Genomic DNA, 288,358 nt, shown 5'->3' with positions numbered 1-288,358 from the left:
TGTAGCTTATTACATCGCATATTTTATCAGGTTCACAGGATTTTGTTTCTTGACCACTCTGTGTAAACAGCGAACACTCTGAAACCACTGAAATGTGACAAGAAATGAAAAGAAAGCCGAAATTCAATCAGAGTATGGCAGTTCTAATTGTCCGTTGTAAATAATCTCAAGGTGCCCTTACACTTGCTGCATTTCCTCATAGCGTCTTTCATCCCATGCGGTGTAATTGAAAGGCACTGACTGAAAGGGGGTGCAGGTTCTAGCAGGAGCTTTGCCACTAATTAGCAATGTGACTTTGAACAATTTTTTTTTTTTTTTATCCTGGCTTTGTTTCCTCATCAGTGCAGTAAATGAATTGACCTATTTTATCTCCCAGGTCCTATCCAACTCCAAAATTTTAAAAGGTCCATGATTTCAAGCCAAAAACTATATTATAGAATGAAGCGACAGCATGCATAAGTGCAAGTTGATTAGGGAAATGGCATAGAATTTATCTCTTAAATTGGCTTTCACAATAATAAATTACAGAGCAAAGATACAGAGAAGAGAGATACATTTTATGTAAGTGTTCAAGGAAGCATAGCTTATTTCAAACAATGGTTTCTGAAAATAACCTTTCATTCTTTGCCCTTATATTTTTCCTAATGGATGGCATAAAATGGATACTCAGCCTGAATAGTGGCTTTCATTCAATTTTAAGTCACCCCAGCATGTTGTGTACTGCTGCTTTCCACGTTAGCTGACATTGCAGGATGTAGCACAATGCAGAGTGAAAAGTTAGAAATGTGACATGGCATGTCGGAAACAATGCTTGCTTTTTGCAGATTAGTTATCATTTAAAGCCTGGTATTTAGAACCATCTTTAGATAATTCAATAGCTCTGCGTCTCTGGTAGGGAGGATGTCAACCTGAGTTAATTTTTTTTTTCTTATCAGATATGATGGGACAAGATGACATTAAAATGGTTGAAAGAAACTATTCAGAATGCATATGAAAAAAAAAAATCAAGCAAAGCTTTAAGGAGCTTAGGAATTGCTTGGATGATTTACTGCAAACATGGAATTCAAAGAAAAAATGATAATTGTCACAGACTGTTGTCCAGGATAAACCTAAATATTTCCCATTGTTAGTCTTTGTCTTGATACATCAGTTTCCTGTGACATCGCAGTCTACTAATGTTGATTGATTTTGAATCTTGTGGAGGAAAAAGTGTTTTAAAGTGACTTATTCATTTATTTGTTCTTTAAGTTGACTCAGGCTCACTAATCTGTAGGTACAATGGAGTCACATTATCAGTAATGTTCTAATTTTTACAGGCTCTCACTATCACCTACTCAAGGCACATTGTGTGCTCCCCTGAAATGGTAGTTCCAAGTATTTCTACATGTGCCTGTGAGATGCCTAGACATCAGATGGCTGCTCTGCTCTCAAATCAGGCACTACAGCCCCCTAACAGGTACACGAAGAACAAGATAGATCCCTCTCGGTGGCCAAACTATAGGATGGTCTGTGGTAAAATGGAGAATGAGACCTCTCTCCCACTTTTTGTTGGAATCTTTTAGGGAACAAACATCTGGTGCCTCTATAAAACAGGGCATTGGGGTTTTACCTGCAGCCTTGTCTCCTCCTGGATGCCAGACAGGTATCCAGGGGGAGGAAGTGGAAAGAGCTGAGAACCAATGTCTGGGTCTTCTCCTCAGCAGCCAAGTCATTGTTTTGGGGTCATGTTTCATTTTCTTAGGTTTGGCTTCCTCTGGAAATTTCTTCATCCCCTAAAGCAAATAAACTTCTGTCATGTCCTCTTTTTCAGTTTGTCTGAGTTGTCCAGATAGAATTTTCTAAAATACAGTAGCAGTACAGGCTCAAATTGTGATTCCTGACACTGTTTATTCAATAAACATTTCCTGATCATATTTTAAGTGTGAAAGGCTTTCTTTCTCCTTTATTCCTCTCTTCTCTAAAGAAATTTTTTTCTTTGAGAGGTTGGTTTGAATTGAAGAATCAACATTTAGGGACTCCTATTAACTGAGACCACAAAACCATTTTCAAATAAAACACAATTAGAGAAGGGATGTACTTTTGGAACATGGGTTTCTCCAACGAGCGCTTTTATATATACAGAAGGCTATTATTAAACAACTTTGATTTAACTGGCTGATCAGACATCTTTGAAGAGAAACAGAAATAATTAGAAAAGTGCAGAAGTAGTCAACTTCTTCAGAACAAGCCAATAATGGATAACATACAATCTAACTTTTTCCTTGGTATTTGAGTGGCTCTGTGTCTCGACTGGGAAAGCAGGTTTTGGTTGTTTTAAAATTGTCCAGCATTTTTATTGATATTTCTCTTAGAATCTAAACATTATTTTAGCAGCTTATTTTTCATATAATTCTGGTACGAAATTATTTTAGTGCTTTTAAAATATTACATTTTGCTTGAATGAAGTGTGAGAAAATATTCACTCCTGCATGTATGTTCCTGTTAAAGTTATCTGTATTTAAAAAGAGCTTTGTGCTCTTAACCTTTGATAAATTGCATGTAAACGTTAATGAACTACAACGTTAATTTAAACATGGCTAAGCACTAACGCATTTTCTATAATTGCTCACATAACATTCTCAGTTTCAATAAAGAATGCCTGTTGTCTAACAGTGTCCTGTAATATATGGTAGTCCTTCATACTAATGGCGAAATATTGCTGCCCTTTATATTTGGAAATGATAATAATGACAAAAGTATGTCGAGATGTACTTACCAGATCAACACGTGATCAATATAGTTCACTGTGCACAGAGTAGAAAATATTGTAGTCACTATTGGCAGAGTCTCATACTGTACGTAGCATTGTCTTATAGTTGAGGATTTTATACTCAAATCAGTGTATAGACTCAAGTAATTAATTAAGAAATAATCTAATTGATATACATATATATGCAGCACCTTGATCTTTCATCGCATCAGACCTTTGTTCAAAAGAATGTGCTGCCTCTGATTGCTGTGGAGTTGTATGGTCAACTTAAAGTGTATTTGTTTATCATTTCTTTATCCCATCTTATTTCTGTTGGGCTCTCTAAGCTGCTCAGGCGTATCTATTATCTCCCAAAACATCTAACTTAGACAATTTTTGTTGAATGGCATTGCCTTTCTATATCTCAAGTCCATGCTTTTGCAATATCCACTGTGGTCCAGTATTGACATCCACTATGCTCATTTCATAACCAGACACTGAGCTCTGTTCTGGGGATAGTGATATGACCCTCTTACAGTTCAGTGAGGGTATTTGGAGAGGTTTCTGTTGGTTTTGTCTGCCCACCCTGCATCCTCCAATCTCCTTTATGGTCCTGTTTTCGTTCTGAGGAAATTCTCTTCCTCATGGATATAGCCATACTAGGATTGTCAATCAAGACCAAGGGAGGAACCCCAGCCCAAGCTCTGCCACTGAGACTTACAGGGAAAAAGAATCGTGAACAGAGGGAACAAAAGCCTGAAAATAATTCTAGGCCATTCGCCCTGGTGGTAGTACCCTGAGATCGCAACCACTTGTTACTGCTACCATAATATCTGATGTTGCTCAAGTCTCTGCCCTTTGTTGAACTTGGTTCTTCAGCTTTTCCTTTCACTCTGTACACAATTCCACATCCTTCCAATGATTTTCTTTCCAGATTAAATAAGCGACAGTTGTTTTTTGCTGCTTTGTGACCAATAAACTACAACTCATGGAGAAATAGGTAAAATGTCATATTTCGGAACAGTAAATTCTCCAAGAAAAGGTAAGAAAAAGTATCTATTGGACTTTTAAGAGATGTTTTTAAGTTTTCTGAGGAAACAATATATGCGATGATTATAGTTGGTTCAGGTTTTCCATCTCACAAAGCTTCATTTTTAAACTGGTGGCCTCAGTACAACGAAGACTGGCTCGTTAGATTTTTTTTATTTTGGTGTTGATTTTGTCAGTCCATAGTGAATGAAATGGTGTCATAAAAGCCAGGTTTAACTCTTATAATATTTTGTGATAGCAGTCAACAAGTAAAAATGTATAGGTAGTAAATAATAACAGTTCATGAGCAACTAACATTTTAAATCTTTTTGAATTATGATTTTAATTGCAAACACTTTCAAACTTCATAAACAGAAATTACCCTTTTCAGAATATCTAAGAAACCCCTCAGGATTTGAGAATGGAAAATGTTGACATGACTAACCAACAGGTCACACAGGAAAATACACATTTTTGATCTCAATGATGTTAGATGGCTATCTTTTCAAGTGTTGTTAAATAATTATGTTTTTAAAAATATTTTACTATAGAAAATTTTAAATGCACAGATAAATAGAAAGAATATTGTAAGTGAATCCCCATATACTTATGTACTTTGCTTCAACAATATTAACTCATGGCTAATTTCCTTTCTGTATTCTTCCTTGAAGTAAAGAAGTTCCCTTCTCTGATTATTTTGGAGCAAATCCCAGACTTCCTTTTCACTTCATCTGTAAATATTCCAGAATGTAGCTATAAAACAGAATTTTCTCTTTCTCTCATACACATGTCATGATATAATGATCACAACTAGGAAAAATTAATCATTCCTCTGTATCATCAATATACAGCCAGTATCCTCATTTCCTGTCTGTTCTCTTGCGGGAGAAGCATTAGGGTCTCCAGGTCACATCCTTTCAACCCCGTCCAGTTGTAGCCTCACAATTTTGTGTGAGCTCAGGCTCCTTCTTGTGGACAATGTGTCTCTCTGTGTCAAAGGAGACAGCACACCATTGGGTGCACAATGCATCCCAGAAGTGAGGGCCATAAAAATCTGGAGAAACACTGAACCAATAGGGAGCAGGATCCTGTGCAGTGGGGTGCAATGTTTATTCATTCATCCATTGAAGGACACTTGAACTGCCACCACCTTTTTGTTATTGTAATAATACTGCTATGAATGTGGGTGTGCAAATAATCTCTTTGAGACCTTGTCTTCAGTTCTTTTTGGTAGGTGCCCCAAAGTGGAATTGCTGGATAATGTAGTAATTCCATTTTACATTCTTATTGACAGTGCATAGATTTCCAATTTCTCCACATTCTCACCAATACTTATTTTTAGCCATTCTACAGGTGTGTTTTATTCTCTTCTAATCAATAACATTTTTATCCATCTTTCTGTCTTCATGTCTATCTTCTTCTCTCTTTTTTTAAAGAAATAAGTTGGTCAAATTTTTCCAAGATCAGGGTTTTTCTTATTATGTGCCTATACTACCCATTTATAATGTGAGACTTATAAAAACCCCAGTCCAGAATGCGAATTGCAGATATCAGTGCATTATGGACACAGGATATATTTTGTCCTTTTCCAGATTATGTATTTCCTACCTTTTTTCTTTGTAAAGGCCTAGAACAAAGAACAAAGCAAACAGCAAAGGAGCACCACTAGCTCATAGTTGCCACTACATTTAAACCGTAACTTCTTGGAGAAGAGGCTGATTTCAGGTCTGAGACCTGAAATGCACAAGATGAACGTGGAAATCTGGTCATACTTGAAAGCAAAGCCACTATCAAAGACTACTGGGATCATTTTAAAAGGGCTCAGAAGTCAACATAAACAGGTTAACAATGGCTAAATGTGAACTAATTTATGGACAAAAAAGGATAACCATTCCTACAGATTAAAATATATTAAATATATTTAAAGAAATGAATTCATAATGAAGCTAGAATAAATAAGAAAGAAAAATTTATTAGTCACCTTTGGAAGATTCTATAAGTCTGATTCACTGTTTTGAAAGCTGATTAGTAAATTAATAGAATCAAGTTTTTCTTCTGCTTTTTCCTATATTAACTGTTCCTAAGGTAATCAAATTATTGATGAGATGGTTTCTCTTCATAAAATATTCTAGTTAATAAATAAAAAAAATTACAGTAGCATTTTTCAACTTGTAATTACGTGATGGAGCTGGGCATTGAGCACCAGTGCCCGCTACCATCACAGAATGGATGATAACTGGACATGAGGTGATTCCCACTGGGAGTTCACAGAATCACCTTGGAAGGAGTTTCGTCAAAAAACAAGACCCAAATCTCATTAAGCCTGTAGATCTACCTTCAATTTATAAGACATATGGGTCAAAGGGAACAATTGTGTTTTTCTTAACTTACATAATTAACTTCAGAAAAATATTAGACATCGAGTCTGTGAATGATTGAATATTCACTGAGCAAAGTAAGCCTAGACTTCTCCAGAAATTTTACACAAAAACACAGAAGTGTTCGCCCAGCTCATATTTTTTTTTCTTAGGAAGGGGTTAACAGTGGCAAAGAACACTTTTTAAAAGAGGTTGGCACTTAACATAATGCCTATTATTTCTCTCGACCCCTTAAATCTTATCTTCTTATGTTACTTTTGGTTTTGTAGAATGAGATGAAAGAAAATTGTGAGCACTCTGTAGTACTATGTGCTTGGTTTTAGTAATAATTGACTCAGATATTTTAAATGTTTTCCTCTCTGAAAAGGGGGCAGCTCAAATAAAAGGCCTGAAGGGATAGGGGCAGTTAAATTGGATTCTATAGTGTTCAGGCTCTTGACTACAAGAATAATCCTATTAATAATCTTGTCTGCTGACCTCGTATAGTCTGAATTCTTTGTTCTATGTCTGTTGAATGCACACACTTTTCAGTGAATAGTGAAAATCTGAAAATTTTGAAATGCCAATTTACAGGTTACTTGCTTTGCTTTGAAACCAAGGAAGGATTCTAAGAGTTCTCCCCTATGTCAAGTCTAGGAATATTTGGATATTATTCACTTTAATGATTAATACAGGATTATTTTTGTATGAGAGAAAGCTGCAAGCTGCAAGATACCTCGTAATGAATCTTCATTTGAAGACAAATTATTTATTGCTTGTTTCAAATCTATTCATGACTAATACTTATTGCTAAAGATTTATTGTGTGGTGTCAGTTCATTCCTTCAAACACTTGACAATTATTCATGACATATGTATTGAGCACCAGCTATGTACTGGGTATTGTACTGGGTCATGGAACTATAGCAATGAACAAGACCTACACATTCTCTCCTCTCCAGGACGTTACAGTTAGTTGGGTTTTCTAGGCAAACAAATGCCAAAATGACACTAAGAGTACAAGAGATTTATTGAAGATAATACTCATGAAAGATCACGAAGAAGGAAAGGAGTGTGAGTAGATGAGGAGAGCCCCGGATCATGATGTAGGTCTGACAGTGTTATAAGAAGAGAGGAAGGAAGGAGGATTGGGTAGAAGAGTTTAAGTCTATAGTATAGCTCCGAGACACTCTCAGCTAGGCTGATTGGGAGCCCTGAGAAAAACTTGCTCATTAGAGGAGTATCACCCAGGCCACGAATGGCCCAGTTCTAATACTTTTGCTGTGCTTAGTCATTGACTAAGAGCATCCCTGGAAAAGTATGACCTTGGCGTGAGTGTCATGGTGGATCCAATAGATATGGCAGCTGGAGGCTGTCAGCTACTTACACAGGTTCTTTCCTGAAGGGTGATCTAAAGGGTGCATTGCTATGGCTTTGGGGAAGCCATGTGGGGAAGGGCAAACACCGAACGAATGGATACAAGGGTAAGTCATGTTACAACAGAAATATGTGGGAATATTTGATGATATAACAAGCGAAGTTTATTTGTATTCATTGTTGTTTCCCTGTTCTGCCCTGTGTCATAGGGAACAACGTTACCCAGTCTCCCTTATATGTACCAATACCTGGTACATATGCCTTTCAGATAAGTTCAGCCAATGGGATGCACCGGTAGGAGATTAGAAGATGGGAAGGAGAATCCAGTATATTTCTCCCCTACTCTATCTACCTCCTCTTGTCTCTCCAGCAATAGCTGCATCTTCTCTGGGTTTTCTAGCTCCTATCAGAAAGTCCCTCACTTTGTGACCCTGGTTTTCTCTGAACAGCCACCGTCTGGGCAACATGGCTTGTTGTCATTGTCCTTTTACTCCATAGAGATAATAACAACTTCTTGCTGTTATAAATTTCTTGCCTCACAGTCCCTTATTTATTTTCACAGCTGTTTTCATCACCTTTGTAACTGATTCTTTGTATTATTAAATCTCCTCTGTTTGAAATACCTAGAGAACTCTCATTTCCTAGTTATACCCCGACTGGTCAACCTAGCCTGAAAGAGGTCACAGGGAAGATTTTCTTAATGGACTGACGTTTAAGCTAGCACCTGAGAGATGAGTAGGAGCTTTTCAAAATGGGCTGACAATAGTACTATCATTGGGACAGTACTTGTACATTATCTTTCACTTCAGATGATTTGTTAGTTTTCAAACAGCATAGTGGCTAAATGTACAGATTCTGGAGCTGAAATGATTGGCACAAATCACAGCATCTGCTGCTTTCAGATATGCGACCTCGAGCAATTTACTAAGTTCCCTGTGCATCGGTGTCCTCTTTTGTAAAATAGTAATAATATCACCTTCTATGGGAACTATGAGAAGTCAATAAGTTAATATGTATAGACAATTTAGTGTTTAATATTATTATTTTTTATATGCATGGCAGGACTTTGCAGAAGCTTTCCCATGCTAATGTGCACTCTGAGACTTCAGAAGAAGGATATTGTAGATGTTGCTTCATTTTCATCTAAAATCTAATGTTTCAGGGACGAAGTTGCGGTCAGCTTGATTTTTTTAACACTCATTCTAGGTCACTGTCTTTTTCTACCTGGATACTTGTGGGTTTTTTTCTCTTCCTAGAACTTTATTAGAATATGTCAAGGTGTTGGTCACTTTTGATGGTTTAATTGACATAGAAATTTGCTCTATGATTTTGCAGGTTTATTCATTTTTGTCCTTTGAGGAGAGCTTCCCCCCTTTATTATATCATCAATGCACTTTTCTGTTCTATTATATAGTCTGCGGGAAACCAGCATTTTCCTTTCAATTTACACAGTGAGTTAAATTGACTCAGTGAGTTCACTTGTACGAAGCGGCAGGACCTTATAACCAAGGTAACTGTTTATGGTACACACCATCAAAGTAAAGCCACGCTTGTTCTCTCTTCCTTTGGACATTTAATGACCTCTCTAATGTAGATCAGCTCTGTCCAGTTGCTAGCGGGTGTGTGATGAGTTGGAATATGCTTGGTCAGTTAGAAAGCTATGTTTGCTGTCATAACCTATTGTCTGTGCTCTGCTCTGCCCCACTATCTCTCTTTTGTTAGCTCTTCTTCATTTGAACAGTCCATGGTTTCACTTACATTCAATACTAGGCTTTACTCAGTAATTAATGTAGTTCTGGCTGTGGTCAATAATGAGCTACAAATTTCTATACATCGTAGAAAGAATAACTGAGTGAAGACCCCCTGGGATTGATTTGCTCAAACTAGAGATCCAGTTTTTCCTGATTCTTCATTGGCTGTAACTGGGAGTGACCACAAAAGAACATTTTGGGAATGAGTGTCACAATCCAGGGCTACCTGGACTTTACGGCAAAGGCATAGTGGTTAAAAGCATGGATTCTGGAGAAAGATAAATGAGGCTCAAGTCTCTGTTCTCCATTCTCCTAATTACGTGCTGTTTGACTAATTACTTAACCTTGCTAAGCTTTAGGTTACTAACCCGTAAAATGGCTTTTATAATAATACTTTCTTCATAGGGTTGTTGGTGATTATTAAATTAGATAATGCTTTGCATATTCCCTGACACGTGGAAAATATTCAATATACCTAAGTTATTATTGTCACTATTATTATTACTGGCCAATAACTAAATCAGTACCATATATTTTACTGCTGTGTCTTTCTTATTTTTTATCTAATAAATACACTTATTCTCTTTTAAGACAAAGAATTTGAGTTACTGCTTTCATGTTTGGCTCTTGAGGAAAACAATCCACAATCTGGGTAGGAAAATCAATGACCTGGACATTTGAACTAGCATTCAGTTTTTAGCAAGAATAAACTAGAGGAGAATGTGAGAGGCTTAAAGCCTTATTCTTTAAATGGCTTTGGACTGGCGTATTCTATTTTCTCCTCAAGGAAGATCAATTATCTAGATGTCAGATTTCTGCTGCTTGCTCTTCTGTTCTATCCTCTTTCTCTTTTTCATTTTTCATTTCTTTTTTCTTTAGCTTTCTTCTCTGAAAGAACGTGTCCAACCTCTCTCCACATCCCAGATTTAATGTTCTGCAAGGTCCATGTATTTCTTTACAGCTTACAGTGATATTTTAAATACTGTCATGGCATTATTAGTTACCTTACATGCTTTAATTTTTCCTCAATGTGGTCACTCCCTTTCAAAAACATCTTCTTATATCTTATCTTTCATTTTAAATATAGTAAAAACAATGTTCTAAAATGTTTGAATGTTTCTTGGAACAAATCTTTGTAAAAATACACTCTTCCAGCTTTATCATGTTATCTTTATTTTCTTGTCAAAACTCTTCAAAGAACTTAATACTGTTTATTTTGTTTATACTTATCTTTGATAGAAAGCAAGTCTTCTTTGATCTGTTATTTGAACAAAAATTAAGATGGTACATTCTCCTTGGGTCTGTTCACTGCTTAGTTTGACAGTTTTCATTCCTTCTTTTAACCTTATTATAAAAAAGAGATAATATAGATTTATATTAATAGTTTGGTTACTAGTCAGACAGAGAGAGAAAAAGAGAAAATTGAAGCCTGGGCAGTCCCGGAAGAACAGCACTTTATATCCCTGTTTTTCATATCTGATTTTCCCTGTGACCTACTGTTGCTTTTAGGTACGTGACGTCCTTTGCCTGTTGTCTGTCTGCCAACCTGAGCAAATGTCCTTTTAAGAAAATGTCTCAGAATTGGGATGAACTTGTCAGTTGGTGAGAAGCTGCCTGTCTGTGCTCCCTTTTGTGTGGCCTTATGTATTTCCTCAGCCGGGGTGGTGGTGCTTCTGCCTTGGAGTGTTTTTCGTGAAACACTGAGACTGACTCTAAGGCAAGGAGTTCCTGTTTTTCCTACAATTCTTTTCTTCCTTTCTTCTTTCCTTCTTCCTTTTCTCCTTCTCTGTCCTCTCTTTCTCTTTCGAGGAGAAATTCCCGTTCAATTCAGAAAGGTTTTCCATCACATTGGGGAAAGGAGAATACGTTAACAGGAAATTGGGGTCAGCGAAAATCTTTCTCTCTCTCTAACTGACACGGTTTGCTCCCATGACTCTGATGGAATAGTGCAAGGGATCCAAGTGTAGTTGTTGCCCTTTATCTTACTTTCCCACGACTCTTCACAGTTGGGCGAAGGCACTTGGCTTAGTGGGGGCTGTAATTCATATTATTGCTGACTGAACTGTGTGACCTGGAACATGACTGCTTCCACCCAAAGGAAGAGGCATTATCTAAAAATTTTCTTAAATACATTGTTTACTTGACCAGACTGGGAATCTGAGTCTTCCTGAGAAAAAGTGGAGCAGGGGGCGGTAATGCTTGTTTCTAATTCACGTGGACGTTTGGCACAGGCTATAAGTGGCCCTTACAACATTAAGGTGAGTTTGTGAGCTATGTTTTCTTGGAAGAGAGACCATCACTCAGCTCCTGATGTCTTGCCTTAATGTTGTTCTGCTGGACCATCTCTGGGAGAAATTCCTTGACACAATTTGCTTATTTTTTAGCTGGTATGGAAAAGGAGTTTTGACCTACTTTTCCGTTTTCATCTTTCTGACACGCCTCTATTTTATTTAAATATACATATTATTTAGTTGAAAAACTTAAGTAAACAAATGTATAAATAAATGGATTGATAATTAATGAAATATCTTTCTTCCGACCCTATCCCCAATTTGCTGAGTTCTTATTCCACTGCCATAGATAACCACTATTGATACTTATATTTCCTTCCATAATTTATTTATGATACATAAGCAAATACTAATATATTTGTTTCTTATTTTCCTATTATTCTTCTAAATGGAAAGGATGTATCATGTGGCCTACATTTGAATTTTTGCTTTCATCTAACAATACCTTCAAGGACTTTTCAAATCTGAACACTGAATGGTTTCTCCTTTTTCCTAGCTGCATACTATTTCATTGTATGAACAATTTATTTAATCAGTCTCCTCTAGATAAACACAGGAATATTTCCACTCGTTTGTTCTTATAAACAATGCTTTAATGAATAATCAAGTAAGTTATTCATTTTGCGCATGAGAAAATGTCTTTAGGATAAATATCCACAAGCAGAAATGAGTCAAATAGTATTTGAATATCTATCAATACTATAAATATTACCATCCCTAAGATTTCAGTAGTTTATATTTCTACCGATGAAGTTTAAAAATGTTTATTTACCTACAGGCTTGCTAGAATAGCATATTATCAAACCTTTAGATTTTATCCATGCTGATGGGTGAGAAAGAGATTACAGTGTCATTTAATTTGCATTTCTTTTAGCGTGAGGGACATTGGGTACCTTTTCATAGGACTATGAGCCATTTGTATTTGACTTTCTGTGAGGGATGTTTATATCCTTTTTTCTCCTGGGTTATTGGTTTTTAATTATATATTAATGTAGTTCTTTCTCTGTTATATGAGTTATAATTTTTTTTGTTATCAGTTTATTTTCTCTTTGGCTTTGTTTTTATTTTTTTATTTATTTTATTTTATCAGGCAGAAATATTTTTTGATGTAATCAAAATAATCAATCTTTTTTTAAAAAAATTTTTGGCTTCTGGATTCTAAATAATATTTTGAAAGAAATCCTTGGAACTAAATTTATAAAGACATTCTCTCATATTTTCTCCTATGATTTAATTGATTTGGAATTTGTCCTGGTAGTATTTATAAGACATAAGTTATGGATATATTTTTTTTTCTAGATGGCTACCCGGTCTAAACAGGATTAAGATATCAATTCTCACAGTCACTACTTTTATTCACCCTTAAACCAGAAGTAATAATCCATGCAATTAGACTAAAGAAAGAGAACTGAAATATAAAAAATTTAAAGACAATGAAAAGAATCACTATTTATGGGCAATATGATTGTATCCTTAGAGAACTCAAAAGAATAAACTGGAAAAGGAATACCAAAACAATAAGGGATTAAATAAGATAATGTAGTAAAAATTATATAGATATAAATCAATAGCATCCATATACAAATAACAACCAGTTTTAAGAACTAACATAATTTTTTAAAAATTCCGTATGTAATAGCAGCATTAAAAATATATAGAAATACACTTAATAAAGTATGTGCATGATCTATATTTTCTTTTTTAAAAAAAGTTTAGAATACCGTTATAAAAGACACCCAAAAATTGCTGAACAAATTGAAAGATATATTTTGTTTTGGATAGTAACGGTCGATGAAGATATTATTCTCACTAGGCTCATAAAAGGATCAATAGCATGCCAATAAAAAATCAATAGTGTATGTTTAACATGTACATATTGATGCAAAAGGATATATGGAAAAATAAATATGAAATGCTATTAAAATTCTGAAAAAGAGGAACACTAATGGGGCACTACCTCTACCAGACAGTAAGCCGACCAGAGAACCTCAGAATTTAATGCAAGTGCTACCAGTACATAAATAGACTCTAACAAATAATGAAAATTTTGTACATGATAAGGGTACATTCTCAATCTAGTGATAATGAAACATCTCATTTATTTTAAACTGCAAGTTGTGAATCATCCTACAAACAGTAAAAATTCTAAAATGCATTACAGCAATTCTACGCCCTGGAAAAGCTAATGAGATTGAAGATGCACTTTGGGTTCCTACTAAATCCACAACTTCAGTAAAGAAATAACTTGTTTCTATGCCAAAATGAAGCAAGTTGCCAAATTCAATCTATAGAGATCAGGACACAATTTATATGTATCATTTGCCCATTCCCCAGTGTATAGTTAAATGGAAGGGGAGACGAGTTAGACTGTTTTACAAAAGGATAGCAAGATATCTTTAATAAAACTTCTAGGAATCATTTGTAAAAATTGCTTTGAAAAAATCCACTGTGTTTATTGGGAAAACAAGGTGGTACTCTTGAATGATTTTTAAAATACCTTTTTTACTCGGTGTAAAAGAAATTTTATAGAACAACAGGATACTGCCTTCTATTGCCTTACAAATAATTTCGCTTTATTCTAATACTATCATGGAAAAAACATGTAGGTCGTTGAGAGTCCACCGGCAGGCAGAATATGGAGGGAGACTAGCTGTGTGCAGTGTAAATTGCTTTCATTAGTGTTCAGGACTTCTTAGGAAAATAGTTAGGCTTAGAGAAGTAGCTCCAGGTTTTTCATCTCCAGGTGTTCTTATTCTAGGCTTGTTGCTTTATTGCTTTGCTTATCTAATTTCACTTTTTACCCATTTTCTAGGTTAAATTTGAATGAAATGTCTTCATATCATTCTGAGATATTGGGCAAGATAGTAGTGTGATATACATTAACTAATTCAGGTTCTTAAAGTCATTTGATTCAGGGTGCAGTATAAATGCAAAGCAGGATGCGCCATAAAGCAAAATGCTAATTATTGCAGGCAATGCAGATGCTACTTTTAAAGGTACCAGATGTGTATCTTCTCTTATATCATGGGCTGGCTCCTGGAAAAGAACATGAGGCATGTGAATGGTATAAACTGAGTAAAACAAATCACTAGGAAGAATAAAAACCACCTAGCAAGCAGAGCTACAATTATCCTCAGAAAAATTAGAATGCCACTTCCTGGAAGACAGCCAGGTAGAGCAGGCAACAAAATATCTGATAAAATACTAGGTCCAAAAACATGTTTTAAACACTGATGAATTATGCTTTTGTTTGTTTTCTTTGTACATTGTTATGTGGTTTAATAAGAGGTCGAAATACCACTTAGAAGATTTGGACACAATTCAATCTAAGTAATGAGAATTTTTCAAGATAATTTTTTTAGTAGTGTAGGCTCAGAGCAAAACTGGATATTTAGTCTATAACAGATTTGTTATGTGCTATGAAGACCAGGTAAACATATAAGTGTTCATGGAGAAATCGAATTGCTCTCAACTATCCACAGGATTAAGTTGGTCTTTTAACCTACTTATTTGTGTCACATATCCCAAGAGGTTTATGTCCAGTAAGAACACATCAATTCAGGCTAACAGGCTAGAGGTAATGGAAAAGGAAGCATATGCTAACTACAGGGGTAAATATAGTTACTCCAATTAGACATGAAAAAATCCCTGTAGTGATGTCAAAGGAGAAGACCTAATAAGTTGCATAATTTCTATTATCAGGAAGGAGGGAATACATCAATCTTTCAAAAGATAGTTCTAGCACTTGATTCTGAATAAAATTTAATGCATAGAATGCAGTAATGGGATTTCTAAGCAACATAATATACTGTTTTTTGATGACAGTTTTATAAAAATAAAGAAGAAATTTGAAATGTAAATTTGACTCAATTCTGAAAATCATAAAATCCTATTATAGAATATGGGAGATAAAAAGAAATATACCATTTCACAAATATGTAGTGCTGAGCCCTTTTATCTTGTGGAAGAATTATCTATATAGATATCACAGAGACCTCAAAGTCGAATATGAACACAGGAATAGACAAAAACAAATATTCTTAATTGTTTGAAAATCCATCCTATATAGAAATATTTTATCATTTCAGCTAAAAAGGAGCTTTATTTTGGGACAATTTCTTGAATATATTTTTTAACACTCTTCATTATTTACTTCTATGACCCTATTCTGTCTAGGATAATTTCATTTATGATATTTAATATTTGAATTATCTCTTCTAAAAAACAAACCAAGACAAATAATAAATATATACAGAAAAACAAAAACCAGGATACACACGAAGAGTTCCTGTGAGGGAATTGGCAATTTCAGGGACCGAATTGAGCTACCCACACAAATGGTCAGAGAAGGTGGCAAAGAAGTAAGACAATCTTTCCAAACGTCTCTCATATCTTCCCTCTCACTCTAGCCAGATAACCTTGTACCTTGTTTCAGAGGAAATAGAAAATGCTACTCAGAAATAGCCTTAGCTTCTTGCTCTGCCCCTACCTAGAGTCTGCCTTTTCATCCTTGTTCTTTCCCTCTGTTAAAAGATAAGCTGAGGCATCTTGAAACTTTTAAGAGTTTATTTGAGCAAAAATCAATTAGAATTGGGCACTACCAAACCGAAAGTGGTTAGAAGCTCTCCACTGTCAGAAGCTGGGTAAAGACTTTTATAGAGAAAAGGTGGAAGCCAAGCCAGGGAATTATTGATTAGCTATAGCTTAAAGCCTAGTTGGCTATTGTAATTGGTTGTCCTTAGGTTTCAATTTTGTAACCCTGTGGCATTTACAGGCTTAGGTTTTGGTTTGTTTACATAGGACTCCTGGCATTGGAGTCACCTTGTCAAATGGCCTCCTTGTTGGGTTAATTTATCACCTTCTTTCATGGGGGCTAAAGGATCCCTCTCTCTGGAATCTCAATCCTCTGTCTTCTCCTGGATCTCTCTTTGTAAACACTCTTACTTCTCTGCTCCTTTCCACTAGTCTTTGTAGTCATATTTTGGGGAAAAGCAACGGTTACAAAAATGATGACAATGATGATGAAAACTTCACTCTCCTGCCCAGTTTCTCCCTCTTTCTAGTCAAACCTCCTGATGTTTACAACCCATTGCCCCTTTTTCATCTCTCATATTTTCTTCAATCTGATGCTGTCTGGCTTCTCCCTCCCACTCTTCATGAATGGAGCTCTTGCCAAATCACTGATAATATCCTCGTTGCTACTCCTGTGGCGCCTCCAAAATCCTTCTGGTCTCTCAGCAGCATTACACCTCTTGTCCCTCTTGACACTTTTTTCTCTGCTCCAGAACATGTTGCTCTGAGGTCCCACTATTCTGGCATATGATCCTGGCATCCTTTGGGCTTCTCTTCTGCCAGTTCCTTAAATTTTGATAGAATTTTCTTCTGGCTTATTTTCATTTCACACAACACACTTGCTTTGGGGGAATCTCATCTATTCCTATATATGAATTACTATCGATCTATTGAACTTCGGATTTTTACATCCAACTGCCTACTGGACATCACCTGGCAGACAAACATCAGGCCCCCTAAGTACAGCACGCCAATACCTGAATTCTTATCTTGTCCTCTAACTTGCTCTTTCTGTGTGCCCTGAACTGCCATTCACTCAGAAATGTGGGCATCATCCCTGACTTCTCCCACTCTACCAACCCTACCTCCAGTTAGTGGCTAAATTGTGGATTCTGCCTCCAAACAAGTACAATTGTCTGCAGCTTCCCCACTACTATCTTGGATCAAGCATTTATTGTCTCTTACCTGGGTTATTGCTATCATCTTGTCTCCCTGCCCTAGGGATGTTCCTCTTTCATTTGTTCTTACTGCAGCCAGAGAGATCTTGGTATAAACTAAATCAGATCATACCATTTGCATTCTTAAAAACCTTCAGACTCCCCATTCCTCTCAGGAAGAAGTTAAAACTCTTTGATATGGCTCATAAAACTCTTCAAGATCTTATTTTCATTTTCTTCTTTAGTCTCATCTGTTTTTAAGTATAATTTTTTTTTTAAGCCACAAGGAATTTACTTTAATTCTCAAACATATGGGCACAAAATCCTTGTTTAGGAACACAGTCTTTTTAGCACCAAACTATTTCAGTTCAAATCCCAGCTTAGTCGCTCAAAAATGTTTTGACTTTAAACAAGTTACTTAACTTCTCTGTCTCAGTTTTTCCATCTATAAAATGGGATGGTAATACGATTATTGTGAAGATTAAATGAGTAAATGAGTATAAAACATAATGTTGGGACAAAAATAATATCTAATAAACATTACTATCATCATCAATGGCCCTAAACACTGAAATGATTGTGTCTAACCCATTTTTGGGATTCAAAATAAAAACAATTCTAAATTATAAAGTATATTTAGGCAATAAGCAAGACTAACAAAGGTGTTATTTTTTTCCACGATTGCTACTTTGATCTTTTATAAAATTACTAGATCAAAAAAAGTGAAATTTTGTTGCTCGCACTTTGTTGGAGATTAATCAGAATTTTTGTTCCAGTACATGCTTTACCCTCTTCCTAGAGCACTTTTCCTCTTTCTCACTGCTTCTTTTTGAGTCAAAGCCGATTCTTCATTTATGTCTGCAATTATATGTTAGTCCTTCTCAAAGGCTCTCCCTGACCTGGGGGTCTGAGCTGGCCCCTACTTACGCACTCTCAGTGCGTGCTGTAGCTCCTAACTTGGCACCTATCGTTCTGTGTTATAACTTCCCCTTAACTTCTGTCTCTTGCGATAATGCTATGGCCATGAAGGCAGGGACAACTTCTATTTTGTCCACATTATTAACCCCTGTGTCTGGTAGGGTATGTGCTCAATAAACCAGTGAACAGCTAAGTGCCAGGAACCTCACTTTTCTTTAGGCGTCATCTCATTGGGACAGAGATAATTCTGTGTAAGAATAAATTCATCTGTTTTAAAAAAAATTTTTTAGTTTGTTTATTTTCTTTTTTTCTTTTGACATTAAGGTGGCTCTTCCTACAACCCAGCTCACACCCAACAAATTGCAAGCTTGGCCTTTGGTGTTTTCAAACTGAGATAACAAAAATGAGATAACACATTTTCTAAGAGTGTGTGTTTGAAAACTTTTGCAAAATGTGATGGTGTTTTCTCTGTGTCAAGTGGGAGACCCAGGTATAAAGGCATTGCTCTTGAATCTGTTGTTTTAAGTCTGCCCCAAGATCCTTAATGGTAGCAATCTTGATCCTGGGGCGACTGGTAGAGAAAAAATTTCTGACTAGGAGCCTCTGAAGCCAGGGTCTATTCACCTGCATACAAAGGAGTTCCTGTGTTTCAGACTTGGAGGTCCCTGGGAGGCCCCTGATTCCCTGTTTGGCAGTTAGGTGCTGAGATTTCATCACGCTATAGTAAATTATTCCACAAACATTCATAAATTCTTCCTGGGAGATTTGTACTAGCTAGCACCTGTAGGGGCATAATGTGATACACAAAGTCAAAGACATGGTCCTGCCCTACAAAAATTACAACCCAGACGTCTCCTGCTGCCCTCTAAGAACCTCTCCCCACACCTTAAAGGAAATACCAACACCTGCCCAGGACACTTGCAAATGTCCAGGGAGTTTGGATTTATCTCATCGGCTTGGGCTCTGATTTCTTACCGGCGCCAGATTTTTGTTGTTTATTTTGTGTTTTCTGGCTGCTCCTTTATCCCTGCCCCGGGATGGGGGCAGAAAAATAATTTTTCCTTCAAATTTATTAAGTTCTGCTGGCTACCTTAATAACATGAGACAGATTAACAGGAGAAAATATCCAGATTTATTACATATGTACACTCAGGGTTCTTTAACCCAAGGACATGTTAGACAGTTGAGGCTCATATGCCATCCAGAGCTAAGAAGTAGGGTAGGAGGTGTGTGATTTGGAACTTTGAAGGGCAGGAAGGTGATTCACACGGCAGTAGAAAAGCAAATGTTTGGTAAATAAATATTTGCTGGGCCATTTTAACAATGGGACACAGATAGGACTTTGATCAAATGGTCCTTGCTAGGTTCTTTCCTATCACGTACTAATTCATATTAAACTATAGTTATTTAGGATAATAGCTTTCTTCCTGGAATAGGTCCTCTATGTATTCCTTTCAGGAAGTTAGGGGGAAGAGTTTTTCTGAGTCTTTTGTATCTTGAAAATAACCAGCTTAAAGTAATCGATATCCCAAAAGGCATATTTTGGGGTGGCAAACTCTGCTTCCCCTCACTGGTATTAACCCAGACAGAATCACCTTTCTTGCCCATGAATCTTTCCCTCATATTCCTAGAACATCACTCTGGTAAGCAGCTGTGTGTGGCAGCATTTTATTGAAGAGAGTGGTAACAGCGAGAGAAGTTATATGACATTTCATGGTCAGATAATCCAAAATTGAACATTGGGCTCTTTAAAAAGTTCTTCAGCCATTTCTCCCAACCTACGTTTGGGGTACTTTTTATTTTTATTTTTTTTAGCTCTCTCTTTAATCTCTATGCTGCCTTTCAGCCACTCCACAAAGAAAAATAATACTGTCTTATACTTGTTTGTGCTGAGCAATCCAGCTCTCTCCTTTTTTTTTTATCCATAAACTGCTTGGGCTTCCTCTGCCTGGCTGTTATTCATCATTGTACTTTGCTAAACAATGCAATAACTACATGTTTCACCCATTCTCCTTTCTCTCTGATTATGTGACTTATATCACTGCCACCACTCTAACCTCTGAAGGCACAGTGAATATAGCCACTTTTGGTTTGAATGACACTTTCTGCCATTTCCCTTACAAAAGTTTGAGACCTAGGAACAACTTGGAAGAAGAGTTTATTTATGGAATGCTTTAGTTTGACACTTAAAAGACAAAGGCCAAGGCTCGTTCAATATTGTATTCCTATCCCCTATACACAGAGTAGGCATTCGACACATATTTATTGCCTGAATGACTTTACAATTTCTAGAAGAGCTGCACTGGAGTTTAATGTAGTCATCTTTTCTTTAAATAGCTCAGCACCACCTGATATTTCTATTGTCTAATATATACTGATTCTAGTATATTCAGGGCACTATTAATTTGAAAACACCTACGGTCCTCTGGCTTGCATTCTTTTCACAGCATTCTCATTGATGTTTAAGGCAAAACAGTGAGGATCTGGCAAAATATTTTGACTTTACAGACTGTGGTGTTACTCTCTTCAGGGGCCCTGGCTGCCAATATCCTGAGGTAGAATGAACTTTTGACTTTGGGCACAGCACAAAGTCTCAAGCTGTTCCCTGTAGGAGTGAGGAGCTTGGTTGGTGGCTTTGCTAATACTTTAAGGCAGCTTCACCTATATTCGAATCAGCAAGAAGGTCTGTGCCTGAGAAGACAGCAGACTAACCAAAGATCAAGGCTTGTTTTGAATATGCCATCCAGGATTCCTGGGAATCCAGCTATTGGAATCAGTGTGTTGACAATTGTGTTCTTCTTTAAATAAACCCCAACAGCTTTGCCGCCAGCAGCTGTCTTCTGAGTGTTTTTAAGCATTGTGTCCTTGAAAGGAGTTTCATCTCTTACATATCCAGTTTATTTTCTCAGGTGAAATGATCTCATGAAACCTTTTTAACTTAATAAAATTACTAGCTTGGGCTGAAAAGCTTTACGTTTGAATAGGGCATTTTTTTTACTTTCAAAGTAGCTTTTCAATGAGAAAACTGACGGTGATATAGCTGTTGACCTTAAAGATGAAATATTTGCTTTTCTGTACTGTGTACTTTCTCAGGAGAAAGTTATGTTATTTTCCTGGTCCTTCAGTAAAATACTGTGGTCCCTCACGTAGGTAGAATGCTTTGGATTTTAAATCGACAATGTCACAGGTTTCCTTACTTTCATCATCGACTGCTGCATTTTGTTTGGGAGCCAGAACAACAGAGCTGCTGGTGCTGTTTGAGTAGATTTCTTTGTTGTGTTCTCTTCTCATTTTGAAAACCATAAGAATTGCTACTCAATAAAAAAAAAAATAACAGTTGAGCTTCATTTTAGTATTGGTATTGTGACTCCAGCAGTGAGCACTGCAGCATGCTCTGGAGGAAGCTTTTAGGAGACGCCATCATTTCTTCCTGACCCCAGCTGGTGATCAGTTTATGTCCTGAAGCTTGCCGATGAATAACCCTTATAATTCCCATCCTAGTGTGGATGCATTCTGGCGTGCCCCTATCTATAAAGAAAATCTGACAGTGTTTTGAAATGTTATTCCTCTGTAAGCAGGTAGAGAAACACCTTAGATTAATAGCTTCTTATTTGCTAAAAAGAGAAAGCATTTTTTGTGTCACATTAGAATGCTGTTCAATAACTCTAACCCATTAGGGTGTTTATGGTCCATTTATGGTTTTGTTCTCTCCTCTTTCTGTTAACATATTACTTCATTCATTCGATAACTTAATCACTCGATGATTCTTATATTCCTTATTCATGTATTCTTTTATTCAACACATATATTAAGTGTCTTTTACATACAAGATACTGTGTAAGATCATTAGTCCTGTCCTTCAAAAACAAACAAACGAACAAACAAAAATACCAAAAAATAGGTTGTTAACATCCATGGGTTTATAAGCTGATAGGGTAGAAAATACTTAAATGAGTACAATACAGAGTTGTTACAAATACCTTTATGTTGCATGCTTTAAAAAACTTTTCTTTAATTTCCCAATCACTTCCTCCTAGATTATCTGATATGCATATCATTGTGTGTACACGTAGAGTTGAGATTAGAATCCAGATCTTCTATTTCTCTTTCTTCTTGTAATTTTGACTTTACCATCCTTGTGCCGACTGTATTCTGCTTAGCATTAAAATCACTCTTAAAGGATATATTTACTTTTCTAAAGATTTTATCAAAGAATGAATTTTTTGGCCATAATCATTCCCCTGTGTCATGGAAGTTATTCGTTATAGTATTGCTTTCCATGTCCGTCATTTCACTCCTCCCAAGACCATTTGGAAAAGAGGGCATATTGTAATTAGAATGTTCATGGAGAAATGTGGATGCCAGACTGCATTTCTGGCGGGGACAGCAGCAAGAGACAAACAAAACATTCTAAAAGGTACCAGTAACTACCACTTAAAATATGTGCAAAGAGAAAAGAATTCCCTTCTTTGGAAACTATAGTTAATTTACTTTTAAGAAGGGACACAACAGTCTGAAGCAGATTGTAATGGTCGTTTAGCCCAAAGAGGGGAAAAATAAAATTATATCTCCCAAATAAACTTTACTCTCAATTATGATCTCTATGGTCTCCTCCAATTCCAAAATTCTGTGATTCTAATTATGTTCTCTGTGAATGTGTGTCTCAACTTCTCCAACAACAAAAAAAGACCACATTGTTCAGGGTAAAGTGAAGACATGAAAACAACCTATTATCATGACAGATTGAGAAGGTAGAGCCAGATAATTTTTTTTTCTCCTCCATCCTAGCTTATGTGACTCAGTTCACTTTGTGTTGTGTAAGTACAATCTGAAAGAAGACCCACATTGATGAGACTATCCTGGCAGATATGAAACGATGGATTATCAACAACAAATTATTCCACTCCTGGAGGATACATGTATTTAATTTACCTAAATTAACTAGTGCATTTAGAGTTTTTTTTTTTTTTCAGTAAAGCATTTTTGTATTTGTTAACATCATTGTATCATAACAACCCTGTGTTATGGGCAATGTGATAACCAGCAATGACCTACCTCAGAGACTGTAATTTTTTTTCTTTCTCACAATACCTGGGTGACACAATACACTCAAATCAGTTACAGTGCTCACGATGTGGTGGTGGTTTTCAACAGGAGGGCTTTTTCATCCTCTCCAGGATGCATGTTGGGAATCTGAGGAGGGAGTTCACTCCAAGTGAATTTGATTTGTATCTCGCTATTGACCAAAAAATTAAATTATTTTTAACTGAATGCCCATTTTTGTTTATTTAGAAGTCCTGTAAATGTGAATTGGGGGAAATCAAGGAAGTTACGAGAATTTCCTCACAATCAGAGTCGAGGGGTCAGGAAAGGAATGCCGAGGGGGCATCATTTTTCCAACTAATCTCTACTTCAATAGTTTGGGGAGACATAAAGATCATGTGATGGTACCAAGAAGGGAATCTCTCTGGAAACCACTGAGGTTAATCAGCTGTGCAAATCATGTCTCCCAGTTATTTGAATTTGTTTACTAACCTAATTATGATAGTATATACTTTTAATTTCTATCATTGGAAACAATCATAACTACATGCCTTTCTGCATGTGGTATGTTTCACAGAATGATCTTAGGCACTAACTCTCCTATCTTACTTTCAAAGAAAGAGAGTACTGGCAGACCTTATGAATGTAAACTTACATTTATTGATCAGGGTGTTTGAATTAGTAGTTTACAGGAGGGGAAGATACTAGCAATGCCATATAGGATTTTAAAAATCTAGAGAATGGGTAGGATGTGACAAGAAGAAATTTATAGTTTGGATATTAGCATATTCTAAACAAAAGTAGCTGTTTTGGAAAGCATTTAATTTGTTTGGCATGGGAAAGCAATGCTGATTGTTTGGAATGTTAGAAAAAGTGTGAAAGCAGGAAAAATTGGAGTAATAGGCCCCAGTCATGTCACAAAGAGCCTTTACTGCCAGATTAACTATTTTTGATTTAAAAAAAACATGACAGTTTTTGAGTAGGGGTCGTGTCATGAATAGATTAATATTTTCAGAAGCTAATCTTATATCACTGTATGTAACAACAACAACAACAACAACAACAACTACAAATCAATTAGGAGGCTCTTACAATGCTCCAGGAAAAAGTTTTGAGAGCAGAAGTTAGGATACCAGCAGGATCCTATCCTGAGGTAGCAAATATAAAAGAAATGAAGGTAGAGTCACAAGAATAGGAACTGGCTGGATACAAATTTAGAGTATAGTAAACAGAGTCAGGAATGAGTTGAAATCGGTTGGTTAGTAGGTATATGGACTATATTTCCCACTGAAATAATAGTATAGTGATTATGTTTCCAGTTTTATTCATAAAATGCAATTTAATTCAGAAGGTCATTCCTAAATTAGAAAAGCATGGTGGGAATGGCAGTCAGGGATCAATGCAGAGCTAATCAACAAAGTCTGCCTCAGATTGGGTGTGGAAGACAAGAGGTAGAGAAGATGATTTCAAGGTTTTGAATTGGGTGAATAAAGAGATAATGATGCTATTAATGGAAACAGGAACAGAGAAGGAGTTGTGAACAAGTGACATTTGAGCTGGTGTCCATGTGTCAAAGTATATTGCTTAACAGTTCTGTGTACATCATTGGGCCTAGAACTTAATAGATAACTGAGGTTTAGAGATAGTTGATAGTCATTTCCATATAGAGTGATAGTTGAAAATGCAGGAATGAATGGGATGTCACTGATAAAGAATAAGTATAAAAAGAAGAGAGAAGGGGTTGGGGAAATCTTTGGAGAAAATACATGAGAAATATGGCTGATAATCTTCTTGGGTATGTTCTGTTATATGCATAAATCAAAAATCAGAAGTGTAGCACTGAAATATACAGCTTCTTTGGGATCCAACTGTGTGTGTGTGTATGTGTGTGTGTGTGTGTGTGTGGTGTCAAATATTACATCGTGGTTCTTACTAAAACAAGCAGGGCAAAGGTGACATAATTCATACATATTCTTAGTTGTCAATCCTGGTGTGGTATTTATTTTCAACCAGATAATGTTTCTCTTGTAAAAAGATCAAAAAAAGCTAAAGCTCTAGGTTTGTGCACATGGAATAACTCTCCTGGTTTGTAACATGCGTGCTTCCCAGTTTGTTTAGCCAGTGACCTCCAATTCGATTCAGAAGAAGTATTATTCACTGCAGAATGAGAAATGATTCATTTCTGGTTCAACTTTAGCCTTGGGCCTGTTCCTACATAAAGAATTGCCTGGTGAGCCTGATTATATGCAGAGGCTTAGAGGCTTGAACTTCCAGAAAGTGCTCTCTTAATCATTTCACTCAGGTCCTCATCCTGACAGAGCCTGAAGGGGAAATGCCAAAGGCTTATCAGTTTTCGACCAACATCTTAAGAGATTTTACTACTCATGGGGCTTTTGTGGCCTGTTGAGTCTCTTGCCTTGCCTCCTATTCCATTCTCCTTCCTAGTATGTTGAATGTAAAGACTAATTGATGAAAGCCATGTAAGTTATCATTGTTCCTGACAGAGATATTCTGAAACACCCCACTAAATTCTCACTCCCTCAAAGAGCTCTGATACTCTATCCACCTTCTATCTTTTTTCAGCTTTATTTCCTTTCCCAGACCCTTCCCAGTCTCCCCTCCCTTTGACAGCCTATTTAGTACTCTGCTTTCCTGAGTGGAGTGAGAGTTGCTCAGGAGAGTGTCATGCTGTAATGGAAACTGGGTCCCATGGGTGCCCACTGCCTGCCCCTGAAAGCTTTTCATCCTGTCCCTTGTTACCCCAGAGAATAATTACTTCAAAGACCAGTCCCAGTGCCTGATATTTCAGTTTATCTCATTACCTCCGTTTTTTGCCAAGCCCGCCAGTGTGCCAGAAATCAAATCAGAATTGTTGGCAATATTGCCTGCCTAGCATGTTCAGCCTCTCCACTGCCTGACACTCTAATGTTCCCTGATTGCAAACCCTGTCATCATCTTCTTTGAATTAGCTGTGCCTCCTGAAATGGCATAATGGCCGTGCAGTGCTGGAGTGCTGATGTGGAGTCCTGTTTTAACTGTCTGTCAAAAGCCCCGGCTAATGAATTCTATTAGCATATTAGCTTGCCAGCTTTGGGAACGCAGAAGGAGCCGGGCAGCCAAATGCAGTTGGCAGAGCGTAGCTGCAGTACTTCAGAGAGCTCCTTGGCAATGGTGATACCAGAGACTCTAGTAATGTAAATGTATAGACATGGGAATGTATGCAGAATTAGAAAGGTTATTTGTTATAATATACTCAAGCATGAAAAAATGGGATGAGAGATGACATTTTTTGACTGTGGGGCCTACCTGAGGCATTTTAAAGAATAGGAGAGCTGTGAGAGTGCCCCCAAGGCACTCATAATCTAATCTTATATTCTTTCTGGAAATTAGAATGTACGAAAACAAGGTACACTTTTAAAAGATGACTTAAGATACTCATCTGATATTAATTTCATTTTAACTGCGATGACCAGTAATTGGGCATCATTCTTAGGACTGCTTGTTGAGAGTGGATGATGCCTTAGAGACCAAGACACCCCCTTCTCAGCCCTTCATTGAAATTCAACTCTCCAGGATAGCAAAATACAAAATCGTTAATAACAAAAAAAAAGTGCATTTTTCTAACAGAGACTTGAAGTAGATATATAGTTGTTGCTGATTTTACATTAGTGTTTAGGATAAACTTACTGTGAGTGCTAGTAACAGGGTTGCTAGGCAACAAGTGATGATTGTTATGCTCAATATTCAACTCTTAAAGGTATGCTTAATGGGTGTAATCTTCAATTTAGTGTGAGATTAATTTTGAAATATACAGCTTAAAATATTACATGTTAACAAACTTTTAAATATTGCAACATGGCATTAACACTAAATGGGTGATAGGCAATGAATTCCAGAAAGGTGTCCTAAAACTGTATGAACTGGTGGTTAGAACTAAATTATTCTGCTCACCAACATAACTTTTGAATAAATTAACAAATTAATTAACATTAACCTCAAAGACTTCTCGAAAACCTTCATATTTCTAGGTAAAGAATTGCAGACATAGCGAATGTGATTATAAGGGCTACAAGTTCAGTCCTAGGCTGTTTTTATTTAAGTCTATAGTCTTTTATAGTAAGTATGATCATTTTCAGTCTTTACTGTCAACAGAAGAAATGCATAAAGGAATTTTGACTTACTGCCTTGGATATAGCACTGAAATCCTAATACCAATTTTGTAAAGACAATCCACAGTATTCAAACATAGGATTGTTTTTACTCCATGATCATGGTGCTTAAAAATTTTCATGATTCTGATTTTAGTCTTCTTTCATTTGCTTTTGTTGTTGTTGCTCAAGTATTATTTGTTTCTTCTTTCTTAAAAGTACATACAGTTATTCCTTTTTTTTAATGATAAATGAGGTTAACTCACTGTTTGTTTGACTCTTTGGAAGTTGAATGAGTATAAAAAAAAATGAAGTCAAACAGGTCATTGGCTATTGTAGATACTATTAGTTGCTTATTTAACAGTAAATCCCGCTTGTGTTTTCCTACTGCTTAATTTCTTGCTTCACAACCTACCTTGATTTCATTCATGTTCCTGGAAGAATCTGGGACCCTCTCTAGCCCCTTAGCAGGGTGGATCTTGATTTGTCCCAGGCTAAGCCAATCACAATAAATCCAGTTCCCTTGACTATCATTGGCTTAGGACCAGTCATGTAATGCAATTCTGGCCAATGAGACATGAGGAAAATATGAAAAAGAGAAGTGCCTTAATTTCTCAATCTGACATTTGGATATTACATGATCATGTGATATTTAGAACTACTGCACCAAATTATAGCCATGAAGGACACAAACAAGAATAAAAACCTGAAGATGGCAGACACAAAAGACGTAATTGTTGAATCAGTGAATCAGCCAACCCTGGATGTTTGGACTTCTTGGTGAGATTTTCTTTATTGTTTAGGCAATAAACTTTTCATTTCTTATAGTCAAGACAGTAATTGATATTACCTGGCATTATTTTATTTTTAGGTAGGATTCATGCAAAAACAAATGTTTATGATTTCTCAAATGCCTTATTCTCTTAGTTCATTAAAGTTGCAGTAAATGTATAATATTTTTCTTTGGTTCAATTGTCTGGCTCTCTATGGCATATGCTTTCACAATTGCCTTCAATGTAGCAATCAGATGAACTGATTGGTTGATTGTTCCATTCATCAGTCATTTGTAGGCAAGCCCCTCTGCCAGCCACCTAGGAATAGTTACAAATACATCACAATCCTTATCATCAAAAGGTATTCAAAAATACAAAACTGTATTTTTTGGAGCATACTAAGAATGCTTCTTTGGCTGGAGAATGGAAGAGGATGATGGGTGGGAATAAGGGAGGGAGGAAAGAGTGCCATTTGTATTTTCAGGACTAAAGTCTTGTTAGTAAATACATTTTCCTAAAAATGCATTGGTTCTCTCAGTGTCAGTTTTCCTTTTGAGTGTTTGAGAGGAAGGTGAGCACAGGTTACAATGGAGCGCACCTAAATGTTCGGTTGTGCGTCTGCTAATGATCGGGGATGACAGTGCCAGGTGAATATGTGGTGATGATCAGGGCGTTAATGTGGGCTAAAGCCGCACAGCTTAGGAAACCCAAACAGACTCACCTTGGTAAATACACTCCAATCAGAAGAGGAATAGATGATACATACACTTAGAGAAAAGCTGTTCTTATTGTTTACTTTTCATTCCAACCACACCAAAATAATTTACAAATGCTAAACTATTCCACAAATACTAAGCTATTCCCAAATACTAAACTATTCTATACTCTGTATCCTTGCACATACTAAAACATTTATGTGAATTGCCTTCTATTTTCTTTTTTTTATTGGCTAAAATTTATTTATTCTTCCAAGGCATCTCAGCCACTAATACTCAGATCATCACCTTCTATGAGCTCTTTCTGGGTCCCAAGCCCTTAAAGATTCAATAAGCCTGTTCCGCTGCTTGTATCTTATACAGTATTATGGCTTTCAATGATTGGTTTCCATGTCTTTCTTCCTCATCAGCCTGGAGTGTCTTTGAGGAAGGACTCATGGTTTGTTCCTCTTTTGTTTGTTTGTTTTGTTTTGTTCTGTTTTATTTAATTAATTTTTTTTTTTTATCTCTTTGTATTTTCAATGACTAACACAGTGCCGGGCGTACAGTAGGCAGCCGAGGCTGCTATCATGGTATCATGTGGGACGGATGCTGCAACAGTATTAAGAATGAAAGAAATTAAGCTTTATACTTGTTTAAATACCTGGGCTCCCCTTTAAGCCAGCGTCAGACTATATTTGCCAGTCTAGACTTATATGACGAACAGACTCATTTCAGTGCATATTATCGAATTTATAATTATCTGTGCTTTTTGTTTCTCTCCTTTACTAAGTGTTGTCTGGGACTTTGAGGCATTGATAATGCTTTCTAATGAAACAAAGAGGAAAGATGAAGCTTAAAAAAGTTATCATTACATGTAGTAATGTAAGGAAAAGTGAAGTTAAATTTAACCGCTGATGTTACAGTTTTTGATTGCCTAAGGGGTTTCATTTTTTTGTTTCCTACTGGACCTACTAATTGAGATAATAGGTGAGACCTGGGTCTATATTGGTGGATATAATTGGATGGGCTCCATGGAACTTCACTTTATTTTGTAATTAGGACCTCACAGAATAGGTAACTCAACTTGACCACTGCCTATATTCCTGTCATTTCTGGGATGACCCCAGTGGAGTCTGTCTTTGGCAGTCTCTTGAGTCTTTGCTAAACAGTGCTGTTAGGTCTGAAAAAGCTGTGAAATGAATAAGAGAATATTGATACCGTACTATTTAATTGCTTTATAAATCCATGGTAAATTTTTCAGTGATTTTAAATTCTGAAAGAATAGCAGACTCATTGATTTCTATAATTCATTTATTTAGGGATTTCTATTATCAACCGAATTTGATTGATGGCTTCATGACAAATAGCTGTGTGCTCAGCACATACCAACATTCTGTAAGCTCACTCAGCCATAAACAATATGTGATATAATTCTTGGGTCCTTTTGCTGAGTCTGTACTTTGTTACTTAAGGAACAACTGATTGAGATTCCCTAAATGAAGGAGGCAAAGTGAAATTCCATCTTAATTCCCTTGGCTAAAAGAAAGAGATATTTGTATGCAGACACTGAGAATTCTCAAAATACTATTTTGAGATTCTATGGCATTTTACTCAAAATGTCAAGCCCCCTCTTAGGGTCCAGAACACAGCACTGTCACTTGGACAAAGACAGCCGCATGCTATGTGTGCTGCGATAGTTGAGTCCATCTTTACGTCTGCTTCACTCAGACATAAGGGATGGTAGGTAGTGATGATACATCTTCATCAAAAATTAAAGCAGAACCCCATAAATCTTTTTCGTTTCTTTTTCTTATAAAAAACTTTGATCCACAACATTTATATGGATGAAAATCAAGTGAATTTCTATTTTAAAGGTAATGGAAAGTCATTATATAAGACTCCAGTCCTGAAAACTTGATTGCCAGTAAGATATTATTGACTATAAATATTCTTTTCAGATTACATAAATGGAAATTTATGACATCTATTTTAAAATACTCTCTGTTTTTCCTAATTATAAAACAATTAATTTATGTTAAAGAAAATTGGAAAATAAAAAATATAAAAAAGAAATTAAAATTACTAATAAAACCACTAACCAGATGTCACTATTATTAACATTTTAGCTAATTAGCTGTTGAAATAATTTTCTTCTAACATCAAGCAGGCAAAGATTATTATTAGGCAAGGGTTTATTGGTCATAATGGTGAGGTTTTTGTATTTTTGCTATATTTACCTAACATCTACCAGAGAAATGTCAAGATTGAGTCCAGAAGTTGAGTCAGGGACACTATGGCAAGTTGGACGAGTGTGTGACTGCACTGGGTAGCAGACATCCTTCACCTCTCGTGAGATGAGACATGAAACCATTACCACCATCTGCTACAGAAGAACGGGAAGTTTCACTTTAACCCCACTTTTTGCTTTATGTTATAAATTCACAAATAAATGTTTCAGCTATCTAAAATAAGATGAAGCTATGACCAAGCAGAGCTGAAAGAGGCTAAAACATTATGCTATCTTTTTAGATATGTAGCATAAAAATATTTACTTTTGGAATGTGATTAGTTTATTTTTTAGTACATACTAGAATAGGATTAGAAAATATTGCAAGGATTTTAGAGCAAGATCAAATAAATAAACATCTTGATGGATAACATTCCTATTGTCATCTAATCTCTATTTTACATTAGTTTCCTTGAGTATCAGGTAACCATTCTTGGTTATTTGATGAAATGAGTTAACCATTTCACACTTAGCTTTTGGGATTTAAAAGACGTGCTGTGAGTAACTCACTGATAATGAATAAAGAATCTAGTAACTATCATTTATAAAATTACTGTAGCTTTTAAAGAAAAACTAAACTCAATAATTTATAATATTAATATTCTAAACATCGGTGAATGAAGTATATAAAAATAATGTAACAAATTATAGTATAAATATTTGGGACTTTTAATGGGCACTTTCATCATGAGTTGTACTACACTGAATATAATTAGTGAAGTTACAGTTTATTATATTGAATAGCTGAAATATTTGTATCATTGGAATTAATTTCTAATTATAATGAAGGAGAAAAGTGACACCAATAAATAAAAAATTCAAATAATTGTCCATCTAACTACTACTGTTTCAGTTCTGAGAGGAGCATCAAAAAATTTTGTGGTAAAACCTTTTTGATCTTTTTAGTTTTTCATCTTTTTTAAAAAATATTGATTTGTTTTCTAAATATGCATCAGTGATGATCAGTGAACTGGACATGATTTTTCAATAGCTTCCTTTAATACCTTTTTATTTCTAGTTTGAACCCTTCTTGCGTGGGGGTAACATCTTTTTTGTTTGTTCTCCTTGCATAGTATCTTACTAATTTTCTTTGTTTAAGAACTAAATCTTTAACTTTTCAAGGAGTAGACCTTCTACAAATTGGTGAACAAAGTCATAATTAGTCTATTTTTATCCTCTCCACTCCCCCAACCCCCCCGCTCAGCCAATAAACCTTGATCATACACTATCACTCAAGCTTCATGATTCTAAGCCATAAAGTTTTAACCATTTGAGTCCAATTTGATAGTCTACTCAACTCCCTTACTGATTCTTGATATTACTCTTCAGGCTACATTCAGATTGGTTGTACTATCATTAAACTGAGGTGACCAGACAAAGGAGACATCTTGTTGCTATAGACATATCTAGTCTTGAAAATGTTTTATATCTGAAATACTTTCCTGGGTATCTTCAGCATTATGTTTCTCTTTAGCCATAGAGGTGAAATAAGCTGATTTTAAAAGGAATGGTTTATAGTTATTAGACATTCTTCTAGAATTTTAGAAATTGATAAGATCTCATATCATATACATATACTTCTACATTAATGTTTTCTAAAGTTAATCTTTTAGTACTGGTAAACATTAAAGCCCATCTACTATTTTTCTTTCTACTTAGGCAAACTTGGAAGAGTTTGGGGGACATTTTTTCCCCTCTGTAAACGTGGATAGTTCACTACTGAGATAAATTTCATATAGCCTACAAACTTAATTTCTCCATTTGGCCCCCCTTTTTAAGATTTCATATAAAACTACTTTATCGGGGATATCACTATTAGCACTTTATCATCCAGAGAAATTCCAATTTATCTTTCCCCTTTGCCCTTGTCTCTGAGATGATTTCTTCTCTGTGAGAAAAGCTTTCATTGTAACCGAAAAAACTTTGTGTGTGTATGTGTCTAAAATGTTAGTGTGGGACTTTGTCAAAGTATTTTCATAAGTCTAAATAAATGATATTCATTGGTTTCCCTTTGAAATATATGCTTATATATCCCTATGTTCCCTCCCTGACTACTTTTTACCTTTGTTATGGATATTTTCAAACACACAAAAGTAAAAAGAAAAGAATAAACCACTGTACTCATCAACAGTCTGCTTTCTTTCTTGTTATATCTGTCCCTTTTCCTAACTTTTTTTCCTTTTTGGTTATTCCAATGCAATCTCCCAATATTATATTATTTCATTCGTAAATACTCAGATTTCTAACAGATAAGCACTCAAAAAAATTTGAGAATTTCTCAGTATCCGGTTTAAATTTTCCAAAGCATATAAAAAATGTCCCTCATAGATTATTAGCCAAGACTCCACCTCATATAAGCCATACTTCCTAGGTACTACATTTTCAACATTTATATAGATGTCATTACCTTATCAAATTTGGAAATTAGACTGAGGGACTTCTGTTTCCAGAATCTCCTCTGGAGTGGTTCTCATGAGTATGACTCATGCTGGCAACCTGCCATTCTTCTCCTATAGTGGCGGTTAATAACAACAGGTTGTACATTTTGTCCAGCAGTTCCATATTTCACCCTTGAGTTCTTTTGGAAGTCTTAGGTGGATGCCGTCTGGTCCTGGTGATTTATTTATATTTAGTTTGTCACTTAGATTTAGGAAAATCTTGTGCTTTCCACTGTTTGTTCTAATATCTCTGACTTGTCTGCTTTAAAGTAAAATAGAGGTGAGACTCTTTCCGAAGTCTTCAGAGTGAAGCAAATAATTAATTGATTCTCCCTCCCATCACTTTTCATCCCTGAGTGACCTTCGCATTTTCTAGCTGGCTTCCTGACTTTATTGTACTTCAAGAGGTTTGCATTTTTCCTTGGGAGTCCCTTGTGAGGTGCTCTACCGATTTCTTCATGGACCATTTGTTTTTAGTTTGCCTCTGACCTACTCTACATTCCTTTTCTTTGAGAGCAGCAAGTTTTACATTTAAAAATACTTGCATGGCTCTTTTACGCTACCAGCTTGGCATGAGTGGCTTTTGATTAGTGCTGTATGTTTGGATTGGTGTTCACATTTTTCCTGGCCTTTCAACAAGGTACTGGGATATAGTATCTTAGAGTACTATTTTGAAAACTTTTCTTACCCTGCCGTGTACCTTTTCACTCACCTTCCATTGCAAGAATTATAAAACCAAAGATGGAGTTCTGGGCTTTCCCTGCCTTGCTTAAATGTCTGGGTCATAAGTGGGACTGCTGTTAAAGACTGCTTCTCCCGCAAGATACTTCTGGCTTTATTTTACAGTCCACTCTTGAAAATCATGTGATTTGTATCTGGTTCTGGAAGGTACTGTCCAACTTTCTTCTGCAGCCATAGACCTGCCTGGTAGCATTTTTCCTTAGGCCGCTATTAAAACTAGCTTTTGCATTCTTCTGTTTAATTGACTGGAGAGTGGGAAAAGGTAATCAGGAATTTGTTCAGAATTTACATGGAGCCAATTTGACATTTATTATTTATGTTTATTCCTTAACAACATGGATAATATACTATAGATAATTAAAATTTGACCTTATATATTTTTTAGATGATATAAAGCGACAGTGTCTAGTAGAAATATAATGTAAGTTACACATGGAACTTAAAAATTTTCTAGAATCATATTTTAAAAAGGTAAAAAGCAATATGTGAAATTAATTTTAATAATATATTTTATTTAGCCCTGATAAGCACAATATAATTATCTCAACATGTAATCAGGTACATATTATTGAGATAATTTATGTTTTATACTAAATTTTTGAAATCCTATGTGTACTTAACACTTACAGCACATTTCTATTTGAGATAACCATATTTCAAGTATTCAATAGCTACGTGTGAAAGTGGTTACTGTACTGGACAGAGCGGCCGTATACAAGGTCCTCCATACAAAATAATAATTTAATGCTCTACGAACCATTCAGAATTTATATACATATATTTATTGATTTTTAATTTTACTTACATCTGTGGCAGCATGTAAGTATAACAAACTCAGAAGGAGCGATTTTACCTGATGAGAAGAAAGTTGATGAATATATCTAACTGTATTACTCTAATATACTTGGTATCTTTCCTCTAATTAAAATGAGATTATCTTACAACTTATGAAATGAAGATCTGGCATAATAGACTCAGAATGTGATGAAAATGTTTTCATTAAGTGCTAAGATACCCTGCAAGGCATGGCATTTTATCTCAAGTCTCTAATAATATTAATATACTCTTTTAATCTCCGAAGCATTTTAGACTTAATAGGAACTTCTTAAAGAACAACAGAATTGTAAGACTTGCAAAGTTACTTTAATGTGAAAGTATTCACAGTCCTTCATGAATTTGAGTAAATGTAAAATTCTTTATAGGTGGAATGTACAAATACAGTTTTGTTTACTCTGGGACAAGACTCAGAAGCTGTACATGTGAGGGGCGGGGTGCAAAGGAGAGGAAAGTAGAGGTTGATGGTGTTTTCTAGTAATTGTCCTTGACTTCAGTTATAGCAATGTGGCTTGGCTGCCATTAGTACTAGGCGATGATGGCTGTGTGAGCCTAAGTTGGGAACTCAGAATAATAAGTGGTTTGGGAATTTTATCACACTTTACAAAACAATCTGTGGGAAAAATGCAGTTACTAATTCTCTTCCTCTTTCACATTGTTTATTGTACATATGTGTGTTTATTTGTTGCTTTCTTCTAGTAGGTGAGCTATGTATAGACAATAAATATTTTGGCTGTTTTCTGCGTGCTTCATTTTCCATTCAAATTTCAGAAAGCAATAAGGGGGCAGGGGTTTCCACTGAGTGTTTTATGTAATTTTTTATTTGCTGTTGAATAAACATAGCAATAATCTGCTGAAGTCAGGAGAACTGAACTTTATTTCTCCCTTTACTAATGGTTAATACTCACTTTGGTTGACTCTGTGTTTACTTTCTCTTGTCTTATTTTTATAACTATTCTAAAGTAATAGTTTAGAGTTCATTAAGGGGAAGTTTCTACATTAATCCAAGTGGCTAGTACGGCAATGCTTTGCTACTGTGGTAAGAAAATGATATTTTCTGGAAATGTATCTTTCTAGACATTATGACACTACTAGCTTGTGATGTTCTGGGCTGTAACTTTTGGTCTGTTATAAACATTTAGTGAACAAACTGTATTCCTTTGAGAACTTCCACTTTACTAGATTCATTTTTCAAAGGAACGGATTAGAGTCCTGTGATAATGACTCTGACATCTAATTGTATTAAACGAGCCAGGAAGTTTGAGGAGGAGAGTAGAATAAATCCTGTTGCTCAAGCCACTTGCACGATGGGTCTCTGATGAACATAGAACCAGCTGTGAAACCTCAGTCCCATCCTTAAGTCCCCTGTAGTACACCTTGGTAGAGTCGAATGACTGCATTTTTAACCAGTGTTCTGGATAGTCAGTGACACAGAGGACTCACTTTGAGAAACACTGCCAAGTTCAACAGAAACTACAAGACACTCTTGTCCCAACTCTTTGGCTCTAGCAGCTGAATTTTAGTTTTTGTTTTGTTACCTTGCAACTCCTGTGTAATTGACCTTGACTTTCTGACTATATGACTACTCGTTTATTTCTTGTCTCTGATGAAATGAGAATTTACTCTTCTTTCAATGGCATTTTTACTCAGTGTAGAGCTTTTGGTCTCTGACCCTGCTCTGGACCACATCTCTGTCTTGTCTTTTGCTCCCCTCTTAAATCCCAGAGTTTCCCTTTACCTTTGGCCAGAAACCCGGGTCAGTTGAACACATATCTGTCATTCAATTTAACTGGCTTCATTTTAGCATTCTTTTCCTACTTCATTGTCACCCTCAGGGTAAGCTTGGGTAAAACAGACAGGTCAGTTGTACTAACCACAATCTTTTTAAAGAAGCCTGGTATTTGAGGCTGTGGAAGAACAAAAAGAGGAAGTAATGCATGGAGATCACAGTGTCTCATATAAACATCACTGCTGAGAACATAATGAAGGTTAAATTGTGTCTGACACATAGCAAAGGGAACAGGGTTGCAGGTCTTAAGGGAAGTTGTTTGATAACATCATTCTAAAAGCAACTAAATCTATGGAGTTGGTGCCAATAAAAGAATGCGATTACAGCTTCATTTTCCAAACATTCTAAACAGAAACTGTTTCTTAAAACAAAATGGTCTTTCCCCCGCCTCATTTGACTAGCATTTAGAATACTTTTTCTCAGCTACCACTGAGCTTCACACACCTTATTATCAAGATGCTCAGAAACCCAGGTTGAGGGGCACTCATGCTGGCGCTGACCTTTTCTCCTTCCCAGAGTTTTCATTGCTTTCTTGACCTAGTGGCTGATTCATCTTTTCACTCAGTGCAGGCCTCCAGGTCAGAAGTAATTCCTTCTGGGCTGTAGGATGGCTTGCTGATGTGATTGTGTTCATAAGAATAAGGAGGGTTCCTTTGAGTTTATTCAGCCAAGCACTGACTGGTTTAAATTATGTTGAAGACCTCCTCACTACCACAACTGCTCTGCCCTGATTTGGCAAGAACATTATTAAAGTGTTATAGCTTCTTCCTTATCAGGCAGTCATTCACTGGGTGAACAAATATTACTGAGAGTAAAAGGATGGAAATTTAATTAGGAAGTAAAGTTATACCTCCTCTGTTTATAATGTCAGAAAGTGTCTCCAGGTATCCTTTCTATTTATGGTGCCCTGACCAAAGCATGGTAACAGTAGGTATTACTGAATCAAAGTGAGACAACTGTGTAACCCATTTTAAAGCTCAACTCATGTTGGAGTCCATAATTAATTATAATAAAAGGCCAAATTGGGAAATGTCATAATTATGCACAAATATAGTCTTCTGAAATTTCATATTGGTTTGTACACATTAAGGATGGATTATAGGCCACACTGGTAAGATATCTGAAATTCAAGTTGTAGTTTTAGACTATGTCATGATATACCTCAAGTACTTGTTAGGGAGGTATGATCTCGGGGGATAGGATAAATCAGAGGAGAAAGACTGGAGTCAGAGAAACCTTTAGGGAAGATGTAGTGGTCTGTTGGGCTGTTGGTCTTGCTCTTATCTCCTGGAAACTGTATCTCTCTATATTTTTCTCTATATTTTTTTACCACTTAATATTACCAATCTTCAGCTTATTGGTCAAGGGAAAGAAAGCTGACCCAAGCTGGATCAATTAGATTATCTCTCAAGAATATGGAATTTGGGGTTGGGAGACATGAGTTGGGTTAAATAGAGCAAGAGAAAGAGGTTCGACAAACTCTTGCTGCCAACTAGACTACTCAGGCTCCTTACTTTCTTAGGCTTTTTGTTAAAGCCTTTCTTGAATTTAAGAAATTCAATTCGAGGTATTTGACCTCTCGCAAGTGCAGGTCAAGCGGTCTGTTATGGCTTTGGACTAAGCACAAATACTTGGCCCAGGATTCAGAGAAGCTGCAGGGGAAGATCCAGGGGGAGGTTGGAGCAGTTGCAGGCCTGACCACTGCCTCATGCCAGTGGGTAAGCTAGCAGATCAGCAATGATATGTTTGTGCTCCAGAATGGTGCTGCTTCATTTCCACATCTAACTTTTCTATGAGATTCACAGAATCTAGAACCAATTCTAACAAGTCATCCTTAAGATTCTGTTTCTCTGGATCACTCTCAGAATCAATGTCTCTCTAAGTTATCTATTGTTGCATAATACATTACTCTAAAACTTGGTCACTGAAAATAAATATTTGTCAATTTAGAGTTTCTGTGGGTCAAGAATATGGGAGCTGCCTAACAGGGAAGCTCTGGCTCAGGGTCTTTCACAGGCTGCAATCAAGTATTTGCTGAGACTGCAGTCATCTGAAGGGTCAACTGGGGAAGGACTCACTGCCAAGCTCACTCTATTGGAAGGCCTCAGTTGCTATTACATGAGTCTTTCCACAGCATAGTAGGTTTTCCCCCAGAGACTATGATCCAAGAATGGATGAAGAAGAGCAAGTATCCAAGATAGAAGACATTAAAAAAAAAACCTAATCTTGGAAATGACATCTCATTACTTCTGCCATAGTCTATTTATTAGAAGCCAATAAATCTAGTCAACAGTCTAAAGAAGGAGACTATATAAGGACATAAATACTAGGAAGTGGGGACCAGTACGGGGGGGGGGGCGGGGATGGGGGGGTGGTAGTGCATATTTGAAGCTTCCCACCACACCCTGAGATTAATTATTTTTTTCTTGTGCTAACTTAAACTGTTTTGTTATGTAAAACCAAGTAAATCATCTTTAGTGTAATAGAATTGCGAAAATCTTAGCAAGAATTTGGGGTTTTGTAATGATAAGGGTAAGAGACAGACTAATAAAATAAATAACATGTTATATAATAATAAAATATTAGAAAGTCAACATTGATCATCTTGACAATATTGGGCACCAGTTCAGATTTGCATTTTGGTCATTGCATTTGCTACATACATGAACTGGTGCAAGTTCTAAACCAATTTAAGTCCTAGTTCCCTCACCTATAGCAGGGTACCTCACTCAGGGGGTTGTTGAGAGGGTGAATGTGCATCAGTCAGGGTCCACTCGAGTCAAGTGACTGAGAAGCCTTTCATAAAAGAAAAGTTCACAGAGATGTGGGCAGGGTGAAGGAATAGAACAAGCATAGTAAAACAGAATAGTTACCACCCCTGGGCCTGAAGGGACAGTGGGGAAATCTGTAACTATAAGGGATGGCCTCTGGCTAGAGTTGTCTATGCAGGAACACAGACAACATTTTGCGACAGGGCACGGAAGGAATAATACCCTCACCTCATTTTTCTCCCTCCCACTCCTGTGCAGCCAGTGACTTGTATATATAAGTTGAACCCATCTAGAAGTTAAAAGCCAAGCGAGCCTAAAGATGTAATCCAGAGCAGTCAGCCTCCCAGGACACAGAGAGGGGCACAGAACAGGGTGAAGATGCATACAGAATGGCTCTGAGGGACAAAAGAAATTATTCAGCATAGCACATAAGGTGCTTAACATCAGTTATGTACCCAGTTAATGTTAACTAGTTTTATAATTATTATTATCTTCTAATGGTATATATATATATACACACATGCACACATATATATGTACACACATGTATATATCTATATCTATATCTATATCTATATCTATATCTATATCTATATCTATATCTATATCTATATCTATATCTATATCTATATCTATATCTATCTATATATAGAGAGAAAGAGACAGACAGATACAGAGAGAGAGACAGAGAGAGACAGAGAGAGAGAGAGACAGACAGACAGACAGAGATAAACTGGGTGAGAACGTGTGTGGGAAAGGTAGAGAGACTTTATAGAAACTTCATTTTTCTACCCAGACAAGGTCTATCTATCCCACCATCAGGAAATTTAGGCAGAGTGGAGTTTAATGAATTGCTTAGCATCATTTACTTAGGTCAAGCAAGGAGAAAAATCTCAGTTATTGCAATAGTCTTTCCACAAGCCCATTAAGAGGAATTCTCCTCTTCATTTCCTAGTCATTTTGGAATGACATCACTAACAACTCTTCAGCTCCACCTTTGAGAGTCAGTCTTGCGAGGCATGGCATGTTGCTCCAGCAAAGCTCTTCTATTCTACTTTCCTCCCACCCAGCTGTCTACCTCTCTCAGATCAAATAGCTGTGAAAGGTGCCACTCCCACATAATTCAGAGCTGAGTATTCTGGGGTTTCCTAAGCAGCAGGTTAGCAACCAGCAGCAGATGGAGAAGCTGTGTAATATTGAGTAGAGGTTGCAAGTAGAGGTAGGCAATGAGGCAAGGAGCCAAGTGGGCAGTCTGGGAGATGGAGGGCCAAAAAGCAGAGAGAGCTCTTGATGCCAAAATGGAAAGATTTCTGCAAACTCACAGATTTCACAGTTTCTCATTCTGCTTCTCCCCTTTTAACCCACAGCCCATCTTCAAATTCAGCAAACCTCATTTACCCAATTTTCTTGGGTTGTAATGTGTCACCTTTGCCCCCAAGGCTGATTGTCCCTCTAAGGCTGAACTTCAACAACTCTATTGTGTTTTTAAGGAAGAAATCAACATGGTGCAGATGGTATTTCAAACATATTTGTTTCTGTGTCATCTGCTCTGAACATAAATATCAATTCAGTAACTTCACTGTTGTAAGTGATAAGTTGAAACATCATCAGTTGTTTTTTAGTTAAATGACAGTAACAAAATGAAAATCACCATTAAAAAGGCTATATTTGCATATTTTTATGCTGTCAAAGAACATGGCACTAATGTAGCATAAGGAGAATTCTTAAACAGAAACATTACAGTTTTCAAAATCTACAGAAGATCAAAAAATAAATGCTGAAATTTCATTTATAAAAAGAAACAGGGAACAGTTATTCCACTGGCAGAATAATAAAAGCACTTTCTAGTGATATTTTTAATAGCATATTAATTCAAAATTGTAATTTTGAGGAGTGAGTTCATCTACATAAACACTAAATGCATTCTAAATGCTTGGTATTATCATAATGACTAGAAATTAAATTAATAATGCCAAGATAGTTAAAATCTGATGTAACCTTCTCAAATCTTTTGTATCTACATGAATAATTTCTTCCTATTGAACTCTCATTTTGAACTTCATTTGTTGTTTTAATTTTTCAAAGATCGGAACAATTCAATTTTGAGAGTGTTTCACTTTTGAAAATTACCTTCAAAAAGCATTTATGGTAATTTTGGACCCTCTAAACATTTTAATAGCTCTAGGTCCTGATTAGTCAGTCAAACACATGTACAAACATACATATAATCATAATGTTGCCAGTAATTGTCTTGCTACACTGCTATATTTTACTTTATTTTACAACCAAGATGGTAGAACTAAATAGTTACTATTTCAATCTTGAATGAATAGAGAGGAAAGAATGTCTTTTCAATCTAAGTTATAACATCTGAGCAAAATTTTATAAAATTAAGATATCTATAACTCGGGGGAAAAGGTTTCTAATCTCATCCTGAAGAAGACTTTAAAAGTACTACAAAAGGTTTTGGTTAAGAAATTCCTTAGAGAGAGTTCTTCATTTCTTTTCTTCTCTTTCAAGTATTCATCAGGATGGTCAGCAAATCTAATCCTGCTGATGGTAGTGCCTTTAATGAGACACAAAGCAGCAGGCAGTCTTGTTTCAACAAGTATGTACTATTTCACATACTCAAAGTCAAACTTAGAATTTGATTGTCTGATGTATGAGTATCTAGGGTAACTCACAGAGAGTGGGCATTCCTCCCACCCTCAAAATGTAACACCATCCAAAACCTTAAACAATATGCTTTGCTCCACCATCTCATCACCTGTCAAATTTCTGCTATTATTGTACAGGTCCTCAGATTTCTTTGTTTCCTAGACTATAGCACACCTTAAAAAATGATTAGGACATGCAACTGATTCTGAAACACAGCACAAAACAAGGCAGATTGTGCTTCATCCAGGATTTACCTTCATTGCCAGAATACCCTGCTGCCAAAATAACAGTGTGGTGTAGTCCTTGGCCACAATAGCTATGGTCATCACAGTGCCCAGATGAGATTTTTCAAAAGCTGTGCAAAACAACCACTTTCCCAAAGCTGTTATATGTGCTCTCAGACTTGGGTCCTCATCACCCCTTCCCCCAGGTTGCCCCAAACTCAAATTTCAAGAATGGTACCAAGAATGGAACAAACGAGGAAATGCTAAACCACAATTTTTACAATCAACTAGAAATTATTTATTCCGAAATTTTCATTGTTATTTAACTAGAAAACTATAGTGATATACACACATATCACTATATATAATCAACATATATATAATGACATATATATATTTAAAGAAATCAGTGTGCATTATTTACAGATAGCTTGGCTTCATAGATCTTGCCATTGGTTTTTAGATCAGGTCTCTACTCAGAGATTAAAAGTATATTGCTAACATTTTGCCTTGGTTCCCATGTACTTAGCGTGGAGGTCCTTGTAGCTGGTAAGTCCCTTTATAGTTATCTAAGGCTGCCCTTGCACTGAATTTGTAGCTCCTCATATAGTTCTGTCCCCATAGCCTCTTCCTGGAATAGTTCATTGGACCCAGGACAGATCCGAATGGACCCAATTCAGATAACAAATACAGCACAATTAAATCTCACTGGACCTCCAGTTTACTTTTCTTATACCAAGGAAGAAAATAGTAATCAAATTTTAATATTAAATGTACAAACACAAAACAGTAATGTATGCAATTAAGAACAGTTTAATTTCCTGTAAGATTTGTCAGTTTTTCTCTTTAACACATTCTGGGACTGACAGATTCAATGCCTTCTAGCTACTAATCATTTTTATTAACCATTACCTAAGCAGGTTCTTTTTTATTTGAAATTTTAAAACAGGTAGGGGTTGCAATATAGGTCCTTACAATTAGGTCATTTAAAATGGGTTTTCCTTTCTTCGCTCTCAGCTCTTCTATATGACAAAGCTTGGCATGTGAAATCCAAAAGTACCTACTTTCCTCACCAGAGAGAGCTCTCTGTTTGCCTTTGCTGGTGGTAATTTATTCTGAATACATCTCTTTCATTTATGGATGACCTCATGGAAAGCAGGGTTCATTTTACAGTTTCTACCTCAGCAGCTTTGGAAGAACTGTTCTTCGGTAGCTAACATTTTTCTTTTGTACTTGCATCTCAGCACATGAATGGCTAATGATAGAATCAGGACCCGTGTCTTGAATAAATGAAATCAGGCTAGGTGTCCCTTGTTCCTTTATTCTTGCCTAGTGTTTGAGTTTTATTCTACATATCAGCTCTCCTTTTGGCCATTCTGACCTCTGCCATGCAGAGCCACTTAAAAAGTTTCCCAACTTTGAGAAAAGGTCAGAAATAAGTGATATTAATAAGAAGTAAAACAAAGGTATGTTTCCATCCTGACTATTCAAAGTGTGAATGCCTGCTCTCTGAATATTTCAATAGTGACTTAGCCTTTACTCATTTTCCTAAATGAGCTTTATGATACAGCTGTATTTAGTAGTCAAGGTACCCACAATGCATTGTGCCCCTTATGTTGCTTTGTACTAGATATTGAAAGGACAGAATGAGAAATAAGGGAAAGAGAACAGCTTTTACAAATGAAGCTTAGAGTTCAAGTGCCTTTTAGAAGCAACAAATCATTTTTAATCTGAAGACTCCTAGTTAAATAGATTGAGAGATAAAACGCACCCCATAAGTGTCAGATGCACATGAGTTAAAAAGCCTGTTGGGTTGCAAAAGACATTTAATGCTCCTAAACCTTTCTGAAAGTGGATGCCCTTGAAAGCTCTCACAGCAATGAGTTAAAGATCTCAGCTAGAGGGTAACTGACATGTTATAATGACTATAATTTATAGCACACAAGCTCCATACTACCTTTTGCCCCACCAGGGTGCTGCCTGGAAGCTAGTATGGCTTGTGGAGGGTTGGAAGAAAGAAAGAAAGAGGAAAGGAAAAAACACTCCAAGGCCCTTTTTAGCAGCCTCTGCACTGTCAGCTTAGACTTTAGGGGCCTCTTTCAGAGACTAGTAACTTTCAAACCAAACATGTCTTGTATCACTTCTGCTGATTTGCTGATTTATGTCATTATAGCAGTTATGTCTCTGACTAACATAACCAGTTATTTCAGATAGATTCATAGAAGCTTAGAGATTACTTTAATTTCATTCATTCATTCATTCATTCATTCAACAAGTATTAATTAAGTACCTACAATGTTCTAAGGGTCACATAAACAAGACAGCTTAACATTCCTTGAGGTAGATGGGCCAGACATGGAAAAGAGACCGAGAAACAAGTATACATTTGAACAAGATAATGTCTCATATATTACTTATCTGAAATTATCTTGTTCAACTCTTTCTCCTGGCACCTATATTTTAGATAAAAGAGCTATGTGGACAGCTGAGTTCATTCAAATTGAGAGAATGAGGAGGAAGGGAGAAAGAAAAGAAAGGTAGGGAACTAGAAACAGCATTCTTATGATATATATGTTGAAACAGGTGTTCTGGTATAGTTCATAAATTGTCTCTGAGGATACCTTCCATAGCAAAATTTCAAAAATAATGTCAGCAATGGCAGCATTATCAGAACAAGTATTTGTCTGGCCAACAGGTAACCTTGAAAGACTTCTAGCATGCTGGTATAAGACAAAGTAATAGAAAAGGCATGATATAGTGGAGCAGAATGGATTTTGGTTTGATCTGGGATTAAATTTTGACTGTGGCTCATCCTAGCTCTGTGGCTTTAAGTTATTTACAACTTTACAAGTTATTTTACAGTTATTACATCATAAAACTGTTATTATAATAACATGTCTCAGAACCCTATTGTAAGAAATAAGTGAAATAGTATTCATACAGGGCCTGAAACCACACCTATCCTATAAAAGATAAGTCAGAAATCAATATATATGGATTTTACTTTTTATCCTTATTTATTATAATTTTGTGTACATTATACAATCACGATCAATCAACCATAATATCAATTCTTAAAATCTTCAGACGTAGCTAGAAAGAAAAATCAGTGTTTTAAGGACAGTTTCATTACCTTACTATCAGGTCAAACAGAAGGTTTTGTCTTAAGTGGAAGGAGTTTTTGACTTTGTGTGTTCAGAATCAGGTCTGGCATAGTGTTCCTTTGAGTATGGCCACTATTCAAGTTATAGCTTTTGGGGCTTTTTTGATACTGTGAAAGAACAACTCAATGAAGAATCAAAGGGTAGAAAATTGAAGGCTGATACACAGCATCAGGCACAATGGGAAGCGGCTAATGCCAGGGAGATGATAACTCAGGAGAACAGGAAGACCTTGATTTCAAAGAAGGAAAAAAAACCCCAACAATTTAATCTCTTTAATGTCTCAGATCCTGACAGAAAAATTTGCAGTGATGAAAAGAAAGAAGCAAAACACAGGTGACTGGACCAATGACTGTATACTACCCCCAAACTACCAAGTGACTGTATACTACCTCCAGCCTTTCCAAAGATGTCTTTGAAAATCTTTGCACAGAAGCCCTCCTGGATTCAAGGACTTGAAGAAGGTCCTTTCACTTTAGGTTTTGCTATTGAATAGATAGGCAGAGATTTAGAAGTAAAATAATTCTGTATCGTATACCATGTGCTTCCACATACTAAATGCAATTTTTGGTTAATGACCTTTTCATGAAAGTTCTTAGGGTGATATAGGTACTAGTTTATTAGACATCATGTTTAAAGGTTTTGCTAAAGAAATTAACTGAGTTCCTGAGTTGGGAATTTGTTCTTTATTTTTATATTTTCTGAAAATAAGATCCAATTTGCCTAATTTCCATTTACAGTCCTTTCTTTGTAAATGCAATCTGCTCTGAGTATAAGATCTTGCTCTTCTGTGAATTTTCTTAGGCGTTCACTGGTTATTTTGTCTCTCTTTTTTCTCCTCCAAAGCCTTTTCTAATGGCATCTGGCTCTTCCATGTACTAGGTGAAAAAAGGGTTGAGAATGTGGCAAAAACGAAATTTCCATCTTTTATGGTTAGCCAGTGCGGTGAGCATTCGGTCTCCTTGAGGTATTTTTGTGCAGCTTTTCAGAGAAGCATTTTCACGTCCTCACTGAAACTGATAACGATGAAACTTCAATCCCTGTTGCCTTCAATCATTTATTTATTGTGCCAGCTGAATGACTTTTCTTCAGCTCCATTTTTTTTCTGGCAACAGGTCTGGCAAAGGCTGGGGGATACAGTGAACTTCACTTTTAATTCCCCGTTAATGTGCAATCTGAAGTCTCATTCAGAGAAAAATTGTGTTCATGTTTGTGGCAAAAAGAAATGCAGAAAAGTGACAGATGTAAGATGAGAGAAGAGACAGCCTTTAATCATTTTGTTGTCAAAGCGGCTTTGGATCGCCCTTTGAAGAAAGCATTTTCCTTGCTGCTTTTGGAAAACTAGAGACTCATTCTCTTGCCCTTTGCAGATTCCTTCCCAGATAGTTAAACTCAGCAGTGTATGCAAAACTTCTGAACCTGAGATTCTTGCTACAAAGCACTCTGCTTTATACACTCACATTTCAGAACTGGATCACTTTGCTCTAACTAGAGAAAGACTCTCGTGACTCAGTTACATGTAATCCTGATAAAAGGGAAGAAAGCATATGGTAAAATCTAGTGACTGAAAACTTGTTTTTGTTTGGGATTGGGCCAGTTATATTTTATAGGGAGGCTAAGTGTTAAAGCATATAATATTTACAAAGTAAAAGCCCTTTCTTCCTTAATCCCTGTGTGACTGTAATTAAGGAGGAGAGTTAATTTTATGTAAATCATGCATTACTGTAATTGGGCGCAAGTGAACATTCATGTACATCTTATTTAAAGGAGAAATATAACGTTATTATGTAAATGCTGGTACGGTGAAGTCTCAGCATTCTGGGGGGACTTCGGCAACGTCATTGGCTGTTTACAAGACTTGAGTCTGTGAGTTTGATTACAAATCACCAGCTCGGATCATGCTGTTCTGTTAAGAACTGAGCCACATGCCTTTGGAAAAGTTCGAGAGGTGGAACACTGAGGCTTCCATTCCCATTTCTTAACCTCCACTTACAGAGCAGTCATTTTTTCTTTTCCTACTCATCTTTTCAAACCTAAACAATACTTTCCGATGGTTTGTTCGGCTTGGCAGTTCTGACCCATATTTCCCCAGGCAGACTACAGATGGATTTGTCTTTTGCAAGCAAGGCCTAGTCTGCTTCCTTTTTTTAGCATGTCTTTTCTAATGCTGCTTAGGGCTGCTTTAAGACCCCAGGATTTTGTTTTCCAAGTGTAGCCCGATTAGATGCTATCCAGCAGCCTGCTTTTATGATTGCCACCTCACCTCCACAGCCTGAGAGGGAGGGCTAGCCTCTGATTGGAGAGGACGAGCTGTTCCTTTATTCTCTACCTAAGGAGCAGATCTGGTGCTGTAGGACAAGGTTGTCCTGCAGAATATAAAGAATCTAATCTGCATATCTTGAGGTCAAGTATTAGGAGGAAGAAAATATGCACATGACAAAACTTTTATTTTAAACACATTTCCCTCCTCACCTGGAGGCTTAAACAGTCATTTTTGGAGTTGTTTCTTGGCCTCATTCTGCCCGGCTTGCCAAACCAACTTCCTGCCAACCAACCCTGTACACATGGCAGGTTGGCCTTCTGAGACTTGAGGGCAAGAGGCCTTCCCAGGGTGCCACCTTTCTGCTCCCTGTTTTCTTGCTGCCATTCCATATTCCTGCCATTCTGCTTAAATGCTTCTTCTTAAAGGACTATTTGAATAAACTGTCCCTTAAATTCCTTTTTCCATAAATTGTCCTCCTCCTCCCAATCCAATTGCTTGATCTCTTCATCCCTCCCTCCTCCCCAAGACCTCTAATCTCTCCCTCTTACTCTGTTTTGCTCTCTTTTTTCTCTCCCCATCCCTTATATTGTTATTTCTTGTTCTGAGGTGTCTTATTTGAAATGCCATTGGTCCAAAGGTTATGAATGTGAACAAACGGAGTAACTTCCAGCTAATAATTTTTTTTTTTCTAAGTAAGAAGTAAGGTGATGTGTCCCCTAGTGGCCATGGTGTTTTTACTTCATCTTTGTTCTCATAAAGAGACTCCTTGAAGCAACATATCATAAAGTCTGTTAGAAAAAAAGACTGTATTCACTGGACTAGTTCAGCCAGTAAGGTTCAATGCCCTTTTGTAGTAGCTAATGTTAAAGAGAAAACCACTGGCCCAAGATGGCATCGTCGTGCTAAAGCCCATGATACCAAACCTAAATTTAATACCTGACTTAATTGCTATTTCAACCTCTCCCAGAAAGATAATTTTAATTAACCAGCCTGGAATTTTATGGTCAACACCAATGAGGTAATCTGTCACATAGTTCCTTCTCCATCCCCCATAGAAAGAAGAGGCAATCTGCATGATAAAGACCCCTGAAATTCTCCCCTACTCCTAAAAAAAATCCCCATCTAAAAATAATCCCTTCTTCAATTTCGTTAATAGCTTTCTTGCTCCACCCTTTTTCCTATAAAAACCTTTCATTTTGTACAATCCCTTCAGAACACCCTTCTAGCTGCTAGATGAGATGCTGCCCAATTTATGAATCACTTAATAAAGCCAATTAGATCTTCAAATTTACTCAGTTGAATTTTGTTCTTCAACACAAACTTCAGCTCAGGTGATGGGTAGCAGCTATTTGTGCATTCCTTTATGTAAGTAATATAATATTCTTATATTATTTTTAATTATTCAATTTTACGTTGTGTTCAAGTTTGAAAGTGGTTCAAGTACTTTTTAATATAGTTAAGTGATACATCGTGAATAAAAGTAAAAATAAGTACATCTCTTAATGTCATTGCTATTGTTATTTAATGTGACACTAGTTGTACTAACTCCTTGTTCTGAGCTAAATCAAATGGCTCCATTAATGTCAATGAATGGCTTTTTACTCATGCCATATAAGGCAGGGAAGGAGAGTACCAATTTGAGAAACAAGTCAGCTCAGATGAGCACCATGCAAATGTTGTAGGAATGGCAGTATTGGCACAAGTATATGTGGGCATATGATGATTAAATGGTCAAACCCTCTTCTAGCCCAAGCTTCAGAGAGAGCCCTCCACAGTGTAGATAGAGATCAGTTGAGCACAGGGACAATTAAGGAGAAACTCTGTTGATGATGTCCCCATGCTATCTGGGTAAATTTGGGGCATTTGCAGACTGCAAGACTGAGAATATCTTATAAGTGGTATAAAAACTCTGACACCAGAAAGGCCCCTGCAAGTAGTATGGGAAATGGTGGGAAATTGGTGATATGGGGGAATGAAAGATAAAGATGCAAATGGGTAATTTAGAGATCCTCAGTTTAACTCTTTGAAGGCCTCAGTAATTCCTGACTGAGAAGGATTGGAACTTGCATAAGAACCACACTGTATATGTGTGTATTTTGATAAATTGTGCTTAAATGACTATGAAGCATTTTAGCGAGAATTCAATATATTAAAATGTATTTTATTGCCTTATAAAAACCTCAATATATATTTTATAAAAATTATCTGAAAGGATACACGCAAATAACCATAGTGTTTGTCTTCTGGTGGTGGGAATATTTTATGTTTCTGGCTTGTCTATATTTGCTAATTTTACTAGTTAAAAGTGTTATTTATGTAATATATTTATTAATAATTTTATGTATTATGGTGACAATTTGGGACATTACTCTGTGCTTTGTTCTCATAGCTAGACTCATAAAAACTTTGTTTTCAAGGCCTCTGTCCATGGGGGAGAGTTAAGCTGTATTGTGGCAGAGAAAGCTTGTAACATAGGATGGAGGCATCATAAAGTAAAGGAAAAAGGTGGTTAGGATCTTGAGAAGGTGAGGAAGTTCAGCAAGGGGAGCCACCTCCAGAGAGAAAGGGCACAGAGCTTCCTCAAAATGCACCTTGCAGAATGGGTTGACCATGTAAATCCTATGAGCTGCTGCCTTAGGAGATCACTGTGTCTAAGATTCCTGTGGGAGGAGTGCCTCCAATGGATCAGGAAGCCTGGCAGGTTTAGCAATGGCAATAAGATCACTAGGAGTTGAGGACCAGGACTTGCTCCTCTCCCCTCTTCCCTTGCTTGTCCCCCTCTCCCCAATAATACCTGATTTTAGACATCTCATGAACATTGAGTAGGTTCTTGTGTTAGATTAAATTTGTTTTGGAAAAATAAAGGAAAGAATTTTTCTTCACTTCTTACCTGATGCGAGAGGAATAATGCAAATTAATTGAAAAGTTAGAAGTAAAAATATCTGAGTTAAAATGACTCATTTAGTGTCACTGGAGATAGATATCAATCAAGACCACATTTCCAGAGTAGGTGAACTAGTAAAGTATATTTCTGTCCAGAATGAGGCTGGAAAAAAGCCATAAAGTGAGGCTGGGTAGGCTGCACCTCATCTATACCTTCCCAATGTTGATCTCTAAGGGCCATACTTGTTTGTTTATTTATGGATTGGTTATAAAAAACAAATAGTATAATACGAATGCTCATATAAAGATATCAATTAAATAAATTTTTTTTTGTTATTGGTATCAAAATAATCTTTTTATATTATGTAACTAATTAATCCGATGATTAATTATATAAGTGAAATGTTTATGATCATTGAGGAACAGTAATGGTGTAGGTGCTACACGACTTTGGAAAAGGGAAGTAGTTTCTGAAGATAAACACTAGTAGAAAGTCTAATATGACTTTGAGATAATCTGTCATATTTCAATAGTCTGTACTGACTTTTCCTCAAGGATTCATGAAAGTAAAGAATTTGGCTCTGCAAAGCTACTGCAATATTGACTCAGTCATCCTGTGCCTAGAAACACACAAGAGTTTTAAGGGTATATGCTTTATCAGGTTAGATTTCTTTTAAAATGAAAGAATGATCCTTCTTCTTGTTCAGATATGATACCAATGCACCTATTTGAAAAAATATTAGAAGAGCTGTATTGTTTCTTAACTCTATATTGCCATGTTTTTCCAGAACCAGCTCTCTTGTCTCTAAAGGTATGAGAGACACTCCTTTGAATAAGCATGACTGATGGGTCTAACTCTGACCATATGATTCCCACTATGCTTTATTTAACTAATGAAATATGCCTTATCCTTATTTACTTTTATAATAAATATATATTATACCCCTAAAAATAATTTCCATATATTAAAAGTTTGTTCTGCGCATGCCATTGCTCTAAGCACAACATGGATTATCTAGTTTATTCCTCATAATAGCCATAGTCCATGTGGGAAGACGTTTTTCTCTCCATTTTAAATATGAGGCATAAAGAAATTAGACAGCTTGCCCAAGGTTAAATAGTAAAGTGGTGCTTAGACTGGACCCATTTCTATTTTGCTTCAGAGGCCAAGTTTTAAATACTACACTCTCCTTGGAAAGACTTAATCTCCAGTAACCACCCAGTCATCTTGAATCACTTCATTCTATTTTTAATTCTTTGAATAGAACTTAGAACTTTCTAGTTTTACTGTTGTTGTTATTGTTTACTGTTTGATTAATTTTCACCTTCACCTCCTCTGCTAGAATGTAAACCTGAGAGCAGAGACTTGTTATCTGCTTTGTTGTTACATAACAGCACCCGGAATAATGTCTGATATGGTATAGGAACCCCCAAAAATGTTTGTTGAAATAAATGGAAACAATTGGAGGCAGTAATTTCCTGCCTTCTCTTTGTTCCCAGGCTAAGGAAAAAACAGACTTGCATGGACAATTAAGAAATAACATGAGAAGTACCCTAACAGAATTAGGAAGACTGCCAAGGGAGTAACGGAGGTTTCACTGTTAAGCTGTTATTTGCTCTGGGTATTGTGGAAAGAAGGGTGTGAAGAAAGCATGAGGACTGGATAAAATCTCAGAAGCAAGAAGTCAGAGTTTGGATGGAGAACGATGAAGTCAACTTGTGTATCTCACTGTGAAGAGGCACATCTGCCTAGCTAGAGATTCCCCCTATAGGGTCCCCAAGCACTCTGAACTGACCATTATCATAGCCTTTATTATATATTTTATAATCATTTATTTACCTCTCATTTTGTGAGATCTTTGATGCAAGGAACCAGGATGGTCTGATAGCAAGTTCCTTTCAGGCCTGGACTCTGCCTTATTTCTGTTTTCTCATAGCTTAGTTTTGTACTGGTAATTGGTTGCCCTCGATACATATATAATTTATAATAAAGATATAATAAATCAATGGTTGAATAAATGAATGAGTGAACGGCATGGCTTAACAGCAGTTTATTTAGAAAGGGTTTTGAATTTAAGATGAGAGCAAGTAACAAAATAGTGAATGGGGTCTTAGGTAGCAATAATAAAAGTATAGAGCTTGGTTTTTAAATATCTAAAATCTTGGAATTACAGAGATAAAAGTAATGAGGAAATTGAGACCTGAGATGTGAAATGACTTGGTCATGATTCCACAGTGAATCTGTGGTCAAGTAGGACTTGCATTTAGAGATCATGTTTCTCAGTTGAATTTACTTTCTCCAAGTTCAACTATATTCTGTGCTGGTCAGACCACAAGTGTGGTAGACTGCAATTCTGAGATCTACACTTAAATATATTGACTAAGTAGAGTTTTTCTGAGGGAGGATGATACAGATACTAGGGGAATATGGAAACTATATCAAATAAAGATCAGATAAGGACATTATGTTTCATCTGGAGAAGAAACACTTGCAAAAGGGCCATGGGTGAGTGGAAAAACATGAGATCCATCCTAATATTTTAAAATACATAACTCATTATTCCTTTGCTCCAGAGAGGAAAAATTGTTGCCATGGGTAGAAAAAAGAGAAGTAAATTTCATCTCAATATAAGAAAAAAAGGTCTCAAAATTATTATTGTTCAAGAATGAAATTCCAAATTATAAGACACATGCAAATAGAGGCTGGATGATTATTTGTCAGGACCTGATTGTGAGTTCCTTTATAGCAGAAATTATGTTTTATTTGTATTTCTCTAGGACCATGAATAGTGCCTAGCACATAGAATATGCTCACTTAAGATTTGTTATTGCATCTTTTAAAAGGGATTCTTTCATGAAGTGGGTAAGCATGTGCTGAATTATTAACTCCGAGGACTTTTTCAACACTTGGGTTTGTAATTCTTCAATAAAAATTCATGCAAAATAATGTATCGATATTTAACAAAGCAAGTGATTTCATACTTACAAGTAAGTCAGTTAAATTGTTGTTCCTTTTAAGCTTTACTAAGCCCTGTGATGTTGAATTTTTGCACTTTCTATAGAAGGAAGGGTTTGCTTGCCATAACTCTTATCTTACAAAGGAGACCAGGGCTAGTTACATTTCTGCACCTGTTAACCAAACTAAAATTCCAGGCAGAAGTTTAAATGGAGTTTGTTTTATACGAGAGGCTTAGGGCTGATTTATGGAAACATCTGAGTGATGGTTACGCCAATAGATTCACACTTTTCTATACAATGACTAACCTAGAAAACCAGATTTTTCATAGAATGCTAAATCCTATTTAGCCACTTTTTATTTTAGCAAATATCTTAAATATCACTTTAAAAATCTTACTTTTCACTGAGTATTATATATTCGGAATGTGTTGATTTGACACTTATCTTTTTTTTTTTTTCTTTTGACACGAAAATGTCATTCCTTTTAGCTTATGTAGAGGTTATTTGAAATAAACAAAGAAAGCTTTTTTGGAATTATTACAGTAGCCACAGAAAGCTATGAAAAACTAAATGATAAAAGGCAATTATTTGATTTATTTTCATCTTATTCTTTGAGAATTTTCACAGTTAAATTTTTTCCAAACGAAGTGGCCCTACCTATTTGTATGCTCAAAAATTCATCAACTTCTCACTAAGCTCTTTCTGATGTTATGGGATTAATTTTCTTTCTTATCTTATTATATAAATATGCTTAAAACATGTTTCTGTTTTATAAAATATCGTGATCTTAGTTCCATTTCAAATGATGGTGCTGTATTAGTCATAAAACAATTCATGAGTATTTGGTTGTGATTTTAACTTCTTTTAAAAGAAATATATACTACAAATATAGCAAGGTGCTTCTGAGAATTCATGATTTTTGCATTTCACATTTAATAATATTACATTTTCCCCGCAGTTGTTGATTCACCTAAATGGAATAGATTTTGTGGTCTGTGTATTCTAAATATGTAACTTGTTCAGGACGCTTCGGATACGTGTGCTTAACTGGGAGATTCTAAGATGCTTCCAAATAAAAACCAATATCTTCTTTCCCTCTCCTGTATGAGTTATAAAACACATTCCATTCCCTTCTTCTTTGGTTTAATTTATATGCCAGAAATTTTTCTGCTCTGGGGATGAAAATGGAGAACCAGGGAAGAGAGTTGATGAAATAGAGATGATTCAACGGTCTGAAATATTTTATTCTCACTCGATATAAAATATTTTTTCTCTTTTTCAATAACCATCATTTCCCTTGATCTTGGCATCACTCAAAACCTAGACACTGAGTCCTATAGAAACTAATGCTCTGTCTCAAGATGTGGAGAAATATGAAATACTGGTACCTGTACAGATTGTACTAGCTTGATTATATTTACAGTTATGAGATACCGCAAATTTAAGAATGCCAATCTTTTCTCATCACTGAGTATTTATTATATATAACAAATACATGGGAAAGAAAAAACTATATTGTGTGATATAAATAGTTTATTTACATTACAGAAAAAACATCAAGACAATGTATACTATTTCAAATATATCCATACATAATCAAATATAGCTGTAATACATGTTTTCATTGGTGTAGATTACCACAAATGCAAGGCAACATGTGTAGATCTCGTTTCTTATTCTTTTGTCTATAATACTGTATGTGTAGTCCAAACTTTCGGCAGTCTGGCCACTGTGCAACATGCTCCCTTTAGATTAACCTCGTGGATGCTCTTGTTGTGTTGTCTGAACTGTAGTGCCCTGTATTTTGCTTCTGTCTGTGAATTCTGTTGCTTCTGGGGCATTTCCTAGAAGGTTGGAAAGTTTACAGATCTTAGTCTACTGCTGTTACCTAAAGTTTGGTTCTACAATCACAGAGAAAGGCTGTAGATCATGCAAGTTATCAAAATATTTCAGAAGAAAGAATTTATTATTAGTACCAGCCACGTTCCAGTCATCTTTAAACATCTGTTGAGGAAAACTGAAGAACAGAGGTGACAGCTTAAAGAGCAATACATTTATCTAGTCCTCAACTCCTTACTCATTAAAATACAAAGAATGACTAAGCATAATGCAATCAAGCAAGTCATGAGTTCATCTATTCTCACTTTAAAGGTCTTTAACTATTTTATATTTTAAATGTCTTAAGGATGAATGATATATTGACATTTCAATGCTACAGGTTTAAACTCCATCAAACCAGAGAATGAGCCAGCTGATAATATCTGATATGTAATGAAAATAGGTATTATTTTGGTTCAGCCAAATATCATTTTTGTACATTAATAGTATAAGCTAAACACATAAATTGGTACCAATTATTTCACATCTATAAATGGCTAATAGTCACATTATCTAAAAAGCTCTGATCTAGTATTTTTTTCCTCTGTAATAAAAGAATGTTTGGATGATCCGTACAAGAACAACAACATAAAGTTCATAAAAATCTTATAATAAGCTTTGGGGTATTAGAGAATATATGAATAAAATACATATTTTATATATAATATATACGTAATATATATAATACATATGTAATATATATATATGCTTTTGTGTGTGGGGTAGAGATATAATAATATATATATGCTTTTGTGTGTGGGGTAGAGAGAATCTGTCAAAATAAACATGGAGCTGGAAGTCCCGTTTTAGTAAGTGAAAGCTGAAGATAAAAAGATTGAAGAAAATCCATCTTGTAAACAGGGCAACTCTTTTCTTTCCAGAACATGCCTCTAGATGTTTATATATATATTTTTATAACCTATGTTATTTGACTAAAATAGTAGAAACAAAAAGAAGAAATTAGAAAAAAAAAAGTGGAATGAGGACAAAAGAAAGAAGGGAGAGGTAGAATAGCAGAGGGTCCAGGTGATGAAGAAATTAAAACTGAAGAGTATGAGGGGACTTCTGCTTGGTTTAATTTTGTAAATCTTTTAGCAACTGAATATTTTGAAATAGGTCTTGCCAGACATGTGTGGCCAGGTCACCAGGAAGGGTGCACTGTGGCAGGGGCGGGGGTGGGAGGAGGGAATGGCTTAGTGGGAGAGTCTAGTTTTGGGGCATAATGTTTTCAAGCAAATGAAATTAATCCACACTGGCAGCAGTGTGGTTTATTAACTAATACGACACCTGGAAAGACTTTAGAAGGCTCAGATGTCCTAGGACAGATTTATAAATGCATTACAATAATGTCAATTAGCTCATGTGCTAGTTCTCTTTCTCAAAAGTAAATAGAAGATAGGTTTTGTTTTAACATGGACGATAATGACCATATGCTTTGAAAAAAGTGGCTTGCTCTAATTTAGAGCTCAGTTTAGATTGCCTTATGCATTACAATATACCACATGATGACCAGCCAAGGAGCAGTTTGAGCAGTGGTTCAGTAAACAGTCTCTGACACAAGGCAGCCCTCCATTTTAGCTCTTATTGCTCAGCTGTGTACACTCAGCAATTTGTTAATTTATACCTCAGTGTCCCCATCTTAAAAATGGGGATAGTTGTTCCTTCTTTATAATGTTATTAAATGTATATGCGTGTGCATATGTGTATGTATACGCATACATGATATATATATATAAACACATAATATATATACGAACAATTTCTGGTGAGGTTAAAGACCCTATGTATTCCAGTTGTTTGATTTATGTATGGGAATAGAACTGCGATTAATTACAGACTTGAAAACATCCTCTAAACTATTTAAAGTTTTCATTTTTGTCAGTACATGAAGGAGCAAATCTAACTGTTATGAAATTAGACCTACTAAATATGAATTTTATTTTTCATGTGCTGATATTGCTTAGATATTAGAAGGCTCAAGACACTCAGTGTAATATGATGCAGTTTCCTGTGTTTTAGATTCTTTTCTATCTTTTCTTTTACACTCAGTGATTTTGGTTTCTTGAGTCATCTTTATGTTCCCCAGAATCTATTTTAATGTAATCCATTGACTCACTTGGCATCTAAACGTGCGAGTCGGGTTGATGAACTCAACTTGGCTTAGAGCACCGCAAAGCTCCAGTCAATGATCTTCTCTTAAGCCTTTAGGCCAGGCAAGGATTTGTGAACCATATTTTGTCTTTTTCAAGAGCAAATGCCACACTTGTTCTCAAAGAAGATAGTACAATACAGAGACTGAAATGTATTATGGCCTTTCTTTTCTAAAGATATGATATTTTCTTTTATTTTTTTCTTATTTTTTTTTCTTCTTTGAAAAGAATTTTTTGGGAAACATTCTGATTTATTGTAGAGCTAAACAGAGGAATAAAATTCTAAATGCCTTGTGAATTTGGCAAAAACCTTGAAAACTTCCTTAGAAATTTTTTCTCAAGGAGAGTGAAATTAGAGCAGAAAGAAGTATTTTCAATAATGTTTCTGGTTAGACAGGACAAAAATAATGCATTTGACTTAGAATCTAATTCCTGGTCACCACGAATTTCTACGCTAATGTAAGTTCCTGGCTCCACTCCTTTACCCTAAGCGCAGTGTCAGACGTCGCTAATTAATTATGTTTTGTTTTTGTTTTTTCTCTGTTGGAACTGAATAAGATTTCTGTATCCCTCTCAACCTAGCTCCCTGGGAAACAATTACCATTTGATTGTTCTAGGGGGTTGATATAAAAGTTTATTTTTATATGTGCTGCATGTTTCCATATAGCAAAGATTTTCACGTAGTATAACATGACTTTTCTCCTATTTTTTAAAATTTTGTGATAAAATGTATTTGTTTTATATCAAATATATTAAAAATGATTATATCTGAGAATTATACATGGAAATATAAGTGCCAATAATGAGAGCCATAATGTAATGCTCTTCTAGATCTTGTCTAAAATCTATTCTGATCTCATTTGGCATACTGATCTAGGTAAGTAAGGAAACACTGATAATATAAAAAGTATATTAATAGACTGACATTTTATAGTTGAAAGAGATGAGCATATTTAAACAAAGATTGGCATTGCGCATTAAAGGAAGGGAAAGACCTTTGCTTAGAAAATAAATAATCCTCATCATAATGCAAAAATAAGGAAAAAATTTGCACTCCTTAGCATGAAAATCAATCATCTTTCCATTTGGCTATTCAAATGCTATTATGATGAAGAAATAGGATTCCAGAGAACTCATGGTTGCAGAGTCCATGAAGGGACTTGTAATTAGAGTGATCTGATTAAGACGAGGAGGAACAACATAGCCCTTCACTTGGGTGGCCATCGAGTACAGTTACTAACCTTGTGATGCACAGGACCACTACACAGATGACAGCAATCTGAATTGTTCCAATCACAGCTGCGATTAAGACGTACTGAAATCGTACAGGGCCGGGAACAACATATAGTACACTGTAGTCCTTTTTTTCACAGTGTTGTCCAGTATAACCAGCATCACACCTGGAAGAAATTATAGTGTCCAGTTACCTGAAGCTGCTGGATTCATTTTTATAGCTGGTCTATAAGCATCTGTCTTCATTGTGAAAATAGGGCTTTTTGTTTCCCTTTTTAAAAAAATGCTGCTTTGTAGATAGGAGTCTCAACTACTTGTTGTTCATTCTATATTTTTTTCAGGTGAGCTTTACATTTTACTTAATTTGTTCTTTCATCAACCAAAGTCAGTATGATTACTTGAAAAACAATTTCTTTATGATACCACGGGTATAAAAAAATAGGGCTATTTATTTATTTTTTTAATAAAGCATTTTCTATGCTACTGTTAGAGTACATGTTGAAAATGTTAAGGCCAGAGATACAAGAGTTAATTTCTTTAATTTACTAGTCATAAAGTCGTCTGCTTACATTAGAGAGTTAAATTTCAGTAGAAAAAAAATGTAATTATGATGTAGGTGATACAGTTCTTCAAAGCAAGCCTGTGTGCTATTCATCTGAGAATGAATGCTGCCTCTCACTTAACCCTCATCAAAAAGCTCAGGTAGATAATCTCTATGTTAAAATTAACATCTGACAATGCCATGAGAAAACAGCTCACATAAAAATAATAAAAATAGATATTGACTTGTCATTGACTTTGTGCAACTATTTTAGTACTTCACTTTGAGTTTCTTCTAGCTACATCCTGGGATCTTTCCTGTCTACATCAGAAGGATTTCATAATGACAGCTCTGCTGAGGATGATGGGTCAGCAGGAGCAACCTCTCAGTTATGTTCACTGTGCCTGGCTTCACGGAAGGCAGGTGCTAGTGTATTCACTGAAGGAAAACATGAAAGGAAGACAGTTCTAGTTCTTGAGGAGGGAGGGATGGAGGAGGAGGAGAGAGAGGGGAAGAGAGAGATGAGAAGAAAGAGAGAGTGGAACTCCTTTCACTGTATAGCAATACACAGCCGATTTCACCCTATGTCACTTATATATTCCTTTAATAAAAATACATTTGTTCTTCACTTTGGCTTTACCATCTCTGAAATAATTATGTTCTATTCATGAATATTCAACAGATATGCATATTTCTTAACTAAATCCAGATAAACAATTTCTTTTGTGTCTCAACTGAGTTTAAATCTGTTGAAGTATAGTTAATTTCACTATACAAGGTTTGTGGATAGCAGATCGACAGGAAAGAATGTATGCCCAACAAAACAAAGATTGATGATATTTATTATAAGACATAAAGGATTTTGGAAAATATGACCTCTCCAAAGCAACTATGTCATGTTATGTACAGTAAGGCCTCATTCACTCATTTTGTGAGAAATATTTATTGAGCACCTACTATGTGCCAAGTGTGGTTCTATGTCTGCAAAGAGTAGTGAATAAAACAGAGGAGGCTGAGTCTTTAAGGAGCCTGTAATGCCCAAAGCACAATGTAAAATTCTACTAGAAGAGTATATATAATGATGTGTTACACAGTACTTGGGTGTGTAAGGCACATGCATTTTGTGATGTCCTAGTGGGTGCGTGTGTGCATGTGTGTGTAGGAGAGTCAGAGAAAAGTTTAGCTGTTGATCACCCATTCAGAACGAATGCCATCCAATCCTCTGTAAACATTCAGAATTTGGTTGCCAGGTTTTTACCTTGTACATTTTAAGAGTTAAAGAGTAAAAGCATTACCTGCAAGATGGCTCCTGCATATTGATAGAATGTTCGCACTTCCCGTGCATGCAGAAGCCATTGTAATGTTCTGGGCAAGGTATGTGGTGTTCTCTGGCACTTTCTTCTAATTTGTTAGCATTCTCTGTGAATACAGACAAAAGCGAGCACCCCTGTAAATACCTTCTTAGCCCAGTAAGATCAACCAGTACTTTAAGAAGCAAAGCTACAGTAGGCAAAAATATTTTAAAGGGCAGGAACTAAAACGCCATGCTTCAGAAGAAAAAAGGAGAAAGAATTGAAAGACAGACATCTTAACAATTGTGTTTAAAGATGAAACTGCAAAATTACCCAGTGCTTTTCATGCTTTTATGTAATTTCCTACATCTTTAACAGCCAATAATGTGTCTATGAGTTGTCAGACAGCTTTAATTTTTGTGTAGAGACTGTACATTGATCATAAAATAAATCAGGAAGAAATGTCCTATTTTTGAACCTCAAAGCCCAGCATAATGTCCCTAAAAGTAAATTGCTGCAATATCTTGATACTTTCTCAATGTGGGAGCTTAAAAGTTAAAATATGACTCCATTGAATTGTTAAACAGACGTTTTCCAAAACCAAATAAATGCAAATTTCAACAAATGCAAATTTCCTCTGTATTCTTTCAGGCTTTTTTATCTGCTGTGAACATGAATTTTACTAGCACCCATACATTTTCTTATTGCCAAAATAAAGCTATTGAAAGAGCAAATGTTATTTCAGAATCACTTATGTAGATACTAACACAGTACTAACACAGTACATACCGAATTCTATAAGTATATTCTAATGCATAATATTTGGCCTCTGTTAACAATGTTATGTGAAATTTAAACTTAGGATAAAGTAAAAAACTTGTGTTTTCTTTTGTTATTAACAAGATGTATTTGTTTTCTCATGTTTCTTTAAAGAAATTGAAATATTTTTCTGACCTTTGTTGGTCCAAATACCTTTGCTTCCATATATGTAATGCCATTTTTAAGCAGTCTTTTGATTCTTTACGTGTTAATCTTATAATATAAAGTTTTGCCTATGTGAGTCTCTTCTATAATCTGGGATCTGACATACTTTGAAATTTTTGCCCAAACAATGAAAAATAACTTTCTTGACATTGATTTAAAGGTACACTTCAACACCATAGCAACTGGTCAGCAATAATAAAAGATTGCAAATGAATTACTATTTTTATAAAATTTATTGTTTCCTATTATTTCCACATAGGGGTATAGTTTTTTTTTTTTTTTTTTTTACTGTGGTGTATCCTTTATTATTTTTACTGACAGTCATGAATGATGAATATATTCATCCAGAGAAAAAAATGTACCTTCAATATTAGTAAAAGTAGACAAATGTATTATTTAAGTTTAAGCAGATCTGTAAAATATATATTTTAAGATCTAGGTGTCATCTGCAAAACATTTCAGTTTGAAATAAATTGTTAAATATATTAAGTGCTTTACTGTGTAGAGATATTTACATATAGGGGTGTGATGGGTAAGATTTCAAATTACATACTCAAATTAATAAAGGACTTACAATAAGTATGCTAGAGAGACTAGAGATGACATTTAAATCATTTGTTCTATATCTGCATCTCTTTACCTATATAGGTGATCTTGTGTTTGCACTATAATATTTCTCCTTTGATCATTGCCATTAAACTGAATGAGCCACTTCCATGGAAGGACTAAGCATATACAGAATTTTGGTTTCTCTCATTCTTCCAAGCTACTCTGCAATTTCCTGTCATGGTGTTTTTGGTAGTAAATTGCACCTTCAGTAAGCAAACATCAAAACTGAATTGGATAGCATTGAATGGCATATCCCATATTGGGATACGTGACCAAAGCAGAAGCAGGGCAACCATGGTATTTAGAAGCATCTTGCATTGCCTGTGGTCATTATGAATCTATAGAGAAGACTGGACTCACTGTGTGCCACGCCCAGGGGGCTACAAGCTAGAGTGGTCAGACTGTGCACCTGCCGTTGAAAGGCAACTTTAGCAGTGGGGTTTGCTGGCCCCACTGCTGGTGTAATGAACCAGTACTGATTTCACTCCTATTTTTAGATCTTTTCCCCATAACAAACTTTCAACTTTTCTATTTAGTGTTTGTTAGTAACCCTTCAGTGCTTCTGCACACCTGCATTCAGGGTAATGTTCTGTAACTTCCCAATGTTTCAGTGATATACTGAGATTTCAGTCACAGTATTTTTTATTAGGGTGATTTTTCTTTCTGTCAGTTGCAAAAGATGATCAAAAATTTTCTTAACTCAAAATTCTTTTTTTAGGCTCTTTATTTTTAACTCTGTCTCTCATCCCATACTGTTTGTTTATGGGTTTGTGCCATATTCACAATTATGAACTGAAGACCAAGAATTACGAACTTGTTTAAGTGTTCAAATAAGAGCTTCTTGCCTCAGTGTTGTAAAAGCTGAATATGTTCACAAAGCTCATTATTCAGACAGGGTAATCACGTGGGAGGGGAATAGTTTCCATTATAAAATTTGCTAATTAGTTTATACCATTCCTTATGAGCTTGGAGTGCTCGATTTGTGGAATACTGTCAAATAAGAAAGTAGAGAGATTGAAAATAAATGAGTAGAAGAAATGATCTCTGGGCAAAAAAATGAGGAATCATCAATATATGTCAACAAATTTATAGTCAATCCAACCAAGTAAACCAGTTGATTGAAAACCTGAATATATAACCACTTCTAGTAATGCAATAGACATATTTTAGAAATGAAATTTAAGTATATTAAGAAAAGTAGAGATACAGAAATATCATATCCAAACCAAATATGTGTATGGACCATAGTGAGTACTTGTAATCCTGATGTTTATGCATAGCTATTCACACAATAATACTTTATTTAAAGATTTAAAATTATATAAATATGATGCTCTGGAAGTCTGTACATTCCCCTCAGTGGCTGATGATTTAGATGTCAATTTATCTGTTCTCCCTTTAAAAGGAGGTTAATGTAAGGGTTGTGCTCTTTCTTCTAAGAGAGATAGTGACAATGGTAGAACTCTTCGTGCCTTTGTTTAAGGTCCTTGACTTGTTTCCTGTTTAAATGTTTACAAATGGTTTGTTCTAAAAGAGATCCTGACCTTTTTAAGAAACAATTTCTGGTATAATCTGAGTTACTTGCAACAGAGCTAATAGGGCTGCATAAGCATTGCTAATCAATACTCTAGTCAAGAATTACAGAAGCAGGGTGCTCTAAAGTGTAACTACATATATTGTTTCTATCCGAGTGCAGGGAAAGGAACAAAAGAAACCACAGAGAGAGGAAATGGCGATAACCGTTACTATGGGTAAGTGGGCAGAAAAGGGTCAGAGCCAGGCATAATAGTTTAGACACTTAAATCAATACAGCCCAGGGTGGGTTGTGTGTGTGTTTATAGTTACCCTTGCTTTTTTCTCCCCCAAAAGCTGGAAATAAGATATTCAGAGAATTAATTTATGAAAATAACACATTATGAATCAAAGTAGAATTATGACAATGTAAAATTCTAAAGACTGAACCTATTCACATATCTGAAGGAAGAATGTTTCCCTTTGGACAAGGGTACAGCTAGGCAAAAGAAGTTTCTGAAAGTCAAGTTATATATTCAAGTGTCCCCAGGGTGGTGTACCTTGAGGAGCCAACTTGAACTGGCAAACCCAGAATCTCAGGTGCAGAGATGGATGCACTAGGCTATCAGTATCTGATGCTCTTAAGTATTTACTCAGTCTATTTCTTTTGTTCTGATGTTCTGCTCTCTAAATAGTCTTAAAATAATTTGACATCTATGTGTAGCTTACAAATTGGGAATGGCTTTGGCAGTACCATCCAAATATCTCATCCATTTGACAGTTATATATTTTGTTTGAGTGAATTAATTGGTTCTGAATTTCTGTGCATTTTTTTTTTTGCTGGGTAGATTCACAAGTCAAATTCTTCAGCCCACTCAGTTCTAAGGTTTTGTTAAAATTAAAATTTCTGTACCTATAGGCTAGAGGACTGGACTCTATCCATGGTGCCTTGCCATCTTGGAGGCCTTTTGGGTGCTAGTTAGATACTATTTCTCTATCTATATCTCTAATTTGCATTATTCCAGCCTTTCTTTTGAATATACACAAATCTCGTATGTCACTGATTCTACAGAAAGGGCCTGATTCTGTGTAAAGATTTCAGAGTAACTTGGAAAGATCTTAAACTAGAGGTAACATCAAGGATTTAGTGGCTGTTTAGGGGAAACAGATTTCTATTGCACATTTTTAAGTGACTAGAGTTATTCAATAGGGGAATGAGTTGTATAGTGGATTAGTGAGTTTCTGGTGGAGCTAAAAAGGACCTGTGTTACTATTTTTCAGGGATGTTGTAGAATGTTACTGTGTGGTAGGTAGATCGGATTATTTCAGACCTCTGGGTTCTTTGAACTCTAAAGTTAATATTTATTTTTACTATTCATACTTATTTATAATAAATTACTAATAAATATTTGCTAATGTTTATTGTAAAATATTATCTTTATATTCTGGGAAGAAAAGGTGGAGAAATAGAGATATTTAGATATAGCAAAAAAGGAAATCACTTTGCCTCAATTATGAGGGCATTTTACTTTCTGAAGGGTGTAAAATATCTTAAATATTGACTGTGTCTATAATTGAGACATTCTAGCATAAAGTGATCTTCACTATGTATTGTCTTCCTTGTGGGGAACAATATGTTTGTGGATCTAAATTCAATTTTAACATCATGCTTTAACATTACAAATTATCTAGACAAATGCATGCATATGAGTAGTACAGTTTGGTTTATTATCTTTTCAATTATCTTTTCCTTTGGGGCACACAAAATATGCCACACTTTTTCAGCAAACTAAAATTTTCCATTTTGAATATATTTATGTAATATTTTTATTTTTTATATTTAATAACAGTTCAAGAAAACTCCAGCACTGAAATATTTGTATACGTCCATGCCTATTGTAATTACTTGATTTTACCCTTCTATTTACTGTCATATCTCCAAAGCAATTTGAAATAATTTTCTTTAACCAGCTATAAAAAGAGAAATTAACTTTTTTTACATTATATTTATATTGTGCCTTAGACAGAAATAAATTCTGAATTTAGAATTAAAGTCACGATCGTCCCTATTGTTGATTAGAGTTGGTTTCAAAGAAGATATATAATTCTTATGATTTCCTCTCCTTATCTTATCAGGTATAAACATTCGAGGTGGCAGTAAAATCTCCTATCTAGCTTGAATTGCAATCGAAGTTTTTTAAAGGCCAGAAAAGCATTCCTATTGAACGGGTTCTGAATGTAATTTATATAAGTTCTTGCAAGTTAACAAATTCCATGATCACCTCATCTGCTGTCATAGTTTCTTCAAGGCACAGATAAATAGATCAGAAGGGTCTCTCCTTTTTTAAGCCTCTAGCACAGAGACTCAAATGAGAATGCTAGCGTGACAGCCTAATGCAAGGGACATGGAGGCATTTAAGGACACAATTAATTCTCAAGTTTTGTAAAGAGCAGAGACCGCATCACAACATTTTTAGTTACTTAATCTCTGCTAAAGATTTAGACTTCAAAACAGAGACCAAGTCCTTCAAATGCTAAAATTCGACATTCTTTCTGCAAGTTGAACATTATACATTTTTTCCTCCCAGAATGCTAATTTAGTTAAATTTATTTGATCCTAAACTACTAATTAGGTCATGGTATGGGTTGGGAGCAGAATGAATGGAGATAGAGAGAAATTTTTTCTTATCTTACCGTCGATCAGGCACTGATATAAAATGTGAAATGTGATTATCCATATCACTACTTGCATATATAAATATTCTTATTGGACACAAAATTAAAATAAAGTGGAAGAAAACTAATTTTCATGTTTCTACATTCTCAAGCAAGGCCTTAATGATATTATTCAAGAACTGCTTGAATTTAAATTAGAAAAAAGTACCAGCATCTGAAATAGACATAGTAATTTGGGGACTGGAGTGATTGAAATGCAACAATACCGGATGATTATTTGCCTGGGCTTTTATTATCTCAGTTTCTACTGGTTATAGATTTACACAGATAAAAGCTGAGAAATCTGTGAAATCTTGGGTGAGAAACTTATATGTAACATTTTAACTTATGACATCCAAATACAATTATTATAATTCAAGAATTTGGCAGAACGAGGCTCATACAGATTTAGTTAGAAGTTCTAGACTCCCAGTGAAAAAATATTCTTTTTCATTTATTATTAAGAGCAAAATAAGCAGATCTTTAGCCTTTTATTCTATGCTCTGACTTAGAAATTCTCTGCCTGGCTTCAGATGGCAGAGCCCTCAAAAGACTGATTAAAGAGGCTACTGGGAGAAACTGTACTCTGCCCTTAATGGTCCTTTTCAAACTTCGCCATTCAGTCAAGAGCCTATTAACTCTCAGCAAGTGGGTAACTCCTATAGGTTTAGAGGATTTAGCTTGAAGACCTTTAAAACTATAGTATTTTATGGAACTTTAGATGTCTTTGACAACACTTTGTAAATATCAAGCCTTGGGAAAAGGAAGGGCTCTATGGTTCATTAGCCTCTTAGGAGTCCAGGGCTGGAGCTGCCTTAAGCTTATCCGGGACAATTTGCTTCAGCTCTCACCATCGAGCTTTTGCTTGCTGCAGCAACCCTTCTTACTTGCGAGCTGCTCTTAGAAAACAAAATTTGCTATAAACCTTAGAGAAAGAAAAAAATTATGGGAAGCCATTTTATGCCCAGAATATTCTCCTCCCCTTCTTTCTCTTGTCTTAGACCAAATTCATGCATTTCTGGCCAAATTTATTTGCTTAGTGGCTAATTTGTGTATCCTTTCTTAGTGAACTTCTTTGGTGACAATGTTTAAAATGACAACCCAAGTGACAGAGGGTTCAGGTTCTGTCCACTTTCGCCTTCTGGGCTATGTAGTTAAGCTATTGTCTCCTGCATAGGCTGCATATGCAGAAATGAATAAATAGTTAAGATAAACCTTCTCAGGTGACACATTTCTTTTCCTTTGTGACCTTGAAGTTACTAGCCAGCAGAGAGAGAATGAAAAGGATTTAAGCTGAAGCATTCACTAAAACACAGCAAAAATAAAGGTTTTAATAATGTATATAGGACAAAAAAACTGACTTTCAGTAATTTGTTATATGCATATTTCTTGAGTACCTACTATGTGTCTGGCACTGTGCTAAGAAATGCATGTAATATTCTACAGCTATTGGTTGTCTCCCCATGATGGTGCTTCTTGTCTTCTAAACACAACCAACAAAACAGATTATAAAGACAAGATGATAAATATATCTATAATTACTTGAGCATTTACTACATGCCTTACATTGTTTTAATGTTTAACATGATAAAAATGTATTCCTTATTATAGCCTTTCAAGGTAGATTTATAAAAATCCAATTTGGTATAAATGCCAAAACTGAAGCTCAAATAGGTTTCATTACTTGTCTCAGAAATTTATACAATTGATTAGCAGAACTAGGGTCAAAGAGAGGGCTTTTTCTAGTGTAACATGCAGACCATGCAGTTAAGAACTTATTGAAACATAAGACAACATCTGGCCTTCATATTTTTTTTATTGTTTGCCCTTTATGACTCCTGATTATTTCGCCTGGATCCTACTGCTGCTCTGCAAACCAATTCTTTTCTCTTTTCTTTCTTCTACAAGAGATATTTTTCTTCCTTGGACGAGACCAAACCATTATGAATCCCAACTCCTCCATCTTCCTCAAGGACTTTCTCTATTAATTATCTCCTTTCTCTCCTGTATCTTCAATTCTCTTTCACTCTTTGCACCTTGCAATCAGCATTTAAAAATTTTGAGTGCGTTTCTTCCATTCACTCTTTAACCTACCACCCTCTGGTTACCACTTCAGAGAAAGTGCTAAGACCAAGGTCAGCCACCAATATCTTTGTTGCTGAAAGGAGTAGTCTCTTTTTAGACCTCAACTATCCCAATCTCTCAGTAATTTGATACAGCTAACCACTTCTTCTTTTTGAAGCCTTCTCTTCCTGGGCTTCCAGATCACTTACCTTTTGTTTTTTTCTGGTTGTTCCTTCATAATCTAGTTTATAGGTTCTTCTTTTGCAATTGATTCTCTTAGCGTTGATTCTTTCCTGAAGTTCTTTTTCGACACTTTAAACATTTTCTCTGATGAAGGTCATAGTCACTCAAGGCTTCTACTGTCACCTAAATGCCTTTGACTCTAAATTCTCATTAGTCAACCTAGATCACCTTTTTATAGAGTTTCATAGTTTCATATCTCTATATCAAAGTGCCTAGTGTCTCTCAGGCGCCTCAAACTCATCAGCTTCTTCTCTCACTTCCTTCTCCTCCTTATCCCAGGCATATTCATTCACTCATTGACCCAACCAGAAATCTCAGTTTCATTTTCAAATTTCAATTGAGTAAATCAAATCCTATGACTTTTACTTCTTACATATCTATCACTTTTTTTTTCATTTCTCTACATTTCTACTGCTACTCATTTAGATCAGACCATCACTGTCTCTTAACTAGTCTCCAATCTTTCCCCTTCCAAATCAATTCCATACTAGAGCCACAGAGATCTTTCTAGAAGAAAAATACGAATGCATCATGACCTGCTTTAAAAGCATCCCTTCCCCCCACAAAAAAACCCCCAATTTTTGTTTTCCTTATTACTCCTCCAGTGAATTAAAATTTAACATTACTTAGAAGGCCATTCAGAATGTGATCTCTGATTCTCTGTCCTCACCTCTTGTAATTCTGTAGCATCCCCTGACATATGAAATTTCTCTCTGTCCTATGGGACTTGCCATCTGCTGTTCCCTTTATCTAGAATGCTTACTTCACCATTTAATCATTTACTTAACTCTTACTAATCATCAGGTCTCACTGTTGACATTACATTCTCTAAGAAGTTACTGTAATATTCTCCCCTGCCCAGTTTGGGCTCATTGAATCTCTGACCTAAAACGACTCTTATCTTTTAACACTTTTTGACACCAAATTTTCTTTGTTTTTTTACTTGTCTCTGTGATACATTAGTTCAGAAACTCCTTTTTAAAGGGAAGTATTATAGCGGCCTTATTTATTTATTTATTTATTTATTTATTTCTGTTGCGAGTCTCTGCACCCAGCAGAGAAAAGAAGATGAACACATAGTTTTAAAATAAAAGAATGTTTCCCTAGTTTCCCCCCTGACACAGTTGCCCAGCATAAAGAAGTTGCCAGAACAACATCCAGAACTTATATTAGTAGAAAAAGGATATTAACATTGTGTTGTAGGAACAACTTTTTGCAGAGTGAGGGTGGCATCAGGAAATGACCAAAGAGAGCGTGAGAAGTGCCTTGTGAAAGAACATCTGTACCTATAGACCCTGTGGGAATGGACTCAGGTAAAGGGACATGATGTCTTCTTTCTATAGTTTCCTGTGGGGCTAATGCAGAAATGAGTGGATCATCTAGTTTTAAAAATAATATTCACTCTGTTAATCAAGGAAGTATGATTAAGAGGAATGATTTATAATCACTCTCATTTCAAGATTGAAAAATATGGGAAATTTTGTTCTAGATGGGAAAACTGGTATCTATATGCATGCCATGCCTCAAAAAAACCACACTGGAACCATGTACAGCCAATGATGAATTCATAGATTCTAATTAGGTCATCCATATTGTGTCTAGAGTATTGTCCAGAAGTGCGAAATGTTGGTTTAACTTTTTCAGGACCACAAGGAAGAAGAATGTTCTTTTAAAAACAAAATAAAACAACATAGGCAAATGAATTTCAAAATAGAAACTAAGATTATGAATGAATAAAACATTTTCCTTAGTTGTCTGCTTCTGAATACAACCATGCATTTATTCCATACTTAAAAATAATAGATGATAAATGTCAAAACTACAAATGCAGATATACTTGACTCTGCAATGACTAAGGCTAGTGATTACTTTGGTTTTCCATAAGAGCACTCAAAAGAATTGGAAAGCTTTTATAGTTTTTTAAAACTAAGGAAAAAAGGTATTGCTTTTACTTTCCAATAGACTTTTATGAGCAGAGTCTCAAATGTGCTTGAGAGAAGACACCAGGAGTAATGTAAAATTCTCCATGGAAACGGCTTTAAACTGGACTTTCAGAAAAAATAAAAAGTAAATAAGTGCCATAAAATCTGTGGTAAAAGCACTTCCAATATCTGGAGATGTTACATAATATTTAACTGTAAAATTTAAGTTTAATGTTTAATTTTAAGCATTCATAAACTGCTTAGACTTGAAATTATAGACTGACACAATGAGTGATATTACGCAATGCTAGATGCATGAATGAATTTATAGGTACAGAAACTCAGGATTTGTATATTACAGAATCTTAGAAGACACTTGATGCTCTGGTACCTTCACAAAAGTGTGTGTATACACCTAAAAGAGTTTTATATAATTCTACTATGATCCTCTTACAAATGGCAGCATTTAATGAGATACCAAATGGGTTAGTATACTAAAATTCCTCTTTTAAGGGCCATGCTGCTTGTTCTAGTTCAGACTAAGCTTAACTGATTTCCAAGGTTCAGACCTCATCCACTGAATCAAGATCAATAGCTGAGGGGCCTGAAGTCTGTCTTTTTATAAAGTACCCCAAGAGATTCTGACACTTAGATAATTTGGATAAAACTACCAGGTGACCCCACCTAGCCATTTCTCCTCATCTCTTTCTGTCTCTGGCACTCTGATGCTAGGTTTTTCTGCTTCCTGGATCCTGCTTCCACCCCCTGGTAGCAACTCTAGAGTTCGTCCATCTTTCTGGTCCCTGGTTTATCTCAGCTCCTTCTCTGTAAAGTACTGATCACAGCTAGCTGTTCCATGTCAAAAAGTATGTGAGCAATAATTTGACCAGTGCTGCTCTTCCCACACTCACCTTGAATGTGAAAAGTCATCAAGGACCTCCAGTTATCAAGACTTCCATGACCCTAGTCATCAACCTGACCAATTCACTTCATGTTAGAATTTCTTCGCCTCTTAAAAACATAGTACTTAAAGAACAGGCTCTGTGCCTGTGACAAATACCAAAATCTGTGAGAAACTTCTAAGTGTTGTCAAATCTCAGGAATTTTAAGACCAACTTTCACAAATCTCCAGGTTTCTTTAATGGCTCATTTAGATAACTAACAGAATAGCAACAAAAACTCTCTGCATTAAAACAAATGAAACATTCTCTTGACTATGGGACTAACACAGTTGAGAAAAGATACAGGTTATATCAATGATCATGACTGGTTCAATTTTCAAGTGGGAGCAAAGGAATATTGGTCCATTGGTGATACCCTTAAAAGTTCAGCTATCCTGTAGAAAAGAGAGTCATAAGAGAAGTGATAGGGGCAGGAAAGAAAAACAAATAGAAAGAGGGAAATAAATGGAAGCAAAATCACCATTTGCAGCAATCTGACAACTGGGAGAGAAGATACTGCAACAAACAGCAGATGTTTACAGCACAAGAGAAGGAGCAGCAGGGAAAAGACATTTCTTCAGTGTCATGGGGCAGGACAAACAGCCACCCATGCTTCTAAATTGCAGGCTTTACAAACAATGGCCATGTTCTCTAGAATAGAGTTTCCCAAGAAGAACATGGTTGCTTCTGGAACAGGCTTCATGGGCAAAGGGGTTTCATAGTCGAGTAAGTTTGGGAAAGACTAGATTAAATTAGGTTATATGGGTTTCTTTAATGGCAGATTTCTGAGTCCATAAAAGGCTAACCTGTACTGTGAGATGCCAAGAAAGGATACACATTACGGAGTGTTCCTAAACTCATCTGTCTAGGGAATCTCCCTCTTCTTTTTAGGGACATTTTGTGTAGCTAATCCAACAGACTTCATTCTGAGAAACACTGCACTAGACCATAACATCTCCAAATGTTTCACACTGCCATACACATAAAAAATAAAAATATTGGCTTTTAGATAAAAGGAGACGACAACCAGCCTATGGGCTATAGCCACCCACTTCATCTGAGGGCTAAGGTAGATTGATGAGTTAACATACCTGTTACCCATTAAAGGCACACCAGAAAGCTTTGAAACAGACTTCACATTCTCATAAAGCAGAGACTGTGTATTGTTTACTGTAACATCTCCAGGGTGAAGAAAAGAGACTGAAACAAAGTGGTTATTTAATAATTAACAAGATAAATGAATAAATATTATAGGCATAGGCAATATATTTGGCAATCACCTGTACCTTGATGTGGTGGCTTTCAAAAATTGATGGCTGTTAGTTGTTTGCATCAAAGAGCCAGTTGCACTTCAGTGATGTGCCCTTAAAGGCACCAACAATCCCTACCTTAAGTGGCAAGAACAATACAACAGAGAATGCTAGTCTACTCAATAATTCTATATATTGAATATGACAGAACTGGATGCACAAGTAAAAGCTATATTGGCTATATACTTTAGTCTCCTTCAGTGAAAGGGAAAGGCTGGAGGGCAAAAATGTGTGGTGAATTGTAAAACACAAGAAAGATATCTATAAAGGAAGTGAAAGTATAAGTATAGGCAATTGATGGGTTGATGGGCTTGTATATTTCTCCTGTATGATGTCATTGCCCACAAATGCAGTTAGGGCATTTATAGTGTAGATTTGGATTCATTCTCAAATTTGGAGTACTGCCATAGGTTGGTATCTGACCAATTGATGTAAGTGACTCTTGTCAAAGGAGTTAGAAAGTATACCATCTCTTCTAACATTCAATGACAAGACAAAATAATTTTAAGAAATAAATGCATTGATTGTGCTATGAGTATTTCAGAAGGTTGTGTTGACATTTCAAATTAAGATTCTAGTTAAAATTAATAATAAAAAAGTCATGGATTCAACTCTAAGACAAAATTTTGTAGTTTTTACTAAAAAGTAATTTCTGAACATAGCATACATAGACCCTGAACAGTTTAATCATGCAGAAAGTTATTCTGTTTCGATGATATTTCTCAATTATATCTTGATACATGTCTGCGAATTAAGTATCATTGTGTTTTAAGCAGAATAAGACTCTTATTGATGGTGGGATTACTTCTTAAAATAAAACTTTTAATGATATGATAATTCATTATAGATTTCAATATGGTGTCTCCATTTACCCAGTTACAGAGACATGATAATACCAATAAGTCTTTTTCATGCCTAATACTATACTTTTTTCACTGTCCATAAAACTTTCTAAGTAATTATTTGGTAAAATAATAACCAAACATTTTATTGATTACTATACTGGGTAAAAATAATATTCCACCAAAACTCATGTCCACCTAGAACCTCATAATGACTTTATTTGAAAATAAGTGATTAGTTCAGGTGATGTCATACTGCATTAGAGTGGTATCTAAATCCAATGACTAGTGTTCTTATATCAAGACACACAAGGAGAAGGTCCTGTGAAGATGAAGGCAGAGATTGTGCTGCTACAAGTCAAGGAATACAGGAGTCACCAGAAGCTGGAAGAGGCAAGGTAGGAGTCTCTCTTTAAGCTTTTGGAGAAAGTATGGCCTTGTCAACAGCTTAATTTCAGACTTTTTTAATCCTCTATAACTGTAATATATTACATCTCTGTTGTTTTAAGTCACCCAATTCATGATAATTTGTTATGGCAACCTTAGCAAACTAATATAGTTACCATTTAGCAACCAAACTCTTACATCAATGAAATATTCTTTTTAGTAGTCCTTATGAAATCAATGAAAATGAGCTGAAAGATTTGTTTCAGCTAGTATGTGATCTGGACAGTCTTGGTTTATGTTTATTTTACCATAATGATGAAGAGTGCCTCCTTTCACTCTCAAAAGTTTACTAGTTTGGGTGATAAATTATATGATTACCTCAGTTTAAGCTTATGCTGAAATATACATGGTTTATTGCATTTGCAAAATAAAAATTATGTTTTGAAGGTGCCGATGTGTCAAAGGATGCTAATAACCACAGTAAAAAATAAATTTTGAGAGGATAAGAAAACTGTATAGAAGGGTCCACATTTGTTTTTGGTATTAATTCCTCTTACAAGAAAGGCAGTTAGTTATCTTACATTGCTCTTGTCATACAACAAACAATGCTACATTTTACCTTTATTAGAAAGAAGCAAATGACCAAGAAGCAGACTGACACTGATGACCTTCTCAACAAAAAGATTCCAGATGACATTTGGGGTATGAATCGGTGTTCCCATGAAATCCTGACTAAGAAAATGCTAGACTGTATTTATTATCTTTTGTTTTAAGAAGGATGGAAATTTATAGTACTGCATTAAGAAAGTTTGAACATTAAATGTCCTTGTATTTGAAGTGTTACTCTTCTGTTAAATGCAAATCTTTTTGCATTTAGGACAACTCATTCCCCCTAAACATTCTAAATAGCTCTGGATTTGCTCATTCACTCTTTTTCTTTTTCTTCTCAGTTTTGAACAATTGATTTGCTTCTGGCACTTCCCTAATTTCTAGTCAGTGATAAATCTAAGTGTAAAAAACTGCTTAGAAATAGTTAAGGATGAGCTGTGGGTCTTAACAGTTTCTTTCCACTTGGACAGCACTTAGGGCTTAAAATTAGTAATTAACTAAGTAGTACTTTGTGGTGTCATAGTGTTAGTTTACCTTTTAACAAGTCTAACACACTACCAATGTATAATTTATACATTTCAAGTACATGGTTAACCACTCAAGAAATCAATAGGGGTTATAAAACATGTATACATTTGAATTTGGAGAGACGTAAATGCCTATTTTATCCATTAGAAATGAAACAGCCGACATTTAGAATTGGGGCTTACAAGGAACCATCTATTTTGAAACAGAAAAAGCACAAAATGGAGGTAGGAGAGGAGTATGATGTAGATAATTCAAACAATGTCCCTCACTTTTGCTATAATGAATGCTGTCATTATCAACCCACAACTTTTATCTTGTGGTGTGTAACTGTGTAGACCTTTGGATCCAGAAAAGGTAAGAAACATGTTTTCTCTTATGAGGTTTCAAAATTTATGAGACCTTGGTCCTACCTGTACCTAATTAACTAATCAATGTATTCATTCACTTAAAAAATAATGACTGAGGTCCTTCTATGTGCCAAATATTACAGATACAGGATACACAATGGTGAATCAAACAGATGAAATTTCTCTCCTGCATACATATTGGAGTGAGACAGGCAATATATACAAAATAAACATCCAAATTAGAAATGTTATAGGAAAAATGGAATGTTCAGATATAGAAGATTAAGGTCGAAGACCTATTTTAGAGAGCTGAGGGAAGGGTATTGACGGGGAGATAAGAAAGAGCTGACTAGGCAAAGAGCTCCAAAGAGGACCTGGCTGGGTGAATGGCACACATGGAAAAAGATTCCCATTAGGACAGATGTGTTCTAGGAGCCAGTGCTGCAGCTAGAGCAGAGGACGCCAGGAGGAGTAGGAAGAGGGACAAAATGAATTGGAGAAGGCTCTCCAAAGGAACAAGATCCTTTCTATGTGGAAGTTAATATGCCATGCTAAGGAGTAGCATTTTAATTTACAGTGCAATGGGAAAACGATTGAATAGTTTCTCAAGCACATCTGGCTGGTACGGAAAATGTATCATTGAGGGGAAACAGCAGAAGCAGGAAAATAAATAGGGGACAGACCACTATAGTCATATGGGTGAAAAACAATGTCCGAGTCTTGGATTTGAGTAATAGCAATGGAGAGAGAGAAAAAAATACTTCTAGAGGTGGGCTGAATGTGACCTCTTTATGTGTTGCACAACAGGAAGAGAAAATCAAAGATGACTAGGTTTTTGGCTTGACCATCTGGGTTGTGCCATTTTGTATAATGGGGAAGACTGGAGGAAAAAAAAAAAAACTCCGATGTATAAGTATGACAAAGATCCCTTATTATGATTTTTTTGAGATTGTATTAAAAATTCTTTGTTTATGTTCGGATATGTCTACAATAAAATTGATGTTAACTGGAAGGAATTCATGGTTTAGTAGGAAAATTATTAGAAGTGTCTGTTGATAATATGCAAATTGATGATTATTAAATTGAAATCTTAGTTACATGGTATGTAAATCAGAAGGAAGGACATTAATGGACTACAAAGAATTTGGAGATGTAAATTTAAAAGTGAGACAAAAAATAACCTTGAAATGAAAGGAAAAAATTAAATCATTAAGAAACATCAGTATAGAATACTTTTAAGTAAAGTGTTTTTCTCTCCTTTTGAAAAATTATTTAAAAAATAAGTTATTTAAGGATAAGAAGTTTGTAGATTTGGTCTCTTCAATTTCTATTATATAACATAGGTTCTATTTTGGCCAAAAGATTGTTAAATTGTGTTATTACTTTAAAGATTTGTATTTTTCAAAGTTTTTTTTGTAGCTATTAATTTTTGGGGGACTACAGCACTCTTGAACATTAGGTAAATTTGATATTAATGTGTGTGTGTGTGTGTGCGTGCATGCGTGCGTGCGTGCTTGTGTGTGTGTGTTTCCTTGATATATTAGAAGGTAAAGACCAGAAATACTCAATTATTCTCTATTGTCATACGGTGGGTTAAAGGCATAAAGCTAGCTCTAGAAGCCATGTGTTCTCACTTTTAAATAAACTTTTTATTTCAGAATAGTTTAAAGAAAGTTACAAAGATAGTACAGAGAATTCTCATATATCTCCACCCAATTTTCGTGTATGTTCTTTTTAATCTGGTGTTTTCTTCACAATTTTTCAATGGTAAAGAATTGTCTCAGAGTTGTACATATAGAGATAGGGGAAAAATGAGAGAGGCAGTCATCTGGATAATTCCAGGCCAGAAAACAATTTTGTTTGAAAGATAGAGATAATTGAGACAGAAATGCTTTTTTTTTTTTGCCTGGAGAGATCCCTATGATTGCCTTCCTCCCCCACTTGTGTTTGCAGGTACAGTTATAACCATAGGTGTTTCATTTGCTAATAGGAAATGATATATCATTCAATGTGAAGAATGTGGGTTTTTTGAGAGGGGTAAGTTGCTTATTTCTGTATTTTTTTTTCTTAAAAATAAAATATGTTGAGTATTTTCCATTACAAAACTATCCACTTTGATTTAAGAATAGTAGAAAATATAGAAAGTAAAAGAAGAATAGAAAGTCTTCATTATTTATGACCTAAAGAAAACCACTATCAACATTTAATTTATTTACTTTCAGTCTTTTCACTGCATGCATTGTTTGGGTCTGTTTACTTAGAATGGCCCAAGCACAGCTTATTCTTGTTTTTATAAGCTTTATATTAGGCCATCCTAAAAGATGATCTCAGGTAGCAGGACAGTTAAATTGTTCAGCATTGTCCAATATAAGTAAGCCATTTAGTTTCTCTGGAGAGGAACTATATAGTCATTGAAAATCCACATCTTATGTTAGTTGGGCCAGTGGTTGTGCAGAAATGGGAATTTAAGAAATAGACAGTGGAAGAGAAAATGGTACAAAATTTCAAAAACTAGTATGGTATATATTTTGAGAGCCTCAAAAATAGATAAAGACTCGTGTCATAAATAAGTCAACTGCAACATCCTTTATAAAAATGAAAATTGGGAAATAACTCAAACTTCCAAAAATTATGTAATAGTATTTACAAAATAGTTAAGTAAACTGTAATTTAACTAAATGATAAATATTGTTTAACTAAAAAATATTATGGAGGATTTTAATGACATAAGAAAATATATATAATGACTAAAATATATAATGTGTAGAAAATATAAAAACCTGGAAATTCACCAACACATTGGCAGTGATTTTTACTAGAGAGTAGAGATCATTTTCTATAATAATATTTCTTGTTTATGTCAGAAAAATGCACACACTAATTGAAAAATAAAAGTCATGAAGTTATTCTTCCCCTTCTTGGGGGGTAGTGTTGGGACCCTAAAAAAGAAAGGTCAGGTCTTTGAATTTAAGTTATTATCCTTTCTCACTTGATCAGTTTTAGCTGGGTACATTTAAAACTTTTTATCCTTTATTAACAATGTTTTCTGGTAAAAATGTGAAATCTTATTTCTCTCAGCTTATTAAAACTTGTACTATTCAACGTCATGCTTCATGTCCAGTTTCCCAACCTGACAGTGTATTTCTGATCCTAAGGAACTCTACAGTCTGATGTCTGGATCAGAGTTGGCTGTACCAGAGATGGGCTGATTGTTTTTGAGGGTCAGAATGTCTTTCATATATATATATATATATATATATATATATATATATATATATATATATATATATATTTTATTGAGTCACTGGAACCAACACTATCATGTGCTGGCTGTGACTAGAGGTGACAAGGCAGTCTTATCAGACCTGTGATGGGCTTCAACCTCATATAATGTAGGGATTTTCGTGTGAGACTTGGAACAATAAACCTTCCATCTGAATTTTAAAAATTCATTTTATATAGAGAAGATGAAGTATGCCTAGCAGAAGAACAGCTTTGCAGAGCCTCAAGATCCCATCTGTCTTTCTGCTAAACAAAGTTGGACACATACAAGCTCTTTATCATCTTTTCAAGTTAAATCATTCCAAAGAAATTAGGAGCAAATATGAGCATGAATGGCTGTAGGCATGACCATTTCTCTCTTATTCTCTAAATCTCTCTCTATGTTCTCTGAGGGGTATTGATCATAAGGCATGTTTGCTATTATTCTCATAATACACAACTGATATATTATGTGAGTCAAATCATTTTGGTAATTGGCAGTGAATTTTTGCTAATATCGAACATAATCTTACTTCTACAAATGAGGAGTTGTGTCAAACTGAGTTCAAAATCCTTCACCTACCAGTTGTAGGATATATAGTCAGTCATATACCCCTCAGTGGATCAGTTTCCTCATCTGTAAAATGGGGATGATAATAGTATTTGCATCACAAGGCGATAGTGAAGAATAAATGAGACTGCCCATATAAAACCCTCTGAACACTAGCTAGCAAATAATAAGCACTTACTACATGTTTTAGTTATTATAATTATTGTCATCCCATGTCTTCACAGTCATGTTTTTAAATAAATATAAAGGATCCAAACAAGAATGAAGCAACAACCTAGAAATAAACATTGTCTGTATCCTTTCCAGTCCCTTTGCCTTCGTTTTCCGGGGAATGCATGTCTGTGGAGAAATGCCCTGACTCACAGTTAAAAGCCATTGTTCAGTGAAGGAAAAAATGTAGACTTTGGAATAGAGAGAGCTGAGCTCAAATCTCAGCAAGGCCAATTAACATTGTTAACAGTCTTCTGGCAACTCACGCCACTCCTTAAGTCTTCTGTTTCCTCATCAAAAAAGAAAGATACAGAAAAGCAAACAGGCAAATACGATGTGATGTGATGACTGAGCAAAGATAAGGGCCGAAGAGCGCACAGAATTCACACCGAATGCCAGGGTGAAGGTGGGGGGCAAATGGCCTCTGTTTCCTTGTTTTTAGAGTGCTTGAAATAATGGATCTACCTGTTAATACTTGTGAGGTAGGTAGTAAGATCACAGGCTTGGGAGCTTGACTGGGTTCAATTATGTTTTCCTTCCACCTCCAACTCTGTGACCATAGGCAAGTTATTCAACCTTCATGTATATAAAATATTTATAACAATGTCTGGCAAACAGTGAGTATTCTATAAAGTAAAGCTATTTTAAACTAATAAGTGAATGACTAAATAAAATTTTAAGTGTAAAGAAGCACAGTGCCTGGCACATAGTAAATGCTCAATAAATGAAAGTGGTGGCTATTATAATCATCGTCATTCCCAGAGGAAGGATATCTAAGCTGAAACATGAAGAATGAACAAGAATTAGACAAATGAAAGAAGAATAGAACTATTTCATGTTGAAATGATACCTACAAAAACTCAGATGTGAGACAGAGTGTGGTCTGTAGGGGAACTATCAATATCTAGAGCATAGAGAGTAAAGAAAATGAGGGTAGAGAGCATGGATTAAGGAGTGCGGTACACACCATAGAAGTTATTGTACCATCTTGCAACAAAGTAAGCACTCACTAATGGGCACGCGCAAATATGTGCAGTGTTTCCACTCATGGGGAGGCCGCCTCTCCAGCAGGACCGCTCCTCCTATGCTTGTCTGATTCAGCCTTTGAGTTTGTGTCTTTGCTGGCACTTAATGAAAGGGATTCAGTGGTATTCAATAGTGGATTCTTACAGGAGCCCTGGGTAGCTGGAGGAGCCCTCAATAGGAACTAGGCAGAAGGATTACAGGATCAGTAAAGATATACTTCATTTTGGCAGTCTACAAGGAGAACAAAAGCTGTGGTATCTATCTCTAACAAAATAGTCTCTCTTCCATTAAGTCCTATTAAAGAAATGGAATTCTCTCTTGGTAAAGCAAATTCATTTCAAGTTTAGGTCATTTCTCAAATTCATGGTAATATTAAAAGTATAATTTGTAATTTGAATCACTTAATAATAACAAAAAATTTCATAACTTAAAATAGATTCTTATCTCTGAGATACTAGAGTAGCTGACTCAATATGTTCTATTCTGATGGAAAGAAGTTTGTTACAGTAAGATAACATCCATATTTCTGTTTTAAAATAATTTTGTTTGATAGAATGATGAGATTCTGTAATACATTGGAAAAAACATGCACAAAATTCACTCATTGTGGCAGTATATCATAATTTCTCAGCTTCCCTTTATCATTAATAACGGAAGATTGTGAATAAAAACATTCTAATATCCACCAGATGTTCAGAAAAACATAAATATCTCCACATGTCAGCACATTTTAGCAAAAAGTCAACAAAATTTTCTCTACTTCTTTTTCTTTTTTTAGTTTTCTGAACATGTTTTTTGATATGATATTTTTAATCCTCGTTAGGGATTTGCTTTTGGTTCCTTTAATATCTACCACAAGAGACTGACTGTATAGTTTTAAATGTTGCCAATATGCATCTTGGTACCATTTCCTATATTACTCTATATATCAGGAGGCGGGCTGCTGTAATGGAGAGAGATCGTTCAGCTCTGTGGTCAAAAAGATCAGTTTACAAATATTCTCAGCTTTTTAGTTGTGAGGTGACCTTGGGGAAATTGTTTCAACTTTCTGAGCCTCAATTTCTTTATCTTTACAATGGCAATAATAATTCTTTCATTGAAAGGTCATTTCAAAGAGAAGCACTAATAAACTGCCAAGCATTCAGCCATATTCAATAAAAAGTAGCAATTACATTATCCACCTGAAAACCATTTTGATTTCTTGGTTTTCTTTAACTACTGGATTTTCCACTTTTCTTCTCCATTGATACCTTAAGCTTATTAAAATTTCTTTTTTTTTTTTTTAAATTCAAGTGCTTTCCCTTCCGTTATCATTCTAGATGCTTATACTTTTAGCCTCATATCCCCTGTGCATGGATGAGGGCAGGCTTTGTTATGCTTCTTAACATCCAAGACGAAATTGTGGTGTTGGCACTACCTGACAGATTGCAGATAGGTTCTCCTGTTATGGAAATATAACTCCCACCTGGACTTGATGAAATGACTGGTAAAAATGGCATACAATAATTTATTACATTTTTTTTTTCCTGTGGCGAATTCCATAGTCTCAAATTGGAAAGGAACAAATGACCTATTGTAAAAATAATACCTGGGTACCTGGTCCCCAGAAATGGGCTGCCTACTCAGGTGAGGTTAATTAACTCTTCCAAAATCGAGGTACACCATAACAATGTAGGAAAAATATGGGTTACAGAATGGCACTTTGGTGTCTTGGAAGGATAATTCATTTAATAGAGAGGAGTTATTCATCCCTATCTGGTAGTTTATATACTATGGTTTACCAGAAGAATTTTCCCAAAGTGACCATCTTATACTAAGGCAATGGACCAAATATGAAATTAGAAAGAGGTAAAAATTAAAGGTCTTTGCTCTTTCAGTCCAACCTTTAGAACCTCACATAAAGAACAATCCTGACACAGAGGTTAAGTGTAGCAGACATCACAAGTCCCCTGATTTCCACGTCAATATTTAGAAGGAAGCAAATACTTAATAGGAAGTTGTCATCCCCCCCCCCCCCCCTGCAATCTGTGAATCCCTTTTCTTTTAGCTGGTTCATTTCTATTATCATTCAAGTACTGTGGGATTTGACTTCATATTGGTTTGCATTTTGGTCAGGTGGTCTTTGACCTGGAGTGCCACAACTGTATTAAGAGGTAGTGAAAATGTGTTCTTCCATGTCTTGACTCACTGCTACTCTATCAGTTTACTTTATTTTGATATAGAAATTGGCTAATGCTATACAAAGTCTCCCTTCCCTGGAATTCAGAGAGCAACTTATTTATATGTAGATGTAGCTATATGACATTTTCAAATGCCATGCATTTGCATATGAAGGTCTCTTACTTCCCCTTTCAGTAAACAGTCTCTGCTATTACCTCCAAAGCAATGTTTAGAATTATATTTTCTATACAGATCCTTCCTTAAAATGTTTTTTTAAATGCCCAGTAGAGATAAAAAATAAAACCCTCAAACTGAAATCCATCTTTCTGGGGGTCAAATTTATATATATATAATTTTAGTACTTTCTGTTTCTGTGGCTTTGCATTAGGAGTTTTATAAAATAACAAAAATACTACTGTGGTCAGAATGTCTTAAGAAGAAAACGAAAGTAACATTAATTTGATATAAAACTGCATTTAAAAATTCATATAGTTTGATTTCTAGAGTGATATCAGTCTTACTAATTTTACAAGTAATTACTGAGTGTCTACTATACACCAAGAAATTTTTTTCCAGGTTCTGTATTTATAGTGAGGGACAAGATGAATTTCCTGTCCTCATTAAGGTTATAGTACAACAAAAGAAGGCAAAACAAAAGGTAAAAACACAAATACATAAATAAAATTCTGTTATCATTCAACCTGTGAAGACAAGTAGACGTAGCATTGGGAGAGAGGACACAAGGGGTGTGGGTGGATGTTAAGTAGGCAGGCTTCCTTTGGAATGCTGTGAATGGTCCTGCTAAGGGAAGGAAGATAAGAGGGGCACATCTTTAAGAGCACAGAAGAGGCTAGGGCGAATAGTAAGCTTCAGACATACACAAAAATAAACTTTGCAACAGGAAGAACATTTTAAAATACAACGCTGAAAGCGAAGTGAACATTTATTTGACGTTAGAGTTTTAAGAAACATGAAGGAAGGAAGGACGGAAGGGAGCAAGGAAGGAAGCAAGGAAGGAAGGAAGCTACTGAGTGTTCCCACAATTTCCATTTGCTTCCAGGGCTCCTTCTTACGAAGTCCCTGTTCTCTGGGGATTTATTTTTGGTCAGCTTTGCTTTTCTCTCCACCTGCATTCCCTTGGCACCCCTAAGCTCAGTCATTGTTTGAGGATTACCACATCAATACGTCCATCTTCACTTCTCTCCACACCTCTAGCTACAGTATGTTCATTTCTACATTGATGTCCTCAAACAGAACAGGTAAAAAACTGATTTAATACTTTGCCCCAAATCTGCTCCTTTTAGTACTGCTTTATCTTAGAGAATGAAACTATCATTCATCTAGGCAGTCAAGCAAGGGACCTTTCTATTTTCCTTGACTATCTCCTTCTCTTGCTATTTATATCTGGCCAATTAGCAAATCTGGTATACTTTTAGCTCCTAAATCTACCCCAGATCTGTTTCTTCTTCTTTACTGCCACCACCATAAAAAAACATTCATGCTTTGCTGTTGTCTGGTTAACACTGTGTTCTCTTAACTTGTCTTGCCTTGTGTGTGTTCCGTCTCTAGCCTATTCTTCACTTTGTTGCCAGGGTTCATTTTTTTTTAATAAAAAAAAATATGACATCATTTATGACACCTCAATGGCCTCTTATTGAGCAAAAGGTAGATTTCAACTTTCCTTCCAAATGGTTGAGGTTCAATACCACTATTCCTGTTTTAGCCCATTTGTTTCCCTTGCTCATCCCAAACTATTTGCCATTTCCTAAAAAATACCTGCTTATTAAGGCCTCTTTGCTTTTTTAAATGCTGTTCCTAATGCTTATAATGTTTTTTCTTTTCCCTACCAGGTAAACCTAATGCAAGCACCAAATTCTCTGTAACACCTGACTTCTCTTATTGCCAGGCATAGTTACTCCATCGGCTTGAATCTCTGCTCTATTACAGAAGCATCTCTGGGCTATACTGTCCTCATTTTTAGAAAGGATTTATTATGCCTTTTCTCCAGGCAGGCTGTGAGGATATGAGACAGCATGTTGTATATTTAATGTATGACACAAAGTGAATGAAAAATAAATCTATTTTCCACTATTCTCTATTTTATTTCTACTGCAACACTCTTTAATGCCTTATTTTCTATTTTCTGTAGAAAAGTTATTTGAATAAGTATTATTTAGTATAAAAGTGCTTGTTTGAGTAACATGGCTCTCTGAATTTAAAGTCAGAGAGTAGCTTGGGTGTAGTTTGCTTCTGAATTTCCTTGTTTCCAAAAAGTCTAAACAAATATTACCAGTATTAGTGAAAAATAGATCAACCCTCATAAGGTCACTAGTTAAAATTCTGAACCCAATTAACTAACAAATCACAGTCTCTCTAAAGCACTGCATCATCCACTTGAGTAAATTTTGTGGGTCTCAGGTTGTTTTGCTGTACCTGCCACTTTGAAGTCCTGGATATCACCAGCTTAAGAACCAGTGTACTTTACTTCAAGGGTGTCACAGTTTAAACTCAGACCACTATAGTGTCTGAATAAACACTGGCACTTTTCTAGCCTAGGAATTTATTATTTTGATAATCTCGGGCAACAATATTAATTATAGCAAGAAAGGTTCTGAAGAGACACTCTACTAACTTGCTAATTGCTTTTTAGGATTTTAGCATATTTATGCAAATTCTGGGGAAAGTCATTGGACTCACAGACTGAGCACTTCATTCAGTCTGTGGCTTTATATGCTATCTTTATATAGAGTAATGGATGAGACTATTATTGGGAACAGACATTGAGATTATCTATCTAAGACCTACAATTTACAGATCAGAACATATAAGGCTCATGGAGGTGATGATGGTCAAATGCAGGACCCAATGCAGTTCTTCCTGGGGTTTAGTGCACAACAACTACAATCAAGGGTGCATTAAATCTCAATTCTGAGACCTTGCCACCTGCATGGAAATGCCTACTATTCCAAGATAGTGTAACCCATTTCACAGGTGTTAGCAGAAGATAATGGAAACAGGTAAAAGGAGAAAAAGGGAAGGAAATAGAGAGTCATATTAGTATTAAAATTGCATTAAATGTAAAATAAAAATGTTAAAATGATTTGAGACAAGTGAAAAATTTGAATGACTACCAGCTGGTCTTAGTAATTATGACTTTTATGCTAAGAATAAGAGATGAGATGTACCATCACTTTAAGTTTCTGATGCTATCACATTTTTCCATCAAAATTTCTATTTAATTTCTAATTTTGCATAGGTCAAAATATTCCTAGTCATTTGAGTATTGACAGTTTTATGGAAACAGCTTTTCTTTAATCCTTTAATTTTAAAAACATTTGCTTTCATTTATAAGGTCTGTTTTTAATCTCTTGTAACCATTTCCCAATATAGAAATATTGTGGATCTTATAATGAAAGTTGTCAGAAACCAGAAGTCATTTACCAGCAATTAGATTGAAGTAGACCTTGCAGTAAACACAGGAATTCCAAACATTTGCATTTTCCGTTAAGCATGAAGGGACATCGAGCATAGTAATTTCTTGGTGACAATTTTGGCCTATAGTAAGATTCCACTGCCTTTAATATATTTGACAGTTTCAAAAACACCCTACCTCCTAATGCTCTAAAAACGCAATGCTAAAGAGGAATGACCAATAATAGACATTGGTAGATCAGGATAATATGACAAATTGGATGAACTGACAGGCAGGTGATGAATAATTTTAATATAACCCTAAAAATAGAGAAGGGATGTTTGTACATTGACACTTCTTTAAAAGCAGATGGATATGCATGACCTGAGTTTTTAGACAGGTGTCAGGAATATTGATGGTTGATATGGGAATGATCATTTTCTTGGAATTGTTGCAAGAGACAGTTTGCATGATTAATGATGTATCTTAGTCTTTTTTTTTTTCCTCCTCGGGGCAGAAAGGGAAACAAACCTTTGTCACCCCAAGGAATGTAAGAATTCTTCCTAAAGAATAAGGCAGGAGAGCTTTATTCACCTGAAAGCACCATTTTCTTTTAAGGGGTGAAGAAACAGTAGTAAAATATACAAGTGATCTTGACATATGAGATGACAGTGCCTGGTAGGATGATTATAACATGCTTATTGCTAACGGAGTTCTACTCCAGGGCATAAGAGCCTGGCACAGATCTGAAGTGTGGAGTGCAGTAAGCCTGGGCTCTGACAGAAGCAAAAGTGAGCTGTGGCTTTGGGATGGATCCCATCACATATGGTGTTTGGGCGAATATTAAGAGCCACTCAAAAGAGTATAATCCACGGCAGGGAATAAGAGGTGAGATCATCTTCCTAAAGTTTATATTCATTTCAGGTTTTCAGAGACAATTTTCTGATTCAAATTAGTTAATATTGTGTCTAAATGCTGAATCTAGTAAGAAAGGGCTTTTCTTTTCCAAGAATAATACTGTTTGCTCAGGTTTTTAAAATGTCACATAGAGCACTGAATGAACAATGCTATTTCAAGGTTCAAAATTAAATACAAAGTCTAATAATAATTTGTAGATGTATTCTGCCAAACTCTGAGTAGCGCTTCAACTAAAAATATTATGGTATGTAAAGGTAAATATAAACTATGAAGGTAAACTATAGAAGTTTCTTTTTCTTTAATAAAGGGCAACCATAAAAATTAAGTCCCAATGAGAAAATTTTGTTCATTAAAAGAAATCATTTTCTTATTTATATTGACAGATATTAACCAACAGATTAGATGATCAAGAAAACAAGCATTCTAGTTCTCCAAAGAAATATAAATATAGAATGAGGCTCATTTCTATGAGGGGAGAGGTGAGAATTTAATCTTCATGAAAACAAGTGACTAGATTGTTTACTTCTTTATTTTCCATTAACCCAGAGAGAAAATAAGACTTATAATTTAAAATCCTTCTGTTGCTGGTAGCAACAATGTTTATGTTTGTATTTACTGACGAAATTCTCAATGAGTCAAACTCATAACCAAAATGTGGGAATGTGGAATGTGTCTTATCTGAAATAATCTCTTAATATTTTAAACTCAATTTTAATTGACATACTGCTAGATTCAAATTCTAATAGAGTTTATAATAGAACTGTAATAGAGTTCTCTTAACAGGGCTAAGTAATATTACTTTAGGCTAACACAATTTTTACTCAAATACTGAAACATTTTATACATTTTGAATACAATGACCTCTTCCACTCCTTGGGAACATGTTGAGGGGAAAAATTCATTGTAGCAATATGCACGTTTGCCCCAAATAGCCTTGGTGCTTTTAGAAAATGGGGCTGAAACAAGGGTCATTTCAATCAGTGGGGAAGACAACAACCTGGGATATAAATTTGAAGCTTTATGCATAGTCAAGGGAAGATTGAGGCCAAAAGCCTTGCCATCTATTTTTTTATATGACCAATTAATACACCCACACACAGAAACGGGGAAATAGAACTCAAGAAGCTATAAATCTTCAGTATAAATTTTGTTAAAATTAAATCAAATTATGCTATCTAAATTAAATAATTATTTCAATCTGGAAAATAATTAATATTTTGATGACAACATGAAAAACAGGTTGGCATTAGAAGTATCCCCATCCTAAATTTGTGCCAATAATAATTCCTTATAACTGCATAGTGAGTCACATCTCACAAAGGGGTTTTGTTTCTAAAATGTGAAAAAGACAAAAAAATATATAATATTCATTTTAAAGATTTTTAGAGAGAGCAGGAGACTTTTCAGGATTAAATAGCAGTTGAAAGTTGGACAGCTAGGTTTAGAATTTAGGTCTTTTGATAACCTGTCTGGTGTATTTTCCACAAATTCAAAACATTTCAATAGGAAATTAACAAACCATATGCAGAATAACATTCAATAAATGGATTATAAATACTCGTATGTTAGTTCATTTATTTGTACCAGAAAAATTTACTTCATTGTTTTCCTTTAATGACTAACTTTTGGGATAAAACTAGCATAGATGAAAAGAAATTGTCTCACCTTTCAGAGATAGTCTGTTACCAAAAAAAAGTCATATATCTTTCAAAAATTAACACAAATCTCCCAGACATTTCATTTACAAACTCCCCCTTCTTTAATAAACTCCCCCTCCTTTTATTCCAGTAAAAAGGCAAATGATACACATACTGTATGAATAGATAGTAGTGTATGTAATTCAAGACAAAAAATAGCATTGCTGTGAAAGTTATTCGTTTCAATACTAAAGTAATTACTGTAGCAAAGACTTGCTCATTTATCATTTCCTGTTGTCTTTGCTGTTTTTTCAAGTTGTCTTTTTAAACAAATATCCTCATTGTCCTTGTAACAAAACCAATAACTTTATTTCACTAGGTATGACAGCAAACCGATGCAGCAAGGTTTATTTCCTGTTTCAAGGAGTATCTGTGTCTGGGTGTCACTAAACGGTATTGCACATCGGTGTCCTTTTCTAAGGAACGTGGCACAGTCTAGTTGAGTACTAAGTTGCCATTTAAAAGACATCTTCAGGCTCCCCTTCTGTTCGAACTAGGAAGTTTTTCAAAAATACTTGAGTTTTAATGCCGTTTCAAGAATTTTTTTCATGAACAACACAATTTCAGTCTTAAGAATTGCCCTTGGACACTTAAATAGGATTTAGCCAGTTGGTTTTAAATATGTTTCTATGAACCAAGGTTTACAAAGATTTATACTGTGGAAGTGCCAGATAATAAAAAGAAGCTTTGAAACGGTTGCTGTTGTCTCCTCAAAGAACATCATGAAGGATCTTTCAAACAGGCAGTGTTTGGTTCAGCAATTTAGTCAAAATGTGTAAGGAGTAGCTAATGTGGACAAAAAGATGATACAGCTTTGAATAGAAGCGAAGCAGGGACCCAGGTCATTAGAATACTAGTTAGAAATGCTGAAAAGGAGATCTATTATTCCTATGAGATTTCCCTCAATAATTTATGATAACTAAGAGTATAACTTCCTCTTTAGTTAAACAAATTTTTATCACTCTGATAAGCTTTTTCTGAAATAGATATTCCTTCTTATTTGTGAAAACTTAAAGGATGTTTCTATTCATGAAACAGCTATTATTTTTTTCTAAAGTGTTTGTGTATATTTGAAGAAGTAAGATAAAAAAAAAAAACTTGGACTAAACCAATGATCTTCCATCCGAAATTGTATCTCCTTTGAGGGCACAGGAGAATTGAGAAATGATCAGGGAACCCAGCTCTAGACTTCATATTGTCTCCCAATTTCTAGAATGCACATATGTGCTTTCCCAGTTTCTAACACCATAAAGTAGGATTTCCAAACCTTAGCACTACTGGCATTTTGGCTGAATAATCCTTCGTTGCGGGAGCCTGTCCTGGGCATTGCAGGATGTTAGCGGCATTCCTGGCTTTCACAGACTAGAGGCGAGTAGCACACCCTGCCCCAGACAACAGAAATATCTCGCGACATTGCCAAATGTTGCCCCAGCTGGGAACTGCTGTCATTTGTCAACCATTTTCTCTCAATTTTTTGATTTCTGAACTAAACGTATATTCTTGGTTATGGAACCTTACATCCAAAAAGACATCATTATAATCTAATCTTATTTTCAGATTTTATTGATGACAGAATTTAGGTTCTGTGAGACTAGATACTGATTTAAGTTTTGACACATTAGCGTATAATAGAGGCGAGACTAAATCGAAAGTTTCCACATTCTTATTCCAGGCTCTTTCTCCTACAAAATGCTATTTGTAAGTCATTGGCTCTAAAATTTAAATGAAATTAAGACATGAATATGACTACCCAGATGATCAAAGAATATCCTTGTAGAGAACTCAAAACAAAGATAATACATATGATTTCTAGTTGATTTTGGAATAAACAAAGTAATCCCATTCCAGTGGTATTATTTTTCTACTATGATGATGATGATGTTAATAATCATAATTATAAAGAAGATAACAATGGTTTTCTTAGGATAATGTTACAATTACCTATGTTTCTTAAGCACATACTAATTTCTGGCTAAGGTGAACAACAGTTAAGAAGCATACTAAATTGCAGAAGGTGGCCAGCTTGAATGTTAAAATATATTCCTGAATATCTGCTTAGATAAGTGAGAATTAATATTATTGACAGGGTGTTATGCTTATATATGATCTACATACAGAAAACGATGTGAACACTTTATTAAAACTGCCTTACAGATAGGTTTCTCTGGATTGCCTGTTGGTTCTTCCTCATGCTTGCATAGCTACATTTTATTGAAAATCAGAAACAAAGGCATATAGGCCAACAGTGAGCAAGGGTGAGTGGCTAGAGGTGTGGAGACAAGAGTGGGATGTGCTCAGAGATTATTTCGAGCAACCAAAAATCTTCAACTTCCCTGGCACCTGTTAAGTAACAGAAAAATAAATAGGAAAAAAAAACCCTAGTGGTGCAAGATTTGTAGAATAATTGTGACAGTACATAAACAGTCAAGCTGCAGAAGTGAATTCGGATGTGTACTGCCTGACAAAACACTAATTGCTTGTTGGTTTCAACTCTGTAGACTAATAACATGATCTTTCTGGAATACTTAATTTCTGGAGGACAAATGGAGTTTGTTTTTGGGCTATATTTTCTGAACGATTTTTAAAGATTTATTTAATGTTTCTTTTTTTAGTTCAACAGATTTATTTCCATTATTAAATAAAATTTTTAAATAAACTATTCCTAAGAAGGGGCTTTCTTATGTATGATTTAAATAGTTTTACATTTTAGAAAATGTTGAGAAAGATTAAAAGCAGTGGATTTTCTTTATTGGCCATAATTTTATAGACATATTATGTTACACTATCAAATATTGACGATGCATTCACAACTCTCTGCAGAACCTTCCATCTCATTCTGTGTGGGATAATTAATAAACCAATTCCATTTATGTTTTATGAAATGAAATGTTAACGATGTCACCATAAAGGATATTTATCAGCATAAGTGCCAAGAATTACTTTACCACGTACCAAAAATATTAAACTTGCTTTCTAAGATTTGTTTATTTGTCTTTGTTATTGGTCAAACCCTTTTTGAATTATATGTTAAAGAATGGCTTTCAAAGTTAACTTTGTGTAAAAACTTTCTGCAGTTTTCACAATGTAGAAGGGCCTACCAATAATAAGGTTAATATAGGTATTCTGTACCAATATTGTCATTTCTTGGAGGCTATTTAATGATATCTCAGAGGAACTCAGAAGTAAGAAGAGTAAGATTGCCCTGTGCTTTTCCAGACCCCTACAGTGCCTTAAAATCATCAAATGGCTTCTGGGAGAACAGGCTTCCACTTTGCCCTGATTAAATTTATTGTATCTAGGAAATTAGATAGATTGAACAAGAACTACACAGAAATGGAAACTCAGCAAAGGAGAATTAGTGACCAATAGTGATGGTGCAAGCTCTGACCATGGGAAAGGAGGTCCTGGCCAAGGGCACTTGTTAACTATACTAATTTGAGGGCAGGAGTATCCTTATTGTGTGGACATTTGCATCAGGCTATTTTAGCTTGATGCTTTAAACATCTAAAGAATATATGCTCTATTTAGTCTTACTAAGTGAACTAACTCACTCATTATACCTGGGCATCTCAGAGAGTTCAACTCTAAGAAGAGGTTGCACTGTTCAGAGGATCCAAGTCCTCCAGGCAACTCTTTCTCACTGCAAATCAACACACAAACATTGAATTTAGTTAACTTGAGTTCACCGCGAGCTAAAACTCACTCTCGATGTGTTGAAAATTTAGATTTCTAAGTCTACAAGATTAAGAACTTTGATCATGAATTTAGTCAATATCTATTTTTTTGCTCTGTCCTGCCCCAGTTGTTCCTCTAGTGAACCATTATATCCATAACATGTTGCTCTTGTTGGTTCTCTGCCCTTGACTAGACTTGATTCTCTGGCCCCAATTTTCAACCACTTCCCAAAGTTTACTCGGAACTGTGCTCTATAATCAGCCAATTCTCCCCTGTTTTTGGATACTCCACTGAAATTCTCATCTCTCTTCTTGCATACTGAAGCACTAGATTTCCCTGAGAATACCGAATCTCTTCAGGCTTCTGACAAGGTAGTCCTGTTCTCCTCTTTTATATCTCAGGACTCAGAGATGGTGTGGGGTGCTGTCCTCCTTGGTCCTCATTGCTGTTTTCATGTGACTGGACCACCGCTTCCCTCAAGCCTCAGCACTGATTTCCTACATTGATATGCCTGAAGTTTGGCTCATAAATTAGGTTTCTCTTGATTACATTTGAGTTCAAAATAAAAGTCTGAGAATATTCCTTGTGTTCATGAGCAGATGAAAACTAGAGGGAATAAGCTATGACCCATGAAATAAGTAACAGTGTTTAGAAATGCAATTTCTCTGAGAGATTTTAGTTTCACAGACATTTAAAAATATTTTTAGTTGATTATGTTTGTACACAGTCTCAAATCATCAAGATGTGAGAACTGAAATTTTAATGTGCTTGATAATGTGGGTTCATATGTTTGGGGCATGTCGGACTCATTAACAAGAACAGCAAATCAAAGTGCCCTGGAGATTTTGGATTTTTGAAACTGGTTGAATTCTATTGATTAGTTTTATGGAAAACGATGTGTCTTGAAATTATACAGAGCATTTGGACACAGCCTACTCTTCTTTTAGTTTTACACATTCAACTCACATGTACACTACTTTTCCTAGGAATGGAAATAACATGCGTAAGGTAAAAAGTTAAATTAAGGTGGAATTACGTTGCTTTCACTAGTGATATCTAGATGTTTGAGCTTAAACAGCTTTTTCTCTTTGTGTCCTCTGCTTAGTATATATGTTTTTCCTTGATGATCAGTTTATGTTGAAAACATTTTTTCTGACCTTGATGCTCTGCCTCTTTAAGGGGTGTGTGTGTGTGTGTGTGTGTGTGTGTGTGTGTGTACTGATGGTGTGTAAATATTAACTTTTCTGAATGAAAATAATTTTTTACATAACTAGAAATAAATTCTTGTATATACCACATTCTTGTTACTTTTGTTTGACACCTCCCCATCAGTATGGTCACCTTTTACATGGGTTTTTTTCAAGTAATGAATGAATATGTAGATCCTTCAAACATATACCTTGGGGTATAAATGACTAATTTTAAAGGTCAAATGGAGCAGAAACATAACAAATATCATGTTCTTGCAGTTCTGCCAAATGTTATGTCCTCTCATTAAATTTCTATTTGAATCTCATTGGGATAATAATCTGGTGATCATATTATTTTAAAGTGATCAAAATATACCATATATAAAATTATGTTAACTGAAGGAAAACTGAAAATTGACCATGAGAATGTTTAGACATATCGATGTGTTGAAGACTTATACATGGTAGGTGCTCAATAAATATTTCTTTATAGATGATTAAGTCAGTCAATGTTTCTTGCAACAGTTGTCATGTGACTTGAGTAGGAAAAAAATAAGCCTTTTATAATTGTGAGTTCATAAGTGACAATATATATAAAAATTCTAAACACATACCGTATGAACAGACCATCTCTCATATAATCTATTATATTTCCTATAAAAATAAATTTTCCATTGTCAAATCAAATGGAAAATAATAATAGGCAGCTTACTAGTTGCCTTACATGATGTCTTTTAATTTAAAATTCAACCCTATGGGAACAGGCTTATCTCCATAGAACAGATGAAAAAACTGAGGTTCGGAAAGATCAACTAATTGGCTCAGGGTTAAATAATCAAGAAAAGTATGGCCAGTGTTTAAACTCAGCCATGTCTGATTTTTAGTGGGTTTAAACACTGGCTGCCACACTGTTATAGAAAGGAAAGGTAGAGAAGTAACACCTCCAGGTGAAGAATTTGTTTCAGAAGGAGCAATTCAAAAAGGAAAAGTGCACATAAATGATGCAGGATGCATTTATGAACTGGGGCATAAAACACAAAGTTTTTCAGAGTGTCTATCAGGGCCCAAGGCAACACTTCAGTAGAAAACCTTCATCTGTATTGCAAATACTATTTCTGTGTTTATCTATAACTATGAACATAACATAATATTACAGATGACTGGCTACATGATTTTATGGGGAAAACAATGAAAGCACAGAAGTTCAAGAGAGCAGGAAAAATTGTGAGTTAGAGTTCATAGAAAGCTTTATGAATTTTGCAGCACTCTAATGTAATCCCAGAGGGGAAAATACTTGAATTGAGACACTTTTCCTCAGAAATCTTGAGAAAATCTTGACATCTTAATTCATTTCCTGAGCTTAAATATTCTAGGCTAGTCTGGTGGCACCGTAATAGCCTGGGCAAACATTTTTATTTATTTCACTGTTGATACCAATATTTGTGCTACAAGCTGCTGCCTGCATTTGCTGCTATTTATTTATTTCCTACAGATCAAATTATTGGCCTAGACATAACATGCTTTCCAGTGAAGTGCAACTTGTGCTCATGAGCAAATGGAAAAAGCCTCCATTTAAATGCATATTTTTTGCCACATGACTGAATTAATTCATGTTATAAATATGATATGTAACCACTTGATATTCATGTCTATGTATGTATAGTGGAAGAGCAATCGAGGCAAGCAGTAGATAAATCAAGCAAGTACCTTATTTGCATGGGTGGGTGGTCAATATGTTAAAATAACTGCATCCAGTTCCAGGTCACCCACTTAGCTTCTTTTAGCCTCAATTTTATTTCTCCTAGTGTTTTTAACCCTGTTTTGCTGGATTGACATTAGAGCAAACAAGGTAATGTGAATGGATCTTTGTACAAGTACAAAGTATCACACACACATTTTCGATTAATGTGGGAATACTTGGTAGCAAACACCCTTCTCTTCGGCTTCTCTTGTCTATGTAGGAAAATAGGAAATAGAATGGGAGAATTTTAAAACCAAACAATATAGTCCTTATAGGATGCTTATAATTCGAAGAGAAGGGTAACTCTTTGGAGTATCTCACACCAACAAGGTAGACGTCATGGTGGAACATTTTTGAGCCTGGAACTCCCAAGGTATAGAGTGAGTCCCAAAGCCTCTAAGGATGTTAGTTAGTGACACTTCTCCTCCGATCCCTCACTGTTCACACTTTGCTGGAATTTGGAATTAGCAATTATGGTTTGAACCTTAGCTTTATCACATAGCCTTTTTACTTAATCTCCCTGAACCTCCATTTCTCGTCTGTCAAATACATATAATAACTCTCTCACATTTCTGTTGTCAAGACTGAAGGAGACAATGACTGTGAAAAGCCTTAGTGAATTACAGTGGTTTCTACAAAGAACAAGTTATTATGACAATTCACTTAGACTATCTAGATACCGTTTCAAGATGTCAGTTTCCTCTTAGTGTCAAAAATGGGTTGAGGGAATAATAATAGAATGGATAGAAATTAGTTTAAATGTGTATTTCTAATTTCTTTCTTACATATTTCAGGACTGAGCTTAATATCTAAGTTATTGCTTAAAGATAAGGAAAAGGTTTCTAAAGAGAACATTTTCGAAAAATTATCCCTCCCTAAATGTTACAAAAAAATGATGAACAATCATAGTGTAATGCGCAATAAGTAGACATAGGGACTCCTGGCATGACCGTCCCTAGACTTAGAGCTAGGGAGGCCCTGGCTCTCCCCTAAAGCTGGAGGTGACTCAGGGCTTGCTTTTCTCATTAACAGGGGAAATTTATTTTCCCCACATACATACTGTAATCTAAAGTATTTTTTTAAATCTTTATTCAGGCTTTCTGACTGTTCTGTTATCCATTCCTGTTGAACCTATAGATCCATGAAGAAGGTAAGCTCTTCCTCACAGCCATTTCCCTCAGTATTCTGTGTTATTTATTTTTTTCCAGTTTGGAAATATGCAAAAATGTAACTCATTACTTTAGTTTACCATAGAAACACTATGGTTGAGTTATACATATTTTAATACTATGCTCTAAAATGTTATCAAAAATTGATTTAAAAAATTTCCAGTCACATGAAGAGCTTCCTGGCATATTTTATAAAAATCGTTGAAGATATTACCTATTCTATGTTTTCCAGTGATGCCTCATAAAAAGTTCTATGCTAAATTATTTTTTTAGAATTGGCACTAGAGAAACTTTGTTATTGGCCTTTGAACTGATTATTTATTTTTATCAGACAGTGAAACCTAAATTCCATTTTAGCGTAGACCTAGGTTGATGTGTTCTTTGTAAAGCCCAGGACAGTGGAATGCATTTAGCAGGGACTCTATAAAAATTTTCTGAATGAACTGATTCAACTATAATTTTTTTTTTATATACTGGTTGCAAGGAAACTGAGCAATAAATGCAGTAACTATAATAGTCTATGTCTTTGATATATTTATTTTCCTCAACAGTTCTGTTTTTATGTTTTCAGCTTCTCTTTAAACAATCTTATTAAATAATTTAATTATAAGCCACTGAAAATCATTTTGGAAATTGGTACAGAGCATCATAAAAGAAAATACATTTTATTTTCTAGATGATGAAAGATAAAGTAATTTAACTTAGTGGGTTATTTTTCATCTAACAACTTATGAAGTACATTTGCACTGAAAAAATATGTAACTATTTTTCTGAAGCATGACGAGACTTAGAAAAATACCCCATCAGAAAAAAAACATATAGCAGTGAAGAAAAATATAATAGTTGAACTTTACTTTTTTTCATGACAAGGCGTGAAGGGTGTGTGTGTGTGTGTGTGTGTGTGTGTGTGTGTGTAAAGAAAATGCTGAAAAGTTTAAAAGTTGTAAAATATTTGCTATTTTAAAACTTCCAGAAGGAAAATTTAATATTAACAACGAAAATCCCTAAAAGCCCTAGCTTTGTGTTTTATTAAACTGTGTTCTCTGAACCTTTCTGCGAGTGAAGAGAAAGATCTAAATCTAAGCCCAAATCGTAGACTGATGAAGGAAGAATAACATTAAGTAGCTTGTTTCAGTTTATCAGACAGGCATCCTGTCATTCTGCCTTGAAGCAAAGAGATCCAAAGCTCTCAATTCGGGACAGACCAATGCTTTGGGTCTCATTAAAGGAGAGAGGGCAGAACAGAGACTCAAGCAGATACAACCAGAAAGTAATGGCAGGTATGATTTGGCAGACTCTTTGGTTTCCTGGTGTCAACTGCAGTCGTGTGCTTGTGAGGATCATAGAATCCACAGCTCTGCTTAATTTCCATCACACTCTACAGCAAGGCAGTCTTGCTGAAGGCATGGCTCCCTTCGTTTGCATTTAATTTTGGAAATTAGTCCCTGCTGTCCTCGCTGGAGTCACTTTCTTTTCAATTGTATTAAAAATAAGAGAGCATATTTAAGATTTAAGCTTTCTTTAAAGTTCATTTCCTTTTTTTTTTTTTTTTTTTTTTTTAAGCAGAAATGTGTGTTCTTGAATGAATAGCTTTAAGGTAGGCTCAAAGGAAAAGAAGTGTGGGGAGGTGAGGTTTGTTAAAGGGTTTTAACTTCTAGTATTAATGACACATAAGGAAAAGATGCAAGTATGTTAAGATCAGTACTTCTCTTTGGTGGGAGAGTTCATGAATGTTTGTCTAACAAGGGAAATGACTGTGACATTAAATTAGCTGTGAGCACACAGCAAACTTCTAGGGATGTGAGTCGCATCGTTCTTATTTTCCCTCCTTGGGGAGTTTTGAGCATGTTAAACAAAGTTGAGAGGACGTGACATTCTGAGTCTCCAGTTGCTCGCTCATACTTTTTCCAAATTTTGTGTTCCAAAATTCAGTAAAATGCTACTGGAAGCTTGAAAATGTTGAGGAACATGACCATTATTTAAATCATACTATGCAAATCTCAAGAGGGGTATGCACTGCATTTTAATAAGGTCATCGATGAAGATAAAATACCGAAATTAAATTCAAGGGGCATCATAAAGTATGGAATCAATATTTAATTAGGAATTGACATCATCTTCCTTCCTGTCTTAAATTTGGATTTCAACAAACATGTATTTTTAAAGTTTACTTTCATCTTAAAAGTTTTTGTAGATAAATTTGATGTCAAACTAGAAGACCTTGAACAACACTGAGTATCTGAATAGTTTTCATTTGCATGTATTTAAAAACAAATACTCTTTTCTTTTTATGTTCAATAAAGTGATATGACAGAAAATAATGTCAATTAAAAGCATTGACACTGAAAATCAGAGATTATGTTTGAAACAAAACTCAAAAGTGAATTTTTTTGAAATAAAAATTTAACTACTCTAAACTCTTTAAAAATAGACAGATTGTTATACGTAATATGAATAACATTGAGAGAGTGGTAAACTCCATTGTGATATTTATTGGTACGATTTTATAATGCACATATACTTACATATTGACACTAATCAACTTGCAGAGTTCTTTGTTTCAGGGACACAATTCTCAGGGAGAGGTTTGATTTTTCTTATGAGTTCAATGATGGATGGTTCAATGGAGAAAATATTCATAGAATGTTTAATTTTTGAAGATTTTTCCAAATGAATTAGTTTGCCAAGCAGGTATAAAGATATTTTAAGCACAGTATGTAAGCTATTCTTTAAATAAAAGCGAGATCCTTATAAAATCTAGAAATATTATAGATTACAGTAAAATTAAATTTGTCAGCCAGTGCCTTATAATGCTATTAAGATATAGATATCATTTATAATAAAAGTATAATTTAAATTTGATTTTATTGAAAATATAAAACATGTATTATTAGCTTCAGAACTTGATTTTCTATTATTACCTTTTATTACTTTGAATATTTTCCTGTGGTTCAGTATATTTTAAAGTGCATTCTTGGGAACATTAGTACTATAAAACTTGACACAAAAAATTTATTGTTCATCAAATAAGTTTGATAAAAGCTATATATTATGGATTTATTTATAATTATTTTAGGTGTAATAATTATACTGTAATATTGTTTTAAAAAGGTCGATCTTTTAGAGATGCAAGTTCAAGTATTTGTGAATGAAATGATGCAATTTCTGGCATTTATTTCCACACATTTTGAAAATGGGAAAAGCAGATGAAGGTGGGAATAGGCTAAGTTAGTTATGGGTTAATGTTACTGAGTTTGAGTGATGAGTATATGTGGGTTCATGATATTATCAGCCTACATTTGTGTGTATTTTGTTTTTGTTAGAAATTATCATTACAATATTATTGACTATATTCTCTGTGTTATACTTTACATCCCTGTGACTGTTTTTATAATTGACATTTGTACATCTTAATCCCTTCTCTTTTTCTCTCATTCCACCTCCATTCTATCTGGCAATCATCAAAATGCTCTCTATCTATGAGTTTGTTCTCATTTTGTTCATTTGTTTATTTTGGTACTAGATTTATGGGGGTGATCACTTTGTAAGTTATGTGGGAAATAACTATGTTGTACACCTGAAACTATATAATATGATGTGTCAACTGTAATTGAAAATTTAAAAAATAATAAGATAAAATAAAATAAAATAAAAATTGGAACTTAGTTCTAGACAAAAGTTCTTCATAACAAAAAAGTAAAATAATAAATGAAAGATACATAGCTCAAAAAATGTTATAGTGCTCATAACAGCTGTGAGAAGTCCTGGGTAAAAAATTCATTTATTTATATGAGCTCTTCCCAAATGTATTGACCATGAACTATTCTTTTTAAGGAAGGCCTATTAATATCTCTCTTTAGGACACTTTGGGAACTGCTTGACAATAGTAGTAGAACTAATGTTTTTCCATGTATCATTATCTATAATAATTTCAGGTTTCTAGCACACGAAAAGTTTTATTTGCATGTTGAAAAACATTAAGATAAAAGTGGAAAATTAAAAAATAGAATCCTTTTATTATTTCTAAATTCTAAGAGATCTGTAATATCTATAAGTAAAACATTTGATTGGCTATTTTTTTTCAATTTCATCAAGATTTACTTTGAATAGAAATATAATATCAGAAATACTGTGAAAGGAAATGCAGTTTCAAAAAGAATGAATAGCAGTGCATATTTTGAAAGATAAGAAGCAATTTTTTTTATTGAATATTAGTCATAAATCTAGCAACAAATACTAAGTAGCTTAATGGAAGATTCTGTTAAAAAAAACCATAATTTTCAACTTTGACAATTTTATTTTTATGCTTTTTTATTCTAAATTTTGTAAAAAATGTAAGAGTCTGTTAAAATCCCATTTGCACACCCATAAGTTATTTCACACCTTAGGAAAATTATATTAGATAAAAATATTCCTCAAAATAATATTCTATAATTGCTAAATAGATTTACATTTTTACATAAAATAATTTCTAATTTTGCATGTGTCGGAAACTACATTTTAGTTTCTAAACAATTAAAGGAATTTATTATTAAAAAATTATATAAATTTCTTCTTAACTTTCTATCTAAATAGAGACAGCCTGTATTTCTATTTATAGCTGTCCTTTCTTTCCAACCTTTTTAGAGACTAGCAAACATTTTTATTGTTGACTTTTATGAAAATTCAAACAAGAACATTTGCATTTATTATAATATACTGCCAAAAATTGCATTAATTTCCATTGATGCCCATTAATTTGATAAATGTTTTGTCATTTGTACCATTTGCACTGTCAAAACAAGTTAATTATACCTTACTGACATTTTTGACAATTGCTTTAACTCTGGCAAAAAAAAAAAAGGGGGTTTTTTTTGCTTGAAAAATATTCATCCTTGCCTATTGGAAGTCTGAACTAAGCAAGAGAAGAGTAGCACATATCAGAAGTCTTGCAAGCTTCAACTCAGGATCAAAAGTAAAAAATGAATCCTCAGGACTATTTTACAGAAGTGCTCAAGTTTTGTAGTAGAAAATAATATATACCTGCATAATCCGTTCTTGCGTAATGCCCATCTTCAGATTTAGTAGTTGCAGTCGTGTTATCTGTGTTAAAAAATTAACAATAAAGGTCTATCAACTATTTCTTAATATCTAATGTCAAACTTTTATTACCTCTTCAACAGTATCTTCATTGCAATAAAGGAATTTTACAACTATAGTGTTCGGCAATCTCTATACAAAGACAGATTTACAATGTCAATTTGAGTTTGAGAGTGAATAATAAAATGATACCAGTTTTCTAAAGTTTAGGGCAAGAAGAAGGTTTACAATTATAATTAGATAAATTGGGTAAAAAATAAGTCAAAAACCAAGAAAATGTTTGTTTCTGAACAAGAAACAAAAAAACAGAACATTCTCATACATCTTGCTTTTAAAAATGTACTTGAAATATTTCTATTGAATCAATACATAAAAATTGTATGATTTACTTTTAATTTAAGATTATCTAATAAATCCTTAGATTCTTTGCTAAAATGATATTGACTTTCTTTTTCTCCCCTGCTAGGAGAATGTTTGCTATCTTCTAAATAGCGGCTCTTGTGTTTATGGCATTGTGAGGATACAGTCCTATTATATGCAAAAAGATATGGACTATTGCCAATAGGCCCTCAAACTCCTATAATCAACACAAATGCTACAGTAGGCTCTACTATCTTTTATAAATCAGAACTGCCTTTCAGAAATGAAACAGCTACCTAATAAGAAGTTATCTTCACTTTTCACTTCTACACAAAGACTGAAAACATTCTTTGAAATGAATTTTGGTATGAACATTACCTTGACATCGACCCAATGACATTACTTCAATTTTCTCCTGTTTCTGACATGATGCTTCTTTGATTTGACATGCATTATCATAAGATTTCCCATCAGAAGCACAGAGGGGATTGAAGTTGGTTTGAGAACAGTCAATGTTGCACACGCACCTAATGAAGAGAGAAATAAAAATATGTCACATCAGTAATGTTGTTACCACATTATAAATAAAACACAAAGTAGAAGAATTGATAGGTTGGCAAAATGCAAGTTGGCAAAACTGAATTGTTTCCTTCCAGGAAAGTTCCTTCACTTTTTCTACTTGAGATTAAAAGAAACACAGAACTAATCGAAAATAATTCAAAAGACTGAGCAATGGATAAAAAATAAAAAGGGAAAACTCAGAAAATAATCATCAGTTAATCTGTGCCACTGGAACTTTTAAAATACATACAATAAACTTCCATGCTGATTCTTGCAGAATTCGAATAGGCTGAAGTAGCCATGAAAATCTTCTTTACAATTTCTTTAAATGAAATCTTAGTGTTAGCTCTTTTCTCAGGATATTCGAATAGTGAAAGCTTGAGGAAAATGATTCAGAGAATATTTAACAGAAAGTAAACAAGATTTGGAATGTAATCAGAAGTTAAATTTCTTCAGCCTACATAAAGATACACATGAAATGCACTAAACAGGAATCTTCAGTGGTCCTTAACATTTTGTGGGGAGGCCACCAAACCCTTTGAGAATTAAATAAAAGGGGTGGATCACTCCTCGGAAATACCCATACTCATATAAACAACTCGACATAACATTTCAGGGGTTTCTTGGCTCCTGGCAGCCTATCCCAGGGCCCCTTTCCCACGTATCTACTCTTTTTCTTCTTTCAGTTTTAAATAAGTTGATATTGCTTATGATTTTAATGTTTGCTAATATAACTAAAAATTTGGTGAATTAATGAGAATTAGGTCACCTGAATTAGAAGAATTAGACATTTTAAAGGAAACTTTTGATGAATTTTTCTGTTCTAATTCTCTGTATTTTACAATCTACTTTATTACTCTGAATATTCCATTGTTTTTGTGTGTGTGCATTGCCTTAGCATGCAAACATATATTTAAAATTTGTATCGTTATATTATTTTTCTAAATGGAAGTGATGAATCATACATTTACCTCTGTGTATTTTCCTTAGAGCTGGGCATATACTATAATGATGACAATAATACCTGGCTTACCACATGCTGGGTTCTTAGCCTTCGTCGCTTTATTTAATCTCCTCAACAGCCATTTTATAGACCAATGATATTACATCAGGTCAGAGAGCTAACAAATTGTGGGACCAGGACCCCCTATGGGTATGTGAAAATAAAATACAATCCCTTTCACTTGCTATGGAATGTGTATTAGAATTTTTCAGAAAACTTAAACATACTGATTTATAAGCAGGTTTCAGTGCCCCGGTAAATCTGATGGTGAAGCCTAGGATTCTGTATTTTTAAGCAGTCAGCCTGGCACCAATTTCACTTCCTGGGAATCACTGCTTGATCGGTTTGTTGATTGAATGAGAGAAGGTTTGTCTACACACCAGTGCTTCTCAGAGTGTAGTCCTTAGACCATCTGTATCAGAATTAGCTAGATCTCTGTTAGAAAGGCTGGAAGAAAATGTGCTAATGCACTTCTCTTTTTATTTATATTTTTTGTAAGAGAAATCCTTTAGGAACACTTGGTTATTTTTACTTTCACCTATTAAATAGGAACGATCTCAGACAGATGGTAACTGTCTCTCAATACTTAAGTCCTTGAGGAGTGGTGTTCCTACTTTGGCTGTGATGTTGCTATCTGACGACAGCTACTAGGATCATGGCATTGTTAACTTAGCTCATTCTTGGCATCCGAAAAATCTGAGAACAGTCTAAAGAGCGTTTGGTCCCTTTTGCAATGGATTTGGAGAAGTGATTTTGTTGATCAGGCTTGTTCTCCTTAACCTCTTGTAGTTAATAAAGAGAGGAGGGGACTGACATTTTGTATTTTTAAAAAGTGGTTCCATTTACCTTCGAGCCAGTTTAGGGTTTTGACAGTAGTTGTGTGAAACTTTAGGGACTATCTCCTTGAAAGACACCAAAATAATTATCTGTTAGCAGCAGAGGAATGGAGAGAAAATTCGTTCTGAACTTGTCTATCAGTAAATTATTTCAGATATCAAGAGCTTTGCAAATATCTTCAAATTTAGTCCAAAGAAATTCAGAAATGTACACCATACATTATCGTGACAAAAAAAAAAAAAAAAAAAAGTGGCAGTTCAGAAATCCATTTGCTATCATAACAAAATGGTGAAATAAAAGAGATGAAAAGAGAAATTTGGTTTGAATAAATTGGCCCAATTCGATGTTTCAGTAAAAAAAATCTCTTACTTTAAGCCATAACGCTAAAGTAAGCAAATGTTCAGAATATTTTATAAGATCCTCCTTTTCCAGTGGGATATATTTTTTTTCTATTTGACTGATCTGATCTTAGTTTCATAGATTTTTCTGTTGCCAACAATTTTCCCCTTTCTTTCTTAGCATTGCTCACTCAGGGCCTTCTTTCAAAGTTTGTTTCCCCTTTGGAAATCCCTGACTATTCCTGACTCAAGTCAGTCTTTAGGGAATGACTAAGAAAAAGTATAGACGTTTGAATTTTTTTTTTTTTTTTCCTCAAAGGAAAGGAGAATCTATATTCCTTGAGGTAAAAATAAGGTACTCTTTTGCTGGGACATGCTTCATGAGGCATGGATTATATTTATCTTTTACTCTGCTCTATACTGTCATTATATCTCAGTAATTCCTCTCTCCTCTACGTCCTTATATATATTAAGTAACTGCAAAAGTATAATAAAAAATTTTTCTTATGAATTTAATCAAACATTGGAAACTGAAAGCCTATGGAGAATATTTTTCTTTCTTCGAGGAAATGGAAGAAGCTTCCACTATTTGCTGAATGATTTAAAAACTATTTAGCCGGGGAAGGGTGGATGTTATGACTAGTTTACCAAGGATTTACCATTCTTACAATTATGTAAAAACCATAAACCCTAATTATATGAAGTTTATTAAGCTTAATTATTTAGAAAATCATGCAGAATTCCAGAGCTTGTTATGGAACTCTAACTTCATCTTGAACTCTTTTGGTAGTAGCTAAATTATTTGTATGTATTCCCTGCTCCACTAATATCTAGCACATACTAAACTTTCAATGACTACATGATCAATAAATGAACAGATGAAATGAATGAATGCAGTAACACAATTTTATATTCTTAAAGAATATAATTAATATAAATTATCATCACTGTACTGCCATAAAAAAAACAGATAGAAGGTAGCTAAATAATTTTCTTGGCAAATATTAAGTGTCCTCCTTGAGATGAAATAAACATTTGACTGAAGATAATGATATGAATAATATTGGCTTACTTAATGATAGTGCCTGTCCCAGTGCTATATGTTTTATGTTATTACTCCTTTCATCCTTTTATGTCTACGAGGTAGCTATCTTTACTAGCTCCATCTTACAGATAAGAAAATTGAGGCTTGGAGAAGTCACACAAATTGTACAGGAAGAATCTTATTTCAAATATAGGCAGTCTGATTCCAGAGCCTGCATCATTCTACGTACTGTTCAGTTCAATGAAAAAAAGACTCAAATTCCTACTATTAACTAATAACGTAATACTCTGGATGAATGGGAATTGAAAACAAGGCTACTTCTACTGTTGGAATATTTATCATGATTTTATGAATTTAAATCGCATTGACTATAGATTCTGTTTTACCAAACAAGTGATCCAGGTTTTTTCATATTGTAGTGCTATATCAGCAAATATTCATTTAAAGACATTCTGAACTAATACCTGGTATTAGAATGTGTTACTAATCAGACAATTTAAGAATATATTATTCAGAATATATTATCCTTAACAAAATTATATAAAGTTGGCTTCCCATAAAAACACACATTTAGACAGACATTCATACACTAAAACATACACCCCCATTAACTCTACTGATATTATACAATTGGAAAGTTTTAGCACTAAAGCTTTCCAAGTCTCTGCTTCAGAACTTTTAAAGTATCTGGAATTTTTGGAAGTTGATATTCATGGGGCAGAGGGGTTTTGTGTGTTTATACGAATGAATGAATTTGTGTACGTGTGTGTGGAGAGTGAGCTCTATGGTGGCACTTACTGCATTGTTAATGTGCCTGTTCACTAGTTTATATCCTTACTTTTCTTCAACCTTCTCAAGAGCAAGCTGTATTTTTCACCTTTGATTTCCTAGTATCTAGTACAGAGTATCATAGCAAGTCTCCAATAAATACTTATCTAATTAATTGGAGAGAGAATGGTGGGATGGGTTTGTAAGAGTTAAAGAAAGCAATCATTGTTCTAGACCTTAACACACAGGAGAGAGAACCAGTCATATGTTCATATAAACTCTCACCTAACTTTGTGCTATTTGGCACATGAAATCTCTAAGGAAGGAGAAGGCCCTTGAAGAACTGAGGCTCACCTTCCTCCTTTTATTTGTGTCTACACAAAGGAAACAGAGCACTACCCCTTACTAACCTCAATGGCATTGAAATACAATTGTGAAAAGGAGATGTTTTCACCAGCCAGGCTATTACTTACATTTGTGGTATTTGAGTGCAGTTTTGGGGAATCAAGATAATTTAAACATGTTAGCAACTTAGTTTATTGCTACTCAAACAACTGAAAAATATAAGGCTCTCATAAAAAAGGTAACATAATTATCATATAGTGTGATGGTGAAATTGCAGGTCACTGTGTACTTTAGCAGCTTATGTAAATTTCCGGCATTTTTCTTTCTACAGAAATGAAAGGCAGACATTTTTAAAACAGAAACTATTCCTTCTTCACTGCCTTTGGCAAATAATTGCATTATTATTCATTCTGAGAGGAGTAACTAGTTAATTACAGCATGTCACAAGTATTTTATGTGAGCCAAGGATTTGTTAGGTTGAGGACTGCATGGATGCCTTTAAGGTTTTTTTGTATGTTTTCTTTTCTTCTTTTTTTCAGCTTATCTCAGTCTTCTGACATTTTGGCACTGCGATTACATAGATTTCTTTTCTTCTAAGCTACAAAGAAAAAGAATCAGCCTTACTTGAAAATAATAATTTCAAGGGTCTCTATGTGGAAATACTACTCTCTAAAATCCTTCCAAGAAAATTAACACTGACTGAAAACCTCAGCTCTCTGAATCATAAGAAAAAAAGAGAAACATCCAACAATTTAAAAAGACCACTTGATGGAGTAAAAAAACCTAAATTATAGGAAGTAAAAGGTAATGTCTAAATCAGCTCACATATGTTTATAATTATCTTATGAATATTTTGGAGGGCTTGACATTAATTTAATTCCCTTCCTCTCTTAAAATGGCTCTTCCAAGGAGGTTCTGCAGAGTTAAGTAAGCCTTTCCTATGTATTTAGGAATGCCTCATTGTCTGCCAGAGTGTGAGGATGCTAATGCTGCGAAAAAATTACTTCTTCATGTGTCGGGTTTGTGGCTGCCCTCTAATTTCACTAGATTTTGTTTAATCTATTAAATATACCTGTCACTTATTCCCCTCCCAATGTCCTTGACCAGGTGTCCATTCCGAATTTTGACCATACAACATCAATACTCAGTTTTAGAGCACCCAGTTGCACTACATTTAGGTTGGCTTTCTGGCTTGTTTTGGACCTTGCTGGTTTGTTTCCTGTGAGCCTGTCTGGGGCTGTTACATAGATCCCTTCTGGCCTGGCCAGTAAATGAGGTCAGAGCCGCTGTCCGTGCTCTCCATCACGATGATAATGGATGAGCAGCATTATATTAATAACAGTAAAACAGCATGTACCTTTCATTCAAGACTCTTGTGATACTTTAAGCCCATTTACTCATTAACTGTTACATCACTCCTTTTGATGGAATTTGATTATTAGTATTTTATCTGTAAAGAACCTGTAATTCAGAAATGACAGAGTTGAAAGGGGAAAAAATGAGATAAGAGATGTACAAATCCATTGAAAACTTAAACCATCTACAAATTGTGGAAAAGCATTGACTAAAAGGTAAGACTAGTAAGTCTACCATATTGTTATTCAGGTGACACATGTGACCTGGGTCAATACCTTTTTTTTTTTTTTTTTTTTTGAGAAAGGCCATCTTTTTAATTTTGAAACCCAGGAGGAAGGAACAATGCACTTCTCCAGACACGCTACCCAGGAATACAGTGAGGTTTTCCAAGGAGGACCAGACTTTTCCTATAAACAGAAAAAGCTTAGTTGTCATTAATATCTATCTCTTTACATGGAGGCAAAGCATAGAATTGGTCTGTTAGATGGAAAGTTCTGGAAACTATTGCGAAAAGACTTAGGACAATGAACAGCCAGTCAGTAGGTATCTGAATGAAAAAGGAAGCTGAGCTGAGTGGTCTCAGAGATTTCAAAAACAGAATAACATATCGAACAGGGGGAATAATTTCTGGGGAAGAGAATGATGTCTTATACAGTCTTAGATAGTAACATAATGTCTTATATAGTAATATAATGTCATACAGTAACATCTTATATAGTAATGTCTTATATAGTAATAAAGGTACATGGGAATGTGACTAGAGCTTGGAATTTAGAATCAGACCTGTGTTTAATTGAAGCTTGATCATTTATTAGCTGTATGGCATTGGACTAGTTACTTAACTTCCCTGAGCCAATGAAAATGGGGATACTAATTTAGGATTGTAGGTATTAAATGAAATAGTGCACACAAACTACTTAACAGTTTCTGAAAAGTTGTAATTACTCAGTAAATATTGATGACTAGTAACTTGTGGCTTAGTGGTTTCCAATCCTTAGTGCAGATTAAAACCTCTGTGTAATATTTCAACCTTGAGCCTCAACCGAGAGACTTTCACCGAAAAGCTCTCATGAAGCTGTCAAAATGCTACAGGTGGCTCTGATGTGCAGCTGTGGTGAGTTGCAATAATAGTAAATACTCTTTCTTACTCTTTAAGACTAAAAGATTATCCAGATTTAGTGTAAGATTCACTATGAGAAATTCTGATGCAATAGGTCTAGGGTGGGACTCAAAAATCGGCATTTTAAACACGTTCCTTAGCTCTTTCTGGAGCAGATAGTTCACAGTCTACTGAGAAATCTCAGCTACTCTGGCTCCAGCCACACCCTTTTCTGCTAATCTTCATTCCATGGTAAGGAGTTTAATATTGTTTAACGTATATGTTTCAGTGACACACATTAAAAAGGCTTTCCTTCATACGCTACAGGTGATATGTGTGTGATAACAGGGCCAGGTGATTAAATGCATTGATCTAAAAACATTAATGCTGGAGCAGTCGACAGAACTGACCCACCAAGTAAAACCAAGACAGAGTGGTAAGAAAGACCAAACAGCAGAGCAGCTCCACTCTGCCAGGCACTTAGCTTTGACTTCCACACGACTCCCGGGTTTAATTTTCACAAGATAGAAAGGGAGAAAGGTGAAAGCTGAACTATCTCAGAAGATGGGTAGGATTTAACAGAATCATGATAAAGTGAATGACATGAGGAAATGTGTGGAGGCAGACAGTGCACCGGGTGCTGGGGAGACCGCAAATAGATCAGTCTGATTGGAATCAGCTCTTCCCAACAAAAGTGGCAGAATACAACACTCTAGACAGATTGTAAAGGGCCTCCATTCCAGTCCAAGGAGTGGCCTTTATCTTCTAGGCAATGGGGAGTCCTGAAAGCTTTTTGAGCACTGGGTGATGAGAAGGTCAACATGATGAAAAGGGTGCTTTAGGAAGATTATGCTTGCACTGGAGTGCAGGCAGAGGGACCAGTCACCAGGCTATTGCCATCAGCTAGAGGGACTACCAAGGAAAGCCCAGGAGTGAGGCATTCACACTGAAGAACTAAAAAGAAGAATCGATAGGGCTTAGTGACTTGATACTGAAGGCACATTACAATGAAGTACTGAGGCAAAAATGTCACTACCATGCACATCCTGCTCTACCCTTTCCTGCTTTTTTTCCTGACCTGTGTTGTGTTCCAAGTCGGGAAATGATGAGAGGAGCAGGCAGGCTTGAGGAGGCAGCTGTGTGTTTTTCAGAAAGGCATACTTTCCTCTCCTGGCAGGGAGAATTTTCTTGCTTTGCTATTGGGGCAGGGGTAAACAGGGTTTTATTATGACGATGATATCTTGTAAGCACCCCTAACTGCGGTTTAAAGAGAATTATTCCTTTTATTAATGTATACCCTGCTGGATTCTAGGATTGATTTAAGACAACTGTGATAGCAGATATTTATTAGTATCACTGCCGTAGAGAGCAAACAAAGCTCCCTCCAAGGCGGCCCCTCTTCAGCGTGGGCTGTAGTTGAAACAGGATTTAACTCATGATCCATTTTCATGTATCATGATTGCATTTTTCTCAGAAATTATTTTTTCCTTTTTGAAGCTGCCGCATTTACATCTTAAAATAATCAAAGCAAACAATTCTTTCTCATATACATTTTTAAAAGTATCTTGAAGCAAAAATCCTTCATTAGCATCATGTGTATGCTCTTGCTCATTAAGCTGGAAAACATTTTCAATAACCGAGGGTGACTCTGATTACTAAGAAGTGTGGTCGCTCTGACTAGATGGGCCTTAATACACAACAAAGTCAGAAAGCATGAAAACCCCCAGAATAAGAGTTGGAAGGAAAAGCAATGCAAAAATTAGGTGGAAAAAAATCGCATTTCAATAACGTGACAGACTCAATTCCCCTTGCTTCTTCCTCACCATCATGTTGAGCGTTTCAGTACTTTCCTTTGGGCCCAGCTGCAGAAGTCCCACACCCACGATGGCCAGCAAGGCTACTTCCTGTTCATAGTTTACAAACTGGCCGTGGGATATGCTTTCGTTTGACAGAGGACTTTCAGGAGTAAATATGTATGAACATCATTACAGTCTAGATTTTCCACAAAGCTGTAATTTAACATCACGCCCTTGGATTTTATCCGTGAGATATAATAGTAGAGGAAAGATAGCTCTGCATTGTGGTAACATTGCTAGTTTGAAAATATTATCCATTACATTGTTCAGGTGGTTTTCATTTATTTAATTTTTATTTATTTTTCCACTTGGATAGTCATGATAATTCTTTTCGGAGAAAAAAGGTAGTGTAACTTGACGATTTAGCATATCTACTTTGATGAGATAATGTCACTTAAGACCTAATATGTTTTCCTTTATTCCTTGGCTCTCAGGGAGGTTGGAGATAAGCCCTGTATGTGCATCAGCGGGGGTTGGGGGTGGGGCACTGGTGGTGAATGAATGATGAGTGCTACATAGGAAAAACAAAACATCTATCTAACAAGTTTTAATCAATTTTATTGATCTTATAATATAAAGGTAGGAAAATAAGATGACTTTTGTGTATACTTGTAACATTTCCTTATGGAATTAATTCTTGATGTTTTTATAACAGGCTTTTTCCAGACCAATAGCAACAAAAGTTTATGCTGTTATAATTGGGCAGAAAAATAAAGGATTGATTAAATTATTCTGGCATGAATTCCATATAGAATTAAAAGTTGTATCAAATGATCTCCCTTTATGATTATATCATCTTTTATTTTTTACTTATTAATTTTAGGATCTATTTAATTTAAATTTGCATTTAAAGTTATACTTAATATATATTATAACATGTTATCATAAATTTCATTATTGAAGTAATAAAAAAAAATTCGTAGGAAATCTGGACCCTAACCCTAGAAAGAAAAGATGAGAAATATGAGTAAGGAAGGAGGATGCTTCAACTTTATCTGTGATGTTATATTTCTTAAGAAAAGATAAAAAGCGAATTTGGTAAAATGTTTGCATTTGTTAAAACTAGGTAATGTTTGTGTTTGTTAAAACTAGGGATTTAAAAATAGGATGCACAAGTGTTATATCATTTTTGACAGTTTTAAGATATAATTAAAAATAAAAATATTAGATTTGACATTTACTTAAAATAATTAAATTACCAAGGTTGGTAAATATATTTTGCATTGATTTAGAGCTGAATAATTTATCTCTAAGTTGTTTAAACCAAATTTGGGAAAAATAATATGTGCATGGAAAAAATCCAGTAGAATAAAATGTTTCTTTGTAAATAACTATTTAAGATTGAGTTTATGTCTGTATAAAAATGACCTTCAACCAGAGTTTATTATATGAAGGGAATCATCTCTGTCTTTCTCTCTCTCCCCTCCTTACTTATTCACCCACTGAAATGTTAAAACCACAAACACATGGTGGCATTTAAGTTCACAGACCCAAGCCAGTGCTGACTTCCTGCAGTATTGCCGATGTGTTCTGATTGCTCTGAAACAGGGCTACATTGCAGTGTCGTCAGCCAGAAATAGTCATGAGCTATTCCAAAATCCTTGGGATGGAAGACTTTAAGTAGAAATGTTTGAACATTTTGCCTTGAAATAAGAATGTTTCAGAGCTTTCTCAAAAATATTAAGCTTTAAAATGTAAGAAGGGAAAGGCTATGTGACTACCTCCCTGAGAGCTGTGAGCTCTCAGTAAGATCCTCTTGCTAAGGGTGTTTGGAGGGCTACAGCTACTACTGGCACCCTTCTACCGCCATTTAAAAAAATTCCTGGGCACGAACATCTTTATTTATCATGAATCTCATTTAAGTTTAGTCTAATCCCCTAAGCGTAGTTGAGTACCTACTTGGTGCCGGGTATTTGGGCTAAACATGAGACACTAATATGGCCCATGGGATCCCAGCTGGCAGCAGAGATCACATGGGCCAAATGAAATTAAAAACAAACAAACAAACAAACAAACAAAGTATCCATAAGATAGTTGGGCTCTGTTGGCATGAACAACGTATTTCGAGAGCACTGAGGAGGAATAATGGCTTCTACCTGGAGAGTCTAGAAAAGTTTCACAGAAGATGGGATGCATGAACTAGAACTTTATGGAGTAGAATTTTAACAGGTAGTTTCCATAGTGACTTGTATCAAGAGACTTTTGAAATCCTTTACTCCACTGAAGAGACCTCCTTAGCAGTATCATTTCTTATTCCCTTCCCTTTATTGACATCTCTCCTATGTGTTCATTTATACAGTACACGATAACTCAAAAGTCTGTCTCATGTTTCACATTAGAAATGACAACATATGTATCCTGTCTGGAACCCAGAGTTATCCTGGAAGTCAGGCTAGGCCCCTGAAAGAACCCACCTGAGGAGTCAGGACTGTTGGGTCTGCTTTGGGCACACTCACTCTCTAGCTGCTGAATCTCTGGCTACAAGATACTGAAGGACAAGCTGGCCCAATAAAATGATGTGCAGGGTAGTCAGTTCTAAGATTCTGATAGTTTGTTTCCTTATACTCATATCACTGATTATGTCTATTTATTCAGTACATCCTTATCTTCCTACCATCCTCACAGTCTTGGTTGCTCCGCCTCTACTAAAGCCTCTGTTAAATAGGTTTGGCATTCTGTTTGCTCTCATTGACCCCTAGGCACAGTGCTTTGCACACAATAGACACTCTAGATATAATGCTTAAATGAATGGATGAATGAAAATTCGGCCTGGTTTTTCAGCATTCCCTTAATGTTCTTCCAATCAGTGAATTACTCAGTGATTCCTAAGTGTCCAGGGCTCTAACCATGCTCTCGTCTGAGAAAATTTCCTTCCTGGGACTGATGCTCTCTCTGCTTTCACTAGGTTGCTGGTTGTTTCACCATCTGTGGCCCTACTCACTTGTTCTCCATCCTGTTCTGTGTCACCTGTCTCCACAGTTCAGTGGGAAGAAAATAAACCCGTGGATCTTATAGTTAGGGCCCCAGCCCATTATCTGTACCTAATAAATACTTATTGAAGGAATGACAGACCTGAGTTAAATCCTAATTTTGCAAGTTACTTGACACATCTGTAAAATGTGGAAAATAACTCCTAGCTCATAACAACACCTATCTCAAAAGGCTATCTGAAGTATAGGTGGAGAACAAACGGAAACAACTTTGGATGATATTGGGATGCATGGCAGGTTCTATTGCTTCCCTTGTTCATGAAGTTCATTCTTTATCTTGTATTAAATTAGTCTAGTCCATTCCAGATTGGATATAACTACCTTAACTTTTCACCTTCTCCTAATTGATCAACTGCAGATAAGCTTTGATCCAATGTGGGGTAAAGAAGTATTTGTTATATATATTTACTTAAAAGCTATAAATTGAGATTTTTTTCTGCCATGTTTGGAAGTACAAGAAGACTACTGTCTCTTTCAATATTTTTTGGATAAAAAATAAACTATTAACAGACAACATTAGCAGTGTAGTCTAACTTAAAGATGAGACATTTGGCATTGTCTTATAGATTTTAATATTTTTCTTCTATATAACCTCCAAAATATAAAAAAGTTATTTATCTGATTTTCCAGAAATTTCACAAATTCTTGTAAACTTGAGAATATCTTTGTACTGAGTAATACTAAACATAAGTTTCACTCTGACATTTTTCCTAGCCCTTGTTATCTCAGTCCTTCATGTCTTTGTTACATTTCTTTCTTTACTTCCTTCTGTTATGTTCAAATATTTAAGTCAAGTATATAATCTAAGTACTTAGGAAAAAAAATTCTCTGCCATTCACGGAGCTTACCAGCTAGCACAGCAGTTTACTATATAGAAATGGAAAGGTGCAAAATTCTTGATAATAATGTAGAAAAACACTTTGTAATATATTATCTATAAAGATGATATACATATATTTATATGTAGAGACAATAGAAATGAAATGAGAGATAAATCTACTTGTAGTTGTAAATAGAGTAGAAACAAATTCAATTTCTAGATTTCGGACAAATACCCGGAGCAACGTGCTTAAAGTCGCATTGGATTCTTCTGTTCTCATTTAATTTTTCATGCTAGAGTTATTTGTTAATGGTGCTATTCTTTTTATTCTAATTAGAATGTCTGCATTTCTATTCTTAAGCATGGCTTTGCAAAAGGGGCCTGCTCTTGGCTTCATCTCAGAAGGCTTTTTAAGCTGCATAATCAATATACTTTTCTTTCAGTTGTAGTAAGTGACTGCTACAACAACACATGTTCTCTAAAACAGTGTTTTAAATTATTTCTAAGAGGAAAAAATATTCTAATGAAAGCAATAAGCTATTGCCTATAATAACTACTAACTAGAGTTATTATAAATTATTACTTGATACTTGGCAATATTTTCATTGTTTTAACTTTGTCATGAATATATATTACATATAATGCATATTAAGGATTTGATTTATCCCTACCAATGCTATTCATCCATTTCATAAATTGACAGTCTTCTATCTTAAGCAAACTAAATTCTAATTTCTTTGAATTCAAAACAATGTTTCTTATTATCATATTTATCTCTCTTTTTTTCTTTCAAAATAAGTATCTTTAAGTGCCACACTATAAATGGGCATATAAAAAAAATCGATTTTTTGACCTGTAGTTGGGTGGTAACTTTTGTTTGTGGCACTGAATAGCATGTGTTCTATACCTTTTTCTCATAAATGATCTATGGGGATTTGACAGTTGTCAGACAGGCAGACTTGGAGCTTGCTGAGATCATTATCAGATACATGTCAAGGCACCAATGGGACCAATGCCAACAAACCATACAGGATGCTTTCATTACTCATCCAGATGTTATATCAGTCAGGGGTCCCTTCAACATAAGCTAGAGTTTTAAGCTCATATTTTCTCTGTTAAAATGATAGTCCTAAATACATGAACTAGTTTGTTCTCCAATTTGGGATTTTTCTAATATGAAAATTACTTTTAAAATGTAAAGTTCTGATTAAAAGTAACATAATTACAAATATATTTTTATCTAGAAAGAATTGGGATGATTTTAGCTCTGTATTCATACTCCTATAGATCAGAGAGTATCTTGGATCTTAAGAGGTTCAAAATATTGTACTAAGAAAAAATTGGAATGATAAGATAAAGGAAAATCGGTAAAGGTGTATACAAATTAAACATTGTCTCTGATATAGAAAAAGAAAATTTACAGGCTAATACAGAATTAGGACACCGAAATGTTAAGAATCAAAAAACAGCTAAAGATGAGTCTACATATACTCGATGTGTATAATTCACCAGGGAAACGAAAGAGCCTCTGTTTCCACTGTGCCTCCCTAGAGTCACAGCACAGCTAGAGCGATGCATATAAAATGTAAATGAGATCAAATCATCCCCTTGCTCGAAATCCAGCAAAAGCTTTCTATGGACCTTATAATAAAATCTATGGTCTGTCCCATGGTTTGAAGCCCACATGATCTGATCCATGGCTACCTCTCCAATTTCATTTTTTGTCAATCTTCTCCATCCTTTGCATGCTCCAAACACACTAGAGCTGTTCTCTCTGCCTAGAATGTTCTTACATCAGATATTTGCATGGCTTAAATATGACCTTTTTAGAGAAGCTTTCCCTGACAAGCCTATCAAAATTCCCAAACTTCCATCTCTGAATCCTAACATTATAATACATACTTGATTTTTAAACTTGTCTGCTTTCTCCACTTCAGTATATGCTACATGTATTCTTTGGGCCTAGAACAGTATTTGACACATAACAGGCAGTCAATAAATATTTTCTAATAAATGAGTAAATAAATGAATATATTTCTGACTTAAAAATATGCTTATATTTTAGTAATTTAGATATAGCTTTATTTTGAATTATATAGTTAATTAGATAAACCATATTATTTTGTTTCAGTTATCAAGAAGAGTATTTGTTCATTTTTACATACAATAAATATTTATTAATTTCGTTAAATGTTTAGCTCATAGTGGATGTAGAATAAACATTGCCAGACTAAATGATATGCCTACCATGTACAAGTTATTAGATATTTTGGTATTTAATTACCAAGAAAATTGGCCAAATATCCCTGTTAGATGGACTAAGTTATTTTAAACATGATAATGATTTGTATCCCAAATATCAGTCTTTACTACTAATCACGTGAATCCTAAAGGTTTCCACTGTTTGACAGTCCCAAGCTACATGCAGTGCATACAATTAGCCTTTGCATTATCTATGTACATTTTTGGCATTGAAATCCATAGTATATACTTTCACTTTATTTTTTCATTGTGATGCTCAAAATCCCCATCCATCAGAATCTTCTTATTCAGAGCGAAAACTCAATCAGCCTTGATTCTTTTAATGATTATTAAATTTGTGCCAACCTTTGTTATTGTTATCCTTAAGATCACCTATCCTTCAAAGAACACGTCAGTGTTTACTGCAGAGGTAGAAAATGATTGAAGGTTACTGTCTGCTGTAAGCCTTTGCCAATCAAGCAGTTTCTTCATCTTTAGGCAATTTAGTATGTGTCCAATTTAGTTAATTTGATCATTTGATCATTCTGATCTGACTTCCAATTATACTTGTATCAACAGATCTATTTCATTTCAAAGATGCAGCAGTAGCTACTGAAAACTGAATAAATTTGAGCCTGTACTGCCTGAAAGTGCTTTCCGTAGGTTCAGAGATTTAGGTAGAACAAGGAGAAAAATGTATATCAATTTGTTATTTATATTATATAAAATTATGAATCATAAATTGGAATCAGAAGGCATGTTAAATATTACATAAAGATTTTGTGTTTTCACAGGCATTATTTTTATTTTGACTTTGGTTTTGGGAGACTACCAGGTAGAGGGTATATTCTGCAATAAATGTGGTTATTAAGGCAAGCAAATGCAAAGCAGATAATACCTCCTTTTGCTTAGTAAGATTTCTTAGGCAGCGATGCTCTTTTTCCTTTCTGATACATATGCTGAGCCTAGGCAGACAGCATGCTGTTAGGGTGGTGGTTAGTTAATATTCCCTAATATTAGGGATTGGACTATATGCCACTATATAAACTTTTTTATCTACAAAAAAACTGATCTATAAGAATAAAATCTAAAAATTATAGCTGTGACTTGTCATTGGAATATTTTTGTTGACAGAGGGAACATTAAAATGGCTGAATAGCATTCTAGAGACTGTCACAGAAGCTTTTTTCCTCTTTTTTTTTTTTTTTTTTGCCAGGCTGGTAAAGACTAAAATGGTTACAGGGTTTTAGATGCTAATTCTGAACTTGTTCCATTTGGCTACATATTCTGCAATATGTGAGCCCCTTTGAAAGAATTTATGATTAAAGACAGAAACTTCAGCTAAGTTGCTCAATTTATAGTCTATTTTTTTAAAGGTTAAAGAATGATTATCCTTTTGATAATGTTTTTAAATAGCAGAAAGCATAAGCTTATTAAATATAATACATTTTGAAAGAATATTATTTAAATAAGCTACACCAAATAAAAGAAGTACTATAGTTTTAAAAGAACAATGTATATGTGGAAAACAATGGCAATCACTTAATAAGTAGCTCAAAACATTTGAATGATAAGTGTGACATTTAGAAGACAGCTCCTTTATATGAGATGATACACACCATTTTACTTGGTATCATTTTCAGGAAAATGGAACCAGAGCTGTCAGGTTGCTTGAGAGACTAGGGTCCGTCCTCTTTTCTTTGAAGCATAATGCCAGTGTCACAATATGTTGGTGTTGTCTCATATCATATCACAACGTAATGTCATAGTTCAAGCAATCACTGTGTCAGTCTAGCCTAACTGCAGTGTATGCTTGCAGTCATAGATAATGAAAAGTTTCACAAGACAGGAAGCTTAAAATGAATGTTAGCTAAATATAAGGTCTGTACAGAGATGAACCAATATATCTATACCATGCCTTGAGTCACACAGGAGGATACTCATTTTTTAACCTATAAATTCTAAAGACTGCTTTAAGTGAAGAATGATAACAGTACTGATTTTTGGAGAGATGACCATATCATAAGAAAGAGCTGTGCATGGACCAAAGATGATAGAACCCCATGAACTGAGCAATATGTCCAATTTAAGTCTGTTAAAAAATTATTAGAAACATTCAAAGAGGTATCAGGCTACAAGAAGCTGAATGGGATGATTATCATTTTCATTCAACATGGTTTAATTAACTAGCGAATATCTATCTACCTTTATATATTAACAATTCATATTTAGATTAGCTTGGTCAAAAGCTTTTATTCTCAGATCTTTTTAAACACTACAGTTTGACCATGGTAACCCAAAATTCTTCTGTAACTATCTGCAAAAAAGCACTTAGTCAAATAACTAATACCATTTTAATACCACACCTCCTCAACTGAAATGTGAACTGTGAAACACTAACACTGCTCAGACTCTGCTCTCAATTGGTGAACTACACCTGGGACCCCATGAGTCCATCTCACAGTCTTTCACACTTTCACACATGTTCTTTTACTAGCTAGTTGTTAGAAGTTCAGTGAAATTGGAAATTTCTCTATTTCAGCCAATGGATAAGATTGAGTCCAAAAGGTGTTTTCCTCAACTGGAGAGAGAAAAAGAAACTAAGCTACATTTTCTTAAACATTACCAAATATTAATCTTCCAGCTGGGTAATAACAAAGCAACATGATAGAAAGCTGTAAAAGAAAAATTACAAAAGGCAGAATTTTGGTACTTATTTGTTCAGTCATTTATTCAATAGATTTATGTTGAACATCTAACATGTTGGGGCACTGTTTTTTGGATACAAAGGTGGACATGACAATATCCATAGTTAAGAGCAAAGGACAAAAAATCAATTACAGATGCATAAGCAAGGCTGAGAGATTAACTGAGCTTGGGTGTGATGGAGTATCAGGGCTTTCTAGAGGAGGAATCCAAATTGAGTAGAAATTGGTTGGGCACAGAAATGGGAGACAAATCTTCAAATTAGAGGGAAGAGATTGTGCCCAGGCACAGAAGCATGAAGGCTTTGTCCAAGGAGCTGCAGGTGGTTTGGTGGACTGGGAGGTCCCTGTATTCTAGGAAAAGAGTAGAATGAGGCCGAAGAGGGAGGCAGATCTTCTACCTGCTAAGAATTTTGAATTTTACCATGAGGTTTCAGAGAGCTTTGAAGAATGGATGCAGAAGAGTAACAGGAGTAATGGGGATGGATTGGGGAGACTGGGACAAGAAGCAGGAGACCAGTTCAAAGGCCACGTACCAATATAGAGGAGAAATGATGATGTCTGAGTGATCTGAGTACACCTGTGAGAGGCATTCACTCTACATAACCATTCTTCTTTTCACTTTTTGTGTTAACACTTTTCCCCAATTTTTCTTATACTTCTTTGGCTGCCCCTTCTCAGCCTGTTTAATATCTCTTTTTGTCTCTCACACTCTACAGGTTGATGTTTTTTAAGCTCAACCCTAATTTCTCCTTTCTTCTCTCTTTATAGTCTTTCTCTAAGCAATTTCTTCTATTCACAGTCTGACAAGTTAAATTTTATTTTTCCAGTGCATAATCCACTAGAATGCAACCACTAGAACCGAACTGCCAACTTGACATACCGACTTAGGTGTCTAATAGGCACCATAAACTAACATTAAAAATTGAACTACTGTTCTTCTTCCAGAAGTTTACTTCGGCATCTTTCCCACCTCAGTAATTGGCACCTACATCAACCATGTGGGCAAGGCAGAAGCCTAGGAGTCAGGGTTGATACTTTCTCTCTTTCACCTCCAATTTTTCATCAAATCTACACTTAATTTTTCTCACCACTACCTAAGAATGGCAGGCTCATCTGAGATAACAAGCCTCTGTCTTGTTGACAGTGAGAACAGGGATTAAGGAGGAGGCAGAGTGAGGGTGAGGATTTTCACCCTTTGATTCTATGAAGACGATAAGTTCTATCTCAAGGTCTGTAAAGATGCAAGCCCAGTTTTCATTTCTCTGAGCCTCATATTTCTATTCTCTGTCAATAGACAGATATTCTTTCTAGTTGGTAAAGTCATTTGAAATAACCGAAAAAAATTTCTGTATAGCTGTGCTAGACTTTTTACTCAGCAAAAAGTTAGAAGTGGTTCAACATTTTCTCCTTGCTTTTAGCTTATCCTTATGTTACTTCTTTTTACCCTTACACATTAAGATATCATAAATATCCACTTCCTGAATCTCTTTCCTTCTTAGTTTTGTAAACAGTTTTCATTTATTCACACTCATCTTTGAGCATTTAATCTAGTGTACTTGTCTTTCTTCCTCTCATTTTATTTCACTCAATCATTATTTAAAAGGAAATTTGACTGACTTTGTTCTATTGAATTAGCATCCTGCAGCTTGGCAAGGCCAGATGGGGATAGGCTGGGAGCAGGATTAGGTCTTTTTTTCCCTTTTGCTCTCTCTTGCCCTTCCTGTCAAGTCCCCTGATGATTTCTCTCTGAAACTTTGATTCAATACATTTTAATGTGGCAAAAGTATAATTATTTAAATACTTCAAAGTCATAAATTTGAAAAACTAAAAAAAAAAAAAACCTGCAAAAAAAAGCAGTTTTTCCATGAATTTAGACAAATTATGTTTTGGTTTATTTGCAGTATTTTTTCAAGATAGCAAAACTAACTCTGCTACATTTGTAAAGTAGCCATGATATACTAAAAATCTTATTCTTAATTTACTGTACCTATGTGATCATACCAATTCCTTCTAACCACAACAGTCATATTTTTATATAATATTTTTAGTCTCTATTACATTCACCTGACATCTATTGTAATGCTTGGTATTTAAGGCAAAACATTCTTGGAAATAATTCCTCTGGTAAGGAAAAACTGGTGAAATTGTTATGCTAATATTTATTTACTTTTATTTATAGCAATAAATTATGTTATAAATAAAACAAATGAAAATATCTAAAAGATTGATATTTTATACTTGTCACTATATAGGTGGTTACTAATAGTATTTCAAAACATTATGTTGAAGGAGTTCTTTTTTTATATTAATGATCACCTGCCAACTAGTTGATTTCAATAAAGGAAGAGTTAGCCAAAGTGGATAATACTTTTTTTTTTTTACTTTTATTATTAGAATTCTTAAAGCATAAAAGCTACCTAATAAATTACTGAACACATCTTCATCAGAATCATTCTTGAGAACTGTTAGAAATATCTTTTCCTAGATATATTATACAGAATTTGTCTTTTCAGCTTACAGTGACTTCAAATGTATAAATAAATGGGCACTGTGATCTAACTTTGGTTTAAAAATTTAAACTGCACTCCAGGAAATTAACTTTGACAATTTTAAGCTGAAGGAAGGAAAAGATAACTGTACCATAATGGGTGTACATTTACAAAAAAAAAATAATGTTAGTGTAAAAATAGCTTTGAAAGTTTGTTTTCAGAATTGCTTCCTTCCTCTGAAATGATGATTATAACATGCACAAGATACTGCATTTATAAATATTGCCTTTGTTTTTTCTTTCTCTAGAGGTTCTTGTATTTTGTATTAGCTTTTCAAGATGGGATGTGTGTATGTGTGTGTGTGTGTATGTGTGTGTGTGTATACACATAGACACATATATATAAAAGTTTGCACATTTTTCTTTACTAAGTTACTGGATGGCGATTCAATAGAACAGACAACATTAGTCAAATAATTAGAATAATACATAAACTATACTCAAAATGATCAGAACATTACTTGCAGAATTGGTTTTGCAGGATGAAAATAATTTTAAAGGCCTTCAGTTTTCATAATATGAAGAAATTTAGTGCAATTATACTATTTTTCTTTGCTCATATAGAAAAAGTGTTCCATTTTGAAAATATGTTTGAGCAGACATACACTAAAATAGTAGGTTTTACACTATGCTTCTAAGAAGCAGTTCTGTTGGGAACTCGACCAAGATGTTCTGCCACTAAAATAAAATAATAACATCTTTTTTTACAATTTTCTGAGAAAACATAGAAGAACATTTCTTGATTTGTAATTTTTTACCATTCATACCTCCTTTTTTAAGTTTATTGGTTCTTCAATTCGTTCGCTGGAATATACTACAAGATGACAAAATGAATGAATCGAAAGCACATAAGAAAAGAGACAAACCCTGTACATGTTAATTCTCAAATATATATTGCAAATCATTATTTTTTATGTGTAGAGATTTGCATACATATAAAAACAATCATATTTTGGCAGGTGAATTTCTTCTTGGTTCTATTAATTGAATTAAAATACCATTTCAGGGAAATCTGCAAAAAACTCATAATTTTCAAGTGCATGAGCACTTAAGCATAACTGAGAACTGCTGAATTAAAATGCTAAGTTTATTTACTAGTTCTTATTTTTTGAATGGAAATTATAATCCAGAGATTTTTCAGCTATACTTCAGAATCAGGATTAAGTATGCTGATTATACTTTATATTACTTGGTCTCAAGACTTTCTCTGAAATAGCAAAGAAAATACAAAGAAGTTAGAAAACACATTAGTCCTTGTCTATGCTGGAAAAGTTATATTCAACGAGCTTTATTTTAAGCGATACTATTAATGGCTGCACATCTAATCTAACTCTAGACCTTGAGGACAGTCTCGAGTTTGTATTCCATTAAAAATTTTTAATAAGATTTCAGCAAAAATAATAATAAAAAGCATTCCATTTCACCTTTGCTTCTCCTTAACAATTCAGAGTATCAATTATAACATAACCTTCATTTGACTTTTAACCTTGCCTATGCTCTCAACAGCACATTGAATTTTATGCTAACACTTTAAGGGCAAAGTAAACATTTTGTTTTACGTTTTGACTTTTGCCCCATTTTAAAGTAACTTCAATTATGTAATACCCAGTTTTAACCTACCTATTAAATAGTAATTTTAAACATTTGTTTTCTTATTTTCTAATCATTTTGAATAGTTGAAAAAGCATTTTTAAATGTTTAAAAACACAGATTCTTCATTACCATCTTAAAGAGAAACTGTTTTTTTCCCCCAAATACAGGTGTTGTGTTTATAAATTATCACACTAATGCTACTCTAGAATTGGAATAGTTGCTTCTTCTACTCTTTTTTATTTTACCAGCCCCTTTCCTTGAAGGATCGATTACAAGACTCCAAGAAAAAATAAACTGAAGCAGGATGTCAAAGGAAGAAAAAGGAATTTTGATTACTGACATTTCCAGAGTTCTGGAAGTATAAAAATTAAGCGAGGAAACAGAGTGAAATTTGAAAAGAAAGAAAAATGAGAGTATATAAGAGAAGCTGAAGGGGAAAACAGAAGAAATTTTTGGTGCCCAGAGAACTATCATTTCTCAAAATAAACTCAGCAGTTCTTATCCTCTGTTGATCAGGCAGCAAATATACCATAAACCCTCTTTCACAATAATGTTGATCAAAGTCTGGTCTGCAAAGAGGATTAGGTGAGGACCTCCTGGGAGTCTGCCCAAAACGGGCAGAGTCACAGAGAGTGACTTTCTTTCCTGGTGACAAGGTTAGCCCTAGTGGGAGTGACAATATAAAATATGAGGGCTCCACGCTGATTAGCTCAGATAGTTTGCCTGGAGGATATAACTATTTTAGAAACATTTTCGTTAATTTAACTTACTATGTCTAAAATGAAATTGAATTCGTCATTTGTTTATTACCAGCAGACAATCTGAACTGTTTGAATCTTGGTGAGAGCTTCTATGTAGCTCTCAGGTGACACCCAAAGAAAGAGCTAAGCCCTTTCTTTGTATTGTACAAATAAAAGTTCATATTACAAACAAAGATCATACAAAATTAACTTATACTTTATTTTCCTTTATTTTTTCCCCCTAAAATCTGATGTTTAACTTACGCATTAAGTTTGTTGATTTAGGGAGGATAAAAACTAAAGCAACATAAGCTTATATATTTGTGGGGAAAATTTGCTGACTGAAACAGGGAAACAAAGTGTAAGAACCACATGAAGAGAAGCATGGCAGGAATTGGAATTAAAGAGGCAGTTACCCAAGAGGGCCTGGAATTTTGTTAATAAACAAGGCTCAGATAACCTAGACTATCTTTTTAGGTATCATTTTTGTGGTAAACTTGGATACCTGATTGAAAGAACCATAGTATATCAGAGGCCATAGTATAACATAGTCACTAAAGAATGATTATGGCTGGACCTAGTCATTGTAGAAATGTAGAAATGAGAAGAGCTAGAAAGACAGTTTATTAGGTTAAGGTTCAGGACCCCATGTACCATAACTAAGAGTGATACGATACATACAGAAATGTGAAATTTGAAAAACTGCCCTAGGAGCATATTAACATATGGTAATGTGGAGTTATGAAGAAGGATTTCAACGGTGAAAGAGCAGTGGCAGATGGGGGTGTGGGAAGCCTAAGCATATTTTGAAAATTTCAGTGAGCTGAAGAGGGTAGGTGTCTCTAAACATAAAAAAGTAACAAATACAGGAAGTAAATCCTTAGCTCGTATTTTAGTTATCTCATAATTGTTGCTATTGTTTCATTGTCTTCTTTAATTAAAATTTGTAGAGAAGTTTGAGGCCGTTCTCATTATATTCCTTTGTAGATCTATAAACTAGAACTACATTTTCCAGAAATCCCTTTCTGCATGGTTCTGGGCTACAAGAAAATTAGCTAGAAGTAAACCGGCAGCCATTATACTCCGAAAGTCCATCCAAGGCACCAAGCACAGCTTCAGGCGACACCAACTTTTGCTCATCTGTTGTTACCTCACTTCATTGCTGTGAGGCAGCAGCTCAGCCTGCAGCATCTCAAGCTCCCACTAGATTTCCCCCATCAGCTTCTCTGAGTCCTGAGATAGGGGATGTGCAGCTTCATAGTTAAAGGTGTCAACTTCTGCAGGTCACCCGCACTGTTGATAACGGAGGATGTGAAAGATAGGTGTGTGTTCCACTGGGTTCTTGCTGTCTTCCTTGTCTCATATTCCACTTTCATTCCAGACTGCTGACCCTGCTGCCCAGAGTGATGTCAAGGTCAACACCAGATGCAGAGGCAGCAGTCTTCCAACATACTTCTTCAGGAGCTCTCACAAATGCATAGGTCTTATCCCCTCAAAAACCCTAATTCTGTTACTTCACAGTGGTGCTTGAGAGAACAGATAAGTTGTTTCTTTCTACTCAGATGTTTGCCAGGGTTTTTTTCCCCTCTATCTTTTATGATTAAAAAACATGTTCTAAGGTGTCTTGGAAGTAGATATCTCTTCACTAATTCATTGATTCTGCTTGGGAATTTTTTTCTTTTAATCTGTACTTAGTTTTTGTTTTTTAGATTGTTTGTTTACACTCAAAAAAGTAGTTTTAGATGATCTCTTTAGTATCAATTGTTTATCAACAATAATATTTAATTTTTATAGGATTTTTACTACTTGCCAGGAGCTAAATGTTGTAGATATATTATATTCCTTATCTCATTAGGATAACCCTTTGAGGTAAGTATCTCCCAATGAGCATATTAAGTATTATGTTGGATTTCTCTAGATTATGAAGTAAGAAAACTAGAAAAGATGTTGGGGATTTTGGGGGCTGATTTGTTGGTTTGTTTATTCATCTTCAAATAAGTCCTGATTTACCTAAACCTAGTGTGCCAATATGCAAGGTATATAGATTGTGATTAATCTTATTCCCTGACCTTTTTTTTTTTTTTGGTCTTCATATTCTTTATTTACATCTACATCTGAATGATGAGTTAATAGTCACATTTTTCAGTCCAATGTCCATTGCCTAGTCCAGTCTTCCTATCTTTCCCTTAAGACACTTTGAAAAGATTCGGTACACAAAGTTGACAATCATGGGTATGGCCAGCTGCCACAACTCTCTCTAGACCCCCTACCTCCTCTGTAACTATTTTTAATGAAAACTACTGCAACACCAAGTACTTCCCCACTTTTTGCTTAATTGTAGTCTAGGAACCTTAGCTTCTGCCTAAAATTCAAGAAAGAGGTAATAATGGAAAGAGGCAAAGGCAGCAACATTCTGGCTTTATCTAAAAGCAATATTGATCAATATAGGAAGGCTAATCAGTTTTCTAACTGGTTGGTCTTTATGTTTTTCAAAACAGGCTGGAGGTAGGGGTGGGCAGTGTCTTTGTTTCTGCAGGAAAGATTTGTGACTATTGATTGCACTTTTAAATACAGTTTTATTAGCCTTATAGTTAGTAAAATATCTGTAAGTTTTGGTAGTTTTTTTTATTATTATCATTTATCATCATCATTATCATTATCATCGTCATCATCTTTCTTTCTGGTTATTTTATTAACAGGGGAAGTTTAATCGGGTTTGCTAGCTGACAGAATATTAAACTGGGAGATTTTTCCCTTCACCACATCTATAATCCCTTTTTAGACTATTATCCTTAGATTACCTGAATTTGGGACAGACTACACCTGTTAGAGGAAGGTTTAGGGACTCTCATTGATTAAAGATAATCACACATTTCAGGGATTAAAAAGCATAATAAAGAAAGATTAATACTAAATAGAGTCTTAAATTTTGTGAAAGAATACTGCAGAGAAGAGAGCTTTGGGACCAAAATATGACTATTCCACAGATATACTTTGTGATAGTCAAATATCTCTTAGGCATGCGTTTATTATTGTTAAAGCACAATATTCCTATATTTATTTATGCATGGGATAATTTAGCATATATTTCCTATACATGAGGATTTTCCATAGTTGATTTATCACAATACTGGAATGGAATTACATTTTATACATACTTTGTGCTCTTCACTTTGCTACAAGCTGCATTAAGTCAACACAAACTGTATTAAGCCAACAGCTTTCAATTTAAATATAGCATAAGATTATATAGTCTATAAAAAATTCATGACTCCTCTTCAGTATTTTCTTTAATTTATTTTTTTAAATATGGTGGGCTCTTATTTTTTTCAAGAGTGAAAACAAAGAGAAGCTTAGAAACTTATCAAATTAAGTGGAATGCTTCCTTATGTTAGTGTTGTATACCATAGAGCTGTGTGAGGGACGTGGAGAACATTGGTAGTTCATAAATGAAATTTAAAACAACTATTCTACAATAATATTTCAAAATTTGAGAATTTACCTATGGTAAGTTGTGCAGAGCAGACTAATTTTCTACTACACGAGTTTTGAAATATATACTGTCAGCGTATAGAGTCAGTGTTTCATGCAAATTTTTCCATGTTAAGGATAAGAAAGATGGATGCCAGAGTTCAACTTTTATTAGCACTTAATTTGGAGTTTATCTTCAGCTTTATTTACCAGTTGTCCAATGGCTTCTGGAAAAGCATTTCAAGTTTAGTGTCTATTTCTATGTCGGTGACAGCCGAGAAGCTGTAGCATGAAAGTACACATAGATGGAACTCTGAGAAGAATCCTGTTGTAGCAGAGTTTTCTCAATTAAATTCATTGCATGGATATTTTCCTATAACCACAAGGGGCCAGAGCTGGCTGGTCGACTGGGAGAAAATTAATGAGAAGCAGAGAGGCCTGAACAAGGGGGGCGAGGAATGAGGTATACTATTGCCTAATGTAAGGGAAATAGACTAATGTTCAGATGAAGGGAGGTGATCAGAAGTTTACTCAGTCGGGACGAAATAATTGATCTGGAGAGAATGCATTGGCAGTCAGTGAGAAATCCAGACTTCAAGCTATATGGGGCTCTACGTTGGTGATTGAGAGAGTGCCTATGTTGTTTTGCTGAATGATGCCCACTTTTCTAGGACTGTTAATGATGGTTCAATTTTAATTTAAAGCATTTCTATTGAGCCTCTGAATTACTGAACAGGGGGTGATGAGGGATGGACCTACGATTAAGTGTGAAGTTACTGGTTTAGTTGGTGCTGGGTAAGGTCTTATCTGAGGAAGAAATGTAGCATACGGGAAGACCTTACATTGTGATATAGAATTTTTGTTGGTGGCAGGAGGGAAGGTATGCATGAAACACAGCATAGTTTGAATCCAAGTTGGTGAGACTGTCACTCAGGCATGGTAGAAATGTTTTTCTGCATAACGAAAAGGAAATTTTCTGCTTCAGCATATTATTATGGGGTATAAAATTTGGTACTTGAGTTTTTTATTGTAAGAGATCTGAAAATGTACCACCGTAGTAGAAAAATGTCTTGAGGAATACACTGATTTTGGCACATGTCTTTTTAAATTGGGAGATTTAGAAATGCATAAACAGCTTCCTAATGTTTCCTTCCTCCCTAGGTGTGGCACCAGTCTCAAATAAAGCAGGATATGGGATGGGCGCTGGCTTGAGGGGGCGTGATACACAGTGGGTAGATGAACTGTCTGAATGCAGTGCAAAGATGTAGCACAACTGCTTTTGTAGCTTTGTACAAAGAGAAAAATACAGACTCGACTGAACTATTTAACCAACACATTTATTTCTAAACCGCAGGGTTGAATTGTTGCTGGGTTATTCATACATTCTTACATTAAACATGATAAAGACACAGTGCAATTTATAGCTAAAATGCTGGCAAGCATTGGTAAAGAAATAAATCTGCATTGCTTGTGAACTTCACTCCAGAGCCCCCTATCTCCCCCACCCCCACCCCCCAAGGCCCTGCATGGTTCTTGCTTTTGCTCAGTTCACTGTATCATAAATCTGAAACAATAAACACCATTCCTCTCTTGATCACACATTATCCAATAGGGGTTCTATTGTAAGTAAACAGGCCACTATGAGGATACCAGTTGCTTTGCTGCCAGAACTTCCCTGGAGTTCTGATTAGGTTAGAGAGCACTTTGTTTTATTTAGGCATGGGAGGAGGAGGGAAAGCTGAAGTGTGAAGACAAAGGTGAAGGAAGGCATAACCCTACTAAGGCTCAGTGTGGGCACTTTACTGTTGTAATAGATGACCATATGTCAATGCACATTAATATTTGATGTGTATCATCATATTCTCCTTTATGTGCACTTTTACAATATTGCGAAGCAGCAAGGCTACTCTGGACAAGGATTAATCTAGCCAAGTACAGTGGCTTTTCCTTGGTGAAATTAGCACACATCCTGTCCTTACAACGTCAAAAGCGATGCTTCTGTTAATATTGAATAAACAGGCAGAGACTGGGTCCAGCCTTATTTTTAAAACACTGTATTATCTTGAGTGCATAAACAAGACAGACAAAATAGTTTTTCTTAAATGGCACATCGAGTGCATTTTGTATTCTGTTCCTTGGAAACAAAGACTTAGCTTCTCTCATTATAAAAAAAAAAAAAAATAACCCTTGAAACAGATCTGGAAGTGAAAGCTTATGCATTGTGGGATAGACTGATGAAGAAATCTGAAGAAAATGCTTAGATCTACAAAGGCTTCTGCTCATTTTTATTTTATTCTTTTCTGAAAACTAGATACAAGCTCTGGGAAGCATTATTTGCTCACACAATGCCTGACCACATGTGCAAACCATTAAAAGGGTGTAGCTCCCCTTCCATTTTAATGCGGTCCAAAATAAAAATGGAAATGCCAATAGAACAGTTTTTCCAGATATGCTCCAGCTGTCCCTTGTATCATTAATTCTCTTCTCAAATAGAATAATTCACAGTGACAATAACCTAAATAAGGTTCTTTAGAGATAAGAAAGAACCCATGCTTAGAGGGGTTAAAAGATAGGCCAGTATATGTGGTTTGTGGAAAGATAAAACTATGGAATCATAAAGGCAGTCATTCATAAAATCTTGTAACATTTCAGGAAAATATTTAGGTCTACTTTCGTTTTATTTCAATTTTCAATTTTGATTAATTTTCATAAAGATCATTCACTAGAATATTAGGAAAAAAAACCCTTCTATTGCATCATTCATTCACTCATTCCGTAAGCATGTATTCAGTGCTATGTGTTGGATATTACATATGACAAAGGAGTTCCGAGATGTATACCAGAGAGGGACTCTGTTCTTGAGGAGGTTACCATCAGACATAGTACCTAAGATAATATGCATGTTAAGTCACTACAAAGTATGAAGGAAAAAGAAACAAGTCAAAAGAGAAGAATGATATTGGTTGTGGTAGGCAACATTCAAAATGGCCCTCAATGACCCCTACCTCCTGGTATTCATGCACTTGGGTAACCCTCTTCCCTTAAATGTGGACTAGACCCAGTAATTCACCTCTAACACAGCAAAAGTTATGAACAAGGACTGGTTTCATGGGCATGTGACCTGCCCATATAAGGTCCTGCATTTGGTTTAGTGTTCAAATTTTATCTTTGAACGTCAGTAAATTCCAGTGACACAGTGGAACATGCACATAATCAGAAAAGATACATTCAATATATATGTATCTGCCTTGTTTCTTGGCCACCCCATTCGCATATAGTTTTCTCAATGTCCCACAAGCACAGGATTTCAGTGGATCCATGATTCATGAGAGTTCTGTGAAACTTGAAGCAAGTACATAGTAAGTGGGTTACTTCTATAATTGTGTAAATGGGAAAGTGACAGACTGAGAAAATATCCTTTCCATTCAAACCAGAACTTGCTTAGAGCACAGGAAGAAGACAATGCATCCTATGAAACACAAACTCAATCATACCAAATTTTTTTTCATGTTGCTTCCCTGGATTAGCTGACCACTTATGCTAAAACTTAGGAAAGAGAAAGAACTACACATAGTTCTTTTTCCTTTAAGTCCTTCCTTACTCACCAGTAAACTAAAGACAGAGAGGATGGCAGAATATGTGAATATCAAGAGATGAAATAAAAACAATTGTGTTAGTTTGGTGCAACAGTTTTCATTGTTTTGATAAGGACATAATGTATATGCACTTATAAGCTATAAAGTGTAATTGTGAAATTTTAGTAATTTTGTATACAAATTAAATGCTCAAATTTTCATTTAAACCTAGCTTTATATAATATAAAAATTAGCAATAAAATTCATAACAATTTACAATATTAATCTTTCTCTACTCAGAATGACACAGCAAATAAAAATCACCATGACAATTCGGGAAAGAGAAACTAACAGAAGAAAGAGAAAAAAATCTTTAACAGAACTTTTTCTTTGCTTTTTGAAGCACTTTGGGAATATTTGTTTTGTAGCAAAAGGAAAATGTGAATTCTGATGATGGGATGTCACTTTTAAAACTATGGGATGGGATATCACTTTTAAGACTAGGTTATAAAAAAATTTCTGGCTTCAATCAACCTCCACTCCCCCCTCTTCATCTCCATTTCCATCTATCTCAATCATCTCTATCATCTCTATCTTCCTCTCTCTCTCTTTTCCTCCATCTGAAATCTTTCTGAGCATAGAGGTGGAGAACAAGCCATCAGTTTGTGGGGAAATTTTGGCCAAGAGCCAAGAAGAACCTGTGTCTTGTCAACAGCCACATGAATGAGCATGAAAATGGTCTTCCCCAAGTCGAGCCTCGAGATGACTGCAGCCCTAGCCGACATTCCAGGTTGCAGACTTGGGAGAGGCCCTGAGTCAGAAGTGTATAATTAAGCCACACTCGATTCTTGACACACACACAAACTATGAGGTAATAAATACTGTTTTAAGCTGACCCATTTTGGGAATATTTGTTTTGCAGCAATAGAAAACTAATGCATTGGGATTCAGCGGAATAGGTGCTTACTTTAAAGACTCGGGAAGATCACCTGACATTCTTTTATGATAAGCATTTAGTGATGAAGGACATGGCCTTACAGGTAGAAGAGACTGTAATCCAGGCTAGGGCAACATTTCTCAAACCTTTTGATCTCAAGACTCCTTTTCTAATCTTAAAAAATAAATATCGAGGACCTCAAAGAGTTTTTATTTATACATATTAAATCTGTTGATATTTACTATAGTAGAAAATAAAACAGGCTTTTAAAAATTTGTACTTATTAATTCAGTTAAAAATAACAATAGAGGCATGTCATGTTGCCATTAATGTATTTTTATAAAAATATAGATTTTTTTCTAAAAATAAATTTAGTGAGAAGACTGGCAATGTGTGCATGTTTGAAAATTTCTTTAATATCTGGTTTAACAGAGGAAAGCTATATACCTGCTTTTGTATTGAAACTGTTGAATAACACATTATCAAGTAGCCTCTGGAAAACTTCACTGCGTATTTGTGCGATAATGAAAGTGAAAAAGGCAAATAATAACTTAGTGCCTGGACCACACATTGAGAACAACTCATCTAAGGCACAGAAATGGGAGAGTTCAGAGCACATATTGGCTAAAGCATGCTGGAGAAGGGAAAATCTCAGGAAAGTGGATCTCAGAAGGTTTGCATATCATACTCAGTACTCAGTAGAGGGTTTGGCAGAAATTATTTGTTGTCAATCGAAAATCCATTTCCGCTCTCTTTCTTTGTTAAAGAACCTTTGATTCTTTTCAGATATTACAAGCTCATGTGTTGAGGGGGTACATGATGATTAGTCTTCCCCTTTCCCATGATTTTTATAGGCACAAATATGTGACATAACCATGGCAATAAAAAGAAGTCCAATGTGTAAGTGGCAATGTGTAAGTTTTCATTGAGACAGGGGCTTGCCCCTTTCTGCCCTTGGATTCTGTCCTGTAAGAATATGACATATTGCTATGTATCCTACACGTGCGTATTGTAACCATCTGTTTCAGTAATGAGAAAGCCAAGGAAATTTGAGTGAGCTTGACCAAGAGCTTGACCCTGGATATCGTAAGGTCACTGAATTGTTGAAGATTTTGGGAGCTGTGAATTGATGAGCCATTAATGTCTATGAAGATTGAACTGACTGCCATGGGTTGGTCTTTGAGGCATCAACTGGGTGGTCATTAAAGTAGTCCAGGTAAAGATAATATGGGTCTGAAATACATTGGTATTAACAACAAAGGAAAACAAAAACAAAAAAAGAATAAAATAGACATGAAAGAATTGTGGTGGTCAAATTTTCAGGAGTTGGCGGCTGAGTAAATGGACATTAGTGTGTATGTACGGGGGAATGGAAAGGAAGCATCAGCAATAACACAATTGCCTACTTAGGTGATTAGAAGAACAGTGATACCAGAAACACTGCAGATGCAATTGGCTTGGGAGCGAGAGTGATGGATTAAATTTGGACATATGGAGTGAAAGAGAAATTTAAAATACATGGTACATAGTTGCTGCTCAATAAATGTTCGTTGTGCTATAAGACCACATATCAATAACCATATGCGGTCCTCTATGTGATGCCCATAGGGTTTGCTTCTTCATATCCTTCACACTTTTACTAAAATGTTGCCTTCTTAGGAAAGTCTTTCTTGATCACTCTAAAATTGTAATATTCATGACCCACTTCTTAACACTTGTTCAATGTGTCTTAATGAGTCCTATGTTATTTTTATGCTCTTTTTTTTTAACCTAAGCACTTATATAATAAACTATATATATATATTTCCTTTTTTTATCATGTTTTCCTAATAGAAAGTAAGCTCAATAATGAAACTTCTTATGTTTTGTTCACTCCTGTAACAAGTGCACCCAGACCAATGCCTGACAATGGTTACTTAATAAACATGTGTAAAAGGAATGAATAAATATTTAGAGCATGAGAGTCAGGGCCGCAAAAATATTTGTCAATCACGTGTCAAAAAGTAGTAATTGAAGCATCAGGACTAGATGAATGTATTATAATTGTATACTGAACTCACAGAGATAACAGCAGATATTTACTGAGTAACAAGAGTGTCCTAAACACTTTATATACATCTTGGCATTTACCCTTATGAAAATCCTGTAGGTAGACAGTTATATTTCCCACTTTACAAGTAGGAAAGCTGAGGTTCAGAGAAATGAGTAACTCAACTAATCTCTAAGTTCGAAAAGTTAGTAAGGGAGCTAGGCCTTTATGTAAGACCAAAATAAATTATTTTGTAGAACATTTAACAGAAATTTTATTTAATGGATGGAATTTTAAATTATGTTCTGCAATGGTATGTAGTTTTTAAGGAAAAAAATCCGAAGTTTTTCTTGCTTTCTGACTTTGTAAAAAGTAGAAGTGACCCCTTTTTAAGCTTTAAAAAAATAATTCCTATCTGTTGAAAAGACAAAGCACTTTTAGCCCCATTGGTTTTCTACCTGGAACTACAGTGAGATGATTTGGAAGACCTTATAAAATATATGACACCAGCAGTATAAGGAAGATTATACTTTTCTTAAAGTCAGGTGTTGGTAATAAGTTAAAGTTACATGACTTAGAAGGTCAGTCATGACATCTTTTCCCTTAATGCCTCAGAGATGTTCTTCACAAAGAAAATGACCACACACATTTCATTTAAAATAGACTCAGCCTCAGGATGGTTTTCCTCCCTCTATGAAAAAGCAGGGTATTAGTAAAGATAAGGACTTTTTTTGGCTTTGCAACGCGTTTTTACATTTCATTCATGGACATGAAATGGAAAAACAAGATGAAAATGATTCTTTTATTGGACATTCAATTAACAAATGTCATGACTTCCGCATTAGTTTGTATAAATCCTAGAAATGAGTTTCAAATGAGAATGTGTCATTCTATTGAGGCAAAGATAGAAGTGTATAACCTTGGGCAGATCGTTTAACTTCTCTCTGCTTTACATTTACAAGCAGTAATACAAAGAGACAGAATTATATGATCTCCAAGGTCCCATCCAGATGGATTTAACACACTATGATTATTAGAGATGCAATTTAATGCAACAGTAAGGAGCCTGGGCTCTGGAACCAGACTGCCTCCATTTATATCCTGCTTCACTTCACTTATTAGCCATGCGATATGATGTAAGTTACCTTGTAACCCTTTAAGTCTCAGTTTCCTCTTCGGCAAAATGAGGATAGTAACCCTCCTCAGGCCCTTTTGAGTATTAAACATAATCATTGTTGCAAACTATTTAGCACTGGATTTAATACTGCGAAAAACTGCTGTCTCCTTATATTTTAAATTAAACTTTTCCCCCTCTCTAATGACAATAAATTTCCTAAGAATTCAAGATGGTATGATTTTTCTTGGTTTGAACTTTTTAATCTGTTTAACACCTACACTATAATTCAAAGTATAAAAAATAAGTCAAAGCATTAATTTCATTTATACAATCCCAAATGCTCCCTCTCCCATCCCTCACCTCAGAAGAGTAAGTTTTAAGATTTAAGGTCTATTCAAATGGATGCTTTAATGACTGAGAAAGAACTTCTGAGATAAGTTAGGGCACCATTTTACAGGTCACAAATAATGAGAGAACAAGTGACATTCCTCCAAATGATAGTCTAAACAATAAATTATTATAATATAGGCAAAGAGAAGCACTTTTGAGATATTTTTTAAATACGAAATTAAAAGAAAACAGATTTATAGCAATAGGTATTTATGTATCTTCCTAACACCCTTATATAACATATGTTCAAATTCTCTTTATATGGATGAGAACATGCAGACTAAGACACTTGCTTAAGACCACATACACCTAAGTGGAAGAACCAAAACTTAACCTCAGGCAGTCTGACTTCAGCATCTGGGCTCTTAATTAGACTGCTTTTAGCATAAGAGCCTTTTGTTTAGGTTTGTTTTACACAAAGTCCATGCTCTCTTAAGATACCAAGTTGTCTTATTAAATAAATCTATCCATACACTCATGTGTCCATCTGTCCACTTACCCATCCATTTATCCATCTGTCTGTCCGTCCATTCATCCATACATCCATCCTTCCATGTCTTTGTCTATTAAAATATGACCAGCAGGATTTGAACTCTTGGTTCATGGTGAATGAGTAGATGAGACAGATTTGTTAGACTTAACTTTGGTAGCATGTGATCATCACACACCTGTGGTTTAAGTGCAACTCAATGGCAAATTGAGTACTTGCCCTGGTGGAGCCTTCTTGTTATGCAGTGAGAGTTCTCTTCTTGTGAAAGAAATTTCCCAACAGAATGAGTTTTACTAGTTTGTTTCTCTTTCCTCTTTTAGAAAGGAAAATAATTTTTCCCTTTTTAAAACACTATTTTGAGTTTTAAAAGTAAATAAAATGGATTGTTTCCTATTTAAAGTTCACAATGAATCTTAGAATTCAATTTAAAATATTAAAACTCCCTCAAAATATAAGTTCTACATATAATTTCTCAAATTAAAATTAGGTCACTACAAGTAGTGAAATACTAAGCTAAAAAAGATTAATTTCATTTCCTTTTCCTTCCACCCTCCTCATTACCTTTCCATGGGAAAACAGTCCACTAATATATTGCACATTGCAGGAACAAAAATGAGTTTACCTCTTTTTTGTTCTCTTTTCTTTTTACTAGTCTCTATATTTGTAGGCCTCCTATGGAAAATCAATTTCTGCTTTATTCTTGTAAGCTAGGATTTATCTTCCTAAGTATATCTTTCTTGTCAGAAACCAATCAAGCATATTGCTCTCCCAATTTATAAATCGTTGTCCTACTTTATGCTGTTGGCTCTGATTAGCTGGTTCTTTTTTTCTTTGTCGTAGGCACTAGTATTGGAGATCTGGAAGCACCACTAACTGTCCTCTTAACTTCCTGATCCTCAGGCAAGTCAACCTAATTCATGTTAGCTATAAAGAGGAGGCAGGGACTGAGACACAAACAGCCAGTCGGAGGAATTCACCAGCCTCCCTGAGGGAGATGGTCTATCCTACTTTTCACTTGGAGCATAGATGGGGAGGTGAACACATCTTTAGTTAAGTTTCCAAGGTCACTCTACTGCAAGGCCTTTGGGGAAAATCATAGTCTATTTCTGCTGCTGTAACAAAAATACTATAAGCTAAGTGGCTGATAAACAACAGGAGTTTGTTTCTGATGGTTATGGAGGCTGGGGAGACCAAGTTCATGGCACCAGCAGATTTGGTATCTGGTGAGTGCCTGCTTGCTCATAGATGGCTATCTTTATGCTTTAATGTCACGTGGTAGAAGGGGCATGCTAGCTCTTTGAGGTCTTTTTTATAAGGACACTAATCACATTCATGAGGACTCCCCTTTATGATCTAATCACATCCCAAAGGCTCACTTTCTAATATCATCACCTTGGGTTTCAACATTAAAAAAATATTTTTGGAGAGGATATACAAACATTCAGGCCATACCAGTCAGTATCATTTGCCAACATTGTGTCTCTGCTTTCTTTAATGACCCTCAGTTTCTCCACTGTTTCTTATCTCAGGAGCAAATCTCACTCCACATTTACTTTTCTCATTGATGTTAAATTTATCAGTCAAGATAAGGTGTTATGCTGCAATAATAAACAACTTCAACATCTCAGTGGCTTAAAACAGCAAAGATCTATTTCTTATTCCTGTTACCTATCACCCAAGGAGCCAGGATGATGAAGCAGTCACTTAACTTGAACACTGCTGGTCACTATTCCAGAAAGAGGAAAGAATTCTGCAGAGACTTGCACTGACGATCAAAAACTCAGCCACGGGGCAAGGTCATGAACTAGAAACATGAGGTTCCTCAACCTTAAGGGAACCAGAAAGTACAATCCTGTAGCACAGTCCTATTTTTCCCACTCTGGAGGTGGAAAATCAGAAGTATTCAGTGAGCAGCAGGATCGTTATTTTATCTTTTAATTAAACAAGTAGAGGATAGCAGCTCCTATGTTTTCTCTTTTTTGGTCTATTTCTAATTTCTTGCCTCTTGATTAATATATCCCGATATCTTTCTATTTTCCTTTCTAGTTTGTCTTTTCTTTCAGATATCACATTATTTTCAGTAAATATTTTGGGTCCTTTTCCCCAGCAGTCTAACTTTTGGCTAGGCCAGTGTCTATTATCATTCCTCAGTCCCAAATCCATTTCTTTTATTAGATTTCTCTGAACTCCTGCAGCTCTTTCTGTCTGCACCACACAACTTAACCTTTAATTACTTGCCTACTGGGCATTTCACTTGGTTCTGCCTTTTATCAGCTGAATCAGAATATAGCTTTCTCTCACCACTTCTCTCTGCTACTCCAAATTGACTCTACCTCCTGATTTTTATTTCCAAAGTTGTTCCATTATTTTTCCCAGCACTCAATCTCAAATCTTCATTTCTCTTTGCTTCTTTTTCTAATCTCTTGCTTCTTGTGATTGAGCAGTTACCAAACTCTTCCCCATGCACTCATTGTGCTTGTGTGGCTCAAATGACATAGCAAAAGTGAAAAACATGCCACAGACTCTGAATATAAGGAGATATTGCTCTCTATTTCATTAACTATTTTTCATTCCTTCCTCCATTCATTTATTCATCACTCATTTATCCATGCACTTACTCAAGACCTAAGTGCTTTCTTGGAACTGTATTTGTTACTGAGGGAGCCACAAATTAATTATGTTTCTGCTCTCCAGGAAGTTATATTCCAGTTGAGGAAATCGTACATACATACTTCAAGGTAACTAGGTACTAATATAATTTCAATAAGAGAATGCTCTGGCAAATGGGAGAAGGGGGCAATAATGATGTTCTGGAGTGGGCTACAAAGGCTTCAGGAGGAAGTGACTGTGGGGATAACTAACTCATTTCACCTCCAGATGAAAATATCTGAAGGCTTCTCAGCATACTTAGAATAAAATCAACACTCTTCATTAAGGCCTAGAATCTTTATGATCAGGGCCCTTTTAATTTCATCTGAGACTTTTTTTCTTATTTTCTGGGCTCCAGTCACTAATCTTCCATCAGTTCCTTCAGCACACCAAGCCCCTCTGTATTCTGTGTCTTGGACCTGAGGTTCTCTTTATTTTGAATTCTGTTTCTACAGGTCTTTGTGAATCTGGCTCTTTCTTACTATTTAACTCAAATGTCAATCTGCAGAGGGGCATTCGCTAAATACCCAATGTTAAATAGTATCCCCTTATCCCAGGACCCTGTTTTTCAGAATTCCTGTTTTCTTTTTTAAATACTTACCTGAAATCGTTTTGTTTGCTTCTTCCCTCCCTTTTTTTCACTTGTTTATTTCTTCTTAGGATGTTTCCTCTTCTTAGGATGTCTATGTCACCATTTTGGATCAGAACCTCCCCAGGATATGAGCTCTTTATAGGTGTGAACCTTGTCTGTGTTACATACCCTATTGCCAGGGATCAGACAGAACATGACCCATCATATCTACTACTACTGTACAGCTCTCCTGACTCCAATCTCTCTCTCTCTGGGACCATTGCCAAACTTGGTTACTGGGTTCTTTTTCTTTAATGCTACTTTTACTGCATGACAAATGCTGTTGCCAGAGAGATGTATGTGGAAGCGAGGAATGTCACTTCCAAGACAGGCCAACAAAAACTCCCATGTATGATCTTTTCTTTTACTTTCTATTAAATGAATGAATAGGACCTCAATTATTTAGGAAAGGGCAGGCCCCCGTTAGGGAAAAAGGTATGGTTCCTAAAAGACTGTGTGTAAGGCTGCCTGACTAGGAACACCGGCCTTGAACTGTGATGAGAGCAAGAAATGTGTGTGTGTGATACCTCTGAGAGCCTGACACTTCTCTATTATAACATTTAGTGGTACTTACTCAAACTAATACATTTGACAACTAAGTTTTTCATCATTTGGCTATAGGTACTTTTCTAATTCTTCAGATACTATACACAGTCACAGTGACTAGCTATTTTTTCCTCTGAAAAAGCAGTTTCTTTAACTACCTTAATTCTACATTAACATCTATTCTCTAGCATTACATATTGAAAAGGGCATGGATCTTGGAATTATCTTAGAAAAATGTGAAGTTGAATTCAAGAACTGCTCCTATCTAGTAACATTACATTTGGCATGTTATTTATCTCCCCAAAACTTAGTTTCTTTCTTTGTATAAATAAAGGAAAATAATACCTAACTCACTGCATTATTGTGAACAATTAAATGAAATGGTGCACTTGACTTCCATGCTAATTAAATACATGTTTCTCCGCCGCCCCCAAGGAAACTTCTCTTCCTTTCTAAACTTATAAAACTCTTCCGAGTCTTTCAAGATCTCCACTGTGCTCAAATTTTCTGAAGCAAAATGTTTACAAAATAGGTGAAAGTGTGGCCTCTGGGTTCAAATCTTGACCCCTAACAGTTAAGTAAACTCAGACAAGTTACTTAACATCTTTGTGCCTCAATTTCCATCATTTTTAAAACTGGAATAGTAACAGTATTTAACTTGTGGTATTCTTGTGAGAGATAAGTAAGTCGATAAATGCAAAATCCTTTGACGAGTGCAGGGCAAAAAGTCAGTGCTCACTATTGCTTAGTTGTTATTTTAAAATTATTCTCTCAAACCTTTTAAACTCAATTATCCTAGCTCATGCTGTCACTGCCCTTCTCTGTATTTAAGATACTTGTGTCCATTTTATTATTTTATTAAAAAGAAATTCTTCCTGACTAGTAACTTTGTCACTACAGTTTTTAATATTTATAGTATTCTATACCAACCATTCTAGCCAATGTTCTAGACAGCAAAATTCGAGTTAAATTAAATTACATTTAAAAAACCGCAAGCCTACTGCCCTCATGCATTCTGTTTTATTATCATGTGTTGTTTGGTCCCTAATGCTTAGATTTCTCCTCCCTCTAATTCACAGAGAACGGAACCAAACTCACAGATACGGAGAACAAATTGGTAGTTGCCAGATGACTGGGGGGTTGTGGGATGGATGAATAAGTTGAAAGGAACTGAGAAATAAAAAATGGCCAGTTATTAAAATAGTCAAAAGGATGTAAAGTACAGCACAAGAAATATAGTCAGTAACATTGAAGTAATTATGTAAGGTGTCAGATGGGTACTAGACTTATTGTAGTGATGACTTCATAAAATATATAAATGTCTAATAAATATGTTATACACATAATATCACATCAACTATAACTGAAAAATACATTTATAATATTTTTAAAATAAATTAAATAAATAAACAAATTTGAAACTGTACCATGGGTTGGGACAAACAAAAATGGGGGTGGAGAGATGCAATAGATAAATAAGTGGGTTAAAATTTCCAGAAGTTTGATTATACTAATAAAGGACTTTATATTCCATTATGAGAATTTAAAAAGACATATAGTCAAATATAGCTATCAAATTATTAGTTACTTATTAATGTTCCGAGTCAAAATAGGAAAATCAGAATTGATAGTAGAAAGACATAAGTAAATATATTTCACAGTTACATTTTGCATTCTAAATCCAAAAACATAATCATTAAGCCCTACATTATAATCTATTGTTTTTCATATTTTTATCTTCGTTTTTCATTTCTACCTTTTTAAAAAATTGTATTATTAGTTTCAAGTATACAATATATTAGTTAGACAATTATATAGTTTATAAAAGGATCCCTCTAATTGTTTTTTCTTTCCTCTGTCTCTCCACCTAGCCATTACATTCTACTTTTTTAATCATTTAACTAATTATAATCAAAGCAAGGATATTTGTCATAATAATCTGAGCAAGGTTTTCCCATTTTGGACAAACTTGTATAACAACCATCTCTCTCATGCTGTAGGACAATCTCAAGACCCCTGGCACTCTTCCTTACTCTTCTGCCTGAACAAATTATTTCTCTCTCAACAACTGCCTAGTTTTGCTATCTGTGCGAGAGAATTATAATTCTAAAGACTCCTATGAAATATTTTAGGGTTTCTGCCTAATTTCTGGTTGAGATAACTATAATTAAGAGAAAATGACTAAAATACACTGGCCATCTATTCCTCTTGTTTTAACCCTGTACCGAGTTAGATACCATAACAATGACATACCTGGATATCATTATTCAGGTCTAACAATGAATTACCTCTACAGAGTTATAATTTTACAACTTTAGAATTTTATCATTAATACATTACATTAATATCCAATATAAATAATTTTATGTAACTTCATAAGCTAATTATCAAGGATGTTGTCTTTCATTTCATTAGAAATTTTATTAAAGGCATACAGTATAAATTCTTATGGAGTTCAGAACTTGCTAAAGTATCTCTTGATGAATTAGTTGTCTTTTCTTTTTGTAATTAAATGTATTGGGGTAACATTGGTTAATAACATTGTATAAGTTTCAGATATACAATTCCGTAATATAGCTTTTGTATATTGTGCTGTGTGCTCATCACCCAAAGTCCAGTCTCCTTTTGTTATCATATATTTGAACTCCTTTACACTCTACATCCTCCTCCCACTCACCTTCCCCTCTGGTAATCATCATACTGTTGTCTGTGTCTGAGTTTGTTCATTTAGTTGGTTGGTTGGTTTGGTTCATTTATTGCTGTTTTATATTGCACATATGGGCACAATTATTTGGTTTTTGTCTTTTTTCTACCTGTCTTATTTCACTTAGCATGATACTCTCAAGGCCTATCCATGTTGTTATAAATGGTAACATTTCATCATTTTTTATGGCTTAGTAGTATTCCATTATACACGTGTATTACATCTTTATCCAATCATTCATCAAAGGACACAGGCTATTTCCATGGTTTTGCTATTGTGAATAATACTACAGTTAACACAGGGGTACATATGTCTTTATAAATAAATGTTTTAAGTTTTTAAATCAAAGGAGAAAAAGAGATCAATGCCCTTGTGGTCACTGGGGATGCTTGTGGAGTAGATCTTTACAGCTCACATTAATTCTGATCCTATCTTAGATAGCTGGATTCTTAGATAGTTGAATTCAAAAGAACCATGTATATGATCTAGACCAACACTCTTATTTCCCATATTATACCTATGAGAAAAATAGAGTTAGTTCTGGCATAAAGATGAACATACATATCAATGGAATAGAATAAGGGTTCCAGAATAAACCTTCATATTCAGGGTCAATTGATTTTCTACAAGGGTGCCAAAAAACTTCAATGGAAAAAGAATAGTCTTTTCAACAAATGGTATTGGAACAACTGGATATTGAGGAGCAAAAATGATTTTGGACCCCTTCCTCTCTATATATACAAAAATTAGCTCAAAATGAATCAGAGACCTAAATATAAGAGCTAAAACTTTAAGCCCTTTTTAGAGAAAAGATAAGAGTAATCTTTGTGACTTTCGGTTAAACAAAGCCTTCCTAGATATGATACCAAAAACACAAGTGACAAATTAAAAGACAGACAAATTTGAATTCATCAGAATTAAAAACTTTTGTTTTTAAACGGTGCCATCACAAAAGTGAAAATACAATTCAAGAGAATGAAGAAACTATTTGCGCGTTGTATTTATTTGGTAAGAAGCTTAGTCCTATAATACATATTAAAAAACAAAGTTCTTACAATTCAGTAATGGATAGGTAAATAACTCAATAAAAATTGGCAAAATAGCGGCATTGATATTCCTCCGAAGAAGATATTCAAATGATCAATAAGCACATGAAAAGGGAAATGACGTGATTTTATCCAAGATGAGAACTCAGTTCTCTTAAGCGCTAATCTTTTCACTGTGTCATGCTAGCTCTTTCCTCTCCTTTTTAAATCTCTTTGGTAGTTTTGATGATACAGTGTCATAAGTCACTAGAGCCCTTCCTCTTTGCTACATGTTGATTACTCTTATACTTTCAGGCACTCCAGTATTTACCTATAAAATGAGGATAACATTACCTGCCTTATCTACATTACAGAGATATCAGAAGACCACAAGAGAGGAGAAAGCAGTCTGAAAAGTATAAAGTTTTTAATATGTTAGAAGTTTTCCTCATCTGGCTATCCCAACATTTCATGTACTGCTCAAAAGGGAAATACTTTCTCCAACATAATTACGAAAAGGTAGTTGTTAAAAGATTTATAAATTCAGGTATAAAACATCCCATAATATAGCCCCTAAGCATATAATAACTTTACACAAAAATGTCAGATACTAATATATTGATTGATACAGGGTTTCTTATTTATTTATTTTTCCTAAGTCTGGCTGTCTGATGCCGCTATAATGCAGACAGCCTTGCTGCATTTTCTTTTTCTCAAATCGATAAATTTGCTAGAGAAGAAAAAATATATTCAATTAAAATTAAACTGTATACTTCTATTAAATATATTATTTTTATTGTCATAGTTGATAATTTGATGTTATATTTCAATGTCTTAAAGTACCACATTTGTGTACGTATCTATAAAAATATCACTAATTTTTACTAATGTGAAGCTAATATTTTGTTACTTTGCTTCTGCGATTGTTATGCACTTCTCCCTACTACACATCTCTTAATATCTTCTGATTCTAGGCACTTATGGCTGATTGATTTATTACTTGTATTACCTTGGATAATAACTATTTTGATTGTAGAAAGCTCATTTTAGAATGAGTTCAGAGAACAGAGTAAACTGCTATGTCAAAGACTTCGAAAAGACTGCCACGAATAAAAAAGGGGCTGTTGTAAACAACCTTTAGAAAATCATCCACTCCAATTGCATCATCCTGATTTCTTAAGTTTCATTCATAGCTTACTGAAGAAGGGATGAATGATCTCAATTTTACTTTGTATTGGGGGAACTAAAAAAATCAGATAGTTGTTTTATTTTATTACTTTTTTCTTTTTTACTAAAAAAATGCACACAGATCTTCAGCAGTATTGACTTTTCGAATGGACATTGTATATAATCTTATAATTTGTTCAATCACTTATTAGATATTACACATCTGGTTTGTTAGGGGAATGAATCTGAACAGACTCATATGCTCTGCTAAGGATGGCTTGGTGATTTATTGTTTAGGTAAACCAACATATACAATACATTACTACTTGAAAGTAAACTACTAAAGACCAGAAACAGTTTCTACCCAATTTAAGACACCTTCGGGAGGATAGTTTCTCAGTAAATAATGCTTATACCCCAGAACACTATTATGAATGTTCTGGAAACAGGCAATAGAAGGGCTTTCAGTACATATTGTGTCTAGTCTCCCGAAGTTAACCAAGAAAAATGCCTAATGTAGATTTAGAAAGGATTTAGGTTTGGTAAATTTTTTAGATCACAAATGTGAGAACAGTACTCTCACATTTGTCTTGAGAAATACAAAAAAAAAAAAAAAATGAAAGAATAATTAGAATTTGGGACATAGAAATTATGTTCAAATATAAATATATTATTTATAAATTTGTTGACATTCATAATATCTCCAAACTCAGCCTCAAGGTTAAGTAAAATTTTTAAGAGAGAGGCTTTGTTTATGTGTAAAATATGATTAGACTCATTGGAAATATATATATACTTACAAAACACACATGTGTGTATGCATGCATGCATACATACATGGAAGGAAAATATACCTCCAAATTTACAGTAATTATTTTGGAATGGTAGGATGACATTTTAATAAAGTTTCTATATTTCTGGTCTTCAGATTTCTATGATAAACATGTATAACTTTTATAGCCAGAAAAAGCCAAAACAAATTCCATTTTAATGTAACCATCAAAATATATATACATTAGATTGGGATATAAGAGGATTGATATATTTTTAAGCACTAAACAAAAATATACAGCATCACCACCAAGATAGGGATTAAAACCCACTGGCATATGGGTCATATTTCTTTGCCATTTAATTTGGCGATTCTTCCCTCATTCTCTGTGTCTCATAAGTTTCCATTCTTGCAGCAAGAATATTCATTTGTAATAAATCCTCCTTTGCCATTTGGAAAGGCATATGTAGCCCATCAACAATTCCCAAAGGTGCTAAGGAATGGATCTCACCTTGCTTAGCAAATGGTTTACTGAGCAGTGCCTTTGCTTTGCATTTAATGCTTATAATATTAGCATTAAAGAAAGGAGGAGTATTATAATGGCCAGTTTCTAAAAGCTGTGTTATATGCCTCTTTGCTGGGTAAAAATATGAAATCTATCACTAGTTACATTATATAAATAATGTTCACCCTGATCTATAATCAGGATTACTATTAGCCATTTCAAAATAAGTAAATTGAAGTTAAAACAGTGAAAATAACCAGGTTTTGAAGATGTGTCTCTTCTCTGTAACCTCATGCTAATAACCTTGTCATTTAATTGATATGCACAGTCATAATAAGAATATTCCCATAGATAATAATTCAATATCTCTTAGAAAACAAATAGAAACCAGTCTTCCTGTTATGTTTACTTAACAGGAAAAAAAATACTTCGAAGGCATCACAGACAATGTGAACTTGTTACTGGTTACTATTCATCACAAAGTGGTACTTAAAGTCCATGTTTTTATATTCTATTTCAACAAATAGAGTGAGCTTCTAATATGTAAGATATATTAAGTATGTGAATATACTCATGACATACACTTAACATATACATACATACACACACAACTTATGTCATTAAATATATGGGAAAATAACGAGTAGTGGTTAGAAGTATGGTCTCTGGAGTCAGTCTAGGGGTTTCAAATCCTAACTCTTCCAGCTACTCTTTGGCTTTGGGCAATTTGTTTAACCTCTCAGTGCCTCAGTTTCCTTTTCTGTAAAATGGGAATTATTAGTGTAACTTTATAAGATTATTGGGAAGATTAAATGGCTCCATGAATGTAAACATTATGATGGCATCTGCCACATTTCCCAACATATTCTTTTGAAAGTTCTCTCATATTTTGATAACTACAATAAGAATCATATTTTTATTTCTAAGACTTGGATGTTGCATCTGGATTCTGGAACATAGAACATGTATTCCCTGATTTTAAGGATCAGGAATCTCTTACTCAGAATATTCTAGAAACTAAGACTCAGAAAACTCCAGAGGAAATTGCGAGTGAGTTCTGTGAGTGAGCATGTGAAATAAGGCAGAGTACAGTCTACAGCAAGATTTTATAAAGCAAGGAAAAAGAGAAACAAGTAGTGAAAACAGTCGTTCGTGACAGAAATGCAATCTGTACTTCAGAGTTTTGTTTCCTTTTTCTCTGCCTTTATATAGCATTTCATTATTTTTATATAAAATGGAATTTATATGATTTAAATCATATGAGCTAGATAAAAACTATTAAAACATATAAAATGTTAAAGTTAGAATATTTTATTCCTGTATTTCTTGGTACTCTACACCAGATGTACATTCGTATCCACCACATCCTAATTAAGTTTCATAAATAACTGCATGATAGAAAGACAGCTGAAGCATAGTTTCTTAGAAAAATTCAAAAGCCCCTTTGGAACTTCAGTGAAAATCCAATTCCTTTTGAAGTAGCCCAGTATCACAGAAGACCTGAGGTAAGCCTTTGTTTTAAAGACCCTGGTATTTTCAAATTTCAGTTTCATTTTTTAAGTTACAACTTTCACAAAGCATAACCCTGTTTTTTTCAGAGGGTGGGTCAGTGTTTATTTATTTATTTTTGAAATTACTTGTTGTGCATCTGAAATGCCATTGTTGTTCATTTATCTTTCTAAGTATCTCTTAAAACGTTTAGATTTATTTTGTAGATTTGACTATTTGCTAACAGTTACTGGTAGAGGGAAGTCTGGGTCACAGATATAGCCTTTATCAGCACAGATATTCGTACAGACTATGTTATAAATATTAGCCCTGTTTAACTATAATTGTACTTCTAAATTTTATTTAGTTGAGTGAAATTTTTTAAAAGTAAAAGTTATCTTTTTTTGGGTTTTGATATTTGGAAAAAATATATAAAAGAAGAAAATAACAAGATCAAAATCCAACTTTTACATTCAGACATTTGCTAAAAATGTCACCATTTTCCCCTTGAAATTATGGGTGTGGAAAGATACGTGTTTGCCTGGATCAGAAGCTGTATATTTCATTCTGAAAAAAAAAATGTCAATGTTTGGGCAAATGGAAGCACTAAAAGAAAGAGAGGTGTTTTTACTCTTCAGACTCTACCCATCTATACAAACAGAACACACCGTGGCGGTTTTCAGAGGTGACAGCATTGTCTTCAAGGAGGGGAAGAGGCAATTCCTGGGAGGCATATCTGAACTACAGGAATCTTAGAACTGAAAAGGTTTTCTCTTAAAGCCTTATATCCAGCAAAAACCTTGGATTTCCTAGATCAGACCTATTTTCCATTTTTTTGTGTGTGTATTTTTTCATTCTCTCTATGAATAAACTCCTGTTAGAAGCAGTCCTAATTATCGTAACCACATTTACAGTTCTAAGGCAAGAGAGAAAAAGAAATCAATAAAAGGGAAACATGCCGGGGGAAGACAGAGTGAACTCTTAGTTCACTAAAATTTTGTGACTAATCAGCATCTTCTTTAGACATCCCTTAGGCAACCCTAACTGATCTTTTTTTTACTTAGTAGAAAACGACTGGAAACTTTCCAATTGCAATACAATCTTTTTGTTCAATTGTCGGCCAGTAGTAGTTTTAAAAGAAATAATTTTCTATATTTTCCTCAGAGGTGTCTTAATCTTCCCCATCAAACTTATAATCCAAATGTACTAAAGTCAGCAGGACCGAGTGCCTAATTTGCTTATATGTATGGTGCAATCTAGCGTCAAGTATCATCCACGGCCATAGCCCGGCTTCAAATATTCATGATTCTCCACAGTCCAACATGCATTAAAAGTGGGAATGATGCCAGCAACACACAGTCTTCCTAGTGACAAGGAGCCTTCTCAGATCAAAGGAGCAAGCTAAAGACTTCAAACTAAACTGTCTTTTTAAAAGACAGTCACAAAAGGAATGTCAAATCCCATACCCTATTTCAGCTTTGGAACATCAATGAAATGAAAAAAAAAAAAAAAAGATGCTCATTCACTTTTTCTTCTGAACTCATCTTGCTGCAAACTACTTTGTTTTCTTCCTTTCTTACCACTGTAGTCCAACAAGGGATGTTATGCACCAAAACTGAAAAACATTATTAATGTTTCAAAGATAAAATACATGACTACTGAGGAATTAATAGCATTTAAGCCAATACGATATTGCTAATGGAGCCTGAGTGGCATGTAGAGAAAAATAAAAGAGCAAAGTTAAAATGAAAATAGGAGCTATGAAGCTTCCATAAGAAGCAAATATACATAATAATTTAAGTTCTCCTTATGTCATTTGTCACCCAGCTGCACCTGCTCTTACACCTGTGCTCTCTTCCCTGATCTATCCTGATATCCAGGAAATGGTAGGCACACAGCCAATTTCATATCCAGCCATTCCTATGATCAGACTCAACTACCTACCAACCTGCTTTTTTCTTACATTAAATCAATTATCAACCTCAGGACTCTGAACTACTCTGACTGATAGGACCAACAGAAAGTTCTAGGCTAATAACTCCTTAGGAATAGTTCTCAGTGCAAAGAGTTACCACTGACCTACTTTGTACTTACTGAAATAATTTATCAGGTATGATAATTAGGGAATATAAAGCTGTTTTTAAAACCAACCAAGTATAAGAAATATTTGTTGAAATCATAAGTTGGTATTCCCAGTGCTATCATATGGGGCTTTATTACTTTGCAATGAGTCAGTTTTATTATGTTTGACTTATTTATAAGCTATTCTTTTTCTTTATAAATTATATTTGACAGGATGTATTTGAGAGTCTCTTTGATGTATAAATGTATTAGTTTTGAATTTTTTCAGTCTTGATATGAAGAGAAACAATCTTTTAAGCTCTTCTTTTCATTTATTCTTAACCTCTGCCCCATAAACAGGCCACATATCCTTTTGCACAGGCATTCAAATTATTTCTGAAGTCCATCCTAAATAAAGAGATACCTCAACATGAGAGTGGATGTACCTATGGTGTGGACCAATCACCATGTGACTTATAATTCTCTCTTTTGAAAGATTAATCCTGTCCTACATTTAGGTATATATCTACAACTGAAGATTTTTTTTTTTTTTTTTTTTGTAGCAATGGTCTTTCTTCCTTACTAAAAAACCTGGCCATTTCCTGATTTCTATAGCCTTGATGTTCTCTACAAGAAGAAGAAAAAGACAAAAAAAAAAAAAAAAAAAAGACTTGAAATGAAATTGTAGAACATAAATGAAAGGTGTATATGAGTTTACAACCTACATGTTTTCTCAAGATAAACACTTTAAAATGTTATGTCATTAGTATATGATTTATCAATACCATCCTCTAATTATTAATTTTTTCTCCTTTTACCTTCACTTTCCTTACTCTTTTCCATTTTATTTATTATTTTCCCCCCATGTCTAGTGTTACTTTCTTCTTAACTCAAGAACTCATCTAGGTAACTATGAAAACAAGATCAGCTGTTTGTGTACTGGCTTTTTAATTCTCACAATGATTTACTGTTACCTAGAAAGTACCTTTGAATAACTAGACTTAGTCCTTGTGGTGAAATGTAGAATATTAATTTCTTAGGCCAGGGTTAAAAAAGATCAGGGGTTAAATTTTCACCTTTGTTTTAATATTGCAGATACAATAATAACTATTTCCCAGTTGTTATTTACTCAAATCCTGTTATTACCTCATAAGGCAGGGTTCAGGAAATATGTTTATATAAAATTGTAGTTTAGTTAGTGTCAAGGGAGAAAATAATACAAAACACTGAGTTGTACTCTTTGTTGCCGCAGCATATGCAGGATTTTATGTTTCTGAGAGGGCCTGGCCATGGTTTCACCCCAAATCAATAGCACATCAAAGCACCTCTGAATCAGCTGACTGTATGAGAGTCAGATCACTCCCCTCCTGCTTCCTATCTTACTTTACAGCCTCTTTCATTCCATGCCTATTTAATTTCATTTATCGCTTTATTCTTGTGTCCTTCAGCTCTTTCCAATCTGCCCTTCATGGCCATAACTAAATATAATATATTAACATACAAAGGTATTTATGTAAATGAAAATCAATACGCTTATCATTCCAGCACTATTCCTTATTGCTTACGTTGGACATTTTAAGTACATTTTATTTAAACCCTAACAACTTTTCATTCTTGCCTGGGGAGCATAATGATGTTCTTGGCTCCCTGCCCCCTACAGCCCTCTAATCTTCACAGCTATGGCCACTTAGCCCCATCTGGAGGTTCAGCCTTATTCCGCATTTTGAAGCTAATCTTATCTCTAAACTGGGGGCGTACAAGATATCCGTAGCCAAAAGCTAACTGATTCAGCATCCAGTCAGCCTTGCTACTGGTTTCATTCTGACCTTGTCATTTATTCTGAGGTCTAGGCGCTTGCCTCAGCCCCATGGTAAGTAAGGCTTGGCTTTCAACACCAGTTCTATACAAGTGGGTATCTTTCTAGTTTCTCTTGTATCTGTCCCTGATTACTTTTCCTGATATCCCATTCCTAGCTGACTGAGGTTCTGCCTTGCTCTTCTCCCTGTTCTCTTTGTAACTGAGTTTCTTTTTCTAACTCCAGTTACCATAGCTGTTCAATCTTTCTGATGCCACTATCTTGCCCATATCTCCTTGTACTGCCTGCCTTCATACCATAGATAAAACTTTCACTAGAATACCAGAAAGGACACTGCTTGCCTGAATGTTTTCCCACTGCCTGCTGCAGGCATCTCCCTTGTCGCCAGCTTCAACCTTGTTAGGTCTTGAGTTACTGGATCTAAACTGCCTGCAATCTGGCCATCCCATTATTCCAGATGTGACAGGAAAAAATATTGTAATTGCATCTTTGTTTAAATTGTTATGCTAACACCCAGTAGTTACTTTTACCTCATATATTCATGTTGGCTCTGCCACTTTAAAACTCAGTGTCCTCTTTATAAAGTGAGATCATAATGAAATCTACTCCTAGTCTTATTTTGAAGGTAACTGAGAAAAAATGCATACAAAATGGACCAAGCTCATAGTTAGCAATCAGTCATTTTTAGCCGCTATAGTTATCTCATTTCTTAAAACTTTGCACTTGTAAAGTGGAACTATGTCACTTAAAGATGATCATTAAAGAGATGAGAAACTAGGGGAATAAAAATTCTTAAGAAAAAATTAAGGACTCGTGTAAATTTTTTAAGTGTAAAATAATTGACAGTGAGATAATTAATAACTTTAAAGTAATGTCGAACTACAGACGCAGTCACCAGCAATCATTAAAAATGAGATATTTTAAATATTTATTTTCTATAAGTATAACAATATACAAAGACTATGACTATACAGAGCCCTAAAGTATTTAGGGAGGAGAAAGACTCTTTGACTCAAGTCATTTATTCTAGAGCAGTATTTCTGTGATCATTTGGGGGAGTTTCAGATAAGGAAAATTTAAAGCTCCACTTTTCTGAAATTCCGATTCATTAATTTTGGAGTGTTTAAAAATTTCCCAATGTAATTCTGATAACCAGCCAGATTTAGGAACCAAAAATTCACCAGCAATTAAGATGCCCAGGATGTTCTTAAAAATACAGACCTACATTTACCTCACAATGGTCAAACCAGTGCACAGACTCCTGGACTTGGTTTCTAGCTGCCCACTGGCTACAAAATTTGACAGGTGCGGAAATTATTAATGTTTGCTTTTATTAATGGGCAGCTATTTTGTCTGGCTAGTCAATAGCAGTGTTTACTTGTAAGTACCTAGTTTACCCTAAGAACCTCCGTTTGCTCAACTGGAATCCTCAACTTAATCTGCATTCAAAAAACATATTAAAATATTTTAAGTATAGCTGTTTCATTCTTGCCAAAATTAACTTGCCTTAATTTTTTTCTTGTTCCTTAGATGAACTGCGCCCTCCACTTGAGGTTGATCAAAATGGTTACTTTTCCCCACTACTTTATTGAGATGTAATCGATATAACATTGTATAAGTTTAAGATGTACACCTGCTGACTTAATGTAATACACTTACTATTGCAATATGATTACCACCATCATGCTAGCTAACACCACATGTCACATAATTACCATTCCTTGAGAACATTTAAGATTTACTCTCAGTCATTTTGATCAAAATGAGTGTTAACAGCTCTAAGCAAACACAGTCTGCATAGTGAAGAAAACAAAGGACACCTGGCTGTTTTCCTGAAAGGTATGTATATGTAAAATGACTGAGAGAGGGGAGAGGCTAAGGGAGTAGGAGGGGCCAGACAGAGATTGAGACTGCCTCTTTCAGCTCTCATGCCACAAAGATATCCTCCGAATTCCAGGTCACTCACTTTGGGTATGATCAGGGCAGAATCAATACATGTCAGTGCCCTAGGAGGCTAACATTTTGGGACCCATTCAAAATAATGAATATTATTCAGTATTTGTTCAGCACATCTTTACAGAAGAAGCTGAATATTTCTTGGCTAAAGAGACACATTGATCCTAGAGGACGACCCGGAGATCATTTGTCCTGTCATCGTCTCAATTCAGCTACGGGTGCACAAAGGCATGCCCTTAAATAAAATCTCTGCTGTTACCCAGATTCTCCATTTTAGGAAGCTGATTAGCAGCTGTCCAGTTTTTGGGCCATGCTTCTTGAGAGATGTCCTGGTAAATGAAATTATTCTCACCAGCTTTTACCATTGACAGTATTTGGGGGTCTCAGTCATATCTTTCTATACCTTACCAAATAAAGCTCTGGGCAGCTGCTCGGCTGGCCCAACTCTTAATTCGGCTTCAGATATTCCTTGCTGTTATTACTGCCCAATTCCTACTCCTTAGAAACTAGGTTAAAAAAAATAAATGCTGAAAATGTCTTCTTTAGGCATGGTTTATGGAATAAAAAGAAAACAATTATTGTCATTATTTTGTTTAAAAGAATAAATAAAAGCACATTACCAGACATCCTCGGCATCTTCATCACATTCTGCACCAAACTGGCAAATATCGCAGGTGGATGTCTCCTTTTGACTTGTTTCTCCTGAGCCTTCATGGACTGTAGAACAGAAAAAAGGAAACAAAAGATTTCAGATAAGTGTGCATAATACCAACAACTCTAAGATTAGTCTATATTAAAACTGCTACTTTTCCAATGGACCTGTTTGCTATTGAGAGTTCATAAGAATGCCGTATTCAATGCCTTTCTTCTCTAAATTTAAAGGCAGCTCTAACAATAATATACTACCCTTTGGTATGTTGTGAACATTTCTGCATTTTATAGGCAAAATAAAACAAAGAAGAAGGTTTACTGGATTTATCAAAAATTTTTGGCTTCACAAATAAACCATATGTAAGAGTTATTTAATGAAAAAGGATTTAGATTGTCACTTGCCTAGAGGAAAATATGTCTATTTTATTAAAAAATACTTAATATTTTCTCATTTCTAAATCATAGATTTTATTTTCATTCGAAGGCTTTTATATATAATTTAAGAAACTTAGATGGTCATCCTTGACTTATTAAGTGTTGTCTTTATTTTTTCCTCAAGATGTTAAGTAGTTATAAGAAAAAAATGTTGATAGTAAATTTTTAGAAGATGGCTTTTAATTGGTTTGTGCAGTAGTTTCTTAAATCTTTCATAAATATTGAACAGAGCCCATTATAGTTTTTTTTCTGTGAGGGTTATGAACATATATTTCTTGTTAAAAACATATACTGTCATTGATAATGATTGGACTTTTTTTCTCCCCATAAATTACAGGTATAAAAATATGTAATACATAACCTAATTACAAAATTAACCTCTCAAAATTATGACACGATAGTGTAAATCAAGAAGAATTCTGAGTCCAAATAATGAACATCTGAGCAACACTTTTGAGATGATGGATTATTGTTTACTCAATTAAAAAATATACAGTTGAAAGCAAAAATAGCTTTACTTATAGACGAAAAATTGCAACAACCTAAGTACTGCATAGATAATCTAATTTCATGGACAGAAAATACACTTAAAATCAGATGTTTAAATCAAGAGGATCTTTAAAAAGTGCACTTCTGCAAAAGGCCATGTATTTTCAATAGAAAAAGAACATAAGCAATTAAGTATGGCATTAGCTCCTGTCTTTATGAACCCTAATAAGAGAAAATTTTAACAAAGGCACAATTTATTAACATGCTCCCTGAACCTAACAAATCCAACCTTATTTATTTCGTTTTAATAAGATATTTTCTCATAATTTCTTCTTTGTTAACAAGAGGATTTTTAATATTTACAAAAGCAAAGGTCTTTATTCATTGATTTTCTTTAATTTGCTGCTGTGCAGATAAGTGATTTAATTTTTTAAAAAAGGACAAAAAGGCATCTCTGACAGTACTGTTTTATAGTTTTTACAGGAAAGATGGAGAGATTTATATTTTTCTAAAGCATCTTTTTCTTCCTGTACTTGATGATTTGCACTTACGTTAAAAAAGTTTTGAATTACACAGGTTAACTTCAATTGCAAAAGTATTCATGATATAGTTTTAAATACGAAAGTCTTAAAAAAATTATTTCTCCTCAGAAAGAAGAAGGAATTTTAGACTCTGATAAAATAGACACCACTTATTATCCACTGTATTACTTTAATACAGGCAAGACCATTAGAGTGGACCATGGGGATAAGAAAGAAGCCAGGGCCTCACCTCAGGGGAGACTGAACAGCTGAGGTTGGTCTCTTTATTACTTTCTTATTATTAATGCAACACAGAAGCTGCTAATGGGAGAGAGACTTTTAGTGTTAGCAAGATTAGCAGCTTCCAGACTAAAACTTCCCATCACTCAGGAAATGTACTAACGCAAGGGGAAGGTCCTTAGTGAATAGCTATAGTCAGTTAGGGGCAGCCTCATTTGCTTTACAGTAGAGATCCTTAGTTAATGATCTACTGGAAGTAATCCAGGGGGTGAATTATGCTAACTCATAATTATACACTATATATTATAATACATGTGATAATGTTAGGTAGCTAATCAGACCCAGCCTAGAAACCACCCAAAGAATACCCTATTGGTAGTTAGAAAATCCCTCCTGCATCCCCAGAGACAAAGGATGGAAGGGTCATAGCCTTAGCTGGTTTAATCCGGTCACAGAAGCCTGTGCAGAAAGTACTACCCTAATCTGCCTACAATCTAATGCTCATTAAACTGTCATTATAATACTATGTTTATGCCTAGAAGTTCATGAATCTAATTATAACAGGCCGATCTCTAGGTAAGCACATGCGCAATCGTCAAAGTGTTATACGGCAGCCAAGTGTCAATCAAAATGACCTCACTTGCCCATCACCTAAGAATGTCTTTGAAACCATCCATCACGGCCCAAATATAATTCAGAGATTCCCACTTTTGGCTTGTTGCTGTTTTTACAGACCTTTGCTAAAACCATGTACCTCCTTGGAGGGTGCTTTGTCTTTCTAAAATATACGTTTAATAAATCTTGTCTAAATCTCAAAGACCTGTGATTCTACACTGTGTCAATGAGGAAGAATTGAGGAAAAATGCTAATTACACTTCTACGCTGTTATCCGCCCCCCCATGCCGTTGAGGTGACACCAAAATTCAAATTACCCCAACACTAACAATAATATATTATTTTAAATGTTATAATAGTAGTAGTTATGATAATAATTACATATATAGCACATATAATAGTTATAATACATGTTATATATATATATATATATACATTATAATATATGCTACACTATATTACCTAAATGGGCTCATGATATGAGTTAGGAAGTGTTCTCACTTCCTTTTTTTATCAAAGTGTTTGTATATGATGGTATTATTCTTTAATTTCTTCATACAAGGCTATTTAAATTTTCTATTAAATTGATTTCTGCTCTTGTTTTTATTTCCTTCATGCTATGTACCTAAAGTTTAATTTATTATTTTTCTAGTTTCTTAAAATCAAAGAAGTGTTTGATTTTATACCTTTCTTATTTTTTGACATAGATATTTAAATCCGTAAATTCTTTTTAAAGGCTGCTTTAGCAGCATCTTATACATATGGATGTTGCGTTTTACGTATTTCTGTTCAAAATATATATAGTAATACCTCTTGGGGTTTCTCGACCCATTGATTATTTAGTGTGTTTTTTAGCTTTCAAATATTTGAGGGTCTTTAAAAGTATATATTATTTTAATTCATCTTTTATTTAACTCTATCGTGGTTAGAGAACACATTCTGTTTAATTTCTTTGAAATTTATTAAAACTTGTTTTATGACCAGGAAAAAGATCTATCTTCTTGAATAATCCATATGCATCTTAGAAGTTGTAACCTCTTGTGGGGAGTAATTTGCTATAAATGTTAATTGGCTTAAGTTGATGGTTAGTTTTGTTCAAATCATCCATAACTATACTAATTTTTACATTTTTTTATCTATTGCTGAAAAAAGAAGTGTTAAAATCTCTATCAGTGACAGTAAAATTGTTTCCAGTTTTTTTTTTGTTATATTATTTTGTTTTGTCTTGTATTTGGGAGATTTGATTTTGTTTCGGTGTAGAAACATTCTGTAGTCTATGACTTTATAAGGAAGTGACCCTTTTATCATCATAAAATGCACTCTTTTAATCTCTGGTAACACTTCACCTTGAAGTCTACTTTGTTCTGATAGTCATAGAGCCACACCAACTTTCTTTTGTTTATTGTTTCTATCCCTTTACACCCAACCTGTTTAAAACATGTTTTAAGTATGTTTCTTGGAAACAACATATAGTCAGATCTTGCTTTTTTATCTAGTCTGAATACGTCTGCATTTGATCAGGGTGCTTAGTCCATTTACTTTAATGTAGTAACTTTTGGGGGGTCATTTTTTCTGTTATTTTGGTGCTTTCTTCAAGGATGACAATATGCATCTTTAAATTATCCTAATCCATTACTTTATGAACAATTTAAGAACTCTATGACACGTTTTTAATTACTACGGTCCACTCTTTGCATTCTTATTGTCATATATTGTACATCTACCTATTCTGTAAACCTCCTGTTACTTTATAAAATTAGTCTTACTTAAACAGTCATCCTATTATTTTCTGTTAATTTTAAAGGTAAATGCCAGATATTTCAGTACTAACACAGACTTCTGTCTGTTACTTTTAATCGTTGACTTCTGACATGTATTTGCTCTTTTTAAGACTTTTCTGTAGTCTCACATTCTCCATGAAAGACATGAATGATATATTTATCGTGAATTGTATTAATTTTTCCAATTATTTCCTCACCCTTTCCAATACATGAATTATGTTCCTCTCCATAACTATATGACTTGAGTTCCATGATTTCACTATTGGCCTTAGGACTTGCTTTTGCCATTGTAATGTGAGTGGAAGTGAGAAACTATATAAAAGCCATCATTTGCATTTCTACTTTCTTGCTCTTCCCTTTTGCATAAAAAGGACACATTCTAGAATAGGAGCTGTTCCTTCAACCAGTCCCAGAATGAGAAGATATATAAAGCAGAGCCATAGTTGGCTACAGTCTCAAGAGCAAGAACTACACCACAAACAATGTAAGCCTCTGAGGTTTTGAGGTCATTTGTAACTATAGTTTCACCTAGTGGAAGATAACTAATAAGATACGAATTAATGTTATCAATAAAGTCGAAGAAAACATACTTCACATCATTTTCCACATCTCAGATTTGGTTGCATTATTTTTCTATACAACCCTGGATCTGCTTTTAATTTTTTCCAAATCTTTTTTTCAAACTTTTAACTATTCCTTTTCTATAGCAGCACATATTTTGCAATACCTAAGATATATTGCTTCTATTATAGTTTCACTTTTTCCCAACAGAGTCCTACCTTTCCAGTCTAAGCATGGTTCCCACTTTCCTCTCCATGTATACAGCTCTAGTATATCTTTTTGACGGATATATAAGGTGTGCCATTCAAATTAAGCAGAACATAAACATTAAACACAGTATAAACATGAATGAATAGAAATTGCCACATGTATCAAGTCTGAAATCAAGGAGGCAGTCCATGAAACTATTAGATTTAATCAACAAAAAAAGAATGAGACTTCTAAGCTTAAATATGACCCATAGATAGTGGTTCTACACTTGACGAAATTATTACAAAGTTAAGGAAAAGCATTTACACAAATGTTATATAAATTTTAATATATTTTTTCAAAAATTGAAAGGCAATTTTCTCTTTCTATTTTAAATTCAACATCAACCCAGTAGTCAATGTTTTGTTGTTTTTTTTTCTTAAATACGTAGAATGACAATAATTCTTGGCAGACTTAATTTTTCTACTTTATTTATATAGATAAAGGATTTATCATGGATAACATTTAATTATCTGTTGTAACTAAAATTACTTTGATTATAAAATTATAAGCAGCAATTTTTCTTTTTGAAAACTTGCATGTTCAGAGTTGAGGGAGGAAATTCATTATCTTTGCTTCTTTTAATTAAAAGAAGTGAAAATCCACTGCTGATTTTTAATTCTTAAGTAATTTAAGTGCTAAAAACTACAGGCAGGCTAAGATTGCACGTAAACATAATGGTTTAAAATTCTAAAATCCACTTGAAAAATCTAAGAACCAACTTTCATGCCTCAGCAAATGAATTTTATATTAAACACTCAAAAGAAGAGATCATTACAGAAAATTTAATTTTTCATAATTAAGCTAGTTTGCTTGACAAAACTTCTTTAGAAATCACAGATAATTTATTGTCTGTACAACAAAATAATTTGAGATTAGTACAGTGCTACTATATTAGACACAATTCTATTGTCATTTAAGTCTGACTGATTTTACTCAGTTCTGTCTGAGTTAAAATTGAAGATGCTCAGTTGAATAGAAAAAAGGAGAAGAGAATGAAGATAGAAACTAAAAAAATGAGAGAGAAAGAAAGGATGGAAAGAAGGATGAGAAAATGCTTATTCAGCTTGATATTATATATGGCAGAATTCATCAGAGCAAGTTACTATGCTGGACTTCATAAAACTCTAACATATCAATATATGATAATCATAAGCAAAAATACTTTCATTATTCTAAGTACTATTAATTTAAATCATTGCAAATTTAATGTAATTCAATTTAAATCATTTAATTTTTTATTATTAAATGCCCAATATATAAAAAAATTATTTTTATTGGTAAATTATGAACATTGGCTTGGACTACCTGAGCTACTATAAAGCATGATCGGGATCAAACCCCAGTGAGAAGGGATTGAGAAGAGATTGAGTTAGTAAGTGGAAAGGATAAACGTAAGTGACACTTTGGCGCAGATTTCCTAATGAGAAGAACAGAGAATGAGGCAGTAGATGGATAAGAAATGTTAGGTCAAGAAAAAAATTTTATGAAAAGATAGATTTGAGGCATCATTGTCTGCTGAGAGAAATGATGGAGCAGAGAGGGATACATTTATGCAGGAGAGAAGGGATAAACACAGAAGCAAGGTCCTCGAGAAGCAATGGTTTTTACATACAGGCGCAGTGGTCAGTCTTAGAGGTAGGAACACGTCTTCCACTCTAGGAGGGATGGGAGAGTATGTGGGGACAGATGGAGGAAGGAGGTGACACTGGAAAGGGGAGGATGAAATAGATCTCTGGTTATATATATTGCCTCTATTGTATTTGTGTTTAAGAAGGACATCGTCATTTGAGAAAAAGATAAAAAAGAGAGACGTGAAATATTGTAGTAGCGTGAATACGAATGAAGAAAGAGCAAAGTCTTTCTAAGCCTTTCCTGTGCTAGTTTATTGCTTTCCAACTTTATGCTTAATTCTTATAATTAGCAAATCTCTAATAAATAAAGATATATCTGTATTAACCTGCACTTCTGTATGTCTTCAGTATATGGCTTTTGGTGTTGATAAAGACATTTCGTGGTGTAGAGTTTTATCTGAATCATCAAATAAAGACTAAATTGCCAGTAGAGTTAACTCTAACCTAATGAATGTTTGTTTCAGTAGAATGGCTTTGCAATTCTGTAACATTTTACGTGTCATGTTTATTTCCTAAAGATTTTCCCATTCCATCCACACTGTACTAGTTCAACTTTTAATTATACATTACCTAAACTTCTAAGGATCAGATCTGTACTTGCAAACTTGTCTATCTTAAATATATCTCCCATACATTATTACTGAAATGTATCTCGCATGTATCTTATTGAAATGCAAATCTGATCACACCATTTAAAATTTAAAATGACATGAAGTAATCTAGAGCAAGTTCCATAGTTTATACAATTCAGGCCTAGAGGTAGGGAAGCTGGATTTGGATTGGCCAGAATCTTTCTTAATCCCCAGATTTCTTATTTGTAAAATGAGATGCCTGCCCTGCTTAGTTCACAGGCTATAGAGAAGATTAAACAGGAGAATATGTGAAAGCGCTTTGCACCCTCTAAATTGCTTTGCCACTCTAAGGTGTTAACATTAAGAAAGTGTTAAAGTTGAAGTAAAGTCGCTATCTTGTTCCATGTAAGAAGGTTCTTTGAAGGAAGTCCAAGACAGAGCATCACAAATGTGAATTGTTAGCCACTGTGAATGGCCTTATGACGACACTGAAGTCTTGGTGGGAGCAAGACAATGAGAATCACACACACACACACACACACACACACACACACACACACTCACACACACAATAACGGAATAGAGAAATAAAAATATTGAGGAACTTGTAAAGAAAATCTTGCACCCAAACATTCTTATTTGGTCTCTTATATTAAGAAGTAAAAGGATTAAGGGAGGAGCAAGAAAGAAAGTCAGTCTCTGATAAGTATTTTCAGAAATTGCCCATAGCTCTAGGCTCTTTGTTCCAGTACATTGGATCTTGAAACAAAGAAAACACTAAAGTGATATTTTCTTTATTTTCCTATTAATAAAATATAAATGAAAATATAAGCCCGAAAGACATATTCCATCTAAGTCTAACTTCAAAGTCCAAATAAAACTTAAAAATAAAATTTATGATCAAGATTTATTTAAATGTATAATTGATTGATATAAATAGGTCAATAAAATAAAAGAGCAGCAGTAATAATCAAGCCAATTTTAAAAGGTCATACATAGCATTTCATAAAATTGGTAGTTATAGCTATAGTATTTCTGAATTGCCTGTAATATTTTCCAGCCTAGTGTTGCTGTTGAAGAGCCAGTCTTTAATTTTTGAAATCACAATAACCAAAATAATAAGAATGTCATGGCTAGAATTTATTATTTGTGATTGGTTTCAGCCTTGTGCTAGATCTAACCACATTCCTTCCTCCATCCCTACTTGTTCTATATTGAGACCCTTTTACCTCTACAATTTCTATTCTCCCTATTGTCTCTAGTCGGTGGACTTAGGTCACTCTTGTGATTCCCTTTTCCAGTATACAGATGTCTCTCAAACTCTAATTTCAAATTTGTAACATATTGCCTATACCCTAGCACTCCTAAAGGCATCTCTTGTGCTCCATCTTGGAACCTGTACCCACTAGCAGCCAAGTAAGGCATAGCCCCAGTATCCTCAGTTTTACTTCCTCCCAGAAAAATTGCTGAATAATTTCAAATCAACATAAACAAAAGAAGATTAAAAAAATGTATTCTCAAAAGTATAAATATAGCAATGTCAGAATTGTCCAGTTTGAAGCATAAAAGAAAGAAGACTTGAAACTTTTCCATAAATTGGAAAAAAAAAACCCCACAAAACAAAACCCACAAAATGGTCTAAAAAAGCTGAAATGTTGGAATAGGTTAGAAATTGACTTCAAGCTAATCAATATGTCTACTTACAAAACCATTAGTTCATTCTAAAACTGTAAAATGGAAAGAATGAATAATTATGAAAAAGACATCTAGATTTAAAAAAATGCATGAATTTTTAGGGAAAATGTTAGCACCATTAGATTGCCAAGGATATCCAGAGATAAATGGAAAGAGATACATTTTTAAAAATAAAGAGTGTTTTATTTGGAATTTCATAAGACCAATTTTCTAAACTCAAATGCTTTCATGTATAGTTTCATCAAGATTCATAGATCTTTTATTTTTAAATACCTTATACCTAAAATGTAGGATAATTGCACCTGAATTAATTCCCTTGTTGCAAATATGGAAAAAATACTTCAGGTTTTGGGAAAAGTTTCTATTAGCCTAAATTATCAAGATTTAGGTCTAACAGGGACTATAGCTTATTACTTCTGTTTAATGTTTTAAAAACTGTAATATTGAAGGACATATATGCTAAAGTTATCAGACATAAAAGTATGATTTTTCTTTGTGAATAAACAAAAACATTGGTAAATATAATAAACCCAGGAAAGAAACATTTTTAAATGTCCAAAAATTTGTATTATTGTAACATTGTGGGTTATATTGATGAAATTAATAACAAAATAAAAATGAACTTATATCTTTGCAGAGCTTTGATACTGTTCATTTAATTTAGTCAGTGACTATTTCTAATGACTATGAAACACTGGTCAATAACCAAACTTGAACAATACTTTAAAAATACAAATATTGACTATGATATAGCCCTGTTTAGTTCCAAGATTCCCCATTACCATCAGGATAAAAATCCACAGTCCCTTATCACTGTATTCAGTTTTTCATGATTTACTCCCAACCTATCACTCCACCTTCATCTCTAGCACCCTTAGTATGCTCCTTATGCTATAGTTGTATCCATCACTTTGCTGGGGATTTACAGATGTTTCTACTGTATATAGTGAAACGTCTCCTCCCTACCTCTATGGCTGATTCTGACTCAAACTTGAAGATTCAGCTGCAGCATCACATCATTCAGGAAAGATGTCCTCACCTTCCTTCCTTTTCCTTCATTCCATGGCTATGTTGGATTCTTGGTTGTACTCCCGCGCATTCTTAGATCTTATCTTATTGTAGAAGTTGGATTACTTTCCAGATTTCCTTCATTAAAATGTCCAAGCAAAGGGAAAGATTGCATTTCCTGAACACCCTGTGGTTGAACAGACCATGCAACTAGTTCTGGCTAATGAGTTGTTGAGTGGGAGTGACACGGGTCACTTAAGGCTAGAGGATTTAATTGCTGGTTGGAAACCTCCCTATTATTAAAGGGCGCTTGGAAGGGGCAGGAAAGGAGGCCAAATTAGGAGGCTATAAAAAAAGAGGAGTAAACATTTGTCAGATGTGGCATGTGATCTGGAGAGAGAACTGACTACATGTACTGATGGTTTCTTGCAGGAATAAAGTCAATGTTCAAGAAAGCTGCTCCATCTGTCTAGGTCACTGAGTGGTTGCAGTGGGCAGAGCCACCCAACCTGCCGTGCGAATGAGAAATAAACTTTGATTCTTTTAAGCCACTAGTTTTGGGGGGATGTTTGTTATTACTGCATAATCATGCATAACCTGAATATATCTGGGATAAGCCTTAGAGGCATAGATGCAATTGGTTCCACTATGTTGATTTCACCAGCAACTCCCAAGTACCAAACTACCGATGGTTACTATGGAATAGAATATATGGAAGTAAGTCAAATGCTGATTCGCTGAGAAAAATGGCAGCCATGTGGAATTTAGCAGCTTATACCTAAAGTATGGAGAAAGGGTGGTTTAACTAAATACGGTGAATTAGGAATAAGAAGCAGTTTATTGCGTGATAATGGCAGATTGTATTTATTGTAGTTTTAAAATGACAGTTCTAAGAAAGTAATATATGGCCTTACATGGGATGTAGAGTAGAAGTAGATTGGGTATGGAAAGGTGTTATGCTGTCACTTGGGAGAAGACAGGAGGATATTGTTGGCACATTTGGGACAATTTAATCTTACTCATTCACTAAAGCTAACATTGATAACTATTATAAAAGTGCAAGAATATACTAAATTCTTACCTCCTTAAATAGACCCTATTTATTTTCTTAGAGCATACAGAAAATACTTCCTAATAATTATTGGCATTTAAAAAACTATGTTCACATGCATGATTTTAAAGCCTTAAAGCCCTTTGACGTAAAGGTAGATTGTAGCTGATCTGGGGTATCTCCAAGCGGAAAATAATTTTTTTCCTTTCTCAAAACACATTCTGTTCCCTGACCAAATTCACACCCACACAACATTCTATGCCATTGCTTTCATTTTTCCCCAATGCTGTTTAAATTTCTTCATGCATATTCGTATTTTTAGATCAGATAAAATGAATAGAAGGTTCTTTCCCTAAAAAAATATATGTAGTGTGATTCAAAAAAAATGTTAATGGAATGAAATACTGGAAGCCTGGTTCAATATTGATATGTAGCAACTAATTTTGTCTCTGTACTCAATTACTATTTCTTTGTGTATCTGAAGCAACATTCTTAAGGAATTACATAGCTATACAAGCACTGGGACTGACAGAATTTTTAAATGGAAGAGATGCCAGTGAAGAAAAGGATTTAAATGTACTAAGTACCATCTCTTTCAGAATATGCCTAAATATGAGGTAGTACATAGGGACCAATCATATCTTTACTGCATTTTAGTCATATATAAGTAAAACTATCTCCATGTAGGAATATTTTCCACTAACACAAATACAGGTATCAAAATGAAGAGGCCTCTTCCTGGGTTGTTAAATTCCATGTTAAATACCCAATACGTGGGCTATCTTTCATGACAACAGTTTCATTCCTCCTCTGCTCCCACACTGCCTCACAAGCAGGTCACAGAGAAAAGTTGTTAACCACATTCATCTTTGCCTAAAAAGAGATTAAAACAAAATAAATCATGCACCTTAGCTTTACTCTTAAGAGGATCAAATGGCTGAGACAGTGATCTGTTTGTGTTCAGAAGGGCTAGTGCAAAGGAATAGAAAAAAATATTCAGGTGAAGAATTTCTAAATGGGGAAGATGTGTTTTAAAGACAGTTTCTATTATGATCAGCCACACGTGGCAGAGTTGCAGGGCAAAGTGAGTATGTGTACTATAAACAAAATGAAGTCTCCTTAGTACAGGCTGCTGCATATTGAGAGAGATCTGTAGATGAGATTTATAAGCCAAGACTATCGCTTTCATAGTATATGTTTTTAAAAACAGGTTTCACATCAGTTTTAATGCAACTGGGAAGAATTTCAAATTTTTTTAAAGACAAATTACTTGGATTTAACTCCTAATAACAAGCACATGTGCAATGTGAGTTTAGAAATAAAATTCAGTCCAAGAATTTCAGTGAAATTAAGAAGCCAGTTGTATTCTTGGTGCATAGTAATACACATTTTAAAAAATCTACAAGTTTATGTAGTGCATTTGTTAAATGATACAATATCCATATCTATAATTACTCCTGAGATCAAATTAAGAACATTCCTCATTTGTTGGTTTGTCTCCAAGGAAAATACAGGAAAACGAACGCTAATGAAAAGATTAATGGACTTCTCAATGTATAATATATTAACCATTTTTAATGTATTTTGAGAAACAAAAATAAAATAAAAATAGAGTGTTGTCTAACATATTCTTGGTAAATATTGTGTGATTTTAAGGTACTCATCAATGTGAATTTGATTTAAGTCTGTGAATCTTTTCTGAATATTCCTATAGCTATCTAGATAGAAACATCATATGTAAAAATGTTCTTTATTCCAAACAGATACAATTCCCAGTGGTAAAAGAAGATTTAGGTACCTCTGAAGGTTTCTTATCATCCGGCAACATAACTCTCTGATGGTTCAGTGCCTGAAAGGGTCGTCTGAGATCACACATCAGATAAATCAAATAGTTGGCTCGCGGAGAGTGGGAGCCTGTGGTAATCTCATGTCTGCTTTCAGACACCAAATCTTTCTTCTAATAAGGCAGTAGAGAAGTTAATATGTTACTTGGTGTGGCATATCCAAACTCGAAGTATCAACCTGCCTTAAGTTTTTGCTACTAGTTCTGAGAAGGTCTGACTTGCCTAACTAAGCATAGACTATATTTAGTTTTAACATTTTAAACCGCAAATTCCAAAACCCTGATATAGTAAGGAAAAGGTGGTGGTGAGAAGGCTGGAAATGTACCAAGTTTTGTCTCTAAATTTCTTTGAGGAATTTTATTGCAACATAGAAAGATCCACTTGGGGGGTAATTTTTATTCTATAAATATTTATCGAATGAAAATAAAACTAAATTTGTTTTATATATCTTTCTGCTTAATTTAAGACTAAAAGCAGTATTTTAAATTTCTACTATATTAAGCAAGTCTTTCAAACATTAGCAATCAAATGCTCTCAAACTACGTTGTCCAATAGGGTAGCTGGTAGCCACTCGTAGCTGTTTAAAATTACATTAATTAAAACTAAATATAATTAAAAATCCAGTTTCTCAGTTTTACTAGCTACACTTCAAGAAATGAATAACAACATGTAGCTAGTGATCACTGTATTGGACAGGGCGGATATAGGACATTTTTTATCAACACAGAAAGTTCTCTTGGACAGCACTACCCTAGAAAGGTTTAACTAGAATACATCATAGAATAATATTCATGAATCAGTCTTCCCAATTCCGTACTTTTGTTTCAGTCTGTCAACCTATAGAAAATCAGAGATGGTGTGACTGACATTTTCACCTTTCCATGAGGTGGTGGGAATATCTTACTGTGATACACATATGTGTGGTGTGACCATGTGTAACATTTTTGTATATAACGTACCTTAGTTAATAAATAAACATAATGAATTCTTAATTAATAAGCCTTGTATTCCTGCTCTATCTCAAATGATCAAAACATAGCTATCTTCCAATTCAGTCTCTAAACATCCTGATAATGAGCATAAGTATTACTGTGGCTTGAAACTCAACAGATTACATGCACAGAACTAGGCACAATAGAGTGAATGTGGTTTTAATGAATATTTTTTTCTCTGTCCAAAGTTGCGGCTACCACATTTGCAATTATATTTATAGTTTGGATTAGCATGCCTATCTCATACACTGAGATAATTATTGTGCCTGGAGTACAGCACCAATATATACATACTACTTCAGTGTATATTGCTGTAAAACTGTTTCCTTTCCCTTAAACTGTTTCCTTTCCTTTTTCATAGGGCCTAATTCTTCCATGTATATACTTAGCTATGTGAGTTTACACTAAATCAATATGGGAGCCTTGAGCAGTATATTATTTGTAATAAGACAGACCTGAATTTTGGTGGCTAAAAGTTTCCTACAGAAGAATTACCTTCCTAACTGACATCAGCAGGCCTCTCATTACCAGCAGTTTGAGAAGGAAGATTAAAGCTAACAAAGGCATATAGAGATTTAATTCTGTGTTCACATCTAGAAGCTGTGATAAGCTGGGGATCTGCCATTACCTTGATATTTTGGAGATAAATGAGTATCCAAATAAATAGAAGGCTTTAGTCTCTGCAGCTGTCACTAACATTATTTTACCCTAATTGCAAAAACATTTATTTTAAACACTAGAATACACACTGAAGAAGCTAACTTCAGCTGGCGAAAAGGAGATTTTCAATTGCTACCTTTTCCAGATTAATTCAAATATTGTGGGAGATACTAAGGGCATCATTTTATTCTTTATACATTGGACTTTGTATTTTGTACATGAGGAAGACAGGAAAGATGGAAAGAACTACCTCTATGGTTTCCCTGTGGGTAAGAACTGTTTTATTTTGCTGTGTGCCCTAGTATCCCCATATTAATTGGCACACAGTAAAGCACTTATGAAATATTTACTGAATAAATGAAGGGGTAGATTTTGTCTGAGACAAGAAAAAGGGTCATTTTAAGACTAATATTTATAGGTATATATTTATAGTTAGAATGTTTCTTTATTCAAATATATACATCATTTTGTTGCATTTGAGGAACTAATATAGATCACTGTCCCTCCCATCACCCCTTCCATCCATCTCTTCTCAATTCTTCCATCTTCTCCTATTATTAACAGAGACTTCAGATTATTTAAGCTTATTTCAGATATTTGGGGATTTGCACAAAAAAAAATCTCTTTGAATGTTTATTTATTTAAAACATTATGACATTAAGGACTCAAGATGAAACTAGATATTACATTTTAATTGAATGATATGGGCCATTTTCTCTAGTGTATCCATTCATTCTACCAACATTTACTGAATACCTACTAGCTGGTACTAACAGGGATAAAGCAGTGAGCTAAATAAAGTCCCTGCCATCATGGAGATTAGAATATTGCGAGAAAATATTTTAAAATATTTTTGAGTAATTTAAGGCTGCATGCTCTCTTTTTTAAAAATCAGCAAATTCATTTACTCATTTAGTCAAATTGAGTCCCCCTACTCCACTACCACCACCTTATGAGGAAATGATAAGAGAGAGTGAAATTGAAGGAACCAATTTTGCATAACTGGATATTGATATTGTGGAACGTTGGTTGTGCAGCTGAGGATGTTCCGCCACAGATGGTGAAGTGGTAGGTGGATGAGCAGGCAGCAGCCAGTGAGCCAAAAAGTCTGCATAGGAAGTACCTAGGTGTGAAATTAGAGTGAGAGAATCGAACTCAAGGCTTAGTCTTCTGACCATACACCACCTCTTACAATTCTCCAAATAGGGCAATCCAAGCTTCAGTTTGACCCTTTCCTTACTCTTTGCATTTCGTTTTCTTTCTCAGAAAAATCTGGCTTCAGAAAATGATATCTAAATGATAATGTGTCATTACGCTGATGAGTAGGGTTATGATTCTTGAGACAGATAGACAGAAGCAAGAAAGGCAGCTAGATGGCAGATCAAAGGCATTTACTGACCAGAAGGTAGAAAATAGCAGTTGAGAGTTTTAGCAAATGCATTTAAGAATCTAGAGTAGCTTCTCAGACGTTTATTAGAAGCTAATTCAAACCCTTAGGGTTATGGAAGATTTTATGAAAAGCACCTCTTAACTGACCAACTGTCAATTAGCAAAGGAGAAAATGCCTCAAGTACTCCATTATGATGATGATCAAATAAACGGGCTTTGATTACTATAATAATGCTAGTATAATTTATAAAAAATCTCTGGTTTTATATATGAAAAGAATTCATAACTGGTGATCATCTGTAAAATCTACTGTGGAAAACTACAAGTATAATTGCTCGATGATGCCAATTTTCTTTCTTCCTCAAATTTTTCAGGTGATCTAATATAATGAGAAATAATAATCATTAAGGTTTGATCATGCTAATCTAATTTTCTGGATGGCTTATTAACCTTCCAAAGATATCTTTCTTCTACTTCTTGATCATTAGATCAGGCAATAACTAGGGCAAGAATGAGGAATGTCAATTACATAAGGATGTGTGAGAGGATACAGAAAGGTATGAACATTAAGGCTTATGTTTTTAAGCTTGACTACATTCGTGTATACACATACACACAAGCACAACTTTCTAATTTCTTGTAAGAAAAAGGTTTAAAAAACATTTAAAAATTTTTTCTAAAATGAATTTGGTCCCAAGATCATGAACTCTAGAAAATAAACAGCAGCACAAGTAGAGAGTCTGTATTAAACAGCCACGCACAAAGTTCTCTCACTTCTATTTGTACTAGACTAAAGCCCTTTTTAGGAAAAGCAATGCTTTTCAAGTGTAACAAAATGTAAATAATTTTAAGAAGAGAAAAAAATTATTATTCCAAAGGGCTTGTTCATTTTAGAAAGACAATGTCATTATTGAAAAATGATGGGTGCTTAGATCACGGGGATCTGAGTTTAACACCAGGTAAAGTCTACATGAGTCATATACCTTTGCAATCACTGACACTCTCTGAGGCTCTGTCCCACCATCTACAAAAGAGGGATAACAGTAACTATTGCAAAGATGATCTAAGATTAGATGCAACATATGGAAAGATTCTGACATTTATTAGTATCTCCAATAAATAATAGAAATTATTATTCTTTACCTTTATGGATTGGGAGATATATCTTCACTGAATTCATTTACTAAATTTGGACAAAAAATATTTATATTTGAACCTAGTCTTTTATATTCCCTTTCATCCAAATTAAATCCAGTTTATTGGATTTGGATAACAATGAAGAGTAAGAATTTTTACCTTGGGTGTTAGGAATATACCACAGAGGTGTTTTTGATGTGAATCGGGAAAATTCCCATTTTAACACTGCTGATTCTCTATATTTATAGTACATAATATTTGTGACTTCAGGCACAGGACCTTCATTAGATCTTTCCTAATGTTTCAGCTGAATCTCACTTCATACAAACTGAAAACTATATTCTATGTAGTGTCGGCTTAAAAATAAAAAATAAATCACAAAATTGACAACAAAGTGGCCCCTATAACTAACTATATAAATTTATGCCTGAAAAAAAAAGGAAAAAAATATACATATTGCTCAACTTCAGAGTAGGTATGCCACTACTCGCTGTGACACTATCCCCTTCTTGATAGGTTTTGAAAAATTCATCCAATAATTAAATCCGTAATTATTTGTATTCTACTACTAACAGGAGATATATGTGCACATGTGTGTGTGTATGTACATATATATATTTATATGTATATACTGTGCCAACTGCTAGCAGTCTTGAAATTCATTCTCCTTTTATTACACAATATGGCAGTTATGGAGGTACCTATCTCAGATCTTATTTTAAGAAAGAACTTGCCAGTTAGCTGTATAAGATATGCAACCAGCTGGAAGCCTCCAGCTGTTAGAGACTTCAGGATTCACCTCAGCTTTCAAGCTCCAGACACTTTCTTCTTGTGCTGCCACAGAAAAAGACTGAGCACAGTGGGACACTAGGGTCTGGCAAATCCTGGCCCATGGAAGACTCCCTTAATGGGTGATATTTGCTTCAGAGATGCACACAGTGTTGACCTAATTTTTGCCAGATTTGCATCGTGGTCTGAGATTTGCTCTGCCCGATTCTGCTTCTTGTCCCCTCTCTTTTCAGAGGTATTAGATCTGTACCATCGCCGAGGACTTTCCCAGCTTAATTTTGCTTTCTCTCCAATTTCTGTTCCACTCTCCCAACAATGCTTGCGCACTCTAAATTTGTCTCAGTGTCTTCTTCCCAGAGGACCGAACTGACACATAGAGTAAAAGAGTTCTAGTAGACCATGTGAAAATTTACAGACTTCATTTGCCAGTCAGTCTCGTGCCTCGATATGGCCATATGGCCAAGTTCTTGGCAATGGAACATGACAGAAAGTGATGTGCATAACCACTGCTTCACTTCCTTAAGGGAAATTTCTCTCCTTCTACTTCCACTTTGGTACATTGATGTGGCCTAGATTGAGCTTCTAATATGCGGGGAATTCCTTTAAAGAGGAGTCAGCAAACTGCAGTCCATAGGCAAAAGCTGACCTGTAGCCTACTTGGTATGATCTATAAACCACGAAAGGTTTTTACATTTGTATAGTATTATTAAAAGAATAAAAAGAGGCAGAGCATGTGACAGAAACCATATAAAGATCACCAAGTTTAACATATTTACTATGAATGTATGGAAAAAGTTTACTGACACCTGCTTTAGAGAACTGCAGATCAACAAATTAAAAAAACCCAGGTCTCTGAATGATCATGTGGAGCAGTGCTGTTCACCTGTCCCGCAAGCCTGGACTATAATATGAGAGCAAAATAAAACTCATCTTTGGAGCCACCGTATAATTATATCCTGCTGTTATGCCAATAGACCCTAGCTGATATACATATGAATAAATGAAAAATAAAAATGATTTTTCCTTCCTCCCTAAATTTAATATACTCAGTCGTTTCTTCATCTAAGCTTTGAGCAGTTTTCTAAAAATAAATTATTCATTTGTTCATTAGCTTTTAAAGACCTAAAGCATTTCTACTGCTTGGTACTTGTACATCATGTTGCATAAATAGTGCCTGGGAAGATAAAAAAAATATGTAAACTTGAGATACCATGATAAGTATAAAGTCTACTTTATTAATTTCCCTTAACCCAAGACATCTAAACATTAATTTTAGAACTGCCCTCTATCTTACAAAAAAGCATGATGATGGTAGTGATAGAGTTGAAGATGGAGGAACAAAGATAATTTTACAAATGGCTAAACAATTATAGCATATGCTAGAGAGTAATTTATTATAAACATAGAGTATATTAATTCAAATCAATTAGACCATATTATGACAAAATCATTCACCATCATATAGGTTTTCTATAGTCAGTCATTAAGGAACTCATCCAGCATACTTTTGTGAGCTTTGTATTGAGGTAGAGAAAGTATATCAGTTGGTATTTTCAGACACATATCAACTGCATAGATTTTATACATATTAATTTAAATGAACAGTTTTGCTGCTCTATGATTTTCTTTTTGATGGCAATAAAGGCTCAAACTATATAAAATAATCTTTTTGCAGAACCCAAAACACGTGCTCATTTAGGCTACCGTGGTATACATCCAAAAGTTTATTTGCTTGCCAAATTCTTACCTCATTACACATAATGCTTTACAAAATATTTGATCAAATAGGTGTGATATTGAAAAGCAAATCCTAAAAAAATAACTACCTTTTGTAATGTTATATGTGCTACCTGAATAAAGAAAGTATTTTGTAAAATTAGCATTCATCGAGATGATATTTGGAAAGAGGGCATAGGGATGTTGTAAGAAGGAAAATTTTTTGTTATGACAGTGAAGAACAAAAAAAGAACTTCTGTGATATGTATTTTCAGATACAATGCTAGAGCCTATCCAAAACATATTTAAATAACTGGAAAAATAAGTGATACTGTTTTTCTAGTGGCATCTTTGTACATAAGCTTATGGTTTACCACAAATCTGCAGAAAATGCAGTATGCTTCATAATTTAGTCTTGAAGCTTTCTCTGAAAAATTTCTTTGCAAAGAAACTTGCCTACTCTAATACTAAGCCTGGGAATGCAGGGCATGAAAATATATTTCCCTCTTAAGTAGTCTGAGGTTTTTTTTTAATTAGCAAATTTCATTATAAAGAGGCACGAGATGGAAATAATTTCTTTCTAGCCATATTAATTCTAATTTAAGAAAGATAAAATAATCAGCCTGGTTATATGTCCATTTATTAAGTACATATACCTGAAATTTAATTTCTATGAAATTAACTGTTATAAATATCAGGCTTTCTTCCCCAAACATTCAGGGATTCATAACTATTACAAAAAATATGCCAAGGGGGAAGGAGATGATACAAAATTGATGTCAGTGGCAGAAAAGTCTCAGTGTTTTTAAATTAATTGTTATTTTGTTTGACTACTATGGGCAAAAATAATAAAATATATGAAGAAAATATAGTAAAAGAAATATTAAAGTCTTTTACATAAACTTAAAAATCATACTTTTTAATGCATAAAAACTAATGATGATGTATCTTAACTTATTAACCTATTTTACTTGTTTTGAAGTTGCTTTTTTTTTGGTGGCAAGGCATTGTAGTTAATTCTGTGATGAACACACTCATAAATACATCATTTTTTTTTTTTTACTGAATTGAAAAACGTGTACTTAGGAGTGAAGATTTTTTAATTAAAGAATTTGAAAATCTCTTATCTTTACTTCTTACTGCTGTGTCCTTATCCAGAGAAGACACTTTTACTCGTCTTGCTCCCTTTCCTATTAAGACCCCATGTGGTTTAGAATTCTTAGAAAGTAGTCCTCCAAACAGCCACTATAGTTAAACAGAAAGTAAGAGTTAACATGTTAAATATGACCTGTTGGTTATCTTCCTCCTGTTGTTTTCTAAAACAATCATCCAAATTTCAATGCTACTAAAAACAAATGACTTTAGTAGCATTACTGAAACTCTGCTAACATTCTATCACTTTTTATCATTTAACTTTATATCACTTCTATTATAAAGTTATGGCATTTGTGTTCCCTGTGCCATGTACTGAGGTTAAACTTTCTCTTATATATATGTTTGCTGATGATCTTTACTCTGAAATGAGTTTTTAGTAAAACTATTTTTTCTACTTACTGGGAGCCTATAGACAAATGACCTTCCTTGGTAGGTTAGATTTAGATCATCTTTACCCCAACTGGTATTTATTTTGGTGCATTTCCCCAGACTGTTATCCCTAAAAACCATTTTTTAAAAATTATTTTGAGTAACGTGGCTTGTTTTTAACTGTAAAATGTTTTCAATTAAATAAAAAAGAAGACTGTAAAAGATGTCAAAATGCTAAATAGAACATTGTTATTTTATCAGTTATGTTTCCTGCATTTTGGAACATGTCTATGCTAGCAAAAATTTTTAGGCAGTTTTAGGATAAAAATTGTTTTGAATTCAAAAGTAGTAGGAAAAAAACCTATATAAAGCTGTTACCTCATGTATCTAGACAGCGCATCAGCTGTCGAAATTATATTGCAGTACTCCTCTACACAATCAATACCACCACACCCCTTGTCCCCCCATAAAAAATCCAGTATATTTATTGTTTCTTGTATGTCGAAATTGTATATTCAACTTTCAGACTTTGTTCACTCTTTATTTACATCTGAAATGTTTATCTTCATTTCTAAACTCTAAGGTCTATTTTGACTCAGAGTTCAACTCAAGCAAGAAGAGAATTAGGTGTTGTAGGTAAAGGGAAGGCTGAGAAACAGAACTAAATTTTATTCAGGGCCTTTTCTAAGCCAGGCTTTGGTCCCAGGAGTTTCAAAAATGCTCTTAATATTACCACCACTAAAACTATTATACCACTGAATTGCACCTACCTATAGACAAACCTTAGGGTAGGTAGTTCTATCCACTGCCTAAGTTAGTACTCAAAATAACTCCATGGGGTAGGTATTATCTGGCTTATACGTGCAGAAACAGAGAATTTCAATGTCTTGTTTAAAGGCACAAAGCTAACAGTGGTAGAAATGAGATTTGTAAACAGATCCCTTGGGATCCTAAAGTCTGGCTCTTCTTACTGTCCCTCCTTGTCTCTTGTGCATCTGCTCTGACCTGGAAGGTTCGTTTTTTTGCTCTACCACTGTTTATTTCTCATAAACACCTGTATTATTTACTGTGTGATGTTACTTTCCCTTCCTTGCATCATAGATATATGCTAGTTTCATTAAAGTATTCTCTGTTCCACAACCAGATTACAACTTCCTTGAGAGAGATGATATTTGTTATCCAAACAGTGGCAATTTTGATGTTTCACCCATAGTGGGCGCTTAATAAATAATTTTTGCTGAAGATAATTGTTAACCTAAGCTTCTCTATGAAAGAAAAGTGAATACTCTTTACACTAAAAAAAGAAGAAGAATGTATCTAAATGGTAAGCACTCTTTTATTGAAAGAGAAGAAAAAGACAAAGTCACATTTTTACATTTCTCCACTTTTATTTTCATCTTTTTAATCTCTTGACTGCAATCTTAAACACACTCAAATGTTGAGGTTTTATTCCTTGTGATACTATTTTGTGCTGGGAGCTATATATGTAGTTAGTCTACTATTTTAATTCTCTATTTAAACAGAAAATGAGATCCTAACAGAAAAAGGGAATTGATACTACGTATTTATAACGATAGAAAGAAATGTGCGAGTGGATGTCTAACATAGCTTGATCTTTTAAAATTTAGTTTTACATTAACTTTTAATCCAGAGGGGATTCATTAGGTTTCTGCCACTGAATTATAAGCACTTTTTAGTTTCCCTGGTAAAAAATGCAATTGTAGCTATTCTTAACCTTAATGCTGCTTGGTTTTTCTTTAAATATTTTAAACCGAAAACTGGAATAAAAGCTCTTTTAAGATGAACCAGCCTCCAATACAAGTAAAGGTTTAACTTCTTTTATTGTCTCTTTCTCAGAAATGAAATCTGTATTCAGGATGTAACGCTTCTTCTGAAGTGCTTGGAGAATCAGAGAAAATGGCCCATTTTCATTTTAATGAATCATGCTGGAGAATAAATTTACATGATGTTAATACTGAGACCTGGAAGATGGTATGGTATAATGCTCATAATAAAGGATTTAGGAACCATGACAGTTCTGGGGTATGAATTCTGGTAAGCCACTCATGTGTGACTTTGGATAAGTTACTTGAGCTCACAGTTTCTCAGTAAATTGAGATAGAGTGCTCAGGGAGATGTAGCACATTGCTGAAAACCAACTCTGTGAGGCCAAAATGAGATAAACAAGGCATCTGAACTATACTTTCCTTATGCACTCCAGGATTTTCTGCACATAAAACAGCACCACGTAGTCAGGCATCAGTCATTGTGGGTTCTTTAAATGAAACTGACAGCAGCTGAAAGGCTTTGTTCAGAGAATTGTAGGGATGTAATCCTATCTCAAGCAACCATATGAAGAAGTAAACTGGGAGGATGCAGACCTCAAAATGGTATGTTTAGCTTCGTCTCTCCCTGAGTGCAGAATCTTAAGGAGTAATTAAGATTAAGGAGGAATCTGAAGGAGAAATCTATATCTATAGAGATGGAGAGAAGGTGAACTCGTAGAAGCAGAAAGAAAAACACCAAGAGGTAATTTCAGGATTCAGTAAACAAAGTTGGATCAGAAAAGTCTAGTGTGTGAATGTACAAGTCTGATCACAAAATTCTTAAGAGATTACTTTTATTATTACCTCACACATTCACGCATCATGCAGTGAGCCGTCCAGAGAGCTCTGCATTTCAAAGCACGTATTCATATGGACAGAACCCATTTCCCAAATGGGACTCAGCACCACTTTAAAATGGCTGTTGTGATTTTGAGTAGATTGTTTCATCTTTTTGTATGTCAGTTACCTTATCAGAAAATGGACCCTATCAAATTCCACTGGCCACTGTAAAGATCAAAGGTGTTAATATATGACAAACAAAATTTGTTATTTCGGTTAAACCCACGTCTTTTGCCAATTTAAATCATCAATAATATTAGAAAATAAAAGGAATTATTTAACAAGTAATTGGTTATAGAATTAATTTACAACCCACCTCAACTAATAACTCTGAGCTTTTGGTAATTCATTTGTTGGTTTGTTTTTGCCTTCATAATTCTTATGCAATGTCACTGGGCCACCATGAAAGCTGTGTAAAAGTTTATATAAAGCTTTTTTCTTTTAAAAATTATACATGAGTAAAGGTGACTCCAATTATCCTGTAATTTATCCTGGTTTCATTTAGAGAAAAATGGCCTTCTTACAAGGTTTTATCTCCAGTTCAAGTTTATGTAGACTTATTTTGAATCACTGATTATGGAAATTGCTTACAATCTGGTTGCCCATGAAATATCTCCATTGCAATTCTTATCTTTTTTGTGGTACATCCTCTGTAGTATATATCACCTTGGTAACACTCCAAAAAAAAGAAAAGGGCTATTAACTGAGAGATGAGATGGTATTCATGGGTTATAAGTTTGGGCTATAAAAAATGTTCATAGTAATGATCAAACTTTATGACCTGTCTCCATATGGTAGGTGCCAAGCTAATAGTAAATTAGATAAATGTCCTACTATGGAATAAGCAACCTTAAGTTCACATGTCTTTTATTCCTTGTGGAATACACCTCCCATTGTGTTTGGCCTATATGCAACTTGTAAAGATACTTGTCTTGAAATATTTTTATTTTGCTAGTATATAGTGCAGCAATGTATTACCTAGCTGTTATACATGGCAGAAAATATATTAGAAGTCAATTTTCTCATTTAATATGACATGTGTATAATAAAAACTAAGCATCATTTACTAGATTCGACTTGGGAAGAAAAGAATTGAAATATACATCTTCTTGACATTAAAAAAATTTTACACTATACATAAAACTAAATTTCCAATCTGAGAGCTCAGATATTTATGCTCTCCTCTGGGTAGGAAAGGGGCGGGGGGAGGAGTGAAGAAGGGGAATCCAGCTAATTAATCAATGAAGAGGACTTTGCCAGTTCATTGGGAGAAATTATACTGTAATTTATTTATTTATTGCCTGACTCTGCAAAATCTTTAATCTCCAGCTATAATGACTCTAAAAAAGTGTATGCAATGCCCTAAGAGAAAAGAGCCTGTAATTCTATGCAATACGTGTCAGGATTGTGGAAGTTGTTAGGTAAAGAGAAGACAATATTCAGAGAAATCAAAAGGATAAACATTGGTCTCCAAGTGTGTGGATTCTACTTTCACAGTGTCCTGAGTCCCAGCACCAGCAGAGGGAAAAGTCATCTTAGGGGCAATATTACAGTTGTAGAATTTACCTAAGGGGCTAGAGTTTAGAGACAGTCCATCAAATCTTTGTTTGTTCAATAAACCTAAGGCATAATGCCAAATTGGTTAAATGTACCATGCTTATGTTCACTCAAGCATGTTACCACAGTGAAATTAAAGAAAAAAGGATGAGGGAGATGACCCATTATAACTAGATGCAATGAAAAAGACTAAAAACTCTATTAGAAACTTTTCTATGTTTAACATACAGACAAAAATAATATATCTGAGGAAGTTCTTTATATCATCCTTGATAGACAGATGCCTGTATTATCTCTGTTGACTTTCTCTGTTAATGTCTTTATTAATAAAAGCATATTTTTAGTTCTTCACTATCTTTCTACATTGTATATTTCATCTGTATATTTGAATTCAAAAAAAGAAATATCTTGCTTATTAAACTCAAAAGAAATTTATTTATAAAGAAGTAAATGCTGGAAGGCAATTCTCAGTATAATTAGTTGCTGTTCCTCACCTTGAGCCAAGCATTGATTTAGAAAGGACGAACTTTTTCCTACTGTAGCTCTATCCCTGTAGCTACCTGATTCACTAAGGAACTGCAGTTTTTCCGTGGTGGATTTTTCTGTCTGCAGCTCAACAATGGGAAACCAGTTTCCTCCTAGAGGTTCTGCGAAGCAACATTGAGTGTTGAATCTCACTTCTTACCATCGCTTCCAGAAACTTTCAGCTCAAAACAAATAAGGTTCTACCCCTGCCCCCCAACATATCCCAGGAGGCTAAATTTTGCCCATTGGTAAGAAAGGACTGAATCTGTGGAGAGACATAGAAGATTAAAGGGGTCGTGGAGGGTGGGGGGTGAGGCTTACGCTTTTATTAACACCATTTTTAGGGCCTATCTGTCCACCAGAAATATGTGGTTAATGGATTTTTAACTGATGGAGTGCCTGAGTTTTTCCATACCAACACTAGTTACAGAATTTACAAAGAGAGAGGGGTCTCATCCCATCTGAATCCCAGAAACAGTGAGTGACAATTGGGTCAGAGCAAGTTGACCCTGATAACATTACTGGTGGTGTCAGCATCAGCTGCTTCGAATGAAACAACAGATATGCAGTAGATAGCACAAAATGGAATCAATTATCCTGATATTTCCTGAAACATTCATGTACCCTTTGCTCTCTAGGCATACTCAAATACTGAAATTGTTTCTTACTCATATTTCATGCTTTTCTACCTTTCAGTCTTTTAACTCATGCTATTCCTTTTGCCAACAACTAGCTTTATTCTGCCATCTCTGAATGCCCAAGGCCTGCCACACACATTTCAAATATCTACAAAATATCCTTTGTGCCTAGCCTTCCAGCTTTTACCCTTCTTCCTGAAGTAAGTTTTTCTCTTCTGATCTCTGGAGCACTTTGTTCTTAACTTAGGCTTTCAATCATGTTCACTTTCACTGTAGGGTTAATTATGGCTATGTGGTCATAATACTCTTTGACCTCTTTGAGGGTACGATCTGTGTCTAATTCATATTTGTATCCTTTAAGCCACTTAGCATAGTAGGGACTCAGTAGATATTTGTTTAACACACACATGTAGTTATTACAAATTGAGACAAAAGCAACATTTGAATTTGAATCAGCTAATTGTTCCAATTCTTCACTGAATTTAGGGTATCAGACAAAACTCCTACTCTTTGGACTCCAGCGCAGTCTTTCCTAACCCTCTTTCCTTTTTTTTTTTAATCCTTCTAGGCTCAGTTAAGGCCTTTCTCCCTACCTCCACTCATCCTTCTTCCTCCCGCTTGACCTAGTTATTTTAATAGAAGAACTAGGTTAACAGTCGAGGGACCAAGAACCCAATCCTTTTTTTTTCTCCCAAAGGTGAGGATGACTAAATATTGTTCTCTAAGTTGCAAAAAATCCTACTCTTGAAGTTCCTTAAGATAACCCTGAAGAATGTAGGATCTAAGAGAAGAGATGACTCTCTCTCCCTGCCAGTGAGTCCTTAAGTCAACACTTAACTTCAAGGTTAAAATTTTTAGAATCTTCTTTGACAATCCCCTTGCCTTTCTCCATATCAAGATAACCTTGCACATTCTTCCCAAGAACAGCATCTGTGATCTGGGCCCATCTCTGTGTTCCCAATAACCACCACCTTAGAGTGAGCCTGCATGCGCTCACTATGTGCCCTGTGCTCCTCTCTGGCCATGTGCCACATGGTGCAGCTTAGGCTGTGTTTGAGTCCAACTTATTCTGCTTCCAAGCTGTGAGACTTTATGGAAATTCCTTAAGTTTTTGTTTCTTTATCTGCAAAATGGAGCCAGTAATGTCTACTTTACTGAGAAGATTAAACAAGAAAAAGCACGTAAATCAGGTGACACAATGCCCAGAACATAGTAACCTTTAAGCTTAAGAACTGGTCTCACCCATTCCCTGAATAACCTAAGCATTGTTTTCCCTACCTACGTTGCCTTTCTTTTTTCTTAATGAAATTCTGTACATCCACCAGCTGTCCTATGTAATTCTATCTGCTTCTATTTTCTGTAAATATCACCTTTTCTCTGATGTTTAAACATCACTTAAACATCATTATTTCATATTAGAAATAGCGTGTATATCTTGTATTTTTTCATGTTGTCGTAGATAAACTCGACTATCAGATCTTTAAGGATAGGGTCATGTTTATGGTCAAATGTTCTACCTGGGCCTAGTCTAGTCTAGGACATAAAAAGTAAACAATGAACATTTATTGGCTCAAAAATTAAAGGAAATGCCAAAAGACAAAAATCGTACATTCTTTGGTGGAATGGCTCTGAGGTTTCCCAGAATTGTTTATTACTGTTCTGGCTTGCTAATTTTAAGTGTGACAAAAAATGTGCTAGCCCATTCATAAAGTTCTCCAGCATTGTGACATGTCTTTAATCTTCTGTAGTTAAATATCATCACAGCCAAATGCAGTGATATAATAAAAAACAATCTATTTTCATAATAAGTTGCCAGGAGTACTATCAGTCAAAATGGCAGTTCTCTGACACCTTGCCATTCCCAGGCTCTCTCTCCACAATGTGTGACATAAGCTAATTTACATGTTTTCTACATAAAGAAGAATCAAAGAAGTCTGTTAATTGTGTAGAAACACCAGGAATAGCTTGAAAAATGGTAACGGCAAATTTTTGTATTATATCCAAGATGCAACCATGGACATTTGTGTATTAACTTACTATAGTGTTAATCAATTATGAAAATACCAATCTCCATAGTCCAAGTGCCACAGGTAGTTGAACATAAAACTGGTGTAAAAAAATTGAATAAAGTAGGTATGATGGCCCAGGAGTCTTATTAGTTAAACATGGATTTTTTTATAGGATAAGAAAGACTGCACTGGCTCTGACAAGAAGTTATTCATCTATGTTTTAAAGCTGGCAAGACATTACCAATCTCATGGTTCTATTTCTGTTACTAAGCATGACCCAAACTAATGCTCCGTTACCGTGTTGTACTACACGTGGGAGGCGGTGAACGCAGCATCTGTCTCACACACTCAAGCTGTGTGCTTTTTTGCCTCCAGTCCTGTGGACATTCTTGTCAAATCCCAGCTCCCAAGACTCCCATCTAAGGAGTTTCACACCTGCTGCAAGGCGCAGGGATTCTCTGCAGCCAGCTCATGGTAGTACTTGGGGGTAGTTTCCCACCTGTGTAGCTGTTTAATGCTTTGATGGTTTTTAATGGCTCCTTTCAAACACCTATTCCTGAATGACAGAGTTATCAATCCCAGCCTAAACAAAAGTCACACAGTAGCATAAACAGAGAAACCACAGATTTTTTAAGACAGTGAAGTAATAATTGAGTGGTTATGTTCAATACTCTCCTCCCCAGCCTTACCCTGCACCTCCATACCCCCAGGTCACCCACTAAACTAGCAGCTGCATGAACAAAGGAAAAGGATACGGTATTATCTCTCTAAGAGAGAGAAAAAAATATACACTTCCTTTGCTCGCCTGCAATCATATAAGAAGCTTATTCATGCATTTTAAAATATACCTTTATTTTAATAGCTAAACACATAGAGCAAACACTAGGAAACTGGACTATCTCTGTAACATTTGCTGGGAGAGTTTTCCATGCTATAGTTTGCATTTTGGTTTTATTGTCACTTTATGGGCAATAAGATTAGATTTTTTTCAAATGCAATTTATCTGAAGGAAATATTAATTTGGAGGTTATTATCACAGTACTGAATTTCAATGTAATTCTCCAACTCATTAAAAACCATGAACTGCCATATGTACTTTATGCTAGAGTATCTAAAAACTGGGGAAATAAAAAGATGAGGATAAAATTTCTAAAGCCCAGTGATATCTATATCCTGAAACTCTGCTTTCTTTCCAGCAGGTATTTATTACTATCCTTTTAGAATGATTTATTTTTTATGATAGTGTGACTACTTCCTCTTAAAAGTTAGTTTTAAAATCATAGCTTGCTTTCTTCATCGGAACTTAAAACATCTAAAGTCCAGGTGCTTGCCCAGGATTTAAACTTTCAATTTTCAGTTCTTCCTCTTTTGTTGAAATAATATTCCTGGATGGCTGACTAGCTATTTATTGGATCTGACACTTCCTGTTGTGTTCTATGTGATGTTTTTCCCCTATTTATGATTGAATTAGTATAAACAAAATGGGATCATCATAACATTTGATTTTGCTACTCAGGAATTTACTTCAACATTTATCATCATTTATTTTCAAGTACGTAGGGTTCTGTATATATATTTTCAAATACATGATTCTTTTAAATTACCATATGGTAATTTACATTTACCAAATGTAAATGTATTTAAAGAAAATTGATAAATTATCTGGAATTGTGTGTGCATGTGTGTGTGTAGTGTTTCTATGCCCATCTCAGTTTTTATCTTGTCTTTAAGCTACCTATGGGTGAAGAAGGTGCCACTCTATGGAAAGAAGAAATAAATCATGTTCTAAAATTGCCAGATTTTGTATACTTAGTTGAAGCCCCTTAAATATATCTTGTGATTTTAATGTGTGATTAAGAAGGTATTTGGAAATATGCTTCCTCCCCTCTAGTAACCGTTAGATTAATCCTTAAGAATTGTTATATGTTCTATTTCTAGCTTGATTCGCAAAGAGCATGGTAATCAATAATAACTGTAAAATAATGTGGAACAATTAGTTTTTCTTACATGCTCATAACTTCTGTTGAGATCAGTTGGCATTAATTCATGTATATATTGGAAGGGGGGAAATTAAGCTGGAAATCAAGTTTCACACTCATTGCTATTAATACAATTTTTTTTTTTGCTTTAAATAGAATTTTCGAAAATTTGTATTCTAGCATCCCAGTAGCCACAGAAATGGATTTATTTACTCCTGAAACCCAAAGACTTTCCAAGCATGACTCTCTTAGAAAATAGAATGAGTCAACATATTTCTTTGAGTTCTACCAGATTAAGTACTTATGCCTATTTCAAAACTCAGTCTATGCTGTTCTTCATATCGTACAAAAGCTCATGGTAAATTCACTTGAATGAGGTGGAATTTTCACATCTATGCTAGTACATCTGATCACAAAGCTAAAATTAAACATCAGAGATAAACTTCCCTTAAATGTACATGGTTCCCTATAACCACTAATGATCTGCCATGGTAAATTGTCTTCCTTAACACTCTTTTATTGTCTTTATTATGTCCTGAATAGATTTGCTATTGTTTTCTTACTCTCCCTTTGTTTGTTTGTTTATTTATTTATTTTTGCCATATGGTTCTGAGTCATCTTTCCTCTTCCTGTCATCAGGAGAGTCTTCTTAAACATTTCCCTTCTGATTCTACAAAGGTGGGTGCTTAGAAGGTAATTTGGGTAAGGAGACTCAGCTGAAGCCATAAAGCGGTCCATGCTTTGAAGCTCAGTGTCTGGCCTGACAATATTTTACAACTAAAATCCTTGAGAGTAATAGAATCGATTATCTACAGTTTACTATTTAGGCTCAGAATTGCTGCTTATTTTGTCACTGAGTCAAAACCCTCACCTGATCAACTACAACTTTTAATAACAACTTAACAAGGAATATAATTCAATTTCTTTCAGTGCCTGCTTTATTGGAGACAGTGAAAACTTTTATAAATATAAGTAGACGAAGTGAAAATTGATTGCAATGAAAAATAGAAATGGATGGAAATAAACCTTTCCAGCTAAACAGATACTTTCCTCTGGATGCTCCCATGTATTATTATCTTAGGTATACGGAATGATAGTGAGTCCTTAAGGATATTTGAAATAGCAACATCATAGAATTCAGTGAAGGAAAAATATTTATCCTTCTTGCTTTGAAAATAAATTCTATACTTTTTTTAAAAAAGTATATAAAGTATACTATTCTAATTTTATTTTCAAGAATTTTCATGGCGATACTAAAATTATAAAATTATAGAGAAACTCAGTAAACCAGACACTTTTGCTGCAGCAAAAGAAATGGTAGAGAAAATAATCATTTAAAACAAAAACAAAGACAAAGAATAACAATAACAACACAACAGAGATATAGAGAATCTTGCCACTAATACACTTTAGAGGTAAAGACCAAAAGACTTTCCATAATGATGCTGGGGATAAACTAATGGCAAAGCTAGATATTATCAGAGTGTTCAATTTAAGGTTTCTAATTCAAACCTAATGCTTTCCGCATTCTGGGGATACAAACCTTCTGTAACTTACTTTAAACAATAAATAAATAAATAATCAACTGTCAAAATATTTAGAAACCACAACCAATAAATGAAATGTATGTATGTAAGATAAATATGCTTCATAGTCCTTGACATAATCCATAATTTGAGGTTAAGTTTTATTCATGGGTCGTATGACTAACTTAAAAGCTGCTTTGACATTTGTCACGGCTTAGTTTTCTGTTCTCACCCTGTAAACTGTGAAGAGGTTTTCATGAAGAGAAGCGATATTATGGGATTTGGCAAGACTGCTTCACAGAACACAGAAAATGGAATTTGGATGGGAGTCTACTGCTTTGAAAGAGGAAGGGGTTGATATTACTTAACTTTCCCTTCTGTTCAAGCTTTGAGTTGGTCATCCATTAACAATGAAATTAATGGAATATTAATTGGGTCTTATTCATTCCAAAGGACATTTGGAACTTATTCCATGAAGAGTTTTTCAACTACGGCCACTGACTGAAGTTAAAATAATTTATATATATAAATGTAGATGAAACATTTATATAAAATAACAGAAATGTGACTGTATTTATTAAAGTTAATTTTTAATGGTTTAAAGAGTACTACTTTAAGAGCTTATTTTTTATGCCATTTAGAAATTAGATACACATTCTGCATATATGAAAATATTCTTTGCATTGCTGGTTTCTTTCAAACTAATCCTTTATATCTATAAACTTCATTTCATTTTATAAATATACTCATTATTTTGAAAATTACAAATATACATTTTGAAAATTGGATGTACCTTTAAATTTATTTTTTAAAAGTGTTCTAAAAACACAAACATGTTCTTGCATTCATTTTTAGTATTATTTCTTATTTGCATGTAGAAATATAATATCTAATAAGGAATTATTGGAGTTTTGTGTACACTAAATATTGTAGATATCATAGTTATAGGCACACACACTTTCCAAAAATTTAAGCAAACCATGTTGACTTTCCTTTAGGTATTTACTGAGATGGTTTTAAAATATATTACCTGTGCATTTCTCCATGTAAGAAACTCCCTTAACTGTTTATTATAAGCACAATTTCCACACTGTGCACAGCATGCTTTGCAAAGGATTGCAAGTAAAGAAATTTCACAATAGAATTACATGGATTTAGTTGTAATTCCAGCTTATTTGTTTTCTAATTCATGTATCATATTTTTTATCTACTCAGCCAAAGCTTATAGAGAACATATATTCTTCAATATAGTCTCTTTTGAATTATGTTAACAGAATACATTGTGAGCTTGGATAGCAAGCAATCACCTGTCAATTTAGAAAATAATTCACTCAAACATTTCAAATAGATTTTAAGATACAACAGATATCTTCATTGACCTACCATACACTCTTCACTCAGAGAAATAAGTATTTGACTTCTCGTTTTTAATCTAACCAAAATGGAATAAATCTTCATTACAATTTTAAGTACTGTCATCTGTCCTGTGGTGGAGCAGAAGGAGTAAGACATTTACAGGTTATCATGTCTCAACTATACTTCACTCAGTGCTCCTTGACCTCCATTATTGGTATCTCTTAAGGTCCTCATATTTTTATTTTGAATTGAATTATGGAAATCTCTCAGTGAAGAAAATATGTTCACATTCAGAGCTCACATTAGCCTAAAAATCTTTTGAATGAAATGGAGAAGGTGCAAAGATACATTTCTAAATACATTACATATGCTATCACATACAGAATTCACCAAAGTGGTAATAATAGTCTCTATTTAAATAGAAGCTTAGAGGAAAGGGACAATAAAGAAAAGAAAGGTCACAAGCATTTGGCCAATGACAATTGCATTTGCCTCAATTAATCAAATACAGGGTGAAGTATATATAATTCTGTGCTTGCTATTTAAAAGCATGTATTACCATTTGATAATGCTTTAGAATAGGAAGTTGTTCCCAAAATAATAATCTCTACCTCCAATTCAACCACAATTGTACAGTAAAATAAAACACTAACAGTAGTCTTTAAAAAAAACAAAGTGACTTTTTACCCAGTGAGAAATATCAAATGCAAGGTCATATTCTACAGAGCAAACACACTTTCAATCCAAAACTTATTTGAATGAAATCCTAATCACCCTTGGTGAAAAGCTTTTTTCCTATGAGTAATTTTTAAACCTTTCTGGTCAATATAAAGTCAAGATTTTTAAATTAATTAATTTGACTGCTTTTCAAAATTAAGATAATTTGCTGCAAAAATTCTCCTAATTATTTGACAAGGTAAATATTACAGTGACACTAGGCAAAGTTCTAAAAAAAATAAGTAAATAAAGTCTTTGAGGAAACACTGAGTTGCCCTGTAGATGATTGCTGATTAGAAAGGTGAATTTTATGAACAAGGGAGAACCAAGGTTCTACCATGTTTTCCAATTTTGTTTATAGCGGGGCAGCTGAACTAGAGGTAGATGTAGTCTGCTGCTCTTCCCTCAACTGGGTAAGAGCATAGTTTGAAAAATAAAGACAAATTAGCTAAATAGAGAGTTCAATAAAACTGCAATTCCTGAAGATTTTTTCTTCCAGGTAAACGGCAATCCTACAAAGGGCAGTCGAATAGAATCTCTAAAAGCAAGTCTTCTGATAATTGATCATCATAATTCATTATATGTATCTGAGTGAATATTACAATTTTTTTTAGAATACTGAGAAAAACTTTGTAAAATAGTATTCAGTTTAGTTATTCAAAAGGAATTGATTTGAATTTTTCAGAGTATTTCAGTTATAGAAACCAGGCATAAAATTGTGTTTAGCTAAGAGTTGATTTTTAAAAACAGATGTATTATATTTTTGAAATTCCCAACTAGTCAACTTTTTCAAAACTACATTAGTACTTGGTTAATATTCTCATATGTTAACAAGTAGCATCCACAGGGCATATACACTGAGAATTGAGGGGAAATCAACATAGACCTCCTTCTTTATTTTTTCTTTCCCTCTTCCATATTTTCTAGTTGTTTCTGTTTCCATCTTTATAGCAAACAAATGTTATTTTTTTTCTTCCCACTAGAAATGGGAACTGAGTTCCTTGAATAAGGTACATAGTTAAACCACATTCTTTAGTAGCCAGCAAGCCTATTTTGTTTGTTTACTTATTTGTTTGTTTTTTAGTATCTGAGTATTATCTAGTTAGGTTGCACCTCGAAGATAAGTCCATGAACGTTGGGAAGCTTGGAACGCGGGATCTCTGACAGCTGTCACATCCATGTTTTCAAGGAAACCAGATATTTTTGCATGTATACCTCTTGTTACTACTGTGTTTCCAACTTTTTGAATTAGTAATGCTCTGTTTTCCTAAACCCTTGAACTCAGACCAAAATGAATTTCCTTATACACAATTATGTAAGCATAATTTAATTGTCCCGATTATCTTATCATTCCAGATGGCTCTTGTAGAGAACTCCACAACTTGGAGAGACAGGCTTCAGTTTTTCAACAACTGTATCAAATTAATTACTAGCAGTATCAAAGGCTGTTTAAGGGGGGCGGGGTGGTTTCTACTCAATTTTCTCAGTTTGGCATGTAAAATTTCATCATATGCTTTAGACTATGCTGCTACCAAATAGATCCAGGCACTAAAAGCACATAGATATGCCTGTTCATTTCAAGATTTATTTTTCCCAACTTGCTAGATAGACCTAATTTCACATTTACAGCCAAGGAATCTGGGTCACAAAAATATTTAATGAATTACTCAAGGTTGCATTAGCAAGTACAAACAAAGCTTGAATGAGAAGATAGGGTCTACTTCCACGCCAATGCATTCCCACACCTCATGGATAACAACGAAATCACCTTTACTCCACCTTAAGAGTAGCAGTGTGTTTTGATTCAACAATGCTCCTGAATAACCATAATTCAATTAATGGTGAAAAAAATGTAAGCCACTTTCAGTTTTTCAAACAATTTTTGTAAGTATTATTCAAGTGTATTACAAATACATACACCACTCTATGTTATGGCCAGAAGTCACTGACAAATGCTCACAGAAAGAAAACAATGTTGGCTAATAATAGATTATAATCTTGTTTTCACGTTGATTGTGAGAATTAGTAATTGCTTTAAAGTAGCCAAAAAAAAGTTTTAAATTCACTTAGCCTCTTCATATTTTATACCAAGGAATCAGCCTTACCCAATTTAAATCAAATTTAATTCAATTAAACAAATATATAGAGAATGCCTAGAGCAGCTAATTTAACTTAAAAGGTATGCCGTGTGCATTTCAAGGTAATTTCTTGATTGGCTTGGAGGCTGAAAAACTGATCTTGTGCATGATGTTGTGTTAAAATAGTGGCCTACTGAATCCCTTTGTTTAGAAAGTCCTGCCTCATCCCTGGGTTTCCAGGACAGTCTGATTCCAGTTATGTTCCAACAATCTTTAATTATGTTGCTTTGACTCTTGGGCATACAAAAGAACATTGTTAATTTTTTCCTGGAGTTAATGATCCTTAGGGCATTTGTCAACTATTTTAAATTTCTATTTTGCTATGTTCTTTTTTCTCCATTTCTCCCTTAGAAATCTAGTCTAATATGGATTATGCATGCTCTCCTAACTGAATATAGTCAACCTAAAGGAAATATCTGAAGAGGTAAGTCAGGTCTATGAAAACTAGTATTAAGTCAATCCTGGGTACGGCACACACTCTAGAATTTCAAAATTTTCTGCATTATCATTTCCTTATTAGTAAAATGGAGATGATGATGATTATAAGTTGGTGGAGGAATAAAGGAAATTCTGCATATAAGGAATATAGCACAGTACTTATACTCATAAAGGGTCAATAATTATAATTTAACTTTAAGGCAACTAATTTAAAGAGTTAGAAGGAATTAGAATGTTAAATAATAATAGTATGTCGGTGAGACGTGTATAAAACACAACACACAAAAATGGTTAAAGCTCATGTAGTTAGAGACCATTATCTCATAAAAAATAAAAACAAACAAAGCCTCCAACTGCTTCTTTTAGCTGTCAGTTGGCCCCACCGTAATAGTTAGTTCAGGAATTAAGGTCACGCGTGTGAACTTACCACCAGTGTACAGATCATGTATTCTTCTGTTAAGAACCATTTAGTGGCATTCTATCTCACTGACAATAAATGGCAACGTCTTTACCATGGTGGAGTAAAAGGCCCCACAAAATGTGGCTCAACCGCAATCTCATTTTCCAAGTTTCTCTCTTTCACTTCACTCTAGCTACACCAGCCTTCTTGCAATCCATTCTAGGCCTAGAATACTCTGCCAGCAGATGTTTTCATGGCTCTGTCCCACCTCTTTAAGTTTTTATTTTAATGTCACTTTTTCAATAAGGCCTTTCTTAATAATCCTATTGGAAATTGCAACCTCTAGCTTATTCCTGAAATAAAGTTTTTTTGTTTTTTTTTTCTTTTTCCTATGTGCGTTGTGTAGTGTAGAACATTGCAGCTGGGCCTACTTGAGTTTTCTGATAAACCCCAAGAACACTTCTGGATCTAGGCAATGAAAATAGAGATATCGCACTAATTCAAAATTGGAGCTGGTTGCCTAGAAACTCATAAATTGAATTTTATTCTTCTATGAACCATGTTTATTTCCCTATAACTCAATTTTCATTAAATATAGTCTCTCTAGATCTTATCTATTCCTAAAATTCTGTTTTCTAATAGTTATTCCTTATCCCAAGGTATATCCTTTTTTTAAACATCAGTATCCCAAAATAGGTACAATTGTCTGTAGTTCCTTTGCCCATGCCCATTTACCAGCCCCAAATGACCAGTCATAAGTACATTCACCAACAACGTGATTATTAGATTTTTTCCCATGTCCTTTCCCACCCATGCTTAGATTTTAGATAGTATATGGGCCTGTTGGTTTTTGGCTTTGTATTCACCTCAGACATGTGTCCTAATTATTCCCTAGAATAGCTGGTCTTTGCCTTGCTTTCATTTCAAAACTGTAGTCATCCTGTAGTTCAATGAGGAGTCAAATCTAACTTTTGTACTTTGTCTCTGTCCCTTTTCAAATATATGTTAACAAAACCCTAGTTCTGATTTAGTATCTAAATCTTAATGATACAGAAGCTTATAAGAGGTAGGTAGGTCTGCTTTCAATTCTGCAAGTGAAACACCCAATAGAGTATTATATAAATCATAAATTGCTTTGCATATTGAGCCAGGAAGTCAGTCTTTAACATTTAGAGTTAAATTCCAGTGTTCTCTTGGTAAAAGTCAAATCAATGGTGGGGTTATTAGTAGAAAGAGAAGGAAAATGAAAAATTGCATGCCTTTGTTTTATATGCAAAGCTGCAGTAGCTTTGAGGTGCTTGGTGTGTTTGAGGAAAGAGCTGAAGGGAAAAAAATGGTAGGAGGTGAAATTACCAATAAAGCAGGGTTTAGTTCATTATATTGTTGTGAAGTTCATTTTAAGAACTTTGGCTATTATTCTGAATGAGATGACAACTATGGGAAGTTCTGAGAAGAGACACTTTCTTACTTTTCTGAGTTTTATTTATAAATGATAATTCTGGCTACTCTATTGGAAAGAGACTATTGGAGAAGCAACTACCAAAGCAAAGAAAATCTTTAAGTGACTACTTTAATAATGAGAGAGAGAGAGAGAGAGAGAGAGAGAGAGAGAGAGAGAGAGAGAGAGAGAAAAGGAGAATGAAAATGATGGAATGATGGTGGGGCTTGGGTAAGGGTGGAACCAGCAGGTGTTTATGAGAAATACACTTGACATATTTCATAGATAGCTTCTGTCAGAATTTACTAATGGATAAGATGTGGAGTAGTTAAGGGTTTGGGCAAGACTGCAAAGATTCTGCCATGAACAACTTAGAGAATGCTATTAGACACAGACAAGGGAATAATAGTGTGGGTCAAATTTGGGAGATTATCAGAATTTCCAGTTAGGTTAGTTTTCTGCTAGTGAACATATACCCTACCTATGTAAGAGATTTTATCTTACCGTCTGAAGATGTAGGTCAAATATTTATAACCCTGAAAACTCATTATATTGTATACTTTAGATGAGTTTTCTAATTCATACCGCAATATGTAAAACCATTAAAATACTATTAAAAACAGAAAGTAGTTATTGGCAAACTCTTAAATGCAAAAACCGGACAACTTAAAACCTCTTCTACTCATATTCATTGTGAAAATTTAACTGGCAGAATTTTAGATAATATAAATTATTTTACTAAATTATTTAAAAGCAAACAGCACATTCATTTCATCTTTTTTTCTTAGAACCTTTCATTAAAATTCTGTAATCTAGCATCACAATTTTCTGGCCAATACATTCATTTCCTATCATATTCAAAGGAAATTGTTTGAATTTTAAAAATCTTACCCTACATGTAGTTTATTGAACATTTCAAGTCTTGGCAGTTTAATTCTATATTTGTGTTCTGAAAGGCAGTTATTTTCATTTTACCTGTCTTATTTCTTTAAGTTAGTTATAGGTAAAATTATAACCCTGGCTGTTATCTCATGTTAACTCAAGACAAGAAAATATATATGAATGTTGTGAAGAGATTTGACCTGGAAACTTTTCACTCATTGAAAAGGTTGCTTTTGGATTTTAGCATATGAATTATTACCAGAATCCTTTAAATATTTATATGAAGTCTTATTGATGTTGTAATGTTGAACAACACACTCTTTTCGTTTGACCTATTCCAAAATGACAAAAATTATTTTTTTACCAGAGTCTTTCAATGTTAATGAGAGAGGTTGATTACACATGTATTTTATGAAGTGTTTCTTAAGTGAACAGGAAGTCTAATTTTCTTGTGTGTTCTTCCCTCCTTAAAGTCGTATAACTCATAATACAATAAATAAAACCATTTACTGAACATAACTATCAAGCCATAAGCCTATATTTTTGGCAGCGATTTTCCAAATAGCATAAGTAAAAAAAATAACAGCTACTGTTTTGTGGAGATCTTCCAGTTGGCAGGCGCTGGGCAGTATACTTCACATGCATTATCTTACCTACCCCTCACAGCCACCCTTCAAAGAAGGTACTCTTTTTGTGTGGCCCTACATCACACAATGCCAAGTGGCAGGTAACAGTTTAACTGAGCAGTGTAACTGAAGAAGTAGAATACTCAGAGACAATGGCATAATTCTTTAAGTCAGTTGGCATTTCTGAACTTGCGATATTGTGTCACCATATCTTATACATCATTAGTGTGTCAAGAGACAACTAACTACAAAATATGTATTTTCAGATATGCAGAAAATATAAGATATAGAACTTAAGTTATTCCATCCATATCCAACTGCTTTTCTCTTGTAAGGACTTCATCTAATATCTTTCAAGAGGATAAGAACTATGTCATATCTCAATTTTGAGGAATACTTTAGAGAATGCAGCTTGAGGCAGGAACAGAGGGGTTAAAGAATTCACTAGTAGGCACTCTAAAACACCACTGCTGTCAATAGAAATTGGCAAAAGAAACAAAATGTCTGAAGGGCAAGCTATTAATGCATATGAATATCTTTAACACTATATATATGAATTTATCCCAAGAAACAAAGATGAGCATAAAAATTAAATCACATTGATGAAAGTTAAAGTGATTTATATACAGTAAAAACTAGGGTTTGTAATGTCCCAAAATAAGGATTATTATAGACAAGAAAGGAATGTCAAGCATTCATTAAAAATGGTGTTCGAGAGGCATATTTATTGAGATAGAAACAAGGTCATGACAAACTATTATTAAGAAAACAAACTACAGAAAAACATATAAACTGTCCTCCCATGGGAAGAAGATTAAAATGTATCTTGGTATAGCTGGGATTTATCTTTGGAAATGCAGGTAAAAGTAGTTTCATTCTTGCAAATTTTTTGTCTTTCATTATTCCACACAGAAAATTTATAACTTTATAATAAAACCAATAAGTTATATAAAGAAAGTCACCACATCATGTTTCTTCCTGTCCTGAAACACTACTAAGCTTACACAAGTTTCAAAAGAAGTCAATAATTTAACAAATTCTTTAATTTTTTTACATATTGAAGAATATATTTTTCTTGAAATGATCTTTATATTCTACACTTGAGAATGTGAATTCTGTTTAATTCAAAATAACAATATTTTAAGTACTCCCTGTTTTTCTAACTCCCTCACCCACCCACCTTTATTTATTTATTTATTTATTTATTGCTGTTTTGGGAAATTTCAAGACAAAGAATATATGGTCCCAGCCCCTGTGGAGCTCACCAGCAGAAGAAGAAATATGGCACATAAAACCTAACTATAATTCCAGACAAAATGTAAGAATTATGTTAATAGTAGTAAAAAGTCTTACAGTAGCAGAGAGTTGGAAATTATTTCCTATTTAGTGAACCAAGAGAAGTTTAATCGAAATGATGGCATTTGGCCTTGAAATTGGACTTGAAGAATGTGTTGGACTTTTACAGACAAAATCAAGGAGTTAAGCATATTTAATACATGGGAATTACATGAGAAACATTTTGGAAGGAATAAAGCAGAGTAAATGGTATGGCTTATTTAATGCATTGAGTATTTGATAAGTAAGAGTGAAATATAAGGCTAGAAAGGGAGTTGAAACGAGGTCCAAAAGGTCTGGGGAAAAAAAAGGCTAAGGTTTGAACTTTATTATCTACTTATTGGGGTGCTATTAAAGCTTTTGAGCAAAGAAATGACATTATCTATGTTAAAGTATAAATAATGTTAAATATGCCTAAGATTGATGACAAATATACTTAAAATTAAGGGACTGTTAATTCATATACAGATCAATTGTTTCCCAGATTCTGAGTGCTTCAACTCATTTCCATAAAAAGGTTAGTAATCTAGCCAGCCAGCTCAAAATGGGTGCTTTTGATCATGTGGAGGTTGAGTATAACAATAAAAAAATGGCTAAATCTGAATAATTTTTTGATTACCCTAACAACATTATGAATTACATGTCATATTCACATGGTTTGGTTAGTATAATCCACTTCTATAAAAGACAGGTCTTTAAACATAAAGGTAAATCTTTTTGTTTTAGTGAATGTTACCAGTATCCATTTATGATAGAAACTCTCAGCAAAGTGGGAATAGAGGGAATATACCTCAACATAATAAAGGCCATATATGACAAACCTACAGCAAACATCATATTCAATGGAGAAAGGCTAAAAAAGTATTTTCAGGAAAAGACAAGGATGCCCACTTTCACCACTGTTCTTCAGCATTGTATTGGAAGTCTCAGCTACAGCAATAAATTGACAAGAAAAATATAAAAGGTATCTGAATTGGAAAGAAGTAAAACTTTCACGATTTGGTGACAAAATGATACTATGTGTAGAGAACCCCAAAGATTCCACCAAAAAACTGTTAAAACTGATCAATGAATTCAGTAAAGTAGCAGAATAGAAAACTAACATTCAGAAGTCAATGGCATTTTTATGTACCAATGATGAACTTTCAGAAAGAGAAATAAGGAAACAATCCCATTTACAATTGCATCAAAAACAATAAAATATCTGGGAATCAAATTAATCAAAGAGATAAAAGACATGTTCTCAGAAAAGCATGTCATTGAAAAAAGAAATTGAAGAAGATACAAATAAATGAAAGTATATACCGTGCTCATGAATAGGAGGAATCGACATCATTAAAATGGCCATACTAACCAAAGCAATCTACAGATTCAATGCAATCCCTATCAAAATACCAAAGGAATTTTTCAGAGAGCTAGAACAAATAATCCTAAAATTTATATGGAACCATCAAAGACCCCAAATAGCCACACCAATTTGTTCTTGAGAAAGAATAAAGTTGGAGGTATCACACTACCTGATATCAAACTATACTATAAGGCTACAGTAATCAAAACAGCATGGTACTAGCATAAAAATAGATACATTGATCAATGGAACAGAATAGAGAACCCAGAATTAAATCCACACCTATACACTTACTTAATATATGACAAAGGAGGTAAGAATATACAATGAGGTAAAGACAGTCACTTCAATAAATGGTGCTGGTAAAATTGGACAGATCCATGTAAAAAAAAAGAAAGAAAGAAAAAAGAAAGAAACTGGACTAACTTCTTAACCTGTATACAAGAATAGGCTCAAAATGGATTAAAGACTTAAATGTAAGACCCAAAATCACAAAATTTCTAGAAGAAAACATAGACATTAAACTCTCTGATATTGCTAACAGTAATTTTTTTTTTTTTTGGATATATCTCCTTGGGCAAAGGAAACAAAAGAAAAAATAAACAAATTGGACTATATCAAACAAAAAAGCTTTTATACAGCAAGGGAAACCATCAGCAAAACGAAAAGACAACGGACTGAATGGGAGAAGGTATTCACTTATGATACATCTGATAAAAGGTTAATATCCAAAACATATAAAAAAAACACACATAATTCACCAACAAAAAACAAACAATCCAATTAAAAAATGAGCAGAAAACCTAAACAGATATTTCTCCAAAGAGGAAATACAGACAGCTAATAGACAAGGTCGCTAATCATCAGAGAAATGCATTAAAACCACAATGAGATATCACCTCACACCTATCAGAATGGCTATCATCAACAAATGAAAGAACAACTAGTGTTGGCAAGGATGTGGAGAAAAGAGAACTCTCATACAGTGTTGGTGAGATTTCAAACTGGTACAGCTACTATGGAAAACAGTCTGGAGGTTTCTCAAAAAATTAAAAATGGATATACCTTTTGACTTAGCGATGACACTTCTGGGTATTTATCTACCCACACACATACACAAAAGCCAAAATTATAATTTGTAAAGATCTCTGCAGCCTTATGTTCATGGCAGCACAATTTACAACAGCCAAGATATGCAAGCAACCTAAATGACCATCAAGAGATAATTGGACAAAGGTTCATATATATGATGGAATATTAGCCATTTAAAAAATGAAATCCTACCATTTGTAATGACATGGATGGACCTAGAGGTTATTATGCTGAGTGAAATAAGTGAGACAGAGAAAGATAAGTACCATCTGATTCACTTATATGCAGAATCTAAGGAACAAAAAAAAAAAAAACAAGCTAATCAAAAACAGACTCACAAATACAGAGGACAATCTGGTGACAGACAGAGGGATGTGGGGTAGGTGAGTTGGCAGAATAGAGTGAAGGGTTAAAGAAATACAAATTAGTAGTTGATAGGTGGTAATGGTGATGGGGAGCATGGCACAGATAATGCAGTTAACATTAATTTAATGGCTAGGTGGAGAGCCAGAGGAGAGAAAGAACAATTAGGGGATCAGTTTATAAATTACATAAATGTCTACTCAATGTATTGTATACTTGAAACTAATAAAATTGAATTTAAAAAATTATTTCAAAAAAATGAAAACATGCTCCTTCTTTTATAAAAATAATGAGAATGAAATTGGTTGTCATTTTTCAAGAACTATTTTGTAAAATAAAAAGTTGTCAACCTTACATAGATCCACAGATTTTCCCAAAGTTTTCAGGACTGAGAAATTGACAAGTCTGAGAGCTGTTATTAGTTATCTATAGTGGTGTAGTTAATTACTCTAAAATTTAGCAGTTTAATAAAAGAAAAACAAATGTTAGCATTTCTCTAAACTGTTTTTCCAGATCATTGTGCTATGCCTTTTAACATTTATTTTAAATTATTTAGTAATTTTTGTTAATCCATTGCCACAAATTCTTTATGGTAATACTAAATTATTAAGCATTAATCTAATATCATCCTTCAAAAATTGTCAATGAAAAGAACTCTTGGACATTGCAGATAGGAATGTAAAAATGGTACAGCTACTGTGGAATATAGTTTAGCAATTCTTCAATATTAACCAAAAATTATTATATGACCCAGTAATTCCACTTTTTGGTATATATCTTAAAGAACTGAAATCAGGGACTCAAATGGATACCTGTATGCCAATGTTTAGTACAGTGTTATCTCAAAAGTCAAAAAGTAAAAACAATCCAAGTTTCCATCAACCGTTGAATTAATACAATGTAATATATACATACAGATGAAATATTATTCTGCTATACAAAAGCAATAAACTTCTGATACATGCCACAACATGGATGAACCTTTGAAAAATTATGCCAAATGAAATAAACCAGACATAAAAGGATAGCTGCTACTACATAATTTCATTTATATAAAATATCTAGAATAAACAAATTCACAGAGACAGAAAATATATTAGAATTTATCAACAGGGAGTTTTTGTTAATGGGCAGAGTTTCTGCTTAGTGTGATGAAAAAAATTTGAAATAGGAAGTAGTGATGGTTGCACAATATTGTGAATGTAATTAATGCTACTAAATTGTATATTTAAAAATGGTTAAAATGATAAGTTTTATGTTATATAGTTTACTATGTATGTAAATATTATAGTTTATAGATATATACATATATATCTCAATGAAGTGTGTAATAAATAACAAGTATGAAAGTCCATTTATTATACTCTTATTTATGGGTCCTAAACTGTACTTTTAAAAAATCAATAGAAGCGTATTGGTTGATTCGCAAGCAAGTCTAAACGTCTGCAAATCCCTTTCTGCTTTATCGACACGTGGCTGGTTGCCACTTGTTATCAATTTCCTACCCCCTCAAGGTATTTTTTTTTCTTTAGTACATTGACCCTCAAGACATTTATTTCTAAACACTTCCAAATGACCAGGGTATGTTAATAACTGGTTGATTTTTGAAGATGAATTTGGACTGAACACTGTTCTAATAATATTATCTCTATTATAGATGATGAAGAAGGGAAGAAATGGATAGCTTCAAACAGGCTTTGAGTCCAGGTCCATGCTACCTGATGCAAGATTGCATATGGTGTGGAGGTATGAAGGAGGGGCAAATACCATAATGACTTCTGGGTTTCTGGCTTACAGAATTGCATCGAAATAGGATGCTCTGGAAACCAGATATTGATATGTGAAATATGTGTGCATGACCGTATATGGGAGGATAATTAACTTGGTTTTGGACATATTCAGTTACAGATGCTTTTAAAGCATTTTGAGTTATATCTAATGGCTATGTTGTATAAGCAGTTACATTGAACTTCAGAGAATTCTCTACTAGAGATAAATTAAGAAGCCATTAGCATATAGGTCATATTAAAGACATACATATAGACAATATGACTTAGGGAGAAATTTTAGAATAAGAAATGGAAATGAAAAAAAAAAAAGAAAGGAGAAGAGAGAAAAGAATCTATGACTGCCCATTGAAGAACTAAAATATTTAATGCCTAGATGAGGAAGACAAGCTAGCAAAAGAAAGAGAAGGTGCTTTCAGAGCCTTAATAGGAAATTTGGCCAGGCAAGATATGAAAGCTGAAAAAATAGGTTTTTAAAAACTAAGAGATCAATGGAATCACCTCCTTCTAAGCCGTCAAACTGAGGACTGAAAAATGTCTACCAGATTTCATGAACCAAAGATCATTGGTAACTTTGTAGAGAGAAAATATGAGTTAGGTAATCAAATTGAAATGGACTGAGTGGTGAGTAGAAAGTGAAGTAATAGAGTTAGAGTATAGATAATTATTAAAAAAGAGAAAAAAGGAAGTTGGTACTTCAATGCGCAGGGAGACTTTTGTTGTTTTTAACTGCTATCTTTCATCTTTAGATTAAAAATCCAACTGTACTTTCATTCTTCTTTTCTATCTTAGCATCTCTTTTAAGATTAAACCCTTGCTCATCTCTTCCTACCTCCTCCCAGATATATAGCCCTTATTAAGTATTTACTATATGCTAAGTTGTTATAAACAGAATTTTAAGATTTGCTACAATTCTTGAAAATCTCTTTGTATTAAGCTTTATTCGTTACTTGTTTCTTTCCAACAAAGCTGAATTAGTAACTCTTTGAGATATTTGTCTGTTTTTCTGCATATCTGTAGCTTTTTGGATAACTGAAAATATGTATTACACATATTTCATGTTTTAACTTGTTTTCGTTAATGCTGAAGGTTGTATAAAAGCACTCAAAATTAATATTATCATTTATTAAAGGTATTTGTTGATTTTTAAGTGTTTAGCCTTTTGCCCTATTGAAAAAAAATTGGCACTGCAGCAAATGTTAGAAAGATTATTTCAGCTTTATTCTTATTTGTACCAGTGATTACTACTAATAAAAAGATTAATAATTGAGCAGTTTAAATAGAAGTCCTCGTCATGATATTTTTCAGGTAAGTTATAATGCTCTATAAAAAAGATCAGTCATTTTCATATATTTTTAATGGCTCAGTTATCATATAACATATGTTAACATGAAACACAAAAATGAATTTACATGAATTAACACTAGTCTTATAATTAAACATAATAAATGTATGCATGGATTATTGAACATATTTTTGTTTCAATATTTCTTTATTAAAGATTTCTTTTAATAGAAATGAAATGAAATAAATATGGCATTAAATTACATTAAATCAATTCTAATAATCTGTTTAGACTGTTTTGAATACATACGATGGTAAATATAATTAACATCCCTAAAAGTAGAAGAAAATAAAAATACATTTCTCAATAAATAATAAATATAAAATGAACATAATACAAGCACTGACATAGTGATTTTAATACAGGCAGTTGTTCAAAAGTAAGTGACATGAATAGTAGTTAACAACTGCTGAGTACATAGTATTTACCAGACACTTCATCTTATTGTCTACAATGTCCTGATGAGGTAACTATTACTATATTCCCCATTTCATAGACAGCAATTGAAGTTTGGAGAAGGGCACATCACTGACAAGCAATAGAGCATGGCTTTGAACTTATATCTGTCTGTCTGACTTCAAAGCTTAGGCTTGGAACTTCTATACTGAAATGGGGCTTCAACCTAGAATTATTCTTCTCCCTAAGAACAATTTTGACTCAAGCCTGGAAAGTGTATGTTTATGTGTGTGGGTAAGAGCGAGAGAGAGAACCCTTAACCAATAATACTAAGTTTGGGTATTTTTCATTAAAAAATGAAAAAACCAAAAGCAGATATCAAACAAATAGCTCAGATTGCAGAGAACATGAATATAGTCCTTGATCCAAAAGTGTTATTAAGTTACGTTAAAATAAAATTCATGTAATATTAACTATTTTTATAGAAGACAATTTTACTTTATCAGTATATTTAATCTTAAATTATGAAAATATATTTGAAGTGAATAAAATGAAAATTAAAAATATAATATATACAAACTTAGTTAAACAAATATGTTTAATAAAATAAAAATAAATCATAAGACTTGCCTGATAGAATTCTAAATGCTATCAAATGAAAGCAAAAGGAAAATCAATGAATCGATCAATTCAATGAACATACAGTTCAGTTTCTATATTTTATTAGAACATTATATATCGATATTAGTCATTGGGTATGACCATAAAATAAGTTATTTTGTAATTTTTGTTGTTGATGTTTTTAAGTAAATGGAAGTTTCTTGGTTTCTATTGATAAATTGGAATAAAACTAATCTACCAAAGAATAGTTTTTTATTCCTTTATGACTTAACCCTTAAAGATTATGAATATTTTTAATCTCAACTTTTTAAACTCAACGATGTTCTAATCAAAACGAAGGGATTTGTATGATGAATTTTAGAATAGAGGTATTTTATAACAGATATATGTGCTAAAAGATGCCTTCAAACCTCTTCATTTGACTACCTAGGGTGACTCGCAGTTTTTGAACAAGTTCTCTGATGATTGTGTTTCTAACGGGCAACCACTTTTGTAGCAGTAACTTCAGAAATGACATAACTACTCCACTATAATAGCTCTAAGATGATCAAAGTTTGAATGCTGAAAATTGCTTTGTCTTTAAGGAATATGTGCAAGTCAAAGTGAAACAAAACGCTTTTCCTCTTTCTCCAACTCTGAAGAGCCCTTCACATGTATTCAGAAATCCCTCTATATGAAGAGACACACAGTAAACAGTGAAGAGATACTTGCTGAGTTTAATTATATAAGTTGTTTCAGAAACCAAGAGTTTATTCAGCACACCTAAATATAAAAGCTGTTTTCAGCTTTTAAAAAATTATAACAATTTACTGCCATAAAGAGATAAATTTCCCAAAGACTATATTTCTTTATACAGTAGATTTTAAATGATTATAAAGTAAATCACATCTAGATCTGAGTTGTTCCGATATGAAAATTCTTTATTTCCATTTTCATTTTTTATACAGTTTTTATAACCTTTATCCTGATTATTCTTAGAAAAGAATTCAAATACATCTTTAAAAATACAAAAAATTTATGTATTTTATCAAGATTATTTAGGAAATATGTAAATATACTGTAATATGTAAATATAGGGGTTATGACAACACAACCCTTAAATTGGTAAAAATTGTCTACACTTTATCCCAAGACTTATTAAATACATTACCTGTTTTTGCATGTTTAATCTCTCTCTTTGGTTCCATAGCAGAGGTCAGCAAACCTTTTCCATAAGGTTCCAGATAGTAAATATTTTAGGATAATGGAACAGGAGGCGAAATAAAAGACAATATGTACTTACTTACATAACAAGAGATAGCCTAAATTTTCACAAAATTTTTATTGTTGAAATTAAAAGTATAGTAATAAAAACTGAGTGCAATTTTATGTAATACAAATCTACTAGTGAAAAATGTAATTCTTTCAGGGGAGATAACATTTGCTTAATTGAGGCCCAAAGTTAGTGTTCCCTATCATAAAAATTAATTGCAAATGTTCTTCTGTAATATGATTTTATATATTACTTCTTTGAATACATCTTTTTACCAAGGGAAGTGGTATCAAATACTGATATAAATGCATGAATATGTGGTTTTAATTGAGCATATTTATCATTTGAAAGAAATTTATAGAATTCCAGTAGATCATCCTGATATTTGCCTTTTAGTTTGTCTTTAAATTGTAGATTAATGACTTCCAATTGAAAGTTAGGTGGAAGCTCCTCAATTGCACAGTTAAATGAATTTTGAAATACACAAATTTCTTTTGCACTTGCATACAGACCTGAAAAATGCTACAGAATTGTAGGTTGAGGTCAGAAAATATGTCTGCTAAATATTTGTGTGGAAGCGGAGATCTGACATCTTGCTTTAACTTTGACTCTACCAAGCAGCTTGACATTACTTGTGATTCAAATAACATCAGTCATCCTCAGAAAAACAGTGGTGTAAGTTTTGCATATAGACACTGTTTTCCTTGTAATTTTAGATTTTTATTAAAAAATGTTATCAAGTCTGCAGCAAAAGCTAATTTCTAAAGCCAACTTGAATAAATTACAGTGGCTGAGAGCTAGACTTGGCCCTAGGGTTGTAGGTTTCAGAGCCCTGTTCTAGGATTTACCAAAGGCAATTGTTTAAATTGTCCCACAGAAATATAGTTTTTATTTGCCTTGAACGAAATGTAGTGTCCTTTCTGTCATGACTGTCTTGAACAACCATTCGTCAAGAGCTTACATGTTATTTGAACTCTACCAGGTATCAGGGAACTAAAAGCAGAGTCTAGTGAAGGAAAGAAACATGCCATCACGTAATTCCAACATAATATAATAACTGCTAAAAGGAAATACGTAAATGTACTATAGGACCTAAGAGAATAAAAATAACTAATTGTAATTCATCAGATGCTGTAGTTTGAAAAGAAACACCAGATGAGAAGATACTTGGTCATAAAGGATTTGAGGTAGTTCCTTAGATAGAGAAGTTAGGGGGAAAAAATTATGGACAAAGAGACCGCTCTGTCTATAGAGGGCTGGAGGCATGAAAAAGATCATTCTGTCCCTAGAGACTGGAAAGGCGAGATAGCACTAGACTGAGGTGGCCTTTGAAACCTGGGCTTCACACGCTTTAACGTGAAACACATCAACTGGACAATCTGCTTAAAAATGCAACTTCCAATTCAGGTGGAGCCTCCATTCTGCATTTTCAACAAGATAGTAGGTTGTGCCGAAGTTTGCTGGCTGGAGGACCATGTACAAATAGCAAGATTCTACACAACCCAAAGGGTTTTAGCCCACTTCCCTCTTCCAGTGGTGAATTCAATGCAATGGGCATGTTAAGCTAAAAAGTAACACAATCAAATTTTGGAATTTCAAAGATAAAGCTATAGTAATAGAGAATATGGACTGCATATAAGAAAGAATAAGGATAGGGGAGAGCTGCTGAGAGAAACCCGTTCAGGGGAGGAATGCTGATTGCCTATAATAGGCCATGATAATGATTATAAAATTTAAAAAAAAAAAAAAACAGTCAACAGGTAAATATGCAAATTATGTGAAAAGGCTAGATAAAGAGGAAAACAGCAGTAGCTCTGTTCTCTAAAAAAATATTCACCAGGCAGCCATAATAAAATCTGGCCCCACTCCATGCCCACTCCTGTACTCTCCAGTAAAAAAGCAAAAACAGAATTTGATTTCCTTAGTGCTATAAAAAGTACTTAGTAACAGGACTCATTCCAACAGGAAATATACAAGAGAAATATTTTGGAGTATAATAGCTAACCTCCACTCTGCTAAAACTGATGTCAGAGGAATTTAGACTCTGCCAATGTTAGAGCTTTATTTTAAGGTTTCAGAAAAAAAATCAGATGGTAAGTTATGTAGATTTTCTTAAGAATGGGATAGGCATTTCTCCTTTTGAAGTGGCTTAGTTCTGCCAAAGAACTGTGTGGATTTTATGGTCCTTTTACATCCAGTTGATGGTACTGAATTGTATGGCTTCTGTAGTGCTCAATAGGCAATGAAATCAAGTTTATTTATGAAATTAACTGTATACATCTGCTTAGTCCTAAGACTAATTTAGTGTAGAATAATGAGATCAGAAAATTACCTTTACAGAAGGAAATATGCATATCAACACTACATAGAAATAAAAATATTCTTTATTTTATATGCCTTTTGAAAGAATACTATATGGTATTAATGGATTGGTAGAACTTTATGTTTGCCTTAGTTGATGTGATTTAATCATTTAAAAATACCAAAAAAGTTATGTAGAACAGAATAGCAAAAGTATAAAATGAGGGTATAAGAATCAGATTGGAATCCAGAAATGAAGTTAAGAATGTATATTATGTTAAGAGGTACATATAATAATAAGCACACAAATTAGGCTCTGAGCTTTATAGTAGCCAGGTAACAAATAAAGCTATTTATTTTTCCATGTGACTGTTGAAAAAATTTCTCCTTTATAGCAGATGGGAGAAAAATTAATAAGCTACTGCATAGCTGCACTGTAAAATTATATGAAGGAAAAAATTACTTTTCAACCTTTGGCAAGTTAGTTGTAGCTTATTTGTGATATGCTAATGGCTGCTGTCTTGTAGCTCCTCTGAAGTAAAGATTTGTTCTTTAGTGTATTTACTTACTGAGGCAATATTTGTGACATTTGGCAGCATCTTTATTTCACATTTATTTATCCTATACTGAACTTCTGATGTGATGTGCTAATTTAATTGTGTCTCATTTGTTTTGATAAACTTAGACTTTTTTCTAGAATCAAAAATTGAGGTAATTTCTCTGAGTTAGGAAAACATTAAAATTGAGTGAATCATGGGAATTCAACAACACTTATTAAATCTCTGAAGTTTAAAAACATGACATAACATATGCACAAAATTGGTTTTCCTAGTATAGTCTATAGGGACAGGCAAAGATTATATACTGAATCTACATGATCAGTATTAGGAGGACAATTAGGAGATGTATTATATCTGATATTAGAAAATAATAGTTTAAAATTGACCTTGCTACCTTGGCACTGATTTTCCACTACACCACTACAAGGGAATCCTTAATGTAAGATTCCGACGTCTGTATCAATTGCCCTTCTCAACTACAACTTATTCTCTTAAAATCAATATTCCTGTTTATAAACTAGTTCTCTGAGTTATTACAGATCATCATGATGTTTTGAACAAGCTAATGGTCACAAGAATGTTAATCGATTTTCCTACTTGGGAAAAAATTGTGCAGGTAGCTGCCTGTAATTCAATATCGAGTCGGTTCATTTGTAGACTGATTTAATTTTGATTCAGTAGGATTATGAGAAATAAGAAAATGTTTGAATTTTCAACTCATTCCTTTCTGTTGTGACATTTTGTTCTTTCATTCCATCATCTCCATTAGTTTGCCAACTGGCACTGACAGGAGTGTAAAACTACTGCAAATTGTTACTTCAGCTGTACTCTGCCTGCCAAGAACTGATCAGCTGCTCCTCTAAACGCACCTTTCACTCTTTCCTAACTGAAGCACTGTGTGCCTAGTGTTGCTGGGTAATAAATCTCATCCAACAGCATTCGAATTTAATCACCTGACTTCCACCACTTTAAAATAAACATGCATGAATGCAATCATGAAAATGAATGTTTAGTCTGCAAATTAAAAAGCGTGTGGGGGACAGGACCACAGAAGTGAGCATTTGCACTCTTTTCTTTTTATGGCTTCATTTGAAATGATTAATCCATCTCTTCCTCATCTCCCCTGTCTCAGCAGCTATAAACTGCATCACCTTTCCTTAACCCGAGAATGTAGTCGAGCTTTTCCCTGTTGAAGACCTTCTAATGGGGCTCTGTGGGTCACCTGACAAAGGGTTGGCAGAAGTGATAAATGCTGCATTCTTTCTTCTGTAGATCTGGATGCTTTGCACCTTCTCTGGGTCAAATTAACACTCTTGAGAATAATATCTGGATCCCCTACACAGTTGTGAAAATGTCAGTATCTTCTGGATAGGTAAGATCAGCAAGTCTTTCAAATTTATGCAGCCAACCTCAGAGAAGCAGAATGAACACTTATAAAAATTTTCAGATGACAGAAAACACAAATAAGCAGGTAGGAAATGATTTTCTTGGCTGACACCTGCCAAATGGAATTTAAACATGTAAGGACAGAAGAGTAATTCATATTGATCATAAAACTAAAAGAAAACAGATATATTCCAGTATTTCAAACTTTGCCACAAGTCATGGGTGCCTCCTTATTTTCCATTACCCATCCTCACTGCCCAACAAGCCCTTTTGAAGACTAGATACTAATCACCCTAGATGTGGTCTTGCCTCTTGCAAATAATGCTGTTTTTATTTCCTACTGATATGCCATGAATTAACTCTTCCTTACTAACTAGTAGGGCCTTATATTCTCTGAAAAACTATTATGATTAAACTTTTCATTAAAGAGACATTAATTGAGAAAGCATACCATGAAAGAGCCATTATTATTTCTTGTCCCAAACAACATCGCTTGTATGAAATTGTATAGTGCAGAGCTTTTTTCTTTCTTTTTCTTTCTTTCTTTCTTTTCTTTTTTTTTCAGTTTTCTCATTTGGGAAGAGAAACATTTGGAAACCAGTGTGTCTCAAAGATTTGAAAAATTTCCCTCCTTGTCTTCAGTCTGTCTGAACATCGTTTAATGAGAAGTCAGTTCTTAAAATATGTAATATCTAATATGTAATAAAGAAAATCCATCTGTGAGTTAAAAATATATATCCACCACCACAGCTCTAATAAAAAAGTACATTTCATAATTTTAAAATAAATATTACAGAAATATAAATGTCTTTGTATTATAATCTATTTTATATTTTATCAAGTTTCTACTTAGACACCCTTTTTTAAAGATTAATTTTTACAGTCACAAAGAATATCCTTTATTTAAGTGTGCTAATAATTTCATTTACAGTCAGAGGAAAGTAAAATATTTTATAGTAAGTTAAAATTTTGTTTTAAAAAATACAAATAAATGTGGACATATCTACCAAAATTCAGATGGAAATGGGAAGAAAACTGTCAATTATTCAAACATTTGAAAAAGAAGCAATACTCTCCCCTCCAAACAAATAGAAATGGTGGTACATTTGTAAACATTTTCTGAAACATCTTCATACATAAAATAAGAACTTAATATGCTCTGCTAATTAATTAGGTGATGAGAAAAAAGTACAATCTGAATAACTTACCATTTCTTTTTAATAAAAATATTCTCAATTGTGAATATAATTTGCCAAGTCTATATGACAGGTTGGGTAACAAAGAAAATCCTATAAATTATTCAGTTGTATCAAATACATTCAATTATTTGTATAAAGATACCATATGATATATTTCAGAGGGGGAAAGCATCAGGATTTATATCAGAATAAAAGGTGGTAACTAAAACTGCCAGTCCCAAACTGAACATACTGACTCCATTTTTCAGGTTTCATGTTACTGCTTAATGCACTCTAGATGCAGCCATACTAATTACATTTGAGACAAAGGGAAAGACATAATAGCAACTAGTGGAAAGAGAAAATTACTACCACTACACACTAAATTATTTGGCATTTTACATTCAGGACATGGGTGCCTTCTTCTCACAGTCATGCTGGGGAAACTGAGGCTCAGAGGGGCTAGGTAACTTCCCCCAAGTAATAAAACCCTGCTTGATCAAACTTCAAAACCTGTCTCTTTCACTACGTGGAGCTACCTCCCACCTACAAAGAAACACATGCTTTGGCTACTGTACATCTGATTTTATTAATCAATGTCACCTCAATAATTTTTAATAAGAAAAGAATATCTCCTCTTCTCACTTTAGGTAATTTATGCATTCATTTTTCTATTGTATTTGTTCATTTTTATAAATATAGGATTAATTCTCATTTGGGGTTTTTGAATTGTGCTGTTTTGCTAAATAATTTAGAACCACTGTAGTTGTGTTGTACAAGCAACGTATTCTTATTCTGACAGCTATAATGATAAAAGTACTTAAATAAGATTATGAGCTTCAAACAACTCTTCCCTCCATCACGCTTTCTGACAGATGAGAGTCTGCAGCATCTCCCTTGGTCTTGGAAAAATCCAGTGCATTATTGGCACCTGGATTGCCTCAGACCATTTCTAAATGATTATCAGCAAGGAGGAAAAAAAATTACAGGACTTTATTGTTCATCAAGGTATAATTTTGTAAATGTTTATGGAAAACCACATATCGACTAACAACAGAGCAAATTGTACAGGGTTTATTACATATCACAAGCCACCTAATTCACAGCTGTTATCGGTGTGAATTCTTAATATTGTCAGAATATTTTCCTTCTATCTTTAAGTACTGCTGCTCTGTATTCTCTCCTCTCTCTTCCTTTCTTAAATCCAAAATGTAAAAATTATTTATTTGGGAACATTCAAGAAATCAACAATGCAGTTTTTGGTTTCTTGTTTAAATTAGATTAGAAGTCCTTCTATTTATTCTGGAGATGTTGGTGCCTTGTTGTCATGGAACAATTAATTTCAGGCAAATGTTGAAGCATTGTGCTAAACCATGACAAGAACAGAGTTGCCTGTATCTAAAGTCAAAAATGGACCAACAGTACGATTTTGTAATTGTAGTTAGTTTTACATCGATTGAAATCTTTTTAACCTTAGTCCTGAATATACTAATTCAAGGAATCTTACTTTAAATAATAATCTCTTTTATAGTTGTATCTTATTCTTCCTAATAGTGAGTGTAAACTAAGCAAAAATCTTTAAAACTACAAGAGAAGTTTCCTACCTAACACAATTTACACTTTTACATCCTTGTAATCTTAATTTTAATAATGATGTCATGTGTACATACTTTTTGGCAACTCATTAAAATTTTGATATACATAGGTTTGAGTTGTTCTGTAGTATTTCTTAGTGTAACGTTACACAATTCTACTGATTTATATATTTCCAATCTTGATTTGCCACTGCAATCGTAGATTTCAGGTCATTGCAATTTTCAGACTTTTACATTAAATTTAACCTTTCACCGATTAAACTTAAGTCCAAATAAATTGCACCTGTCATCATTTTTTTTTTATTTGTCAGTTTAGATAAAACTTATTTTAAAAAAAGTAATAACGCTATTTTTACTCATCTCTGTATCTATTTTTCATTTTCTCTATACCTCTTAATTTAAAAATATTTAAGAACGAACATATGAAGTAGCAAACCAGCAGTAACATGATATAATATTTTTAGTTTTAACTTACATTACTAACAAATAGTCTAATAAATCACTTTAACATTCAAATATACTTTTAATGTTACCTACTATAAACATGCCCAAATTGGTTTTCCTTTATAAATTCTAGCAGTCAGATATAATACTCTGACAAGAAAAGGACTATATTAAAAATAAACACTTGAATTTACAGATAGAAATTAACTTCTGAACAAGTTAACTATTGCCTTCTTATTGCAAGAAAAAAGGTAGACAAATAGTATATATTTTAATTCTTGCGCAACTCACTTTTAATAAGAAAGGAAGTGCTGGAGTAGTCAGCATTAGTAAGGCTGCAAGATTTTGATTATGCCAGAAGCTTATCAGGTACAATATGTTAATTATTTCCAATAGTGTAATGAAGTCTGAAGCTTTCAGAGTGATGTGATTCTGATAATAGGCCTGTTTAAAACATTAAGAAAACCTTGATTATGGGTTGCTCAGTAGCTTTCAAATGCTAAAGAAAAAAGCAATTTCTTCATAGGAGGTTGTCGGTCACAGAAAATGCATTTCCATTCCAAGTGCTGCAGCAGCATATTTTGATATCCCCCAGGAGGTAGTGGAACTGTCCAGTGTGCATCACAGATGGTGCATTCTGGGTGATTTGTGAATCTGATATGGATTGCCATCTCTTTCAATAGCTACATATTTCCTATGGGACATTCCTGCGTGCCCCATATGCGTGTGTTGAGCACAGAGTAATCTTAACATGTTCTGGCCTGGGACTCCTAAATTAGGTATTTTAGCCCTGGTGCCAATTTATATTTCTTTGTATGCAGGTGGGCCAAGGATGAATAAATTATTAGGGATCCTGGAATCCTCATGCAGCCCTTAGAACTGACTCCTTGAGAGTGACCCGATAGAATATTCTAGACTGAGTTTTTTAATGTCTACCAATTCTCTCATTCGAGTACTTATAGTTATCTGGAAAATATAACTGTGTCAAATTTGTATGATACTTTTTACCAGCATGAGAAAGAAGAAAGAAAGAAAGAGAGAAAGAGAGAAAGAAAAAGAAAGAAAGAAAGAAAGAAAGAAAGAAAGAAAGAAAGAAAGAAAGAAAGAAAGAAGAAAAAGGAAGGAAGGAAGGAAGAAGAAGGAAGGCCTTCCTTAATTCCGAATCCTCTCTCCTCTCCTTTTCTTTCCTCCCTCCCGTACCAAAGTTATTATTTTTTTGGATAATAGTAGTATCCTTCTGGCCATAAAATAGGTGATTCTTAGGCTATGTAAGAGAAAAACAGACTTTTAGAGAAAAAAATTTTAATACTTTAGCTCATGTCACCCTGAAAAATTCTAGACTATGAGTTTTAAGACCTCATATTTGTTCTTATATTTCAATTTAAAGATGCATCCTGATTTTAAAAATGTTAAAATATGAAAATAATATAACATAGAATTAAGGAGATATATCTGTACCTAAAAATTTGCCTACATTGCTCCAGAATTGCCCAGTCTGAGAACTTAACCTTAATGTGCCCGTCTATGGGAATGTAAATCTTTTGATATGCTTATAGGAATAGCTGGAAAAACTGATGCATAGCATACTGTATAATCTACAGTATTCACATAATAAAGAAGTTCTTTAATTTTAGTTGTGTAATGAGTTACCATACTAATAGTCATTAATTTTTTTTTTTAACGCCTACTGCACCTGGTATTCCTAGGTGGTCTCCCATCCAAGTACTAATCAGGCCTGACCCTGCTTAACTTCCAAGATCAGACAGGATCAGGCTTGTTCAGGGTGGCATGGTCATAGACAGTCATTAATTTTTTAAAATATTTCTTTTATATTTGTTTCTATAGCTCTTAAAAAAACTGCAAGCATTAAAATACATCTGATACTAACACATAAGTCGCTTGGCCTAATTTAATTGCAACTGCATGATTTTCTCTAAATGTGCAACAAACAGATACAAAATATTTGTATATGATTTAGATTATGTTACACTGTGATTTGTATTTTAAAAACGTAAAATTATCGCTTACTACTACTATTATTATTACTTTTAACATTAGTACAGTGTATATATTAACAATTTTAAACTATCCAGGGAAAAAAAGAAATTAAGATTACTATTATTTTTCTTTCAAGACAAAGGATATACAATAATAATTTAAATTCAAAAACTATAAAACTGAGAACTCGAATTTTCCCCCAAATTTTATGCTATGCCATTCTTTCTTGCGGCTCTTCTGTTTTTTGTTTGTTTGTTTGTTTTAGTGAAACCTCCATACTTTTAAGTTTAGACTAAAATTTTAAAGACTTTTCACACAGTGTTTCAAAGAGTACTTTAAAATTTTTTTCAAAATAAATAGGACTCTACTAATTAAACTCAGTATTTCATGACCTATTAATTCAGTAGTTATAATCCTCTTTAATTGGATTAGCTATAATTATAATTATATGGCTCTCTGAATCATAAAAGGTTAAATACAAGTCATTTTCCATTTAAAAACTTAAATGTGAGTTGATTATGGTAAGAAAGGAAAGATAATTCTTCCAAAGGTTAACTGCTAAGCCTTTTCCTCGATTTTTGTGAAGTCAGCTTTCTTATTTCTTGCTTATTTGATTCAACTCTACAACATACTGTCCAAATACATGGTATCTCTTGGAAATCATTTTTTATAATTTATAATTTTTATAATATAACTAACTACCACTTACTTCTATGTAAGTGTGAAATAAAATAATTATTTTCCTATGTTCAATAGGTTACATATCCACTTAAATTGAGTATTAATAGTGATATTACTGACAGGAGGGAAAAGAGGAAGGAAAAGATTAAAGGCCTTTATAACCAACTCATTCTCATGAATTCTTTCTTTTTCTTCTCTCTCCTTCTCTCCCTCTCCTTCTCTTTCTTCAACCTTTGATTTCTCTCTCTTCCTCCTCCTTGTTCTCCCCATCCTTTTCCCTCTCCCTCTCTCTCCCACTTTCTCTCTCTCTCTCTCTCTCACTCACACACTCACAGACACACACACACACACACACTTTTTTTTTAACACCAATTTTTAAAAATTATCATGTTCCACCTGCTTCCATTTGGAGACAAGTCATTCAAAGGTAAGCAATTTATTTTAGACTTATCAAAACATTACACTCAAGGGGCCTTTCACAAAAATAGTAATACGTTATTGTATTGAATCACTAAGTTCAAATAATTTCGGAAGCAAAACTTGATTTCCTGTTTAGGCACTTTGAATTTAACTATTTCATTTGAAAAAAAAAATTAGAAGAATAAAAGGGGAGGAAAAAGTGCCTAGAAGAAATATTGAAATGAATTGATACAGTATGATATTTACTTCAATTCCACAAATATTATTAAGGATGAAGCATGCATCAGAAATTCCGTCTTAATAGAGGTACATGGTAAGTCCCTAATCATATATTTAAAAATAATATGTAATCAGGATCATAAAGTACAACATTCTGTGTTCTACTAGTGTCCTGCAGAGGAAGAGGAGGAAAGACGACACATAGAAAACAATTCATGAGAGAGAGAGGGTACCCCAGAGATGTGAAAAAAGAATTATAACAAGAAAATGAAGGTAAATGGCAAGCAGAGAAAAGAAGGGCATGGACGAGGGCCCTGGAAGTAGGAAAGTCTCAGGTGCTTATTCCCATTCGATGGAGTGTAGGTTATAAAGAAAGGGGGTTATAAAATGTAATTAGGAGAGGATGGTTCAAGTGATATCATAGAGAACCTCAAAGTTAGTTTTAGGAGTTCAAAATCAACAAAGAATTTCCAACAAGGAAACAATAACCAGAACCATTTTTGATCGATTCAAAGAAGAACAGATCAGAGTAAGGGGGATTCTGGAGTAGAGAGCGCAAGTACAAGGTAGTCTCCATTTACTGTCTGAGCAAGACCAATAGTGGAGAAGGTGCCAAGAATTTCTCAGGAGGAAACAATTCTGAATGAGTCAGACTACATGAAAGGCCTCAGATATTTACATACTTATACACTGAGGCTGATGGGTAACATGTTTTTGGAAACATTAGTGATTTAACAATAGAAATCGAATTATCTTACTGGTATCAGAAAATGGAGCTATGGTTGTGATATAGAAGACTTCTTGTTCAAGAGAAATGTCAATAGAAAAAGTAAGAACATTCTGCTATTTGGTAGGAGAACATACATTTGCTTAGAAATCTGTGACATTAATAGGCAATATCTGAACCAAAATAAGTGGCTAAAGGATATTATTCTGCATTGCTTCACAGTTGGAAGATATGAATGATGGTTTACAATAGCGGTTCTCAAACTTTAGTGGCAAGACAATTACCTCAAGGGCTTGCTGAAACATAGATTGCTGAGACTCACCTCCAGAATTTCTGATACTGTGGGTCTGGCTGAGGCTCAGAATGCACATGTCAAAAAAGTACACATGACACTGATGATATAGTACACAAATCACACAAGTATTCAAAAAGGTAACTTACTGGAAATTCAAACTCCTGGACATTTACGGAAAAGCCATTTCCCCTAATAAAGCGCATCTGAGAATTGTGCTGTTGCTGAAAAAGGATTCCTCAGGTTGAAAACAAAACAATGAAGGGCGTTTCTATTCCTGATTTCATTTTTACCAGCAAAAAGGAGCTTGTTTCTGAATCTGATATAATGTAAACTTTTAGAGAAAGCACCCATGACATTTTAGCAGTCAAGAAAAGGCTACTAAAGCATACATTAGTTTTTAGGAAATTATCTCAAAAAACAATTTAAAAAGTAACAGCTATCATAGTCAACTTGGGGGTTCCATGGCCAGAAAATTTAAAGGAGGTGGAGAGTAAAAATTAAAAACCTGATAATACAATCACAAATGATACTGATGAGGAAAATAAAGAATCAGTATCCAGGGAAACCAGTGTGGTTGCTTAGGGCTCTCTTTCTGATGAGCTTCGATTTAAATGAAACGTGCAAAATGTGAAGGGAAGAACATATAACCAAAGATAAATACAAAAGAGAGGGGACAATCTTTAATAATAGGACCAAGAGGTTAAAATGTCTGATATTTCTTATCTATACTAAGGTCACTAAAGGGTTTTTGTTTTTTTTTTTTTAAATGTGTATAAAATGTGTGTATATACAATATAAAGTCTAAAAATGATTTTTTAAATGATGGATACAATCACTGCTTGGGGAAAATTATATATTGTTAAATGTGATAAAATGGTGGTTTGCTTCCATTTCTCTCCACTGGGAGAATTATCTTCACATTAGAAAGGATAGCATCATAAAGAGGTAATTGAAGCACAAAATAAAAGCAAAGATTAAGAGAGCATTTAGCCTCTTTAAATGAATGTTCAAGTCCAGACACAGATGAATTACATTTGAAAGGTTGTGAAACAAATCATTCTGGGTAATCACTGGGAAATGATAGCGAATACAGGAAATCCCATAAGATTAAAGACGAGCAAATGACCCAATTTTTAAAAATGGATAAATGTCAAAGCGCAGAATCCACAGTTGTCAGACAATTATTAACTTTGCAAAATTTCACAAAGGACTGTCAATGCATTAGATCAGAGCCTCCAGTAAGTCTTGAACAGAAAAACCAAATAAACAAATAACGCTAAGGCACACCACACCAATCTCATATTTCATGAAATTTCGATTACATTCTAAGACATTTAAGGAAATTTCAGGATGCTCTTATAGCCATGACAGAGACTGTGCAACAAATGCTAAAACATTTAGGTGAATGTGGAGCTACAGAAGAGCCCTGCCTTAGGGACTCTAATTGTGTATCAGTAGAATGTACTCAAGAGTCACAGCTTTCCTCCTTGGATCTGTGCCTTTCAGTTCAACAGTTTTTCTATCAGTGTCTTAGCTGAAAACTAAATGGTGTCCTTATCAAATACATGGTTGACTCAAAGCTAGCAAAACTGACTACTATCTTTGACAGCAGAAACAGTACATAAACTTATCTTGACAGGCTAAAGGGATGAAGCAAACTCAACATAATGAAATTTAACTGGGATAATGGATGAGACACTGCCAACACAAAACAATTTAACTGGGATAAATAAAAAATCTTAGATTTGTGTTGGAATAGTAATTATACATGTTGAGGACAGAATTTTCCTTGATAGCAGTTCATGTGACTATGACTTGGGCACTTTAATCAATTACAGATTTACTGAGATAACACGTGAAAGGATTTTGTGGTGCTTGGCAGGTAGAAGGCAATCACTAGATAGTTGTGTTTTGCTGAGCTCACTATGGCTTACATGTTGCAAGCCAACACACAATTTGGCTGCTAATGTATGTAGACTGTATTGTAGGAGTGTGGTGTTCACACTGTTAGTTGTTTCCATTGCATCCTAAACTGGTCAGATCATTCACAGAGCATTTTGCCTAGTTCCGGATTCTTCATTAAAAGAAGTAAACTGATAAAAAGAAAAAAAAAGAGTAACATTTAAAAAGAGGATGACCAGAATGGTGTCATTCAGGAAGACAGAATATTGGGGAGCATGGAATGAATGAGTTTGAATAGGAGAAGAGAATGACTAGGGTAAGCACTATAGTAAACTTTAACAAGTTGCCATGTGGAAGAGTAACATTTGTAATATTTAAATTCCATGAGAAGAGCTGAGAGCAAGGTAAAAGGAAGAGGAAAACATTCCAGGTCAAAACAATAAAAAACTTTATAATTTTAATTTTTCAACAAAAAAAAAGTATTATGTCATGAGGTAATGAGATCCCACAGGTTTTTGCCAGAGGCTGGTCTGTAGGGAATGTACAGAAGGGATTTCTCAATTGGGTAGGAAGCTGGTCTTAATGGCTCTTGGGGTTTCTACCAAGTTGATTGAATACATATTTGTTGAACATTTACTATGTGGAAGGCAACCTCTCTTTCGGGGTATACGAAAGTAAATGGGATAAAGACTTTATCCTGAACATACTTGTGATCTTGTGATAGAGCTGAGGTGTGTACTTCATTAATGTTAAGGGTATAATACTTATAGATAAGTGATTTAAGAGCCAGACAGTACTCTAGAAGCAGAGAAGGGGAAGTGGTGTAGAAACACCTCGCTGAACTGCACCCCAAGGTTGCCTAAGATTTTTACAGTATATAATTGGTGAAGGAAAGAGGTAGTAAAATAATGCCAAGTAGATGGGAAAATGTAGCAAAGATAACAGCCTGAGAGAGAAGCTTAACAGAAAGATGTTTAGTTTGGATGAAGCATGATGCTAAGTGGGAAGCAATGAAAAATAGGCTCAGAAAGAGCCTTGAAAGCTGCACCTTGTCTTCCAGAGGTGGGAAGAATCCACAGCACCTGCTGGAGTGTGGAATTACCATGACTGGAATTTTATTTTAGAAATTGGCATAAGAAGATAAATTGAATAAAACTGGTGCATTTAGAAAGAAGGCAGCCAAAAAAGAGGCAACTTAAGATATTTGTATTTATTCACTACCATCTATATTCCAGAGCACTAAGTGAGGTCCTTTATAAAACATCTCTCTTAATCCTCACAGATTTATATGAGCAAATGTAACTGAAAAAATGCTGTAGAATTAAGCATATGTTATTAAGTATATGCTATACCATGATAATATAAACCAGAAACAGCTATAAGTTTCCGGCAATGGATTCTTTCCAGGAAATATAAGAAAGGAATCCACTAGGATACTTTTGAAAGACCCTCTTTGGGTTGTCAAGGGTGGACAGGAAGAGTTTTATGTGTGTCTTCATTATATGAATAAAAATATTATATCTAGGGTTTTATATAGGGATGCAGTTTGTAAATTTTAAGCATATGTAAATGTCAGGCATGTTTTTGTTACATGTAGACTCTCCTAGAAATTATGAACTTAATCTGGCATATGGAGATAACTCTGTTGAATGAATTACTTCACAGTAGGCCAAATGTGATGTCTTTTGGTTTGAATGTTTTACAATATTGAAGATATTACCTTTATTTTACTTACTCTAAAGCTATGAAGGAATAAGTATATATTAATTTATATCACAAAGATAGTAGTTCCTTGCCATTACTGGGGCAAAAATTCTGTCTGCAGACTGACAAATGATGAGAGTAGCAATTAGTAAATTCTCTGATTGGAGACTATTTAAACTTCCACTGTGAATGATAAACAATTGTTAAAAAAAAATCTACGGTCTGAAATACAAGAACTGATAGAATTTATTAGATATGCACCTGAGATCTAGTGGCTTCTGAAAGACTTATACTTTAACACTGAAAAAAGTTATCACTTATTAAAAGTCACCACTGAAAAAATGCAGTAGACTACTTCATATTCATAAGCCCATGATTGAGAAAAAGCGACAAGATTCCAATCAGCAAATTCCCTAATTGGTCATATTTTATCTACTTATTAAGGACAGCTCTACATGTCTCTAAGAAAATTAAAAAAAAATAATTACTGACAGTGGTTCTTTTGTGGCTCACTGAATAATTTTAATGTTTATGTTACTTGCCCACATTTACAAATTAGGAAGTACTGCATAAAAATCTTTATCTTTAACTTCCTGTGAAAAAATCAGATCTAGCATATGTGGATATATAAAATCATGCAGGATAACTATTAGAAGACCTCACTTGCTCACTTAGACAAGGCATGCTCTTTATTTTACCATGGACCATACCGACCCCTATTACTCCTTTACTTTTTTTTTAAACACTAATATTTTTTACTTACTTGCCTGATCTGTTTCTCTAATCTAATCTAGATCTATTGTTTCTCTAATTTAGAGTTAGCAGCAAAACTGGGCATTTGAAAGCAGCTCAAATTCCACCCTGAAGGTGTGTTTTACTGCTCAGCATTATAGCAATCTTTTACACATCAGATAATATCTGGTATATGTGGGCTATTACATTCACTTTATTTCGTTCCTATTAAAAAGCACAAAAAGTAACAAAAACCAGCCTTTGATTTTTATAAATGTATTTACATCGATGTATTTATTTATGCAGAACCAGGTGATAAAATTAAAGTCATCAGCGAGTAACTAAAGTTTATTGTATTTGCTGTGAACTTCAATGAGAAGATTTGCTTAATTTACATATATTGCAACTTTTGTATTTATTCATTTTTTTAATATCACAAGTGGCTAGACATTCACATAATAAATATGCTTTAACCTTGCATCAGTTGAACTTCAAGAAAAATTAATTACATTCATCGTTTCCTGATTTCTTTCTGTAATTTAAGTATCCCCATGACAACTGCAAATTTTTGTTAATTTATGAGTAGTAGAAGCACCTCCTCATAGCATTCTCTGCATTTATCAAGTGGTTTCTTTGAAGAACATATAAGACTTATATATGTTCTTAGCAATATTCTTTAAGAGTCACCTTTAATTTAGAATGAAAGATCATATGTACATTACAGCTGTGTATTTCACTTGACTTTTTATGTCACAATGTCCTGCTCTTAGACCAGTCTGCATTTCATTAAAATACTTATTAGCTATGTGTTTATCTAAACACTTACATTAAAAAACAACTACATGTATTATTGAATTATTTTGAAACCTCAATTGATATCAAAACACTTATAAAATTATAAATCCTGATTTATCAGATAAGAAAAACATATAATTCTTGTTTTTGTTTGTTTGTTTTGTTTTGTTTTTGTGAGGATGGGTTTTCTGTTCAAGTATACCAAGGAGAACAAGCAAAACTTTCGTTCATAAGGGTTTATAGTCCTTCCCAAATTGTCACCATCATCATCACTCTCCTCATTTTCTAATTTCGTTGTTAAATATAACAGAACATTTTTTTCTCCTTTTTCTGTAATTTAAGAGAGATTAGTATAAAAATAATTTTTCTTAATTGTCAATAGTATGAAATTGAAGAACTGGTTAACAGACTTATCTGATGTTTTAAGATGTTTGATTCTACACTTTTCTATCCTTTTATTCCCATTATAAATTCTATTTTTTTCTGAGTATTACATTCTCTTTGTCCAGTAATGATACAATAGAGATAATAGACATTCTTAGCTTTTTCAGCTTATGTGTCCCTCCCCCAACAGTATTTTAAGCTGTTTTGCAAACAATCATAAAATTGACTAAATAAATACATACGTGTGTGTGCTTGTATATGTGTGTATGTATGTATTTCAAGATTGATCTGACAATACTTTGAATCTTATTCCAGAGTGAGAGAAAGTAAATGACAAAAGGTTAAATAACTTTATATAATAAGGACATATGCAGAATTGTTTTGCTTTCATTTAAATTTTTAGTTACTTGATTCAGAGAGAAATTAATGCTCCTATATGCTGATAGATAGGTGGTTTAATATATATGGTTTCACTATGAAAAATCATATTCATTTGTGGGATTATTTCTAATTTAACTTTGCAGATATCAACCATTCTAATGGAATGATTATAATAATTAAAGGCTAAATAATGACTAATTTACAATTTGGGAATTTTCTGGAGTTTTTAAAAAAATACAAATTTGAGAAGTTTTTAATGAATATCGTTATGAGTTAACATACTTGAAAGAAATTAATACGATTTTCTGAAATTTTTTCTCTTTTTGGGAGAAAATCAGATAAACATGTTTAAAAGATAAATATTTTTAATAGAATAAAACCTGTTTTCTAAGGATTTAAAAGTGTATATTGTATAGTGCTAGTCATAGTACATATAAAATTGACTTATTTAATGATATTTAACATTATTAACTAATGTTAACATGTAATACAAGAAATTTAATTTTGACTTTTTTGAAAGTTGACTATGAGTTTAATTATAAACCAACATTTTCATTATAAAATATAGATTTATGTATCTATGTTTCTGATTATAAAATACCTAATGAATGGCATATATTAACATTGCATATGAATCTTTAAATTTATATGCATTTCATTTTACTATAAAATGCCAAGCTGAAAAGAGAAACCAAAGAGAAGAATATGATAACACAGTACCAATTTTAAGAATTTTTATTTCATATAAGGTATTTGTTTTTATATGAACTTGATAGTAGCATTTTTTAATATTTATATTATGCTCAAAATCAGAATGATTTCAATTAATAAAACATCAACATTTTTAAAGTAATATATCTATCATATGATAATAAGGGCAAAACACTTATCTTTACATAGCCTTTTAGGAATTTCTCTTCTGTGTAATTGAAAAAAAAACAAGCAAACATGAAAATAGAGTAGCGGCTAAAGTCATAGATTCTAGACATAATTTGCTCAAGTTCAAATATCAACTTGGCTACTTACCAGCTGTGCTATTTTGGAAAAGTTACTTAACTGTGCCTCAGTTCTCATCTCAGTTCTCAGTTGTCACAATGGTTAAATGTTTTATGTTACCCACAGAACTTAGAATAGAGAGTAGGACCTAGCAAGGGTCGTATAAATTTGTTCTATGTCTATGTGGCACTTCTAGAAACTGGAATCCTTTTTAAGAGAGAAAGAGAAAGAGAACCTGAAAAACAACTTCTCGGTTGCTTAAAGTCAACTGATTAAATGAAAAGCCCCACATACTAATGGTAGCAAGTGAGTGAAACAAAGCATGTTTACTTCTGTGTTTACTGACACATCTTAAAGAATAAGCTCATGAAAATAAGACCCTAAAAAATCTTTCCAAAAATGTAAACATCATGCAAGACAAAATAACCAAAATCTTGCCATCATGCAATGTGCCCATCCTTTTTAGCAACTATAAGAAATTATAAAAATCTTCATTGTCAGGAAAAAATAGATTATTCTCAGAAGAAGATAGGCTACTGGCCAATAAAAATACTGTGGAAAAATAACTAACAGAAACCCCAGGTTTGGTTTTTAGAATCCCTATGACATATATTTGATATTGGGCTAGATTACAACATGACAGAGGATGGGTATGAGAGGAGGAAGGGATTTGAGAACTAGAAAAATTAATGGCCTAAAAAGTATTTTAATTAACTTTCCACATTGACTTTTTTTAAAGTGATAATTATGTTAGATTTTTAGAGTCTGATGACAGCATTTTCCCTACAGCCCGATTTGCAAGCTCTTCTCCTAAGTGTCTTAGTCATCTGCTTAGTCATGTGCACTGCTACATTTTTGATTCATTGAGAAAATGTGAATATCCTATTTTCTGAATTTGTAAGCTTTATAGAGTCCCATAGCGACAGCCTGTAATTTGTGTGTGCGTCTGTATGTGTAAATTATTTTCCAATTGCACATTTTCTAGCAACTCTTTCAAATCTTAAAAAAAAAAAAAAAAGAAATCTTCCAACAAACTGTTGGAAAATGCTGGCTAGAGAAACTTGCATAAGAGCACTCAATGGCAAATTAATGATTTGGTGATTATCCTTGAACTACTTTCCCCATTTACAGGCTAGTGAAAGCTAAGCAACGTTGGTGTAATTACAATAAAGAAAACATAAGCATTCCAGTTTTAATTTTCCTGACCTCATATGCAGTTTTTATTTTTAACTGAAGTAACATATTAGGAAATATCATTAAGAATACTATGCATATAGAAAGAGATCACAATGGTACTCTAGGTTGCTGCTTTTGGGGGACACTCTTCATCTTTAAAATATCTCAAAGACTTCCCATTCCAGTAATATTGGTATGAGTAGCCACGGAAAAAAAGCAGAAACTTCTGTAGACATTAAAAATATGAATGAATCTCTAATAGTTAAGGCAAAGTCTAAACCACAGCGGGCATACATGTATTCAAGTATACACTGTGGGATAGAAGGAGCATATAGTAGTTTACAAGGCTTATAATAACAAATACAGCACTTCAATTACCTTGCCTCGTGTTTTGTTTTCAACTAACATTAAAGAGAATTAATATCTAATTGTGCTACATCTTGATTCAATTTTAACTGCCCCTCCAATCTCATTATAACCAACCCCAACCACTTGACTGGGGTCCAATGGAAGCATTTTCCTTACTTCCAATACCACAGCCATTAGTTATTGGATGGCTATAATTTTTCAAGCAGTAAGCAGTTTGCTTTTTTTACCTTACATCCCCAAGGTACAAATAAATAGATACAGTACTGTATTAATGCCTGTTTTACAAAACTGCTTCAGTTGTGATATACATTTTTAATATAATAAACTGACTGCATTTATGAAGGAAAATTCCAGAACAAATAAACTCATAAAAATTCATTGGTAATGCCTGTTCCTCAATTAAGGAAAGTCTGTCTATTGAGCTTAGGAGAATTACTCGTAATGAGTGGAAAGCTCCATCATGTTTCCCACAATCATTGCGGCTAATGCTTACATTTAAATTGCACAGAGTTATCAATTTGGGCTGTATTTCAAGGACACGTTCCACTGACCTTTCTGTTCTTTTCATCAGTGATGAAAAGAAAAAGCCTGATTTTTTAAAGATCTTATTACCATTCCATTTGGAAAAGGAGCAATGTTATTTGTCCAAATACAATACAATTTCTGAAGACAAGGTGCTAGACCTGAAAGGTTTCACAGCTTCCACTATAACATGAGTGTCACAGAAGGGCAAGGCGAGGTGATCAGAAATTATAATCACATACTTGATCGACAGTCCATGAAGAAACTGGAGATTTCTGTTCCCCTAGGTTTCTGTTTCCTTACCTTGTCCTTCTTCCCACACTTGACATGTTACAGAATTTTGACAATCGAAGAACATTTCTGGAGTACTGATTTCTCTGCCTGTGATCTCCTGGTCCATGCGGAGGCTGTGTACTAAGTCATTGACTTATCAGAAGAGCTTTTAAAAAAACAGTTTACTCTTCATTATTATTGAAGAATGCTACAGTGAGTGATCTGAGGAAGTCCAAGTGGCCAAAGGACACGTTTTAATTTTGTTTTGTTCCAAGGCATTACAGAGTAAAGCATGGTGCAAAATTAATTTGGTCGGCAAGAGAGTGTGGGCTACACAAAGCATCTGCTGGCTGCCTCTGGAATAAAGGCACTGCATTTGTCTAGACTTTATTTATGATCTGTTTTTGGCATAACTAGTTGTTACTGCTGAAAGCCAAAATATAGCAGCCTGTGTAACAGATTACCTCAAAAGAAGACAAATTCTAGAGTGGATGTTGTTTTAAAATTTTAAATAAACATATTTTTAGAGTATCTTCTGTGTCCAGGAGGTCCCCAAATCCCATAGCATTTCCAGCTTTTCAGAATGGCAAGAAAACCACAAAGAAAAGAGAGAAAAAAACAGGACAATGTCTTTTTTCCTCCCCATTTCCCATGATCACAACCTACCGATTGCTTTGTGACTACAATCTTCAGGCCTCTAATTTTGCCTGCAAGTCCTGTTCATTGTCTAACAGGTTTGTGGACATTGGCAGGTCTTGTGGTTCACATACAGAGTCTTGAGAAGAAGGGAGCTGTGTCCCTAGGGATGACATTCAGTGAAAGCGTTTCCAAGAGCACTTGTTAGCCTGATGAGTGTATTTCAGCTTCACGTCAACATTTTTTTTTCTTCTTTGTAATTAAATTTGCACAAAAAGCAAGCAGTGCTCTTCTGCCTCCAAAAATATATATGAGTGGGTGTGTATACAAGAGCGAGAGAGACGAGCATAGTGAGGGGAGAGGAAGGAGGAATTGAAGAAAAATCTCAAATTATTCTTGTTCTATCTTTCAAGCTTCATTTGGGCTTTTTCTTTATTAGAGAGTGGTGCTTATTGAAGAGTCTTCTGGGAGACTTTTAATATTTGAAGAAATGGAGCTTTGAACTAAGAAGATAGGGAGGAAATATTAGAGGCATACCAAATCTAAAAACTGCCTTAGATATGACATTCAGAGTAACAGCTTAGTTGATGAAGCTTTTTCTGCATTTGCCTCATGCAGTAGACTCAAGATTAGTGCTTATAGTATTGACAGTAATGGTTATACTACTATTCCTTGAAGAACAGTAAATAACCTGTGCTTTAATGTGTTGTAATCACACATTCTGATGAGAGAAGGGTGTCAGAATAAGAGTTATCTTATACTTACCATTATAAACTTATACATAATTTCTTGGCGAAGGAAGTGACAAACCCACGATCCAACTGGGAACTTAATAGCTAACTTTCAACTACAATAAATTAATATTTTGGTGCCCTTATTAAGTACAACTTCTACCTAATGTTGACTAGTCTAGAAGGTCCATTGTAGAACAATTTATTGAAAGCTCCAGAAACCAATCCTTTGGTGCCATACACTATTTAAAGCTCATATGAATAAGTTCCCTTTGTTATTTTCAAAATGCACCTTGTTCATCTACGTATGGTTGAAAATTAGTTAAAAGTTAATTGGTGAGCAAATGAATAAACAACACTTTTTTTTAATCTGTTTTTTCTTCAATGAAAACTCAGTTACCAAATTGCGCCTTTAAAAAATATACAAGCAAGGACAGTGACATGAAGGAACTGTTATTATTGACAATAAAATGTAGGCCTACATTGAAAAAGGGATAAATGGAATAGCCAACTGTCAGCTGTGCCCCTGAATCTCAGTGTGAGAAGTCTCATTTTTCTTAATTAAGCTTTGATTTAGCATCTTGGGAAAATCCTCACTTGCTCAGCCCAACACTGTCCAACTGAAGGCTCTTTACAATGTTTAAGAAACTAATCTAAGGAACAGAAACTAAAATCACCACCCGAAGGATGATTTTGGTATTCCCCACAGTGCACAATTATTCCACAGTGATACACAGAACAGGTATATCTTGCCTTTACATTGTGCCCTAAGTTCTTTGCTCCACTCTCAGTTCTCTCCTGATTCGGGTCACTTTCCCTAAAGTGCCTCATACTCAAGTCATTGAAAGTATTCCCTGGGCACTTACTCCATGGTCCAAGCACTGAATACTGCTTATAGCAGCACTAAATGCAAAAGGAAATTGCATTTCGTCCTGTCATAAGTTCCTAGGGAACAAGTGGGAGTAGGGGGAAGATCTCCCACTTTTTTCTTCACTTTTCCTCAGCCTCCCCTTTGTCTTCAGACATAAGTCCCATCACTACTCCATAGCCTTGGAGAAAAAGATAAATGGAATATATCGAGAGTATATTTTCATTCTCTCCAGAAAGTTCAGGATGAGGTGGTTTATACATTATTTTCTCTGAGGTTTTCTCCCCTAGAGATGGCTTACTCTCTGAAAGCACAGGCATTAGATATTTTTAAGTTCTCCAGGTGATTCCAATGTCCAGCAATATTTGAAAACCACTGACCCAAACAATATTTTAAGATGAGCACCATTGACTATTGTATGGAGAATTGTTTTCGAGAAATCAAGTGTTCTATTTTCACATGTTAATTGTGAGATATCTGACACTTTAGTCTAGGAGCAAATATGCTGATTAAGAAACTGTAGTGAAAAATTGAGAAAGGTGAGGGGTTTCTTTTGTTTCTTCTTTTTTGTTTTTAGTGAAAATAAAGAAAGAGATTATTGGAGTTTGGAGGTTAATTTCAAAGGTTACTCCTCCAGACTAGAGGTGTAAGCAGAAACTAAAGAGTAAACTGTTTTCACATAAACTTTTCTCTGATACCTGAAAGCGCCACCCCTTAAGGACAATCCCAGGACGGCCTCCTTATTCTCCCCACTCCCGTAGAGAGGCTTTCATGATGAGTGTTGACACAGTCTGACCTCGTGGTCGCAAGAACAGGTGGCAGCACCAGTGGGTTGAAGCCGCAGCCCCAGCAGGCCTGCATCTGGCTTCCTGAGCAAAATGACCAAAGAGAATTGGGCCTGAGAGAAGAAAAAACATATATGTTCCACACTGCCTAAAGGTAATTATTCAGGAATCTTGTGAATCATAGCTTTAGTGGCTTCTAGAGTGGCTGGGAAAGATTTGTTCAGGGAGGAAGAAGGGTGGAGATCCCATAATAGCTATTAGGGGATGGTAATACAAAGAAACACATGTTACTCACAAAAGAATAATGCATTCATGCATAACCAAGAACTGAGTGCACTAGAATGGCTGCCAATTTCTACCTCAAGCATAACTCAGGAATCCATACTGTCCAGCTTAGGGCAAAACTGGGGTGACTGAGGAACTTGAAGAGCCTTCTTTTGCATTGTTAAATACTAAACACAAGACTTGCATTAAGATAGAATAATCAGCAATAGAGTCTCTTTACCTACAAATCTATATCATTTTTAAAGGACTGAAGTATGCATCAGAATTAGAGATTTCCCTACAACTTGTTATATAGGCAATAAGTTATTTGGTACCACTGTTGTTGTAATTATTTCTAACCTCCTGGAAGGAAGTTAAGCAAGAGAGAGACCAAGACTTAATATAATACAATAGGGTCATGCAAAAAGAATTTGAAGCTGCTGTAAAAGTAATGAGTGGCCTCAGGGAGCAGAGTCACACTTATCAACTGCAAAACATCTCATTCGAGGTTGTTATAAAAATTGCAAAAGATAGTATTTACGAAGGTAGCTAGTATGGTGCCTGCACATAGTTGATAGTCACTAAATGTTTACTTCAATAGAAGTGAGCATAGATAATAGATTAGCACAGAGGAAAATTATTGAATAAACTCAGGGCCATTTGATCCATGAACACTATTATGTTTATTTAACTAATAATCGTATTTGTCTAATATGTACAAAAGAACTATGTGCAAATAACCTATAGACCATTAATATTAAGTGGTTGAGAAATGCCAAAAACTGTTTTCTATTATTATAAGCTGAGACAATTATATTAGAATATAGTTAATCAAAACCTTATTTTAGTAAATTAATGAACATGCACAGTAAGAATAAACTGGTCACATGTTAGTTTTCTTTAGAACCCTATAATTTAGAATCTTATGCTTAAAAATAGTAATTTGGTATCTCATTTAAACTGCATGCCAATATTAATTTCAAAAAGGCCAATAATCAGCAAAAAGCAACATTTAAATATTTAAATTATTACTCTTGGTATTTCATAACTCTAAGAATTAGCTTATGCTTGCTCAATAGATATATTAGAATTTTATAAAAGAAGTACATTTTACATATGAGAAAATGTAGAGACTAATCCGAATTATTTGCTAACACTTAAAATAATTCAAATGCATTTTATACAGCATAATATATCTAAATAACGGTATTATTTTTGAAAAATTCTGGATTCTCTCAGATGATTTTGCATCAAGCTTCCCACTGCATTTTTCCTGGTGTATATTCATTTTATATCTGTCAATATATTGATGCACAGCCAGTTCTCCAATGCATATTTGCTGATTCATCATCACTGCTGTGCAGTCTCCCTGATGTGGGCCAACGATCAGGTGCCAAGGTCATCTTTACCCTGTCTATGGTAGACCAACAACTATTGAGCAGGCTGACCATCATGTATTTTGCCAACCACATGCCATTCTAATTAGCCTATTTAAAATCCACATTCAGAAGATGGATCATAACTCGCAATGGCTAATATCTGTTGATTTACCATTCTTATATTTCCTGGGGGAGAAATCAACACCTGTGGTATGAAAAATGCAAACTATAGACTGTCTACAGTGTTTGTTTTCTGTTTTGAAAGATGCTGATCTGCCACAGATGCTGATGTACATCCTAATGTTTGAAATACTGTATACTCCAACAGGGGTGAAAGTGCTGATGCTGCTCAAATATGCATGAGGTGGCTGATGCCTACTCGGGTACACACCAGCACTGCTGGCACAGGTTCAATCAGTAAATAAACATAAAAGAGCTTTTTTCATTTTTAGATACAATTTTTTCAAAACCAGTTTGTATTCTTTCATGGTGGTGGTGGACACAAGTGGAATGCCTGTGTCTTAAATTTGAAAGCAGAGGAAATTCAATGTAATGCTAATTCCATTAACCAGTTTTTGATTAGAGATGTGGTTGCTTTTGAAAATGCGGAAGGTTTTCTGTGAGCTTCCAATGGGTCTCTTGGGTTTCTTCAATTAGAGGAGTCAAAACTTGAACTACGGTTACACTTCAGTATATAGAATCCAGGCTCGTGACTTGTGTCACCCAGAAATGGTGGGTGTGTGTGTGGAGTGGGGGCATTCGGAGGTTACTAAATAATATAGAACATTGTGTCAACTATCTCTAATGGATAGGGCAGGGTTGTTTAGAGCTCTGTGTAAGAGATGATTCTGATTGAGGGTATGGCTTGAGTACACAAGAACATACTGATAACATGAACACTTTACTTTTTACATTAGTTCAATAAACATGCTAATTTAAATCTCTGACTTAGATATGACTGATTTACTCCACAATTCCACAGATCAAGAATAGTAGAGAGTTTCTATTTAGAAATTACTTCAGTGCTTCTGTTTCTTATGAGAAGCACAGATAGAACTTCATATCGACTTTAATAAATGTTATCATTTTATCATCTATTTCATTTGTTTGGTGGCAATGAATAAAGTAGCATCTCTTTTTAATAATCTATGTATATTATTTGTGCCTGCTTATCAATGATAGCAGTTATGTTCTTTCCTCTATTTCATCTGGAGACTGTTCGGGCAGACTCTGGAGGCTGGTTCTGCTTATATTCCACATCCGCAGTCTAGTGAAACACAGCAGGTCCCTCATCAAGCTGGGGACAGTGCAGCCACCATCTGAACATGGCCAATTTTGAAGGCTTCCCTGCTCTTTCCACCTCAATCTTTGGAAAGCATCTTCCTCTAATCTGACAAGTTTCTATAACGTTGCATTTGGGAAAAAAGGTTGTAAAGGGTTTTTAAGTATTTTCTGTCCAGATAGCCCACGAGATCTTCATGCAAAATTTTCCATACCCTTATCAGAATTATTGGATATCAATAATTCTTCCTATAACAAAAAGTGAAGACTCTTTCTTTGGCCAATGTACCCCACTGGATGACAACCATCAGATTTGGGTATTATACGTATCTCTTTGTTTTCAAAACTTCTGCTTCCAGCAAAATCATTTAGACAATAATAAAATATTTAAAATAGTATAAAGCTGGACGGCACCTTAAATATCAGGATGTTTTTGACTTAGAACCTATTAGGAAGAGTAATTTCATTTCATTAACTAAAGTGGCTGTCTTTGTCACTCTGGAAAATCAAATGACTTGGGAATAGTATCAATGCAGAAAAGAATAAAGAGGAGAAAGCATAGATTTTTAATAAAATAAGATAAAGATTGTGAAAATCCTATAAACTCTTGGTTTACATAACTGTAATTCTGAAGCATTATTATTAAAACTAAGGCTGCATGTAAGATTCTTATCAAACTTCAACTATTCAAAATAGGCATAAATTTGTATTCATAGGATGAGAATTCCTCAATTTGAAATCTATGATTCTAGGTCATGGCTTCTAATTGAACAAGGGAGATGTGAGGTTTATCAGTCTTTCTGGAATTCCCAGATTATTTTTTTCTCTCTGGAATCAGTTTAAAAATTTCCAAGGTAGTTGACAGTGCTGCCCAGCAGCTGCCCAAGTAGCAACTGCAACAGCTGGGTCAGTACAGCTACTATTACAGCAAGAGGGCTTCCAAGGCTTGTAAAAAGTCTAAATAAGTAGAGATTTGATTTTTTTTTTTTTTTGGTCAAAAAAAAAAAAAACAAAAAATGAAGCCTAATGGTTGTTTCTATAAGATCTAAGATTTTCAGATATTTCTGGTTTCAATATCACAAAGAAATTGGAAAAAGAGTCAGAGACGAAAGCTGTTAGTTATCACTCATTATGTCACATGATTTATAGCATATGGCATAATGCTTTTGAACATAAGAAACACTAAAATACAAGGAAAGTTTGAAATAAACAGGATAACAGAGCCTTCGACACTGTTTACCCTTAACTTTTTCTTTCAATCACTAAATATCTACCGGACACCTATTCTGGACCAGGTACTTAGGGGTGGCGCTGAGGATACAGCTGGGAAAGAAGGAGACAAAAACCCTTGCCCTCTTAGAGCTTACCTTCAATATTTTTAGTTAACCCATTAATTCTATAGTTTCTTAATTTCAATAAATGATCTCATATCCAAAATGCTAACAACAGGTCGTATTTTATGACTTTCTATGGGCCAGATACTGTTCTGGTACTAAACATACATTGGCACGTTTAATTCGCCCAGCAACCTGACGAGGCAGAAACTATTTTACAGATGAGAAAATTAAGGAATTCAACTGCCTGAAGTTCCACAATTAGGAAGTGGCAGCACCAGGATTTAAACCCACAGAGTCTGCCCATAGAACCTGCCTTCTTAATCCTCCACCCTACTACCTTCTCATAGTAACAAACACTGCAATTAATAATAGGTATTCTTGATTATTCTGTTTTTATTGATTTAAAAATTAAGCACATTGATACTTTGTTTCTAAAGAACGATGTTCTGTTTATAAACCGGGTATATCACCAGTAATAAGTCCTACATATGCCAGAAATATGCAGGCCATGAGAGTACTTAAAAATAAACGCAGAAATCACAGTTCTCAAATCTGATTCTGAATTTGGCAGTCATAAATAATCACACTTAAAGTGTTCTCTCACCTCTATGCCAGTGTATATGGTATCTGTAGCATTAAGTGTCATTTATTTTGGAGTATGTGCAGGATCTTGAGGCCATGCAAAATGACCACTGGGACAGTTAGTCCAAATCTTTCCTTTTACAGATGAGGGACTGAGATCGAGAGAGGTTTCCTAAGGTCACACTTGAGAGCATCATCTCACGTAGAGACTTAGTAATATTTCCATTTGTTCTTTAACCCAATTTGAGGATTAATGGACCAGATGCAGTTTTATAGAAAACTGAAGATAAGATAGCTGTGAAATTCTCTCCCTGGCAACCTCCAGAATGTTTAACATGGATATTGTGATTTCAGGAAATCAACACTTGGGATACTTTAATGAAGGATTTAAATTTTCTTCAGGAAAGAGGGTGTTCACATCCAAATATCATATAGATGAAGCTTGACTAAGAGAAAGTGATGGCACAGTATAAACTATTATTAACCTGGTGTCAAACAGAGCTGTGTTTGAATCTTGATTCTGGCTCAGTAACCTAGATCTCTTGGGCAAATTTTTCTCGGAGCCTCAGTTTTCCCATCTGTAAAATGGGGGCATGAATGTCTATTACTTATGTTATTATATAAACTAAATAAGATATTGCATTTTAAGTATTAAAACAATAAAAACACACTCCCAAAAAAGTGAGTTTCAGAACCCTCTGTGGTTCTCTTAATTATTTTGACAGAAAAGAGAGTTAATTAGTTCACAAGATATAGACATCATTTTGACACCACATCTAAGCCTTCTAGGCTTAGATATACCACTTTTCCTCCTATTGTAAATCTCCCAAATTTTAGTAAAAGTATACTTTTTAGCAGTTTGCTAGACCTTTCTCCTAGACTATGGCAAAAAGGACAGATAAAATCTTTGATAATATGAAATCTTTTTAAGCTTAAGAAAACTCCTCATTGTCTGGCTTAAAATAACATTTTTAGCTTCGTGGGCACCCTTCCTCTCCTTGCAATTAACATTCTAGTGATGCCAAACCATCTGTTGTTCCCTGAAAATGCCATGCTGTTCCATACTTCCACTTATTTACATGCCATTTCCTCTTTCTCCAACGGCCCTTTCTTTCGTGTTCATTTGCCAAACTCTTGCCTGTCCTCTTGCACTCGTGGTGAGCTCCTTCGAGGCAGGATCTATGCCTCCCTGGCACAGTGCCTGGGACACCAAGTGTCGAGCACTATGCAAATGTCTGTTACATGAGTGAATGAGGCAAATGATCCAGCAGCGCAATTCCATACTTCTTTTACTTAGATTTCACAATAGTGTAAGGAAATTTATTTGTGCGATTGTATACCAGCTCTCCAAGAAAGACTGAAATCAGACTTAGAAAAATTTGACTGATGGCATTATTGTTCAAGTGTGATTAAAGTTTCATGAAGGATCGAATTTGAAGGACAATCCTTATTAGGATATACGTTTTGGAGATTACTCCTCTAATGTATTATATGTCAAGAAGTTTGTAAATCTAGATTTATTATTTTTAATGTGAAAACAAGACAGCTCTGATACCAGCCAAGCATTTTATCCATCAGTAAAATATATTACGTGGCACATACCTGGAGCTTATAACCATATTTTTAAAGTAACACTACTTAATTCTCAGTGGAAGATAATATACTGAAAATCTACCTGGAAATATATCAGAATATCACAAGTTATAAAAATTATTTCTGGTTATGTTGATGAGACTAAAAATGGTTAATTTTCCCTTTTATTCCTACTCTACAGTTCTTGATACTAGAATTTACTCCATACTGCAATACCTCGAGATCCAAGGAGAGACTCAAAAGTAAGCCTTTAAAGTATGAATCCTTTCCAAATAACTAAAACTACTCAAAAAATAATCAGCTGAAACCAAGAATAAAAATAATTGTGCACTATCCATTTGTCAAGAGGAAATGTTTAGTTCATGAATTTAAAAAGAAAAACTAGAAAATGATAAAAATGCCAATTTATTTAAAACCTAAACTATTTTTGAAAGTTTAATTCATGTCCTACTCCTTTTTGAGGTTTTCCCTACTGACTACTTAAATTTGATCTTTCTTTTCTGAATTACTACACATTGTGTCTTTTGGTCTGATTATTTTGTATATACACATTTTTACTCTCTTAAAAAACTATGACTTCCTCCTCAAGGAAAGGTGATTATATTACACAAATTCTCTCCAAGTCCAACTCGCTATACATATAGTAGATGCATAATAAAATATTTGCTGATTCTTATTTAACAAATGCCAAGTGGGGAATTGCAATCCCAAAAATTGAGATTGTTTTATGCCATTATTATTTGTTGTTAAGGAAAATCCCTAAGACAAGAGTGTATTCAAGGAGGAACCGTGTGCATAGTGTTGAGAGGGGAGTAAAGGCAGAAGGACAGCATCAGCGATTAATTCTTCATTTGAAAAAATAGTTCATCCCCTTTTCCCTAGGCAGTCTGCTGCTTAACATAGATGAGCTACAGTCACCAGACTGGTTCATTAAAATATGGTCCCTTTAGTTCACCATGACTCATCTTTATGATGAAGCTGTGATTTTGGGAATCAAATGTGATAGTTTTGTTATTCTCCTGACACCCAAAAGAGTAACATAAAACTAATTTTTAATGACTTCATATTCAGTTTACTGCCATTGTATAGCTCAACCTCTGTATGGAGCCAATACCTAATAAAATTTGATAATGCAAAGAACTGTCATTGAGGTCCCTTTGAGCAATGGCTTACTCTAAGTGCTTGGTATTAAAAATTTGTAGATCTGTTCCAAGGAAATGCTCTAGATAATTAAAAAGTCCTTCACTATACTTAAATATCTCTTACCTCACTGCTCTACTCTACTAAACTTTACTGTCATGTTAACATGATTATTATCTGTTTTATTCACTTCTACATCCTATGAACAAGTAATACATATAATGTTGAATTAATAAATATCAGTCCTTTAGAGAGCTGGAAGTCTAAACCAAGGACTTGAACTTCAGTTTTGTTTGAGACCGGGGCTAGCTAATGATGAAAAGTCATAGGGCCAGTGAGAATTAGTGGGTCACATTTCCTTTAGCAACAGCTTAGATATTTTATGGTTGCCAGAGGCTTAGTATTCCAAAGATATTTTCTATTTTGATATTACCTGGGAAAAGGGCACCTTGTGGAAATGCCTTCTAAAATTTTGAGAGCCTTAGATCTCTGAGATGGAACAGTGTGTGTGTGTGTGTGTGTGTGTGTGTGTGTTTGGGGTGGAGGTGGGTCAAAGTAGGTGGATTCAAGAGAATATCCAGGAGATTTCACAAGGAGTTTCATTTCAAGAGTACTGTCAAGCCCGAAATATGATTCTCTGGTGAATCATATTAATGGTATATATTATCATTCAGCATGGCTCAAATGCTGTGCACTCCACTGAATACATTCATATAATATCTATACTATAATATGTAGTAATAAAGATTTGAGATGCCATGTTTTATAAGAATTGTTGAAAAATCCATTTGAACTCTGTTAGAAGACCTGACTTCTGACACAACTCTGGATTAAAATGTTGCATGGAGAAAAAAAAATAAATTAAAAATATTCATTAAGAAATGAACCAGCACTGCAACAATCTAGCTACGGAACCACAAAATAACAGAAAAGAAAAAAGTAATTGAAAAGTGAGCCAAAGATCTATATACTAAAACTCATGGGCAGAGACAGATCCAAGTTTCTATAGAGCCTGAGATCTCACAATTTATGGGAACTTCTTTAGAGGAAAATAACAAAACAAATAAACAAACAAACAAACATTGCAGATACACAATTATACAGTGGCCTGGAAAGGGACTGGGCAAAGCGAGCTGCCCTGAAGTAGCGGCTGTATGCGTTCCACAATATAGCAGCCTCTGCACATCGCCATGGTCAGTCTGCTCATACAGGACCAACGATGCTTATACAACAGCTTTTTCAGCTAAATCCGAATCAGGAAAAATAAGATATATGAAAAAAGAAGTGTGGGAAGAATAGGAAAAGAGGCCATTGTAGCAGCAATGATGCCATAGTAATTAAGCACTGAAGCGGGAACAATAAGCAGTGATAATGCTGACAGCATTACTATTTTGAGGGGAGAAAAGAGAAAAATGTTTTGCCTTGTGGGAACCAAAGAGCTATTTAAATGAGAATCCAGTCGAAGGTCATCACTCTGTCATGCTACAGGCTTATCAACCATAGGACAGTTATTTTATTACTAGAAAATTGCTAGACAATTGTGACACTCACCCTGAGGAAACCGAGTAAATGTCCAGGAACACTTCACCATCTTTCCAGGCTCCACTTCCCATTTTACCTCCTATTCCTCTCTGCTCCTCCCTCCCACACTGCCACTTCCACATCAGTGTTTCCACACAGATTCAACTTATCAAATAGCACACCGATGTGGATAAAACCCGTATGCCAGAGGTGTTTTCTTAAGTAAAGTCCATCTAAATGCAGGCATTGTGCACTTTCAAATTTGTTACATATAATGGAAGTAAATCAGTCAGTTATCTGGCCGCAGTGAGGAATGCTTTGAAAGCCAAACATGCCGACCAGTTCGGAGACAACTGTGTTCTTTCTTCTATGAAGGAGACATAGGTTTTAGAGCCATCCTTTTCCCAGCATATCAAGTGATAAATTGCCTAGATCATGGGTTTGTTCTCAATAGAGACCACATCTTTTCTTTTTTAATCTCTGGTCTCTTGATCAGTGCCTGGCATGAAATGCGTATTCAATAAAATGTAATAATGAGCATTTCCTGTGAACACATTAAATCCTGGAGGGAGTAGAAAAGTACATTCAGCATGGTGAGGTGCTCAATGTCCACCATATTCGAGATTCCAAAATTACAGAGTGTTTTGAAGGATGCTGACAACTCAAAGGACAGCCAAACATACTTAAAGAAGAAAATGGAATGAGAGAAGGATGCTTCAGGCCCTGAGTCTTTACTGATTTTGATCAAAATTAACTAATCAGGATCCTCGTGCCTGTGAGATAACACAACATGAACTTGGTGAGAAAGGCAAGTAGCCCCAAAGCAAACTTACTGAACAGGTATTTATGAGAAGACCAAGTTTAAGACTGCAAGAGGTATCCATTCAACTCTTTGTCCACTGCCACTCACATCTGCACCTACTACTTTTATATTGATTTACAGTCATAAGAGAGACAAACGAAAGCCCTTAAAATCAGGTACTGTGTCTGCAATTTATGGAGGGAAGTAATTTGATAATACATACCAGGAAATAAATTTTTAAACAAGTTTTAAAGCCTCCCCATTTTAGCTATCTGAAAATTCAACCATAGCATACAGATTCGTTAACAAAGCTACCAAAACATTTACTGTTTTTGAGATTTACAATGTTAGGAAACTAACTTTTCAACTGGAGGAAATAACCTTTATTCCAACTCATAATCTCTGTTGTCATTAGAATTAAAATAGCTCCACCCTAACTACACAAACCTACAAGTCACTTTTGTCCAACCCACACAATAGGCATGATATGAGCTCCCCCTACTGGTATAACGCTATTCCCACTTCATGAATCCAGTAAGGGATCATGTCTGTGAGTTGTAGGATCAAATAGAATTGCAATTTAGGTTTAAAAAAGAGAAAAAGTAAGGCAAGTTAAAAAAGAAAAAAGGGGGAAAACCACACAAAAACATAAAACAGAAAAACAACTCTGCTTACTCTAAAATAATCTTGCAAATAAATATGTAAAGTACATGTTTGTAAATATTTGACAGCCCTTTTTAAGTCCCCAACCAAGACTGGACAGGCAGAGTGAACTAAACGGTTGACATTCTCAGGATGCTCTGGTGTCCTCACTTGTATTCAGATGGATCAACGAGCAGAATTTAATTGCAGTGATGCTTATGTATCTCTCTAACAGCATATGTGGGATTTTCCCTCTAACACTACATATAAAAGGCCACAGGCTTTAGAGGAATAAAATAGAGCAGCATCACAGAAGTTGAACAAAATCTATCTGAGGGCCTTGAGGTTTTTTTTCATTTGAAAGTGACTTCTATATTGCTATGTGAACTGGAAAACCAAAGGTGGAAGCTCTAAGTTTTATATTTCAAACCACTCAAATTAGTTGTCTCCAGAGAAGAAAATCGATTGTGAGAATCAATGGCAAATATAGGTAAGGTGCTATTGTGGGGACATTCACATTGACAAAGCAGGAGAACTGCTACAAAGGTGTTGCTAGTGATAAGCTGTTACAGAAAAACTATGTATATAAGAAGTGGAACTCCCACTCTCTGAGTCAGCAGAAGGGATTAGTAATGCCGCAATTTGATTATATCTGATTCTGTTATCACAATCTGTTACATATCCTACATAGAATATAAATACATAAAGCCATTTAAAGGCCAAATTATAGAGCTGTCTATTTTTTATATTTTACCTTTTACCTCTATACCTATGGTGATGCTTAAGAGGTATAACTTTAAAATGGTAAATGAAAAACAAAAACATCAACATATGCAGGCTTTATTGAAAAGCCACTGGTTGAAAATCCCAAAAGCACATCAATCTGCTTTTCTCTTGAAGTCTGAGAAAATTGCCTTAGATGAATACAACTGGTTCAATGCACGGGCTTTGGCTTTTTTAAATGATGCTTTTTATAAAACATTTCACATCTTAAAAGTAAACCTATATATTCATTCATGTTGAATGTGTATGGAGAATTTGAGCAGCACAAAATGAGGTGACAAGATTGTTCTCATTTTTCCTTCCCCTTTCCAGATCCTTATTTATACTGGCATGCAACATTTTTCGGGCATAGCAATGTCAATATGAAACAATGAAAAGGAATTTGAGGAGTCATGGGACACCGGTACATCTGTCACTTTCTCGCCATCATTGTTGCCATCACCCTAGCCAGGTCGGGGTCATCTTTACTTGTTCTATTACAATAATCCCTTTCCTGGTTCCTTTGCTTCCTCTTCTGTTTCATCTATAATTCGTTCTCCGCAAAGCAGCCAGAGCAGTCTTTTAAAAATATAAACTAGATTATATTACTCTCCTTCTAAGGCTTCCCATGACACTATAAATAAAACCCAAATTCCTTACCCCTTCTCCACAATCTTTTGCTACCATTTTCTCTCTCAATCACTGTGCTCAAGCTACACTTACCTTCTTTCTGCTTCTGTGTCTCACTAAGGTCTCCCTTTGGCCACTGGCATTTGCTCGTCTCTCTTCTCTGAATGTCCTGGCTCTGGTTCTAGGAGCACCTTTCTTCCTTATCATTCAGGCATTCCATATGAACCTCACCCTTCCCACAAATCCCAGCCATTTTGTATTATGTCGCCCTGTTTTACTTCACTAAAAGAAGTTTTATGGAACTCTGAAGTGTTCTTATTTATTTTCTTGGTTTTATGTCTGTTTCTTCCCTTTAGAATTAAATATCATGTGGAAAGGGAATTTTTTCCCCTGAATTTCAAGCACCTAAAACACAGCTGGCACAAAGTATAAAAATATTATACCATGTTATCAATACCAAGGCTAGTAAAGCATAAGTACTGTATTAGCAGTAAGTACTAGTGGAATAAATGTTCTGAATACAAAAATATCTGTGTATGTGTGTGTAGTGCATGTGCACACATGCGACTAATAAGCCAGTCACATCACACAAAACAAATGACATAGATGTTTCTCTGATAAGTGAGAAATTCCTACTTAACAGCAGCACTTTCTTTTTAATTGAATTGGTAAACGTTTAACATTTTTTAATATAAAAGATTATAATTTTTATTTTAAATCCCTGACTTTAAAATATATGGCAGGCTACACATGAAACAACGGTGAACAGGGGAATTTGCCCGTGCCACTAACTGCATGGTCATGGACATGTAACTTTATCTTTGTGTCTTTTATTTTCTACATTGAAATAGGGAGATGATATGTCTTTCTTGAACAGTTCTAAGCAAATTTTTACTATATGGCTATAAAATACCTGACACATAGTAGGCACTCATTATAAATGTCTTGATTTAAAAAGCAGTAAGTACACATTAATCTTTAGGGTGTTAAACTGGGATTATCAATTACTGGGGAAGATTAGCTGTATAAAATTAGGGATTCATGTAAATATATAAGTAAATTAGCAGTCGTTTGTCTTTATCAGTGTTTCTATAATTGCCCAATTTGAAAGCAGCATACCTAAAAGTAATATGCTATTTGAAGCACTTTTCCATCTATTCCTTTTCATTCCCAGTAACCTCAGGGAATATTATGCAGCTACTGCATTTTTCTTTTGCTTGGCCTTGTCCCAGAGGTACAAAAATTAGAAACTTTGTCAAAAGAAGCATTATCAGTAAATACTCTGTGCTAGAAATGTCGGAAATAGTACTTTTTAATTCTCAGATATTTAGAGCTAAAAACACTTCAAAAAAGTTAGAAAAATATCTCTGAATTTAGGAAAAATTAAGACTTTGTTGAAACAAATGCATTATTCAGTGTAACAGAATCCCTTTCATAAATTCATTCAACCAATCCTTTAGAGTTCACTAGAATGGGCTTTGCTTTTTATGATTGTTTGCAGGTGCAGAAAGAGGCACCTGCCCCAGTTTGTGATGTGGCGGTAAGTATAGGATGTGCTCAACCAGATCAAGCTTTTAACTGTTCACTGAAAAAAGATGGTTGAGTGGAACTAAGAGGCTCTGGATCCGAATCATTGCCCCTTTCCAGACATTGAAAATGTCTGTATTCCATTCCATCCATCTTTATCTTCTTGTCTTGCTCTGTCCTCTCCCCTCAGGTATTGTCTCTACAGAGAGAAGGATCAAAGGAGAGTTCTGTGAATGCCTGCGTTGTCATATAATATCAGCCTCAAAACTCTTTACTAACTTTTTTGGAAATTTACACATAGTGCCCAGCATATATTCAAGACTTATCTAGAATTATATGATAGCAATTACCAAAAGGACTTGGAATATAGATCTTTTAAAGACTTTCCTTATAGTATATTACCATTCCTTAAGTCTCCATACCCCCTGCAACACAGGGCAATAGAGAGAAGAACAGTAATAAGATTGCAGGGGCCAAGAGACAAATGGATAGGGCTGGAGAAGTTTCCCAAAGTGTGTACCAGAGACTACTTTGATTCTTAATATCTTTGTTTAAGAAAAATGTTTCATGGTCTGGTGTTCCTTTAAAGCACCATTTAAACAAAATTTAGCATGCTTCTTCACTGTTAAGACTTCTCAGTCTTTCATATGTGACTAAAGTCCTGGTTTTTGCAGGACAGAGAAATTTCCTGGAATGCAAGATTTTCAGTGCTAACCCTAGAAAGTCTTGAGCAAATTGAAACAAGTTGGTCACCCTACCTGTGACTCTTCAGAAGGGGTCAAAGTATGCAGCATTTCTAGATCTCACTAGTATAATAGCCTTTTGAGGCATTCAAGTTATACGGAACACATTTTCAAAAGTGCTGGGGCAGAGGAAGATTGTCAGAGTGGCTACTCAGCAGTACGAAACATTGATCTCAACCTTTGTCTTGTCTGGCAAGAAGGAAACATATATTTTCTAATGAAATATCTCCTGGTAGCATTAAATGCTATTTTAGATGGGTGAGAAAAATGCATGTGACCTACAGTCAGGAAGAAAATCTATGTCTGGAATGTGTTTTTTCCTGGATTTTCTTTTCAAAACACACACGTGTGTGGGGGACGGGGTATAGAAACAATTGAAGAAGAAATGCATTAAACGAGCAAATACTGTATTTGTTAGTAAGAAATGTTGAGTTAGAACATGTATAAAACAGTTCAGCCTATCCAAGACTGAAGCTATTTAACATTCATCCTTTTAAGTTCCATACGTGGACACAAACTCTTTTTTTCTACAAAATGTCGAACACCACAACTTCCTCCTTTATTCTTCTGACATTCTGCATTGAGAAGTCGTGTTCTCTCTCATCAGTCTGCTCTCCTATCTTGTTTCTCCAAACTCTCCTTTTTATCCCCCATAAATATCTTCTTTTATATTTTAAGCATGACCTTCCCACAATGCTCCAGTTTCATTTATGGGGGAAATAGATGAGCTAGAAGAACATGAGGAAGTGGATAAGAACCGTGGCTCCGGGTTGGTGGAAGCAAGAGAATTACTGCAGATTTCTTGAGGAAGGACATGTCTTATGGCACTTCTGATGTCTCCTCGAAGTTAGCGGTTACTGGGAAGCGAGAGTGGCCTCCGTGTTCACATATGCATCAATTAAATGCTATCGCAGGAGTTGACAATCCTGTCCTGCCAGTTTATTCATCCATCCATTAATTTCACAAATACTTATCAAGCACCTACTACATGCCAACCATAAGTCTATGAAATTCTGCTGGTTGCATCTTTACTTTCAGTCTGAGGACAGTGAGGTGACTTACTTTAAAATCATTTCCTCTAGAATCCCCATGGCATCACGTGGAGGCTCTATTTTCCTCTTCTACATATACCACTGCATTTTTCATAAGTTAAAAGCTGAACTCACAGAGTTCTACTCTTTCATTTCATTAAATCAAGAAACTTTCTACATGAAAAGAACTAACATCCAGTGTTTTATTTTCCAAGTAATATTCTTTTATAGCTAAAGTACATTTTATGTGCAGTAATCATTGTAATTCCTTGAAAACTCAGAAAAGACGGGTTTTTTTCACTAGTTCAATGTCAAATTAAATGAAGGCATCAAATGGATTTCCAAATGATTCTATTCTTTGGCCAAAGTCATTTGGCATTTTAATAAGTAATTTGGATGTGGAATAAAGTATTCACATAGGGTAAAATTACCTCAATTACCTACAAACTAACTAACTAGAATCCTAAAATAATATCTTCAACTTTTTTCTCTGCACACCACTTTTAGTAGAATGAGGTAAATCACAAGCGAACATGTTGATATACTAGTATCAGATGCCATGCATTTCAAAACAAAGACTGACTTTTATTCTGATGAAGGGCAGCCATTGTTGGGTTATAAGCAGGGAAATGATATGTTCAGAGAAGTATATTATATAAATCATTCTGACTGTACAAGTAAGAAAAATTTAGGACAAGACTAGAAGCAGAGAGACCAATTAGGAGGCTTTTTTTCAATGTTATACAAGAGATGACTAGGGATTGAAATAGGGGATTGGTGGAAGGTCTGGAGATAGAGATCTGAGAACTATTCACAGTGGAAAATTCACAGATTGTGCTGATTTATAGGATTGGACTGACTTTATAACTCTTCCACATTCTATTTCAAAGCAGAGCTTGGCATAAGGGAGCTTTCTCTTCATGAGAGGCCAAGGGAGATTCCTGAATCAAGACCTGAACGTGGTTGGATAGCATGGACCGCAAAGCCATGAGAGCATGAGCTTCCAGAAAATAACCATTTAATAATATCCCACTATTTAAGATGCAGTATTATAACTCTACTAATTATCTTTTTTCTCTAAACTGCCATTTGTGTTTATCTTTAATTATATTTAAAATTAACACCTACTTTCAAAGATAATCACATCCAAGCTGTGATTTTGGTTGCCTTCTAAGTGACTGAATAAAATCCTCGACGTTGTAAATTCTGCAGCCCTCAAGGATTGGATCTCAGAGTGCATCACAAAGCTCAAAGGATTCAGGAAATAAGACACCATATAGCTCCACACGCCTTTTCACCAAGTTTCCACCACTATCACTTATATAAATATGTCAGAAATTCTACTTGCCACTGGTCATATTATTTCTATTAGTACTACTGTCTCTGGAGAGGACAGTCAGTGTATCTGAAATGACTCCCACCCTAATTCAATGCTTACGAAATCATGCGAGATCTCTTAATTTAGCCGGGACCAGATATGTACAGAGTACATGAATTTTGTGTAGATGCCAACATAGAAATGAGTTCCCTCTTTAATTGATTCCACTAATAATGACCATTCTGTTTGTGACCTTCACCAAAAGAAGATAATGACAGAACAGCCACCCAGTCAGCCAAACCACAGGATTAAAAAGAGAGAAAAACAGCTGGAAATTAGAAAAATAGGGAAAAAATTAAGCTTAAAACAATATTATTTAATTGGGAATGGGTCCAGCTTAAATGGGCCACCTGCAAAACAGCTCTCGGAAACACCAATCCGACCTTACTTAAAAACCAGTTCATTCTTCTTTTATTCTTCTCAGAGTGAGAGCAGCATGGAACAAGATTTTTCAGAATCAGTTTGCTAACTTACAGGAACTGGAATAATTCTTTTGGTTTGACTCATTGAGCCAGGATGCTACATTATTTAAACATATTGTTTTCTATTTATTCCTGGATTTTTTTAAATCCCAAATCTATAGCAAGTATGTAACTTAACAGAGAAAATGAAATTGCTCTGTTAAGTACACATTGAAAGTCATATGGTACAACATGGATCATATATTTAGTATAGTAAAAAAATTTTAAAAAGCCATATTTTCAAATTCAAATTTGAAACAAATTAAGTACAATTTGCCCCACACTATAGCACACAGAGGGATTCCTATGTATTAAATATTGTCTGATGACAAATGAAATTTTCTGCTTACTTAAAAATACCAAGATAGGAGGACATCTCAAATAAAACCCTAAATACAAAAATACCTCGAGAAAAAAAAAAATGGATTTGACTACAGTGAAATCTAGGATATCTATTCAGTAAAGAACCATAGACAATGTCCCTCAGGATGGGCAGCAGACTGGTTGGTATATATAAGATAGACAAGAATATTCTAGAGGATATACCACAAATTCCTAAAACCTCAGCAACAAGAGAAACTTTGTTTTTTGTCTTTTAATTGCAGAAGTCTTTCCCACTTTCTCCCTTATTGTAACACATTGTATTCTCAACACAGCAGCCAGAGTAATCTTGTAACATCATCAATCAGATTACAACATTCTCCTCTGCTCTGGACCTGTGATGGCTCCCAGATTACTCACAGGAAGAGCCAAACCCTGAAGGAGGGTCTGCAGGTCATCCCCTGTCCCCAGTCTCTCCTTATTTCCAAGCACCCACTTTAATCCAACTAACATCCCTAATCTTCGAACACCCCAGTTATGCACTAGCTTCAGAGCGTTTGCATTTGCAGTTCTGGAATGCCCTTTCCTCACCTATCTGCAAGGTTTGCTCTTTCATTTTCTCCTTCTCTTTGTCCAGGCCTTCCTAAACACGCCAGGCAAATTAGAAACCCAACCCCTCAACTCCCCTTATTCCACTTTTTTCATCATACATAGCACTCATTGCCATCAGATAATCTATATTTTTTCTTGTTTATTTGTTTACTGTTTGGGTCACTTCACAAGAATTCAGCTCTACCAGGGCAGGAGTTTGGTCTTTTTTTGTTCTTTTAAATGTTATTGACTGTGTAGAATGACATGGTGCAATGTTGACATCTTCACATGGCCAGTTGCTAAGAGTGTTGAACATAAACAGCTCACAGCTGAATCCCTCTCCAGATCTAGTCTGCAGCTAAACGTAGCCACCCGGCCCAAGGTAATACTCTTACTTTACAGTTGCCAACATCAATGGTGAGGTGCAAAGGTAAAGACTTAACATCCCAAACAGCATAGCTTATAGAGACCATTCCATCTTGAGAGCTCCATGTGGGCCTACTGCACCGCTTTTAAACTACACCAGTTCAACTTCTCCCTCTGCCCAATCCTGCTTTCTTCCCTTCCATAGATGCTGATTCTGAGAGAACTACTCAATATAGTTTGCACAAATCCCAACCTCAGAATCTACTTCCTGGGAAACCCTGTCAGGATCACAGATGAAGAAACTAAAAACAAAGAGTCTAAGTAACCTGTCCATGGTCATGATGCTAGTAAGTGATGAGGCCAAGATCAAATGCAGAGTTTAGCTCTAGAGCATGGTTTTTAACCATACTTCCTGCTGCTAAACACATAAGCATATTTGTTCCCCCAGGAATTTAAAATGTATTAAATATCTCAGTGTAAACACCTATAAAAGGAATGAGGTTAGGAATGGAGGATGAAGGGAAAAATTAATAGAAGAAAATAGACAGCAATCCTTACAAATTGAGGACTCTGATTAACTTAGAAAACAGACAACAAAAACCCATAGGGGTTTGAGTTCTATGTTAAATTGAACAGATGATTTCAGAAATAAAAATGAGAGTGGGAAGGGAGTAAAGAAATGGGATAACAAAATCTCATATGATAGTTGATAGAGTTTATAATTTATATAAACTGTAGGACATAGAGTGTGGTATAGCTACTGCAAAAAGCAACTACAAGAGGTAGGGTAATCTCCTGAAATTCAAGGACTGGCTTAGTTGGGACCATGGGTAAGATGTTCATCCTTTCTGACCATCACCCAAACATCTGAAGATTGTTATTGTGATAAAATAATTAATATTATGATAGTCCTTTTTATAAACCATAGAGTATTTTAAAAACAATTATACATAAGTGTAGGCATCCTTACAGATTTAGCTAATTCATGCTCCGATATCAAGCAGAAGTGTAATAATATCTTCACCTCTATTTTAAAAGAATCTGTTTCTAAAAAGCTCAAATCTCCTTATAAAAACTTTGCAATGCTTACAGCCCAGATAAAAATTCTTCCTTGTAAGTATACTGAATCCTTCAGATTGTGAATCCTATTCTTTTTTGGTTTTCTATAGAGATAATATGCCTACCATTGTAGTTTTAAGATAATTATTTGCTGTTTTAAAATTTTTAACATTTTCATTTCTCATCTACTTGTGTAATGACAGTTCTTCTAATATCAACAAGGTCATTTTACTTCTTTTCAAGGTACAGAGCTAGTTGTCTCTAAATACTGAGAACTATGACTGGATTCATAGATTTCTGATTATTATCTCGGCATCAATACTTTAAATCATGAATGGTAAAAATCACTAATTAAAAGACTCAAACTTCTAATTAAACTCTTCAGAGAAATTACATTCTTAGAGTAAATGGGACTAAAAGCAAAGATAATATAAATTCTTTTAATTTCATTTTTAATTTTATGGAGTTCAAAGTTCTTTGCATTACTTTATTATAATCATCTTCCCTATAAGCGGATATTCTCTTTTACTAATAAAATAAATAAATCTCCAAGGAGACTGAGAGTAAAAATAAAACAGGTATCCTTGAAGCCAATTAAAAATCTAGAATACAAATCTGATTCACAGTCCAAAGCCATTCCACTGCATACAATTTCATTTCTTTTCCTAGATATGGTTTAATAAACATACATGGATGGTTCAGACAAGTTTGTAGCACCCATTTCATATTCGCAAGCAATCTTCTCTGGAATATCAGACAACTATTATTGTTCTACTGAAAGAAAAACAGAAGTAATTTTTATTTTTAAGATGGTAGCCATGTGTGAAAACAAAGCACAGCCATGTTGATAGCAAAGGTTTGCTTCTCCTTCTTTCTTATTTTCCATCATTCTCACTTTGTTTCTCTCCTTCCTTTTTGTATTTTTCCAATTTCATTATCTATTACATGGTCATCACTCATTCTATCCTATTTCATTATTGTTGCAATATTGTTTTTCTTTGCAGTTAAAAGAAAGCAAAATGGATTCCAACCTACGGAAAGCTGAGATAAGATTTTGATTGAGTTTCTTATGGCTATGAACCCATCTCCAGGTAGAACAGCAGCCCTGAGGTGTGGAACAGCAAAAACAGGGATTGCTTCTGCTTTCTTCCCTGCATGTATCGCCCTGGATAAATCGCAGATCTTGCATACGTGGTAGTTTCTTTACTGAATCAGTATTTCAGCTGAAGCTGCTAACAATTGATACTTGTCAGACTTTGGCTTAACATGAACCCGGTGGAGAAAATACATGATGAGGCATATTGTGTTTGAGAGAACTTGACCATGACAGTAAGGTGAAGAAGCTACAAATTGAGGTCAGGAAAGGGAATGAATATGGCAACATGGAAGAAAAAAAATTCCTTAGCCTTAAATAGGAATATTTTATGAAATAAATATTCAGTTTCCTGTTATTTACAGTATATTTAACATTTTATTTCTGTAGAGAATTACTTTTCTTTTGATAATTAGAATATTTTCCCCATTGTACGCTAAGAAGAGAATTTACATATAATCTCCTTAAGTGTAAGGAAATGTGTCATATTCATTTTCACAGTTCCAGAAATCTTGCCACATTGCCTAGGTTTATATTTAGGCTTGTTCAATTCAACCTAATTCCTAAATATCATCAAAAATTCATTAGAAATGTAAGAATTTTTTTAAAAAATGATTTTTAAGTTCTTAGACTTCTTATAATGTGTTTTCCAGTTTCCAGCAATCTGTATAATCAGAACTGGCAGAATAACGTTTACGGTTCATTGTAATGTAAATATTTCTTGTTCTATCCAAAATGTACACATATGAAGTAAATGTCTTAATTATGGACATCTGAATATAATACAAAGATAAAATGCACAGGACACTTTTGTATTAAGTAAAAACATAACTGGTTGTCTACACCAAAGTTACCATAATAATAACAATTACCTGGATAATTAAAATAAAAATCAAGCTTTCTTTATGCAAACAATGAACATAAATTTAATTTGACTTGTTGTCATGCATATCTGAAATTAATCTGTTAAAAAATTCTCTTAAAACTACATATTTATATAAGTTGTATAAATAGGCCTAGTGCTTCATTATACCTAGTGAAATAAAAATATAGCATTGTATCTATGCCATATGACTTAGGCACATTTCATTTCTATAGATATTATCATACAACTTACCATATGATGTTATTAAAATTTAATTGTGGATACCTCCAGACCTATAGCAGGATAATATTTATAATTATTTTAATAATTAAATATAGTTTTTATTTTACTGGGCTTATTTATTGTTTTTAGAAATCTACCAAAAGTCTAATCAATGCAGAAATATTTTTAAAAGAGAGTAAAGAAAAGCATTCATAGACTTGCCTTTTATAATATGACTGAAAGACTTTGAGAGAAAAGCAGGGGTTAAAAATTATCCACCCACACACCCCTAGGTTTTGAGAGGAGGTTCCTTTAATACTTTTTTCTTACTGCAGTATTTGTTGCTTAAGGAAGTCTGTGGGTGGATAAGATGTTATTATCCCTCCTACACAAACCCGTTTTTGTATTTACAACACTAAATCTCTCTCTCTCTCTCTCTCTCTCTCTCTCTCTCTCTATATATATATATATATATATATATACATACATATATATATATATGTATTTGAAATACCAGCCCCTTTCTTTCAACTATTTTATGAAGTTTTTTGAAATTTGGTCCACACATTACCACACATTACCTTCCTATAGGACGCATATATAGCCAATTATAGTTTATCATAAACTTTTCAACTCTGAGTCTATCCAATAAAGGTTATTTGATGTAGATGCCTTTCTAACTAAGCATTTTTGTTTGAAGACAGAATTCTATAAATAACAGGTCTTAGGTTCAAAACTAATAATACAAAATTATTCTTTGTGTTAATGAGTTTTCTTAAGTACTGAAAGAAAATATAGTTACTGAACTGGGAAAAGCCAACCTTTAAGATTTTTGTCCAATATTTGTTCCATATTACTCTACAAATTACCTTTATGAATGAATGCACATTTGCAGATCATGTTAGAGACACAGTAAACATGTTTTTCCTAAATAAAGTTAGCCCTTTAAATTATTTCATCTGAATAGATCTATAAAGATTTTAAAACTCCCTAAAAATGTATACTAGTAAGTTAATATAAATTTTATGAAACCTTTCTTTCCCTTTTATATCATAGCAAAAATGTTCCCTTAAATGCAGTAAACATATGTTCTTATGCAAATGGATTAAACTTATTTTCTAAATAACCAGATCTAATTGTCATTGCTAAGGTAATATTCATTCATTTAAAAATATAGAACAATCTAAAAAAGTAAAAAATGATGTATTTTACAGTGATTTTGGACTTGGAGGTTTAATGATATCATTTAGGATGTATAAGTGTTTTTGCAAATAAATTTGTTCACAGCACTATTCAGATCAATGCACTCCAGTTGAGAATTATATTCACTTTCATTAAAGTAAATTAGAAAAATAACCATTAAGCAAGCATCCAAAGTGCTTGCAAAGACACCCCAATTATTAATTAAGTATACATTATTGAGAATATATCCTGTAGCGATCAGTAGTTAGAATAATCACTAGCTAGGACTGTTGGATTAACCAATCACAGGTAATTCAATCACTTCTAGTTAATTCAAAGGAAACTAATTCTGGCTCCTCTGATACCTTGGTCATAAATACTCCATCAGAACACAGAAGCAAGTTCATCCTCTATATAGCACAGGTCGTGAGTCAAATATATTTCATGTATAATTCAATATGCGAAATGGAATTGTCCAGATCATTCTAAAATTAGGTTGTTAGGTTCAAGTTGTTAAACTTTTTTGGCATCTTGTAATACAATAAAAATTTTAAAGATAATTAAAACCATTATCATTGCAGAGTGAAGTAACAGAAAGACTGAAATAAAAGTAACTTAGTTAAAACTGTTTGGCTTCTGATTTAGAAAACAGTTTATATTACTAGAAGTAAATACTTATTACCACAACTTTCAGAACAACTATTCAAAAAAATACAATTCGGAAATAAATTGTATTATATATAAATTGATTATATGCTTGTTTTTTTCTAAAGCAATTATTTTTTAAGAACTTGATTTTTTTTCCAAGTTTCTATAAAGCACCTATAATTGAAAGGAAGAATAAGAAGAAAAAAGAATAAAGAAAGGACTTTCCAACTAATATATGAAGTTTTAGTTATACATATCATATTCTCTTATAGCTTAAGCTCCTTCAGTTTGAAATTATTAATTTGATAATTAAGACCTTGTTTACAGGACAGTTATGCATATATTAATACTAATATCTGGTAATTAAGAACAATATTATAAAAAAATATATTTAAATAATTTCCTCATGAGTTCTTTCTGCCCTGTCAGATATGCTTGAAATCTTCTGTAAAGAAGTTTTAACATGCACATTTATCTCAAAGATAACTCAGACACAAACAAATAAATAAACAAGGAAGATTAGATAAAGACAGAGTTCTTAAGTATGATTCATAAATATATCAAATAATTTGCATGATACATACATTTCCTTAATAAGGAGAATAATATTGTTTGTTTTCTCCTCTCTTAAAATGCAAAATGTGAATTCCTCTCAGTTACTTATAATGGCAAATATATATCCATAAATAATGTTCTCATGTAAGTCATCAAATACAAAAAGGCAACTCCTACCTCCATCTCCAGATCCAGATCCTGCATCTGTGAAAAGAAAAGGAAATACTTTGTTTTTGCTTGAAAAATATATTCAAAAACTACTCATAACTGTTTTTTTAGTTCATAATTATTTTCTTCATTGAGACAAAATAATTGAGAAAATTACTAATATTTAATCTAAAATACATATTGATATAAATTTAATTTATATAGTATAACTTATAAAATAAATTCTCTATTATTTTCATATTTAAACTTTATGAAGAGTCATCTAGCTTTAAAATAATTCCTAACTTGATTATATAAAATCTTTCATATTTTTATTTTAATCAAAATAAATGTGGTTCTAGTAACAAAAGAAATTGAAAATAAGATGCTTATAACAATCAGTGAGATTTAGAAATTAAACAGTCTAAGACATGCAACAAATAAACTCATAATTAAGGCTTACATTCTTGTAAATCGCACATGCACAAAGAGAAAAACAGTTTAAAAATAAACATCTTTTTATAACTGTTAATATGTTTTTCAAATACCACAATTATGGATGAATCTATCTACCACCAAAAGCATCTTTTGTTTTTGAAACCAGTAGAAGAGAGATTTGCTTCGTCTTTGTGCTTTAAATTGAATATACCCTAGGTGATGGTGGCAGAATAAAAAAAGAAACAATAACTTTCCTTCTGCATCTCTCTTTCTCCATTTTCTCTCTCCCCTTCCTCCTACATAACTACAACTGGTCAGAGATGTTTATTTCTGAGAATTCAGTACCCAGAAATATCCAGTTTCCTAGCTGGATTCAAGCCCATTAAGTTTCCATCTGCTTCCACCTGTTATGTGTAGACATCATCTTCCCTCTACCTCCCTACTCCTTGGCATTCTAAATAAATATGGTTCTACCTTATACTGAGAAATAAGACTAATACTGGCTTTCTCTGTCTGCTATGCTTTCATGTCACATTGAAATCTAACCAGGGTTCAAGAACTGTATCAACAACTGTCACTTCTGTAAACTTGTGTTTGATGTTTTAGTCCAATTATAATTACTTCTACTTGTTTGCCACCATGACACTTTATTGAGTGTTACGGCATAGAAAGAGGCATGGTATATGAAAATCCACAGAAGCCTGGCACATGTGGAAGAATAGATTATTCTCCAATAGTCTCCCTTGTCCCTTGTCACCATGTTAGGCATTGGTACTGCCATGAAGGAGCAGTAGTTTGAATTACAAGCCTTGGAGAGGACTCATATTTACTAAATTCACAAGATTAACACTGTGTTAAATAAAAATATCAGGTTACTTATTAATTGCTAATATAAGTAAGGCTTACGTCTCTGGACTATCATATCCTTTCCTTAAATATAAGCTAATTGGTAAAACAATTTATAATAAAAATCTTCTTAGTGAATGTAGAATGAAATAAAGATTTTAGTTATATGACTCGACTATTTAATGATAACGGATCAAGAAAGGCTGATGCATTCATCTCCATAATAGGAGAACAGTCCTTCAACTGAACTGAAAATCATGTCTTGGCACCATTACTTTTGGACAAAGCAGTGCTTGAATAGTCAGTGTGTCAAGTCTCCTTTCTGTATACCTTCACAGCTAAAATGTCAACTGACTTTATTTGAATTAACTTGAAAGTTTTATTCAGTATTACTTACAATGATTAGGTGCTAATAACCGGCTGTACTATTATAACACTAATATATTCTACCTGTGCTTTAGTTGAATGTATATAGTTTCTTTTTCTTTTCTCAAGACTGTAAACTTTTTAAAATCAAGGTCCATGTCTGCTTCAGCTTTCTATAGTTATATGCATATTAGAGGAAATGCATAAAAGCTTAAAGATGTCAAGCTTCAAACATTAAATCATTACTCACTGGATGATGACATAAGGAATGTTATTCAACCTTCCTAAGCTTATCCGTCCTCTATTCAGTGGGTATAGTAACTTCTATCTCATTGAACTATTTTGAGGCTTACTGCACACTAGCATATTTTCAATGCTTAAACCTTTGTCTGGAACATAATAAATAAAATTCTGAGTGAACATCTTGCCTATTCACCCATAGGTTTCAAATAAATAGCCATGGCTAAGGAAAATCAAGAAAGTGGCAGTAGTATTCAGTTTGTGTTCCCATGTATGTTTCTAAAAATTTATGTACCGTGGTTCTTAAGATAATTTGTGTTTGATTTGACCCAGATTAAGTAGTTAAGGAAGACAGAGGGATAGATTGAAAAAACAGTCACTTAATTCCATGGCATCATCATGAAAAAGTAATGGAAAGCTCTAATGATTTCTACAATAAATGAGCCACCCTGGCAAACCAGAGGTAAGTAGCCTACCAAAACCTTATTAATGAGACAGAAACACCTAAGAAAACGAGTCATGTTATTGGACCCGAATCGGGGCTCCTAGTCAATGCACTTCTTATATGGCAAAATAAAAAAGAAAGAAAGAAAAAGAAAAAAGAAAGAAATTGACAGTGAGGTTTTCAACCAGACTGCCCAACAGAAAACAATTTTTGGACCAAAAAAAATATGTTTCGGTTCAATTAAATGTAAATATAAAGCTGCATCTTCTATTGCTTTTTCTTCCTGGAGATCACAACTTGCCACCTTCACTCAGTGTCAACAGCATTAAAAAAATAGGTGGAAAATATATGAAGAAAAGAATAAGGATCTCTTTTAGACCAGAAGTCAGAGCTCCAATTTATTTACAGTCAGACTTGGTTAATCAAAATTACTTTGGTCCCTCCATCATTATTCAGGCCAAAAACCTTTTAGATTTACAAGTCAATGGAAGATGCATTCAGCAGTACTGGCTTAGTAATTAAATCCTGAAGAAATTTAAATCTGTGAATGAGCTAGGGATGGATTACTCAATTGTGATTAAATTTTCTACTTGGTTAAGTATTTATTTTTATACTATAACCAACACATTAGGGACTGGAATGGAAAAATTTGAATGAATCAGAAAAATGCAATTGTATGTGCTGACAAGAACTTTGAGGTTGACAAGAAAGAAAAAGAGATTTTGCTACCAAACATTTTTAGCCATAATTATAACTTCATGACTGCTTATGAGTACTGTCCACTGATTCTCCCTTGGCTATTGTTAGAGATAGACAGATATCCTATCTGAATAAGCAAATCCTTTTCTTCGTTGTCTCTGGTATTTGCCCACATCATTCCTGGTTTCCAGGAGTCAGAGGTTCTTTTCTTTGTTTTTTTCCTATTCCATGTGTCCTAATGTGTCATTTTTCATTTTTTTGTTCATTAGATATGGTAGGTTGTTTTTTTGTAATTAATTTGCTCACTGTCTTTCTATTTTCCCCATCCTTACTATGAGAGTAGCAGGCTGGAGTTCCTCCTTTCCTACTGAGAAAGATGGTGCAAGAACTCACTTCCTACTGTCACTTGCACTTATTACTTCTCACTCACAGATCAAGCAACAATGATCTGTTTGTTCTGTCAAATAAGAAGCAAGTGGAGAATCAGTCCAGCTTGCCTTATGATCACCCTTCCAGAAAGGACATTTACAACATCATGAAAAAAAAATCACGTAGGAGCAAAAAGCTACTTAAAAACTAAAACCAAAGCCAGAAAGCCTGCATCATTGTCCATAAAGAATAAATAGACATGACTAGGGAAACCATTTCCTCCACTTCTCTTCTGCTAATTCTTAGAAACTTTGGTAGTCACAACTTGGAACACTATCAATTACTAACATCAAAGGCGTAAGATAATCTTATGAAAAATATGAGACTTTCTCTTTGCTCTTTTACCACCCTGTCTTAGGCATCATTCACATCAACTTTCAACATAGTTTCCTAGAATAGAAATGCCTGTTATCTAAGAGGTACTTTTCAATAAAACATATTTTCCCTATTCTTTATTTCTATTTTTGAAGGAAGTTTATATTTTATATCATCATTATTTTTCCTGAATATGCTTATATCATCCAATTCCTCAGAAATTATGATTTTCCAGAAAGATATTATTTGCCATTAAGGACAACTATCATAAGACACTAAAGCTTCTTTAATATATGTGATTTTAATGTCTCAAGCGTAACCCTAAAACTCAGCTTCATTTTAAAGCACTGTTTTATCAAGTTAGACTTTGTTCATCTTGTTTGTTTTTTTCTTCTCTGCTTGTAATTCTCTTTAGCTCTGATGGCCACCGTACATGAAAGAGAAACCTGAAAAGCTAAAGAGCATATGAAGTCACCCTTTTCCCTTACTTTCCACATATTATTCTTTGTTCGATGCAACTAATATAATTAAAAAACTTTGTGGAATACCAGACTGACTGTCAGAAAGCGCCGATGTCATTAAAAGGTCCAGCGACATATATTCTTCAAAATAATCTACTAAATGGTAAGGGACATTTTGTAGAGCTGCTAAGGTTAGCCACCTCTTGACTTTCAAACCCAAATCTGCAAAGCTGCCCTTTAACAGACAATGTTATTGTTCAAAATAAACACACAAGTAAACTGTATCCATGCATAGATAGGTTTCTATATATTTGACACCTGGGTGGTTAATCTAGAGATCTAATTATATTATTCAACTGCCTGCACTTCATTAAGTAACATATATATTAAAATCTACCAACATCCTTATGGTAGATTTTCTCTTTTCCAGAAGTGATTTGAAATGCCAAATGACATAGAATAAGAATAATGTATGCTTTGTTCAAAAGAATAAGAGGCTTGTCTAGCCAATAATTTGAATTATTTATTTGGCGATAACAGGAGCAGCAAGACATGGTTTTTGGATTCAGAACCCACTCAGAAGGTTGCAGAGAGTCTTCAAGATCACATACACACCTGTGGCACATGATCCTTCAGACACCACAAGTATCTCACTCTGATGTTTGCAGGCAGCCTGCCGCAGGTAACACTCATTCTGGTAGCTCTCCCCATTGGAACCACACACAGGCACGTAGTCATTGTTGCACTGGGGAACACACAAATGTAAGCCTTTGGTTAGTACTGGAGTCTGCAAATCTCCGAGTCTTGAACAGAACTAACCATTTACAAAAAAAAAGCACTGGTGTTTGTTTTCCATGATCCTCATTGTATCCATTAAGTCTTTGACTCTGCAAGGGCATCATTAAACGATGTGCAAAAGCAATGTCAAGTCAGCCAACCAGTCATTCAGACAGGGGGGAAAAAGCTGCTAAATTGATCAGGCAATTTCAACAAAGTGATCAAACAAGCAATACTAAAAGAAATAGCAACAAATATATCAGTATTATTTAATATTGTTTTTCTGATATATGGGCCATCTGGCTTGGCAGGAAAAATGAAAACATGCTATAATATTCAAGTTATTCAGAAATAGGTAATGTTTATCTATGTTTGAAGAGCAGAAGTATATAGCTTAAATGCCAGAAAACTCAGTTACTTCTTTGCATGTTTTTTTCTCTGTTGAATTTTAATCTTTACAAATTTCTGAATACTCGTATAAGACATTTGGATTACTAATTAGTTTTCCTTATGTCTTTAGATAATGAGATATTGATATAGGCACAGTGTAGAAAGAAACAGCAGACTGGAATACAGGGGGGAAAAATCAACCACCAAACCATATGTAAACTTCATTGATTATTCAGAAGTATGACTGTTAACATATTTTATAAAGAGAAAAATTCATTTTAAAGAAAACCTCATTACAAAAAAGTACACATTTAACAATGAAAATTAGGCAACCTGCAGGGTATGCTCATCATAATATAATCACAGTCTAAGGCATTAGAGATACTTGGCTGTGTCCTATACCAGCTAATTATGCCAGAGATATGATTATCTCATTATTACTACTACAGATGCACTTCATTGTTTAATTATAAGAAACATAATGATGAAGATGATTATTTATAAATATTCACCTATGCCAGAAACTAAGTAGAGCAAATCATATATACACATGTATGTGAAAATAATTTTGTCTTATTAAAATATTTGAATTTTTAATATTTTGTAAATTCACAACACATAAAATAAACCAATGATCTAGTGAGATGTCTAGGAGAGTTTTAATATATATGATAATAAACTAAAGCTCTATCATAAGTTAAATTTGACTCAAGGATTTATGCAACAAAAGAGGAAATTCTCAATAAGGTTATAATCTGATGATATAAACCTGAGATTTATTTTTTCATTCTATTTCCCTATAGTATCTATACTTTCCTTTTTCCAATCAACCATTTAACTCTTGTTCTTTGCTTTTATGTAATAATGGCTTAATCATCCTAACAATTTATAAATGGTATAAGCCAATGGTCTCTGAAATGAAAGTCATTTTATGAGCCCTACTTTGCATCTATTAATGAAAAACTAGAATATATTTTTACTTATAATGATGTACTTTTCTTTCAATAGTAAATCTAAACTCTCAACACTAGTATTATGATCACCATAACTGCTAACATGATGATTTAGATATTAAATCATATCTATTTAGAAATTATTTAAATATGATTAAAATACTTAAATATTTTAAATTTTAAATAATATATTTTAGAAATTTTCTTTATTTCTACAATTTCGAATTCAGATGTTCTTGACGTTCTCTATACAATAATTCCTTTCAACAATTACACTATATTTTGAAAATTGTCTTAATAGGAGCTTTTCACTAATGAGAATTCTTTAATTCAATAGGCAATTCACTTCTGATCAGGGGATACCTGTGTAAGGGCAGCCTTCCACATGATTTTCATATTTGTATATATGGAAATTCATAGATAAATATAGATGTAGATGTAGATGTAGGTGTAGGTGTAGATATACATATAGATGTGGATATAGATTAGATATAGATGATACAGATATAAATATATAGATATTTTTTAACTTACATCTGAAAATTGACCTACCATAGGACTGAATATCTTCATGATTACTGAAGAAAAAAAGTAATAGTAAAATAACTATAAGAGCTGAATTTTCCCATGAGCAGTACTAAAGAGACATCGAATAAATGGGGCTTGGTGCTCATGTCAGAACCATGGCCAGGGATAAGAGAATGTAGGGATGATTTATGAGGACCAACTAACACTAAAATGGTACCTGAGCACATGGAGGAGAGCCCATAAAGAAGTAAACAGCTGGTAACATATTATAGTCAGTAGACCTGCTGACCCTTTCAGTAGTCGTAATTAGTATGGATGACTGGACTGGTTAGCTTGTCATGCTTGGGTCCTAGCATTCTTATCTCTGGTTACCTTTTAGTCTCAGTCTCCAATCCTGGTTATAATACTTTGCGTGTAGATTATTTGAGTCCACATTTTCTCCACTCTGATTCCTAGAATTGTTCTATTTATCCTTCTCATCCACTTCTGCAAATTACTCAGACGTAGTCAGTGGATGGGGAATGAGGAGTGGGAAGTATTTATTATCTCTGTCAAGTGCTAGTACACAATGCTGAAATGCATCTTAAAATATCAAATAAACTGATAAAGTGCTCATATGCCATTTCTGAAGGATGCAGTAAGCCAAATGTGAACAGTGCTAAAAACAGAGCTGCCAAGTTCCATACAAGCCAAAAGGGAGATTTGTATGGAGCTGAAGAGCTTAACTGTAGATTATCAGCACGACGTTTTTGGCCCTTAGTACCATGACTTGCACTCATTAATATGAATAACACACAGAGGAAGCATGCTCTCAATCACTAAGGCTCAGGAATGGAGGAAGTCTGATCTTAGGTTTTCCCATTTCTCTCGCTGCCTTGGTGTAGGACCTTATGCATATCACTCGTCAACTAAATATAACAAATATAAATATAGCTCATTTCCCTACTTGAAATGGTTAACTGGAGCATTTGGGAGGATTAAGGGAATAATGTTTTTAAAACACTTTACAATATTCATTTATTTAAAAAATACAAATTATTTGCCTTTCATGATATGTATTTTAACTAGGAGAGTCACCATCTAACATTGATACTAAAAATGCATATCTAAAATTAGAAAAATAAAGTAAGACAGGATAACAGCATGAAAATAGGCTAACTACTACATTAAAATGTACCAAATTGTTGAAAATAGTTTTTAGTGGTAATCATGATACTGCTCAGTTTCAGATGAAGTAACATATTCAGATGTTAAGTGACTTGCTGAAGGCCACGTAGTTGGCTGGTAAGAGAAAAAACAACACTAATACCCAGATGGTTAGGCCCATAAATGTATGTGTTGTATAAACTTCCTCTCAGGGAAAAGTGATTCTATTTTTCTTAAGATGTTTTAAAAATCTTAATTTTTTTTCCCAAATGTGTGTTTTTCAGTAGAATAATTTTGTTCAAAAAAGTTCACATTGCTTAAGAAAGCAACTACATGCCACACTGGTCATCAATGACTTGACATTCTAGAACAAATGGAATTCATTTTGCTTTAAATGAACAAAAATATTTATGTGAGAAGTTTTTCATATGATTTATTGCTTGTTTGGTTAATAAGGATTTCACTCAGATGAGATTTCAGCATCCAGAAGCTATGCATAACTTTTATACATTGTCGGCACCTTCCATAGAGTCTGGCACGTATAAGGTGCTCCACAGATGTTAAGTGAATTCTGCTATATTCCCAGTTGTCAAAAGCTTAGGAATAATGGCTTAGAATATGGTATGTTTCTCTTCCAAAAAAAGAAAAAGATAAAAAACCTGCATATTTCCCAATCTTTTGATCATTCCATAGGTAAATTTTACTTCTTTATATGGAAAAAGTTTTCTAATTTTGAGTGGGCCATGACTATGGTAAAAGTAATTCTGTGACTTCCGTGACTGGATCATGAAAGGATATAGTCTCTACCTAGCTTTCTCTTTGGATGCTTGACCTTGAAACTCAGCCACTGTGCTACGAAGAAGCCCAAACAAGCCCATACAGGGAGATCCACATGGAGGACTAAAGTTCCCAGCTGACAGTCAGACATATGACTAACAACTCTGAGATGAGTACAGAACCAAACCTTTGGGTTCCCTCCTCCACCTCAGCTAATGCCAAGCAGAGCAGAGATGAGCTGTTCCATTGATCCATGTACAATTACAGATTCATGAGCAAAATAATGTTCATTGTTTTGAGCCACTAAGTTCTGGACAATTTGTTATGCAGTCCCAGTTACTGAAACAACAGCAAACTAAAGCATGACTTTTTAAATAAAAACATTTACTATTTGAACCAAATGATACTCAAAGCCCATAAAGCTTCATCATATTTTCAAATTATAAATTGATAATTATTGTATGGCTAGTGCCATCTACAAATAAGTCTCTTTGTTTTCCTTCCTGCTTCCCTTCTTTCATCCATCCATTCATTTATCCATCTATCCATTCATCCATCTTCATTTACTGCCTCTAAATTTTCATCCCCACAAATGATTTACCAGATTGACCACATATCATTTGGTATACAGATTGCAAAGTAGAGCGCATGAGGTTGCAGGCCATTTCTGGAATTCATATCATCAACTCAGAACTAGTTGTATTAGTTTTTTGATATTAAGAGTTCTCCACCATAAATTTGTACTTTTGTAGTTATTAGTGATGTTTTTATTTGCCTGTATAATGTCCTGGATTTGGAGTCAAAGAACCTAGATTCTTGCTTTGGGATCATCATTTAATAGTAAGTTACTTATATTTACGAGCCTTAATTTCATCATCTTTAAAAGTAGAAAAAAATAATTATCTCACTTAGTTGTGAGAAATAAATGAGATATTCATGGTTTCAGTTACCAGCAGTCAACAGCAGTTCAAAAAAGCAGTTCAAAAATTAATAAACTGAAAATTCCAGAAATAAACATTCATGGTTTTTAAATTATGTGCCTTTCTGAGTAAAGTGATGAAATGTCGTGCCAACTTGCTCCATCTCACCAGGACATGAATCACTCCTTTGTCCAGCAGCCCCATGCTAAGTACACTGCCTATTAGTCACCTAGCCATTTTGGTTATCAGATTGACTGTCCTGGTATTGTACTGCTTGTGTTCAAAAAACCTTTATTTTACTTAGTAATGGTCCCAAAATGCAAGAGCGATGCTAGGAATTCCAGTATACCAAAGAGAAGCCATAAAATTCTTCCTTTAAGTGAAAAGGTGAATATAGTGCAATAAAATATTTTGTGAGAGGGAACACATTAACATAACTTTTATTATAGTGTATTGTTATAATTTCTTTATTTTATTAGTGATTACTGTTTTTTAATCTTTTACTATGCCTAATTTATAAAGTAAACTTTATCAGAGGTATGTATATATAGGAAAAGACATAGTATCTATAGGGTTCAGAACTACCCATGGTTTTAGCCATCCACTGGGGATCTTGAGACTATCTCCCTGAGAATAAGGGAGAACTACTATAATATATTTGAAGGGTAGAATAAGTTTATTTTAAATTATCTAAAAGAGGTGAAGGCAACTACATGTTCATTTCAGTGCTCCAGTAATAATCCAAATTGGAAAAAATTATAGATTATATACACATACACCCATTTCTCTTTGAAATTTGTCTCTCAGCCAAAAGACTCAATAGTTTGCATCCTATTTGAATGAAAGAATTATGACATCAGGTTGTTTAGACTAGTTTATAGGAAAATAGAATTTCAGGACCTCTCTTTTTTTCATCACATAACGAGGAATTTAAAAAAAAAATCAAATCAAATTCATTGAAAAATATTAGAAAGGATCGAATCAAGAAATTCTTGGCCTACAGTATTCCATTATTCTTCTAAAACTTGCACATTTTCTTTGATCTTTAACCTAATGCAGTCGCTCTAGGTTTTTGTATGTACGGAGTATAAATTTTCCACTAGGGAAATGCTTATTTTCTCCCGATAGACTGACCTATTGCAAAGCACAAACTAATAGCATCTAGTAATAAACTTAAAATGCTACTTAAAATACTTTTTAAGAAAAAAAAATTACATTTTAGTTTCTTATTCAAAATTGCAGTCACTACTCCCCCATCTATTACACTCAGCAATTATTTAAATTAATGACAAATGTGACTTGTTGACTAATCCATGAAAAACACAAATAAATATCTGTTGATAAAAGTTTTACTAAAATCTTTTGTGGAACCTGAAAATCGAAGAGAATTCTTTTAACAAAAAAATTATGCATTTCCTTTTAAGTAACATGCATTCATTTAGAATTTTGTGACTTCCTTTTTTATTCTCTATTGGCAAAATCGTGGTAGGATTATGGCTTCCAATTTGAAGAACGATCCTCTTGATTCATTTTACACTGTTTATTAGTTTACTTCTTATGTCTACCCTTGATTATGAAAATAAGAGAAATATATGGTAATCACAGATTGGAAGGGGAAAAATCCACAAAATCCTCTGGGCCTTTACTTAATGATTTATCCAACTGTATTTTCCCTTTTAACATTTGGAGAAAGTATGAATCAAAGAGTTCTCATGCTCCATCTCTCTCATGTCGTTCACTGAAAGAACATAATTACATTGTTTAGTGTTCTTGGAGAACTTAAGAGGTTGGTGTCACATGCATATTAAATATGAAAGACTATGTTTCTAACACTATAAAATGGTCTAAAAGAATGTTCATAGTAATACTTACGCACCAGGAGGTGGTACACTTTACAAGTGTCAGTTGTTTTATTGTTTTTCTTGGAAAGAAAATAATGTTCAAGAAGCTTTTACCTTACCTGTAAGCCAGTGGAGCTATCTTTAAATGTGAATTCTCTTATCTCTCTCACTGGAAATTTAATTCAATCTGAAATATTTAAATTTCATCAATAACTCTAAATATCACATACTATAACATATATTTAGACCTGAGTTTGAATTTGTTTTCATTTGTTCTACAGACTTTAAATTTTTTTTTTTTTTAGTTTTGCTTATAATCTTGGAAAAGTTTTCCCTGATCTCATGCATATAGTTTATGAGCATGTTTCCTGGTTTTATCTTATATTAGATTTCATGTATATTTAAAAAAGTAATTCAGTAACATTCAAAAGTGAGTATAAGACATTGGTATGACATCTATTGTATCTATTGTATATATGGTCGTATAAACATTTTGATAGAAATGAAGGTTTATAATTTACATGGTAGAAACCATGTGTTAGATGATAATAACAATGACATTTAAGTTTTTATCTTCAATAGTTAATAAAGATCTAGTCCTGAGGATAAAAATCCTATAATCTTTTTATTTATATTTTTTAAACAAGGCAAAGTGTATCTTTCTTATATTTATGAAATGACTTGTGGCTATTTATGCTCTTTTGGATTTCTCGGAGATTCAGGTATAATTGAATGTGACACCCATGAAATGTTCACATATATTAACAAATTATATGATTTCCAAAATTAGCACAGTAGTTTTAAACTCGTATTAAAAAGTTCATTTAGAAACTTAATCAGATTACTAGGATAAAACCCAAGACCATTAAAACAGAGAGAGCAATATGATTAAAAGATAGCCCCAATCAAAAAGAACAAAAGTAGAAATCCACTTTTTATCCACCAACAGTTGACTATTCTCCCCAGTAGTTGACTTCTAAAATTATGCCAGAAGAGACAAAGAAACATAATTTTCTTTTGACACACCAAAGGAACAACTTGAAAGTTTCTATCTCAATAACATTTGTAACTGTGGCATATGGATTTCTCCAAAAAGCTATACCTTCTTGATTGACATCAGTTGGCTCTCTCACCAATACTGTGCTTGGTGCTAGCTTTCATCGTAGCTTGTATAGTTATAAATTGTCAAGTGATTATAAAGTGTTATAAAGGGAAATCTTTGCTTTGTAGTCTCATTAATGAATTAGAAGGTGTAAATATCAGACTTCTTACCTTGAACTGACAGACGCAAGTCACAGTGTCTCCAATTCTTAAACATTCCCCATCAAATTTACAGGTGTTGGTGTCACAGAGGAAGAGATCATTTTCTCTGTCATCATAACCTCAAATTTAAAGAGAACGGTCCAGTCATTAAAAAGTGTTATACACTTTATTTTTTTAAGTGGTATCTTTAAGCTTTAAAAAATTATCCTAAATTTTAATTCCAACAACCACAGCTGTATTACAAGGTCATTCTCTATGGATAACCTAAAATACCTAGTTAAGCGATCAATATTTGTTTCTTTTTTTCATGGTTCCTTTCTAGTCAATTTTCTTTCAATATCCTTTATTGATGGTGTTATTTTCTTTTAGCTTTGGTTAATACTGGTAGTACTGAGTGAATGCTTAACACTTGCTTCCTAGCTTCCTTATTTTTCCTTGAAAAGTGGACTATAGTTTATGACCCCAAACTCCACATTTTAGAAAAGAGCTGGTGATGGTCTCCAAATGTATTTTACTATTTCTCCATCTTTAATCATTATTTCTCTTTACAGTGTGAAATAATCCCTTATTTGGAATTTGTCCAGACAAAGGGGAAACAAAGCCCCAATAATAAAGATAAACAGGCACAGTGTTTTCTGTGATGGTCTGTCTGGCTCAAATGAAGATTGATCACCCCTGAGTTAACAGGGTGGGGGTGGGGTGCCAGGTTCTTGACAATCTGCCTGGAAAATCAGTTCATTCTCTTTAGTTTCTTTAGATCCCATTAAGATATCTGGCTAATAATAAATTTCTTCATTGCCAACCTTAATTTCACATTTAAGTTAGTTATTTCCCAAAACAATACTATAGTTAGGGATGAACGAAATCAGTCATGTTGCACTACAAAGCTATCAACATTTCAAACAAGTGATTTTGCAGGTTTTTAAATATTCCTATGATAAAGCACCTAGAAAGTGATTAGGAATCTGCAAAGTAGAAATTAGTCTTTCCAAAAAAATATACATGCGTGCATAAACCATGAGTAAGTTAACAAAAGCATGTTGACTTTTATAAAAATGTCAAATTTAAAAATTTCACAAACAGAACAAAGGCAATTTATTGACCCCAATCTAATAGGGTTGCAAATCGTAAACTTGTATTTAAAAAGAACAACTACGATGATTTATAATAATTTTCCTCATGGAATTTACATCACTAACAACCCAGGATTGCATATCTTTTTCATCCTATAAGTTAGTTGGTCATTACCTCCTCTCCAAAGTTACATATCCTTGAGGAGCTCACATACATCTCTTGAAAGCCACTTAATTTAGAGCCAAATTTAACTACAGCAAGATTATGTTTACAGAAAATGAAAAATTATATACACATTTTTTTAAAACTAGAACAGAACAGAGCTAGGGGACAATACCCAGGCGTGTTAATGGAGTTTAAAATGCCAATGAAACCACACCACAATCCAGCCCTGTATTCTAAAGGCTGTCATAATGAAATGCGAAGCCACCTCGGAGTGCAGTAACTCTCATCCACCGGCCCTATTTTATGAAGAGGCTTCAGCAGAGCAAAGCCTTCCAAGCTCTGGCGTTCAGACTCTGAAGAGACCCAAGCGAACAAGAGCGACTGATCCGCTCCAAGGAAGTCTGGCCAGAAATGGAGGAGTCAGCGCCCAATGGGCTCGGTTCAGTTCTTTGCCCGGTTGCTCGTGAGCCTGGCCGGCCTTGATCATGCCTACCCCGGCTTGGGAGACTTACGAATGATTCTTTTCTTAACTTCCCTCCACCATCTAGGAGCTTGGGGAGGCGAAAGAGAGATATCTGTAGACTGTCAAAACAACGTCTTTTGCAGTCAAGGAGAGAGAGAGGATGAGAGAGAAGGAGAGGGAGAGAAAGGGAGAGGGAGAGAGAGGGAGATGGGGAGGGAGAGCCGAGAGAGGGAGAGGGAGAGAGAGAGAGAGAGAGAGAGAGAGAGAGAGAGAGAGAGAGAGAGAGAGAGAGAGAGAGAGAGAATTTTGACTCTCTTGAAACCCAAGCTCCTTTAGAATCAGTGTAACCTGGTCTTGAATGCAAGACCAGTGTACCCTCATTGCACTTTTGCCAGGAATCAGTGTTTCTCTTCAGTCTCCATTTGATTTAGTGCTTTTTCATTCTTTCTTTCTCATAAAGTTATTTCTAGCTCGTTCTAGCTAGACTTTTTTTCTTTATGATGGAGAAGGTTCCGTTTTGGTATTTTTTTCCCAAGGATTGGTGCTCTTTTCAGTGAATCCACAAAACCGACTCACTTAATATTTCTCAAAATCTTTACAGTCCCAATTTAAGTGCAAGGATGCAAATTACACCTGCACACTCTGCCCAGCCCAGACCCCACCCACCCCACCCCACCCCGCCTTCCTTAGCGGCCTGGAACAGTTCTCTGTGCTCCTCTGGGTGGAGGTAGGTTGTTTCAGGGGGTTGAGGGCAGTAGGAGGTGAGGGGCTGGGAAGTCGCGAGAGGATACACTGGTCTGTGCTGAAAACGCGCGTTTCCTCTGCGAGGTTAGGGGGTCGGGGACTGGGATTCTGTACTTACCAGAGCAGTTCCAGCCAGTGGGTGTTTGGCAGTCACTTAAGGAGGTAGGGAAAGCCGCAAGCTTCACCGGGCGGGCTACGATGAGTAGCATCACCGGCAGCAGCAGCAACCAGCAAAAGCCCTCGCAAAGTGTCCAGCTGCTGCACTGCCGCGGGGACTCCCACAGCACCATGACTAGTTCGCGCAACTCTGCAGCAGCAAACGGCTTCCGAAGAACACACTATCGCGGCGGCCGGGCAGTGGGCTACTGAGCATCCCGCGGGCGGCGGCAGCAGAAGCAGCGGCGGTGGCAGTGGCACCTGATGGCGAAGCAGCAGCCAAACCCGCGCATGATCTTAGGAGTTTCAGCAACATCCAGGGACCTGGTTCAGTCCCGGCAGCGAGAGGGTCGTCCGCTGAGAAGCAACGTTGGAGACGCGGGAAGCTACTGCCATAGGGAGAGGGCTCTGGGATGACGGAGGAGCAGGAGACAGGGGTCCAGGGGCAGAGGAGAGAAGCCCAAGGAGGCAGGGTGGAGGGAAAGTCAAAACGCCCCGCAGCCTAGCAGCCGCCTCTCGCGCTCTGCCGCCCGCATCCCTCTGGCGTTTGGGAAGCAGCAGGTCTTTAGCCCGCCCGGGATCACGTGGGAAGAGGCAGTCGGGCGCTGATTGGCGGAACGGGATGCAGGTCCCGGGAGGGAGGGGTCGACGAGGAGGTGCAAAGAGGAGGCGACGGCGGATGCCACAGATGGGCTAGCTCGCCAGGCGCTGGCCCGAATGGGGCTAAGCGGGGAAGACTCAAGTGAGAAGCGCAGGCTTCCGGCTGGGCGACTCCCACACCTTTATATACCACCTGCCCTTTCACTCTCCGCCCCAGGACGCCCCCTACCTAGTGCTAGGTATGCTCTGGCACCCCACTCCCGTGCGTGACCCCAGGCTGCGAGCGCTGGTCACAGCTGTGTGGCGTCTCTCAGAGCTGGAGCTGGTGAGGGCGGAGGTGGCGGAGAAGCTGTAGCAGCAGGGCAAAGAGGGGAAAGCGGGCACAGAGGAGAGGGCGTCCTGCCGGCGCGCGGCGCTCCAGCGCGCGCGAGCGCGCCGCCTGGCTGCAACCGGATACAGGCTGGAAATACTGCCGCGGAGAGCCCACGGACATTTCTCTAGGGAACAGCAGGGAGAGGGAGAGGGTGAGAGGCGGCGGTATGAGAACAGCTCTGACCTGCCTGGAAGCTGCAGCAGTTCCCACAGGAGCTTGCGACCCTGCGGCTACTCTTCTAGCTGACTCGACCAGCCTTCCAAGCGCTCTCTCTTCCTGTTCCCTCTCACCTGCTCTTCCTAGCCCCCTGACCCAGCCCGAGGAGCTGAAGGGTTGAAGCCCTCTCCTCATCTCATCACACGCTCATCTCCAGCCGGGAGCCTGTTTGTATGGCTGCCTGGGAAGTGAGAGCAAATGTGTTTCGAAGGTTAGATTTGGTCATGACAAGTGGTCAGAGAGAGGAAGGGAAGGCTCCTCTGGATCTGCAACGGATGGGTCTGCCGGGCGCATCCTCCGGAAAGCCGCGTCAGAGAAGACCAGTTCAGTTTGGCGGCGCGGGTAGTGGCCCTAGGCGCTTCACACGGGTCTCTGCTCAGTCGTCAGTGACCTGGGCAATACAAGAAGGTCTAACTTGGCAAGAGTCTCTCCCTCCGCGCCTTTCTTTCTTTCTCTCCAGGCGGCGCTGGGCAAATGGCACAGCGGGACCCGCCTTCCGCCTGCTGCATTCTCAATGCAGTTAGACACACTCTTTAGACTTATGGTATTTTAGTCGCTAGTAACGGGACCCAGAGCTTCCTGGGACAGGGATGGAGAGATACATCTTTCTCTCTTGACTCAGGTCTTTATTGCAGTCGGTGTTTTGGACGAGTTTTCTTTTCTAGGCGATTGTTCAGTGTTTTCCGTGTTATTGTTCAGTGAGTCAGGATTTTTTTTTCCCCCTTCTCTCCCCGCAATCTCCTCATTTCTCCCTCTTTCCCTCCCTCTTTTTCTTTCTGATTTTCTTTCTTTGATCTTTCTTTCTTTCTTTCTTTCTTTTTTTCCTTCCTTCCTTCCTTCCTTCCTTCCTTCCTTCCTTCCTTCCTTCCTTCCTTCCTTCCCTCCTTCCCTTTAAGAGCCCTCATCTCTTCCTTTTATTCCCTATTTTTAAATCTCGCCTTTCTCCCCTCCTGTGTCACCTGAATTTAGAAGAGCACCATTTGATAGCATCTCGCAAGCAATTAGCGTCCATCCCCAATCACTTAAAAGAGGCACTAACACGCTTTGAAAACAGGAACTATCTATCCTTTGCAGGCACCGCCAGAAAAACAAATTGTACCCGAGCTATCCTTTTAAGTACTTTAACCTCCAACCTCCTCCCACTTCCTTGCTTTTTAACTTCTCCGTTGAGAGATGTGATCGTGCTGCACCTCAGTGCCTCAAAGAAATTTCATTTTTTCCTGTGTGAAACCCATTTCTTTATCGTACATCTCCGCCTCCGCCCCGAGATTGGGAGATTGCGCCCCCCCCCCCCGCCCACCTCCAAAGATTTCTGAATCTCAGTGTCTCTCCCTCCCGGCAATTAAGCAGCAGATCCCAGCATTCTAGTCGGTGGCATCTCGCTCCTCACCAACGAAGACTCCATTAAAACAGATCAATTTGACCAGACGTTGGAGGCATCAGAAAATCGGCTTCTAGACAGCGCAGCTAAATTCTTTAAAGAAACGGAATGCCCATTAGATAGAGCTTCCAGCCAATGTTGAAGAGAGGAGAGAGAGAGAGAGAGAGAGAGAGAGAGAGAGAGAGAGAGAGAGAGAGAGAGAGAGAGAGAGAGAGAGAGAGAGAGAGAGAGAGAGAGAGAGAGAGAGAATATGAATCAGAGACGTCTTTTCGCTGCTCCCTTTTAGCAGAGATGGCAACATAAACATACGCTTAATATAAATCAAGATTTAACGACTTTCCGGTTCAGTTGAGAACATGTCTTTTTCTATGGCAAGGCTGGTGTGGTAACTAATAAGGCTTATGAGAATAAGTCATGCTTGAAACTAAAGGCAAAGTCCTTAAGAGTTTTATGCAGTAATTATGATAATGAAACAGGACATGCTAGAATTTCAATGCTTGGCTGTATAAGTAGAATTTTACAGAACCTCTTAGTAGAATAAAAGTGTTATTGAATTCTCTGCTAAGTAAATTTTTGGCATGCTTTCTAGTAATATGTACTCTTCCTAAGACATTTTGCCCAAAGTAACTTAAAACTCCAAAGGAGTTAATTACCGGTTGTGACTGGTTAACAAATGCAGTTGCTTCCACAGAGGTTCTTTAAATTATTAAACAGCTTGAAGCAAAGCCTTTCCAATAGGAATGCTATGATTTTGTTCAGCTTACTTTGTACTTAGTGTTACAGTGCCAACAAGAAACAAATTCTGAAACTGGCAAGCACCACCAAGTGGCAGAAGAGCATCATTCACTGAACAGACCATAGTATTATTGAACACGTAAATAAAATATATACATTATTTAGCCTCATCATTAGGACAAAGGAAATAGACAGGCATTAAATTTTATAGCAATGAAGATTAGATTTGTGACCAGATTTGTGCTTCAACTTTTCCCCTAATAGAGTCCAATCAGTTCACTTATCAGAATTGAATTTAAAAGTAGATCTACAAGCTGTACTTTGTATTGGGTGTTATATAATAACTGGTGATACAGTAAAATTATACCATGCTTTCATGAAATTTCTTATTTTGAAAGAGTACACAATATTTGTTTTCACTATTTCTGAGTTAAAACATTTTATTTGCAGCATACGCACTCGAGAATTGACTAAGAGGAAGTAAAATATTGTCATATTTTTAGGTAGCAATGCCACAGAAATTTTTTCAGAAGACTTTTTTAGTTGTTGTTTTTTTTTTTTTTTTTTTTTTTTTTTTTTCCCCACACAGGGAAAGGACATCATTAGGAAGTGGAACAGAATATGGTGACTTAGGTCTTGGGCCACTTATCCTTAGAAAGAAAACTAAGCTATAACTGAGAAAACATCCATTCTGTCCATGAAGTCTCTTTGCCCTTTTTATGGAGCACCGGTAAGACCCAAACTCACTAATTTCAACCATGCGCAATAAGATTCAGTGTTTCTATGCTTGTAATCTAATATGAATTACATGAGAGGTTTTTTTTTGTTTTGTTTTGTTTTGTTTTTGTTTTGTTTTGTTTTGTTTTAATAGATTCCAGGTCTCACTAGCAGGGATTCTAATTCAGAAGTCTGGGATTGAACCATGGAATCTATTTTAATTTAGTATCTTTATAAACTAAGATACACCTATATGACAATTGAAAGGTGGGCTATCTGGATTCTCAGGACTTCCGGCAGAGAGGTTTCTAAGACAGGACAAAAGCTTATATTCAGTACTCAGATGAGGTATTGCCTGTCTACCATTAAGTATTGAATTTTTGTGTGCATATGTTCAGCAATAGCTTCCAACATGTCTGACTTACTAACTTTGTGACTGTACAAGGTTTCCGTGTTTGTAAAATGTGGGTAGTAATATGTACTTCCTAGGGTTCTTCTGAAGATTAAGGGAGATACAATGTATGATTTAATTATAATGACCTTGGGGTGAATACCTACATAAATAAATGAATGAATATATAAATATGTGTGTTTGTGTACAGTTATCTATATTTATATATAAGCAAAAGTAATTAAGGCCCCAAATTATATGTGTATGATATTAAAGTACACAGTGTTGATTATTGATAATCAAGTACCATATCGTTTTCATATCTAGTATTTTGTCCCTTAATTTCTAGCCTATTTTATATAAATAGATGTTCCTACCTCAGACAGATAGATAGATAGATAGATAGATAGATAGATAGATGATAATGTTCCAAATAATTGTTCCCTTAGTTTTCATTATAATTTATTTATTAATATAAAATGCATATTATGTTATAGGTAATTAATAAATATAACTGAGTGTCTAATTTGTAGATCGAATGCCATTGACAATATTTCAGAGAAATCATCTTTATTTCCTTTTGATTATTTTAATTAATAGTAATTAAATTTGTTATTTTTCCACCTTCGGGTTCACAAATAATAAGCAGTGATTTAAAGAAATAATTTTATAATATAAGATTTTTTTACGCCTTATAGTTACCTGTGCCCTTAATTATTTTTGATAATTTATGTTTAGATTTATTAATTTATGTTTAGATTTATTAATTTCGGTACTGAAGAAATAGTTTATTTTCTTGTAGGGCAGTGGGCCCCAGTCATGACTACACATTATAATCAACTGGGGAATTAAAAAATACTTTAAGACTTGGAATCTCCAGAGATCGAGGCAGAGGCATTGGTATATATATTTTTTACGTTTCCCTGGTGATTGTAATGCATAGCTATTTTTGATAGGCATTGCCATGGGGAAACTGAATGAGTGGGTCTCTTCTCACTATCCAAATACCCAAGTTTCAGCTGGTAAAAAGTGATTTTTTTCACTTAAGACTTTTAAAATAAACATCTCACAAACAGTGCCTTTTGATACAGACATTTAACAAAATCAATATGTAGCAGGTAATGTTTGCCACTAGTTTGCCAAAAGTTTGATATTTAATTCAATCACGGCCTTATCTTGGGGCTTAGTTTAAAATCATGAAACTTTTCTTTCTGTGAGAACCAGAAGCTTGAATCCATTGGGATGAAACTGCTTTTCATATGTCTTTGGCTGCTCAAGGCTTCTATTGAACTAAATTAGAAGTGGACTGCTCCCTGGCTTTGTGAAAAAGAATTAGTAACAGTGGTTCTTTCAATTTGTGTTATTAGTATCATCCAGTCTTCTATATTCTAAGCATTTCATTTATTTCTTACAATAAGCCTTGATCATTTCTCCCTCTATTATCTGTGACGTTGAATTGTTCTTTTGTTTTTTTGTTTGTCCTCAAATTACTTGTCAGTGGCACATCAGGTCACTCTAGAACTAATGTTCTCAACCATTTTGTGGCTCTTTCTACCCAAATGTGTCTCTCCTTACTACCACCCACCACCCTCCACCCTTACCCCCTAACTACCAAAAAAAAAAAAAATGAGAGGCTTCCGTCATAAAATAAATTTAGGAAATGCTTCATATAAATGCCTCTCGGCTCACTTGTAGCTTTACAATACACATTTGCATTTTAAGGGCTCTGAAGAGTCATGCAGTAAAATCAAACCAAAACACATCAAATAAAACTAGACACCTATTTAACCTTATTGAACTCAGTTTTTGATCATGGAATCTCTTAGCAAGAAAATACTGCAATAAACTGTGGCAATGGAGAGAAGTTAATTGACTTTTCTACACTTCTATACTTATCTCTTTGCTTTGCAACATAAATCTGTACACTTAGCCACTCACTGGCTATTATTAGATCTTTTGATATAATGATAAGGCAAGATCACATGATAGGCCAGGGATCTGTGTTTACATGAGTTGGAATATTTGCCCTGATACAAGCTGGATGTGCATGGACAAGTTATTTAGTTTCTCTTGAGCTTCCGGTTTTCCATCTTGACCAGACTTCTTTTAGTTACTTGAGTAACAAAGAAATACAAATTGGAAGAGGAAGAAGGCAAGTTTCAGGAAGGACTGAAATCTATAAATAGAAAGTCACCTGCAGAGTTAAGGCAGACATTAATTTCACCTTTCTGGGGCAACATTCTCTCTCTCTCTCTCTCTCTCTCTCTCTCTCTCTCTCTCTCTCTCTCATTCCATTTTTGTTTCCTCCTATAGACCCATTATCTCTGCAATCCTAACATCCCAAATCAGATGTGAGAGTTTATAAATTGCATTTAGCTACATTAGATGTCTACTGTACATTCTCTATATAGCAAAATTGTATATATTTTAAATATTAGTACATCTAATAATGGAGATGAGATGTCTCCATGGCAAATTATTTAATAACTATAAAACTAGTTTTTTAGTTTATGTAAATTCTCCAATTTACTTATTATAAATCCTGACTTTCATATATAAAATTTGCTTTTCAAATACAATAATTAGTCAAATAATATTGCATTTCAAATATCTTTAATTTCAGCTCAGGGAGATTATTCTTTGTCCATGTATAAATTAAGGATTTAGAAAAAAGCTTTGTACATAGTTAGCATTCAATAGATGATGCTAAATTAAATTAAAATGCTGAAGCTTAAGCACATTAATCAACACACTCGAGAAAAAGTGCACCAGGAAAGGTAGTGAAATCACTTTGGAATAACCTGAAAGTTTTCTGTAGACTTTCTTTTATTAGGCATAACTTATTTTGGAATGAAAAGCCAGCACTGAGAACGTGATACTTAGAGCACATCAGGGAGCACCGCCAACAGTGAACAGTGGTGTTGACCTCCTGCTTCCTTTACCTTGGTGCTCCCTGAGGAGCCATCTTTAGTCTCAGTACCTCCTGTGGACAGCATTTTTCATTCATGGTCTCAGCTTGTAACTGTGCCTTTATTTTGTGTATTTCCCATTGCTTCAAGTCAGCAAGACAACCACCTAAGTCATCAGATCATAAAACAAAAATTGTCTTGACGTGGAATGTGAAGTACTTGAGTGATATGAACAAAGAAAGAGGAAGGTAGGCAGCGAGTGATATTTAGGGGTTTCTCTCTAGATAGATGATAGATAGGTAGATAGATAGATAGATAGATGATAGATATACACAGATACATATAAGATATATACATATATGTGTATATATGTTTGTGTGCTTCTATACATCTATACATAATAAGTCACACCTTAAAGACATGGCCCATCCATTCTTTATGTATATGTGCAATATATATGATAAATCAAAAGGATATACACATAAAATAATTAAAATATTTGTACATTTATATGCATATTTGTATGTTTGTACATGTATATACTTTTTATTTAAAAATGGGTTCTAACCATATGCACTGTTTTATTTCTTGATTTGTTCACTTAATAAACACAATGAGAGCTACTTTATTTGGCCAGGTAGAATTCCATTTTCGAAGTCTCACAATTTATTCAGTCCCTTACTTACAGGCATTTATTTTATTTTATTTGCTAATTAAAATTAATGGCAACCGTGATATATAATATAATATCGTTTCAACAAAGATAGCAACCCCATTTCCCCAAAAAAGAGACTAAAGAGTACAATGACAACATAAGTATGCTTTTAGGGGGAAAAAACTGAGGTAGCTAACAAACAAAGCCTTACTTTTTGGTCTTAGCTGCTCTCAATGATGAATGTATTTAACCTGAATGCAATATTGGAAATATTAAAAATATATTTCCTATTTAATTCTGATAGTCTTGCATACAAATGTTGCAGTTAGAACATAATTTGTTACAAGCTGAATGTCATCCATTTGCTGCCATAGTACATAATGATGCTGCTGAAGTCTAATGTAATATTGGTTGCCCTATTACAAAATTCAATGCAATGTGGGTTGGTCTTGAACTCTTTCCAAGGGAGTTTAATTACATCATGCAAAGATAGTTGCATCTGTTAGACATACAAAGAACAATGTTTAACATGACACACCAGTGTAGATAGAATGAATGAGCTCTTTCCTATCATAAAGCTAAATCTTTTTTTTGTGTGTATAACACAAACTTTAAAAATGACACTTTTCCTTCTACACAGACAATTGCCTACGGATTAGCAATCACACAAACAGCTTTGGGGTAACGGCCCACACCCTGAACTTGTGTTGGAATCTGATGTCAAGTTCTGGCTGTGACCCTTGAGGCAATGTTGGCCTCATCTCACTGATCCTTTTTATATATGTAACTTGACAGTTACAATATGAGAATTAAATGAGATTTGTAATCTGCAAGACTCTGTAATAGGAAAAGCATTATTTGTTATGTCCTCAAGTATGTACAAATCAAAGGAAGTTTATGTGATTTGTTCATTTCTGCTGAAAACTGAGTCAAAAACCATGACAAAGACTGGTGAAATCTCAGGCCCCAATGCTCCAGATTGAGAAATTACTCCTAATTGAAGGTCAAGGCAGACATAATAAAATGTAAATAGGTGGATCTATGCTAGAGTTAAGTGTACTGTAAATCACTTTATATGTGACTTCTGATACTTTTTTATGTGGACTAATGAATTCCAGAAAAGTTGAAAACTTTAGAAGATAAGATCTATATACTTTAAACTCAACTAAATCACTTTGTCTAAAGCAGAGAAATTAATAGGCTTTCTTCATAATCCATTACTTTTTGAAATTGATCTCTGATTTGCCCTTAAGTAAATGAAAGAATAATTTAGAAATTTTTAACATTTTTGGGAACAGTTTTGTGATTGACTTATATATATTTAAGATATTTATGATATATGATTTCTTTAAGAGATAAGAGAAATACAATGTCATTGGTGAATATGGAAAAAGCCAATGTTAATTTTATGACCAAATATTCTTTCAGTAAGTAAACTGTTTAATTATGTAACAGTACTAATGTTAATCATATTTATACAGTCCTTGCTTCTTAGAAAACTGTTTAAATAATTCTCATTATCCTTACAACATAGATATTTTTATTTCCATTTTAGGGGTCTGTTTATTAATATTAAAAGATTTATGCAATGTTTTTTAACCTAAGATTCAATGTTCTTGAAGAACAAACTTATTTTCTGAGTTGTCAAGATAACTACAAAGAGCTGAAAGAAACTCCTAGCTAGATTATGTGGATTTTAAATACTAGTTTCTAAAACTATTATTATAAGGTAAGTGATTACTTCCTCATTTTACTCCTTCTTTCACTTGGAAACTTGTAATGGAAATGGATGCTAATAACCTGTATTTGCTTTGTGTTTTAATGCAGTAGAATAGCACATTTCTTAATTGCATATTATTTAGAATGGTCTACCTTTTAGAAGAAAAGCTCTGTTCAGAGACACTGCACACAGGACTGGGAGGATATTGTGGTAAAAAGATATCAGCAATAACTCCACTAATGTTTAGCTTATACTTGCATCTAATGGGCACTAATGCATCTTACACGACATATGTGGAGATAAATTTACAACATTAATAGGCTGACATTCCATAACAATAACCTATTTCTCTAAGTTCTACTTCTCTAATAAATATTGTCATGTCAATGTCATCTGATGGAAAGGTAAAAGATTAGATGATGATGCTTTTATTGACAAAGCAACGAAATGCCCTCATCATGGCACACAATATATATTCGTGTTATATATAAACATATTAAGAACATTGTTTTTTGTAGAAAGTTACATTTCATAAAAATGTACATTTAAGAAACATTAAGTTATCTGTCTGGAGACATAGGTCATCTCCATATAATTTAAGATTTCAGTTCAATTCTTAAATGTTATTTATTTTTACTCCATTTCAGACAAAATTTAAGACAAATTTAAGCTACTTAATTTGTCATTTTGATATCTCTGAAATTGTGTACATGAGGAGGCAATTGGTTGAACACTCTTCAAATCTGACTTCCATAGACATGCCTAGAGCTATTTCAGTTACACATTTGTGATCTTAAAATAAGTTATGTTTTAAACACATAGAAGTCTAAACAATGTTAATTCAAACATAAAATAAAACTCAAATTTATTGTTTTTTTTTTCTGTTTCAACTGTATGATGATAGCCTGTGTCAAAGTCTTCTGAAATCTTACTGATTTCATCACCTATTTCTCTGTGGACTTGTAGGCCATTTTCTATATATTATTGGTATTTATATTTTAGAGGATCACATAATTGAAAAGTGGTCAATAGATGAAGTTCTTCTTCCAGAAAAATACTCATAAATTTATACCACAAAATTTTTGCACATCGTTTCAGAAGATTCAAAGACTTCTCCAAAACCCATTCATGACCTTTAGGATAAACACTTTATTTTACATAATTTTTTATTATTTATGGGATAAATAACATCACCAAATTATATAAGCCATTTTTTTAAAAAGAAGCAATTTGGCAGGGAAACATGATAGTTTATTTCCAAATGACTTGGCTCACTTTTTATTTCTACTATAACGATCTACTCTTTGATTAATTAAGAAAAAAAGGAGCCTTTTCAAGCATTTCAACTAAGAAAGTTGGTTGTATATCAATAACTTAACTTGCATTTTATACAGTTATATTATTAAATTGCAAAAGAGTTCAAATTGGGGATTTTATAGGTGAAATAAAATATGAAGAATTAGAAAACTATGTTGAAGGTATATCTTGTTATAAAAGAACATATTTGTATATTATGTTTGTGATTATTTTAATATTTGTATATACGTTAATCTAAATTAAACTAAGAGGAAATGTTATATTTCAAGCATATTTACACTGGTAAAGCTTACAAAGCATGTATATGGACAACAGTGTCTCATTTCTTTCACTAGCCAATACTCTTTAAAAATAAATCTTTGAACAAAAAAATTAGTATTATTAAAAGAATCTTTGAATAAATTATATTTCAGGATCCAGACTTAGATGATTATTACTAATACGTGTGCACCACTCCAGTTGTCGCTTAGTACATTACTCTGTACATCTTTTTCTTGATTTGCATTACTTGCTACAAGAACATCCAATGAATGTATGATTGATAAAATAAATAAAGCAAAAGAACACCTCATAACAAGAGAGAGGTGAGAATTCGATTTTGATCTCGTATTTAATTTTCAAGAGTCAGAGTCTTTTATTTAATTTTCTCAACTTTCAGCCTTATTTCTCTTATGCTGAAAAATTTTAATTATTATTTGTTTTTATTTTCTAAGTTAACTTAAGGTTTAATTAGAAAGTATTATTAGAACAATAAAATAACAAAAAGTTTTAATGTTTTATCAATGATCATTGGTAAAAATAGGTAAGACTATGTTGCTGTGGGATTAACCATAATTTAGAAATAGTTTTTATTTGCATTCATTGAGTTGCTGCCTCAACAGAAGTTTAGTGAAATCAGAAAATGGCCCCTGTACACAAAGGGCAAAGAGAGACTGAAGAGATAGACAGACCGCTCCATATTGGTAAGTGGAAGGTTTCATAAGCAAGGGAACTTACATAGAAGCCCTTTCTTGAGTGCTGCAAGATAAGTAGATCTCAAGACCAGCCTGCAAGAATCTTAAGTTTATACAAAGGTCTTACTAGGGTTTAATCACATATACCATCTAGATGGTCTCAATACATGGCTCTCTCAAGGCAATTTAAACTGCTTCCCACTGCGGGAACTGTGAGCCTAATGTACATTCCACGAACAAGGGAGTGGGTGAGGAGCCTCTGATTGCAAGTTCAGTTCTCTGATGAACCTCCTCCAATATTAATATATTGATTTATTGTTAGTAATTTAGAGATATTAATTCATCTTACTCACCACCTGGATGTCACACACACAGTCACACAGCTATGCACTGAAAAGTATACAAATTAGTTTGCAAGCATGTAGTAGTATTGTACATTTATTTATTCCGCAATATTAAATGTCTATCATGAGTTAGACCCTGAGTTACCTCTGAGGATACAGCAGAGAACAAGATTGATAATCTGTAGGGGGGTCAATAGGGAAATGGGTTTATTGGGAAAGATAAACATTAAATAAGTAGTTACACAAATAAGTAATCTGAAAACTTCCATAGAGAGGAAGTGTAAGGTCCTACTGCCCTTGAGTATATAGAGTATATAATAGACAGATCTAATCTAGGGGCTCAGGTGGCTATTCATTCTTTTCTTCATTCATTTATTTAAATATTGGAGTTTCCTAGGGCTTCTGTCTCCCTCCCATCTTTTTTTTTCAACTTCTACTTAAGAAGAGTTGAAGGTAAATTGTTACAGAAAATTGAGGAGGTATCACTATTTAGGTAAGAGGAAATCATGATACATGATTTTTTATAAAGGGAGTGAGCAGACAATTTGTCACAGATTTCGAAGATGCTAAGTAAGATGAGGGATAAAAATGTGCCACATGAGTGTTCAACATGATGTTCATTGGTGACTTATCAGGGGCAATATTAAAGGGATAGAATCCAGAGAGAAGATGGTGAGTTGGGAGGCGGTGTGAAGAGATTGAATTAAGCTTCATATGACCAGAAAGCAAGCTCTATGAGAACAGGAATTCTTCATCTCTAGCAACTAAAACAATGTCTAGCACATACTGCACTCATAAATATATGTCAAATAAACGAATGATAGGAGTTCCAAAGAGTAAGCAGAAGTTCAACCTCATAGCTCATGTAAGGTCTTATACATCATGTTAAGGCTTTATGGCTTGATCCTTTCTAAGTATAATGCTTTCGAGGTTTAATTTAGGGACTAGCTAGATTAGATTTATATTTTAAAATAATTACTGTGGCCCCTGGGTATAAAACGGATTTTAAGGGAGCAGGTAGGCTAGTTATAATGCTTCTTCAATTTTCTTGGTTGGGAAACAAAAAAATTAGAGTATTTAAGCAGGCAATCTAACCCAAATGACCAAAGAATGAGTGGTCAGAAAGGGAGATGTTTTAATCTTTTTTGGGTAATAACCAAATCAATGAAATTATCATGCACATAATAAATAAATAGCATCTCTACTTTTTAGGTTGTTGATATTTACAGGTGGTATAATTCTTGTTGCTTTTATCATTTAACAAATGTAACCACTCTGAACAAAGGGGCTTTCACAGTATAAGTGAACTTGCAGGGACTATTTTGATCTTGTCCTAGAACTGGAAATAATTCATTTTTCCCTATAAATCAACCACTCTGTACTAGTATATTTAGCTCCTGCCATATTCCAAGTACTATTCTAAGTATTGGAGATAGAATGGTAAATGAGATATACATGGTCTCTGCTCTCATAGTTTAGACAAAGATGAAATTATAATCAAGTATGAGGAGTAATTATGAAAAAGTAAGAACCAAAAAATGTTTGGGGACAGCATAAAACATACAGAGTAAACCTAGTCTAGGGGGTCAGGAAAGCCCAGCTGGAGAAAACAAGCTGAGACCTTGTTATTCAGAGTCAAATGGAAATGGGTAGGAATAATATTTTTGGTAAAGAAAAGATAAAATATTAGATCTAGGATTTATAGAGTCTGGCTCACTAAAAGGAATTCAATGGCTAGAAAAAGATGAGCAATGTTGTTCGGTAGACAAGGGTTAAATGGAGTATAGTCTTGTAATTCATGTTAGCAATTATGAATGTTATTCCCAGGACAGTAGAGACACAAAGAGACATCAAGTAGAGCAGTGATACCACTCACAATGTAGAATTGTAAGCCAGATGTCATATCGGGGTTTCTTGCTTTTGAAGATTTTGTTTGACTTGGCCTGAGTTCCACTTCTTCCATCTGTGATGGATTTCAAAGCCTTCCCCACTGTTTCTACAAATTCCAGAAGCCTGCTATCTTATGTATCTCTCTGATTCTGTGTTCCAGGATGCTTGAGAATTGTAACTGCTTTTCCACCAATGGCACAGCTTCTTCATCTGTTCTGTAAACAATCTACACATTGAATATTTTATGATATTAGTGGACATTACCATAACTTTACTAGGAGGAGACTTCTTAAAATAAGTGCGCTTTCAACATTTTCCTCATTGTATCTCATTTTTTTTAATCTTCTCTCTTTCAAGATGCCAGAAGCAATGTTTTTTCAGGTCTTATTTAGAACTATTTCACTCATAATTAGAACTCTTAGGTTCTTATCTTCTACAATCAAACACCTGTCAATGTATTTTTCCTAAACAATACAGTTCATTACCTAAGATAAATTTTGGTGACAGCTGTTTACATAGACAATATTTTTCATCTTGTAATAGAAAAAGACTCTGACTGCTATGTAGAAAAAATATAGCTTATTAGAAAAAGATGATATATGGAAAGCTTCACAAAGATAATCTAATCCTTCTTTCTTATAAAAATGAAGACACTTAAACTCAAAGAGGTCAAGTTACTTGCCCTATTGTTAGTGGCAGAGTCTGGATAAAGATTCAGGCTGTTTTCCTAGTTTAGTGTTCTTTCTGTTGGGATGGTGGCCCTTCTTAGTATGCTTTTTATCTCTCAGAAGAGCACATCTAAACTCAAAAACACTCCCTATGGTTATATCTTTGCCCCTAATTCTAGGTTGCTATGTGTGTCAGACAAAATGTTTATCTATCCAGGGAAATGATAAAGAAAGGGTAGTTTTTATTGCACTTACACTGTTGCTGAACCATTCTTGTTTCTTCAAACACCAATTTTCCACAATACTACCTGTTTCAATGTACCAATGTGTAGTTTTGAGGTTGCAACCCATTAAAAAAAAAGCAACAAAATTTAGTATGACACTAAAGATGTCAGTATAATGCTAAAGACATCAGTATAAGAACCCCTGAGATAGAGGTACAAAGGAAGTGAAATTATGTATGAGGAGATGTTATGGAAAATCATCCATTAGGAATATAATTTTAATAGGGTAAGGGTAACTGTAGAGGGAACAATTACGAGGCAAAGACAGCATTTTCTGCTATGGTTTATCAAGATTTTATTTCCTAGCAAAAACTTCTATACAACAGCTAAATATTATAAATCTATATGTGAAAGTAGCTGTTATATTTGGAAAATATAAAAATGATGAGGTAAATAGTTACAATTGGGCCACAGAATCAAAGTGAGAGCAGTGTTACCTTCTTTCTTAAAGAAAGAGAATAATTCAAAGATTGCTTATTTACTGAGGTGTAGATCAGCATATGCATGAAACAATAATGTTAAGCAGTGCCTACCTCTGGGTGTAGTTCTTGACTCTCCATTCTCCACTTTCTTATCTCCTTCTGATTCTGTGCTCCGAGCTATCATTTTCCTCCACTTTTAAATTATTCCTTCTAAGTGACTAATTTTTAAATCTATATCTGTGCCTTCATTCTTATCTTTTTCAAATAATTTGCATTATCAGCAAGCTTTTGAAAATTTTGTAGATATGCAATTATCAGTCTCAACATGTTTAAAACTCTTCCTGTCATTCTCTCCAATTTTCTTCTAAGTGTTTTTCTACCTCCGCTCTCACCACTCAGTCTTGTGGGTTCTAAACCTATTAGTCATCCATAAAAACATTTCTATCGTGACTCTTCTACCAGCTGGAAGGGACTTCCCCATCTGATCCCAGCTGTTAAAAAACAAACAAACAAACAAACAAAAAAACCAAGATCTTATAATAAAAAAAATTTTCAGGATTTTTGTAGAAAAATTCCATCCAATATGCCTTTACCCAGTAATAGGAGAGCGTGGTCATTATTTAATCTTTCAACTGAGATCATAAATGCAAAAGCTGTCTCGAAATTCTAAAGGAAAGTTGAAATATGATGTATTTTAATCATTAAGTTTTTGAAGCCATGTAGAATGCTATCAAGATGAGACAGTAAAATTGCAAATATTCCAAGTTAAACCATTGCTATAGGTAATATTTATGGCAATAGGTAAATTGAGTTTCTCCTATTTGTTTTGTTTCCTGAATTATTTATTTTTACTCCTTTACAAACAATTCTATGTTCTATTCTAAGGATTATGATGCATAACAAGTACATAACTTTTTCCATGCTTACATTTATTACATATTAAGTTGCATGAGAGAAGTAAATATTTAATGAGTAACAAATTAATTGGGTTTTTCCCCAAACAGAAGACTTTTATAGTAGCTGTCTTCAAATGCTAGTTTTCAATTTCTCATTTACCTTTTATAGTTGAGGCAAATTACCTAAACAAAACTGTAGAAAAACAGTGTTTTTTTGTTAATTGGAGAATTATCAAGACCATTGGCTCCAATCTCTGCATGATCTGAATATCGTTAAAAAGTTAATTGAGGCATAAATAACATACAATGTTGTTAAGTGTTTCTAATTTTTTTGTTTAATAAAAAAACATTTGGAAAAAATCTTTAACCATTCTATTATCCTTAGACTGACATCAAATTCTACATAGCCTGGTTTGAATCCCAGTTCTACCACTTAGTAGCTGTATAAAGTTGAGCAAGTTATTTAACTTCTTTGTTTTTGATTTCTCACATATTAAAAATGGGGATAATAAGAGAGTTGTTAAGAAAATTATACTGGATAACATATAATGTAATAGACAATACTAAACAATTTTGTCTAGTGTCCGGCACATAATGAATGCTCATTAAATGTTAGCTGCTGTTATTATTATAAAGAAAATGCTAAAGAAAAAGGACTTAGGAACATCTTAAAAGAGAAATTCTCATTTCATTTCTATCACAGAATATCACAATTGTTCTATTTACTAGCATGAAGAATGAAACATTTTTTAGTGAGCCTACACAGATTGCCTTAACCTTGTAAAGATGTTTTCTTTTTTTTTTTTTATTCCTCCTTTACTCAGTTTCTGGTACACAACATAGGGCTTTTAAGACTTCAGTCTCCTTTCCATATTTTCATTTGTGAAGAAAGTATATCTAAGTCATGAATATAAGAACACTTACATGATGTTATTATACCCAGATTAATATCAAAGTGTTATAAAATTAATTATATTTAATAAAATACAAAGTCATCAATATATCATATATTTTGAAGCCTTATGAAAAATGTAAAACTATCGTAATCAATAATAGTAAAATAAATCTTAATTATGAGAAATTATAAAATCTAAAGCTTTTTAAAAAAAATTAAACAATGTTTCATTGACTGTGCTTTAAATTATGGAGAGGATTATTCACAAAACATCATAAATCCTAAAGAAATACAATATTTATTGCACCCAGGAAACTAATATGAACAGGGACTGAAAAAAATTTAATCAAGCCTGTAATTAAACTATTTTAAGCCAATTAGTTATTCTCTAGTAAGCATTTCATTAGGCAATAGCATTTTGTGTTTATGTCAAATTTCTTTCTTGCTAAGAAACAAGAAGAAGCAGTGAAATTTTTTGATGAATATTTATTTACTTTTTAAATGTCACTTAAAGTTTTAAGTGTCAGTTAAAGTTAAAAGAAAAAGTTTTGTGATGTTTCTACCTAGTAGTTTCAAATAGATCACTTCTTTGCCTTTAGTAAATTAAAAGAACTTAGCTGGATTCTTAGCTATGATCCTTAGAATGTGTAGTTCACTATTCAGATTGCTCTAGGAAAGAGAAATGACATCACTTTCTATAGGTCTAGCTCACTGTTTCACTCACAAGCTTCCTTAGAAGAGCAGATTCCCCTAGATATTGCAAACACAATGGTGACTTCACCATTTAAAGTTGCTTAGGTTGAATAAAATACCAAGGATTTTATCTAGTTTTCTTGCTAAATATCTTAATAGCATTAGGATGAAGGAGGTTTGCTTTTAAGGTTCACTTATTTAATTCTCCTTAAACCATGAAATCCGAACAGATGGGATCGCAGATTTGGCTTAGTAAGAACTGAAGTTGTTTCATACACTTTTTTTTTTTGTCTTTAGAAACAAAAACTAACAGCATTAATTTAGCCTGAATCTGTACAGTACCAGTATTGTCCATCATAGCTCAATGATGGAGTGTTAACTGCAGCTGCAGATTTAGTATCGAGGCCTTTGTTGTATTTCTTTTTTAGGATGCCATTAATAGGGATTCTTTTTTAGTTTTCCCCCATTTGTATTTGCATTCGCTCTTTTTAACAACATACTTAATTGTTAAAAGCTGTCATCAGTAATAAGAAGATACTTTAATAAACTATTCAGGAATTAAGCTTGAATTAACTCTCATTTATCTCCTATTACCTTAAGAAGGAGGAAAGAAAAGATTCTATGTTGTTAACTTTATGATTATGTTTATTGGAAACTATTGTAAACTTTTACCTTTCTACTGACTACTGAGTTGTAAAAAGATTTCTGTTATCCCCTTCCTCCCTGGGCGAATCATTATAATTAAGTCTCAAAATGTCTTCTGTATTAGGTATGATATAACTTAGAATCTCTTGGGTTCTCATTTGCCAAAAAATGTATTTTATGTCCTTATACTTTGAGAATCTTTCTCAGTATATCTTCAGATATTTAGGACTTTAATTAGGGATAAAAATAAGTTCAGCGTTATCTCATCTTGTACTTTTATGAGCAATGATCATATGTTCGTGTATCAGGCAACAAAAATTGTTGCATGATAGAATTTTAGAGCCCAAAAGAAACATAAAGCTCTATAGCATTATCCTCTTGATTTTCAGATGAGGCAGAGACAGCACATTTCCAGGTAAGTTAAGTGACAGGCTACAGGTCACATACCTCTTCAGTAACAAAGCCAAGATGAGACCCTGAATGTGAATATAATCTGTTTTTTTGATATCTCATAAGAATTGCCAGTGGATTTGATCCCTTGTTGTTGCTTTTCACCACAATACAGTTATGCTCATTCACTAAGTGACACTCTAGTTATGTTAATTATATAAACCACAATTCATCCATTGCTTGAAAGCAGAATAAAGTCATTCATACTTGCCAAGGTTTAAGCACACTTTGAACAATGAATTTTATTGTGTTTTGTGAATAAAGACATTAAAATTTTCATATCCTGTGAGCTAAGAGCTTGTGTACCTCTCAAACACAGAAAGAAAGCTTCTCAAAAAAGATGAAATACTTAAAAGTGCCTATGTCAATGGTTTTGTTATTTTTTTAACCACTACCTTGATGTCTTTAGTTCTTATAGCTTTTAATCACTTATCTAATCTTTTTTGATACAGTTCTGCATTTCCTTTACATGACTCAGTCAAGACAAACAAACTTGAATGAACTTTAATGAGATTTATTAATTCTAGAAACTGAATTAAACAAAGTGATCACTGACTCAAATGTTTTGGTAAAAATATTTTTATTTGTAGGTCTCACCTCTATAAAAACATATTTTCTTACCGTGACTATGAAAATGTTGCAATGGGTAGAAACACCTTACCAGGTACTAAATGGATTTCAAAGTCTGGGATACTTAACATAAAACACTGAATTCTGAAGAATTGGTGGGTTTTTTTTCTCTTTGTATTGCTACTTTACCAAGAGGTATCCAGCAAGTGTTATTGCATGTCTGTATAGATGTAGATATTGATCTGTATCTATAGATCACTCTCTCATACATACGACATACGTGTGTGTGTATGTGTATGTACTCTTCTAGTCATTCTTTGATATCCCACCTACATGTTACTGCTAAGAGTATTGTCCAGCCTCCTCTCCAAAGCCAACTTAATTTATCTCTTCACTGTATCCTGCCAGAAAGATGCTCAATTATAATCAC

At 34.4% G+C, this 288,358-nt stretch overlaps 1 protein-coding gene and 1 pseudogene across 1 annotated transcript; both read right to left on the bottom strand.

Moving 5' to 3' along the window:
* Positions 1-55,304: 55,304 nt before the first annotated feature.
* Positions 55,305-269,499, bottom strand: TMEFF2 (transmembrane protein with EGF like and two follistatin like domains 2). Its single transcript, XM_016127563.2, has 10 exons — positions 268,167-269,499; positions 265,612-265,721; positions 257,623-257,752; positions 252,799-252,825; positions 155,222-155,318; positions 102,803-102,951; positions 102,008-102,067; positions 60,946-61,069; positions 59,118-59,276; positions 55,305-55,692 (listed from the first exon to the last, which is right to left on the bottom strand). Exons 1-10 carry the CDS (start codon positions 268,336-268,338, stop codon positions 55,596-55,598), a joined length of 1,125 nt encoding a protein of 374 aa, XP_015983049.1. The 5' UTR covers positions 268,339-269,499; the 3' UTR covers positions 55,305-55,595.
* LOC118614817 lies at positions 213,734-213,852 on the bottom strand (annotated as a pseudogene).
* Positions 269,500-288,358: the final 18,859 nt, after the last annotated feature.

The sequence above is a fragment of the Rousettus aegyptiacus genome, unplaced genomic scaffold (genome assembly GCF_014176215.1).
Source record: "Rousettus aegyptiacus isolate mRouAeg1 unplaced genomic scaffold, mRouAeg1.p scaffold_m13_p_2, whole genome shotgun sequence".
Lineage (NCBI taxonomy): Eukaryota > Metazoa > Chordata > Mammalia > Chiroptera > Pteropodidae > Rousettus > Rousettus aegyptiacus.
This window is presented reverse-complemented; position numbering and strand designations above follow the sequence as displayed.

Bases quoted from the DNA above. Each gene is read 5' to 3' on its own strand.
- TMEFF2 (XM_016127563.2), bottom strand. From the start codon at position 268,338: ATGGTGCTGTGGGAGTCCCCGCGGCAGTGCAGCAGCTGGACACTTTGC. The intron at 155,319-252,798 runs GTAGGAGTTGCC...TCTGTTCTACAG, and splicing joins ATCTGGATCTGGAGATGGAG to TCCATGAAGGCTCAGGAGAA. The intron at 55,693-59,117 runs GTTAGTAACTGT...CCAACCTTCTAG, and splicing joins GTGGTCCTGTGCATCACAAG to GAAATGCCCCAGAAGCAACA.